The sequence below is a fragment of the Colossoma macropomum genome, unplaced genomic scaffold, assembly GCF_904425465.1.
Source record: "Colossoma macropomum unplaced genomic scaffold, Colossoma_macropomum, whole genome shotgun sequence".
Classification (NCBI taxonomy): Eukaryota; Metazoa; Chordata; class Actinopteri; order Characiformes; family Serrasalmidae; genus Colossoma; species Colossoma macropomum.
In genome coordinates, this window is record NW_023494792.1 from 37,100,582 (window position 1) to 37,362,021 (window position 261,440).

General features: G+C 37.8%; 10 protein-coding genes and 1 long non-coding RNA gene across 21 annotated transcripts; 6 read left to right on the forward strand and 5 right to left on the reverse strand.

Annotated features, from left to right (window-relative positions):
- Positions 1-1,937: 1,937 nt before the first annotated feature.
- LOC118811363 lies at positions 1,938-4,217 on the forward strand. Its single transcript, XR_005007476.1, has 4 exons — positions 1,938-2,016; positions 2,133-2,180; positions 2,568-2,656; positions 3,746-4,217. It is a non-coding gene; the product is annotated as an uncharacterized LOC118811363 (long non-coding RNA).
- Positions 4,218-6,559: 2,342 nt separating this feature from the next.
- LOC118812233 (RAB3A interacting protein (rabin3)) lies at positions 6,560-39,813 on the reverse strand. 3 transcript variants are annotated; one of them, XM_036577055.1, is made up of 12 exons: positions 39,596-39,813; positions 31,636-31,738; positions 31,123-31,392; positions 28,851-29,055; positions 24,174-24,269; positions 23,228-23,305; positions 21,154-21,357; positions 19,016-19,144; positions 18,436-18,547; positions 15,751-15,839; positions 14,619-14,688; positions 6,560-7,225 (listed from the first exon to the last, which is right to left on the reverse strand). In XM_036577055.1, exons 3-12 carry the CDS (start codon positions 31,365-31,367, stop codon positions 7,143-7,145), a joined length of 1,311 nt encoding a protein of 436 aa, XP_036432948.1. In that variant the 5' UTR covers positions 31,368-31,392; positions 31,636-31,738; positions 39,596-39,813; the 3' UTR covers positions 6,560-7,142. The 3 variants fall into 3 exon arrangements, with proteins under 3 accessions (XP_036432948.1, XP_036432947.1, XP_036432949.1); XM_036577054.1 differs by having other exon boundaries at positions 15,740-15,839; positions 18,435-18,547; XM_036577056.1 differs by lacking the exon at positions 24,174-24,269 and having other exon boundaries at positions 15,740-15,839; positions 18,435-18,547.
- Positions 39,814-40,489: 676 nt separating this feature from the next.
- On the forward strand, positions 40,490-56,924 carry LOC118812235 (bestrophin-3-like). Its single transcript, XM_036577057.1, has 9 exons — positions 40,490-40,879; positions 41,686-41,780; positions 44,257-44,490; positions 48,593-48,747; positions 49,285-49,362; positions 51,215-51,367; positions 51,839-51,919; positions 53,553-53,704; positions 55,982-56,924. Exons 1-9 carry the CDS (start codon positions 40,728-40,730, stop codon positions 56,754-56,756), a joined length of 1,875 nt encoding a protein of 624 aa, XP_036432950.1. The 5' UTR covers positions 40,490-40,727; the 3' UTR covers positions 56,757-56,924.
- An 8,416-nt stretch (positions 56,925-65,340) lies between these two features.
- On the reverse strand, positions 65,341-93,794 carry creb3l2 (cAMP responsive element binding protein 3-like 2). 2 transcript variants are annotated; one of them, XM_036577059.1, is made up of 12 exons: positions 93,378-93,794; positions 76,565-76,793; positions 74,458-74,648; positions 72,537-72,621; positions 72,171-72,352; positions 71,800-71,946; positions 70,350-70,408; positions 70,110-70,178; positions 69,741-69,840; positions 69,173-69,296; positions 68,717-68,960; positions 65,341-68,404 (listed from the first exon to the last, which is right to left on the reverse strand). In XM_036577059.1, the coding sequence occupies exons 1-12, from the start codon at positions 93,474-93,476 to the stop codon at positions 68,332-68,334; spliced, it is 1,602 nt and encodes a 533-aa protein (XP_036432952.1). In that variant the 5' UTR covers positions 93,477-93,794; the 3' UTR covers positions 65,341-68,331. The 2 variants fall into 2 exon arrangements, with proteins under 2 accessions (XP_036432952.1, XP_036432951.1); XM_036577058.1 differs by having other exon boundaries at positions 74,443-74,648.
- Positions 93,795-94,591: 797 nt separating this feature from the next.
- ssbp1 (single-stranded DNA binding protein 1) lies at positions 94,592-100,750 on the reverse strand. Of its 2 annotated transcripts, none has more exons than XM_036577062.1 (7): positions 100,661-100,750; positions 96,330-96,398; positions 96,171-96,228; positions 95,763-95,903; positions 95,553-95,640; positions 95,327-95,415; positions 94,592-95,040 (listed from the first exon to the last, which is right to left on the reverse strand). In XM_036577062.1, the coding sequence occupies exons 2-7, from the start codon at positions 96,351-96,353 to the stop codon at positions 94,997-94,999; spliced, it is 444 nt and encodes a 147-aa protein (XP_036432955.1). In that variant the 5' UTR covers positions 96,354-96,398; positions 100,661-100,750; the 3' UTR covers positions 94,592-94,996. The 2 variants fall into 2 exon arrangements, with proteins under 2 accessions (XP_036432955.1, XP_036432954.1); XM_036577061.1 differs by having other exon boundaries at positions 100,657-100,723.
- Positions 100,751-108,595: 7,845 nt separating this feature from the next.
- On the forward strand, positions 108,596-133,213 carry LOC118812238 (tubby-related protein 4-like). The gene is made up of 14 exons (XM_036577063.1): positions 108,596-109,014; positions 109,725-110,123; positions 112,319-112,447; positions 114,316-114,477; positions 115,525-115,705; positions 117,847-117,960; positions 118,449-118,615; positions 118,753-118,977; positions 120,094-120,328; positions 121,147-121,291; positions 124,030-124,174; positions 124,474-124,567; positions 125,308-128,444; positions 132,107-133,213. The coding sequence occupies exons 2-14, from the start codon at positions 109,872-109,874 to the stop codon at positions 132,221-132,223; spliced, it is 5,103 nt and encodes a 1,700-aa protein (XP_036432956.1). The 5' UTR covers positions 108,596-109,014; positions 109,725-109,871; the 3' UTR covers positions 132,224-133,213.
- Positions 133,214-137,910: 4,697 nt separating this feature from the next.
- On the forward strand, positions 137,911-158,765 carry tmem181 (transmembrane protein 181). Of its 3 annotated transcripts, none has more exons than XM_036577065.1 (17): positions 137,911-138,763; positions 139,123-139,226; positions 142,835-142,893; positions 145,439-145,529; positions 146,400-146,518; positions 147,296-147,424; positions 147,523-147,603; positions 147,799-147,898; positions 148,110-148,240; positions 150,873-150,964; positions 151,576-151,633; positions 152,094-152,196; positions 154,831-154,882; positions 155,760-155,842; positions 156,658-156,747; positions 158,351-158,417; positions 158,612-158,765. In XM_036577065.1, the coding sequence occupies exons 1-17, from the start codon at positions 138,711-138,713 to the stop codon at positions 158,694-158,696; spliced, it is 1,497 nt and encodes a 498-aa protein (XP_036432958.1). In that variant the 5' UTR covers positions 137,911-138,710; the 3' UTR covers positions 158,697-158,765. The 3 variants fall into 3 exon arrangements, with proteins under 3 accessions (XP_036432958.1, XP_036432957.1, XP_036432959.1); XM_036577064.1 differs by having other exon boundaries at positions 137,917-138,763; positions 146,397-146,518; XM_036577066.1 differs by having other exon boundaries at positions 138,262-138,789; positions 146,397-146,518.
- A 4,871-nt stretch (positions 158,766-163,636) lies between these two features.
- ptprz1b (protein tyrosine phosphatase receptor type Z1b) lies at positions 163,637-201,375 on the reverse strand. Of its 2 annotated transcripts, XM_036577067.1 has the most exons (31): positions 201,167-201,375; positions 191,028-191,096; positions 185,989-186,165; positions 185,115-185,266; positions 184,310-184,405; positions 183,837-183,903; positions 182,847-183,004; positions 181,415-181,565; positions 180,232-180,416; positions 180,008-180,134; positions 179,811-179,854; positions 179,047-179,707; positions 177,385-177,894; positions 176,866-177,010; positions 176,650-176,741; positions 174,834-174,919; positions 174,464-174,484; positions 174,151-174,247; positions 173,612-173,694; positions 173,270-173,404; positions 171,064-171,198; positions 170,630-170,793; positions 170,343-170,478; positions 169,410-169,556; positions 169,224-169,317; positions 167,915-167,988; positions 167,702-167,830; positions 167,465-167,614; positions 167,102-167,244; positions 165,113-165,248; positions 163,637-164,461 (listed from the first exon to the last, which is right to left on the reverse strand). In XM_036577067.1, the coding sequence occupies exons 1-31, from the start codon at positions 201,231-201,233 to the stop codon at positions 164,318-164,320; spliced, it is 4,575 nt and encodes a 1,524-aa protein (XP_036432960.1). In that variant the 5' UTR covers positions 201,234-201,375; the 3' UTR covers positions 163,637-164,317. The 2 variants fall into 2 exon arrangements, with proteins under 2 accessions (XP_036432960.1, XP_036432961.1); XM_036577068.1 differs by lacking the exon at positions 177,385-177,894.
- An 18,522-nt stretch (positions 201,376-219,897) lies between these two features.
- LOC118812242 (cytochrome c oxidase assembly factor 6 homolog) lies at positions 219,898-223,098 on the forward strand. 4 transcript variants are annotated; one of them, XM_036577072.1, is made up of 3 exons: positions 219,898-220,070; positions 221,960-222,149; positions 222,646-223,098. In XM_036577072.1, the coding sequence occupies exons 2-3, from the start codon at positions 222,006-222,008 to the stop codon at positions 222,739-222,741; spliced, it is 240 nt and encodes a 79-aa protein (XP_036432965.1). In that variant the 5' UTR covers positions 219,898-220,070; positions 221,960-222,005; the 3' UTR covers positions 222,742-223,098. The 4 variants fall into 4 exon arrangements, with proteins under 4 accessions (XP_036432965.1, XP_036432964.1, XP_036432967.1 ...); XM_036577071.1 differs by having other exon boundaries at positions 221,963-222,149; XM_036577074.1 differs by having other exon boundaries at positions 219,901-219,976.
- A 53-nt stretch (positions 223,099-223,151) lies between these two features.
- On the reverse strand, positions 223,152-238,255 carry slc13a4 (solute carrier family 13 member 4). The gene is made up of 16 exons (XM_036577070.1): positions 238,136-238,255; positions 234,469-234,597; positions 230,212-230,348; positions 229,406-229,581; positions 229,145-229,199; positions 228,996-229,029; positions 228,837-228,911; positions 228,572-228,756; positions 227,269-227,388; positions 226,896-226,997; positions 226,672-226,773; positions 226,393-226,499; positions 225,462-225,592; positions 225,211-225,372; positions 224,300-224,437; positions 223,152-224,134 (listed from the first exon to the last, which is right to left on the reverse strand). The coding sequence occupies exons 1-16, from the start codon at positions 238,253-238,255 to the stop codon at positions 223,997-223,999; spliced, it is 1,911 nt and encodes a 636-aa protein (XP_036432963.1). The 3' UTR covers positions 223,152-223,996.
- Positions 238,256-241,863: 3,608 nt separating this feature from the next.
- On the forward strand, positions 241,864-254,485 carry zgc:162331 (uncharacterized protein LOC793007 homolog). Its single transcript, XM_036575353.1, has 7 exons — positions 241,864-242,025; positions 242,209-242,404; positions 246,801-246,992; positions 249,357-249,503; positions 251,228-251,240; positions 253,660-253,842; positions 254,230-254,485. Exons 1-7 carry the CDS (start codon positions 241,864-241,866, stop codon positions 254,483-254,485), a joined length of 1,149 nt encoding a protein of 382 aa, XP_036431246.1.
- Positions 254,486-261,440: the final 6,955 nt, after the last annotated feature.

Sequence of the window (261,440 nt, forward strand, 5' to 3'; positions counted from 1 at the left end):
TATGGGGGTGTACAAAAAAATGGAAACACCACAAAAAATACTCATTGGCTGTTGTATCAGGAACACCTATCATATAGGTGCACTTTGTAAATTTACAATTAGTGACTATAGCCAGTCTGTTGCTGCACGATTTATTAACTCTATCCACTCTACCCAGTGCATCAATGGAAGAGGACCACCACAGAACCACCGCTGCCCAGGTATTTTTTGTTCTCAGAACAGCAGTGACACTGACATGGTAATGTGTGTGGTGTGGTGCTAGTGCATCAGACATGGCAGTACACTGTAAAAAATGTTTGTAGAAAGTACTGTAAAAAAAACTATCAAATAGCAACAGTAAAAGACTATAAAGTCCAAAATAGTATTTCACTGTAATAGATACACTGAATTACCCTAAATCAAGAAACAGTAAAAAACTTTAATTTTTACTGCTGTATTATGTAGAAAATACACAATTTAACCATGAAAATACAATTTTTTGGTCAGATTAATGGGAAAATACCCTAATGTCATAAGCAAGTAATCACCTTAAAATTGATGCTGTAATTCTGTTTAAATTACAGAATTTGTTGTTACAAATTCTGTAATTTAGAGCTGCTTCTGGAAACCTCGGAAGGATTCAAAACATGTAGCAGTAGTTTTCCAACCGGATATTTATTCAAACCTAATCCTAGAATCTGTGAATGCTGAACTTTCCATATGTCAAAATGAAAATAAGCACCACTTGCTAACATTTAAGTTAGCTAGCTAACGTTAGCTAGCTAGCCATTATATAAAATTTTGGTAGGCTAGCGAGTCACCTCTTTTAGATGACTGTTTGCTCTCTCAGAAATTTGAGAAAGGCACGTTTAAGTGGGACGGTGTCGAATTTCTGGTGTAGTAAACCGGTGTGTAAACTTGTTAGAGTTGCTAGCTAGCTAGCTAGGTTTGCTAAGTGGCCTAGCATAGCTACATACGTGCGAGCTTAGGCTAAGTTAATAACTCTGCTGGACGACCGGTTCACTCCAGCTAACCTGTGCTAACCCATGATTAATATGAGTTCAAATATGAACGGGAGACATCGAATGACTGGTGCAGGCTAATGGGCTCATAGACCATAGAGCAGATTTGATGCTTCTCTCACACGAGTTTAGAGAATAAAAACGTCAATCGGAGAGAGAGACGTCGATTGACTGGTATAGTTAAAACAGTAGGTTAATAAGGTCAACTGAGCTGAGATTTGGTAACTAGCTCTCAAGTGATTTTACATGCGAGCTAACCTAACTATCCTAGGTTATATCAGGCTAAAGTTTGTAAAATCTGTTCTTTCTTCTCCTTATGTCACTATTTTTAAAAAAAAATCCTATTTCAGGGTGTCTTTTTCTGCTACTTATAGGCCCCCTACCCCCTCCTCACACTGGCAGCTTCAGGAGCCTTTTCACCAGGGATGAACAAAGTACAAAACTTCTGAACTTGAGCAAAAGAAATTTTCTTTATTAAATATAAATGTGTAAAAATAAAAGTATTCTATTTGTCTTTACTTACAAAAGTTCTTGCTTTTAAAGTAAACTTTTTTTCAGAAATCATAATGCATCAGAACAATACTATTGTTTTTTTTTATTATTATTATTATTTTTTTTTTTTTACAAAAGTCATTATACTTCAAGATTATGGTAAAATAAAAATTCTTTCTCACATATACACACGCACAAAGGAATTGTGGACATTAGCAAGATTAACTAGCAAAGTGAAAAATATAAAGTTTCACTTTGATTTCAGATTGACTTTAAATGTACTTTATCAAAGTATCATAAGTAAAAGTAGTACAGAGAGTTATTGCAGTTATATAATTCTGGTGAATACTTTCAGATGTTGACTGAATACTTCTACACAAGTAGTATTCAACCCAGAGCATTTCTGCTTTTACTCAAGTTACTAACACCTGTCTTACACAACAACTAAGACGTTGTGTACTTTGTCCACGCTGCTCCTTGCTGACTACCTGCTCCAGAAGAAGCCAGAAAAAATATCTCTAAGGTATGAAAGCTTGAAAGCTTATACAAATGCACTTAGTCAACATAAATGTGCTTGTATCTATTTCAGTTGCTGAAGCTAGTCTTTTAACCCTTTACCAAATGTTTATCTTTTTACAGCCATCCTTTCACTGCTTCTAGTTCTTGACTGATCAGGAATTGTCCCAGGTACTTTCATTTATAGTGTCTTTATGGTATTGCTCTTTCTAATATTAGTACGTATTACACTAAATATTTTATTACATCTTTTAATAAAATATGTATTTTAAAATGTATTTGGGTTGCCTGCTTTGCTTTTTTCTTATTTTGCAAAACTGTTGTATGAAAGCAATATGACTGAAGGTTGTGTGCTATTATGAAAGACATAGAGCATGTTACTGTGAATAACAGTGAACTTTCTTGTATTATTTTGCATATACCTTTGCTTTTTCTTGTCACTTTGTAGATTTACTGTTGATACTGTTTAATATTTGTTCAGGATTCTTTATCCTTATGTTTTGTGTGGTGAGTGTTTGTTACTAATTTTGCTTACTTTTTTCTTCATTTTACATGCAGTCATGAGGAATCTATCTTCACAAACTGCAAGTGACAAAGAGATTGACCATAGACCTTCACATCTGTTAAGAGCTGAGTATATTTAGCAGGTAGGATTCAGATGTTCATTCACTTGCTGTCTCTCCCTCTCCCATACATACTGTACATATATGCTCACTGGCTATTTTTACAATACTCCTGACTTACAGACTGGAGTCCATCTGTTTCTCTGTATACATTGCTACTGCAGTGCTGAGAATTAACCAATAATACCTGCTTTGTGGTGGTCTTGGCGGGTCCTAATCATTGATGAATGATGTGAAAGGGGGCTATCAAAGTATGCAGAGAAAAAGATCAGCTACCGTTTGTAATTGCAGAACTACAAAGTGCACATATATATTTAATGGACCTGATTAAATAGAAAAAGTAAGTAAATACAAGGCAGTTTACCTAATAAAGTGGCCAGGAAGTGTATCCATAGTGATGTAATTTAATTGGTATTTTTTAAAAAAAAAACACCACTGTAACTGTTTGTTTATATTTTTTATTTAAGTACCTGCTATTCCACTCAATTTGTCTGAATTGTGTGCAATATTTACATATTTTGTTTAGGCAGTTAATGCAATTGTTTCTAAAGGATTTCTCGTGTAATCAATTCATGCATGCTTACCTGTAAACACAGGTGAGCTTTAAGAATTGTTAACTTTTCAAGACATGATGCAGTATGTACTGGCTTAATATATGATAATGTGTATATTACTTTCTTAGAACAGTGGCAGATTACTGATTGATCAGCTGTGTTCAGCTGTGTTGTACTACTTCTCCTCTTTGCTTGAGACTAGTTGTACTTAGTACAACAAACATTCTTATGTTAGCTCAACTAAGTATTTTAGTACTGACAGATATTGGTCAGTAAAACTAGTAATTTACGGATGTTGAGCGAACAAGATAAATCTATATATGTATACTAAAATGTAACATTTGGCTGCTGGGGTGTTTCTAGGTTATTGCTAAGGCAAACTAGTTGGTTACCAGATAGTGCCAGGTGGTCATTCGGGTGGATTAGTTGGTTTCTCCTATATATACTTTATTGGAACTCAGTTTAACAACAGAAGGCCTGGTGTTTATCTTTGTGTAGGCATCATGCTCAAGCACTGCATCAATCTAACTTTTACTTTGTTTCTGTTTTCTGGCTACAGAGAGGGTCATGCCAGTCTGTAGTGAACACCTGATGGTCAACATGTGAGTCTTCATGCAGAACTGGTGACAGTGCACAGTTTAAGTTCCAGTCGTCATCCAACATCATGTCCATGTGAGACTCTATCCCATGTTGAGCACCCTTTTCGGTCAAGTTTGGACTCAGTGACTAATTATTCTTGGTCAGCCAGGGCAAGTGGCTATTTTTTTTCATGATGTTTATTCATTCCACCATGGATTCTCCTTTATATATATATATATATAAACACGTGCTGTTTTTTCAACATCTTAACACCACTTTGTTAGTATCCTGGGCAAGTGATTGGATCATGCAAGAAAAGTTTCTTAAAATTTATCAAAATACTCTGTACCTATATGTTATTTATGTATTATTTGTGTTATTTGTTGTTTCTTTTGTTATCGTTAGCAGTTGTTGACTGTTAAATCTATACCTATTAATTGTAATTCCTTACGTGCTATACCGTATTTTTTGCAATGAAATTCTGGCAAACACAGCTGCCAGTAATTTACTGTAAAGTTGAACTTTGCAATAAAATACTGTAATGTGTCATACGGTTGTACTGTGTTTTATCACTGTTATACTGTAATTATGTTAACAGTATATCTGATTTTAATGTAATTTACTGTGTACAGATTTACAAGAATTTTTCACAGTAATTAACCATAAACAAACAACAGTTCTCAACAGTGAAATTTACGATTGCCAAAAAAGCATACCATAATGTTTTATACATTGTCACTATATTTTTTACAGTGAAATTCTGGCAACCAGAGCTGCCAGTATTTTACTGTAAATTTCACTTTTGTTTTTTTAAACAGTGTATTGCTGGAGAGATTTAAATTGTACAGTGCTCTTTAACAAGGGGCACTGTCATAAAGCAGCTTTACAGAAATCTGGGTCAGTAAAGTAAAAAACTTCCTAAGTGCAAGAGGAGGATATCTTAAAAGGAACCAAGACTCAAAAGGTAAACACTCTGGTCGACAGGGAATACCAAAACAATAATACAAGAAGAGCATCTAAATAAAGAATGTAGAATTGATAATGAATACACAATAGTGAGTACTGAATTTAGAACAGAACTGACCCTTTCTTTAGATTAACCAATAAAAAAAATCATGTCATGTTAGTACGAAACTGTAGAGAACTCAGCATGGTGTGAGGCAGGGGAATAATGTGCAAGATTTAAGAGTTCTTTATAGAGTCTGTGCATGCACCAATCTCATCAGGATGGTGGTTGGGGCATGCAGATGAGGCATTTCTGGCACAGCAGGAGTATATGTCTACTTTAACATATCTGTATCACTAAATAAATGGTTTCAGATCATTATACAAAATGCACTGCAAAACAATGAGAACACAAAACAGTTTTTTGGTGACTAAAAAAAGTTTTGCAACACCTATACCAGTGGTCTCCAACCGTGGTCCTAGAGAGTTACCTTCTTGCAGAATTTGGTTCCAACCTGTTTCCAGTAAGCTGCCCCTGCCTCTAATACATCTGATGTCTCTAATCACAGTTTTGGAAAGAGGTTAATTTGCTGAGCAGATGTTGCAAAGTGGGTTGGAACTAGGCTTTTAAGGAAGACCAGGTTTAGAGACCACTGACCTATGTAATCCACAAGAAAAAGTAATTGCCCCTAAACTTAATCATTTGTGCCACCTTTAGAAGTAACAGCTGCCAAAAAATCTTCCTATAACTAGGAGATTAGTGTTTTACTTCTCTGGCACTCTTTGCAGAATTGCTTTAATTCAACCACATTGGAGGGCTTTCAAGCATGAACTGCCTGTTTAAGGTCTTACTATAGAATCTCAATGGGGTTCAATCAGGACTTTGACAAGGCCACTTAAAACCCTTTTATTTTGTTTCATTTGATGCATTCAAAAGTTGACTTACTCTTATTCTTTGGATTGCGGTCTTGCTGCATACCCCAGTAACGCTTGACCTTCAGATCATGAACTGATGGCCAGACATCCTCTTGCTGGATTTTCTGGTGGAATGCAGAATTATGGCAAGTCAGCCCAGCCCTGAAGCAGTAAAGCACCCCCCCCCATCACTGCATTACCACCATACTTGACCGTCACAATTATGTTCTTACTGTGGAATGCTGCGTTAGCTCTACATCAGACCCCAGTCCTCCAAAAAAAATTTACTTCTGACTTAGCAGTCCATAGAACATTATTACAATAGGCTTGGGAGTAATCAAAGTGTTTTCTTGGCAAATAAGAGATGAGCCTTTACTGTTCCTCTTCGTTAGAAGTGGTTTTTGCCTCACAAATCTCCCATGTATGCCATTTTGCCCAGTTTCTCTCTAATGGTGGAATCATGAGCACTGACCTTACTAAGGTGTTGTCACTATGCTCTTGAAGGGACTGCAGCAGGCTGGCCACTTCTGGGAAAATTTACCACTGTTTAAAGTCTTCTACAGTGTGGTGTGCTGAAATCCCAGAGCCTTAAACCCTTTACAGACTAAATCACTTCACTAAATTTCTTGTGCTTTGGCATAATTTACTGGTTGGTTAGACCTTTTAGTCTACTTCACCTTGCTGGAAAGATTCCATTTAAGTGATGTTTGGATTAAACAGGGTTGGCAGTAATCAAGTGTGGGCAGGTCTAGTTTAATTGACTCCAATTATCACCTAAACTTAGTTAACTGAGTAAACTACAGGGGCAATTATGTTTCTACACAGGGCCAGTATTTTGTAAATACCCTGTATCTCAACTAACAATGTGTTATACTATGTGTAATAAAGACTGAGCAAGACACAGCTTTCACAGCTGAATAAAGACCAGAAAAAGTAGTCAGAGGTATACGATTTTATTCAGTGTTCCAAAAAGGCACTAAAATCAAAATGGGGGAAGCTTGATGAAATTTGGGAGAAAGCACACAAACAACCGATGAGACAGATCAAGAAAACATATGTACGGCACATTCCACACAAACACACATAACATCACAGCAACACACTGCTAGCTAAATTTAGAATGAACTGAGAGAGCTCAAGTAAAATTTATTGGTGTAGACCAAAACTTTTCATTGTAAAATGTACAGATTTCACAAGATGTCCTCTCGAATGTAAATCCAAAACCAACATAGATTTCACTTTTTTCCTTCAATTGATGGAGATAATCAGATTGACTTCAGCAGTGTGTGTTGTACTTTAAATAGCAAGAGGACTCAATATACCGTAGGCTGATCACACATACTGAATACAGAGCATACACACTGGGCATGTCTGCTGGAAAGAGATGCAATGCTGGAGTGTTGAGATGGATGATAAAAGAGGTGGTCCCTGTGAAGCTTCTTTTGAGTTGACAGGAGAAATCTTGTTTCTCTTCTCCAATGACATATGAGGGCATTCCTCTCCTCAAAGCTGACTGGTCACAGTTCATCTCTGTAGTAGCCCAGCTTGGCGTAAGACATCTCCTTCCGTAGTTGCATGACCTCCCAGAACATTTGTTCAGCTAAAACAAGAAAACAGCCAAAAGATATTTTTTAAATAACAATAATAAATCTCTAATATCTTCAAAGGCATTGCTTTCAGATATGTCTGACTCCTGATTATTATAAACTAGATACCAGAAGGTATTTATGCCAGCAACACATTCCAAAAAAGTTGGGACAGGGGCAACAAAAGGCTGGTAAAGTTGTGTAATGCTTACAAAAAAGACCTGGTGGTTAATTGGCAACAGGTCAGTAACATGACTGGGTATAAAAAAGCATCCCAGAGAGGCTGAGTCTTTCAGAAGTAAAGATGAGGAGGGGTTCACCCCTCTGTGCAAGATCAAATAGTGCAACAATTCAAGAATAACGGTGGCATTTTCAACATAAAATAGCAAAGAACTTACTTATGTTTCATCATCTACGGTACATAAGATTCAGAGAATCTGGAGAAATCTCTGTATGCAAGGGACAAGGCTGAAAAACAATATTTGCTGGCCGTGATCTTTGGAACTTCAGGCGGCACTGCATTAAAAATGGACATGATTCTGTAGTGGAAATCACTGCATGGGCTCATAAAAATGTCTGACAAACACGGTCTATGAAAACAATTCGGCGCTGCATCCACAAATGCTAATTAAAACTCTTAAACGCAAAGATGAAAGCATATATGAACAGGATCCAGAAATACTGCCACCTTCTCTCATTTAAAACGGACTGAGGGGAAGTGGGAAAGTGTCCTGTGGTCTGATGAATCAACATTTGAAATTCTTTTTGGAAATCATGGACACTGTGTCTTATAGGCTAAAGACCACTCCGCTTGTTATCAATGCACAGTTCAAAAGCCAGTATTCATGATGGTATAGGGGTTCATTAGTGCACATGGCATGGGTGACATGCACATCTGTGAAGGCACCATTAATGCTGAACCATATATACATGTTTTTGCAACATATGCTGCCATCCAGATGACATCATTTTCAGGGAAGGCCTTGCTTATTTCAGCAAGGGAGTGTAAAACCACATTCTGCATGTATTATAACAGCATTGCTCTGTATTAAAAGAGTCCGGGTGCTAAACTGGCCTGCCTGCAGTCCAGACATGTCATTCACTAATAACTTTTGGCACATTAGAAAATGAAAAATACGACAAAGGAGACCCTGAACTGTTGAGCAGCTGAAATTCTATGTTAGGCAAAAATGGGAAAACATTTCACTTTCAAAACTACAGCAGTTGGTCTCCTCAGTTCCCAAACGCTTACAGAGTGTTGATAAAAGAAGAGGTGATGCAGCACAGTGGTAAACATGCCCCCGTCCCAACTTTTTTGGAACATGTTGCAGGCATCAAATTCCAAATGGAGATTTTTTTTTTTTTCAAAAAAACAATAAAATTTCTCAGTTTCAACATTTGATTTGTTGTCTTCGTACTATTTGCAATGAAGTGTAGGGTTTAAATGATTTGCACATGGTTGAATTTTGTTTTTATGTACATTTTGCACAGTGTCCTTACTTTTTTGGGAATGGGGTTGTATGTTAAAGCTGTTTCAAGACATGGTGTTCCGCAATCTCCCATTTACTCCCTTTTAAACTTCACAGAACGTTTTCCGCCATGAGGGATGCAGTTTTCCCCTAAAAGTCAATCTGGACCAGTTTTTGCAGACCTCATCACAGTATCAACTTACACAAATGTTTATAATTTTGAGACGATCGGACCAATGACTGATGAGTTATTAAACCTATCAATGCCATGGCCACAAAGATTAATTGATTGGAGTGAGACCATGATAAGTATCTTGTTAGTAATTTTTAAAGCTGTATCGTATGGCTGCATTCATGGTCTGGTACTGCCCTCTGCTGGTCTCTCTCTCTCTCTCTCTCTCTCTCTCTCTCTCTCTCTCTCTCTCCCTCTCTCTCCCTCCCTCCTGATGTGTCAGCAGATCTAATTGCTTAGCCTAACTCGATGATCGAAGTGAAGAGTGGCTTATAAAAACACTGCTGTCAGACACATTCTACTTTACTTTCCTTAGTGTGAGCTCACAACGACTGTTCTTGCGGCGATTGCCTTTTTGTTGTCGATGAAATCGATGAGCTCAAAATAAAAAAAGGCTGGAAATAAAAACTATAGTGTGTGGTGGCCATATGAAAACATTAGCTGCCAGAAGGAGGAAATCCGCTTCGGGATAGAGAACCATAAAAGATAACAGATATTCTTAGAATAAACACGTAACATACACGCGCCATGTTTGTTATCGGAGATTCCAGCCAACGAGGGTGATGTTCTAACGTCACAAAGATGTGTTCTAGCTCGTGCAGCAGATGAAAAGCAACTGCTGTGTCTGACTTCAGAAACTGTAGCCGCCTTGCTCCTGACAGATTTTAATGCCATGTGACATGGTGAACATGGAAGCATATCAGTATCAAAATTAAAATTTCATTTCATTTAAACAGATATTTAAATGCTTCATGAGTAGCTTTATTTAAATTAAAATGTATTTCCAGAACTGCATATTTGTGCTTAACGTGATTACGCAATAATTGTGTCAAAAGGATAATTAAAATGTAATTTATCATATATGCATTTTCACTCTCTAATAATGCATTTAAACTGCATTTAAACAACAAGCTAGAAAGATGGCAAAATGAAAACGTAAATGGGAACAGGCGCCTCTCTCCTTTGCAAATTACATACTGGTCACCTACTGGGGTCATTCTGTGGCAAAATGCCTTTGAAAATGCATTTGACCAGATCACATTTTCTTTTTCATGGACTGCCCAACCTGTCCATCATCCCAGTATCAAAATTAAACTGTAAAATATTAAATTTTCATTTTAATGTTCATACTGATGTTTCCATATTAGACGTTCTGCAGCGCTAAGGTCTGTGAACTGAGCAAGAGTTGCTGGAAAGCCGTATGACTTTTCTGTCAAAATAAAACACAGCTTGTTAAATACTATATTCTAATAGAAAGAAATCGATATCTAAAACAATTATAGCAGCATAATTCATATTAGATGAGAAAAACGTAAGGTAAGACTCTGTAAACTGGCATTTCATTATGACCGTTAGTGCTCTTGTAAGTAACAATGATTAGCTTGCTAATTTTACTGAAACTCGCTATTTTAGGTTTGAGCAAAATAATGTTGGCAAATCTAAGCAATTTAGCCACGCTGTTTCACTACATTTGACTGCAGAAATCCTGCTGATAATAATAATTATGATTAATATGGGTCTTTGAATCAGTGGTACCACATTTTGTATTAAACAAATATTTAACATTACTTGATAAGTAAACATAAGATTTTGGACAATTAATCTGTAGACACTATATTTAATCTAGTGTTGCTGGGAAATAATGTTCTGTACAGTGAAGAATTTGATATTAATTGGGACAAAACCACCATATCCACCATAAGTGGATTTCAGTATTTAATTTTTGCGGCTTGGTAGAAATATGCACTGTTGTAGCAAGCTCATTCTGTATTTACCCTATATAACTCGGACCCCGTTTCTTTCTCATATTGCTACTCAAGGTCTGTCAAAGTTGCAGTTGCACTTCAGTGCTATTTGCCTTAAGTGGTATAAGTGGTCTTACTGTGATCAGTGCTGAACACCTGATATTGATTAGGTGTCACTAATGTCACTGTAAACTGAATAAAACGTAAATTGGTAATATTGTAAAACACTGATATTCAGTCGGGGAGAAAAGAAAACAATATAATTCTTTATTACAAACAATGATTTAGCAGTCAATATATCAAATGGTAATGTGGTACACAAAATATTAAACAGTCAGATACAGACAGTCCTAAGTGTCTGAAATCCACTGATTTTGTCTATTCCCCTAGTACCAATCGTGGTGCCAGTGGCTGAAAGACCTATATTTTCCTTCATGATTCCACTTTTATTAAAGAATTTAATGTCATGACACAGATCATTTCAATGAAGTGCCAGCACAAAACTATTTCCCAGCAAAACTAATTTTAGTATAGGCATTACAGACAAAATGTCTGAAATCCACTGATTGTGTTTTTGCCAAGTACAAAACATGGTGCCAGTGGCTGAAAGACATGCACTTACCTTCATAATTTCACTTATATTAAAGATTTATATGGCCTGAGTCAGATCATATCAATAAACTGCCAACGCAAAACTGCATTTCCCAGCGACACTAGTTTTAGTATAGGCATTACAACCGAAATGTCTAAAATCCACTGATTTTGTCTATTCCCAGAGTACCAAATGTGGTGCCAGTGGAGGAAAGACCTACATTTTCCTATATAATGCCACTTCTTCTATCTCAAATTACATTAATAAAGTGCCAGCATAAAACTGTATTTCCCAGCAACACAATTTTAATAGAAAAATTAGAGCTGAAATATCTGAAATCCACTTGTTTTGTGTATTTGCCTAGTACAAAATGTGATACCAGTGGCTAAAAGACATATTTTTTCCTTCATAATGCTACCTTTAATTAAAAATTGATGTGTCCCAAGTAAGATTATATTAATAAAGTGAATACACAAAACTGTATTTCCCAGCAACGCTAAATAAAAAATACTTTCTCCTTTATATCTTGTTTATTGATTATTTTTACACTAGTTCATAATTTTAATCAGTGTTAATAAGTTTTTAATTCTCTATTTTATTTAAATAATTCATAATTTTCAAGTCACAAAGTCAAAAACGTACACCCTTATTTTGACAGAATTTCAAGAAAGTTGGACTAAATTTCTTGTAATAATAATAATAATAATAATAAAAACATGCACAAGTAGTTGCATGAAAATCGCTGCTGGCCTTAATTTAGCCTGACCTAAAAAAAAATATATATATATTTTAGTCATTCAAGTCAAACGCGGTCACTGTGGAAAATGCTGTGTTTTAATGAATGTTGCTTGCCTTGTGATGTATTTTTGGAATCATGGACCAGATTTTGTTTTTTGCTAATAATTTGATTCAGTGTTAGTTTTTACATGGCTTTCATTTCTGTTTGATACTTTCAGAATGGTGGTAATACCTCTACTAGTCACAACCTGTTTACCTACAGTGGGAAGTCAGTTAGGATAATGGTATTTTGTTTATATTTTTCTTTTCAATTAGGGATGCTAATAATGTGGTGTTTACAAGTTTTGTTCATTATTTTGACAGTAGTTCACTCTAAAGCCAAATCCTTGTGACTTTTTACCTGTAATGTCAATAATACAAGTTTTTTTATACTGAAGCACTTGAACTGTTGTGCTGGTCTATTTCTTTTATATTTCAAAACCCTAGACCAAAATGTGGTAAGTTTTCAACTTGGTGAAAAGACGTCGTCTGCTGCACGTTTAAGGAGTGTCTCCTGAAATTTAGAGAGTTCTTGATGATCTAGGGACTTTTTTTAAGAAGAGAATCGAGACCGTCTTGTTTTGCTTTTAATCAATCAACTCTGTTGAGAGCATTCCAGTTTCAAATGTATCATTTTTAAGTTTTAATTCATAATGATTATAATTTTGTTTTTAACTGTTTTTATATTTGTGTGTTGTTTCCATTTACTTGTTATCCTTCGCAAAGTATGGAGGACCAGATTTGCCAAATTGAAAAATAAATAAAATATAAAAATAAATGGCTCAGTAAATTAACCAATAAATAAAAAAAAAAATAAAAGTATATATTGCTTATTGTGATTGTAATTATACACACATTTCTTTTTTCTGCAGTTATATATTTCTCAATTTATTTATTTCTGTATTATTTATTTTGTTTTATTAATGCCATTTTTATATTTTTTCCATATCTATATTTTTAACAATTGTTCGCTTTATTCATTGATTCATGCATTTATTTATTTATTTTATCAATTCATTTATTTATTTTTTCATTAATTCATTTATTTATTTCTGTATTTCTTCGTTCATATGATAACGAGGGGGCGTCGACCTCTGTATCAGCAGAGGCAGCAAAATGGATCAAACTGTCCTCACAGTCTCCACACGAAAGAGTAAATAATCCGGACCTGCATTTTCAGCCAGATCAGCCGAGAGTCTCAGATCTCTGACTGTCTGCTGCTGTAAGAAGCCATTATTGTACTGTCTTGTCCTTAGTTACCGCTGAGAGAGCAAGGCACGTACAATCGATCAACCAATAGGAATATTAAGACATTGTGACATCATTGACTGACAGCCCCTTTATTAGCATAAGGACAAGGAAATACAGAAATAAATAAATATAAAAATTAATAGTTATGGAAATAAATTAATAAAACAAATTAATAGAAAAACAGAAAAAATGTTAATAAAGAAACATATAAGTAACAAAAAAAAATACAAAAAATAGTGAGAAGGGGAAATTACTAAATAGACAAATAAATAAATGCAGATATTAATTTATATAAGATTTTAATAATATATTAATTGTTATGTATATTTATTTATTTTTTATTATTTATTATTTTTATCATCATTATTCTTTGCAATTCTACATCATATATTAATTTACTAAGTCATTTATTTTTCATTTTATTTATTTTTCATTTTGGCAAATCTGGTCCTTCATAGCAAAGCACTTTGTAAACTTTGTTTAAAAAAAAAAGGTGCTATATAAATAAATGAATAATAATTAGTATTATTACATTGATTGCTTTGCTATCCTGGTTATCTTAAATAAATGTAAAGTTTAGATTTCAGTATTTCACTTTTTGCACATAACCTCTAAAGATGACCCTATCAGCTGATCTGTGAACCATTTTCCAAAAGCATCAACTCAGCTTTTAGATAGTTCTGTATAGCAGAGATAATTCAGCTAGCTGGCTACCAGGCATACTAACATTAGCAATGAGACCAGCTATCTAAGTCACTGCTTTTAAGTTGAACAGTAGTCAATATTTCAAATTACTTACTCCATTAGCAGTAGTGCTGAACCTTTAATTTACCTTTTAACACTATTGTTAACTGATGTACGAAAGTAAAACACCACAGAACTGCACAAAAAACAGGTGCTATCTTTTGGTTGTTTAAATGTATACCAACAATGATTAGTGGATATAGCATTAACATTATCATGCGAGTGTACAGTAAACTGGGGCACCAACATTACCATTACGTAATTCTGCAAAGGCTATCTTAATATGTTTGTATTCTATGGAACACTGGAGATACTTCAACCGTTTCCAGTGTAAACATTCTGCATTTTACTTTCAAGAAGCATGGCTTTAGTTAATTATAATACCACATACTACCATTTGAGAATGTCATAATCATTAATCCACTAGCAGACTAGTCAACACTGCAGCAGTGCTTCATTCTGTGTTCTTGGCTTAAATAAGCTCACTTTTCACTTATCAGTACATTTGTTTGCCAGCCAGACTAGAGAGGCAACTGCAGGTTTAGGAATCGAATCCAGTGTGTGACTGTGTGTGTGGGACCCATTAAAGTAGCTCACCATCCTGCTGTTTCACCAGTCCTTGGTGGATATAGCGAATATAAGTGAAGAAGTTGCAGACAGAGGTTATCTAGGAAAAGGACAAGGAAAGTTCAAGCATTAAGAACAACCCACAACTGCAGGAATAAAGGTCTACATGCAGTTCACTCTGTTAAACTCTTGGACCTGAGGACATCTTATACTGGATCTGTTTGCACATTCCCTTCTCAAAACAGAGAACTTCAAAATTACCTAATGAGATTAAACAAAGATCACAGAAAACATCAGACAACTACCACTGTATCCATTACATAATTTCATACTTTTCAGACAAATATACTTAAAGGGCCCATAACCTCCTTTCCTATCCATTTTTTCCTTTCAGCATCTTGAGATCCAATTATGATATAAAACCAGTCCATGACTGTTTTTCAACCTCTCTCTCTCTTTTGTGCTATTTTGCTATTTTTTGTTAATGTGCATTTAGGACTGATACATGTAAATGAGCTCTGTTCTGATTGTCTGCCCTCATTCAAACAGCAGTCTGTGCTAAAACACTACTTACAGCTTCAGTGTGAATGGGCGGGGTTAAACTTGCTTTAGGCAGACAGATGGTTATGTGTGTAAAGTGTACAGGTAAAAATTGAACAACAGTTTTGTGTATATAAAACCACACAAACATCATAAGTGGAAAAATATAGGATGCGGGCACTTTAAAGTATCATTTCTCTTTTTGGTTGAGTATGTTGATGTAATGATGTAAACAAGCACTGAGTTGTAGTTTTAGCAAGAAGACTTGCTGCTCAGAAAACCAAAACAAAACCAAAAATTCAAACATCCTTTAGCAACAGAAATGGGTTTTTTTTTCACAACAGCATTTAAGTAAGCATTTAACGAAGATAATCTGCATAAAATCAGAACATTTCATTAAAACGTTTGCAATCACAGAACTGTGATGTATTTATAAGGTTAAGACAAATGCTATAGATACAAACTCAGAAATATGTGAAAAACTACGTGACTCTCCTTTGGATAAGCCACATAATAAAAGTACTTAATAGTGGCTGTTTGCAACCAGAGCACCAAGCTTCTCAGTGTGAACAGCAGCTTAATAGAATTATAACTGTGATGGACGTACTCACCCGATACCTACAGAATGGGGACACATAGTAGTAGTTGCTGGAGTCCCCAAACTTGATTCTGTGCTTGCAGGTTTTAGTCTGGCCACTGAGGGCGCATTTTCTGCAGATGAGAAAAAAAGGGTAGTTCTATTTAATTTCTTCAAATACACATCTGTACATCTGGGAATCAGGAGTAACTGACGCAAGGTGAAAATCAAGCAAGTTCATGGGTGCTATCCTGACCTTGTCCTACATGAGATCTACATACTACTAACACACCAACCAGTTAAGCAGAACTGCTGCTTAAACATATCCTCCAAAAACTGAGGAAAAAGCTCAAGAGACAGAAGGAGAGCTAACAAAGGACTGCATGGAGAATGATGAAAGGAAAGGAGGAGACAGCAAGCAAAACAGAAAGAGAGACAGAGACAGAGAGACAACAGACAACACTGACCACTTACGTGACTATTTCAGACCTCCTGCCACTAGGGGGTGCCCATTTGAATATGAAGAACATAACAGAAAGAAAGAAAGAAACGAAGAAAGAAAACAGAAGAGATGGAAAAAATGCTGACACAGGCAGCCAAGCAGACAGTTCAAAGAGAAGCTTATGGGAAGACGAGCTGTGAAAGTGAGAGCGGGTGAAAAGCACGAGTTCCACAGTGGTTTTGCCCTTGTGTTCTGAAGGCAAATGGAATAATTTAAGAATAAGCCATCCGTCTGCATGATTTATTGCTAGTATATTGTGGTGGCTGTCAAGAAAACAATATTACACAATACTATATTAAGGCTACCAAACTGACTTTTTGCATCATTTCATGAGGTTCACAACATTTGATTTTCTCAGGACTGCAGACATTATTAATTTTCCAGCTTGAAACTCCATCTCAAATATTACTAAAATGTTGTATCAGCATCAGATCTTCCCCATGCTCAAATTTCCACATCAACACTGTATCTTTTCAAAATTAAACCATAAATATAATATATACCATTTTTTTCTTAACATACTCATAAAATGATGTTCTGTCACATTAGGTGACTTGTTGAGAAGTGACACGAGGTAAGCCTTCAGCAGAGCACAGACTAAAAGTTCTGCTTTTGTTCAGCATTGATAATTTGTTGTTATCTCTCCTGGTCAGCCTGCTTTAATGAGGACAGAGTGCAGTCCAGTTACAGAGAATATAGAATACAGACCAGTTAAAAATGGCCTGTTATTGGTAACCAGCTGTCTAATTCCTCTCCTGGTTGCACTTTACAGGCATAGATTTCAAAGCTAACAGCTACACAGTAAAGATGAGTAAAAATTGCCTGCTTTTTGCTGACCTAGCTGTTTATCCAAAACTGTTCAGCTTGTGAGACAGAACCGCATTCATTCTGCAGCATAAACTGTGTTGCTGTGTGTAGTCATGAACACTGCTCTTGCTCTTGTCATTTTATTTTAGACCTGTGTTTATGATCATGTTTAGTTTACTGAGCAAGACTTGTTATTTACCTGTTAATTTTCCTTCAGGGTTCATTTGTTTGCTGTGTAGTTAGTGGAGGTTATCTCTGCTCTTTGACAGTCAAGTGCACTGTGTTCAGTTCACGCACCGCAGGAGTGAGCTGTAGTTGTGGCTGAACCTGGTTTTCTGTTGCTATGGATACCAGTTCTGCCCCCACTGATCTAAAGCATGCGTGGACCGGCAGAAGTCGGAAACATTATGAGCATTCAGGTTCATTAGTAGGTTGTTTTGAGGAGAGATGGAAAAATGCATGAGAAATGTCAAGTGTGACGTGAGACCTTGAGATTACACCTAAATGCCTATGTCTCACGGTCAATTCGTGAGAGTTGGCAGCCCTGCTATATAAATCCATTACCAGACAAGTTCACAGTCTCACGATCTTATTTCAGCAACGTATGCACAGATACTCTGCATTTGTGCCTTCAATTTAATTTAATCAGTCTGCTCCATTACTTAGAAGAGTTCATGGCTTGTAATCACAATACCTTTTAGTGCTGAGAATTCTAACTTTTCCCTCATTTAATGAGTGTGATTTAGACAGGCTTGCAGCTTTAGAGGGTTCTTGATTTTAGATGTTGCAGTTAGGATTTAAGACATCAGTGCAGTATTTTTAAACCAGTGAAAAAGTCTCTGTTGAGTCCAAATAAACTTTAAGCTACATATAAATACCATCCTCTACTACCTAAACAATTGCTGCATCACAATTCATCGAAAGACTCAGAAGTTACTCAGAAGCACGCTAAACAGTAATCTTTTGCTGGTGTCTGGTAAATAACTACATTTTTATTTTAATTTTTCACTTTCCAAGCCCTATTGTAGGTACAGATTATACTGCAAATACAAAATGCAGTAACCATTACACCATATACACTGCAGCATGCAATTATTGCAAATCTCACATGTATGCCTATGCAATACAATGAAGAAGCAACAAATTTAAAAACAATGGCAGCAATGGCGTGGAGCGTAAGCCTTGTGCTGCTTCCAACTGAACTGTCCACATTACTGTGGGTGACAAGATTTTTCTTTCTTCATATTGTAATTTGCTGAAAATAAAGCTTCTTAATTAAAAATAAAACAAAATAAAAAACAAACTTTAATATTCTTCTATAGTCTTTTGTGGATATTAACCAGAAACAGCCTTACAGCTCAAGGGGAAATGTCCTTCCTACTGACCATTTCTTACTTTACGGGTGATCGGCAGTACTCACTTGGGCCCCCCACACTCCACGGCTGAGGCTTTAACTACAGGTAGCGGCTGGAATCCCACCGGCTCCACACTCAATGTGTTCCGCTCCACTGCCTCCAGGATCGCTGACCCCAACTATGGACAGTAGAAACAACAGGTTGGATCAGTAAAAAATAAAATGAAAATAAAATGAATGATGTTTCTTGGACGCTAAGGACCAAATGTAACTTGTTTTTTAATTTGTGCATGGGCTAAGACTACATATTACTGTAAACCCTGCAGTTTTCAGCATGTGAGAGACGAAGTGAAAGCTTTAAAACTGCTTGGCTTTTTAGGCCTATAGTTATACACAAACACAAAAATAAATGCAATAATAATATATAGAGACAACATTTTATTACTAAACGTGCATAATCCAGAGACACAGATTTGTGGAAAAAGTGAAACAATAAGATGAGTCACCCTTCACAATACTCTCCACAAGTGGGCGAGTGCATGTGTGGCATAAACCAAAAGAAAGTTATGGGCCTGAACGCTTTACCCCTATAACAAGGCAGTGCAGAGGCTCTGCTATGCTGTGGGCGGGACATTTTGCTAGCATACCTCGCTCTTGCTGAAAGTGAGGCAGGGATAAATGTCTTCTCTGTAAATTCGGTCCAGGAAACAGCAGCTCCTTTCCAGATTGGGCTCCTCCTTCCATGTTTTAAACTCATTAAACAGAAGAGAATCCACCTACACATACAGACACAAAGCCTTCAAATAGATTTCAAACACAGTTCTATTCAGGACCTTGATGAATGATGTTATGAGAATTGTTTAAAACAAATGCAACACAATTTGAGTAAGATGAACAGCACAAAGTAGAGGGCAAAATGATGAGCCTGTTAAACAGGTCTGGAGTCCTAAACAACTAGTTTCCTCTGCGCTGTTATTCAAATAGACAGCAATGCTTGTGCCCTCCTAACAAAGGCTTTTCTGACACATACTGTTGGCAGGCTTAATAAGCACAACCCTGACAAGGAAGAGCAGTGGGACTGACATAGATAAAAGGTGAGTCCTTAGAACATACAAAATCTCTTTCACTCACTCACACACACACACACACAGTTACTTCAGTGGTAGTGCTAAACACAGATATGACAATCTCAGCACCACACACACATACACACACACACGCACACACACACAGAAAATGAAGTGGTACAGCAATGGCTGCACATATGACGTATGTGAGTGTCCACACTATTAATTAGAAGCAAAAACATTAGCAACAGGCAATTTTTTTGTAAAGATGTGAACAAAGAAAGCGAAGGAAACAAATGTTTAAAAAGGGCACCAAGTGTTTCAACAGAAATGCAGGAATTCAGCTCTGTTCTATATAAGTAACAAGCAGTCCTGCTGTGCAGAGTTTATAACACCTTTCTTTATTCATAAAGAGTTCATTAACACAGACCAAAAGTAAAGCATGTAATGTATACAATCACAACAACAAAAACCTGTGGCCTGTGAAATCAAAGCTGATTTATGCTACATTTATGCTGGCGTATTATAACAGTACTGGACACCATACACTGTTTACATTTACCACCTGTGCGGTTGAAAAAATTAATGAACAAATTCAAAACAATATTTACATTTCAGCAGTATTTTCTATTCTATTGATTACTGATGATAACGATGTTAAACATTTAACTGCAAAATCAAGTCATTTTCAGACTGTTCAACTGTTATGCTCAAATTTACATGCACTCCTACCAGATGCGAATACAGTTAGGTCAACAGATTAAACTGATTAACAAAACTGTCACTGAAATATGCTAATATTTTTAGTAGATCCGACTATTGTTTACAGTTCAGTGCAGTTCATAAGTACACAGTGACAATTTTATTATTTTATCTCTGTATGCTAGCACAATTTATTTGAAGATTTAAAAAAAGTACGTGTAGAATCCTTTATATCTGCCATAAATGCTGAGTATCTTCCTTTGTTTTTGCCTTCACTCATATTCAGCAAATGAAATGTTGCTCAATAGGTTTCAGGTCATTTGACTGACCTGGCCCGTGAACAACATTCCACTTTTTGGCTCTAAAATCTCCACTGGGCCTTCAGTGCAATGTTTCAGGACATTGCCCAGCTGCAAGTGGAGTATTAGTCATTGTGTTTTGAAGCACTTGGTAGGACTTGAGCAACTGAGCCGCTTCTGCACGCTTTCTGCTGCTGTTGGCAATCACGTCAAGGAAACTAATCAGTTACACTTGTAGCCATGCCGCAATGTTTCAGCAGAATAAGATCCTGCTGAAAGAGATGTGTTGTAAATGCTTTTCTCTGCATTTTCCTCATTTCATAACTCTGACACGATTAATCCTCATCTCATCTGACTATAAAACTTGAAGTTTACGAGTAGTATGCATCTTGTGGTGAACCTTCTGAGGTCTTCATGGTAGTATCTGACAGATATGTCTACATGTAGTTTTTTCTTAAAGACTGAAAGCATTCTGATCAGCAGTGTATCAAGTGTCTTTTACGTGTTTTAGCTACGTCTGAATTATTTTTTCCAGATTTTTCAGGCTCACTGGCTCTGAAACTTAAACTTCATATACACTGTTTCTTTTTGAAAGTTCTAAAGTACATAGTTAATTAAAAAAAAATATTTCCTGCTCAATTACTGGGTGGCACTGCATGCGTGACTTATTTTTCTGTCTTGTCTAGAGAGGGCATAGAAAAAGAGCAGATTCCTTGCCTCTTTGCAGTCACGTATTATGGGCTGGGGTAAGCTTAGCTCCTGCTGGCTGCCCAGCATGGCACTGCTGGTGCTTTTGTTGCGGGCATGGCCTTTCTTGAATGGGGCCCTGGAGCCCGATGGCAGCTCCTTACATGGTGAGGTGGGAGAAGTGGACAGAACTAGGGTTTTCAGAGCAGCCACTTCTGCTTGAAGAACATCAATCTGCAGGGAGAGGAACAAAGGGAAAAGAGATGCAGATGAATAGTTTATTATTGTGTTGAGAGTTTGTATACGAGAACCAAATTAGTAAGACATTCTATTTGATGAGCATTTGCTGACGGTAACTAAGGGTATAAGTTCTATATTAATCTATGCTGCTGCTGTTTAGCTCTGTAAGTAATGAATGCTGCTGTGAACATACTGGCCTACTACACATGGCTGGTACAAAATACGCAACGTTAAGGTCAACAAGACTGAACACAAGCATCCTAGAGGTGGAGCAATTTGTTCCTGTTAAATAAATCTTCATTGTTAAAGATGAACAAAACTTCTCATTGTGTTCTGTCTCAAGGCTGTCTGTTGTCCCAACAAAGCAGGCAGCATTACATTTACATATTTTTATTAATGCACATAGTATCATATGCACATCTACGCACACAAGTATTTTTTATAGTTTTGTCCTTTTCCAATACATTATTTAATACATATGTATTATACATAGGTTACTACTAGGTTATATAACGTACACTGTATGTCCAAAAGCATCTAGCCCTTCTAATTAGCGAATTCAGCTACTTTAAACTGCACCCATTACGTTCTCTGGAGAGATGGAGTGCCATCCAATACTTTTGGGATGAGTTGGAGTGGCATTTTTGATTCAGAATTCATCATCAGACCCCAGTATCTGACCTCATTAATGCTCTCGTGGCTACATGCAGAAGAATCCTCACAGCAATATTCCAACATCGAGTGTAAAGTTTTCCCAGAAGAGTAGAGGCTGCTATGAAGCACAGGGTAGACAAAAATCTTATATCATGGTATAATTTAAAGTTCTGATATTTTTGATATAAATATATCATGATATATACGTTTTCAAATAAAACTATTGTAGATACTTACAAAAAAAACATTTTTTAGGTTAAAAGGGGCTTATTATTCTGGAATTTGCCTTCACTTCTTAACAAGAAACATTTTAACAACCAAAGTAAATCTAATTTTTTTTGTTTAAAATAGTGAAGATATGATGAACTGAAGATAGGATGAACTGAATAATATACTGATAAACCTGCATCAAAAATTGCTAATGTCTAAATTTCTACAAGGTTGAAGTTGGCTTCTTATTCGCATGCTTCTTGTCAGAATTTTCTGTTCCACCTTAAACGGTTTAGCAGGTATATTCTGGTACCTGTACAGATGAATAAGAATAAAACTTTAGTTTGTCAAATTTGTCGAATGTCGTGGTTTGTATAGTTTATGCATCATGTCATCTAAGCTTATTTGTGGTAAAGCTGTATAACAGACAAAACTCATTTCTGAGGAAGAACGTCGAACAGTATACTGGATAAACTGGTATACCTTCTACTACTACCTATTAATATCCTTTATTTCAGAAGAAACACTAGATGAGCAAGAGTCTACAAACTTTTGGACATTCAGTGTGTTTGGAGACAGCTAAATCTGAGCAGAAATGCTTCATTATCATTCATACATCATTAGCTATTAATCAATCACAGAGTTTTTGTTCAAGAGCAAAGAGTATATATGTTGTTCACTACAGCTGTATCAGGGCTCAAAACCACAAAAGAAGTTGAGATGTGTACTCACACTGGTGCCAAAACATTTTATTTTGGATCAAGTTAGGAACTAAATGATGATGCTGTGTGTGCTGAGTGGTGGGGTGAACATTAATGGATTGAATTTCATGTCTAACTAACTCGAAGTGTAAAGTCATGGCTATTACAACTGATCACGGCATTCTTCATGTCAACCTGAAGAAAATTCAGTTACTACACACATTATCTGTGAGTGAAAACAGTTTTTGAAGAAGAGTGTACAAACACTCATGTCAACAGTTTGCCCCCATTTTTCTTACCTTCCCAAGGGCTTCCTTTAGTTGCTTCTCTGCAGTGGCCTGCTTCACGTTTGCCTCTCGCACCATTTTATGAGCTTCCTGTCAAGATAACACTCACATTAGGCTTAGAACAAACTCAGAGATTTTCTGCACGCTCTCATTGCTTCCTACAATTCCCCACACCAAGAGGCACCCAAAAGCAAGCAGAGTCTGCCTCATAGCACACTGCAAGAAAAGTATTTTTGTTGAAGTCTTTATGGACAGAGCACAGACGCAGGAAAAACGGAACAGGAGATAGAGTGAGAGAATTACGTTTACAAGGCAAGTACAAACCAAAGCCAAACACCATGAGAAAAGAACACTAAAGAAAATAGAGAGCTACTTGAGCAGCTGTTCAGCACATCTACATTCTCACAATTATTGTAATGTAATGTTATTTTATAGTTAACTAGGTACCAATGGTCACTGCAGTACAGTAATTTGAGAAAAAAAAAAAAGACCAGGACAACTGACTTCACTATAATTGCCTACATTGTGTTAGCGCAGGGGTCACCGATTTTACCCACAAAGGACCGGTGTGTCTGCAGGTTTCATTCCAACTAAACAGGAGCACACCACTTAGAACTAATCAGTTCTTTGAAGAATGCATGCAGTCTCAAAGCAGCATTTGTACTATTGCCATTTCAATCCTTTAAAATTGTATGTAGAGAGGAAAAGAAGTATCAATTTATTTGTTAACAAAAAAATGCTGAAACTACTTCACCAATAAAAGTCAATTTTTTCTACAAAGCATGGAATAAACTGTAGATGTGCCAATGCAGCTGATGAGAAGCTCCATATCTAGTGTTACCTAATCAAGATGCCCAAATGTCCACTAAAACACTAAAAACGCACATCAGTGGTTTGAATATGTTTTGAGGGTAGGTTGGAAAGAGGCAGGAGAAGAAACCAAACAAAAAAAACAAACCTCAAACAGGCTAGCAGTGAGTTCCTCCAGCTCCTGCCCCAGCTGGTCCCTGACTTTAGAAAGCCTCTCACACTCCTCGTCTTTTAATTTAAGTTCCTTCAGGCAATATACCATGAAATGAACAAAAAGAAAATGGGAAAAGATGAATAAATGAATGAACAGAAAGGGGGGCAGGAAAGTGTTTTGTTTCCCTTTTCAGTGGCTCAGAAAAGAAAAAAAAAAGGTTGGACCACATGATCAAGCTTTTTGAGAATAATGGATGCAGGAACTCTGTGTAAACATGCTAAAGGTTAAGCATGCTAATGAGTGTGGGACTCTAAAGCTGCAAAAAGACACATCAATCAACTAGCGAGGCTACAGAGTGGTTTACTATCTTAAGAAAGTACCACCTGACATATACAAACTGCATGACATGAAGTAAGACCCTGTCTCACAAAGCAGAATTTAATGCTTAGTCAGTTTTAAGCTAGTTTGATCTAGCCCTGGATCATACACAGGTCTTAAACCAATCAGGGCTAAGCGTCTGACCATCAAGAACAGCTTTCTGAAAGAAGTGATGCATCCTGTCCTTTTCAGGTCATCCGAATCACACCCCTCCTTTCATAACATTTGTGGCAATAATCAGGTGAAAAACTTTACTCTTTAAGTAAGGCAACAAATCATACTACATAGATATCAAGAATATAAAGCAATTCCCAAATATGACTGTCAGTTGTGTTGTGGGCATATACAGGGCACATTTTTACACATGCTCTGGGAATGTGAGCCTATTACAAACTATTACAGACTACTGGAAATTCATTAATACTACTCTAATGAAAGTGTTAAAATTAAATTATATTCCAAACCCTGCCCTTTATGTTACTCAATGATGGAGAAACTTTTATGCTTAACCAAAGCTGGGCTTCTGCAGCTAAAAAGTTGTTCCTTGTGACCATTGTGACCCCTAAAATGGTGACTGTAAGGCTGAACAAGGCCCCAAACATGTACATCCTACAATTACAAAAAAATGAAATATAAAATAATTATTACTCTAATAAATACAAGAGTTAACCGCAGCTGCACTTGTTTTGTGAAGCTGAATCTTAAGGAACCCTAACCCTGGTTCATGAGACAGGCCCCTGGTTAGTGATGTGAATATACACAACATATTACTAATCAATTGATGTGAGTTATTACTAAGCCTATACACCAATGGAGTGATATTAATTCTGTGCTTGTCCACAGGCTGACATCATGTCAGTCTGGAAAACAATGACTACATAGTTCGGTGGCAAGGTATTCATACACAATCACACAAACACATCTTGTCTTATGCTTAAAGAGTAAACACTTGAAAACACTGACACGCAAAAAACACAGTATACTAATACAGCAAATGTGTCCAGAGACATAATAAAGGAGAAGACAGCTCACTAGATGTAAAATGAATGGGTAAACTTGTAACACTCAACATGTCATCTGTTTACAGGGAAAACCTTGCCCTTCAATAAAAAGCACCAATCTGCTTGTTGGTAAAGCTGCAAGCAGGAACAAATGAAACGAATAATCGATTATTCGGATTATGAATCATTCAGTTACCAAATAACTCTTATGTAGCTCTATGTAACTCTATGTTTAGTTTTTAAATTTAGTTTGAGGTTGTTTTTATGCATTTGCTAACTAACAATGAAGAAAATGAAGATGATAACTTACGCAAAAATTCACTGTTTTGATTAACTTGCAAAGTATCAGCAACAAAATATAACAAAACTAAATCAGTTTTCCCTTAATCAAGTAAATAAAAACAATCTAAATTTAAATTCTAAATTTAAACGGTGCATTCTGTGCTTTGAGCCCTGTGTAGACCAGACAGCACCTAATCTAATACAATATTTTATACTACAGTTAAAACCTTATTCTCTGTTCGTTCACTGCTCTTTTGTTATTGCTTGCCATATGGTGTTTACCAGAAGAGTATAGGTTCCTCTCAAGGTTTCTTCCTTTTGTTTTTAGGGAACTTTTCCTGCCACTGTCGCCATTGGCGACGCTCATGGGGGCTCACACCCGGATTCTACAAGTCATCATCTCTGCGTGCTCTTGTGAGAGTCTCGCTCTCCTCTGGGAGCAGATACTCCCCGCTGCGGACAAGATGCGCTCTGATGGAGCAGATGGGAAAGTGAACGTTTGTGGCAAACTTCTCTATGAACAGTTAAATTTGAACGATTTTGTGTAAACATTTCATTTTCACTTCGTCCAGTTGCCCTGTATGTTCTACCTCCTGAAACTGCAAGTCCCCGTTCCAACTCCATTAACGATTCAAGAGAACACGTATTTCGAAATAGATATTACAGCTCATAACATGAAGTAGGGCGGCTTCGAACATTAATATTAACTAATTAGCTCGCTAGCACAAGAGATGCTCACAGAGATGAATCTTCTTCATACAGTGAACCGACGTATCCGATGAAATCCTCCCAACACCTCTGAGAATTTTGTTCTTGAGGCTGCCAACTCGTTTTTGTTAAGTCTCCAGTATGCGATAATGTCAAAACATCCCTAGTCAGCGCAAGAAACACGTGTGCGTGATGATGTCACTAATGAATCGGGTATTAAATTAGTTGGCAACTAATTCGGTCGTTGATTTTAGTCAACTAAGTCTAATTATCATTGCACCCCTAGTGTATATCTGATTTTAGCACAGGCCATATCTCCAACTGGAAAAAACCCTGCCTTGTCTGAGCTGCTTTAAGAAGATTATCAAGTTTTCCTCCACATCCTCACCTTCCTCCCTTCTTTTTGCTGCACCCATCATCTCTCTGTTTGTCTGTCTCCACCACTCTCAATCCCTTCTTTAATTTGAGTTTATTTCTATAGGAAACTTTTATAAATCAAACTACTTATTAGATTATAATCACACTTAGATTACATGCATAATGCCAGCATTCAAGCAAGTGAAAACACACAAATATGTCTATGCAAGTAGCTGCCATAGCTTGGCTGTTAGTCTAAATTAGCAGGTGGGGGTTGGAGGATATGGCAGATAAAGGCCAGCTTTCTGTCTTAACTGAATAGATCTTTCTTTCTCTGCTGGTCAGGGACAACAGCCTGAGTCTTTATTATGCGCAGCTCCCATCTGCTCATTACTGTAATGGACACTTGAAACTGGACACTAGTGCTTATATGGCCAACTGGGAGAAGCTGTTTTTCTCTACAGGCACTGACTGGGCAGAAGCGTACGTTGAAGATAACATGCACACACAAACATAAGGTTTCTCGACTCAAAAATTATATAATATCAAAGATAAAGGCATATTTGAGCTTTAAAAAACAATTAATTATTAAACAAAGTCATTTTTACCCCAGCACAACACTTTTTTGCCAAATATCATAAACAAGATTTAACTTTAACATAGTGTAACTGTTGTTGACTTTTTGTACAGCTGGGTGACTCCAAATTTACATCAATTTCATCAGGTGCTTACTTTATGAGCAAATCTGATGTTTAAATGTTGTTCACAGTGAACCACAGTAGACAGATGTTTTACATTCTGTTACATTTATGATATTAATGACTCACTGGACTAGATCAACCACAGGTACTACAACAAAGAAGAGCGCGCACACACACACACACACACACACTTCTTCTAAGCCGCTTATCCTTTTGGGTCGCAGGGGGAGCTGGAGCCTATCCCAGCAGTCATTGGGTGGAAAGCACAAAGAAAAGCAGTAAGGGGCTTTTTTGACAAAAGGGTTGGGTTTTGTGCAATGATGAAATCAGTCAACGGAGTAGCACGACTGCCACATTAAAAATTGAAAATCTGTAGTTTCAAAACGGTGTACTGCTATTTCAGCTCAAGTACCATGCCACACTTTAGTGTCTCTTTTGCGGCAGCAGACCAATCAAGACGCTGGGCAAGTGTAAAAAAAATCAATAATAATAAGAATAAGAATAATAATATCCATCAAGTAGTTTACTAAAAATACTTTGAGTTTTCCTGTGTACATGAAAAAAAAAAAGTTTTCTTTAAAATCTATGGCATTTATACGTCCTGCAACTTATTGCAGACACCTCCAATCTGTAACTGGGTCAGTATCAGCAAAAGCATCGTTATCAAGTGGCCTAAGGCTATAATCTGTTACAGTTTGATGAAGGTAGCTTGAAAAGGTAAAAATAAATGTAACTACAAGCAGTAATAATCAGGGTCCAAGCACTAAGAGCTAGTAAGGGAATTTAGTAAACAAGACAAATGATGGGAAACAATTAACTCTGTTTTTGTGATTTTTTTTTTTTGATAAAGGACTGCAGAGAAGATGCATGCCGAATTTTTTACTGACTCACAAAGATTCATCAAAATTGCTAAAAGCTGTATATTATTTAACAACAGTATTTGCAGAGCTGTCTGATTAAACTAAATAAAACATCTGACATCCACCGCTTGTCCCCAAAATGAGATATACTAAATCACATCCCTTAAAACTCATTTAGCCTCACTGACTATTCCTGGCAGAATAGTTGATCTTAATGTAGCTTATCAGTTTACTCTTACAGGGTCAAACCCTGGGCTGAATTGTATAGTCCGACTGCACCAACTGCCTTCATGTATAGGGAATGAAATGTGAGACTAAACATAAAATCTAAAGATTATGGCCACTACTAGACGGATAATAGAAAAGGATCTCCAAAGCCCATACCCGCTGTGCTTTGGCAAGCTCCTCCTTCAGCCTCTCATAACCTTTTTCTCTTACTTCCATTACAGAAGGGCTTCTGAGCCGTGATAGGCTGTCTGTGCTCAGGCCCAACAGATCTTCTCCCTCATCGCCCAACAAGGCCCCCCCAACAACTGACCCCACTTCTTGGGAGGCGGAGCCTGGGGCTGCAGGCTCCAGTACAGGTACACTGTAAAAATAAACACAAAAATAAGTTCACACAAATCAATGATTATCATCAGTGTCTAGATAACATTTCCAGAAGTTGTGAGTGCAAGTTGCAATCCATGCCCTTAATCGATGGTTCCCAATACTAGTCCCTAGGGCCAGGAAGCAGGATATATGGCTTAGCCAGCTAACTACAGGCTTATTTCAATCTAAATTGGGATTTTTTTTTGTCTCACAACGGTAGATCACTTTTTATCAGGCTACATCACCACGGCAGCTTGCTTTGTGTGCTTTTGCTCTGTGGCAGGTTAAGTTTGGAATTTAAGATCTGATTTCTTTGACAAATTAGGGCAAATATCTCAATCAGAGTAGGCCTTCTAATGAAAGTGGACCTCTCTGGTCCTTCTGGCTCACTTTTTTCTTCAGTGGCCTTAATCATTTGAACAATATTGCTTTTTAGCAGAGGAAACATAAATATCAATAATATAAACCAATTATGACTCATTATTTCTTCTTTCTTTAAAAAAAACTAAGCCGTTTGATGACTCCTCAGGTTTCATGTAATTGGCTATTCATCATAAATGTCACACATGAGGATTAATCACAGTTAGAGTATCTACATCTGGGTTAACAGAAAAAGTTAACCGCCATTGTGTAATTAGTGAACTGTAATTGCATTTATTAGTTTTGAAGCCAATCTTAAGATGAGAACTCTGAATGTGCTTTGTGAACAGGCCCCTGGAGCACCCTGCCACATAAATGTTGGTGTTTTCCATGGTCTTAACACATCTGATCCAAATGATCGGATAATTAATTAACCAGTCCTGAGTTGAAAGAGGTGTGTTAGAGCAGAGAAAATGTGCAGAGCAGAGGTACTTCAGGACCAAAGTGGAGAAACACTTGCCTAAATGAGCTCTTCTGAAAGCACACATTAAGGGTAAACTATGTTTTGGCAAATGAAGGCATCAATGAGTAATATGACTGCTGAACGCAAAAAATATCTGTTAAAATAGGTATACATTTTAGGTTTTTAAAGTATAAAGATTCCTTTGGGGGGAAAAAAAGACCAGTTGGGAAAAAAACTCTCAGTTATGGGAGGCAAATCCAGCCAAAAAAGAAATTAAAATTAAAATGTATAAAATGTAAATGCAAACCTCTTTTTGCCATTTCTTTTTCCAGACATCTGAGCAAATATCTTGCCAAAATTGAAAATGAAATACCTACATTTGCAATTTCATTTTTCACATAAGCATAAGTAATTTGTGACAAAAATAAATTTAAAACAGCTATTTGTCATTTCATTTTAGTCATTATTCTGGTATTTCATGGCCATATCTAAAATGAAAAAGCTTTTCATTTGCCACTTTGCTTTTTCGTTTTCAAACTGACCAACATGCAAATATATGTTAATTAGCACTAGGTGGGGCTACGGGGTACATTTTAGGACATCCTCAGACCTCCGGGTCAGAACGGCATCATTCTTCAAGCTAAATGACTTTGAGTCTAGAGAAAAAACACCTTCATGTCTCAGATCTGGTGAAACTGAGCACCAGACCAAACAGCCTCAGAGAAAAGGTATCAGACCAAACGTAAGCCTGGTTGAGTATATACTGGTTCGTATAACTTAGAACACTATTGTGTATTGTCGATATAAATGCCAGTATAACATTTTCATGTTTTTTTCTGAGGCCGTTTGGTCTGACGGCGTTTGGTCTGATGTTCAGTTTCACCAGATCTAAGACATGACGGTTTTTCATTTTAGATATGGCCATGAAATACCAGAATAACAACTAAAATGAAATGACAAATAGCTGTTTTAAATTTTTTTTTGTCACAAAGTACTCATGCTCGTACTGGTTGCTATTTCATTTCATTTTCAATTTTGGCAGGATATTTGTGCAGATGTTTGGAAAAAGAAATGGCAAAAAGAGGTTTGCATTTACATTTTATTGTTTTAATTTTAATTTCATTTTTGGCTGGATTTGCCTCCCGTTCTCAGTGGCATTTTAGCAGACAGATTTAGCTAGCCTACACAAACAGAGCAGTTTTCCTATTGGCCTAAGCGATATTCCAAGCTCTCTGTTTTTACCTGCCATTTTGAGGCTCATCATTGCCTAGGTGTCGGGGGGCCGGGTAAACTGGCTGGGTAGGCAACTGGTCAGCATAGAGGGTGTTGGGAGGGCAGGGGGCAGAGGTCAGGGAATGGGTACGGTACAAGGTGCTTGGCGGCACGCTGGGCTTTAGAGGACGGGGGTCAGCGATGCCATGCAGGTCCGGGGTGGTGGGCGATGCCAGGTTCACCTCATGGAAACCTTCGAGGGGTTCGTTGGCCATAGCCTCAGAGTCGTAATACGCTTATCTGACCAAATACAAGAAATAATTCTCATTAGGAAGGTTATTTTAAAGAACTGTTAGAAATGACTGACAATCAACCTTTTGTCAGCACATTGCTGTTGTGAGGCATGCTAAAGCAGGTCAACACCGAGGCTATGAACACAATCTATGACACTGTATATTTGATTAAACAAGAACACACTAAGATTTGTCTGTAGCTCCATGCAAAGCCAGGAACTGTTAGAAAAGCAAGAAACAGTCTGCTTACCATTATGATGAATGTGTGTGTAATCTAGAAGACATGGTTAAGAAGTGTGAGAGAAAGAACTGGAACTATGGAAATGCCTCAGTGCTCCTGGCTTTGTTTCACCCTAACACAAGAAAACAAACAGAAATTTGAAAGCAACATAACATTTTACATTTTTTACTTGATTCATGATCTGAAAAAGGAGGCACGATGTAAGACAGAAGATGACTTTTACTGTTTAAGTGATAAATGTGAATGACACCATACCACCGATCCATGGACCACTGAAAAGCCATGACAGAAGCTTTCTAGACTCTTGTCAACGTTCAGCACTGAAGTTACATGGGGGAATGAGGCAGAAGAACTCCATAGACACACACTGCTAGTCACGCCCAATCTCTCATCCCAAAGGTGAAACCAACCAATGGTCAATGACACCAGACAAGAGACTTTATTGTTGCAGAAACAAAAATCCAGCTGGTAAGCCTGCTTTTGTGAACATCTTAAAGGGCCAACTCCCTGTCTGTCAAAATGGCTGTTATGGTAATAGGCTGGGCATTGGATAGGTGCCAGTACCACCCTAACAACTATAGCTGTCAACAAACAAGATGTCTTACCATTTCCACTCTGAAGAGTTTTGTGTTTTAAATGACATGAAAGAATATTGCAGTCTATCCATTCCAGAACTGTTCCTATAGTGTCTGGAAAACAATTTTTCTGACTTAATATGACATATCTGTAATTTACAGGCTGATGAAAGCATACAGCCAAGCTATATCAACCCAGTGCAAAAACAAGTTCTACATTTGTAAAAATCAGGCAAGAGTGTACTGAACCTATGACAATGAACTAAAGAACATGGTTAAGACCTGATTTACTGGCTAGGTTGGAGACGTGTCAATTGCACAGGTATACTACATAGCAGAGATGCCAAAAACTCTCCAAAATCAGGTTGCAGTCAGTTTAAAGCATCTGAATGTTTGAATACGTTTAAATACAATACTGTAATGCTGTGAAGCTGCAATCAAACCAAAAAGAGACACTGACTGCTTTGCTTCCAAGACAAAGACGAATGTGTATGCAAAAGCAGCAGAGACAAAGGTACACAATGAGAGGAAGAAAGAGGACCAGCAAGCGGATAAGGGTAAGAGAATGCTGTCAGAGTAAGCTGGGATTCTGCTCAGAATGGCAAGGGAAGCCGTAGCCACCTGTCATGTGAAAATGTCAGAACTCTGCCAGAACAGCAGAGCATGAGGAAAAAGGAGGCAGCCTGTGGAATACTAAATCGCTAACAGCATACACCAGTTTAACAGTATTAATACAGCATACGTTGTATCAGATTACTAACAGCACAGAGATTGAATCAGAACAGGTCACATGCCAAGCATGCTGCTTCCAAGCAGAGAATCACAGGATAATTTGCAGAGTCTTAAAATTTGGAAAATTTACATACATTTTTTTAAAATAAACATGTTATTCTGACCTGTTATTCAGCTGCAGCAAATCATTGCTAAAGACTGGCCAAAAGCATCCTTAAGTGATCTTACAGCAGAATTGCGTTTTGAAGTTGTAGCATTTTGTGTATTCAGCCTTCTTGTCCAGTCTATTATTTCAAAATGACGACTTCACTCAGCAGCTTTCTGTCACACTTAGCAGACTTCTTATGAAGAACCCTCCAGACACAACAATCAAGGACAAATGTAGTCATCCAGATTCCACAGTGTTCTCATGTTGGAAAAAAATAAGATCACATAACTTCTGTACAGACATTTCATAATGGTACCGGGCATGATATGTCTGCATGCAATGTTTATCAACAAATATTCAGTTATTCAAAAAATAACAATAATAAAGAAATTAATTTATATCAGTACTCTAAAACAGCTGCTTACATTTCATGTGTAAAAGCTCTCTCTAAACAGCTGCTGTATGACAATAGCCCATTACACACACAGGCTGCAGTACTTCTTAACTAATAAAAACTGAATGCTGAATATTGCTACAAAAATGGCTGCAAAGCATAAGATTGACATCTATGAGCAAAGGTAATATCCAGTTTTTCATAGTCTGAAATAAATATAACCTAAGTTCACAGCAAAGTATAAAGTGCAGAGTGCAATGTTTTAATAACAGGTGGATTAGCTTAATAATACAATAGCTGCATTCATATCCCTCCTGAGGCACAGGAGAGCTAACTTAACTGTCCAATGTGAGGATACCAGACGAAGTTGGTAAAACACATAAAATAAGCACTCTCAAAGTGTTTCATTGCTGTTTGGTAAGGTTTGTTTAAGGTATGTCCTTGAAGTATTACAAAACAACCTTTATTTGGAGAAGCATTTGATTCATTTCAGACAATTAGACAACACATGAAACAAACCTTGTTAAGATTTTCTGCATACCTCGATTCCTTCTTTTCCTTCGATTTTGCTCCCCTGGGAAGAAAATTCTGTATATTTTTAAGGTAAATGCATCAATCTCTTGCACTTTGAAAGCAAAATTAAGAGGTTAGACCTATGAAGAAGTCTTTGCTCTAAACAAATCTGTGCTTTAGTAATACAATCATACACACTCTGGTTGTATGGGTATGAACTGTGATGACATAGCAAAAATGTCCCACTCACAAAGTATGATAAAGAAGTTTAACAGCTCACCAATGGTCAAAACAAAAAAAACGACTAGAAGATACATAGCGTGCATAACACAAACATTGAGCATGAAACAGTAGTGGCTACCTCAACATTACAAATAGCCTACCATTACATGAAGAGCCAACTTGCTCCTCAGAAGCCTAAAATAGTTACGCTGTCAGAGCATGAGCATGACATAATCTTGTATGTTTGCTGCAGCACCGGCCACAACAAAGAGTTTAACAAAGAATTACATTTCAGAACTTGTTGAAATATCACAGTAACTCTGCATAGAGCACGTAGTCGTATTGTGATGGACGAAAATATGCTACCGAATGTGTTAGCAGCATTGATGTCAACTTTTCCAGCTCTGAAACAAGCTATAGCTAACAGTGCACTGTTTTAAAGCGATGATCTTGTTTTAAAGCGAGAAAGTGTGTCCGACTCGCATTGACATTTATGTTTCCTAACTAGGATAAGTTGCCTCGTGTCTCGGATGCAGCCAGATGACAAGACAGTCCAGTGTGTATCTGAGCATGTGCACTAGGGGTGCAATGATTATTCGTCTTAGTCGACTTAAATCGGTGACCATATTAGTTGGCAACTAATTTTATAGTCGATTCGTTGGTGACGTCATCACGCACGCGTTTCTGGCGCTGACCAGGAATGTTTTGACATTACCGCATACTTGAGACTTAACAAAAATGAGTTGGCAACCTCAAGAAAAAAATTCTCAGAGGTATTGGGAGCATTTCATGCTAAACGCTATTTGTAAAGCCGGCATGGGAGCACATCTTCCATGATGGAGTATCTGAAAAGGAAACATGTTGGCTCACTGGATGAAGAAGATTCGTCTCATCATCAATAATAATGTTCAAAGCCGCCCCACTTCATGTTATGAGCTGTAATATCTATTTCGAAATATGTGTTCTCTTGAATCGTTAATGGAGTTGGAACAGGGAAGTAAGTAACTATTATTCACAACGACCCTGGTTACATTCCAAAAAACGTTCACAGTTTTAGACGCTGCATCGTTGTCTTAACGCCGAGGCTACCAGTACATTCAAATTTATATAAGCTAGCGATTCTTACAGCAGGCATTGTGGCAAAGCAGCTTTACAGAAAAAATCCGGGTGTGAGCCCCCATGAGCGCTGCCAATGGCGACAGTCGCAGGAAAGCTCCCTAAATACAAGAGGAAGAAACCTTTAGAGGAACCCATCCTCTTCTGGTAAACACCATATGGCAAACACTAACAAAAGAGCAGTATAAACAGAGAATAAGGTTTTAACCGTAGTATAAAATATTGTATTAGATTAGGTGCTGTCTGTCAACACAGGGCTCAAAGCACAGAATGCACCGTTTAAATTTAGAATTTAAATTTAGATTGTTTTTATTTACTTGATTAAGGGAAAACTGATTTAGTTTTGTTATATTTTGTTGCTGATACTTTGCACATCATCGGTTTGAAATTTTTTATTTTATCTTTTGTATTAGCAGAAAAATTAATCAAAACAGTGAATTTTTGAGTAAGTTATTCATCTTCATTTTCTTCATTATTAGTTAGCAAATGCATAAAAACAACCTCAAACTAAATTTAAAAACCGACAGCTACATAAGAGTTATTTGGTAATTGAATGATTCATAATCAGAATAATCGATTATTCGTTTCAATAAGATAGATTATTCGACTATAAAATTAGTTGTTTGTTGCAGCCCTAATGTGCACAAATAGCAGGGGAGGGGAGGGGGGCCTGACTGGTAGCGAGAGATTGTTTGTCGAAGTAACAGGGCAAAACAACAACGTTTATGTTATTGTGAGAAGTGTGAATATATTCAGTGGCGGGACAAATGAAACTATGGCGGGCTGCCACGGTCTAGGTAATTAATATGAAACATTGCAGTTTTTCAAAGGTTTGATATTCATGATATTTAAGACAAGTGATGCTAGTAATGTTTTTAAGTAAACGCTGATGCCAATACCTGAATGTTTATTGGTGTTAATGTAGAAACTGTGACCAGTCTAACTGCCTTCAGTTAGACACATAAGTGTAGCTTTTATTTCCGTAGGGTTAAAAATGCAGCAAAATAAAATGTAGACATTTTAGCACAGTAGCATAAACGCTCTTCTCGAGTACAATAAATAAGTCATCAAATACAGGTTTAAAATATAGGTCAAATCTAAACGTCAATACTTCTCTTACACAGAGTATTTGCAAATACCAATATGATTCCGATGTCATCATGCATCCATAGACTAGACGAAAAGTGGTCATTAAACTCTGAAAGATTCTGTTTAAATGAGTCTAGTGCTCTCACCGCTTAAAAAAAATACACCTTGAGGCAAAACAAAATCCTCATCACGGGCCACTTATAGGCGTTTTTATTATTCCTCAGAAGCTAAAGTAGTGTCATATCAAGTCTACAATCTAGTTGTGTTGAGGGGATTATTCCAAGGCTCTGACCACAATGATCCAAAGTGCAGCTTCATATTCACTGAAGTACAGACAAAGGAAGGCTTGTGTTCCCAGTTGAGGAACCACCAAAAAATCCTTTCCTTCTGACAATGAATAATTTGCTTATCAGCACCACTCGTGAGCAGCAGTAACATTAACCCTCTCCACAACCCCATCCATTCTGCTATGCAGCACACAGCTATCTACTCACTTTGGCGCCTCAACGTTATAGAATGAACTGCAAACAGAGCATTGCACCAAAGCAAAGAATGTTCATCTATTATTTGGAGTAGCGTACTATTTTTTTATCTTACCACCCTGGCCATGTGAGCATAGATATCATCTGGATTGTTTTCGATGGTTAAAGTCCATTCCTGTGTGTTATAAAACCAATTCCTTATTGCTTCTAAACACACACATGAACCTTAAGTTATGCATTCTCTATTGCTGGTGGTATGGATAAAATTCAATTTCATGATATTTTTCAAATATACACTATATTGCCAAAAGTATTCACTCACCTATCCAAATCATTGAATTCAGGTAATCCAATCACTTCCATGGCCACAGGTGTATAAACCCAAGCACCTAGGCATGCAGACTGCTTCTACAAACATTTGTGAAAGAATGGGTCGCTGTCAGGAGCTCAGTAAATTCCAGCATGGTACCGTGATAGGATGCCACCTGTGCAACAAGTCCAGTCATGAAATTTCCTCGCTACTAAATATTCCACAGTCAACTGTCAGTGGTATTATAACAAAGTGGAAGTGGATTGGGAACGCTAGGCCACGTAAAATGACAGAGCGGGGTCAGAGGATGCTGAGGCGCATAGTGCGCAGAGGTCGCCAACTTTCTGCAGAGTCAATCGCTACAGATCTCCAAACTTCATGTAGCCTTCAGATTAGCTCAAGAACAGCGTAGAGAGCTTCATGGAATGGGTTTCCATGGCCGAGCAGCTGCATCCACGCTTGGTTACATCACCAAGCGAAATGCAAAGTGTCGAATGCCGTAATAATAATAATAAATATTAATAAAGGTCATAAATGCTTTACGGAATGCTAGCATTCTATGCTAAAAACTGACATAGCTTGTTTTGACTGGACTGTTCTGTTTTCTTCTCCTTAACGAAGGGAATAATGTACTGTGTACTTAAACCAGCATGGCAACAGGAACACCACAACATTATGAAACAAAATGTTGTCCTCTTTATTCAGAAATACTGCTAAAACTAAACATCATTATTCTTCTGTGATACCAGTACCACATATATCATCTAGTTTTAGTAGGCACTTCTCCAGAAACAAATAAAACAAATGAAAAAGTTTGTGAGTACAAACTAACTAAAGCTGCGTATATTTGCTTGGAAATGAGCCATGTCAGCTACAACCGAAGTGGTCAAATGTGTCAGGGAAGCTGTGCTGGAACAGCATGCGTGGTGATGCAACAGAAGTGTCCCTCTCTGCACATGAACAGTAATATTAGAAAGAACGGTCCAAGAATGCAGCACATTTGCAGATCAGGTGTCTGCCTGCCCTACAGCCCTGCTGTCACCACAGACTGCAGAACGGCCTTTGAACAAAGATACAAGAAGACATACATCACCATTTGAACCCTGTAATGAGTTTGTAATGACTTTGTGTCTTACCTATTTATTTATTCATTTACTACAAGCTGGGGGAAAAAATTGACAGATGCCACATAAAAATACCTACATAAATGTTACATAATTTCAACTAAACAAACCTATAGATATTATGCATTCAATAGAAACTACAAAAAGCAGTAAGGAGGATATTTTGTTCATTTGTGTTTGCATGGTTTTTCACGATTGCTATCTAATTTGTCTGTTTATTAATTTATGTATAACTGTAATGTGACTCCATGCAACTATCCTGTTTAAACAGTTGTTTTCAACACTGTTCAATCAAAAATGTAGCCATTAAAGCATATAAATACATATTTGCAACCTCAACGTGGAGCATCACCAGGTCTTCAAGGGAAGCTGAAGAAAAAAGCCTCATTATCTGACTGCAGAAACCAGTTACCAAGACTGCATCTTCTGGAAGATGGGGGATGGGAAACACCAGGCAATGTTCATCATATGTATAGGGTGGCTCCCAATCAATGCAATTGGTACGTCTTAAAAATGCAGAACTGGAAAACAATTCAGCAGGCATACATGTATTGCAAGGCCAACAAGGGGGCCTATCAAGACTCTTAGTCGAGGAGCACTTATCTAGGATTAGATTTCTGCAGCTCAATTGTTTATCAGGGCATTAGGGGGTGTAAAAACATATGACATAGCAGGAACACCAATAATCCCAATACTCACTAGAAAAGGTACAAATATGCTGCGTGCTACACCAGGCTTATTTTGGCATGTCCACTTTATACTCATCTTCCACACGACATCCCGTAGCTGCTGACACATAGCACTGTGCTACCACTGAGTGAAGCTTTTAAAGCAAAAGCAGCCGCCTGAGCTAGCTATCAGTCTACTTGCTATTACAATAGCCTGCTGTTATTGAAGTAACCAAACCGCTGAGGTTGATGTTCTTACAAATGAACTGTAACGTTATCTTACAAGTCGTCACGTAGCTCACGAATAACCATCAATGTAGCTATAAAACAGCTTAAAACGGCTAAACCAAAAATGAATAAAAACTTAGCTAAAGCTATTGAAACGCTTACAGCCTTAACAACGTCCGCTGCTAGCTAGCTAACGTAAATTACATACTAACCTAAATATATTTTACTAAAGACAGTGGAGAAAATTAAGGAGTTGTTGTACAAGCATGGTCACTAAACCCTGTTACTGAGTGGGTTAGCTGGTTGCTAACACAGCGGTAGCTCGCTGACTGGGTGAACAGCAAACGAATGTTTATGTATCAACATACCTACAAGAAGTTAGGATGTCGCAGACTTTCAGTGACCAGTGACGTTGCTCCTTGATCAACCCAACATCTAAAAATATTCCAAAACCCGAGTGATGAAAACATTTCAGTCATCCCTCTCCGTCGTGTCCTTCTCGGTGTATCCCCTGGCTGGCGACGGTGCGAGCTGAACGCGGCGCATCCTAGCTAACCAAAGGACCGAGCCTCCAACCGGCCGTTTGCGTCACGCGCACCTGCCCCTTCTCTCTCGGGCGCTCTCACGCCTACATATAATAATATACAATGAACAAAAATTAAATGAAAAAAAAAGTATATATATATATATATATATATAATATATATATAATATATATATATATATATTCCTTATAAATAAAGAAAATAAAAATAAACAAACCGAAAAAATAACAGTAAAATAAAATACAAACAAAAGTGTTATTAGGCCTACAATAAATACAAATGAAAAATAAATAAATAAATATAATAAACAAAAATAAATAAATGATTAAAATACAATAAAATAAAATTCAAATAGAATTAAAAAAAAAAACAAAACAGGCGCATGAGAATTATTTGAACAGCAGCGCACCCTGGCGGACACTGTTATTACTGCGGCGTGTAGGTTAAAACAGTGGAAAGCATTAAGTGGACTGCACCATCACGTTGCACGCAACCTAGGCATAACTTTACATTGCACAGCACTTCTGTGTGTCTAAAACAAGGCCCACTGGTATGTTCTCACTGCTCACACTAAATTATATAAATTAAATGAAGCTAAATCAAATTAAGAGACCGACGATATGAATAGACAGGTCAGCCATTTCTGAAGCTGCAAGCCAATAAGCTGTTGGAAATGTATCTGGCAGCGGGCAGCGTGCTTTATGTAGTTGGCCTATGAATGTGAGGGAGCACAGAGATAAATTTAGTCGCGGTCCCTGTTTCGAATAGCCTCACTCTCCACTCCGCTTACGTGAGGATATGGTAGCACGGCGTGTCAGAAGCTGCTGCATTTTGTCCTAACTAACATCTAACCTGACGAAAATGCTGGCTCGTTTAGACACACGTTGAGCGGCGGAGGGGCAGAAAAGTCTTAACAGTTGAGTCTACTCACTCCTCAGTGCCACCGAGGGGAAAGATGACCGTCACGTACTCAAGTAAAGTGGCCAACGCCACGTTCTTCGGTTTCCACAGGTTGCTAGTACGCTGGAGGGGGAGCATTTACAAGCTGTTGTACCGCGAGTTTCTAGTCTTTGCGCTTCTGTATTCCATCCTCAGTATCGTGTACAGGTAATTCAGACTCTTTTTTAAACCATAGGAAGAGATATGAATAGTGTTGCGTTAAACGTCCAGTTTCCCTGGATTTCATGGTTTTCATTGTTTATTCGCTGAAATAGTTTATTTTGGAGATTAATTTACTAGCATTACATTTCACTGATTTCATTTTCTACATTTCAACTATACTAGCGTTCAAACGTTTAGAGTCACTTTTTATTTTAATCGTTGCTGTAATTTATTTAATAATAAGTCATTGTTGCCAGTGTAGATTAAAATAAACTAGACGCCAAACTGTATTTAACGATGTTTTATTTAATATTTCACGTTTTTTTTCCAGAACACCGTGAAGTTAAATGGTATCAAATGATAAATAATGTAATTATCTGTTAACAGCAATTTCTTTAAGTCATCACTCTCGAGATTTGATCACAACTTTTTATATACGTTAGACATTTTGAATATTTTATTATAACTTCAGTCTCAGTGTTTTACAGCTTTCTCGGTCATTTTAGAATCATTACACCTCTCTTTATCATTCTGGATAAATCTAGCCTAACATTTATTTTTTTCCTAGAAATTAGTTGAACCTAATGTAGTTGTAGAGAAGTGACATCATATTATAAATATTTATGTATTGACAGATATGTACATGAAAAATATTGTATATCAGCCCACATTTCCCATATCCTTGCATCCCTAGTAATGTCATTTAAAAATGAAGTAAATAAAAATAATTAAACTGAAAAAAGTGTAGTCCTGGAATGAGCACTAAAGTTCTCTGGATGTAACACACAATAATATTTATCTGGTGTCTTCAGGTGGGTGCTTACGGATCCTCAGAAGCGTCTCTTTGAAAAACTGTCCATTTATTGTGACCGATATGCAGAACAGATCCCCGTCACTTTTGTACTTGGTAAGTGGCTACTGGCCAACCTCTCCTACTACAGGACATCTCTGATCTCTGCTTTCTAGTGAGTTTTAGAAAGTCAGATGGGATGTAGGTCATCTATGAATTTGTGTGGTTTTCTATAATCATTAGACAAAGGTAACAGATTGCATTACCTTTATATAGAAGTGGGCAGCATGGCAACATGTTATTGTTGTTGTAATAAATTTGATCATACTCCACTTTTCTGAGTGCGTTCTGGTTATTGTTAGTAATGATAAACTACTGAACATTTGCAGGTATCAGATTTAGGCTAATTATAGAGGGCCTGTAAACAACAACATCCAGTGTATAGTCACTACAGAAACTGCATAAGAAACAAGTAGCTGCTCATTATTACACCTGTATTTTACTTTATTTCTTTCTTTTAATCAAATGCATTTCTCCTCCTTAAACAGTTAATTTATGCAAATGTTGAATGAAAAAAAAAACTTGATCCAACTTGATTCACAAACCTCAAATTTCTTTAAGTATGATGTAAGATTTTTGCTGTATCATTCAGCTTTCCAATCTTATGTTAAAGTAATTTGAGTGGACATGCAAGGCTAGCAAGAGCATTATTGACAGACACCAAGAATGTCAGTACGGTTGGGCTGGTAACTGTTTCCTTTGTGTAAAAAGATGGCAGCATGCTGATTGCTTTGTCTGTGAAATAATGAGCAGACTAATTTACCCAGTGGACATAGTGTGCACAGAGTATAGCCTGTCCATTTTAGCATGTCCGTTATGCTAAAATATGCAAACTACATTTTTACTATACCCTACAATAGTTCTGCACAACCAATATACAAATACTAATGTTATGTGAAACTGCATTCATCGTATTGAAAAACCTTTAAAGCTTTAAAGAAATGGTTCACCAAAAAATCAAATTTACACAGTTTTACCTACCCTAAATAGAATCAGTCAATTCTACCATTCTGGGATTCTACCATTACTTACTAGTTACAGTAGCCTCGTAACTACAGTGCAAATATAAGGAAGCATACATCAGACACCAAACATGTCTTGGCAGATTGATTACATTTTGGGTAAGGGAAAAAGTTGCATATTTGAAAACTGGAAAAATACTGTTTTTGTTTGTTTGTTTGTTTGTTTGTTTGTTTGTTTGAGGGACGTATTGCTTGTACTCACAAAATATACACATTTACTATTGGGAACACCGTGCGCTCAAAAAATGATTTATGGCCATCATAAACACTAAGCAAATATTTGACATAAAATGTATTTAAAAAACAGAAAAATATACTTTACTTATTTATATTCATTAGAAGGAACCCAATTTGGATAAATCCAAAACTATGTAAGACCTATTAGATTTTTCCACTAAATCTTATTAGGTGGCAGTGCGCATGTGCAATAGTAACAGGAAACACATCATCAACCAGGAAATTGCTTTAGCTGGCATGGTGGACATGAAATGGCTCTTTTTATTTTTACAATCTCCTGCCATTCTTTGTTATACAGTGCAACTGCAATGAAACCATGATGCGCATTAACTTAATTTGTGTTTTTAATGTTTTTGACCATATATTAATGTTTCATTTTGCTTATTTTGAGAGATACTCTAGACAACACCAGCGAACTAGCTAGCTAGCATCCTTGCTAGGTCTGCTGTCATGTTAACGGGTAAAAACGTAGATTAAATAAACAATGGGAGTTATTTATTGTGAAGCATAGTATATAAAGATGTATTCCATTAATATTCAAATCAACAGTTCATGGTTTTTGTAACTGTAGGTGACCTTGACATTTTAGCATGGCATAAAGTGTCTGATAGTGTTTGCTAGCTAACTTGCATGATGATTAGCATGAGAGTTGCACCTCAATAGGCATGTTGTGTGCACATAAACATTTGCTTTAAGTAGTAGTTGCGAGTGAATAGAAATTCTAAACCAGGGAATTTGATCACAGCTGAAATATATAAAATTATGTTTATTCCTTTCACATTAGACTTTAAAGTTTACATGTGTCTTGTAATGTGCCTTAGCAAATACTGTTTAATACAGTATAATACCATTTTTTTACAGTGGAGTTATGTATTTAAATTGAATTGAAAATTGACATGTAATTAAAATACATAAGTTTTAACTTTTGGGCTTAAATATTTTTTGAGTGTATAGGTGAATCTTGGTCAGTTTTGATCCACAGGACCACTGCATGTTTTTATCTCTCAACCTATGGTGGTCCATTTTCTACTGATGGAGAGAAAAGAGGGGGCTGACAAACTGTGCAGCAATGCATAGGCTAAAGTCAGTAGTAGTAATATTGTGTGCACTGCTTTTTTATTGCACTTATATGGTAGAAGTACCTGATAAAATGACCACTGAATTTAGGCACAACGTATGTAGGTCACTGTGGGTTCTGTACTGGCTGATAAAACCCACTGATCCACTGACACTGTATACCTACAACATCAGTTACCTAAAATTTGCCACTACAGGGTTCTATGTAACACTGGTGGTGAACCGCTGGTGGAACCAGTTCCAGAACCTGCCATGGCCAGACCGACTCATGTTCCTCATCTCCAGCTGTGTTCAGGGCCGAGACGAGCAGGGGCGGCTGCTGCGTCGCACACTAATGCGCTACGTCAACCTCACCTCACTGCTTATCTTCCGCTCAGTTAGCACGGCTGTCTGCAAGCGTTTTCCTACCATTGACCATGTGGTGGAAGCAGGTAAACATAAAACACACCTGTTGGTATTTTTCTTTTCTCTCCAGGATTGGGAATCCCTTGTTTGTTGGTGCTTTATCATACAGAGGCATAAACCTGCTGAAAAAAAACAGCTGGTGACCAGCAATGATGGTCTATGCTGATTTTTCTAGCAGGGAAAGGGTCAGCAGCATGAAATCCAAGAGGTTTTCTGAAAGGGTGAAAGGAATTAGCAGTGATATAGTGGTCACAATAGTAGTGATATTAAAACTGCTACTATTGTAAGTACAGTTAGCAGTGACATATTGTATAGTGCAAGTAGTACAAGGACATTTTGGTTATTTTATTATTTTTTTCATATATGGAGATCACATTTCACTGACATAAATAGCTGTTTGAGCACCTTCATATAGACTTGTTGCAAATAGCAGACTTTAAAGATATGCATAAAACATAGATCTATAGTGGATATTATTTTAATTGATTGAATGGAGGATTTTTCTTTAACCATAATGTCACCTTTACATGTGAAAAGCAGATACGTTGAAATAATATCCCTAAAAATTCCCCTCAAATAAAGACAGCAAGGTAAAGTAATTTTCAAGTTCGGAGCTAAATAGAATGAGTCTGTAGGCAGTGAATTTCACTGCTAAAAGAAAGGGAATGGCTTGTATTTAAAACCTTTACTTTGTTAGATGGGTTGATTCCACTGCAGTGGGTCCAAGTCTTGTGATAATGTTCCCTGGAAATTGAAGCTTGTGTGTATAAGGTTGCCATTAATAATTCTGTAAACACGCATTATAAGTGGATAAGAAAACATAATCATTAGCATTTGCTGACATTATAGAACAACATTTAAAGGAAGACACATATCAAGAAACACAAGCATATGTCTGTGTGTCTGCCCTGTGATGGACTGGTGGCCTGTCCAGGGTGTTTCCTGCCTTCTGCTCAGTGAGTGCTGGGATAGGCTCCAGCAGCCCCCGCAACCCAGGAGGATAAGTGGCTTAGATAATGTGTGTATGTGTGTGTGTGTGTGTGTGTGTGTGTGTGTACTTACAACAAACATTTCTTCTAATGTTTTAAGTTGTTGTGTACACCAAGCTGCAGTAACCTCATCTGTAGACGACTTTATTAGAAAGCATTGTGTGCAGTGCCTTTTTAATACAGTGGGGTTTATATAGCCATTACTCCTGACACACCCATCAAGAGAAAACTTACCTCAAAGCCCGTTACCTCGAAAAAACATGTTGTTCAACTTGGAAACCATAACAAAATGGTGCAGAACATTTTAAGATTAAACGTTCCCCAGATGAGATCCGATTTTACTTTACTCATATAAAAAGCACATTAACACATTGGTCTTTTCTGTTTTAATTATCTTTACTTTTTTCTAGTTTCCGTTTGAGCAAATGTTGATTTCCTAAACAAAAATAAGTTAACATATACTCTACAGCAGGGAAATCTTGTTTGCAAAGGACCAGCGTGGCTGAAGGCTTTCATTCCAAACAAGCAGGCACATCTGATGACACTTGTTAAATGCTGTAATTCAAAACCCGTCACCCCATCAGCCCTTTGTGAATAAGATTGGGCACCCCTGCTCTACAGGGAACAAATTTAAGTATTTGCAAATATTAGTATGCAACATCTGTGTAGTTCAACATATTGGAAAAAAATTACATTAAAAAAACATACAATATATTTTTTTAATTAATTAATCAATATTCATTTTCCAATATGTTAAATTAGCAAATAAAAGGTAATTTGTGCATTAAACCAAAGTGCAAACTTTGAGTCGGAGTTTCCTAACTGGAAAATTGAATGAGTGTGAAAATATGTAGGTTTGCAACAGAAAAGGGAGGAAAAACCAGGTAGCAGTGGTTAGTTTGTGTGAAAACAATGTGAAATGCAATCATCTGCTCTTTCTTTTGTTTTACCAAGTTTGTTGGAACTAGTGAAATCAGTGGAATTCTGTGAGATGATGGGAGGGCTGAAAAAGGCATCGCATGCTTTGGGTCACCAGTTAAATGTCAAACGTGATGGCTTCAGGTTGAAAAGGAGTATGGAAGTATTTTTACAGGAGGATAAAGAATTAAGAAAGTATACCAATATCAGATGAATGAGTGGTATTGGTATGAAATGCCGTTATTCAATATCAAGTCAGACGTTGAATCTTTCTATCAGGCTTGAAAATTGATCAGTTGTTACTGGATGATGGAGGAATTTAACAAATAAATATATGAGGTACTTGGTTCATGAACACAGAACTTATAAACACCAAAATGGTGTGGATCATTTATTAGATAATTTTCCAAAACATTTTGTGAATCATGATAGTTAGATATAAGGCCAGTCGGACTCGGTGCTTCCTCTGGCTATCTGGTGGCAGGCAGTGTCTTAAATCTCCATATGGTTAACTGCGGTATAATAAGTTATGACTTACTTTCTTTCCTTCCTTCTCCAGCTTGCAGTTTTTTTTACCTAGTAGGGTATATTGGCAGAAACTGCTCATCATCAGTGGAGAACATCTGTTATGGATTAATGAGCCATGTGGTTCTGTTGAAAGGGAGGCTTTAGCACCCTGGAAAGTGCCTGGTGGCCTTGGGCATCTATGTTGTGCTATGTAGTGCCCAACCGGTGCCACACCTGGAAGTCTTAGAGCAGTGTCTGAGGTAACTATCTAGATGACAAAGGGCTTGTAAAAATCAGGGTTCCTGAGAATGGCGTGTGTGGCTGGGGGCTGCACAGAAGATGACAGGGAAGTGGTCCATGACTTCAACAAGTTCTTCACGCTGAGTTCTTCTGCCTCATTGGATCAAGGTCCTGGCAGGTGCTTCTCTCACATCTGAAAGAGCTGAAGGCAAGAACTGTGGTTCTATCCATTTTTTCAGTAAGTATAACTTGTTCCAGGTGACAATTAAATGGCCGCACCTCTTACGTGGCTCAGTTCAATGAAGTCCTTGAAGCCTCACAGCCCTAGAAGAGTTTAGAAGGGGAGAAGCTGGTCAAAGCCTGCCCTTGAGAACATAAAACAGAAAAATGTCCCAGTCATGCTCATCCTAATCTGATATTACAGCCCATAGCATTCTTTTCAGGTCTTTTCTTGTAGTCAGAATCAAGTGCCACCTTGGAAGAGAAAAGTAAGTTAGTTGAGCCTCTCCTGTAAGACATGGGGTCAATATATGGAACCATTTTGCTATATCCCACATTTCCCTTGCTGCAAGAGCTTCAACATGTAGAGATATGCTTATCTGGCATCATCAGGAGTAAGTTTGCATGCTGTCCTCCATAGGTCTAGAAGGGGTTAGGAGGGGGCTGTCCATTGGCCAGCAGATAATTTGTTACATGTTTAAGGTAGCAGGCCTGATTGATTTTCTTTGGTGAGCACTGCTCTCCATGATGCTGCAGTAGATGCTCTGTCGACCTCAGTGATAGGTGTAGAGAGAAAAATTGCTTGAACATTGCAGTTCCTCAAGCTCCAAAAGTTTACATTTGTTGATTATGATTATGATTAGTTGTGATGAAACACTCTTGCCATCCGCTGGACAGCACCCTAAAGAGTGACTGGTTGTTCTGCATTGTTGAATCTCTATCTCTGTTGGTGAATCATCTAAAGGTATACCTATTTTGGTGGCTCAGCAGCAAGAAGGAACTGAAAAATGAAGTGATAAAGCAGGGTGTAAATACCTTGCAGCAGTACTCAGAACCAAACCTCCAAAGCAAGTTTGATGGCTCTAGCTTGAAAGACAGCTTGATAGGAAAATAGGAACGGCTTGAAAAAAAATGCCAGTGTATGTCTATGGGGAGAAACAGAAAGATAGATGTATGAAAAAGAGGGATGTGTGTGAGCTATCTTTTTAAGCACAAGCAATATGAGTGGGTTTATTATGAATGTTTGGTAGCTGTAGCTTTTAAACTGTACAAAAAAGTATATAGACAAGAAAGTAATAATAAGACAGAGAAATGAAAGCACAATCTGTTGGTACAGTCAGTGTTGCCTCGTACAGCAAAGACAGCTTTGGAGCAAAAAATAAAACTGCATGCCCACCTTTGCTGTCGCCGCTGATTGATTGGTATCAGAGAGCATGCAGATTTTTGCCAAATCACTATTTTAAACATTTGTCAGGTTTCATGACACCAGAGGAGAGGAAGATCTTTGAGAACCTCAAGTCACCACATCTCAAATATTGGGTCCCAGTTGTGTGGTTCACTAATCTGGCCTCCAAAGCAAGGAAAGAGGGCCGGATCCAAGACAGTGTGGATCTTCAGACCATCCTCAGTGTAAGATTTGTCCTGTCTTTTTCTAATGCCTCTCAGGTCATTCATAAAACTGCACGAAAGCCTCAGTAATCAAAAACTATATATATGATGTATTTGCAGTGGTTGTGATTAAATCGGATCAAACTATAGTTTAGCTTTCCCCTGCACCATAACAGCCTGTGCTGCTAAAATATTGGACACTTTCCCAGAATGTGCCCAGCCAGTAGAGTCACATTCAAGCCATAACCTTGTGCAAGGTTAAAATGCTGGCTCACATATCTATTGACGAACTTCAGCAGTCCATCTGCCGAGACACCGCTAGGAATGTCTTAGCGAGCCAATCCAGAGAACAAGTACAAAATATAATCAGGTTACTGAGATATAGAGTGTTTGGTGGTTTGAGACTTAGGGAATTTGTTGACCTTTTACAGGGAGCTAAAGTCAGAAGATGACTAATAAAGTGCCTCCAGGGGGAAATTCATTACAGACTTGTCAGTGTTTTAAGATTACACTAGATGAAGAACAGCTGCAAGCACTTGATTGTGTTTATGTGTTCAGGAGATGAACAGATTCAGGACCTGGTGCTCTACTTTGTTTGGATACGATTGGGTTGGGATTCCCCTAGTCTACACACAGGTGAGGGGTTTTCCCTTACACTTCCCCATACAGTGCAAAACCAATAATCTCCAGTCCCAGAGTTTTCCACCTGTTACATACTCATAATGCATACCCTTTAAATCTGAGACATCCGAAGACACCCTGTCACTCTGTTCCTGCACAGAAATGAGCTTTCAACTCTCAGTGAACCCACAGCCAGATCAAGGCATATCAACATCATTATTTAGCTTAGTGGCCACATGAGACATTGTCTTTTCTTGAGGTAATTATTACCTTTTTCATCAAGGAGTCCTGTACACATTATAACATATTGTGTTAATGGCATAGTAGTAGTAATTACAAACCCACCTCCCAAAAAAGTTGGGATAATATATGAAATGCTAATAAAAACAGAAAGCAGTGATCAGTAAATTTTGTTTGACTTGTGTTGAATAGAAAACAATACAAAAACAATATTTTTTGTTTTACCTTATAAGCTTCATCGTTTTTTGTAAATATATGCTCGTTCCAAAATTGATGGCTGCAACACATTCCAAAAAAGGCAGGACAGAAGCTTATTTACAACAGTGTGTACATCATGTTTCCTTTTAACAATGCCTAATAATCATTTGGGGATTGAAGACACAAACAAATCCAGTTTTGAAAGTGAAGTTTTTGCCATTCTTCTGGCATACAAGTCTTCAGCTCTGCATTTGTGCAAGGCCTTTGTTGTAGTATTTTGAATATCAGAGGGAGACAGTTCTGGACTGCATTCAAGCCAGTCTAGGTCATGGGCTGTGGTTTTTGGGCTTGACCTTTATGCAGACCTAGACCTTTCTCTAGATTCTCTAGATTTCTCCTGAATCTTTTGATGTTATTATGCACAGAATGTTTTCACAGGTTGTGATTTTTGGTACTAGAAAACCTGGCAGAAACATAAGCACTATACGGGAACAGTGGGCCTGTACTTTTGGGGCCAATCGCATGTGTGCTTTTTGTACAGCATTTCTTCAAACAATTTTTGGAAATGAATGGAGGAACGTTGAGAATCAAATCTAACTGCCACAAATGATGTCACAAAGGACTCCTCTCTCACTGACCCATATAACATACAGGCAACAGCAACCACTTGCAATAACAGACTAAAGCAGTGGCCTAGCAACATCTTAGCAACCACCTTGGATACCATAGCAACAGCTTTGCCAAGCCAACTTAAAAATTGTTCAAGAAATCTGAACTTTCCCCTTTTTGTTTTCTTTGGCATTTGTCAGATGAAGTTATAGATCTTTTGAATGGTGACCAAGAACAATAACGAGATAATGAACAATCACAGTAACTACGGCCATCAAATTTAATGCTAATCCCTGTTAAAACATTTTTATAGTTTGACCCTTCAAACCATCTATAGCAGTGGAGGATGAAGCCTAACCGCTCACGCTGCATGTTGCAATGATTAAATATGCAGTTATAGCCTCCTCGTTCATATACAGCTTTTAAATTGCAGAGGAGTTGGAACCATTATCAGTAATTGGTTGAAACATTGATGCTGGATGTCTGTGATGAACACTGGAAACTGCACTCACTCTATGAAAATGTCATGTTCATGTGAACCCTGCATTCACTCAATGAAAATAAAGTTATTGAAATATTGACAATGATAAACACGTTCTGATGACACTTATTTTGTCCTACAACACAACGCACTGCTTTTTAAATGAAATAAGGTTAATTTTCAGCAAATCCCTTCGGGACAAATGCAGTTAATTGCAACTGACCACAGGAAATAATGTGATTAAATGCAGTTCATTGTTTTACTCATTTGACAGCCCTAATAGTAATGACAAGTAGTTGGTTTAATTATGTAATGAGAAACTGTCTCTCCCACCAACAGGTTGTAACCTTGGCGGTGTACACATTCTTCTCAACCTGTATCATAGGTCGACAATTTCTTGACCCTGCACAAGGCTATCAGGGTCATGACCTTGACCTCTATGTGCCAGTCTTCACTCTGCTCCAGTTCTTCTTCTATTCCGGGTGGCTGAAGGTCAGACAAAAACATCACACTCTCACATTTTCCTTTCTCATTTTGTCTGAGCTGTTCTGGCTCGGTTAGTGCATGGCATTTAATATTTAAATAGAAATGAGGAAGTAAGATGTGTCGTGGTGAAAAATAAATGTACTGCTGACTTAGTAAGTTACTCAAAACAAACTTTAATTAATTTTGTTTGCCATGAAGGGGCATAATACTCATAAAAACATACCTGCAAACCAAATTGGATCACACATTTCCTCCACATCCTGGCAAGCCCCAGTGAAATTACCACAAATGAGGAGCTAGCAACCAGGCATCATTATCATCAAGGCTGTCATAGAGAGAGACAGAAGCACAACTCAAAGACTCGCGGATGAATAATAAGCGCCACAAGTGAACACACTTCTAAAAATACCATACATGTGCCCTTTTCTTCTTTGTCATGCACATATCTTCAGTTCAATTAAGTGTCTGTTCCTACAGGTGGCTGAGCAGCTCATAAACCCATTTGGAGAAGATGATGATGACTTTGAGCCCAATTGGTGCATTGATAGAAACTTGCAGGTAAGTCTTGTTGAATGGACACATGGATGGATAGCAATGCACAAAAGTACCTAATGTTAATGTGTTATAAACAGTTGATACAGCGCTGTATTTGCCCCTCACCTGATTTCTTCTATGTTTGCCACATTCAAATGTTTCAGATAATTCAACTAATTTTAATAAAAGATAAAGACAACACGAGTAAACAAAAATGCAGCTTTTAAATGATCACTCCATTTATTGAAGATAAAGATTTCTTCAAAACCTATATTGCCCATGTGAAAAAGCAGTTGCCCCTTAAACCTAATTACTGGTTGCGCCACCTTTGGTAGTAACAAGTGCAATCAAATGTTTGCAATAACTTGTGATGGGTCTTCTACATCGCTGTGGAGGAATTTCAGCCCACTTATCTTTGCAGAATTGTTTTACTTCAGCTGCATTGGGGAGTTTTCGAGCATGAACTGTCCGTTTAAGTTCTTGCCACGGCAATGGGATTCAAGTCAAGACTTTGATTCAGCCAGTCCAAAACCTTTTGCTTGTGTGCTTCAGATCATTGTCCTGCTGTGTAATCCAACTGCACTTGAGTTTTAGGTCAGAAACTGACATTGTCTCTCAGTATTTTCTGATAGACATTAGAATTCATGGTTCCATCAATTATGACTCATCAGTCCACAGAATATTATCCCTTGGGGGTCAATCTAGATGTTTTTTGGCAAATGTAAGATGAGACTTTGTGTTCTTTTTGGTCAGCAACTCTCCCATGGATGCCATTTTTGCAAAGTGTCTTTCAAGTGCAAGTGAGGCCTGCAGTTCTTTAGATGTTCATTTAGGTTCTTTTGTGACCTCCCAAATCAGTCGTCAGTGTGCTCTTGGTGAAGTTTTGATAGGCCGGCCACACCTAGGAAGGTTCATCACTTCCAGGTTTTCTCCATTTGTGGATAATCGCTCTCACTGTGGTTCTCTGGATTCCCAGAGCCTTAGCAATGGCTTTGTAACCTTTTCCAAACTAGTAGATTTCAATGACATCTGTATTTGAATCTTTTTAGAATGTGCCAACATGTGCTGCTTTTTAAGAACTTCACATTACCAGACAGGTTCTATTCAAGTGATATTATTAATAGGTCTGGCAGTAATCATGCCTGGGTGTGGCTAGTGAAATTGAAGCCAATAGTCAACTGAATTTGGTTGATTTCTTAGCTAAAGGGGCGATTACTTTTTCATACTGGGCCAGGTAAGGCTGCACAGCATTTTTCCTTCAATAAAGACAGCATTTTATATTTACTTGGGTTAACTTTGTGTAATATTAAAAGTAGTGAGGTGATCTGAAACATTCAAATGTGACAAATATACAAAAAGAGAAGAAATTAGGTAGGGGACAAATACTTTTTCACAGCACTGTATGTATGGAACATATTCGGTTGCAAGAGTGATCTTGGGGTTCCTCAACCAGCTAGGCTGATGTTTTGATGGTTGGAGCTAAATCTTTCAGGAAGGTAGATCACCAGCGGCAGGGTGGGTGGCCACTGATTAAAGAGTAATATAAAGAAAATACATTACATATCTAGAGTCTTGAGTCACCTAGGGTTTTTAGCGTAATAATTTATGTCTGATCTCATTTAGAAAAGGATAACTAAGTGTGGCTGCTTTACTGCAGGTGTCTCTGATGGCAGTGGATGAGATGCATATGAATATTCCTCGCATGACTAAAGACATCTATTGGAACGACCCTGATGTGCGGCCACCGTACACACGCGCTGCTGCTGATTACTGCATCCCATCCTTCCTGGGCTCTACTACTGACATGGGGTGAGCAGGAGTCTCACAGAAACCCAAAGAAAACAGCCCTAAACCAGTGCTTCTCATACCAGTCCTCAATCGAGGCCCACCACATGGCCCATGGTTTCTAATGGAACTTACCTCTAAGTACACCTCTACCAGTATTCAGTGCCCTCAGTCAGTTGGTTCAAACGTGTTGGAGTTTGGATAGAGTAAAAATCTGCAACGTATGGTAGGCATTGTCATTGCTGAACACATTAAGGTCCATATGAATGGGGTGGCTCCACAAAAATGGAATTTTAGGTCGCTTAAAAGTGAGCTTTTGGGTAATTTTTTTTAAAAGCTCATTTTGAATACATTTTACTGTATTGGACATACATTAGGATTAGGACAAGGCTGATGACTGTGTTGTTTCTGTGTGGTCAGTTATATCTGTGTCGATTACATGTTTACTTAATTTAGCTTTATTTTATTACTACACTGTACAGTTCTATGCAAACAGTGAGGCACCCATGGCCAAATTACATATTTTGTTTATTTTTGAAGTGAATAGAAGTAAACACAACCTCTGCATAAAAATTATCTATTTGATTAACTTAAAGAATAGGAAATAAATGTAACTGTGGCATGTGCAAAAGTTTGGACAGGCGCTTAAAGTCACTTAGAGTCACAAGACTCTTTAGCATGTTCAATATATACCCACAGATTTCCAATAATGGTGAAATCAGGGGACTGTGAGGGAATGTCCAAAAGCTTTACATTATGTTTTAATCAAGTAGTTGATGATTTTTGAAGTATGACTGACTGTGTGACTATGTGTTTGTGTCACATGTGCAGTGTTTCCTGTGCCACTGGCTGCCACACCTCCTCAAAGCATTGTAGATCCATCCCTGTGCTTAAGAGATAGCAAGGTGTTCTTTTCATCAAACACTCCTTTTTTCTGCAAACATGCCTTTAATGATTGTGGCTAGAGAGTTCTATTTTTATTACCAGCTCACACTTTCTGCTGTCTGAAATAGCATTGAGCCTATCTAGATGTTGTTTTGCATACTCCAGATGTTGACAAGTATGGTCCAGATGGTCACAAGTAAAGGTTCCTTCTGATGACTCTTCCATGAAGATCATGTTTGTGCAAGCAGTGCTGCACAGTAGAATGGTACACAACCATTCCTATGTCAGCTAAATCTGATTGCAGGTTCTTTAATGTCATATGGGTGTTTTGCTTTCTCATTGGAGGAAAAAAAAAACTAAAAAGAGGTCTTCTTCATATCTCTGAAGCTTGGTCTGTCCGTCTAATGTCGATGAGATATTCTTGGATGTTTCTCCTGAGTGAAGTACATCAGTAGTCTCAAGTGTCTCCTCACAAGTTTTAGTGGAGGAGTTTTAGGAGAATCAAGTCTTCTGAGCCATTTGAGTGTCATTTGAGCAATAAAATTTTCATCTGGGTTTGCCATTCTGGCCAGCATATAATCAGTTCTAGCTAACAGTTTTCTTGGTTTTCCACATCTTGCCTTGACTTCTACGGTTCCCCTTAACTGTCATTTCTTAATGCTGTTTTGGACAGTGGAAAGTGTGAGCTGGAAGCACTTTGATATCTTTGTATAGCCTTCTCCTGCTTTGTAGGTATCAGTTAGCTTCCTTTTTCAGATCCTCTGTTGAGTATTAGCACAAGGTTTAAAGGGTCAGAGTACTTGTTACGCTTTGGAATCACTGGCAGTACTTAATGATGATTCTTGACCTGCCCAACCAGTCCTAATGCGTCAGGTTAGGCCTAACAAGTTCTGAGACTTTACAACTGGAAGGGTGTCCAAACTTTGGCACATGCCACAATTACTATTTCATTTGTTTTGTTTTTAAGTTAATCAAATATAAAGTAAGCACGCATTAACATCTGCACAAAAACGTTATTTACTGCGGAGGTTGTATTTACTTCTTTTTACTTTTCTAATCAGCAAAATATGTAATTTGGCCCATGACTATGTAATTTGGCATACAACTTAAAGTCCATACATATTAAGCCCTCTTAGTTTTTTCATCGATTGTTTTCTTAATACTTTTAAACACAACTATTGTGTTGTTGCATTTGCAACACACTGTCACTTGTGTTGATGCTCCATATTTTAATTAATACACACATTCATTCATTCAGAAATTTAATGAACTGGGCATGCCTCATGGGCTGCCTCTTTTTACATAGTAGAACAGAGGAGTGTTTGGTACAGAAGCTTCACATACTGAGAAAAGCAGATAATTAACACACATATAGTTTGTCTACCTTGTAACTGGATTTCTAATGGTTTCTTCTAGGCTTTCTGAAATACTGCAGGGTGAGGAAATTGATATTCAGGATCCCTGGCGCCGGGGGTCAGTTCTGGGCCGTATGCGTCGCTTGCTGAGCGTCCAGGAGCCACCTGATTTGCGTATCCGCCCATCTTTCAAGCGCCACAGCAGTGATATCGCCAGCTTCTTCCCCTTTGCTCCTGAACACCGTGTCCACCCTGGACCAGAGGAGAGCATGGCAGGCCACCACAGGCCATATTTCCATCCTCATCAACACCATGTGCTGGACACCCTCAGCACCCTCAGGGAGGTGAACAGCACCCCTTCTTCTCCCGACACCCCAGCGCGCAGTCTTTCTCACAAAAGTGTACCTACGTTAGAGGTTAATGAAGGTGAATCCCATCTTGGTAACCGTGACAACAGTGTTGCTCAGGAATCTTCAGTGGTGAATGCTTCGTCAGAACTGGATCAGACCCTGAAGACTGAGGCTTGTCTAGAGGAGCTTTCTGGTGAGGAGCTGAGCCGAGCAGACAACTCTGTAGAAAGAGAGCCCAAGAAGTTTTGCAGCAGATCGCTAGCTGAAAGAATGAAAAAGAGGCAGCTGTCATTTCAGCTGTCACGACAGAACTCCAGGAGCTCCATGGGGAGCCTGCCCAGCCCCAAAGCTTTATTGAAAAAGAAAGCACCAATCACAGCCCCACAATCGCCAGCCAGAAGCCCCCAGCAGGATAAGCCACAAACCACTGACGCTGAAGAAGCAAGCAGCCAGGAGAAGGAACAGAACACAAGCCGTGACAGCTGAAAACAGTTCAAAACCAGAGTGTCTCAGGTTTAAATCCCAAGGTGTAACTGGATGCCCTCTTGGGCAAAGCATTTAACCCTCCATTGCCCCAGGTGGTGCTGTGCTGCTCCCAGACTGAGTATATTTAGTTATTCAGTTATGATGTTCTACAGCTATTTTACAAAATGTTCTTTCCCATTCACACAGTTTTAGAATGTTCTCGCCTATTCATGCTGTTCCGCAATGTTCTCCTTTATTCTACTCTTATAGAATGTTTCCTCCATTCACAAAGTTCTACAGTATTCTCTCCTAGGAAGCTCTCTTTTATCCACACTCTCATAGAATGTTCTTTCCTATTCATGCTGTTCTAGAATGTTTTCCTTTATCCACATTATTCTAGAATGTTCTCTACCATTTGTGCTGTTCTAGAATGGTATCCTTCTTACACACTCTTATATAATGTTCTCCCCCCATTTAAACTGTTTGAGAACATTTATCATCCATTCACACTGAATGGATGTGCCCCCTCTTTCACACTGGTTCATTTGGATTAGAGTTTCTTGTTGAACTGTACGAAGTCAGCTGCATTCCTTAGAATATTGGTGTTTGCTGGGGAATATTAGGTCAGTTGCCTTTAGGGGGTTTTAACTGAAAAGCTGGTTCGTTATTATGATCCCTGGTACATTGGATCAACATTGTGAACAGACTCCTGTGACTAAAACACTGGTAATAATTTTGTCCAGGATTGTTTGGCACTGGTTGAAATTTTTTTGAAAGGCAGTTTCTTGAGCAATTTGCAAGTTGTGTACTCTAAATGATGTGTGTTTATCAGCTGTTTATTTATGTGTTGTGATAACTAAAAATCACAATCTGCCTGAGGATTTAGGACAATAGCAGGACTTGAAGGACATTTGAAGAAAGCTGTCTTTGCCGATAAGTATGCTCATCTTCAGCATACATTTCAAACATTCTCCTCTGCATCAAGTTTTGAACAAAGTGCCTCCGTTTTGACTTGATTTGCCAAATGTTTATATTTGGTATTTCAGTTTCCTTTTTAATATATTCCAGAGAAATTAGTGGATAAGGTTAATATTATTTAAAACAGTATCAAAGAATTCTCTTCCTATATCACTAACATGCTGCAACTGCTATTTTTTATACTTACTTAACCATTTTATGAGTATATCCTAAGTATTTTCCAATATATAATATGTAACATATACTAACATATTTATTGACTTAAAAAGGCTGGCATAAATTTAAATCAGCCATTTTTTTACCTGTTGATGGCTTTAACATCATAAAGCTCAAATGTGGGAAACAATGTTTGAGACACTGGCAACAAGTGAAGATTCATTTGCACTGAAGTGAGTTTGAACTTTGCTTCCCAGTTTCTTGGAAAGCTGGGGCCATAAGCTATGTTTCATGTTTTAAGCTTTACATAAGAGAATGCAGTGCTTAAAATGGTGAGTGTTAGAGTTAATGCTTAGAGTGTTTATAAAGTTTATTGCTAAACGAGAGAGTGTTGCTGTATGTAGTGTTCGCATGTGTGTTTTGGAGAGGTTATTTGTTTATATTTATGAATAGTAGTGAGGGTATGCACTCTGTGTTAAGTATGTGAACGTCTGTAATATCAAAACAGTGTGTGAGAGTACACTCCTATCATGCTCATTCTACCAAGAACACAGTATTTGACTCTCCATGTATTTGTTATGATGAAAGAAGTTTTTTCTTCAGAAATGGTGATTAAATTACTACTATCAGTCATAAGATGGAGCAACAGTAATACACTAATCTATGTTCGACATTCTGTTTCCAGGTTGCTTATTTTTTAAAACATTCAGTCATTTTTTTAAGATGTAGGCAGTGTGCAGGGCATTTAAAGTTCTCTAAAGCAGGGGTTTACAATCTTGTTCTTGAGGACACCATTCTAAAATTGGTGGTGGAGCTATTGCTATGCTGAATGTCAAAGACATTGTAAGTAAGACTATAGAATTAATATTGGTATTATTAAGTCATGGAAATGACCTAACTATGTCATTCCCACTACTTACTAAGTTGTGGTCATGAATTATTTTTATTAAGGAGGGATGTCACCAGCAGGGCTCCATAGCCAGTGTTGACGGGGCTTTCATTATTTTCCAGAAAAAAATTACCTCAAAAAGAGAGAGAGAAGGTAGGTGAGCTTGCTTTCATTGATTATCCCCACATTGATGTACTGCATGTGAGCTGAAGCTGTTTAAATATAGCCTGCCTAACAAAAGTGCACACGTACCTTGAAAAGAACAGTCAAGCGTTAATCTTACTCAATATAAGAGAAAATTAAAACTGATCTCAGGTGGCAAATACCAAGTTTGTGAAGAGAGATTAAAAATGAAACAAAGCCTGTAATGGCAGATTTGAACCACTAGATGTCAAAAAGGAGCCACATTTACTATGAACGAACTGCTTCAAATTTGGAATATTTGTACAAGAACAAGCACTGCAGATTTCCATACACCAATCATTTTTCCTTTTTCAATTTTTTTTAACATCCACTCATTCACTTGGACCATCTCACACACACACACACAGTCACACCTGTAAACCTTGCATTGTGCAAAGTATTATATTAAAGTGTCGAGTCCAGCAGCAGTTAAAGGATGTGTTGTGGCAAAAAAAAGGAATAAGTGAGGTAACAGTCAGATAAGTGGGGTAATAAGGCAGGCAAATGAGGTGCTAGAAGAAACGCTGGTCTGAGACGGTAGTTACAGAAGATGGAATGTTGAGTGTTGATATATATCATATACGCTATATACCAAAATATTTAAGCAGTGCAGTTGGAATATTTGTGTAATATTTTAACTATTGAAGAGAGTGATGGCTTGTGGAAAGAAGCTTCTCTGTAGCCTGGATGTCCTGATCTTCATTTGGCTGAAGCGCCAGTCTGGAGGAAGGTGCTGGAACAGGTGATGGTGTGACGAAATAATTATTGAGAAACTTAGACTCAGATTTGTTTTCATTGGTGGTGATAGGAACCAGGGGATGTGATGCAAATATAGCCATTTTATTTTGCATTCAGTGAGTGAATTTATGTTTTAATGGTTTTGAAAAATCAATGAAATTCCCCTTTAAATATTACAAATTTATTAATAATAATAATAATAATAATAATACATTTCTATTTCTGTGCAAAATATAAATAAAAACTGAATGCAACTAAAAAGGGAAAGTCCATAAACGAACTTTAAGTTGGCTTGAAAAAAACAGCTAATTACGTTAAAACGTAAAAATGGTGGAAGACAGTTTAAGTTTTCTGAAGTATTATTTGAACGTTTATAGGCGGTTGTTATGGTGTTCCAGGTTGTTGCTAAAATGTTGCTAGGTGGTGGCTATGCTATTAAATACACTAGTACCTTAAATCCACTGCTTTCTTAAAATCACTGCTACCTTAAATGAACTGATACCTTAAATCTATTGCTACTTTAAATCCAATGGTATCTTAAATTCACATAAACCCTAAATTCACAGCTGTCTCAAATCTTCTGCTACCTTAAATCTAGTGCGACCTTAAATCTACTGCCACCGTAAATTTACCTTAAATTAATTGCTACCTTAAATCCACTGCTCTCTTCAATCCAATGCCTCCTTAAATCCACTGCTACCTTAAATCCAATGCCAGCGTAAGTCCACTGCTGTCTTAAACTCAATGCATCTTTAAATCCACTTAAACCTCAAATTCACTGCTACCCTAAATCTATTGCCACTTTAAATCCACTGTTACCTTAAATCCAATGCCACCGTAAATCTCTAGCTACTTTACATTAATTGCTACTTTAAATCCAGTGCGCCCTTAAATCCAATGCCTTCTTAAATCCACTTAAACCTAAAATCCTCTGCCACCTTAAATCTCCAACTACCTTAAATTAAATGCCTCCTTAATACCACTTAAACCTTAAGTCCACTGCTTCCTTAAATCTCGTGCAAATAAACCCATTTCTACGTTAAATTCGTTGTCACTTTAAATTCAATGATACATTACCTTCATTGCTACCTTAAATCGACTGCCACCTTAAATATCCTGCTTTCTTAAATCTACTACTACCTTAAATACACTGCCACTTTTAATCCACTGGTACCTTAAATCTTCAGATACCTTAATTTAAGGTATCTGAAGGCAATAAATTTAATGTAGTAAATAACCATTAATAACTTTACTAACTTTTAATAACTCCACGATTTTAACATTTTAACCTAATTAGCAACTTAGTTCACAAACTTTCCCTTTCTAGTTACTACTGTTATTACTACTGTATGATTGTCTGCGTGAGAAGATGTGCATTGTGGCATCACTTGTGGCAGTTAGTTTGAATGTTAGTATACAAAATTTGTGCATAGAATAATAATATGAAGAAGATTACGAAGAAATGTATGTTGGCTTTTTAAAGCTAACTTAATAATAGTAAGAAGATAACAAAGAACAGTAAGCTGGCTTTTCCAAGCCAATTTAATTATGTGCAAATCATTAAAACCCTATATTTAATTGAAAATATACCAAAGACAACATATCAAATACTGAACCTGAGAAATTATGTTTATTGAAAAATAAATGCCCATTTTGAATTTCATGCCTGTCAATGATGTAATATGCACCCTTGTATGCAGTGCAGAATGTAGACATCCATGGGTGATGAGACCAGTTCACTAATTGTACAGATTTGACACATCAACAACAAATTGAATTGAGTGAACTTTTACACAAGTGGTCCAATGTGTTTGCTCAGACTAAAGGGGATTTTGGCTGTACAGATATGACTCAACATTGGAGACATATGGGTGAGATGCTGCCCATTTGAAAAAAATTCACCGCTTACCTCCTAAGATATACCAAAAATTGAGAACAGTGCTTGCAGGTATGCTAGAAAAAGGCGTAATCTCTGAGAGTTCTAGTCCTTGGGCCGCTCCAGTTTTAATGGTTAAGAAAAAGGACGAAAGTTGGAGGTTTTGTGTGGACTATCAAAGTTCTGTGACACGTAAGGATCCATTTCCCCTTCCTAGAATCAAGGAGACACTGACAACATTAACACTGGATGAATGGTTTAGTATACTATATCTGGCTAGTGGTTACTGGCAGGAAGGTGTGTATCCAGATGATTGGCCAAAGACTGCATTTCCCACGCCCCTTGGGCTATTTAAGTTCTGACGGATGCCCGGTGTCTGTAATACTCCCACCACCTTCCAGAGATTAATGCAACATTGCCTGAGGGGCCAAGTGACTGAATTTTTTGTTGATATATCTGGATGACATTATTATCTATTCTTCTGATTTTACCATGCATCTACAGCATCTGAAGCAAGTCTTTGAGAGCCTCGATCAGCCTGGGACAGGTAAATTTCTTGGGGCATGTGGCAAATGGGTGTGGTGTACATCCAGACCCAGATAAAGTTGCAGCTGTACAAGATTGGCCTGTCCCTGCCACTGTGAAAGAGGTGAGAGCCTTCCTGGGCCTTGGTGGCTATTATAGATGCTTCATTTCTGGGTTTGCTGAAGTAGCATGGCCTTTGAATGCCAGACTGGTAGGAATACCTTTAGATTGGAAAAATTTTCATCACCGAATCAGTTGGACCCCAGCTTGTCAGAGTGCCTTTGAACAATTGAAGTTATGTCTTACCCAAGCTCCTGTTATGACATATGCTGATATTTCAGCGCCTTTCATCTTATACACTGATGCCAGTAACCAAGGGTTGGGGGCAATCTTGTCTCAAGTAAAAGATGGTCATGAACTTGTCATTGGTCATTGCTTATGCCAGCTGAAGTCTCCGTCCTACTGAGAAGAATGATTCCAGTTACAGCTCCTTCAAGTTGGAACTGTTAGTGCAACTCTAAGTGGGACATCACTGAGAAGTTCAGAGATTATCTGACAAGAGTAAGTTTACTGTCATCACTGAAAACAATCCTGTGGCCTATTTGCAGACAGCCAAGCTAGGAGCGACCGAACAGAAGTGGGTAGCTCAACTGGCTAACCTTGATTTTATTTTTAAATATTATGCTGGGTGTGAAAATGGAAATGCTGATGCTTTGCCTACAGTTCCACATGCTAAGGTCTCTCAGAGTGCAGCAGTTTGAGCCAGAGGTCCAGCATCTGGAACAGGAAGAATTCATGGAAGCTATAGACTGGCGAAAGGCTCAGCAACAGGATGGTGATGTTTATCCTGTAAAGAGGTATGTGGAGCAGCTGAAAGGAAGATGATGTCTGCGCCAGAGGCCCATATTACAGAGTAAATAGGGTATATTGTATAAAGTGATTATTAAAGACACTGCTCTGGGGATCCCAAGTGGCGCAACCGTCTAAGCGAGATCGCGAGTTCGATCCCTGGTGATGCTACAGCCATCCGTGGCCGGGAGTCCAAGAGAGCACAATTGGCATCGCTCTCTGGGTAAAATTGGGTAAAATAAAAAAAAAAGACCCTGCTCTGGCTGAGATGTCACTTCTATTGGCCCCAAATGGAGGATGAGAGGAGAGAGTTCCAGTCCAGGGGTGTGTCCTCTTGTCTACAGAAAAAAGGGCAACTTTTACAGTATCTTTCCCACTAGAAGTAATCACATTGAATTTCTTACATTTAAGCAGACCCACTGATACTTATCAGAATATTTTGGTGGCAGTAGATATGTTTACTCATTATGCCTGGGCTGTCCCAAATAAGGATCAAAAAGCTAGGACTACTGTTTGGGCATTATGGTCCCCAGGTGATCCAAAAAATGGCTGCCTATTGAGGTTTCATTCTGATTGAGGTCCTAATTTTGAATCTGATTTGTTTCAACAACTATGTGAGGTCTATGGGGTGACTAGAAGTAGAACAACTCCTTACCACACGGAAGGTAATGGTAGAGTGTACAAACCAGACTTTGCTTTATATTTTGCGCACCTTTGAAGAGGAGAAACAGGATAGATGGCCAGAGTTCCTTCTTAAATAAATGCAGGCATAAAATAATACTGTACACAATGCTACAGGGTTTTATCCATTGTAACTTAAGTTTAGGCGATATGTGTGGACCCCAGTAGATGTAAACTTGGGAGTAATGGAGGGATAGCCTAGGTTAAGTTTGAGTGGGTGGGTGCAGGACCATCATTGTAAAATGACATGGGCTTATTCTGTGGCCAGGCAAAAAATGGATGAAGCAGCAGGGCAATCTAAACAAAGTTATGATCGAATGCTAAAGCTACACCCCTACTTCCTGGACAGTTTGGATAAGAGATCGGAATCGACAGGGGCAAGGAAAGTTGTGTCAATGGTGGAGCCCTGCCCCTTGTGTAGCAGTAGGGCTATTGGGGGAAACTGTATTAGTTTACAAAGGGAGGCTTAAATAGGGTGGAGCTGAAAGAGTATTGCACAGAACTGCTTTGAAACTATGTATGAGTAAGGCCATTTGTCCCCAACAAGGGGAGGCAGGTGAATAGTCTGGCAGAGGCTGAAAGAGGTCTCCTACCTTATAGTATTTGGGTGGCTTCTACCACAGAACCTGAAGAGAGAGAATAAGAATATAGTTTATCATTCTATGTGTGCTAATTTTGGCCAAAGACCAAGACATTATCAGGAAGACTTCTAGTCAAAGCAGGGACTGCTATCATTTCAGTAAGGGGGATGTTAAATGGGTCAAACCCTTTTTTCCTTATTTTATGTATACTTGAGGTTTGGATGTATTGGAGTGCTCTAGTAGTTATGAAAGTGAAATGTTTTCCCATTTTTGCTTTATATAGGATTTTAGTTGCTCAACAGCACTAATGCACCTGCCTACAATCTCAGATGCTGGTTTTTGAACTGTGTGCTGATTGCAAGCCGGATAGTCCCTCTCTTCTGTAGTCCGGAGGACGTGGCGTCCATGATTTCCAAAAAGAATTTACCATTTTGACAAATTAGACCACAGGACACTTTTCCACTTCACCTCAGTCCATCTTAAAAGAGCTTAGGCCCAAAGAAAGTGCCAGTGTTTCCGGATCTTGTTTGTATATGTTTTTTTCTTTGCAAAGTTTTCACTTGCATTTGTGGATGCAGTGATGAACTATGTTCACAGATAGTGGTTTTTGGAAGTGTTTTTAAGACCATGCAGTGATTTCCAGTCGTGTCTGTTTTTAATGCAGTGCCACGTGAGGGCCCGAAGATCACGGCTGGCCAATACTGTTTTTTGGCCTTGTTCCTTGCATACAGAGATTTCTCCAGATTGTCTGAATCTTTTAATGATATCATTTACTGTAGATGATGAAATATCCAAGTTCTTTGCTATTTTACATTGAGAAACATTATTCTTAAATTGTTGCAGTGTTTGCCCATACAGTCTTTCATAGAGTGGTAAACCCAGTCCCATCTTTACTACTCAAAGACAAAATAGGCACAAGACAAATAAAAACAATAAAATTTCTCAGTTTCAACATTTGTCTTTGTACTATTTTCAGTATAGAGCTTAAATGATTTGCACATGATTGCATTCTATTTTTATTTACATTTTGCACAGTGTCCCAGTGTCCCAAACAGGCTCCAACATTTTGCACAGTGTCCCAAATTTTTTGGATTTTTTGGGGTTATAATAATAATAATAATAACAACAATAATCATTCAGACTCAGTTATGCTGTTTACTAAGGAAAATATTTACTTAATTTAAGGAAGTACAGGCCAAAACTAAGACAGGGTTCCGAGAATGGCACAGAAATGAAGAGGCAGCTTCATAAACTGAATAAAATCCATCTTGCCTAATTCAAACCATTACAAATGCAGAGGAACATTAACTATGTTCATGGATGGCATCATATAAAAATGGCCACATCAATTCTGAAATCCAAAATGGTCCTATTGCCATGTTAAGAAAACACTGAAAGCACTCTAAAAGTACAAAAACATTGATTCTTTGTAAGTGAGTGAGGGTTTACTGTGTTGCTGGATCCATTTGAGGCTGATTAGATCGTTCTGTTCTTTTACCACCATCTTTTGCAGAACGCTCTTTAACCCGTAACAGCTTAAACCAGTGCTAGCCAGGGGGCTTCTGTCAGTAGGCCATTCCAGGCTCTAACTTATTTGTCTTCTGTTTGTATTAATCCACTTGTAAATACATCCTCTATTTATTTAATACACATTAGGCTGTCACTCTCCCTCTGGCCTCAGCAACAGAATAAAACAACAGGTATTCTCAGCATTCTTGACAATCTATGTACAGGCTCCAACAATGCTGCACAACAGACAGGTGCCTCAAAATCTCATTACAGCAATGATGTCATTTCAAAGCAGGAAGACTCTTTCAGTCTACTTTCATGTCTAGAAAGACTATTTGCCCATTACTGACAATCATGAATAAACATCAGGTTTCTGTACTGATTGTCATATATGTCATGAGAATGTCATATAGGAGCATTGAGATCTAAATGGGACCAGATTATTTCTAAAGCATATCAGTGTAGCAGATTACTATTTCTAGGCCAGGGTCTGTATTCATAAAGCATTTTAGAGTGTCCAATGACTCCCAAACTTTCTCAAAACTCTCAGCCATGAGAAACTCAGCTAGTTTCCAATTTCCAATGAAACAGTCCTTCACCAAGGACCAAACACTAAAATGTGCAGGCCAGGAATATGTCAGGACCAGAACTGGGCAACAGTGTATTAAACAATTTTTTGTAATAGTACCTTTATCCAATATCATGTAATAGTATTTTTAGAAATTAGACTGTGTGACAAGCCAAACTGCCAAGCAAAAGAATGGGCACAGTCACTCCATAAGGGTTTGAAAGGCTATGACTGTACCATATTGACATAAAATGTGCTGTTCAATGAAGCTGTTGGATGTCACGATGACGATATGAGAAACGATAAATTATTAAAATAGTGTGCCTTTGACTGGACGCAAGACGTGTAAACAGAAATCTAGCAAACCTCTCATTCATTCATTCAAAAAAAAAATACAAAAGCACTACTCACTATTATGCAAAATAGAAAGATACTAACTTACATTAGAACTGCAAGCACATTTTTTTGTGCACTGAAAGGCTGAGAAAGAGTCAGCATTAGCTCTACAGCTTTTTTCCCGTAAAGCCTACAAAAAACAACCATCTATTTTTTTATATCTATTTTTGTTTATTCATTTTTTGTTAATTATTGAATATGTTTGTTGTGACAGTAGCCATTACAGCCTCACACACTTAAAACATACTGGATGTGAGAACAATGTTTGATACATTTTTACAGGCTTGTAGTTGGATGGAGTAGTTTTTTAGTTGTGCGTTTGTGTGTTTTGGCCATTTAGACGAATAGTTAAATTACTTGTCCCCCATGTGATAGAGCACTGTATAACCTCAACCTGCAAGTGTTATAGCGACAGGCTGCTGGAGATTTTGAAAGTATAAAAATACAAACTCCACTCTAAAGGTAGCACACATTGCACTACACTACGCTCAAATTACTATAAAGTTCAGGACGTTTTATTATTTTCAACAGTTGCTATCCTGAGGGCGCTGCACCAACTCAGCACCCCCACTTCCCACATCTCTGTTTATTACAATGTGCCGAATCGCTTCCCTCCCCCACTGCTGGCTGCTTTGGGGGCGTATCACTAAATTACCAGCAGGTTGAGGTGCAAAGAGGGAAAGTGTGTGCAGTTTAAAGAAAATTAGCAACGAATGAAAACGAGGCAAATCATTTCACATGATGTCAGCGTTCATGTACATACTGCTTAAAATTTTAGCACCTCTAATTTAAAAGACCTTCCTGCCTCCCTCGGGTTCAGCAATCAGCAAGCTGATTGGCTCTTTTTTTTGAAGGCTGAGACTTTCTCTTTAAACGGACGCCATGTTGAACGTTACAAGCTTTCCCATTAATATTTCAACCAGTGACTGGTCTCTTCATTTATAACGTCTCTGGTAACACTCATTAGGCTTATAACAGTTTGCACCAGCAATGTAATGACGTCTCTCTGGTGCTGCATGTATCAGCTAATTTGATCTGTTCTGACATGCAGCTCTTAACATGTTTATTGTGACAAACTGTATCACGATAACGATAAAAATACGATTGATCGTGCAGCCCAACCTGTCTCAGTGCAAAATATCGTTAAGCTGAAGAACATCTGTGTTTTGGATAATTAATATTATTATCCAACTTTCAAAGGTGGCACAGTAAAAGCTGTTTAGAGTTTGTATTATTCCAAATGTAAATAATGAGTATTTCATGTTTTGATTTTGTTGTTTCTTAGTATATAGTGACTGAGGTCAGTATGAGAAAGTGAGAGAACTTCTCTATATGAATACAGACCCTTCTGTTCTGTGGTACACTGCAGTTAATACAGATTAAAGAAACACCTTTCTCAGTAGCATGGGAAAAATAGCCAAAAACACAGGGGAAACACTGAGGCTATGTACAGTATATAAACGAGGAGAATAAAAACACTAAAACAGAAGAATATGCATAAAATATAGTATCAAACTCCAATGTACATTGGTAGAAAGGAATAAAAATGTCTCTTTCCTAAAAAAAGAAAGACAAATATGTATTTGGAACAATAGTTAAAGTAGGTCTATAAATACAGAAGAAGCTGGGGTCTGAATGGAGCTGGGCTTAAGGAGGACCAGTCAGCCTCATGATGGTTCATTCACTGTTCTCTCCAGCTCAATGACTTTTGGGCTCTCGTTTGACTGCTGCTCCACTGACCTGCGGAAGGACATGAAAACATTAAAACTGAGTTAGATGGCCATGCTAGACATTGCATTAGATAAGAATTACAAAATGAATAACAATTGATTTTTATACCAAGATTTATTTAGTATGTACTTATTTATTGATTGATTGAGATAATAAAACCGATTTGTCATTATATTAATCACTTGACCATTTAAAAACAGATTTTGGGAACTGTCTAGTCATGTTAAGTTTCAAATAACGTTCAAATTTTCATTTTGCTTTGAACACACGTGTTCAAAGCAAACACACAGACAAGGGGAGTTCAACATGCTTTAACATTACCTGTGTGCGTGCAGGTCTATGAGAAGGGGCTTTTGTGTGTTTGTTCCATTGTTCTGAATAAAAGGCGGGTGGAGTTCTGCCGCCTGCAACTCTGCCTGTTTGGGCCTGTGCTGCTGGTCCAGGCGCCACGCTGCCATGACATTTACTTGAGTGTCCCATTCAGGATACTCCCCACCAAGCCCGGAGGGGTGCAACTCATCACCCCCCCTTTGATCCTCATAAACTAGCAAGTTCCTGGACTTCACTGTTAAATGAACACATCAGAATACATTAGCCAACAACTTAAAACACACTTTCAACTTATTTATGAGTTTGCACATGTTAAAAAAGGGGGAGTTTTGTGGCTGGGGCTGGTTACACCTCGCTTAATCTGATTAAATTTGGTGTTAGCCACATGCAATAATATGTCTGTGAAAATTAGTAAGACCCTTATACTTGTGTGTTAGAATGTGATACCTGTAGCAGTGTAGGATTCTTGTATCGTGAGGTCTCTGGACAGGTCAGTTTTTGTGATGGATGAACAGGGGCTCAGGCCCTGGTAAAAGCTGCCCAGGAACACAGCAAAACACAGCACCACAACCTACAGAACAGAGTACAGGCATTCGTAACAGAACTAGACAACACAGACATGGGCAACTTAGCTTTGTTTCCCCAACCTCAAGTGCTTGTTTATGAACAGTTTATAATGACACCTGAATGAACTTTCGTTCAATGGACTGTTGTACTGAAGTCCTTAATGTGCATGTAAATCTAAAATTATAATAGCCATAAAAGTTAACCTATAGTCAATGCTGTGACTCATATTCACCTATAACAGCAATACCCCATTTCTGAGTAGTTTAATGCTATTATCAGTCGGAGAACCAATACTACTATCAGCATTTCTAAACTTACTTATTAGTTAAATTAATGTTCTTACAATCCATACACTACACATGCTAAAATTAGATGTTGGATTCTTGGTTTTATTACTCTCTTTCACACAAACATAACTAAGTTGTGCGAGTGAGGCAGGTGTTCTTACCATGAGGCATGTGGAGGTCTGAGTGCTGGCCATTCTGCAAGAACGAGGGACCTTTCCTGCAACCACAGCCTGAAGAGAGTGTAGCTGCTGCAACAGGGACCTGAGCCAAAGTCAAAGAGAGAGCGAGAAATCACATATTATCTCCTTATCTGAATTGTCCATTCAGCAGTTTTTGGAGCCCAATGCAGGAAACCAATATGAATGTACAATTACTACGATCCACTGCTACACTAAATATGTCTTGACAGATTCTATTTGAGGTAAAAGTGAAACTGTGTAAATCTTTGCCCAAACCATCACTTTAAAGGTAAACATTTTTCTTTTGAGTTGAGCTTTGTATGAAAAAAGAAGAATGTGTAGATGTCTTACTTGTTGGTACTTTCTAGAGTCTCTACTTTCCTGCGCAACTCACTGTTCTCATTAGAGCATGTCTCCACCCTGTAGACAGAAAGAGTACTGGTCATATCACACACTACTACAGTTTCACTTTTCAGACTATGAAAGGTACTCAAAACCCTTTGTAATTGGAAATGCAAGAAGTCCAAAGAGGGAATAACATACAATTCTACAGGCTTTTCAAAATGGTCCACAGTAGAATGGAATACATACTTTTTCTCAAGGGCATCCATGTACTCTTTCTTCTTTCTGCGGCTTTCCTGAGCAGAAATCTGAGAAGGAGAAATTTGGTATAATCATATTCATTATTACAGTAATCTGAAACACTGATTTTTTGTACTGATTTTTTATCTTGGATGTGCATATTAAACAGAATTCATCATATCATCATGTTATTTTCCATAGACATTAAAAAATGCAATGCCTTTTCCCCCAAACATCTTATGACTTTTGGTTATGTCAGCAAATGACAGTGGATGGGAAAAAATACATCCTCTCTCAACTTCCCTACATATCATCAAGTGAAAGGTTCAGCTAGGCTCAAAGTTTTTGTATGAAACACATTGTGGTCTTCAGTGACAGAACTGATCTAGATAGATAGATAGATAGATAGATAGATAAATAGATAGATAGAACATCTGTTACCCCACACATGCAGTGCCAAAGTAATGTAATTATACTGGTGCTAAGTACTATTAGAAGCCCTAAAATAAGGGCTTCCTGCACTGAAACCCTGCTCTGTTCCATGCACAGCAAGTACCTTAACCAAACATCCAATCACAAAAGAAATAAAAAAAAATATTTAATAATTTTGGAGGCCTATACTAAAAATTAAAATATACACATATACTTATGTTTGTAGCCTGACCGATATCATGAATAGAAAAAGCTGTTCAGGGAATCCTGACTCTACTTAGACTGAAGCACCTATGCGAGTTCCATGAAGTGCCGTGTAAGAGCATTTATGTGACTCTGTAACATGGTCTGGGGAGTTTTCCCCCCTGCCAGCTGTGGAACTGTGTGTGTGTGTTGTGGGTTGTTTTGTTTATTGTGTATTTTGTCAATTCTGTATGTCTTTTTTTCTCTTTTGAGAAAGGCACTTTATAAATTAAACATATTTTTTTATTCATGTTTCACAGGCTACAAATTCTCAGAAAGGTAGCGGCATTAGCCGTCAAACAGCTGTCGATGCTTCATGCTTCACTTCAATGACACTGTCTCAAGTCCACAAAAAACATGCTTGCTAATTTGACCTAAGGAGCTATTAGTATTTCATTTTTATTTTGCAAAATAGTGAACAATGCTTTTGTAATTTTGTATTTTATAGTTTTCTGCTTAAAGGAGAGGTTGAGTAGATTTCTGTTTACACAGTAAAGAAAAAACCTAAAAAAAACCCAAAAAAACAAAAAACAACAAAAAATACAATCAATAAAAGTACAAAAAAGGTCTGTACTTGTGGCATATCCAGACAGAGACACACAATTTTAACAATAAGGTATCGCTTCTCATATTGTCATGATGATTTCCAGCAGCTCAACTGAAATGTGTTATGATTTTCGATTCACACTGATTCAAATCTCTATGCTCTAAATGTAGAGCATGCCAGGATCAAAAGACAGAGAGGAAGCTTTGTTCAGAAACGAGCAGACATATGTACACTTACTTTGTTCTTGATCTTTCTGCGGATCTTTTTGAGGGCCTTCTCCTCAGACTTGGACAGAGGCAGTTTAGTGGGGACAGGGTATCCCTCCGCAATCAGAGTTCGTCTCTCTTCCTCTGTCAGCAGGAGAGGCCCAGAGCCCTGCAGTTTCTGTCAGCAGAGAACAAGCCACATAAAAGAGATGTGAAAAAAAAGAGAAAAATAAGAAAGATGACAAAGATATGGGAAACAGAGAGAGAGAGAGAAGAGAGAGAGAGTAAAGATTGTATAAAATATAAAATACAAAAGTAGAAAATATCATTAGTTCACATCGAGCACCCCGACAACACTGTGTGTGTTTGTGTGTGTGTGAGTGAGTAAACACTGATACTCACATGTGGGGCAGTGAGCAGGGGTGAGTTTGAGAGCGAGTTGGGGGCACGTGGTGCCACCTTAAGGACAGCAGGGGTCTGTGTGGGGCTGGCAGGGGCGCAGGGGTGTACAGGGCTCTGACTGCCTTCTGTGTCACTGCCATGAGAACTGGGGGGAGTTGGGGGCATCTGGAGGGCTTCCAGTTCTGCACACAGAACACACGGATTACTATGACGAAAGCAGTCCATTAGATTATGCTGAGTGAGCATCAGAGTAGATTGCTATAGTGGAATTTTTCACCAGCCTAATGTAAAAGAATTGTTTGTCTATGTTTAAAAGAAGTGTTCAACAAATGGAATATGGAGTGTCCTGCTTTGCACAACCCTTACCTTTAGAAGAGAGATTGAGGAACTGATCCACCTCATGTGGCTCCAGCTTAATCTGCGGGCTAAAGCTCTCACTATCCTCCTTTATCTATAAGAGACCACATAGAAAGCCTTAGTCTTGGTGTAGTTTTTGCCTTTTAATAATATTTTTATATTATTATTATTATTATTATTACTATTATTATTATTGTCACACATTTTCTTTCATACAATGCAGCTTAACCCATTCAACCGTAGGCTTATCACTGAGTTAAAGACTTAATCACTTTTCTCATGTTTTATTTCAGGAACTTCCACCAAGCAGCATTTGATGAGCTTAAAATCCAGCAAGGGATCTAATCTGAGAGACACTCTGTAATTTAGGTGCCAAATCATTTATAGCTTTAAAAACAAATAACTAAAAATCTAGAGGAAACTGGCAACCAGTACACAAAAAAAGCAAGAAAAGATGTTCTGCCTTTTGCTACGAGTTAGTAAAATAGCAGCAATTAGTAAACTCTGTTTGGCCTGTATTCAATTGAAAATGTTATAAAAACATGTGATGTTTTATCTTATGCACTTTTTTTTGTACATATTTTTTGTACATATTTTTTTTTTTTTAGTTTTTAAGTTCTAGAAAAGGTTGGACAGGAGCATGTTCACCACTGTGTTCCATCTACTTTCCTTTCAACAGCACTTAAAATAACGGTAGACTGAAGATACAAATTGATCCAGTTTCAAATGCATTTTTTTTTTAACATTCTTCTGTTGGACAAGTTTTCAGTTGTGCAACCATATGGGGCCTTTGTTGTCATATATTGAACTCAATAAGACATACATTTTCAATGGGAGACACTTCTGGACTGTCTTCCATTGAAAACAGGCCAGTGTAGCACCCGCGGTCTCTGACTGTGCAGCCATGCTGTTGTAACGTGCAAAATGTGGCTTGGTGTTGTCATGTTGAAATAAACAGACATCCCTGAAAAAGGCAGCATATTTTGCTCAAAAATGTGTTCATTGTTAATGGTGCTTTCACAGATATACCCATTAATACTAATGGATTTTGAACTGTACACTGGTAACAGTCCGGATGGTCCTTCTCTTCTTTGGGCTGGAGGACACAATATCCATAGTTTCCATAAACAATCTGAAAAGTGGACTCTTCAGACCACAATTCATGTTTGCACTGTACAAACAGTGTTCACTGACAATTGTTTGTAAAAGTATTCTTGACCCCATGTGGTGATATCTATCTATCTATCTATCTATCTATCTATCTATCTATCTATCTATCTCATCCATCCATCCATCCATCCATCACCTTTTCCTTTATAGAGAGTACTTCAGATTCCCTGAAACATTTGATTATATTTAGCACTGTAGAGGGTGAAATACCTAAAATCCTTGCAATCCCTGAGTGTGGACCATTACTTTAAACTGTTGGATTGTTAGCCGATGCACTTTTGTCAAAGTGGCTGCCTCGGCACATGCTTATTCATAAAGGACTAGGCTTTTCCTGGGTGCTCCTTTTATATCCAAGCTTGACTGCATCACTTGTTTAACAATGTTCCTGGTCTTAAATTACTTATGTTCCGAATTTTTAGGAATATGTTGCAGGCCTCAATTTAAGGATGCACCTATCTTTACAATCTTTCCAAATAACAATAAAGTTGATAGTATAAAACATTAAATATCCCTTCTCTGTACTGTTTTTTTTTTCCAAATACAGGTCAAAGTCGATTTATAAATCACTGCTTTTTGTTTTCATTTGCATTTTACTTACTGTCCCAGTTTTTTGGAACTGGGTTAATAATTCAGTAAATAGGCTATTGTAGTAGTCTAGGCAAGCAAAGACAAAAGACAAACCCAGAAGTCAACTTCTTAGCTATGTTTCTGATGTTTCTGAGGTGAAAATTTTTTTTTTTTTCACCTTGCCTACACTGGCCTGTGTGGTCTGAGGGAGGGTGAGTGTTAAAGCCGGTCTAGGGGGTATGGTCTCTGGCTCGATGGACGAGCCCTCAGGGGACAAATTGAGGGTCAGAGTGGGAAGTAGATTTGGAGACTCGCAAAGCAGAGGCTCCATCTTTAGCCGCTTCTTCTCCTGCTCAGCTGGCCACTCCTCACTGTCTGAGTCTCCTGCAGAGACGGACAAAGTGTTAGTCTTCGTAGTATTAGACCACCACTAAGTTCAAATAGTTAATAATAGTAATAAATGAGAAGAACAGAAAGAACAACAAAAGAAAGTAGCCCTACAAAATCACTTGGAGTATAAATACATAAGAGCTGATAGCAGTGAACTGACACAAAATCACAGAATACACTCCTGTAAGTACAAGAACAGTACTCATCAAAAGTTTAGACACATTTTGAATTTGTTTCAAAGATAAATCTAAATAGTGATGTTGCTAAGTATTTATGTATGTATTAATTTATAAAAAAATGTTACATGTAAAAAATACTACTTGGCCTGCACACCAACTAGTAGTTTTTCGCAGCCAGCAACATGCCAGCTTATTTTATTTCTTTTACAAAAGCATTCCAGGTGGCTCATCATTAAGTTGCTTGAGAGAATACCAAGTGTGTGCCTAACTTTATCAGAACAAAAAGAGGCTAAATTCAAAAATCTAGAATAAAAAAAAAATCTTTTTTTAGTCATTCCACAATTCTTATGTGTTATTTCATGGTTAAATGTCTTCATTATGTTACTATTACATTATGTAAATTATTTTTATTAATTTTTTTTCCATTCATTCATCCATCCATCCATCTTCTAAGCCACTTATCCTCCTGGGTAGCAAGGAGCAGACACACAGACAATACTCATTCACACACACTCACACCTAGGGGCAATTTAGTATCTCCAATTGGTCTAACTCTTTTGGTCTAACTCTTTGGAGCGGGAGGAAACTCGAGCACCTGGAGGAAGCTACAGTGCTACCCACCGCTATAGCCACATAGATGGATGGATGGATGGATGGATGGATAAAAAAATAAAATCATATATAAATAAAATTCCAACATTTTGCTTTTCTGCTTTTCTCTGCAATCAAGTTGTAACCCAAATGCACCAAAAATAATGTGCTGCATATAAAACAGCTATGTAAAAAATGGTAAATACACAGTATAGTCAGATAAGTACATCATGATGTACAAACCTCAATTTCAAAATGTGCAAAATATCAAATAACAAGCCTTTGTCAATGAACATCATTTATCACTGCATAAATTTAAGACTGTACTATGCACAGTGGAAGCCATAAGTCAAGAACATTCAGAAACACAGCCAGTTTCTCTGAACTCATCTGAAATGGACTGATGCATAGTGATTAATTTTTTGTTTTTTTGAATATGTCAATCTTTCAGATTGTTGATGGAAATAATGGATGCTGTGTTCTCTCAAAGAAGACAAGGCCCATCCAGATTGTTACCAATGTAAAGTTCAAAAGACAGGGTCTGTCATGCTATGGGGGTGTACATGGCACATTATAACTTGCACATCTGTAAAGGCACCATTAACACTCAAAGATCTATACACTGCCTTCTAGTCTTTTTTTTCCGCATGTGTTTTAAGAGCACAGCGGCATAATGAGTGTGGATGCTAGACTGGCCTGCCTGCAGTTCAGCTCTGTCTCCCACTGAAAACACGAAGCACAGTATAAAGCACAAAATATGATCATCAAAACTGAATCAACTGGTGTCTTCAGTTCCCAAATGTCTATTAAGTGCTGTTAAAAGAAAAGGTGATGTAACACAACGGTAAACATGCTCCTATCCTAACTGTTTTGTAAAGCACTGCTGGCACCAGATTTGGATTAACCACACAAAAACTGAAATATTTACAAAAAAGTCAGTGTACATGTTTTGTACTGTTTTCAATTTAAAGCTGGTCAAATTGAATTTACTAATCATTACTTTCTGTTTTTTTTTAAATTAGCATTTCACATACTGTCTCAACTTTTTTGGAATTGAGGTTTCAAACATAACTATTACAGTAACACAGCACTATATTGACCAACCCCTAGTTAGAGAAAGCTGCTTTTCCCTGAGCTCACCAGACTTGCTGCCTGTGTCTCCAGGCAGGTGGGACAGTGGAGACTGTGGGCGAGAGTCACCGCTCAGTGAATAGCTGTGTTCAGCCTGGATATGCGGCTGCACTGGAGATTGGGGGATCAGCTCCTCCTCAGTGTCCATCGCTTCACCCCTCCCTGAAAGGAAAGGGTCACTCAGCAGCTGGACCAGTAAGGCCTCCTGAGACAGGTCATCAAGGAGCTCAGTGAAGTGCTGCAACGATAAGATGGAAAATAAAGGTTAACAACTGAACTAGATGTGTTCAGATGTGTTCAGATACGCATGCTGGGACAATTAAGATGAGGTAAACTGCCTGAGGTGCAGCAGCAGAGACAATAGCCTGTAGTTATTAAGTGGTGTTTAAACTGCATCCTATACATAGTGGTTCAATCACAATTAGTACATTCGCTTGGATCTCACATTCCATCACCTGCAGGGTCCAGTCAAAGCAAAGCAACGATCAACTTTCAAGACAAAGTCAGAATCCATCTTATCTCTCTCCCTCCAATCAGAAATTTCTTCCTAAGCTGTCTGGCTGGAGGGTAGATGCTCCCCCCCTCCTCTTTTTTCAGTGCATTCTTGCCTCCTGTGTCAACATACAAAATCATCTGCTGCCTTGAAACAAGTCAAGACAGGCTGTTTTTACAGTCTGACAAGCTCTTTCCTTAAGCTAACTCTTCTGTTCATTGTACATTTCCTCTCTATTTCTGCCATAGAATAACCTCCGTGCTACCTAGTGCATCACCTTTGCCAGCTTTGCCATCCTTCTCTGGTAGTATTTCATCAGCTTCTACTGTGACAAATGAAAATCCCAATACATTTCTGTGCTCTTTGCTACCATTGTAAGAGCTCATCCACATGCCACAAATCAGTTACAGACAGGGGAAGGGAAGGACAAGACTAAATTCCTGAGTAGGGCTGAGTTTGGTTAAACTCGTTTGCTGGCCGACAACAGCACTTTACTGAATGCCCTGTTATAAACCAAAACTTGAGCTACTGAGTGATTCTGTATGACATTCTGAAATATTTTGTGAATTTTAAACACAATTTGTACTTTACCATTTCATATCCCATGTACTGATTAAATGTTGGGGAAATTATGCTTTATATTTAGTATATTTCAATTTAGTCTGAAATAAATTGTTCACATAAAGCTTTGTGACAACCAGTATTTGTTTCAAGCATATGTAAGAATGAAAATGCAACCTAATACTATTTCCAGGAGAAACAAAAAATCCAAAGGAACAGGATCAGGGCCAATTTTAATGGATTGAGTATCGGCTATATTAACCCAATTTAAGCTCCCATCCTCTGTTTCTTGTTTTACTAACTTCACTGTTGTACAGTGATGTAAGCAGGCATTACTCACAACCTGCAGCAGTGAGATAGCTTTTCAGAAGGTAAGAAAGAAATCTGAATATCTGCAATGTTTTACAGTGATTTTTCTTTTTTTCTGTTTTACAGTGAAATACGAAAAATATGAAATGTCAGCAAGAGGCTGTCACGCGTTGAGTCTTTTTTCTGACACTTACTGTGAGCAGCATGCTACCAGATACTACACAGGAAGTGTATTATTAAATGGCAGCCAAGCATGTTTTACCTAAATTATCTATGTTATCTATGAAAGTGCAAAGATAGTAATAGAATCAGCTGTACTCATCTTAAGATGAGTACAGAATGGGTCAAAATGGGTCAGATCTAGATCTAGTCATTCACAAACAATTTTTTTAGACATTCTCTTTTTATCTTAAACTGATGAGTGTGGGTAACAATCTTGACAAAATCCTTAAATAAAATGTTAAGCCAGGATTTAAAGGTACACACACAGAGGGTTCACTGAGTTCCGGACAATCAAGGCATGTGTGCTTAGCCCTAAACTGCCAGAAGTACATTCGTGGATTCTGGACAAATGGGCCAAGATTCATATGCAGCTGACTCAGAACTGAGAGCTCACTGGTCTTGGTTAAGAAGCAAAGCAGGACACTTTCTGATCTATCAGGACGAGCCAGTGTGTCATATACAGTGATTCAAATACATAGCAGCTTGAGGGTGGACGGCGGTAAAGAGGGACAAAGGCACAGAAGTTAACTGCTGTGTAATGCTGATGTACAGTAAACAATGGCAGATTGTTTGGTCCAGCTCAGGCCACAGGTCAAACAAAGCTCCATTCAAAAGCACAGGCCTTTGTGGGACCTGCAAAACTGGACCTGGTGATGCATTTGATCCAGTGTAAGAGAAAAGAGTGGGTTCAGGGTTCCATTGTCTCAATCAGTCAACATATTATTACACAACATTTCTATGGATATGTACTTTTCTGAGTATTTTATATTCATAATACATTTACTCATACCTGAGTATAACCATTTAAATAAAAACATAAATGAACATAATCTAGCTACAAACATCTTGTATGGCACATCCGTAATGTCTTATTTCTGTATCCTTGTATCTAGGTATCGGCACTGCCTCCAGTATCTGGCAGTATTTTAGATCAAGAGGAGAAAAAAATGGTTGCTAATTCCTGTAAAAGTAAATGTAGTATTTTTGTGAAGTAAAACATACACTTTTTACTTGATTGCATTTAATTCCTTTATCTGTACTTACTATTTTACTCAGGGCTGCAGGAGCCACGGTAGCGAGCAGGCATTTGACCCACCACTTTTCAAAGTACTGTGGCGACGCCCCACTACTTTTTGAGTTCAGAATGCACACATAAAAACCTCCGCTTTCCCTAAACTGCATAAAGTGCTGACCGACACGAATAGACATAGTAAAACTTAGCGGCAGAGCCAATCAGAATCTCCATTTCAACTGGAAGGCTTTTGGTTTTGACATACGATTCCATCCGTATTCAGATCTGCACCAAACAACTGAACCGCGCTAATTCACAAGGGAGTTCAACACTTTTTTTCCAGTGCACATTATTGTGAGCTGCTGTAAATAACAAGAGACAAGCAATAAAATAATGATATGCATTAGATTTTGGCACATGGACCGTGGAGCATATTTTTGGCCAAGCGTCAGCGACCTGATCAGTTAAATTTAAATTGGTATACATACTGGTATGGGTACAGTAGACTTATCAATCAATACTCAACTAAAAGTATTAATACTTGCATGAAATAATTAAGTTAAAGTATCTTCCTCAAAACAACTTGAGTAGAAATACAGAAGAAGCAAGTCAAAAATCTACTTAAGTATTTAGTGCTGCAGTGGAACTTTTTAGTACATCCAGCATTTACCAGCATGGGAACTGAAGTCTGTTCTTCTCTTTTTTGGATTGTAAAATACAAAACTCCAAAGTCAGAGATGTAACCAATCACAAAGCAGTACAAATATTGCCACCATCAAAACAAACTGAAATTAAACACAAAAAATGGAATTAGTAACTAAATACAAATTGCTAAAATGTAACAGAGTTAAAATATTCCTTTAGTTACTTTAGTAGAAGTAATATGATCTGAAAATACTCAGAAGAGTAAAAATCCATCAATATTTTACTGAAGTACATGTACTTGAGTAAATGTAACTAGTTACTACCCACCTCTAAATACGTTCATAAAGACCTCAGTAGCATAACATGAAGGGCAATTTTGGTCAGTGGCACCCCTGATTTGATAAGCAAGATCTCAAATCTCACATCTAGTCAATAAATCTAATATTTTTCATCTTAAGATTGTTGTGACCTTATTATAAGATTATGTACCTTACTTTTTCGACTTTGTATTACGTTTTAGATGATTTTAGTGAGTCAAATTATCTCACCATATTAGAACATGTTTTTAATTATTGTAAGAAACATGCAAATTATCTGCCAATCACCTAAAACAAGAAAAACTGATTTGAAATAAGTTAGGTAATTTTTTATTAAGGTAACAACAATTCTCAAGATGAGAAAATATGAAATATATGGACTTGGTTTAAGATAATTTCGCTTGCCAAGATACCATTTCTGCAGTGTTATGATTTTTTGTTTCAGTTAATTTTAATTTGAATTCAGTTTTAGTTAATTTCATTCTGTTCTCTCAGTTCAGCACCTGGACTGCTTTGTTGTTTCTCATACTCTTCCTTCTTAAGCATTAGCATTTTATTTTAGACCCAAAGGAACCTAAAAATAAAAGAATACAACCTAGCAAACTTGAGTTCCTATGCTGATACATTCTGGATGTACTAAGAAATCCCACTGCAGTTCTGTAGAAAAGCTGTTGACCTGATACTTTTTACTTGTTTTGTAGCAACTTTCACATCTACTTCAATAATTAATTTCCAAAAGTAGTGAAGTAGGGGTACTATTATTTGTTTTTACAATACTCTACCCACCAAGACTTCCTTTAATCCTCCGCAATCTTTTGCCCTGATTTTTTGGATCAGAAAAATCTTAAGCAATGAAAAATAGGCGGTGCTGGGAGCATTTTCTGATTATTAAGAAACAAAAGTGAACAGAGATTGATGGAAAGATTGAAGAAGCAGTGGAAAGTGACTGTGATGCATAAAAATGGCAAGAACTCAAACATGTGGGTTTGATTACAGGCTGAGTCAACTTCATGGGGGAGAGAGAGAGTGAAAGAGAGAGTGACGTAAGCAGACAGACAGACAGACAGACAGGCAGACAGACAGACAGAAAAGCAAGAAAACTCTGCGCATGTACATCAAGACTAAGGCCCAATCCCAATTTACCCCTTGGCCCTACCACTTAGCCCTTACCCCTCCGTTTTGCGCGATCATGCCAAGGGGTAGGGTGTCCCGATTTTTGATGGGCAGGGCGAAGTGTTAAGGCTACAAGGCCCTCCAAATGAAGGGTTTTTAGACTCCAAACAGTGTTACAACAAAAGAAGAAAACCGGCAAGATGGCTGTGTAGGCGACCACAGAAACCCACAAATGTGAGTATTTTGTTTGTTAAAAGAATAAAGCATAAAGCATAAAAAAATCGCTAGTAGCTGGCGAATAGCTGACTTCAGCTTCATATTACCGAAGAATCAGTGGTGGGAGATAAATAATTGTCGCCACCCCTCCCTCTTTGAAGGCATATGATGCCCTAAATTTCACTGAAGACCAGTAGTGAGGTTGCTGAACTTCACCACTCATCTGCTATGACTGCAGACTGGCAGGTTGCCTACAGAGCATTTCCTACAGTAGCCTTTTTTATTTGAGGGTTGTTCCTCACTCGAGGTGACACTCGAAAACAAGCTGCAGGGGTAAAAATAAGAAATGGGATTGAGCCTAAGTATCTTGTCCCACTTTTTCCAGCTTTGTCATTTCTCACACAACCAACTTCTCTCAAAAGCTGTTCTGTGTGCTCAGGCACATGCTATCTTAAAATAGTAAACTGGAAAACATCTGTCCATGCTATAAAAGCATGTCATGTCATGTACTCTCTCAGCCTTGATGCCTACCTTATAGCAACATGGTTCTCATCTGGTGATCACCTGAACATCACTCCCACAGCTTAACTCTGCACCATATGTAGATAGCTGCTTTACCTTTTGAACAGATTAAGCAAAGGCTCCATGCCTTCCTGCCTACAACATTTCAATCTTCCAACTTCTCTAGAAACATCTAAGAGTGTTTACCAAATGTTAACTAGAAACAGAGACCATCAGCATCATACTTCATGAAATCTATAGAGTATTTTTATGTTTATGAGTTCATGCAAGGACAGAAATGGACATATATGGGAAATGTATAGTCATATGACATAACTCACCATAGTTTTTGGATCTTAATAAAGTGGATAGTTGTCAAAATGGCTGCTCCTGTTTCGTAGCAACAGCACAGCTTGCATAGTTGTACTGTGCAAACTCTATCATTACGCTGCTCTGGGATGGGTCATAAATGAGATCTGTCATTATGTGCAACACTCATGGACGTGCGGCAAAATAATTATGATGATTACACCCTAAACTGCCGCTAACCCTTTGCGGATTCTGAAAGAAGAAGTTCAGAAATGGTAAAAGAATAAAATGTAATTACCACTAAGTGCAGGTCCCTTCACCAAAGGATGGGTATAGACTGAGGGCTTTTGGACAGCCACATCAGTGTTTTTTCAATAAAAACAATGGCATTCTCTATGTAGTATTTGCAAGCTTTGTCTTTTTTTAAATCACAAAAATTGTAAACTAAAATAAATCTCTTCAGCAGTGGCAGTTACATTTAATGCAAGGTAAATGTTATTATAGCTATAGTTTAATGCATCATAAATGCATGCCGGAAATCCCCATCAACTTCCTTCAGAGCACAACAAGCTGTATTGTTTTCCATGTAGCCACTGAAGCTAAAAAGCAGAGATATCTGCAGAATCATTTGTGGGGGCATGGAATTACTGGACGATAAGAAAAATGCTCAGAGCAAAATTTGGAAAAAGAAGCTGCTGTACCATGGAGGCACAACAAGTTTGATGCTTCATCTCAAATGTCACGTAAATGCTTCAGGCAGGGATATCACCTTTTCTTTTTTAATTAAACAGTTCTATAGCAGGCTCAAAGGTCCTCAGGACAAACCTTTTATTGTGATGCAATCCCAAGAAATAAGAAGTTTTTACACATAGTTAGCACAGGACGGGAGCTGCTCTGCAAATACCATACCAACAAGATCATGATTTCAGTAAATAATGGAGTGTGTGGTTTTATTGGATCCCTATGGAGTTCAAGCATCACTTGGCACAAGTGAAGAAAAACTGGCTTTCGTTTCGGCGGACATGACGTGTCAAGCGCAGCTGGTGTGGATACTGATAAAAATGGAAGTGTATCTGCTTCATCATTATTATTTGTTTCTTATGAAATATTACTCTTTTTAGGGGTGATTTCAAGAACAAGTATTTGAGTACCTGTACAGAAATATCAACACATATTTGAATCCTGTAACATGCTGCTTGGGCCAGCCCTAGTCTTTTGGCATTGGTAGTCATGCTGGGGGTGCCAGTGTTGGTCTAATGAAATTCTGACAGCAGCTGGTGATTTCAAACCACCCCATATATCTGAGTGTGTGTACAAACTTAAGGCAGAGGAAGCGCAGTGGGGGGTAAAGAGGTGATCCATATAGTAATGCAAAGGCAGAAAAAAAAATCAAGAGACACTATGCCACAAAGAATGCGTAATAACACACATTTGCACGCTCAGGGAGCAAAGGTCTTACCTCCCATGCGTGGATGTACCTTGGTCTTTAATCATCCTCTGAGCAGTCACACTGATATCCAGCACATGTCCATTCCATTTGGAATTCAACCACTGACATCAACAGTTTGTCAACAAGAAAGCTGTAACCATGCCCCCATTGCATCATTCCTAACTCAGCTAGAGAGTTTGCCAACACATTAGGCAGGCTTAAATAAAACCATTCAAAATGGCATTTTGGGCAGACCTTGTTTTGGTTGGATGGAATTACCGTTACTGGCGACCTGTCCAGGGTGTATCCTGCCTTCCACCCAATGACAGCTGGGATAGGCTCCAGCGCCCCACCGCGACCCAGAAGGATAAGCGGTTTAGATGATGGATGGATGGATGGATGGATGGAATTACCGTTTGTGCTCAGGCATTGTACTCATACAGTGTCAGCATTTATCTTTACTCTGTGGCATCTCCAGCAGAATAGATAAGTATGGAAGGCTGTGATGCAAAAGCCAAAGTTCGGTGGTAATGTTCACTTAGGATACTGTAGACAGCACAAAAGAATCTGCAAGCCAGATTCCCCTGGTTCCCCTGCTGAGAAGGTTGAGGATCAGCCTGACCTTTAGGATAGATTTTGGATGGAGGGGTCTATGAAGAAACTCTATTTGTTTTGTAGCATTTACATACTAGGTTGCTCTAGCAATTGAAATCAACTCCACCATGATTTTACTGGAGGTAAATGGTTAAATCCCTACATGGAGTCTAGTGAGATCACAGTATTGCTAGGTGACTCTAGATAGCAGATGATGGGCTTTCTGTTATCAGTAAGAACACCATGGGGTGATACCGTGGAATAGGGATTCCGAAGTTCAGCATGGTGAATCATCTTTCTAAAGCTCAATGGCTCAAGAATCAAAGTGCAGCAAGGGCTTATCTGGAGAGTGGAAGACAAGGAGCGAGCGCAATGTCTGGCTGTATCAGTATCTGAGAGGACATGTTGTGACAGGAAGTCAGAGGACACTTCGCTGTGAGACAAATGACGTGTGCCAAACAAGGCCCTTGTTGCTCTTCATTAAATTTTCACCTTGGAAAATGCCCTCTCAGCAGCAATTCTACACCTGCTCTAGTTCCATCAGCTGCCTCCACCTGTGCTCTCAGTTAGGATATGCTGCTAATTTGGCTCTGTCTGTCTGGCCTCTGATGTGTTTGTTTGGGTTAAGCAAAATGTGGGTCATCGCGACCTTCATCTTACAAGTGTGTGTATGAGATGAAAGAAACTCCAACTCATAGTTGTTTTTTGTATGGCAAGTCCTCATGTGTATCCCAGATCCAAGCGACCTGTCTGCTTCCCTTCCCCCCAGACATACAAACAGTGGTGTAAAGTGCAAATAGGGTGACTGGGGTGGGGAAGGTTGCTGTATGACTTTAGACTGCCCAGGAAATGGCTCTGTCTCAATACACAAAATCACTCTCACTCCCTACGTGCTTCTCAGAGGCACACAAATGTAATCAGACCAAATTTGATATTTAGACAACTGTTAGAAAGTAGTGTTGTAATGTCAGAATCATGAGTACTTCATTGGTACATTTTTGTTCTTCAGCTACCTTGAAAGTTACAACATGGGCCTTAAGATCTAATTCTAAAGCTTAAATGAGTTTTAAAGGTACAATACATTCAATTTCACAGGGGAGAGGGGCATATTTGTACTTTTTCATTACTTAAAGGGAATTTTTCAAAGTTTCGGACTAATTTAATTGTTAGGTTGTAAACAAATTCATTCAGAGTAGCCTGGTGTGAAATGATGCATCATACAGAACCTTATAGGCTTGAATTTCTTTACATTGTTGGTCACAGGAACCATGGGTTGCTTGGTCTACATTGCAAATACAAGCATTTTATTTACTATTCAAAACTATCAATAATCTTAATGTGTCTTCTGATGTTTTATATGAACTGATTAAAAAAAAAAAGTTTTCTTTGAATACCTTTTTCCCCTTACAATGCCCTGCCTCTCTGTCATGAATGGACTTTAAAACTTACATTTTAATCCAAAATCTTTTCTCAAAACTATCATGAAACAATCTCTCAGGCATCACACTCCTGCTAATGTTTGTCTATAAAGATCGCTTTGTGTTTGATTTTACAAACCTGTTAGCAGTGGGTGTAGCTGAAACACCTGAATTTAGTAATTAGGACGGGTATGCATATATATTTAGCCATATAGTGTATTTGTAACCATTTCATGTAAACTTCCTGTGAGTTAGTGTTCTTTGAATGCCTGGTTCCTATCACCACCGCTGTGAACGATTTTTGACAACTTTCTCTACAATGACACTTTTTTTTTTAACAAATTACCCTGAATCATTACTTTTACAAGATATATTTTTAATTATGCAGAAACTTTAACAAAATTGGTGGAATTAATCTTTAATTTTTTAAGCCAAACCATAAGACAAAAAAGTCTTATTTGTGTCTCACTATAAAACATAAAAATAAAAATAATAATATGTTTAAACCATTTAAAATAATTGCAACAGAATATGGTACTATTACATAGCTTTGAGGGCACCAACAAAGTGACTACATTTGTACCCAAAAAAGTACAGTTTAGTACCCTTTGCTTGTTGTGGGCGCTATAGGGTTACATCTAAAACCTAGAGTATGGAGACCAACTTGTGCATGGCAAATCAACCACAGCCTCAAGGCAGGGTATATTTAGCCTCAGTCCAGACTATGAGGTCTCTCATTCAATCCTTAAAACCACTCAGCCATTCATTCAGTGTGATAGAGATGTGTACTTTAATCAAACTATACCACACTGGACTGACATATGCCTGAATTGATGCAATGGGCATTTTTCTTCTACTGAACCAACAAGCACTGTAAAAAGTTGTGAGCTTCAAATAAGTGTTACATTAATAAGTGTCAGCACTAAAGGAGAAGGAACATTTTCCTTAACAAAACTGTGAGAGGCACAATCAAACATCTCACCAGAGACACTGTTCTCAGCCAATGGCTCTATTGTCAAACCTAACAAAGGTGTTTAAGTTAGTCAGTGCTCTCACAGTCAATAGCCTTTACTATATTCCACAGCCACTTCGCCCCTTGAAACGACTAAACTTAAGGTCTAGTCCAAATAAGGCTACATCCTTTTAGACTGAGGCAACTGAGACAGAAAGAGTGAAAGCTTAGACAGCTTCAGGGAAAGAGAACACTAGGACAGGAGACGGGGGGGAGGAAACTGAGTTAGGGTAATGAGAGGCTGTGAGAGTGTGTGTGTGTGTGTGTGTGTGTGTGTGTGTGTGTGTTCACACAGGTGAAGGGCCAAGCCTAGGCTCAGGTTACACCATACAAAGACCATCCAATCAGCTCAAGCAGAGCCAAATGCCAAAATCATGTACACAGGGGAGCGAGGGAGAAAGTGTGTGTGCATTAGACAGACACTGGTCCATTCGCCAAGCCTCCCAGAAGCCTGAGGCAGCGCAAGAACAGGCCAGGCTGTGTCCGCCCAGCCCACGGAGAGGTGAGAAGAGAAAAAAGACAGCTCTGTGAGGAGAGGCCTGGCCTTACCCAAACATGCAGTCTGAGAAAGGCTTTTAATATAAGGCTGTCAGCAGTGCATTCCTTATTCCTCTCTCACCCCAACTTATACACACTCACATTACTATCTTGATCAGGAGGTTTTCTAATGAACAATCTATTACTGTAGTTCATGCGCCATCCTATGCAACCATATGCCCAAACTCACTAATGGTAACGACCTAAGTAAAAAATTGATTTTGTTTAAATGTTGATATTTTATTATAGGTGTATTATAGGTGTATATTGTACCAATACATATTTATTGTACTCAGGAAGAGCAAGATGTTTAGGAGACACTGGACGACTGTAGTAAAATATCTGCATTATGTTAATTTTACTGCAACTGAAACCCAATGGAAATACAGAACTGTGCAAAAGTCAGAGACCACCCTTAGAGCACTCACTTATTTCATTTCCATTCGAAACAGCCATTGAGTACAAGCAATTCATTTTTCTGGAGATGCTTCTGAGGAGAGTAGTTTTTGTAATGAAACACTTGCATAAGGAAGGTGAAAGTCAAATGAAAACAAGCAAATGATCAAAAAATACTTCAATAATATTAAGAAAATGGGACTTCTAACAACTTTGCAAGACCTAGCAGACCACCAAATATATTACCATAAAATAAACAGTATTTAAAGCTATTTGAGAGATCCAGAAAATCAAGCTCCACTCTTGCCTTACCTCTCAAAAATAACCATAAGTTTTTCTGTTCATTCCTCATTGTGAGAAGATAATTCACCACTATGGGTCTGAAAAGATGCAAAGCTGTCAATAAGCTGTTACTGAGAAAAGGAAATAGAAAAAGAAAATTTGCAGATCAAACAAAGAAGCTTCTGAATCATCACTGAATGTGTTTGGGATTCAACTCCTAAGACTGAACTTTGGAGGCGCAAAAAATCTCTGCATATTTCTTAAAACAAGTCTCTGAACAGAATGGAAGCTGTAATAAATGCAGAGTGGATTCATTAAATACCAAAATATTGATATTATATTTACTTGTTGAGACATCTGTGTAATTTTCTGTTACATATATGTTTTCAGTTTTTTTTCCTGACATTGAAAAATAAATAACCTGTATGGAATGGATGTTTTGACTGTGAATTATATTAAGGTGAACGGCCGTAACGCTCAACATGGTGTCTTTTCACTGAGAACATTTCACCTTTAAAAAAAGAAAAGCAGTGGGCTCACTGGTTCTGCCGCGAGAAGAAAATATTATGGTGCTAATGGGGAAAGTTCCTCCTCTTTGTGGAGATCTGCACAAGCGCAGTAGCCAGAACAACCTGAAAAATCATGTTTTTTGTACGTTATTGAGCCAAATGCTGCAAACTATTTATGAATTTTTTTTATCAGATGTTACCAACGATTCCAAATATGTTTATGGTAATTGAAATGAAAAGGTAATTTTACCCTCAGTTTCAAGTATTTTGGTCTCTCCCATTCAAAGAGACGGGAGTCTGGTCTTGTATGGCTCGAAATAACTGCCCGGCAGCGTTGCAAAGATGGCTGCTGAATGAAAAGACATTACTATAAGGACTAGTATATATCAGCATCAGTATGTAAGATATGTATATGAAAAATACTGGATATCGGTATCGGCCCACAGTTTCCATATCAGTGCATCCCTGATAATAAAATCCATATGTATTATGCATATATAAGTATCTGTGTGTAATAAGAATTTACTAAGCCTAAACTTAATCTTAAATTCATTAACAAAATTAAACATTTTTTGTGATCTTTCAGCTTTTAAAAATGAAACATGGAGATGAAAATAAAAATGAAAAAAGAGCACACTTTGTTGGTCCTGACACTGCAGGAAACTCCCATTTTGTCTTAAAAACATAAGAAAAGATATTTTAGTTTTAATGATCTTCTGTAATAATTTTGACCAATCAATTTAAAATATCAGGTAAAAAGCACTAAATCAATCTTTTAGTGAGAAAGTTGTTTAGAAAATCTGCTTTTTGATGCCTGCGTTGGTACCACCATAAAATCAGAATCTCCAGGCTAGCTGCTTTTCTCACAGAGCACTGCAGTATGGAATTAATTTTGTGCCAAAAGTTGCAAATAAAATAATAAAATTTCACAAGTAAAATACGGAGTATCAAAATGTCCAAAATGTGTTGCAAATACAAATAATAAGAGTTAAATCCTACTTTTTTCAAAAGGATTACTACTCATTTTCACTCATTTTGCCAGTTTTTGCTTTAGCTTGTTTCTATTTGCTGATTTTGCTGATATACTTTTTGCTTCTGAAATCCTTCTTTTACTTCTGACTTTCTGGCACTCTTTAACGGGGGGCAGGTCTTAGAAGAGGGAGTTCACCTGCACTCTCTTTTGGTCAACTGATTTGGAGGGACAGGTCTTCTGACCACAAATTATTAATGTTACACAAGTTTATGGGTCCTGTGTCAACCTGGGTAAAATGGTACAACTAATATGAGCAATGAGAAACAAACTTTATGTCATGAATGAACAACACTGCACCACCTTTCGAGTTTGCAGATGCTAGTGCAAATTAGCCTAGCAGTGTCCTCTATGGCTAACGAGACTAGTCATGCTGATAATAGGACAAAATTGCTGACATATTTAAAGTTAGTTCACTGTATTATTGAGAAGACAGAGATTTGGAGCAGTAGCATTCTGTAAACTAGCGTGCTGAGATGACAGGAAGCCTGTTTCAGTGACCAACACAGGTATTGTGTGGGTAGAAACAACATAAAAATGACAGAACAGCCTTCATAACCCCCAGAACTTACGGCCAAAGATGAAAAGTTGACTTGATTCCTATTGCAGTGATTAAACATTGCTGTCTGTCTATCTCAAGGCAGCAGTAAGTCGTAGCTGGCAGTAATCAGATGTATTTTCCACTCTTCACTGTGTTTAGGTTAGATCAGTGCAGCAGTATTTCACGCAATGTAGGGAATAGCTGAAACTGTGCAAAGCTGTAGGTCTCCAGAATCAGGGCTAATACACCTTGATTTAAACAGCTGCAAAGCACACCTTGTTTAGCTCTTTAGCAGACAGTACTACACAAGGTAGTGCTAGCAGCTGCAAACAGCTAACTTTACCTAATGTACTTCAATTTTACACAGGGTGACACAGGACCCTGAGCGTGAGTTACATTAACAAAGATGACAAACACTGCTCATAAGGTTGGACATATCAGCGCAATCCTCTCTAGCAATACTACACTCGGCAAAACCAGCAAATAGAAACAAATTAAAGCAAAAACTGGCAAAATTAGTAATACATTTGTATCATTTGTACATTTGTAAATATGAATAATAATCTTTTTGAAAAGTTAAGTTTGATTTAACTCTCATTATTTGTAACATATTTTGGACAATTTGATACTTAATATTTTGCTTGTGGATTTTATTATTGTATTTATAACTACTGGCACAAAATTAACTCCATACAGCAGCGATAACAGCACAGTTTGCACCTTCTACCAGGTAGCCTCTCTTTCATAAATACATTTTATATGCCTCATCTAAATATGGTCAACAGTGCAGAGCAAGAGACTACCTCTTAACATCCAGCACGGACTAGAGCTCCTATGGGCAGCAGGACAGACTTCTTAAAAAACACATCCTGTTGCCTGTCTGCTGCTGTTCTGGAACAATCCCTGCCCCCAACTGTCTGCTAGCAGGCCAGAGAACCAGAGCAAGGGACGAAAAACACGTTGGTCTTGCAGCAGTCTGTGGTATTTGCTACTGAAGGGAGAAAAAAGCTCAGTAGCTGTGGAAACACAACCCATAGTTTGACTGTATGCACGAACAAACCCCAGAGATAGGTACTATGTTCTGGGAGGTTGAATATTCAGAGCCATTAAGGACAATCCCCATTATAAGCCAACAACAGTGCCAAAATTCTAACTTGATCATAAATTTATCTGACTCAGAATCTGAAAAATAGACATCTTGAGTGCCAGCGGGTTATTTTTTTTCCGTCCCAGCAGTGTTTTCAATGTGATGACCTTAGGAATCCCTACTGTGACTAAAAAACATTTTAAAAAGACCCTAATTTTTCTAGATACACTGTATTTAAAGGTTCTGAAGAAGGTGATCTTGACTAACGAAAACACTGCTATACTATAATGGACGAGTAAGGCTGGACAGCTCTTTTTAAACTGTATCCTTCTTCATGTTGGCACTGGAGTTGGCAGACTGTAGCACTCTCCATAACTCCAGTATATGGTCATGGAAGTCCAAGGCAGCATAGCACATCTGGCCTCCAAAACAGGACTGAACGGAGCAGGGATAGTGGCGGAGGCTAATGTGCTTTGCCAGGCTAATCTCGCATTACTTCGCCGAGCTTACTATGAGCAGTAAGAAATGCTGAGCACAGGCCTCTGCTGAAGCGCTTCTCTCAGCAGCTCTCTAAACCCTGCCCCTGAAGAGAAAACAAGCCTGAGCCTTACTTTTCTATGCATAGTCAAGCAGTTGTTTCTCAGCCTGTGAAATCTGACATGATATATTATTTTTCCAGATACCATTCTTTGCAAAAGTCTGATGATACTGGTAAATTGTAAAATATACTGTAATATATAATGTACCAGACGAGCCTGCAAATAGGTGTACTAGTGCTTAAAAGTCAAGAACTATATTTCTGATAAAGTCAGAATAACTTCTGACTTTATATTACTGAATTAATACACAGCAAAATTCCTAGCGTTGAATGATCACAATGCTGAATAGCCTTGGACTGATAAATGATATCAAGTATCACAACAGTACCGGTTTTGTGCAAATAAATGCATATATCATGTACATCATCATTCTTAATGTTGAATACACTTTTTTGTGTTCAGCTGAACTGGAAGGTGTGCAACACTGGGCTGAAATATTTAGTTTTGACTGTTGTTCCAAACCAAAACCTACTGCTATAGAGACAGTCTGGCTGTTTAAATACAGAAGATAATTTCTAACAGCATACTTGTGAACTACATGTGTGTACCACCCCTATCAATAGTCCCAGTCCTTAGGACAGGAGCAGCTTAGTTCTCTGCAGGGGCGGAGGCCGTAGCTCTCAGGCAAGGCTGCAGATGATAACAGCTGGCATTGTTGTGAGGAATTCCGAGTCAACAAACCACAGGGACAGTGAGAGAGTGAGTAATGAGGCATGGGAGGGAGGCTCCTCATGGAGCGGAGCAGAACGTGCATACGGAGAGTGTCGACCAACACAGACGTCCAGAAACAAAGAGCCTGTTCTGTTCTCATGGCGCAACATGAACCACTGGTTGACTATGAGGCATGCAAGGTTCTGTGGAGAGGCACCAAAGGCATCAAACAATAGCGGAGTTACTTAGAGACTTGCGCTTTGAAGATTACACATGTTCGCATATGTACTTGAAAAACTGAGCATGTTTAAGTTTGATTTTTCCTAGATGCTGTTACCATAAGCAGCCTTTGTTTCTTTTGGTTTCTCGCTAGCTATAAAGCTGTATCATCACGAGGGCTTTACTAAACTAGCTCAAAACTATCTGGAATGGACACCAGGCTCATTATGGACCCTTTCGTTTCTCATCACTGTGCACTCTTATCCCATCCCTTACTGCTTGAGGCCCTTTCCCTGGTCACTGGTCGAGAGCTGGAACACAGACCTATCATTACATAACGACCATACAGCAAGTTCAAAAAGGTACTAACGTTAATATTTGTTTCAACTCCACAAGAACAGACGAGCCTTTTTAAATAAGAAAGATTACCGTCACCCCTTTTGTGTCATGTTCCAAATTTTCATCACTCTCCCATACTGCCAGTTCTGCTAACCTGGAGCTGCGGCACCATTTGAACTTTATTCCACGGGACCCAGATGAACCCACAGCCCAGTCTGCTTTCCTCATGGCGTTCAAACGTCTTTCACAACACCCAGTACCTTTTAAAAATACGGTAACCAGGAAATGTCATAGCGACCCAATTCGCTTCGTTTCAGCGTCAATATTAAACCTGTTGACAGAGCTGGCAGAATACTAGCTAACTCTCTCGTTCATATTTTGGCCTGCGTGCCTCAGACCTTCAGAGAGCAGCTGCGCCATAACACCGACTAAAATGTTAAAATGTATAGGAAACAACAAATGTCATTAAACGCACACTTACCGTGCTGTACAGAACATTATCGTTGTCGCAGGGCTCCGACAGCTCGCTGAGATTTCGGTCCCACTGTATAAACGGTTCTCCGCTGTCCAGTATTTCCATCCCTCGAGTCGTCTCAGAGCACAAACTGAGAGACGATTACAAAACAAAAGGCGAACTGCAATAACTTACAGGACGAATGCTTTTCCTGTCAGTTGAAAGTTCATACGATAAACGATGTAGTCAGTCAAGGCTACCGGCGGCGAAGCCACTTCTTTAACGTGTTCCCAGTTTTTGGGTGTCGACAAATCACATTCGTCATGAGCTGGCCGCTGGCTACTTTTTCAGATGTGGTCCAAACTCAAGATGGACTTTTCTCCGTTTCCTTGGGACTGACGCCTCTTCTCAGACAATTAGGAATTTGGGGGTGGAGAAACAGAGGGAGTAACGAAACGAACTTAATTCCGCAAAGGACGTTATTTATGTTATTGTTTTAATCAAATCTGTAACTCTCAGGAACAAATGGGTTTGTTTTTTCTTCTGAAAAAGCCTGATATTTAATTGTATATTAAGGCTGTCACAAATCTGTTTTTGAGACCAAAACATACACAACTGTAGACCTCTGGATCCGCCCTATCAAATCTGCTCTAAACCAATCAGATGAGCGATTCCACTTAAAGCGCGATTACACGAGGTAATTCAATGAAGACAGACAAGAGCTATAACCAATTAGATTTAAGGAAAGCCTCTCGCACTTTATTGATGTGTCCAAAGTCCAATCACAGGTTGTGCGGTTCAACTCCTCAGCGAACCGTATAAAGACAAGTATCCCAAAAACTATAGAACCGCCTGCAAGCGCCATTCTTCAAAACACCGAAGTGTGGTTGTTATTCTTCCACATATTTCCCCTTAAAAACATCGAATCTGTAATAAAATAACTAGCTAATTTGTCAAATGTAGACAAGGAGTTATTTCTTAATATCAGACACAGAGAGGGAATATTTTACCCAAATAAGCAACAGACTTTCGTCATGATAATTACACTGTTTAACTATGTAAAAAAAATCGTACCCATTTATATGTTGAGTACAAAGACAGTACTGAAACTACTGGTTATGAGGTTTCCCAGAATAAAACCTTAAACAGTTACTGAAACCAAATGGTGCTGATACACTTAGCCACATCTAACTGAGCAAGAAAGAACTATACACAAAGAAAGAAACATCTCTATACAAAACTCACAAGAAAACCTTTGCCAATTTTATGGGCATTTTGAACAGCAAGCATGGAGAAGTCTTTACATATCACAGTCTGTAATTTTTACTTTTGGTTTTACAATACATTTTAGTATGTATCAGTAAAACAGACCATAAATGCAACATTATTTGACAAAAAGAGAGTAAAAAAAAATATTTGTATTGTTTAAACTAGCATGTAAGCACATTAAAGTGCAAACTGTTAGGGATACATATGGAAATCTGTTACATCTGGAAAACTGTTACTTCCACATTCTGACCCATATGTAACTGCAGGGCAGACACAAAGTTGCACAAGAGCAACAAAGTATCGAGTCTAGCATGATTGAAGATATTTGGTATCTTCTTTTGTTTTGTTTTTTTAAATCAACACTCCAGAAAAACACCTCAGACTCTATCCCGTATGTTGTCACTTAAAAAGACAATGTTATCTGTGGAGAGAGAAGAAAGGTTACATCACTTAAGTAGAGTCAAACCAGAAACATCTTCACATTAACTTGTCCTCAACATCGGCATAGTAGTACAGGAGTCATGAAAATCTCAAAACCCGTCACTGTGAGCTGTACTGTAAAGTTGGCTTGTCATTTTTGTACATAAAGAGGAAGCATCTTTAATAAACTCAATCCACATATTTACCAAAATGTTAAGCATTCTGGCTGTGGGGCACTTTAAGAATGCAAGCTGATAATGCAGATGCAATGTGATGTCATATCCAACCTGCAATAATGGTGGTGGCCTGCCGCCTCACGTTGTTTTTGTCCACATACTCTCCATAGTCCAGCTTCCCCTCAACAAGAATCCGAGACCTGATTTTTTTAGTGAATGTAATATAATAAAAACATAACACAACCTGGTTCTGATGATCGAGCAAAGTACAATCAGCGGGCATCAATGCCATGTTTATATCAGTTAAAACTAGAAGTGAACAGCACAGGACACTTACCCTTTCTTTACATACTGATAGGCCACATCTCTTAGACCAGGCTTGAACACAGAGATTCTGTGCCATGTTGTCTTCTGACTGATATCTCCTGCAAAACCCATAGGCATTCAAACATAACACAGTTACAATATATAGATATTAATAGATTACTATAAACAATGTAATTAAGTTACTCTAGGGTCAAATAAATAGTGTGCTGGCAAATGTCACCTGTATTTACAGACTCTCCCTCTCCAGAGCGCCACATCTCATTAGTTGCCATGGAAAAGATGGTGACTGGGTTTCTACCCTCCACCTGTCTCATAACTGGGTCCTGCCCCACCCGACCCAGCAGCTGTACTCGGTTAATTGCTGAGAGAGAGCAAGAGAGAGCACAGAAGAAAAGTAAAACAATGAGCAGGAAATACTGTGTTTCCACTAGCTACTGTTGGTTAATTTAACCTTTTTATGCAGGATACTTAAATAAAAAACACCATGGTTTTATCATCAAGAGATTCTTAAGGCTTGTGGATTCAACTAACATTGTTTAAAATTTGCCAAGTGCAACTTCAATCATCAAAGATATATTTTTCCAAGTCTGTCACAGCAGCAGTTAAGTGTTTACTCAAGTGTACTCACATCTCTCCAAGATAAGACTGGTATCTGTGGAATTGTGTCTGACAACCTGTCTGAGTAACTGTTAAAACACATGGAATGATACATGTAATGAACCACAGAAATAAAAAAAATGAGCTACACACAGAATACATAATGAATAATTTTAAGTCTTAAACCTACCTGTGCTGACACACTCCTAAGCATTTTCTGTTTGTGAATGATACCCTTGGTTGACTACAAATACTGTATCTAGAAAAAAAAGGATGACATTCAAAAAAGTAGAGCCAATGGCATACATTGTCTTGTTCAAGACATCACAGAATTAACATAGACATGCAGGCTGCTAGAGGTAGAAATGGCAATGTCACTGGTTTGTTCAACAAACAGCTAATGTTTCAAACAAATAACATCACCCAACATGCATGTAGCTTTCTGTGTGGTGCTATCAGCCATCTACTATAGAAACAAATCACACAATCTCACCTGAATTCACTGTGGTCCCTTTGTTAGTCATTTCTTTGTTATGAAGGATCACAAATGTAACAGATTTTATACGAAATATTTTATGAACATTAAGTTATTGCAATGACTCATAACATGGTATTTAGTATGAGTTTTGCGCCATCTACTGGACAAGTATCGCACTACATGGTTAAAAGGGCAAAATTTTCAGGTAATTTATTACCTTAATAATTAATTCATTTTTTTAAATGTCACATTACTTTTCACCTAGTCATATTTACTTATTATTTTGCTAGAAATCATTTTATTTTACTTTTTATTTCTAATTTGTAACCACCCTTTATTCACGTTGTCCCCTGAATCCACTTTTTCAGTGACATCAAATTTATCCTTAAATAGTGAACTAGTCATGTTCATTAATTTTAGCAATAATCCTGACAAATAATTTAAGAACAAAACACATTAAATCCCAACCTTGAAACGATCTCTCTCTTTTTGATTTTAATATCATTGTTAATTGAATTTAGGGAATGACTGGTTTACACTTGAGAAGCCATCCAAAGTTGAGAACCTGCTGGTTCTCAAACCGTTTTACCCCTAACTTATTTTTGGTTTGACAGGCAGGTTTCAGTTTGTATCTGGTGGATTGACGTGAAAGAACTAGCCATCTCGACTAATTTCTGCCACCTTCTGCCAATTTCTGACATTACTACATGAAACAAGGTCTTAATAAATCAACGTAGCATTTTTCGTATTTGTCAGAGACACTGACCTAAAGAGCTGCCATAGTCACCTCGACTGAAGGTTATAAACTAAACCATCAGACAGGCTTTGGCTGCAGGGGTTCTACACCCAACCACGGTAAAGTTAGTTTTATTTTCGATATTCGTCTTTTCGGCGCTAATAACATTTGATCGGACTACGGTAGTCAGTAAAGACTTACATATTCATGACAGAACGACCACAGAGAGTGATGCACACCTGTTCTTTTGCAGTTTGGGTGACATTTAATGTACCGCTCTTTTTGTGTTAATACCATAGAACTGAGACAAGTATTTCAATCGGAAGAAAAAGCATGCACTTCTAGACCACGCCTACATCCATGCACACACATTTGTTTTCCTCCAAAGCGTCAGACAATAAAACGTCAATAGCTCCGTAAACACTGTGTCCACACACATCTGATTAACTGTGTTATTTGCTCTAAATTATGGTTAGAAATACAAACCACTTTAATTTAGAAAAAGGATTTGAATTAACCTGTAACTAAAATGTACTTGCCAATACTTGTCCTAACAGTACTGAGCGTACCTTACCTGTAAAAACTGATATTACCTGTATACTGATATAGCTAGTTAGCTTGATGTCGGAGGTTCAGTAATCGACAGACATTAGCAGTCTTGAAGATCCTTAACCATCTAAAATATTAGTTTAAAAAATGAGAGTGTAGAAAAGACAACGTCTTATTTAAGTGGATCAAATTGCAAATCAAAAGTGAGTCAGATTTAAGTTTTAAATCTTGAGCATTTTTTTCATTTTGAATTTTGATAACATTTTAGATGTTGAACATTTAAATCAGCAGTGTCTGGTGCAGGTAAGTTTCAGTAATGACACACAAACTTTGAATTTTACTTGAGGATATAATGTAGCTAAAATACTGCTTAGATTCAAAACGCAGCATTCACTGTAGTTAATGCAGCTGAAATGCTTTTGAAGGCTAAAATACAAATATTAATATAAAGTAATTATTCCAGTACATTCAAAATTCAAAAGTTGTGTATGATTGCTGAAACTTAACTGCACCATACACAATTGTTTGTAGTGTTGGGTGTAATACAGCTGAAATGCTATTGAAATTCAAAATTGATAAAAGTTAATAAAACATATATATATTCCAAAATCCAAAGGTGGTGCATCATTGCTGACACCTTTCTGCACCATATACAGCTATTTTTAATGTTGTATATAATTTAGCTGAAATATTATTGAAATTCAAAGTACATAAAAATTAATAAAAAAGTAGTTACAGTAATATATCCAAAATCCAAAGGCTGTACATCATTGCTGACACCTCACTGCACCATACACAACTGTTTTTAATGTTGTAAATAATGTAGCTGAAATATTATTGAAATTCAAAATAGATAAAAATGAATAAAAAGTAGTTACAGCAATATCAAAAATTTAAAGGCTGTACATCATTGCTGACACAATTAACACATTAATATAAAGTAGCTATTCCTTTATATCCAAAACTAAACAGGATTTTGGATATAATGCAATAACTACTTTACATTAATTTTTATACATTTTGAATTATGATAATATTTCAGCTGTATTATATACAACACTAACAATAACTGTGTATGGTTCAGCAAGGCGTCAGCAATGATGCACACCCTTTGGATTTTGGATATAATGCAATAACTACTTTATATTAATTTTTATTTATTTTGAACTTCAATAATATTTCAGCTGCATTATATACAACACTAAAAATAACTGTGTATGGTGCAGTGCAGTGTCAGCAATGATGCACAGCCTTTGGATTTTTGATATATTACTGTAACTACTTTTTATTAATTTTTATGTATTTTGAATTTCAATAATATTTCATCTAAATTATATACAACATTAAAAACAGTTGTGTATGGTGCAGTGAGGTGTCAGCAATGATGCACCGCCTTTGGATTTTGGAATATATATGTGTTTTATTAACTTTTATCAATTTTGAATTTCAATAGCATTTCAGCTGTATTACACCCAACACTACAAACAATTATGTATGGTGTGGTTAAGTTTCAGCAATCATACACAACCTTTGAATTTTGAATGCACTGCAATAATTATATTAATATTTGTATTTTAACCTTCAAAAGCATTTCAGCTGCATTACCTGCAGTGAATGCTGCGTTTTGAATCTAAGCCGTATTTTAGCTACATTATATTCTCAAGTAAAATTCAAAGTTTGTGTGTCATTACTGAAACTTACCTGCACCAAACACTGCTGATTTAAATGTTCAACGTCTAAAAGTTTATCGAAATTCAAAATGAAAAAAATGTTCAAGATTTAAAACTTAAATCTGACTCACTTAGTGTTTGATGGATTTAAAAAACTTTTGATTTGCAATTTGATCCACTTAAATAAGACGTTGTCTTTTCTACACTCTCATTTTTTAAACTAATATTTTAGATGGTTAAGGATCTATGGAACCTTCAAGACTGCTAATGTCTGTCGATTACTGAACCTCCAACATCAAGCTAACTAGCTATATCAGTATACAGGTAATATCAGTTTTTACAAGTAAGGTACGCTCAGTACTGTTAGGACAAGTATTGGCAAGTACATTTTAGTTACAGGTTAATTCAAAGTCCTTTTTCTAAATTAAAGTGGTTTGTATTTCTAACCATAATTTAGAGCAAATAACACAGTTCATCAGATGTGTATGGACACAGTGTTTACGGAGCTATTGACGTTTTATTGTCTGACGCTTTGGAGGAAAACAAATGCGTGTGCATGGATGTAGGCGTGGTCTAGAAGTGCATGCTTTTTCTTCCGATTGAAATACTTGTCTCAGTTCTATGGTATTAACACAAAAAGAGCGGTACATTAAATGTCACCCAAACTGCAAAAGAACAGGTGTGCATCGCTCTCTGTGGTCGTACTGTCATGAATATGTAAGTCTTTACTGACTACCGTAGTCCGATCAAATGTTATTAGCGCCGAAAAGACGAATATCGAAAATAAAACTAACTTTACCGTGGTCTACACACACTCTCAACTAGTGAACAAGCTATAATGTGAGAAGCGTAACTTAGATTGGAAGTGCTGGTGAGGAAAACGCTCCTCGCGTGAGTTAACCGGCCTCACTTCAATACAATGAACTCGCTTCAGTAAGACATTTTCCCGCCAGTCAGTTGCGGTAGATGCTATCATTCAAAAGACGCCACATATTCATGAGCTGCACTTGAAAACGCTGTTTGCAGGGTGATTTAAACATGCAGTGAACTATCCTAGCTGTAAGGGTTGCGAGATCGAACTTACACACCCGCTGTTGGCGATGACAGCAACATGTAACAAGCCCATGCGCATTCTAGTCCATTAATAAAAGCGTTCCCCGGTAATATTCGGCCGAGAACCGGATAGTTCCGACCTAAAGAGACCTCATTATCTCGGAAAAAGATCATGCTTGTAAATGACAAGCTTATTTAAATGAGAATGTGAACGTGTTTTATTTGTTTTTTATTGATTCACCAATAACAACCGCTCAACGACATTTTCTTGTGATATTCTGATAACCCTTTTTTTTTGCAGCTAAGAGACCAATATGGTATAGACGTCACGGTCACGTCACTGGACGTTGCGCGCGCATTGTGGTGGAAGCAAAACAGCAGAAACAACTGGAGCGAAACGGGCGAGATCCATTAAATAACGACAAAAATGTCTTGTGCTGTCGGATGCCAGAATAGGAAAGGAAAAACAAATGACGTTAATTTTTATAGAATACCATCCTCAAAGACGCCCTTTGATGTGCTTGCCGTGTCTGTCCTTTCCATCTTGACAGCTCAACGTTACAAAGCAGCACGGTCGTATGGCTGCAGCACGACCCTAATCTGCGCTGTTTAGTGTACATTATAGCATTAATTTTATTTAAACAACAGATCTAAGTATATTCATACATACAGGTCATGGAGGGCACACTCTATTAGCCCTACAGCAAACTGTATTAGCCCTACATTAGCCTTGCAGCATGAATTAATTGACATAACTAGCAATAACATTTTTTGTACATACACCTAACAAACATCAAATAATGAAAAAGCGTTAATACTAATCCAGCCATGCAAGTGCAGTTCGCCGTCAGTAGTAGTTTGACTTGTTTATTTTGGCCCACATTTTGTATAGCTGTGTTTTATATCCTTGTCGCTGGCTGGCATTACGTCAATCTGTCAATCTGTAATACATAAAAAACATCTGACAAATCTCAGTAGTCAAGGTCTACCACAATGTACAAAATTGTATGCGTCAAGAGATTTTCATGCCTTGAGTTCTTCCTTCATAGACTCTGGGTTTTTCCACAAGGTATACAAAGATGTCCAGCTACTAAAACTTTGGCCATTTAGTTGGATCACTGACCCACTGACCACCCAAAAAACATTATTTACAAACACAAAAATGATCTATACATCCCATTGATATCTCAGATTTGACATCATGTAAATGGTACAACATTTGACTAATTTATTTTTTTCATCACTTTCTAAGAACTTTTAACTATTTTACTGTAATACTGTAATGAACTTGGAACAAGTTGTGGCCCAGACTCGCTTTACTAGAATTTCTGCAGAGAAACAACACAAAACCAAAAGAAAACACACAATGCTGCGCAAGCTCTAGGCTCATTCTGTTTACTGCTTGGCTCCCTTAAGCTTGCTACAAGAACACCCAACACTTGGTGTACCTAGACCTGCCCTTCAGAATAAAAGTTCTTGCAACAGAATTAAGCATAATTGTTTTTAACAAGCTAAATTTTAACTGCGTCATGAGCGTGCTTTAATAGTCCATCGTGTCTTGCGTACCCCCAACTGCTGGTAGAGCTCCTGGACCAGCCGTGCTTCAAAATCCTAGTCACTACGCAGCTCTCCAGGGATATCGAATCTGGTGAACATTCCTTCCATGAGTCAGTCTATGATGGTGGATGCCTCCTTGTTGGGGTCTGCATACACATCTAGCCATTAGGGAAGACAATTCATGGCCACCAGCACATAGTTCACACACTCTCCATTGTGGGAAACGGGCCCAGGATGCCAACTGCTACTCCTTCCAGGGGAAGCCCAGACTGTAGCTGCTGTAGGGGTGCTCCGGACTGTTCCAGTGGGCCGTTCTTAGCTGTGTATATGTCACACCTTTTGCAGATACACTCTACATCAGCCTGGCTCCCCACCAAGAAGAAGCAGGCTGCCAGTTGTCCCCATGTTTTTATGATGCTGAATAGCCCTGCTTCCGCTGCCCCATGGACAAGATACAGAACCTGCTGATGGCAGTAAGCAAGGACTACCAGTTGCCACAGCTCTCTGGCTTCGCTGTGGGAGCTCCAATGCCTGTAGAGGGCCCCTTCTTGCAGCTGTGCGGTGCCAACATAGCTTGGTCTGGCTGCCCCAACACTCCAGCCACTCCACCACTGGTACAATGACAGGGTCGCCTGTCTCTGCCCTGCCCAGAGCTTGACTACCTCTACCACTGCCAGCAGCCCTGTGTAAAAGGTTCTTCCATGTCTGGGAGGGCAAGAACAGAGGTGTCGGCCTGCTGAATGCTGTCAGGCAGCAGACCACTCAAAGTGCCAATCACTCTCTGTCAGGGTATGCAAAGGGCATTATTGAAATGCCAATAGTATGACGACAACACCAAGAAACTCTGGACCTGCCGTACAGTGTTTGGAATGTAGCTCTGCCTCTTCCTGCACCAGGTAAACTGCACATTAACAGCAGTCACACTAGAAATTTCTTCTAATCATTCTGTGATAAACAGTTTGAATATTTTTTGTGTGTGAAGCATTTTTATTTTCTTGTACTTTAACTGCCTAATCTACTTTCCTCTCTGTGTCTCTTTCTCTCTCTATGTCCCTTGTCCTTTCTCTCTCAGATTTAGGCCCAGTCCCATTTCACCCCTTGCCCCTACCACTTAACCCTCAGCCCTCTGTTTTGCGCGTTCACGTCTAGGGTTAGGGTGTCCCAATTTTTGTTGAGATAGAGGGGTAGGGCGAAGTGTTAGGGCTACATGGCCCTCCAAATGCAGGTTTTTCAGAGGCACACTCCAAACAGAGTGTTACGAGAAAAAAAGAAAAACTGGCAACATGGCTGCGCGAGCGACCAAAGAAACCCACAAATGTGAGTATTTTCTCTGTTAAAAAAAAATCACAATAACCATTGTATTATCTTACTTTAATGTCGTTTTAATTTATTATGGTCGTTTTCTTCATAACAAGCATAAAAAATCACTAATAGCATGCTAACGTCTCGGTAGCTAGCTACTTTTCCCGTTCCGCCTTAAATAGTCCAGCAGTATTGATGACTGAAGTGCCCGAATGTATTTTGAACGAGAAAATTCAAACAAGAAGCTGGTGAATACCTGACTTCAGCGTCATATCACTGAAGAATTAATGGTGGGCGATAATAAATAATTGTCTTATACCCCCTCTTTGAAAGCATATGATGCCCTAAATGTAACTAAAGCCCAGCAGTGAGGTTGCTGAACTTTTCCCTTCTTTGCTATCACTGAAGACGGGCTGGGTCACCTACAGAGCACCGCTAGTAACCTGTTAATAAAGCAATGTTTGTTTGTTTTTTTAATTTGAGGGTTGTCCCATTTCGTAGGGCAAGATTTCAACCACTACCCCTTGAAAACAAGGGGTAGGGGTAAAAAGAAGAAATGGGATTGGGCCTTGCTCTTGGTGGAAAATCTCTTTGACGGGGAGAAGAGTGTTTATGCAGCTCCTGAGACTTTGGTCCCTGCTGGGTGACTTTGTATGGAACGTCACATCCAGATGGTTCTGGAAAAAATTTAAGGCTGTTTAGCAGGCCTGACCAACCTCCATCTCTCATTCATTGTTTTTTCCCTTTTCTCTAATTGTAATCACACCCTAGTTTTAGACATACCTTTCAACCCAACCTCCCCTCATTCACTTACTTACTTTGAACATACTTTTCATTTTTGTATGTAGAAGCAATGTGAGATATATTTAAATTAGGGATGCACAGTGAAATCAGTCATATCAGTATCAGCAGATATTTTCTTTAAAAGAATTATCATCAGACAGATGTTTAAATTTGACAGATATTTCAAACTAATATTTGATGATGTGTTTACTGTACTTAAAAAGAGCCAACTGTTTAGCCAATACTGGGCTACTGTGCAAAAAGGTCTGCATTTTATTTTTTACTGAATTTGTAATTCTATAGAAATAGTTATATCTCCTTGTGGATCTAGTACCAGATTCTACATTTGAGAACTGTTTATGTATCCGCATTGACAGATATGTACATGAAAAGTAGTGGATATTGGCATCGTCCCATAATTCCAATGTTCATCCCTGATATAAGGTGTAAAGAAATGAGATATTAAGTGCTGTAGAATCTGCTATATTATCTATTTACATGTTAATTTTATTCAAAGTCTAATATCTCTAGTTTTTGTTGAATTTTTTTTAGCTATAGAAACTGTTCGTGTTTAAGATATTTTGTAGTATGAGTCTCCTTCTCATTCTCTTTCTTTCTGCAGGTGATTCTGCTGTTGTGTGAGAATACAAGTTTAAAGGCTTGAAAATTAAGAACATACTGTGCATTTGTTAAATAAACAATATTTTTACATGCTGTTTGTCCATGAGTCCATGTGTCTAAACCTTTTTTTGTACAGTGTGAAATTATTTGTTTAATAGTTGTATACATTATATACATTGTATGGAAATTAAGCCGTTGTTCTTGCTCTTTTTGTCTCCATGTTGGCCAAGTGGATTAACCATGTCTTCACTGATTAATGGCTTTGCTGGGACATAAAGTGAGATAAAGATTGACTTGACATAGTTTATACTTTATGTCAATATAAATGTAATTATGCATATATATAATCACTATTGACACTTTGCTCTCATCACCTCTTCTTTCTCTCATTCTTACCATTTCCTGTCCTTTCATGGTCTGTCTGGATGTTTGCAGGTAGTACTGCTCTGGATACATGTTGGAACTGTGAGTGCGAGAATGTGATTAATACCTTCTTTGAACACTTAAAATCACAAACTCATTCCATATTAAGTCTTATTATTCAGTAACTACATGGACTACAATTCAAATTGGCTGAGTTATTTATAGGTTATAGAAGTGTATAGTAAATCTTTGAACCCGGCAATGGGTCCTGGCTATTTCAAGGTAAAGCAGATGACAGTATGTATGATGTTTATTATGATTATTTATTATTTATTCTCCTCACATGTTAGAGTCAAAGTTAACTACCTCAATATGGCAGACGGTGAAGTATTTTGAATCATATGAAGACTGCAAGACTGCAATGTAAACCAAATAAGTTTTTACAATATGGTTTTATAATGCATGAGGAAAGTATGTTTATAAATGAGAGGAAATTCATTCTGCAAGTTTGTATGTTTCTCTTTTAGCTGCATGTCAGTGGATTGAAATGTAAATGTTCTCAGCAGATTGTGCTTTGAGACATAAGGGCTTGTTTAAGTTATATTTATATTTTTATCTCTCTCTCGATGTGTTTGCATGGATTACTCTCATTTGTACGGATTTGTGAATGAAGGTGGTTTTGCTGAAAGTCTTACATTTAACAGGAACTGACTGATGTCATCCATTTCGTTCCTGTCATTTATTACCATACACCACTCAGTCCAGTAATGCTTTGATGATGCTGGACTTACTGCAATAATTCATTCATTTCATCCGCAATAAAATCTGCTGGTAAGTTCATATTCTATAAACAATCTGTTTATAGTTCTAATTGCATATTTCTCTCTTTACCATTCGTTTTTTACCTGCATTCATCTGTATGATGGAGCACCGCCATGTCAATTGCCAGGAAAACCTGTGAAAGGACCGTTTTGGTGACTGTCCACCTGGGATGTGTATTGTGGTGTCTAATGACCACCACAGAACATTGTGTTAGTTCACTGTTGTTACTTTGTGTTGTTCTTTTCTCACACACATACACACACACACACACACACACACACATATATATATATATATATTTATATATATATATATATATGAGACAAGTGTGTGTGTGTTTGTATAATAGTAAAAGAAATTGTGTAATATGTTCATATGTCAGGATATTTAAATGTCACTAGAAGCACCTTTTACCCTCTTTCTGTCTCCATTCATCTGTATAACAGAGTAAGTGTGGCAGAAACTATATAGTTGTTTGTGGTGTCTTGTGTTTATCCTTTTAATTTCTGGATATTTCTCTTTTTCATAACTTGAGTGAGTGGCTGTAAAAAGTGTTTTCAGATTCACTGAAACTATCATGCAGATGATTGCATCTTTCCCGTTTTAACTGAAATAGGCTGTGATGGGGCATGGATTATCTCCTATAATCAAATGCATGTCTTTTAAAAAAGAATATAGTTCTTGCACCTAGGTATGTACTTCTTTGGCTTTTGTGTTTCTATGAGTATTGTGGTATGTTTTTTCCTGCTTGCCTGCTCCCGGTTGAGTCTCTACCAGAGTAGAATGAAGAAAATGTTTGATGTTCACTACACTGTAAAAAGTGGCTTGTCAGATCTACTCAAAAAATGACTTCATGTGGTAACAAGTAAATTAACTAGTTTTACTCAACCTAAATAAATACTTTGAATGAATGATTTTTTCAATCAAAGTAAATTTTTGAGTTGAATAAAACTAGCTCTATTGCTTGTTACTGCATGAAGTAATTTTTTTAAAGTAGATCTGACGAGCCACTTTTTACTGTGTATATAATCCCTGGTGGGCATGATCGGAACTGGGAGACTCTGGCGTGGGGACTGGTCTGTAATATATATATATATATATTTACTCTAAGGATTATATTTAGTTGGTTTTGGTGTTTCTATGAGGACTATGGAATGTTTGTGTGGTAATTCTGCCCTTCATGCACGTCATGGTGCTTGGTGACTGTCATTAAGATTGTCATTGAGGCTTACTTTTGCCATTTGCCAAATCCTTCAATTCTTACCAGACATGGTATTGCAGGCTGTGGTAGTGGGACTAGGTGAAAGCTGAATTTATGGAGAATATTTGGAAACATTCAAGGACTTGAGCCTGATTGAGAGTGACTGTTGCAGATGTGCATGAGTGACCTACACAGATGTGAGGCTGTTTCATTCAGATGTGAGGCCATTTCCACGCAGCTATATGCTGAAACAGTTTGTTCATGTTTAAACATTTGTTCATGGTAAATAATTCATAATTATTTGGTGAATCCGTAGGAATGTCCAAAGCAAACAAAAGCATAATTCTCAAGAGTAATGGGGATAGAATCCAAAACTTCAACAGGGTTTGATTTGAACAGGGCAGTAGAGTGTGTTGATCTCATTGGTTGATCCTCCAAATGCATAGGACACAACAACAACAACAATAAAAAAAAAAACACTAATTGAATGTAAAAAAAACAAAATGAATATATCCTTGCCCAATAATATTCAGTTTCATGCAGGGTACTTACTGTTCTAAAACCACGGAATCAACCAAAGTTTAGAGTGGCAGCATACACACACAGGCCAGCAGATCTCATGCACATATACTCCCTTTCGAGGTGGGGTATTCATTTTGTTTAAGTATTTGGAAATACAGAGAAAGTAAACAGACAAATAATTCAGTAAAATTTTGATAATGCAGTAAAATATGTCGAGTTCACTCGTACACACATATTTGTAAGTATTGATTTTACTCTTTGCTACTGAAAAGCGAGTGGTGGGCCTGTTGTCAGGAACGCACTGACAAAGGGGAATATCACTGCTTTTTCAAAAGTGATGTGTAATTCAATAATTAAGATGTAAACAAAGTCATTCAGAATGGTGAGATGTAAAATGCTTATCTACAGATTTTCTTTACAGTGGTGGTGATTTGAACTGGGGTTCACAATGTCTATGCCACTAATATAGCCATTTTATTGATTATTAAAAACCAGCAGTGAACCTACAAGTATCAATAATTACAAATACAAATCATTTAAAAATAATAGCCTAAAGATCTCAAAGAAAATGTTTGTGAGAAAAAAAATAATATTATTTTAATGTTAATAATGTTATTTTAATTAATAATTTGTGTTTAGATTATACACAGATACAATGATTATATATGGATAACACTGGTATCTGGTGATTGTTAGTTTTTTGAATATCATTTCAATTGTCATTATAAAACGTTAAAAATTATTAAAAGATAATCTTTGTCAGTGATTTATCTAGCTTATACAGAAACTTTTATTTTGACACTTCGCTGTTGTGGGCTAGTGTAGTTGAATCGCAAGACTGTTTTTCAATCTCTGTACTTAGGTGCTAAGACAGAGGCAGTTTAAATATTGATATGATCGTCAGTGGCCACTATTAAATAACTTTTGTCTAAGACCATAAAATCGAGCACGTTCGCTGGCCGTCAGCACAAGAGAGTACGCACTTACTTTGCGGATGCTGTACAGGATTTGGCCCAGGAGATTTAGGATTACTGATAGCCCGTAGGCCTGTTTATCGAGTTTCGTTAAATCGGGAGCCTGTAATTTAATCATGCTTCGCTGGGTGTCTAATTCCGACAGGCATCGTTTGGAAGTTTGTGAAATTGAAATAAACTTTATTGATGGACCAAGATAGCCGCAAATAGTCCAGGGCACGTTCATACAAAACACTAAGACATGGTAAGTTATGTTTCTCAAAATATTGAAAAGTGTAAGGATGCTGTGCTGCAAAAGTTTTTATTTACATTTTGATATGACAGTGCTGTTTGCCCTGTGTACAGTGAAATGTTGACGTCACAACAAACATTCGTTGGGATTTAAATCCGGGCTGATGTAGCCGTGCTGCTCAGAGCGCGCAGATCGCTTGAATTCTACACTCGAGGGAAAACATGAAATAACGTGTGCCTGGCTTTATAAAATGCAGCTGTGCACTTTGTAATTCAGCTGATTTTTGCTGGTTTTGTGAATTTGAGTCATGTGTTTGTCACGTGATACCGAGTCCATATCCTAGTTGAAGCAGTACAGCGGGACCAACTCTGAACTGGTCTGTACAGTGGAACTATACATATACACGCTCACCGAGCAGGTATAAGTCCTTGTATCTACACACATTGTCCATTATATCAGTTCCACTTACCATATAGGTGCACTTTGTAGTTCTACAATTACAGACTGTAGTCCATCTGTCTTTCTGCATACTTTGTTAGCCCCCTTTTTTACTCTGTTCTTTAAAGGTCAGGGCCCCCACAGTACCACCACAGAGCAGGTATTATTTGGTTGGTGGATCGTTCTCAGCACTGCAGTGACACTGATATGATGATTTCTTATGGGATGTGCTGTTCACAAATATGTCAAAGTAACATCTTGCTTATTTCCCCTCCCACCTCCAGGTTTCCCCCTCAGCCTGTGGGAACAACCAGCACAGGAACTGGCCTTATGTGAAGCTTTTACTCTGAGAAACAGTAAACTGTATAGACTGATTCTGTAAACTAAAATTCCAGAAAGCTTCGAATTTATCACCGTAAACGCAGGCAGGAATGTATGCAGCACTGGAGCATGGCCCTGTTCTGTGTAGTGACTCCAACATCCTCTGCTTGTCATGGAAGGGCCATGTGCCCAGAAGAGAGCAGGCGAAACCAGTGTGTAGGAGACGGTACTATGAAGAAGGCTGGCTGGCCACTGGAAATGGTAGAGGAGTGGTGGGGGTAACCTTCACGTCTAGCCACTGCAAGAAGGACCACACAACTCCACAGCGCATCAACTTCAATCTCAGAGGACACAACAGTGAGGTGAGTTATTATAAAACTGGCTTATGTCTTTAACTTTGCTTATTGCTATAATAACATAGTATTCTTAATGTATTAACATTTAAAAAAAAGTTGTTACATAAACGTGCAATGAATGACCACAAGAAGACCTTTATTGTCCTAACTCCTAAAGCAATGTACTACTTCATACTGAAGCTGTACTGTATCAATAGCTCAGCTGAAGTCTATGAATGTGTATCTTGTCTGTATTTGCTTCTACTTTATTACTGTAATGCTTATAAATGCTACCATACCATAAATTATGTATAACGGATCTTCAGCTTCAAAAATGTTCTCTTGGATTGTTTTTAATTGTTTAATATTGTATAGATTAGTATTTGAGTCAAATGTGTTACCACAGAGCAAATGTCACATTTTTCCACATTGTTCCATCCATCCATCCATCCATCATCCAAACCGCTCGGGTCGTGGTGGGGTGCTGGAGCCTATCCCAGCTGTCATTGGGCAGAAGGCAGGATACACCCTGGACAGGTCGCCAGTCCATCACAGGGCAGACAGACAGACATACACATTCACACACACACTCACACCTAGGGGGAATTTAGCATGTCCAATTGGCCTGACTGCATGTTTTTGGACTGTGGGAGGAAACCGGAGTACCCGGAGGAAACCCACACAGACACGGGGAGAACAGGCAAACTCCACACAGAAACGACCCTGGTCACCCAGCCAGGAATTGAACCCAGGCCCTTCTTGCTGGGAGGCGACAGCGCTACCCACTGTGCCACCGTGCCACCCCACATTGTTCCTTTAAAAAAAATACAAATGAGAATAAGCTTGAATCGTTCATGGTTCAGTATTCTAAAAAAATATTTGTTTTTTCATTTGTATTTTTTTGAGTGAGTTACCTTAACCTGAAGAGAACAGCAGTTCACTTATAGTGTTATACCTTTGTGGGCAGACAGTGAAAAGAAAAAGAATAAATATGGTTGAAAGTTAAAAAAAATAAGTGAAACGTGTTTTGTAGTTTTCACATGAAAAAAATGCCATCGGCTTGTCCTGGAAACCTATATAGTAGTGCACTAGGCTGTTAGCTTACTAGCTTACTAGCTAAGCTAGCACTTACTCAACAACCACCTTCACTCTACTGCTCTAGTTAGCACTAGGGGCTAGCGCTAGCTTAGCTAGCAGGCTTCGCACACCACAAGGTGGCTGCAGCTTCTCTGAGTGGTTGTTCTGTGACATCACTTCCACATGCCAGAGCCCATATAAAACAAATTAATGGTGTTTTAAGCTTTTAAGGCAGACTTTTGAATTAATCTTTGTGAAAGATGCTATTTGTGTATGATATTGCTAAATACAGAGAAATACATAAGCTTAAGTTGTTTTTTGCAAGATTTGTAAGCAGACAGTGTACTTTCATCTAATTATCGGCAGTCTATTAACCATGAGTGGCCATAGTCGACATCCACTCCAACAACTTGTTAACTCTGTTTTAAAAGCTTTTTAGAGCTTGTTATACTCCAACAGCAGGCGGAGACATCCTAGCTTACCGTAAGTGGCATTTTTTTCCCCCAGTTCAAACAGTTGAAGTTGTGTTAATGATCTGTGTTTGAAAAGTCAAAAGTTCCCAGTTGTCATGAATGCCGCTTCTTCAGTTGTATGCAAAGATTTGGGTGCCTCTAGTGACATGTTTTGTTGTGGAAAAATGTTCCTTCTCAGAGAAAACACTTCTTCGCATTTTAATTTAGATTTAGTGTTTTAACTATTTAACATATCGGGAAAAAATAAAATATAAAATCTGCCCCCTGCAAACACATTTGTATATTTTTGTTTTGTTTTTTCCTGATATGTTAAACTCAGCAAATAAATAGAATTGTATACATACATACATACATACATCATCTAAACCGCTTATCCTTCTGGGTCGCGGTGGGGTGCTGGAGCCTATCCCAGCTGTCATTGGGCGGAAGGCAGGATACAGGATAAATAGAATTGTGCTCTATAGTTTGCAGAAAAATTGTTTATTTAAATTTAGTAACTGGTAGAGGATGTATTAATTTTTTGTCACTTAAAAATAAGCAAAACTTGTAATTTGACCAGGGGATGTTCAAATTACTAAGTGACTAACTATTTGACAGAGTGAGTTGCAAGCCTGGGCCACGGGATGCTTCACATCTAAACATTGGACTGACAGGGCATTGTTTTAATCGCAGGTTGTTTTGGTGCGATGGAATGAGCCTTTTCAGAAGCTGGCCACCTGTGACGCAGATGGGGGTATTTTTGTATGGATTCAGTATGAAGGCCGCTGGTCTGTTGAGCTGGTCAATGACCGGGGAGCACAGGTAAGACTGAAGACAGACAGGTAAATTTTAGCAATACTGAAATGCTCAAACTCAGAGAATGATGATGGAGTGCACATTTAAGGATCTGTACTTTAACACCTAAATTAAGTGTATACATTCTTTATCATACTATCATTAACAAAAAGGGTTTTCTTCTGTAAAATGAATTGTTCATATTAAGATTCCCAGAGCCTAATATATAGGGTGCTAATAGGGACGTAGTAACCACTCTCTTGCTGCCACTCTAATACTGTAGCCTATGACACATTTTGAAGGACATTGTAAAGGACACTGTGTTATACACTGTCTAAATCATTTCAGCCTTTAAGGACCTTTTTTATAAGTGACCAGCATGTTCTAAATCTGTGCATAACAGCCATCAGTGTGCACTAGAAAATTAGTGTTTGTCAAACGTGTGTATGCACAGCTGTACACAATAAACTGTGCCAAGCACATTAACAATAAAAAATGCTACCTAATAGCTATACATAGTGAACAGCTCCCCTTTAAATGTCCCCAGGAGCCCATGAAGCATATGAAAATTTGAATTGAACTGTTACATGTAAAAACGTAGTTCTTACATTTAAGCGTACATAGAACATTCGCATGAAGCAAACATAGAACATTTTTAAGAATAATGAACATTTCAGTTGTAAGAATTACATTTGAATATGCAATACTTAATGATCACTTAATAATTATAATATATGCATATCTTTTGAGAATTCAGTCGCTGCATGTTAAAACTTAATTCATATAGCTACATTTGTTCATGCAATAAAAATGAAATGGGAATAGCCATAAATTCTTGTGTGCTAACTAATTTTACACATTGTAACATAATTCCCGCAAGTATATATTGAATTTTGAATGTTCATATTCAGTTTATTACATTTCAGATTGCATTTTCACAAAGCATTGTATTTATATTATTTTATTTTTATTATTATTGTTATTTCATTAGTATTATTTTTTTACATTAAATTTCTAATATCAAAAACTTGACTGGATTAAAAACTAAAATGCCTGACACACCGCCAGCTTAATTCACATGTTCCAAGCTTCGAGCAAAGCAAAGTAAAATTAAGGTGCATGTTCCACCTCTAAATCCCACCCACAAATTCCCCTTGTCTATGCTGTTTTAATGTCCAGAGTACAATCGATAACACAAGCAAAACAAGCTAGCAAGTGAAACACTATCATTAACTATTGTAACTGTTCTTCCTTTGCAAGATTGATGTTTATTTTTACTGCATGTAATGTGTTCTTTGCACAAGCAACGAACATCTACATGCTTAATTGGTGTTTTTTCAAGAGAACTTTCAGCTGTGCTGATTTACTTCTATTGGCTAACAACAGGCTTGTTGTCAAACGAACACTACTGATGAGTGCACCACCACCCCTAACTTTGAGCATGCTCATGTTTGTTCCCTCCACATTTGACACAAAAGTTTTCTTGGATGTCCCCAGACATTGTAGTTATGAGATAATGTCAGGCTACAAAAGACTAGTCTTCCATTGCTAAAATCAGTATCAGTAGCTGTCATAGTAGAAAAAGGTCAGAGATCCCTGTTTAAGGTAAGTCAAGCTTTCAGCTCTGAACTTCCCATACTATTTTTAGTGTAGGAAATATATTAGATTCATGCGTTCATTGGTTCGCTAAAAATCCTTGAATGCAAAGACATCTGTGATTTTTAAAAGGTTCTAAAAGGTTGCACCAGAAGCAAGTATTTAGTATACAGTTTGAGTAGGTACAACTAAAAAATGACTGCATAGTATATATGCAAGTACATGGAATCATTACTATTTTGGCTAAATTCATTCATGAGCATCCTCATTTAGTTGCTAAATGCATCTTATTTGTGCAGGTGAGTGACTTCACATGGTCACATGATGGCACACAGGCACTAATCTCCTACCGTGATGGGTTTGTGCTGGTGGGCTCAGTCAATGGTCAGCGCCACTGGTCATCTGAGATCAATCTGGAGAGCCAGATAACTTGTGGGATATGGACCCCTGATGACCAGCAGGTAGAGTGCATGGCTTGTGGAAACAATAAAAAAAAAAGTAAGGAAATGTAAACATTAAGTGAAATAAATCCAACCGCTGCTCTGTTTTTTTCACATTTTACTTTTATCAAGAGAGTAGCTGAAAGAACATGAGACGTGCAGGAAGCCATCATAATTGCAGTGAATTATGCCATACCCAGTTCTTCATAGAATTTACAAAATTCTGCCTTTGAATGTGTCTCAAGCACATTTAACAGCAATCAGAATCCCTCATTCTCCACAATTTGAAATTACACCACTAGTAGCAACCCCATGAGTGTAAACTGAAAGGGTAAGTTAGGTATTTAAAGTTACATGATTTTTCTCATAATTGTTTGTACACGTATCCTGCTAATTTAAAGCTGCCTTATTTACTTATTATGTTTTTTTTGGTAATAATGAAAGATGACGCATTACTGAGGAGAAAAAAATGCAAAAATATGGTGTCCATGCGCTGTTGCCAGTCATCCTATAAAACCTGAAATTATCATTTAAAAGTCAAAGGCAGTAAGTCAGATTTCGGGGAAGTTTATTAGACCATGTCATACATCCTTATGTATTAATGTTACACATACAGGCTTAAATAGAAGGTCTGGCTTGATGTTTAGGTCTCAAATGCAAAAACAATATTATACAGATGAAGATATGATGACAATAGTAGATAATTCACTTACCTCCACACAAGAACTTGACAAAGTTCTGAATAAGTTCTCTTTGAATACTCTTTAAATGTGCTTGCAGTCATCAAATTCAATGGCTCGGGAAAAAGGTCCCAAGTACAACTGATATTATGGTATGCTAAAAATATTCTTCAACATGTCGCACATTTCCACTAGAGAGGTCTCCAAGTCCCCAAAACGTAAATAGTGTTGCTTTAACAAAAAACCTCCAGTCAGTAATTGAGTATTTTTTATCATAGTTGACTAAATGCACAATAAATCACTTTAACCATTATAGGATGCTCTCTCAATCTATCTAATATACAGTTAAACACAGTGACAACTTTTCCCCCTTTCTCTATGTTTACAGGTGTTATTTGGTACAGCTGATGGACAAGTGATAGTGATGGACTGCCATGGGCGGATGATGGCACACTTAGTGCTGCATGAGGCAGAGGGCATCATGAGCATGGCCTGGAGCTACCCCAGCTTTCTAATGGAGGACTGTAGTGAGAGTGACACAGATTCAGATGACTACGCACCCTTACAAGGTATACAGTGTAAACTTTCCTTCAATTAGTTGATATTCATGAAGCGAAAAAAAGTCAACTAATAAACTAATAAAATAAACTAAACTAATGTAAGGCAATTCAAACCTAGAATATGCACAAGATACACCACAAGAAAAAAACTCAAATGTGATGGTCTACAGTCAGCATTTCAATTCGGAGGTCTATGAATGTAACCTACAAGCAGAGTTAAACAGCCTTCCACCACAGTGTAAAATCGAAAGAAACTGATCATCTATCCATCTACATCTGTGGATCAGCAAAGTTTTTTCCTGTTTAACCTGCTGGTTGAGAGCTGCTGAGAGATGTTAGAGTAAATTCTGCCTGAGTAAATTTGTTAAAACAAATAGTTTCCACCTCCATAGACATGAACAGCAACCACAAAGGCAGTTAGCCCTTGGCTGCTTTAAATCTTGCTGCTTTTTGCCCTGTCTGTGTTGATTTTCTGTAGCACTGTATTCTGGTTTGAACACTTGGCTCTACAGTAACATCTCCTACCCCGTTCTTGCAGTTTGAAACTGAACCATTTGGAATTTATGTAGTCTAAATTTGACCAAAGAAATGGCTACACTGTAAAAACTCAAATATCCAATAGAGTGCTCAATTGCTAAAAAATATGTTCTAGGTGCCTCAGAAACTTCCTATATAATGCTGTTACTGAAAGAACCCGTGATAGTCAACAAACTATCTCGCTGCATTCAATCAAGCACCATGCTTCAGCTCTAGGTTCCTAGAGGAACCGTTTTGTTTTAAGTATGCTTTCAAGCACTTCTGGGCGTTCCCAGAAGGCCTAAAAAGGGTTATTTTAAGAACCTTAAACTTTTCAAGTCCTCTTGTATTCTAGCAGGTTTCTTGTGTAACCAAAAAGCTCAGTAAGCACCTACATCCATGAAAAGTATGACTGAACTGGTATTCTCATACATGCATATAGAATTTATTTATTGTCTTATCATTATATCTGTATCAGTCATCAGGACTCTTCATGACCTGATGACTGATACTGGCATTTCTTAAGAAAACAAATTGCTGCTTTTTGAACAATATAGTACACAGTTACTCACTCATGTTTTAGTCCGAAATAGAAACTAAAACTAAACATATAAATACAAGATGACAAAAACATAGTAGAGGCCCCAAAGCTCAAAATGACAGGTTCTTGAAGAGCCTCACAGCTTAGGCATCTGAAGAGGTTATAGACATGACATCTTTTACAGTCAGAAATGTTCTCCTGCTTATGGAGATTTTGTTGTGTGAAAATGGTAATATATCACTTTAAGAATAAATGTAGATAGACAAGAGTACTTACTGTGTTCGAATGTTAACATTTGTAACAATTTTGGATATAATGCATTTTTGGAATAATGGATTCATATGGATGGTATTAATAATAGTAATTAATCATAGTATTAATAGTATAGTATGGTATTGTCTATTTAAGTTTCTTCCCCTCTTTACCCATCCAGTATGCTTTCTTTTAAGTACTTCATTAGGAGCCACCTGGGATGCTTTTCCATTAGGATTGAAGAACCTGTACAAATGCTTAGACTGCACTGGCTGATGTTTGTTTGTTTGTTTGTTTGTTTATTTATTTATTTATTTTTTTTGGTTTGTGTTGTTTTGTTTTTTAACATTTTAGAGAAAATACATTTAGACATAGCTATAATCATTATTATTTATGTTTCTTATACAAACAAAATTCAGCCATTTAAGCAAAAGCCTTTACATCAAAACCTCTCAAAGTTTATGGAAAACGTGCATTCAGACAGGTGTGTCCAAATATTTGACTGGTACTGTTTGTAAAGAGAATGCAAAGAATAATAAAATCGAAATGTCCTGTAATAAGGAAGATGTGTCTGTGAACACCAAAACACCCAAAGCAGTCTCACCACTCCTTACATGGTATTTTTTAGCAGCGCAGTATTGCGTGACTTTATTGTTTTTAGGGCATATTCAGTCATGCATTGTGAAACATCAACAGGTTTTCAGCCACAAATTTGCTGTATGGCAAGTGCCACCACTAGAAATGTCTGTGGGGATGATTTTTTACTTTTTTATACCTAGTTTTTTCTCAATTTGTCTTTCTGTTTAAGGGTTTTGAGTGTTGTGTTCTTTTATCTGTTCAGCTGCAGGATGTAGTCTGAGGCCTCTGCTGACTGTGACCTTCACCTCAGGAGACATCAGTCTGATGAGCAACTATGATGACCTCACTCCAACTCGCATAAACACTGGGCTTAAAGGTGTGTGGGTGTTTATCTGAGTGTGCAGAAAAAGGGGGCAAAGTTTTGGATGAGCAGATGTTTACGAACTGTTGGACATTCACTGTTTGCGACTAATGCAATACACTATCTCCATAATTTTGTCTGCTCATTCAGAGTTCCTTCTGAAATCAAGGGTATTAACAGGGAGTTGTTTCCCTTTTACTACAGTAGCAGCCTCATATGGGAAGGCTTTACACTAGATGCTGCAACATTTGTGACGATTTGATTACATTCAGCCCAAAAATATCACACCATCAAATGCAGTTCCACTGCTCCACTGTCCATTGCTTCGGGGCTGATGCTTGGCATTGGAAATGGTGACCTTAGGCTCATGTGCAGCTGCTCCAGATCATCCCATACTATTGACAGTGGTTTTGTAAGAGGTTATACAAGCTGTGTGTGTGCAATTGAACACCCATGTCACAAAGGGTACACCTTAAAGTAGCTGTTTCATGTGTTTGTTTAAGATGTTGTGGTACAGTGGTCTTCTCAGGGGAATCTGTTTGCAGTTGCTGGACTGGAGAGACATGTGGTGACCACTGACTCTACAGTTTCCCCAGCAATCAAAAAAGCAGTTGTTAAGTTTTACAACCTTCATGGAGAACACATTTTCCTACTTGAAACACCTGCACAGGTATGCAGACACTCTTTTATAGATACATAAATACAAATTTAATCTTGTAGTTCACTTCATTTTCTTTGTGTGTGTGTGTGTGTGTGTGTGTGTGTGTGTGTGTGTGTGTGTGTGTGTGTGTGTTCTTTCTTGTCCAGAAGCCAATCAGTACGCTGTGCTGGGGCCATAAAGATTCTCGTTTATTTCTGGCTTGTGGGCCAGCACTGTATGTGGTCCGGGTGGGCCATCGAGTTGCCAGTCTGCAGTTGTTATGCCAACAGATCATTGCCAGCACATTGCGTGAAGAGAAAGTTGTGGCCAAACTCACCATTCCCTCTCGCCTCAGCACATATGTGTCATCTGCCTTTGCTCCCACCATTAAGGTAGTTTTTTTCTGTTTGTTTTACTGGTTAATTTTACTTTAAGAAAATTAATATACTGCAGTTACTTGCCTTGTTTTGTCAGAAGACATTTTGATTTGGCTTATAAAAAAAGGATGCACAAGCCTTTACAACCAGAAAAACACCTCAAAACAGTAATACATTACTCAAATTCAATTGGCTGCATAGAATTTTATTGAAGTTTAGTGAGTTATATTTAGTATTTATAAAAAAACTGCTTTATCATATTTATAGATATTAGGATTTATTTCAGGTAGCCACATCTTTTACTTGGTGGAGGGCAGTTTAATAAAGTATTTCATTATCATGATAAATGACATCATAATGTGCTTTTCTGAACATATCACAATATGCTTTTCTGTACGTCAGTACTTAAAGAGGACTGATCATCTGCATGTTTCGTTACAAAGAGAGCAGAATTACTAGGTATGTACGGAAAAAAACAAAACATTTAAATAGGTCTAAACAAAGTGTCAAAATCCACTGAACAAAGTATCAAAACTTAACAGATCTTTTGAATGGAAATTTAAATTAGAAAATGGTTATTAAAACTCTGCTGCACTGATCAGCAACTGATTAACAGTTTGGGCAAGAACAGATCAATATCGAAACAATGAAACATGGTTCTCATCAGCGTCTGTGTGGTTTTAATGAAATTCTTTAATGGAAATCACATAATATAATGGTAAGTAAAGGTTACTGGCTGTTTCTTCTCTTCAAATGACAAACACTAAAGGGACTATAATCAGTAGAGATCTACTAGAGTGTCTAAAGAATTAATGTATTTATGCATGTTTTCTTTAATGTACATGAAGCACATAGTAATGTTTTGTTTGAACCAGCTCCGCCAGCCAGATAATGATCAGTGAGCTTTCAAACAGGAAGAGACACATGAATGAAAACAAGCGTTGCATGCTGCTATGCAACAAGCTAGTGGAAAAAGGACAGTACATTGTACATTGGCTCCTCCATCCCAGTGCCACGTGTGGACCTTATCTTCTTGGATATTGTTAAATATTTTTTAACCAGAATGACTGCCAATTATTGGAAAGAAAAAAAAAAAACACATTTTTTCGGATTTCTTTTGTCCTTCTATAGCCCCCCATCCCTGATGTAAGCAACATGCGAGACTTTGTGAGTTACCCCACTTCAGGGAATGAGCGTCTTTACTGCACTATGAAGCATACAGAGGATGACCTGGAGGTTGGCGGGCCCTGTTATACCTTGTACTTGGAGTATTTGGGTGGGCTTGTGCCTATTCTAAAAGGTCGCAGGATCAGCAAGCTTCGGCCTGAGTTTGTCATAATGGACCCCAAGACAGATGGGAAAGCAGGTGAGGTTTGGTTGATGTTGGGGAATAGAGTGAACAAAGTAATGTTATACAGTACTGTGCCAAACTTAGAGACCACCCCTCATTTATTTAATTTCCAGTTAAAACTTTTACTGAACAGCAAGGCTGCTGTTCAGTAAAAGTATCTCCACAACGCTGAAGTTGTTCTTCGCCAGCTGCTTATTTGAATTTTCCATCCCACCTTAAATGGTGCAGTAGTTTCATCCCTGTGCCTGTACAGGTGCCAGTAACTGCTGCAGTATTTAAGGTGGAATGTGAAATGTAGCTGACTAATAAGAATCCAGCTTCAGCCTTGTCAAAAACAGTGATCATTTCTCACCTGACCTTTATTTTTTAGTTATATAGAACTACAACATATTGATATTTTCAAGACGTTCCAAAGTTTAGTATTTCAGTTTAGTATTTCAGTTTAGTATTTCCATGCCTTGCCAACTCATTGCAACTTATTGCATTGTGCAAGGGTAGTAAGGATTGATGTTAAGAAATAGAAGGTCTAGGTGACTGAATTCTCATGAAAATATAATACTTTGCAAGATGTTGAAGTGCCACATGTTGTTTCAGCACAGTATCTAAAACTAAGTGCAATCTGATCTTTTGACTGGTGTTTTGGTGTTACATGCAAACAGAATGCATTTTGGGAATGTGCAGTAAAACGTTATGGGCTTAACACACATAGTTATTACTATGCCATGATTTTACTTGCCAAGATATTTTTGCACTGTAGTTACATTTGCTTCACTGTTTTTAGTTAATTCCTTTTCTCACATTATAGATACTTATCTGTCTACCCCTGTGTCTAGATGAGCTGTATGGGAACACCCTCATCTCTACTGTGGTTGACAGCTGTAACTGCTCAGACTCCAGTGACATCGAACTCGGCGATGATTGGGTGGGCAAGAGATCACCAAAGATGTCCAGAGGAAGCAAGTCACCCAAACTTCCCAGGTAGCCACACAGTTTTTAAAACATTTTGTGAGAATTTGTTAAAAAAAAAAAAAAGTTATAAATGGAATTTCAACATTCGATATGTTTTGTATGCCTTGTCTTATATGATGATCAGAAGGATATTTTTCATGTTCTTTTGCATTTCATACTTGCATGTAGTTTTGAAATAAATTAGGCAGTAGTTGGTGTCAGCTTTAGTAAGGAATAACTGTATTTTGTGGTTAGATTACAAATAATCTGATTAGATTACAAATAATCTAAAAAAAAAAATATATATATATATATATATATATATATATATGTAGTGGTCATATATATAAAACTATGAAAATTTGACATAGGCGTTTCCTATGACCATCTGCCAGTCTCTGACGTTGACTGGGAGAAAGTTTTTCCAACTCTGTTATACAGAATTCTTTCAGATGCGTTTGATGGTTTTCTTGTATGCACAGCCCATTTCAAAACACCTCACAGCATCTCATTAGAGTTAAGATCAGGGCTTTGACTTGGCCATTCCAGAACTCTCCATTTCTTTCTTTTGAGCCATTCCTTGGTGGATAAACTAGAATGTTTTGGGTCATTGTCATTGCATGGTCCACCTCTGCTTCAGCTTTAATTTTTGGACAGATGGTCTTGCATTTTCCTTAGTCATCCTCTGACACAGTTGAGGATTCAGAGTGGATTCTGTGATGGAGAGGTTGCCAGGAACTGCTGCAGCAAAGCAGCCCCAAACCATGACATTTCCACCTCCATGCCTCACAGTTGGTATGCGGTTCTTGTGCTCAAATGCTGTGTTTGGCCTGCGCCTTCTATTACTGTGCCCAAATAATTCAACCTTGGATTCATCTGTCCAAAGTGCACTGTTCCACAAGTCCTGGAACTCTGTGGCAAACTTCAGTATTGCAATGATGTTTTGTTTTGATAGCAAGGGTTTCCTCTTTGCACACCTCACATGAAAATCAGAGACTTCTTTATGCATGACCTGGCCATGTTGGCGGTTGTTTTAAATGTTTTCCACTTGTAAATTATTTTCTGGACAATGAAATGGCTGATTTCTAATTTTTTTCAGATCTTTTTAAATCCCTTCCCAAACTCGTATGCATCTACAACCTCCTTTCTGAAAGCCTCAGAGAGCTCTTTGGATCTCAGCATCCAAAATTCTCTCTAACAATATTCTAATAATTTGCAGCTGATGTGGTGCACCCGACGATAATTTTAGGCATAAGTAGTAATAAATATGGGTGTGTACTTACTTTTTTCTCACAGAAAAAAATTGCATTTCTATTAATTACATTTTACGAATAATTTTTTAAAGATATTTCTTCAGTTTTATTTGTAAAATTACCTGCATCACTCAATATTGTTAAAATGAAGATCAAATGTGCTTATGTTTAAATATATAAAAAAAGACAAAAGTTTTCAATGGGTGTCCTAATTTTTTCATGGTATGTTGTATATGACATCTGTGTTGACAATCTTTAAAATGTTCTAAAAAAAAAATTGATCATTACATATGAAATTAAGCATGTATAAAGACCCCTCACTGTAAATAAGGCCCAAACTGCATTACTCCTTGTTAGGCCAATCTGACACAAACTGCATCTGTATTCATTCTAGTATTAGTGTTGTTCTCAGCAAATTAGTTCTTACTACCCAGATAAATAGCTTTTTAAACATAATTTTCTCAGGTACCTAAAACCTTTGCAGGCTGTCCTCATCAGATGTTGCCATGGATCTTAAGATTGTCGTTTTCAGAGGTTGAACCATGGAGACTGATAGAATATTTTAAGGGAAAGACATCAGCAAGTAATGGTGGCAAAAGTGGTAGAAAGTGTACACTTAATGACTGATGCGTAAGGAATTCAGCAGAAAAACTGTTTCTCAGGTGACTGTCAATGCAGGACATGATCAGGCTGTGTCAGCAAGAACAGCCCATCCAACTACATATAGCGGGATATTATAATAGGTTTGCAGAGCATAAACCCCTCATTGCAACTACAAATGCATATTTGAAAGTTCAGTGATGCAAAACTGAGATGTAGAAAAAACATTATATGGTAAGACAAGTCATCATTCACCATATTCTCCATAGTTGTAAAGGTTTTCCTGAAGTTATGCTATTTCACATAGAAGGAACCTTGTCAAAAATGATACATTTTCAAATATTTCCTAAAAACTTGCTGAACTTCACATACAGACATAGAAGTCTTCAGAGGTGTTTTGTGATATAATTTAGTCATGTCATGGTTTTCTTATTGCATTATAACAATACATTTTACATTGTACATTCAGGCTCAAACATTAAGCACTCTATCAAAGACGTGGCGATGTTGAGTAAATGCCCTGATCGTCACTAATAACACCAACATTATCTAACAATATTGTCTGAGAGACAATACAAAGGTAAAATGTACATCATGTTTCTAGAAGAATTTAACCTGTAGCAGAAATGTTTAAAATGCATCTTCCCGAAAGAAAATTATTAATGTTGATGCACAGCAATTGGTGTTACGATAGAGATGTACGTAAAACTTAATTGTACTAAGTGTAGCAGTGAAAGTATTTTTTAAAAATATAAATAAAATTTTGTAAGTTGTATAAATTATAACTATTATTTTGTTAGTTGTGTAAATTATAACTTTTTTATTTGTGCATGTTTTTTTTACAAACTCACATTGAACTCTTTTCTTCATTTGCTATTTTCTCTGTAGAGACTTAGTGTGTCCCTTTACCCACAGGGTGAATATAGATACCCGTAAGTCCCCTAAGCTCTCCCGTGCTACGCAAGAAATATCTAGATCACCGCGGTTACCTATTCGGAAATCCTCCATTGGATCACCAAGTCTGTCCCGGAAAGAGTTTCCTTTGGAAGACACAGCACAGGTACTGTATTATAAGAGGGATGAACCGGATAAAATTTAAATATATAATATTTAAATGCTACAAATTGGAATGATGGATAGTTGTTGAAATTCACTGTGTTAGTTTGACATTAGAACGTTACTGATATTTAATGAGTATGACGATGCTGTAATTAAATCGTATTTCTGATTAGCAGAAATGCTTGAGGCTCCTAGTCTGTCACTATTACAATGCATTTAAAAATATTGATATTGGCAGATGGACTGCAAAATGTGAGTCAAAAAAACTTGATTCCTTGCTCCTCTCTGTTTATTTTCTAGCACAATTACCTTGCTCAAGTTACATCCAACATATGGGGAACAAAGTTCAAAATAGTGGGACTTGCATCTTTCTTGCCAACAAACCTTGGTGCTGGTAAAAAAAATGTATCACTAGTTAATTTTGATCAAATCCTTCCTTAGAAATATGAAAATGTCTAAGGTGAGATAATTCATGTACGTATTAGGGTACAGAATATCTGTTACATTTTTGCATAAATTAGTCACTGAAGAAAATCATGGTTCTGGAAATTGAATTAGATTTAATAATTTATAGTAAAATAGATTGTCAACCACCTAACTGTGATGGAAGGAATTACAGTTACACTACTAAATTCACATTTTTAATTGTGCATTTTTTGCGTGGGGAGTGCATTCTTTGAATTATTAATAATCATATTAATTAATATGCATTATTTCCATTATTTGCAGAGTTCCACAGGTTAACACCTAAATATGTTAAATGAAGAATAAACATTTTCCTTATGAAGATAAGAATAAATAACATTTCTGCTTTAAAGTAATGACCATTGGACAAACACAATTAAAATCCAAACCCTGCTGATGAATTGAAAATATTAACAAAGAACAAATTATAGATGTAAATAGGTTCAAAGTAGTATAATCCTTTCAAGTACAAAAAAAATGCTTAGAGTAATGGGGTTTTTAAGAAAACATATAGGTTGCATTCAGGATCTTGTTCAGGTCTAGGATTTAGTAGTTTATGCTATTTTAAATTTGTCTTTATGTTAGTGTGTGTTTTAACTATTTTCTTTTAATCACAATTGTCTCTCAATGATATTTCAGTGCATTTTGTTTTGGTTTCTTTCTCCCTAGTGACATATAAGACCAGTCTGCTGCACCTACAACCTAGACAGATGACAATCTATTTGCCTGAGGTAAGGAAGGTTTCCATAGAATGCAGCTTGCCTGTGTTTAGCTCTCATGTCTTCAGTGAGGATGAAGATGACCTGACTGTCACTGGAACTCCAGGCATTATTGATGCCAACCCACCATGCACTGTTAACATACCCATCGCACCTATCCATAGCCCTGCCCAAGCCATGTCTCCTACCCAGAGCATTGGTTTAGTCCAGTCCTTGCTTGCCAATCAGAATGTGCAGTTGGAAGTTTTGTCAAGTCCTACAATGGTGTCACCTAATTGTGTGCCAGACCAAGGCGGGAATACTATGCTGATAACACAGCATGCTGTACCAACCAGTTCTGATCAGGTGTTATTTGGAGGAACAGAAGCTGGATGTGTTTTGATCACTCAGGATCTGTCGTCAGAACAGTCAGAACATCAGCAGCAGCAACAAAAGCAGCACCATCAACAATCAGTACAACTCCAGCATTTTCAGCAACAGCACTTTCAACAGATTAATCATGTTCAACAACAATATCAGCTTCAACTACAGCAGCAACAACAGATCCAGCATCAGATGCTGCAACGTCAACTAATACAGCAACACCATGTTCAAGCACAAATCCAACAGATACAGCAAAAACAAATGCAACAGCTTCATCAAATGCAACAGCAACATCTACAAGTACAAGCACAAGTCCAGCAACAGCACCAACAACATCAAATGCAGATCCCTGTCCCTTCCTTCCCTTCAGGTCCTACACCTTGTTCAGACATTCAAAATGCACAAAGTAACTTGCACACTGGAGACTGTGGAACTGATCATGGGAATCTCAAGAAAAAACCCATTTGTCCTACTCCTCAAATGGCAGAAGGAGATGCAGTAGTTTTCAGTGCCTCTCTGGACATTAACAAGATTACTTCGACTCCCCCCTATGCTGGTATAGTTGCTACTGCAGTAGCTGCAACTACAGCGACATCTTCAACTGCTTCCTCTCTCATTTCCTTTTCTGGGGAAGCAGGTAGTCTTAGTGCAACACCACCCCCAGAAGATGCTTGTCTCAAGAAAGGTAATAATAACTTACACCCCTCAGATACACAGACAGTACTGCACCCAGCCCCTCTCGGCTATGAGCGTATCACCACATTTGACAGCAGTGGGAATGTGGAAGAAGTTTGCTGCCCTCGCACGCGACTTGTGTGTAATCAGAACCTTTATACAGTCCACTACTCAGGAAGCTCTGCTACGCTCAGGGCTTCTTCCTCAGGTGAGAAAAAGGGGCAGCTGCCCTACGCCTCCACCACACTGAAAAACTGTGGTTCTCCTAGATACTCCATACCCCCTGGGGACCCCCCCCCTTACCCAGAAACAGTCAGTCAGACCTGTACAGTACAGAGCCCTAGACAAAGATTTGATAGCACTGTGATATGTGCCAAAAACATGCTTGATCTTCAGAAGACACTTCCTTCTAAGACAAAAGCAAGCACTCTGTCTGTTTCCTACCAACAAAGGGGACCAATGGTATTTTATACATGCAGTGAGTGCAGTAGTAGTACGAGTGGAGCATGTGTTGGATCTATGAGCAGTGCTGATAATGGTATTTCTGGTGGTACAGTCATTAGGCAGGATTTTCCACTAGCTGTAAGTGGTGTACTCCATAGCACAGTGATGGTGCCTTCTACTAGCACCTTGCTAATGCCTTTACAATCCCCTTATAATTTTGTAAGTTCAGATTGTAAAGATAGTTTGACAGGTGGCAGTGGGATCAGGGATAGAGCTGATATAGTCAACTCCGCTATTACAGAAAATGTGCTTTTAAATCAGTCTCTACAGCAACTAGCTCTTACAACAGAAGAGACTGACCTAACTATGGAACAGCCATCACCATATCAGTTGGATTCCTCAGGCACTGAAGAAATCTGGGTTCCTCAGGACCAAACAGACAATTTTACCACAACTGTTCATCCAGGGTCTCTCAACCCCCTCTCACTCATGCTTAGTCCAACCCAGCATATAGGCTTTTCTTGTCTTCCTTTTACGCTATCACCAAATTCCTCAACACCCCCTAGTGACACAAATTTCCATGAAACAGGGTCATACCAGATGACTTTTAGCTTTTCCCCAACTATAAGCCCTGGTGGTTCCCAACCTCAGCCAATTTATGCCTCACCTAAGGAATTGGGTGCACCACCACCCTTTTCTCAGCATGATCAGTCCCTGATCTTGCCGCCTGGGTATCTTCCTAATTTAACTAGCCTTACCTGTTGTCCTCTCTCACCAAGGGTTAGTTCTTGCTCTAGTCTACCTATGAACCCTGTGTTGTATTCATGGGGCTCACACAACCCTTGCTCACATGTGCCTAGCCCCTCAGGCACTGCTCCCGTGCTTCCAGAAAAGGCCTTCCATAGGTTGGAAAAGGCTTTTCTCACTCCTGCCTCTCAAACACCACCTCTGCTCTTACCCTCCACAGATATGCAGGGTTTAGAAAAGGGCACTTCTGAGGCTGAAGAAGGCTTCCATATGGGGCTGTCCCCTGGAAAGAGCCCAGTTTCCCCATGTACAGATATGTTTGGAAAGAAGAACCAAAAGAGGTCAGACAGTGGTCGAACAGATGAAGCCAATGTCCTTGCCATCACAGAAAGCTGCAACAAATCCAAAAAAGAGGGCAGGGCACTTGGTGATTTCAACTCTTTCATCTCCAGCCCGAGACTGGGTGGCCGAGATAAGAAGAAAACCAAGGGACAGAAGGAGCAACAAAAAGCAAAAAAGCTTAGTAAGGTCACAACTGGCGAGTTCCAGGACAGTTCTGACACTGAGCCTGAGCTCATCATCAGCGGAGATGAGCTTATGAACCACAACCAGAGTAGCAAGAAAGGCTGGAAGTCCAAAAGGAACCTTCGGTCAAGTGGCTGTGAACTGGATGATATTAAATCTCGTAAGGTCTGCGAGAAAGAGGACCGTGGCCTGGGCAACCAGGGTTTTGTTTATATCATGGCCAACAAACAGCCTCTTTGGAACGAAGCCACACAAGTGTATCAGCTGGATTTTGGGGGAAGGGTCACCCAGGAGTCAGCAAAAAACTTTCAGATTGAGCTTGAAGGAAGACAGGTAAGCAAGAGCACAATACATTTTTAGATTTACATATTATATTTATTTAACTATTTTACCAAGCTGCTAAAGCTGTTATGTTGGTGAATAGGATTGCTTCAAAGACATAACAAAGATTAAAGATTATCTTGCAATTAATCACAGTGTCATTAGTTAGGATGAAAGTCAATGAAGATAAGGTCCCTATGGTGGTCTCTTTCCATTGATGGATAGAGTAGAGAGTGGCTGATAAATTGGGCAGCAATATATGGGCTACAGTTAGTGATTGTTAACCTACAAAGTGACTTATATGGCAGGTGAACCTGATAAAGTTGCCACGGAATATAGGTACAAAGCACACTGTTTGGCCAAAAATATTGTGATACCCCAACATGACTTGTGCTTGTTGAACATCCAAATGGGTATTAATATGAAGTTGCCCCTGCCACCCTGTTGCTACTATAACAGTATTCACTCTTCTGAAAGGTTTCCGCTAGTTTTTAAAACTTTTTTTAAACATGTAAAAACAGTTTTGTAATCAATAGTTGCCGGTTTTAACTTAGAGATCTTTTTTGTGATATTATGTGCACATATGCCCTCCTTCAAGTTTAGAATAATTATGATATGGCCTTAAGCTGGCTGTCTGCGACAAGTCACTGGCGCTGTGCCACCAAATGTTCCATGCTCTTTTGTCCCGTCTGTTACATTATGTGCTTATGTGTCTTTAGGTTGCCAGCTGTTCAACACCAAGATCAATATACATTCATAATTCCTTTTCTTATTCTTCTGTCTGTAATCAAAGTATCAAACCTTTTTTTGGTGGCTGTGATGCATTTAGAAAGTAGCCCTTTTAAATTCCACCGACAACTGTACTTTCAGGATTCAGTTTGGCAGGAAAACCGCAATTCTTGCAGCCCTGACCCAGTGAGTGAACCACATGCAGAAAACGGCAGTTTTTTATGGTTTCAATAGCATTATTGCATGCTTACTGTTTTTCACCTGCTAAATGCAATTTCACTTTAGCAGCTGTTTTCAGACTCTTCTGTGTGCTAGGATTGAGAGGGCATTACTATCCCCCCTCCTTAAGTTCTTGAGCCAATACCTCCTCACAGTTGAAGACTATGCTTAAAATTAAACTTTAAATCTAGCCGACCTGACCGACTGTAATGTATTTTCTGTCCTAAAAACTTGTGTTCATAGCATTACACATCCAAACGTTTATTCATTTCCTTTTCCATTTATTATGCCTCTGCATATGTGAACACATAAAATATGTGAAATGAGGGTGAAGAAATGGGTTTTTTCCAGTTGTATCTTCCAACTATATTTAAAGCATTTAATTTACAAGCTCTTGCGCAGCCAGCCTATATTATGATAAATGGAATACGAAATTACAAATTCAAGAGCTTTTTTGAAGTTCTTAGTAGAAAGAAAACTGAGCATTTCCTTTAAGATTTCCCTCCACTGCAACTAAGGGAATCAGATGGTGAAGCATGTTTTATCATGCCAGAGAACGCAGTTCTACAGGACTGTGTACTTTACACCACTACAGCCATCGCTTGGTGCAGCTGCTTGGCTATGAAAACCCAACCCATGAAGATCTTGTCCACCAGGTCTTGTGCTGATGGTACTTTGGAATTCCCCACTGAGTGTTTGAACAAATTACAGAAGATTATTATGTGCTACACCACTTGGCAGTTCCATGCTGTGAGTTTGTAGGGCCTACTGTTTCTAGGGCTGTTTACTTACAGTTGACTGGGGCAGGGCAGAAATTAAACAAACCGTGGTGGAAAAGTGGCGTCCTGTTACAGTGCCATTTTAAAAGTCACAGAGTTATTCAGTTTGACCCTTTCTACTGGCAGTGTTTGTCTAAATAATGGTTGCATGCGTCTTTCAACTAGGGGTGGGACTGAAATGGCCAACCTACTAATTAAAAGGTGTCCAGATACTTTTGGCCACACAGTGTAGGTGTACCTAATAAACTCAGTGGTTGCAAAACAATATATTTTGCCCATAAATCAAAGCTACTTCTCCCACTCCTCCTCTTTTCCATAATAAGAGAGTATCCTACATTACCCTTCCATCATTCTCAAAAAGCATCACAGCATGTCAGTCGTTATACAGTAATCTGTCACTATTAAACTACAAACCTCAAACCCAAAAAAGTTGAGACAGTATGAGATTAGTAAATTCTGTTTGGCCTGAACTGAATTAAAAACAGGCCAAAAACATATTTGATGTGTTTTGATGTTTTACCTTGTGGCATTCCAAATTTGATTTCCAGCACGTTCCAAAAAAAGATGGCACTGGAGCATGTTTACCAGTTTGTCAAATCACCTTCCCTTAGTAATTGTTTGGGACTGAAGACACCAGTTGATCCAGTTTTGAAAGTGGAATATTTTGCCATTCTTCTGTTATACAAGTCTTTGGCTACACAACCATGTGGGGCCTTCATTTTTGTATTTTGCACTCAATAATGGCTTGGTGTTGTCATGTTGCATTGAGCCTGGAAGTTCTTGAAAAAGATTTTGTCTAGACATCATAGTTACTCCACACTGTGTAATGTTTCAGCATTAATGATGCCTTTACAAGTTACCCATGTCACGGGCACTATTACACCCCTATACTAGGACAGGCCCTGGCTTTTGAACTATGTGTAACAATCTGGATGGTACTTTTCTTCACAACATACATTATTTCCATAAACATGTGAAATGTTGACTCATCAGAGCACAATACACGTTTCCATGTGCATCAGTCCATTTCAGATGAGCTCAAGCCCAGAGAAGTCAGTGGCGTTACTGTATGTTGATATATGGCTTCTGCTGTGCATAACACATTCTGAACTGTGGATGTACCGATGTTGTGTATTGATAACGGTTTGTCAAAGTATTCCTGAGTGCAGGTGGTGATATAAATCACAGCAATATGCCAATTTTTAATCAGGGTCGTCTGAGGGGTTGAAGGTCACGAGCATTCAGCTGTGGTTTTTGGCCTTGCTTTTCACTCACAGAGATTTTGAAAATATTATGCACTGTAGAGGGCGAAATACCTCAAATCCTTTCAATCGCTCATTGTTCTTAAATTGTTCTTAAATAATTATATTTTTTTGTGGTGAGTCACAAACAGTCTTTGCTGATAAGAGACTGGGCCTTTCCGGGATGCCACCTTATATCCAAGTATGATTGTTATGAGTTCCTGTTTAAGATATTTTCTGAAAATAACAGTGTTCCTAGTCCTAATTTATCCCTGTCCCAACCTTTTTTGGAATGTGTTTCAGACATCAGTTCCAAAACGAGTATATATTTGCAAAAAAGAAAAAAAAAATACATTGGTAAAGTAAAACTCTCATTACCTTGTTTTTTTTTATTGTTTTCATTTAAATGCAGTTCAAAGTGGATCCACATATCATCGCCTTTTGTTTTTATTTGCATGTCACATACTGTTCCAACTTTTTTATATTAAGGTTTGTATAATAACCATCATAAAAATTTTAGTAAATGCAGGTTAATTTCATAAACTCCTGTGTTGCTTTGTTAAGTCTGACTGGTTATCTGTAATCTTTTGACAGGCTTAAAACCAGATATAAATTAGATCTGCTTAATACTGTCTGGATGTGTTGAATAATTATTAAAGCAAAACTAGTATGCAGTATTAACCAATATTGGTTTCTCAAAACATAGGTAATGCAGTTTGGCAGAACTGATGGGAATGCATACATCCTGGACTTTCAGCACCCATTTTCAGCAGTGCAAGCATTTGCTGTAGCTCTGGCCAACGTCACACAGCGCCTCAAGTGATAAGCAGGACTGCACTTTCACTTATGAGTTCTCTGGTTTCAATGTAAATCAGAAATACAGTACTATTCTTTTTATGCAATCCCTCATTATATTATTTGACAAGAGGCTGCTGATATGGAGGTCTAAACCATCAATAAAGAACAAAGCATACAGAGGCTAGCTTGCATTCTAACAGGCAGCTGACAGTGATGTCTTCCATACTACAGACTGTTTCTTATATTTCTGTTTCTGATATGTCATCTGTATTTTCAGTTAAAATAAAAAGCACTTCCCAATATGTCTGGAAAGTGTGTGCCATGTTTTGCAAATGAAGACATACCACTGGGCACTGATATCAATTACTGTAAAAAACACTTGAAGTCTTTTGCAAACACTTTTTCATAAAATATCTGTTATGTATTGCAGTAAAAATAACAAAATGACCAGTGTAAAAAGTCATGAGACATTTGTTTAGGGTTATTAAAATTACATCTAGTTTGATATTATTATTATTATTATTATTATTGTCTCTTGATAGAATTTCTCTCCAACAGTATATTCTTTGAAATTATACAGTTTTTTTATTTATGCATTTGTTTTATACTAATAAACCAACAATTTTCCTTTTGGGCAATAAATGTGTGTTCTATGTTTAGTGATTGGTAATTTTGCAACCATAGTTTTTCACTGTTGGTTAGATGTATGTAATGTTTACTCCTTACCGTGTTTTGAAGTGCTTTTTTTTAAATTCCCTTTCGTTGCCTTATTCTGTTTCTCTGGTAAGAAGTTACTGTCTACGCTGAAACCCCTGTGATTTTCTACAGAGATGATAAAAACTTAAACGCAAGAAAGAAAGTCTTTGTTCAAACAAGTAAGGATTGCATTCATGAAATGTATTTTTTTATATTTAGAATACAATGTATATTTGTGATGTTGCTCTTTTTTGTGTCAGTTTTTTTTTTTTATTAATTGTTTTAAACAAACATTATACAGAGTAGCATGTGCACCATTAGCAATGGTTATCAAGTACAAATTGTGTAGAATTGGAATTCACCATACTTACGTTCCGTACACTGACTAGCTATTTCCTTGCTGGTAAGATTTAATTGCATGCACACTGTTGTATGCAAGTTTGAAAACACGATCAAATTACATGTTTTGTTGATTTTCTAAGTAAAAATAAGTTAACATTTATTCTCTACAGTACAACTTTTACAAAAACCATACTTTGTGTTTTTTTCCCCCAATATGTTAAATTCAGCAAATAACCAGTTATTATACTTTGAAACAGAAGTGTAGAAGTATGTTCAGTGTAGAGGATGTGTTTGTGCTTATTTTCACTTAGAAAAACATGTAACTTTTGCATAGGACTATAATATTTGAGTCAGTTAAATCCATTGTAGTATTTATTTAGCATGGTATTTTTAATTTTATTAGCTAAATTTGACGTGGATAACTAGATTATGGGCTAATTTGTTAAATTCTTAGGAAGTTAACAAAAAAGGTGTGATCTGACAGTAATTAAATAATTATATTATTAGTAGTAACTAATAAGAATAATAATAAGCTTGTAAAAGTACACATTTCTTCAAGGGTTCTTTAGTAAAGTGTATAGAGCCAGGAACACTCAAAAAACCCTTTGCCTGATTAAATAAGTGAACAGGCCGAGAGAGTACAGGCAGGAATGAGACTAGAAGGATGGTAAAAAGATGGCTACAAGGTTGTTCCTGACTGATGATTCTGGACGTGGCGGCTAGGATCCTCCTCCATGATGGCACCCTTTCCTTCCGCTTCTATTGCCCAGTCTCAAAGGGCGCTCTTGTGGTCCTGCAGTGTGCAACTGCAGTAGTGTCCCATTTCTCATTTTGGCGATCAAATGGGTGCTCTGGAGCACCCTCTGTATGCGCTTACTGTGGCCTTCAACGAGGACCGCAACAACGCAAACTCAGCATCTGTCTATTTTCCAAAATTTCACGAGATACGGGTTCAATCAGAGTGGATGGTTTTGTTTACAGTTGTCTGACCAACATGGTGGAGAGAAAGATATTCAGAAATAAGTGAAGTATTTATTAATGATTTTAACTTGTCATTGAGCTGAATTACCCCTGTAATCTAAATTCAGATACTGTAGGTAGGCAAATTAGCCTACATGTCACACACATCTGTCCCAAATGCACGTTTAAACCAAGCCCAACCACATCCCCAGCAAACACACAATCGCAACGTTGTCTGCTTTTTACAACGTTGTCAAAAGGTGGTGATGGAAGGGAGCGAAGTGTGTTCTTTTTATAGTCTTCTTAAGTATGGCTTTCTGGATCATGACTTTACCTTGCTGACGTTCTTAAACTTCACAAGGCTCAAAATACGTTTTTAAGGCGCCATTTTTTGACATCTTAGTCTTAACAAGTTTATGTAAAGTAGATTTAAGTTCAAGCTTACACACGTTTTGCACTGAAGCTAAAGTTAACATTTTATGGAAATATATTCCCCATCAAGCATCCATCCAGAGAGGGGTTCGATCTCTGCGTGCCGGGTGACGTGCGGAAGTGGACGCTCTTGTGGCCGCAGGAAGCATCCATTGAGCAGCCACAGCGCGGCCAGTTTTATTAGCGGCCGTCAATGAGCGGCCAGTTTTACTAGCGGCCGCCATTGAGCGGCCACAGCGCAACAGTTTTATTAGCGGCTGCCATGGAGCGCACCACAGAAACATGTTTCTCTCTTCTTTTTTTTTACGTAGAATAGCGCTAATAACTGGAGCAGTACAGACTGTGACTCTGAAAAGCTAAAAGAGAAATTTACACTGTGTTATGAAACAATTTGTCGGTCTATTTTAAGGGAAACAAATCAAGTCTGTAAAAAGACCATCAGGGGCGTCGGTAGGCCAGGTTTAGGGGATTTTAGCTAAAATTTTACAGCGTTCACAGGGCACTAGAACCTGCAAGAGGCGCTGTTGCGCTGTTGTCGTTTGCTGAAATTGTAACTCTTTATATTTCAAAACTTTTGGGAGTCCATGCAAAAATAACTCCACTAGAGTAACTCATTTCATTTTGGGATTTTATACAAAAACACAATAACTCAAAATCAATTGAGAAGATTTAATTTAAAAATTAGTACTGCATTAAACCACAAATTGCCTTTTTCATGAACTGCACTGTTGTGTTGTACTCGTGGCATTTCACATCACAAAGTTGCAGTAAGGCACCGTATGCATTCCGTCATCCATGAAAGCTGTCTCTCAAATCAACACAAATCACTCTAAAGCCATCTGTTGTGTCCTGAAAGCAGAAGGCATTCATGTGGTCATCAAAACCCTGCACTGACATTTGTTTAAAGGAAAATGTACTCACTTTTCACAATTACATTTACAATCTTTTTAAAGACGAACGTCTCCTTTTGACATCAGTGCAGACAATCATTACAGTGTGAAATTCTGCTTTTTCCCTCACCCAACAAGTAGTGGAGAAAACTAAATACATTCAGTACATCACTTAACATTTCACTACCCTCTAGACTGCTAATCAACACTTTTAATGGGACCAAATTAAATCATTTTAAAATAAATTTTCCCAGTGAAAAGCCAGCTTCACTGTCCAAATTGTATTTTTTTTATTTTATTGTTATTTTTAACATTGAAATAAATGTTTTAGAGATAAAACATCAAATAATGTATTAGTTTATTGTTTTCAATGAAATACAAGTCAAAACTAATTTACAAATTACTGTTTTCCAAACCTTTTATGATTTGGAGTTGTAGTAGTTCTCTTTTCCCCAAAATGAAAAAGAAAGGGCTGTGCTGATCCACTTTTCATAAGGAAGACTTCGATGTTCCCTCTTAACTGAAATACAAAGAAAGGCATAAAGAAATAGAAAAAAACAGACAGACTAACAGTCAGGAAAAGAAAGAATAAACTTTAATTTGTGGAATAGTAAGCTATGTTGAGGAAGCACACTAGGGTTATAATACCATTATGAAAATTATGGTTATAAAAATGTAGATACTCAAGACCAAAAAGACACTGTGGTGAAAATTACAGCACGTGTCTGGACAGATGCTACGTCCTTGCTTGAAAATACATGAAGATCTCAAAACAGGGGCAGTAAGATCTAACAGGATGTACCTGCATGTACATCCCACATTTGCCCCTCGACTGAAGAGCCAGCTAGCCCTACGGATTTCTATTTTTGATGAAAAACAGGTAAATACAAAAGTTTAGGTAAAAACAACTTCTTTTCACTGGGTAATATTTCATGATGTTTGATGTAGGAATATTCACAAGTAACTCAGTTATTGTTGGTAAAAAATTTCCATTCAACTGACAGAAGCCATCATTGAACGAATCTACAAAGTCACACAGCTGGACAGAGCTGGCCTTAACAGCAATGCATATATTCTGGAGGTTCTGACACCTGAGGTAAAATAAGATGCAATTTAAAATCAATTATATAAAAAATTACAAAAAATACATTTTGTAACAATGGAAAACTTTATAATTGTTTGTTCTATTATTGTTCAGCAAACAGTGAGTGACCAGACTTGTGTGTTCTTCACCACCATAACCATCTTGATCCTAAAGAAGATGGAGGGCTTCCACAGGTTCCAAGCAGAAATGGCCTTTGTGACAAAAGGATATTTAGAATAACATTCAACCTTTCTTTTTTCTCTTTTTTCATTTTTTTAACCTAATCAAAATCAAGGACCAACAAACCTGATATCTAGTTTTGGCACTGTGTAGGTTGTAAAGTGTTTATTTTGGACTTTAATTTAAATATTAAGGCATTTTGTTTTACTCATCTATTTTTTTTTTACTTATTCTTGTTTTCTTTGGATTTATTTATTCGTCATTTACTAAATATAATTGTATATATTCCATATTTACTATTTAATGCCATTTAAGCACTATAATAAAACATTTTATGCAAATTAAAAATTTATTTTCAAAGTCTTTTCAAAGTTACTGTATTTTTTTTCATGTCTTTAAAGCTCTAGCTTCATTCTAATTGTAAAAGTTCAAGCAGGATCAAGCAGTATCAATATGAAAGTGGGGCTTCTGACTTTCTGAAAAAACTACTGAACTTCTCAGGTGGCGAAGCAGTTCTGTGAACAGCACAGAACAAAGGCACTTGAAATTAAAAATAATATGCTGCTGGGTAATTCCCTGATGGATTACATGAAACATTATGGAAAAAAGGAAAAAGATGGGACAAAATGACGAAATAAAATTAAAATACCACATTGCTAAATATTCTCTGTACAAAACCAAAAAAAAACCCAAAAAAAAACAAAGCTAACACAACTACCCAGCATTTTAGATAAAGTCGTCTGTGATGGGTTCCTATTTACATACTATTTTTAATTACCTATAACCTACAATGCTTGTGCAATATAACATATTAAGGAATGTAGCGTTACAGTAATTCCGTAACTCCTAAAAGCCTAAGCACCACAAATGCACAGCCCCTGGCAAATCCCTTTAGATAGTGGTGGCTCTTGTAGTTTCTCACCCTAACTGGGCAGATGATGTGACAGACCGCGATGTGACCTAATAAATCTAATGATCTATTAATAGTGGCCACGCTGTGGCCGCTCAATGGCGGCCGCTAATAAAACTGGCCGCGCTGTGGCCGCTCAATAGCCGCTTCCTGTGGCCACAAGAGCATCCACTTCCGCCCGTCACCCGGCACGCAGAGATCCAACTCCTATTGTCCATCCATCCATTCTTTTTCTAAGCCGCGTTATCTTCTGGGTCGCGAAGGGTGCTGGAACCTATCCCAGCGTTCACTGGGCGGAAGGCAGGAAACACCCTGAACAGGTCGCCAGTCCATCGCCGGGCACCCACCAATCAGAATCGTGCAACTACATGCACTTGCCTCAAATCGCATGTTATTAGGTATTCTGAAATAGACTTGCTTGTGGTTTCTGAAACTGTATGGTAATACTGTTATCCATAAAAATAAACGGTGCGCACGTTTGTCTATTTGTATAGATAGCAATATACCATACAGTGTCAGAAACCACATAAACAGGTCTGTTTGGGACCGTGTAATTCAACGTAGCTTAAGGCAAGTATGTGGCTGTGAGTTAAGGGGGAGCATGTGTCAGTTTTGCAGACTAGATGAATGGCAGATTACGAGCAGCAGTACTGCACTGTGGACTTCGGTGACACAGGTTAAATCTGCCGCAGGAGTGGAATATTTGCGTGCAGGGTGACGGGCGGAAGTGGCGGCTCTTGTAATAGTAGGATCAGCTGGTACAACAGTCAAAGTTTTGTTGGCGACCGGCGGAAGCTGTAGACTTAGATGTAAGATATTTGTGAGGGTGTTTCTAAGCAATGCAAACTTTTCTGTGGCCAAAATTACAAACCCTTTGGCAAATTTTCTAGTTTGTCAAGTTTTTTAGTCAAAAATGATTATATGGTTTTTCGAAGACTTTTATTTTGACAGAGTTTGAGTCACTACAGTGGGCAAGTGTTGCACGAATCACAAAGCCCTGCTGAGCATGTAGGAGCTGATGTGTACGGATATGCTATATCGCGGAAAACTTTTGTATGTTCGGTTTGCTGAGTGAGTAAAGTAAACATAATGGACATGTAAGTGTGTCGAGTTTTATTCTGGGTGTTTTTGCATCATCATATATTAGGTTAAGAGCTTTCAAGTTCACTTCCGTGCAATATAGCTGCGGAAGCTAGTTAGCCAGATGTTTCTGCGGCTGGTTTGCTACGCTTGTTGAATCGGTAAACTAGCTAACTAGCTATACACTCAAGGCTGGATTATTATTCGTGTTTAACAAGAGGCCAACTCAGTAATGTTCCGTGCTTAAATGTGTGAATATTATAGTATTACGTAAGTAGTAAGTTTAATACTTTTTAATTGTAAATTGTACAGTTGTACATTTCAAGCGTTCCTGTATCTCTGTGTTATAGGTTAGCCCCTATGCGTCTTTACACTCTCACCAGAAGGCATTTTGCTCTGGTATTTGCGATTTTCTTGATGTGCTTTGTGCTCACTGTCCTCATCGGCGTAACAGGTAAGTGATACAATTTTTTTCTCCAAAACAGTGTTATTCCAGTGAGTTTTGACAGTAATATAAGGAATATTTCGTGGGATTCGACGTGAATTAAGTTACAGTAGAACGTGAGGCGTCCCAATAGCGTCGTCATCACCACGCTACAACGTATTTCTTCATAACGTTCAGTACAACAAATGTTGGCTAAGGAGTGTAAGATATGACACAGCAAAGTAAGGTGGAGGTCACGTGCGCCAGCACCTACGTTTGTTTGGCCTGTTTTCAGAGGAGCTGGGATTTATCTATAATCCCAGGAAACCTATTTTTGAAATTACTATTTTGAACTCTTGCTCCCCTATGTACCACACTGCCTTACTGAAATCCTCTGTTAAGGCCAGAGAATGTAAAGAGAGGAGAAATATGGAGCGTTTGAGTAAAAAAATACTTTGTAAATGTTTAAACATTTTTATATAGAAGAACGCATTCATTTACTGAACACAAAACAGCATAAAACATTTTAACGTTCATTAAACTGGCAGTATACTTCAACCAATGAAATAATTTCACAAAATTAAACTACAGCCAAACATGTAAAAATTTCAAGTCAGAGTTTAATTATATAGAACACTAGACATTGTTACAAAGCAGCCTTACAGAAAATCCAGGTCCAAGCCCCATGAGCAAGCCAAAGGTGACAGTGGCAGGGAAAAACTCCCTAAGAGCAGGAAGAAGAAATCTTGAGAGGAACCAAGACTCAAAAGGCAAACCCATCTTCCTCTGGTTGACATCACATAGCAACACATGCTGTTGTAAATAAGCTTAAAGAGAACTCTGTGTTCATCTCAGCATCGGTAGTATCTTTCTTTATGCAGCGGACCAGTCAGAGTCAGGGATAGGTCTCAGAACAAATCAGGCAGTGATTAGTAGTTTCAGCAAGCAGTGCACAAAGTACTAACTCAAACCACCAGTCGTTTGGCCAAAAAGATGTTGTTTTACTTCGAAACATCATTTTTGTTTAAAGTGTACTGCCAAATAAAGTTACACACAGAACACGATGCCAATAAACTACACAAAAATGTCATTAAGACTAATGTAACTGGTGAATGTTGATACCACTACAACCAATGGACAAAGAAGCTCTGTGTTGTATTTCTGTTGTGAGGATTTTATTCTGATAACAGAAATGATAAAGCCTTTTAGTATTGATTAGTTGGCCTCTGCTTCGTCTCACCTCCTTATATGAGACAAAGGTCAAAAGGGGTGTAAAAAGCTTATGGCAGAGATAACAATATAACATACAATAATTGCAATTGAAAAAAACCACATCTGGGTAACTTCATACATATGAAAGTCACCCATGCCATGGGCATTGATCTGATATAATAATAATAATATTATAATAATCATAATAATAATAATAATAATAATAATAATACTTTTATTTATATAGTACTTTTCATGCCGGTGGCAACTCAAAGTGCTTTACAGACAGGTGATAAAAACAGTTATACAGGAAGGTATAAGTATTAATTTATCATAAGAAAATGACAGATCAAAAAAGATAAATACCACAAGATGTAGAATTTTAATTAAATGCTGAGTTAAAGAGATATGTTTTTAGATGCTTCTAAAAACTGAACGAGGCCTCTCCGTGTTTTCAGTATTTTACAGAAGATATTTGTAGAAGGTCAGTATCTGCAGATCTAAGATCACATGCTGGAACATAAACAGACAGACATTCTGTCATGTAAGTGCTGCTTCAAGATCATTTAGAGCTTTAAAAACGAGTAGCTGAACTTTAAAATCTATTCTGAAAGATACAGGCAGCCAGTGCAGTTCTTTTAAAATGGGAGTGATATGATCTCTCTTTTTTGTTTCTCTTACAATGCATGCTGCTGCATTTTGTACGTATTGTAAAGAATGTATTGTTTTCTTAGGAAGTCCTGTAAGAAGAGCATTACAGTGATCAAGTCTGCTTGTAACAAATGCATTAACAAGGTTCTCTGTGTCGCTCTGCGATAGAAAAGGCCGAACTTTAGCAAAATTTCTAAAACTATAGAAAGCTACTTTAGTGACTGTGTTCAGCTCAGAGTCTAAAATTACACCCAGATTTCATACTTCAGGTTTAGTATATGAAGCTAAAGAACCATGTTTCCCATAAAGCATTTTTCTATGAGTTTCTGTACCAACGATCAGAATTTCATTTTTTCGTGATTTAATTGTAGAAAATTTTTTGCGACATCCACTATATCTGAGAGACAGCTGGTTAGTCTGTCTACAGAGTCTTGATCATCAGAAGAAATAGAAATGTATAATTGGGTGTCATTAGTGTAGCTATGAAAATCATGCTTCCTAATGACATCACCTAGAGGTAGCATTTATAAAGAGAAATCCAAAGGCCCTAAAACTGAACCTTGAGAGACTCCACAAGAAATGCCAGATCTTTTTGATGAATGATTTCCAAGTGAAACCATGAATTGTCTATTACCTAAATATGATTTAAACCATTCTAAAACTTTGCCGAGAGGCCAACCAACATTCAAGACGCTGAATTAAAATCTTGTGGTCAATGGTATCAAAAGCTGCACTAAGATCTAATAAATCCATAAATCCAGAAGGTTTTTGTGCATCAGCCTGAGGTCATTCATAACCCAAAGCAGTGCTGTCTCTGTACTATGGTTAGAACAAAAACCTGACTGAAACTTCTCATATAACTTGTTTAATATTTAATATGCATTTAATTGTTCGACAACCACTTTTTCTAAGACTTTACTTAAAAAAGGTAGGTTTGAAATTGGTCTAAAATTATTTAGTATGGAAGTATCCATGCTACTGTCTTTTTTAGCAAGGCAGTTTTAAAAGCGCCTGGAAAAACACCTGTTGACAGAGAACAATTTACAAAAGTTAAAACATCATTGTGAACACAATCAAAAACCATCTTAAGGAATGAAGTAGGAACAGGGTCAAGATCACATGTGGATGTACATAGCTTGTTTACAACAGTTGTAAGCTTCTGATAATTGATAACAGAGAAAGATGTCATTACTGATGTAGGTGGCTTATCAGGAACATTATAGGAGCTTGTTTCAGCTTGCTGAGCTATACCCTGTCTTATCAGGTCTTGGAAAATGAATTGCGAACTCTTCATGGACCACCATGAGACTCAGACCCAGAAAAGCTGGGGTTAAGTAGTTGGTCTATGGTGGAAAAAAGAATTTTAATTACACTAGAGCGGTATGACTGTCTGGATATTTGCTTAGCATTATTATAGATTGAGATCTGCTCTTTATGAAAATCATAATGTACCTGCAGTTAAGTTTTCCTCCATCCTCTCTTAAGCTGGCATATTTCTCATTCATCCATGGATTTTTATGGGTATGCAAGTTTTTCTTCCATTGTACCCCATACCATGAGAGATGTTGGCTTTTACACGTTTCAGTTATGGAAGTATTTTTCTTGATGCAGCAGTGAACTGTGTCAAGAGACAGTGGTTTTCCGAACTACTCTCGAGCCCCTGTGGCTATATTTAACACAGTAGCATGATGGTGAGGAATACTGTGGGAATAAATAGAACTGCACTGTGCACTTATTATTTATTTATTTATTTTTTGCTTATTTGTTTTTAATAGGACCAAAAGTCATCACAGAGAATTCTTACAATGCCTTAAGTACTGGCAATGAATCTAAGGTGAGTATAACACTGATCTGCTAGAACTTGCATAACATTTACAAGTATGAATGCTACATATGCAGATACAGCATGTAAAATTAAAATATATGAATTTCATTAATAATTCCTTTGTATTTCGGGGCACTTTATCCTTCCATAAAATGTAGCACAGCTTAAGGAAGTCAGTAAAACATTATAATAAAATATCAATTAATCACAGCTATAGTCTAATGAAGAAATTAATTGTGATAAATTATAATAATATTAAAATGATAATGTAACTACCAAATAATTTTATCTCTTGAGCCGTGAAGTTCTTGGTTCTACGTAATCCTTGGTGTATTCCACATAAATGCAGCACTGGGTCTATTTAGCTCCACCCCCATATTTTCCACATCATAATTGGCAACATATGTGACATATATTTTTCCAGTACTCTGAGGTTTTCAAGATATCCACACAATATTGGTCTCAAAATGTTTATTGGGGTCTGGAGGTCAAGGTAGGAGATAAAATATGGATATTTGGAAATTTGTAAACAATATGGCCACCGCATACCAATTAGGACCTTCTGGGTTTAGCTTAATTAATAAAAATGGCTACAGAATGCATTGGCTAATTCTCATGAAACTTAGTCTTATACCCCAAATGATTTTGAGGAAACCCAACAAGTTTGACACCAATTATTCAATGGGGGTCGCTATAATAACCAAAAATCTGTTCATCGGCAACCACTTGGCCTATTGAGCTGAAACCTTGCATGCTGCGTATTGTGACTTAATTAATAAGGTGTTAAGGACAACTTAATCATTGGACAAATATGGCCGCCATTGGCCAGTACGCTTTCAACAGGGATTTGGAGAGCTTACCATTGGCCAATCATCATGAAAATGAAATTTTGCATCCACATAAGCACTCTCTAATCGCCTATCAAGTTTGATCTCAGTCAGTCATGAGGTGGTGCTATTCAACAAAAAAAGAATAATAAAAAAGAAAAATATCTTGGATAAAAATAAATCGACTGATCATGCCTTACACTGACATTATATTAAATACGAGTCTTTGAAAATTATTTTTTTCTGCAAATGTTCAGTGTTTAAAAGATAAGCTTTTTGAAGTAGTTTATGGATTTTAAACAAATTATCTGAAACTTGGTGGACCATTCTCAGCACTGCAGTAACACTGACACAGTGGTGGTGGTGTATTATTGTGTGTTGGAGTTTTTAAACACCTCAATGTCACTGCTGGACTGAGAATAGTCCACCAACCAAAAGAGGTTATAAATCTGTTAGTCTTGCTCAGGTCGTGACGCAATTTGGAAGAAATGTGCACAACCATCATCTGTGCACATTTGCTAAGTTTAGTATAAATTGGTCTCAATATTTCCCTACACTGCTTAATCTAGTATTAATTTACTAAAATGTCATTGTTTTGCTTTACAATTAAAATAAAGATGATGATTTCAAATTACATATCTCATTAAGACCTAACACTTTGCAAATAAATGTATGTTGCTAAATTTCACAGCACATCCTGTAATTTGATTTGAACCCATCTTGATCACAGAAGCAGATGTTGCTATTTCTGGCCACCAGAGCGAACTTCAGTAGTAACTGCAAACTGTGAACTTCAAACATACAGTCATAAGCTTTACTATATTTATCTTATCCAGTTATTAGAGGGAGCTCCAACAGTAATTGCAAATTGTGTACTTTAAAACATACAAGCAATCAATTCAATCAATTGGTCCATCAAGTCTGTGCATTACAATTCTTTCAAAAGAAGTTACAATTGTTCTGCGGTTGATAAAAGTTGGAAAATGGATGTTTTCTTACCACCTCAAAATTGGTCTTAAAATAATCCGTAGAGTCTGAAGATAAATAATTATTAAAAACATCATGACTTTTAAGCACAGTGTAGCAGCAAGATTTAAACAAATTAGTGTGACCTGGCTTTTTTTTTTAACTTAAATGGCTACAAACATATGAGTCATTGGCTGATTATATGAATTTGAAACATATGTACAGAACGACAAACTGTGGGTGTATTCTAAATTCATTTTCAATTAAATTACTTAATCACAATAATTGAAAGTTAGGAACTAGTTCATAAAAGGATGCTTGGTTCCTTATTGCTTACTGCCAATAAATTGTCTCAAAAAATACTGTGCTGCAGTGGGCTGCTTTGGCTCACCATAAAAGCATCTGCCTTTGATGACAAAGGTCCTGGGCTTGATTCCCCATCAGGCATAATGGATGGATCTGTATAAACTGTAGCAGACATATCGCTTAGATTATCTTAATCATAAGAATTGGGGGTCTTTTTGAAAAATCCAACTATGACCAGAGGCTGACACACAAGGCTTCATTGACCTTGTGGTGCTTGGACCCCACAGTTTGCCGCTTGTGACTAAATTTGTTTTATTATAATTTTTTACCCTGTAAATGTACCACAATGCATTTTGTTCAAATATTATATTATATTGCTTTGAGTAACTGAAGAGCTGTCAAGAAATACTTTTGTAATTTGTTTTGTATTTGTACTTTTTTCCCTGCATTTCAAGACGGGACCCTTTCACATAAAATCTCCACCACTGTCCAATTATAACCAGCAGTTATGGCTCCTGTGTGTTATACAGATGACGCAAAACAACGGTGAGACACAGTTGTACCTCTGCTTGCAACCACTGATTCTCATAGCATGGTAAAAAAATAAGAAAGATGTTCACATGCAAATTCTACAGGTCCTAGCTGTTATCATACAAAACACTAGTTTTACATTACATACACATATTCTGGTAGATCTACCTTCTCCTCTGCACCCCTGCTTGCAGTAATTTTTGGGACAGATTGATGGTATGAAGACATACCAGATGTGTCTTCAAAGGCAGTGGTAGTAGAGCTAAGTGATTTAGGTGTGAAAACTGTCTAGTTGTAGGCCATAGTCTAGTTGTATAGTTGTATAGTTTTGCAACAGCTGTCACTAACTTAGCCTGAAATTTGGTAACCTCCATATATGCTGTATGTATGTTTTAAAACTTATTCTGGAACTTTCCTTTAAGGTTTAAGCAACCAAACATGACCTTGTTATGCATTAAAAAAATAACCAGAAAGCTGTCTGGAAGGTTTATAAAAAGCAAAGTTAGTGTGATCAATAAATACTGAATACACTGTTTTTATAAGCCAACGTCTGGCATTACATAGAAGCTTCTCCAGCATCACTGTTAGTGTCTGCATATCAGAGTCACATAAATTGGCTCAGTCAAGCTGATATGCCAGTCTAACCCATTAATCAAGATTAGTTTTATGAAGACAGTGAAAATGGATTTTTTTTTCTTAAGGATTTTTTCCACCTCTTTACTTTGAATGGTTATTAATTTTAATAGTAATATATTTGATAGTAATCTTTAGATCTCCCATTTCAAAATGTTATGGTTAGAACAGTCACCATCTATGCACACAAATACTGTGAAAACATAATTTTCATAATGGATGTGATATTGTGATGTTTACATCCCTTAGAAGAAGACTTCATAAAGAATTTTCAGATGAATGTAGAATTGAAAGGCGTGATGCAGGACGCCAGCATTATGCGCATCAGTGATAATGTGCATCGGAAATCACGTTTTCTGCATTGTGCGCAGGTGAGTGTTTTTCAGTCACTTCGTAAATCTCTTCCAGCAACCTTAAACTTTTTCATAAATCAGTCAGTACTGAGGTAATTTAACCAGAGTTCAGATGCTCAGCATTCTGTTTTAAATGACTTTTCCTAGAAATGTTCCTTTTTTCCTGCTGACTTATTTTTAAAAACAAAAATCCACTAAATGTATATTTAAATGGCTCATATCACTGAATACCACAATTTTCCTACACTTTACAATATAAAATATAGAGTATCACTTTTTTGACATAAAAGTTTGATGTAGTATGTAAACAGTACTAAAGTTTCAAAATATACCATTCACTTCCCAGCCTGGTTAATTCATATATAGAAATTAAGCTGTATTTGCAGCTTAATTTCTATACATGCAATGTATTTGTGATGTCAGAAAAACCAAAATATTTAGATATATCTGCCTATTCAGCCTCCCACACATTTATGTTGAAGTTTTCAGTAGTGTTTTAGGCCAGACTACTTACAGAGGCATTACAGATGCATTACAGGGCAGTCAGTCAGAACAGAGGTAATTTATACACATCAGTCTTAAAGGCACAATGACAAAAACAGCCTGTTTAATGATAAGAAGTAAAGAGAGGTTGGAGAACAAACTTGCTAAAATGCATCAGGACTGTTTTTGGTACATAAAACCTACACAAGCATTATAAATTGACTAAAATACACACAAAGAATGTGGGCCTTTTAAGATACCAGAAATCAGTCTTTTACGTTTAAAAACTGAAATGTTTTTTCTTCCACTTAGCCCCACCAGCTGTGTGATGAGTTCATCGTTGTGCACCTGGGCTACTTGAACTACACACAGTATCAAATCAACGTCAGTCTGAAAGGCCTGGAGGGAAAGTCACAAAACATTCAAAATGTTACATTTGTGGTGAGATCATATTGCTATATGTTTTCAGATCAGTTGTTCAACATTGCTGGCTGTTTTTCTATGTGGTGCCCTGAATCATGTATTCACCTTTTTAACAGATCAAGACTTACAACCCCAAATTCTCCCAGGTGGAGATCTGGTTCCGATTTGTATTTGTTGTTTTGACCTTCGTAGTAACGGTAAGATTTTACTATAGTCAGATTACTTCAGTCCAACAAGTCATTTTAACTAGTTCAATAAAACATCTGTGTGTAAAATTTTCGTGGACGTCTGCAGTACATGTGTAAATGCCTTTTTTATTTTATTTTTTAATTCAAGTTTGGTATGTTGAGATGTGGTAAGTCATGAGGTATATGTAATGCTTTCTTTTGTAGTGTATGTTTGCCCATTCCCTGAGGAAATTCTCAATGAGGGATTGGGGAATAGAGCAGAAGTGGATGTCTATTCTTTTGCCTTTGCTTTTGCTGTATAATGGTGAGCATCCCATGTCTGTTGTGAGTAAACGACTCGTACTATAAGCTTATGCTGTAAATGACCAGACATTGAGAACTTTGATAGCGTGTTATTAGTTTGTTAATACTGAAATCGGTACTGTTTTGAATGTTAGTCTTATTATTGATTCACACTGTTAGATTCTGTGTTTTGGGGTTTATGTTAGATCCAGTGTTTTAAAAACCTGCTTTAGATCCATTCTTTCCATTGTCATTCCTGACAAATAGCTGGTTTCCTGGAACACTGGACACTTTTTTCCAAGCTCTGTTCTTGTGTGCTCTTCTGCTGTTCTGGCTCTGTGTATACCATGGCATCAGAGTACAGGTGTGTATAACATCTATTCTCTTTTGTAATGTAGTTAGGGCTGCAATACTGCAGGTAGTGGGAATGAATATATTATGAACTTGCTTTTACATGCTTTTAATGGTTTTAGTAATGTTCTCATTGCATGAACGTCGACAAAAGGAATGCGTGGTTGGCATTTTCAAAACTTTTTTTTTTGTTTTGTTTTTGAAAGTATATACAACAATGCTGCTTTGTCACTTCGGGAATAAAACAAGCTTGTGTTAGCCCAATTTTCCATATTTTTGGGGTTAATATTTCATGTTCAGCAGGCTAAGGCATTAGTGCAAATTTATTTTAAAAAAGCCTATTTCTTTTTTTTTAACATTGAACTATTAAACAGTTATTTCAAGTTTTGCATGTATGCAGGGGCCTGTAGTGCAAGCGAAACCAGCAAACAGCACTTTGCACTGGTGGCCTAACATTTTTAGAAATATACTAGGGGCGATTACAGGGGAGATTACAATGCGCAAGAGCAAAGCATAAAAGCATTCTACAGTGCAGACCACAAAATCTTCCGCGACCCACAAGATATAATTATTAAGATATAATTTTATTATATAATGCAATGCAATAAACACTAAAAATAACCGAACATTTTCTGACCTACCTAATGAGCTGATATTGTTTGTCAGCTACCAAGTGCTGGATGTCAGGCAGAAGATATGAAAGTTGTAAAAGGAGGCCTGGCTCAGTTCAACAGATTTAGATGCACATTTTAGCCTCTAATTGATGGTTTAATTTGTTTGGCTTCAAAGCTTTGTTTAAAAAGACCTTTCTATGTTCAGCACAGAGTGGCAGTTACTCGTTTTCTGTTTTCAGACATATGAAGCCTAAAGGCCTTTACACACAGAATGCGATTGATTTGTGCAGTATTTTCAGATCTGACAAAGTAGGTATATGCCAGTCCATAGGCTTATCTGAAACAATCTGGAGTTAAAAACACCTATTGAGAACTTTCTTAATGTTCTCTGAGACATTATTCCAGAGTTTAGGAGCTTTCACCAACTGAGTTACAAGTGAGTGCCAGCCCAATTTCTGGTTCAGTTTTTGCACAAGCCTGTTGGCCTTAAATCCTGACATGAAAGCCTGCCATATGTGGAAAGTGAACTTTGACCTGTGCTGGGAAGTGTCTTTATGGATGCCATTGTGATACATACACTGATAGGCCAAAACATTATGACCATAAACCAGCTCCAACCTGCCATGGCATGGACAATACAAGACGTTAGCAGCAGATTCTTTAAGTCCTGTAAGTTGCAAGGTGGAGCCACTGGGGATTAGAGTGTCACACTCCCTCCACTGGCTTGTCTTCTTTCCACATTGCCTCCTGGTGCTATCACTTTCCTAGGTAAACAGCACACGCGTTCCTGGGCATCCATGTGATGTAAAAGATAATGGGACTTGTCAGACCACTGTAGCCCTTCTTTTTTGTCTGGACCAAATGGGATGGCCTTTGCTGCCTTTGTGCATCGATAAGCCTTGAGCGCCCAATGTCCTACTGCCGTTTTGTGGTTTGTCCCTCCTCTGAGCACTGTCGGTAAGCACTCACCTATGCTGGCTGGGAGCACCCCACAAGCCTTGACGTGTCGGAAAAGATTCGATCCAGTCGTCTGGTCATAACAGTTTGGCCCTTGTTCAGGTCTTCACACCAGCCCATTTTTCCCCCATTAAACACATTGGCTATGAGAACCAACTGTTCGCTGACCATCCAATATCTCAGACCTTAACGTGCCATTGTTACAAGTAATAAATGTTCTTCACGATTCACCATAACTTTTTGGGTCACAAGTGTATAGTGTAACATGTGGTAGGGCCCTAAGGCCCAATCCCATTTCTTCTTTTTACCCTTACCCCTTGTTTTCGAGTGTCACCCTAACTCCGTTCCAAGGGTTAGTGGTTGAAATCTTGCCCTACGAAACGGGACAACCCTTAAATTAAAAAACAAAAAAAAAAACAAACAATAAATTAAAACGACATTAAACTAAGATAATACAATGGGTATCGTGAATTTTTTTAACAGAGAAAATACTTACATTTGTTGGTTTCTTTGGTCACTCGCTCAGCCATCTTGCCGGTTTTTCTTTTTTTCTCATAAACTCCGTTTGGAGTGTGCCTCTGAAAAACCTTCGTTTGGAGGGCCATGTAGCCCTAACACTTCGAACTATCCCTAAATCTCAACAAAAAGTGGGACACCCTAACCCTAGACGTGAACGCACAAAACAGAGGGCTAAGGGCTAAGTGGTAGGGGCAAGGCGTGAAATGGGATTGGGCCTAAGTATTCCATTTTATGTTTTACCAAATTCCTTTTTAATTTTCTCCATTAAATAGTACGCTAACTTCATTACTGCCACAGTTCTAAAGCAGTTACTTCTTTAAAATGTTATAGAGAGCGACTAGCTACTTTTGGAAGTTGTTTATCTCATGAAAAATCTTTTGTGAATTTGATGTAAACCAAATAGCTATACAATTTTTTTTTTACAAATCCTCTTGTTAAAATATGCAGTGTTTGTGCAAAATCTGTACATATTTTATTTTAGTGTTTGTGTGCAATGCTGAATGGAAAAAAACAACTGTTTAGGTAATTGGCTCATGTTTTTTGTTTATCCCTCAGGGGGAGAGGAGGTTTTTGACGTTCTACTTGCCCAAGTTGGTGATTGTGGGGCTGCTGTGGATCTCTGCTGTCACCCTAGGCATATGGCAACTGTGAGATAAATACAGTATATAAATATGCACAGCTGCTCCTTTTGTTTTATACCTAATCATAACTCTTTGAAGTGGCAAAGTGACATTTAATCTTGTAGAGAGTTTAAAAGGATCTATGGTTGAGAGAAACTGTGCTGTGGAGAAAGCTTGTTGCACAAAAATTAAGCAATGGAATATATGACCTTCATTGGAAATTCATTCATTCTCTCTTGACAGTTTATTTTTTCACTCTTCATTGTCAGAAAAAGGGTACAAATAATGTAAATATAAAACCTTCAAAGGTACAACAATAGTTTTAAGGTTAAACTGTGTAAGGTATGTATTTGTACCTTTTCATAACTTCTTTTTTAAAACAGAACAATAAAATAAAAAGCCTGGAGAGGGGTGTGTGGAGTCAATACAACTTAAAAAATATTACTGCAAGGAAAAGTGGTACAATTATGTTTCCTAACTAAAGATACTGAAGATGTACCCTTGAGGGTAGCACCCCAGTGACAGCTTAGTACCTTTTTATACTGAGAGAATTATTATTATTATTATTATTATTATTATTTTTTATTTATTTATTTATTTATTTATATTCATTCATTTATTCATTTGTTGAACTTCAGGATAAATGAACTGCAGGATCCCACATATCAATATAACATGGACATGAAGCACTTTCAGGTAAGAACCCTGTACCAAACAGAACACCTTCATCTCAATAATTAAAAAAAGGGTAAAAAATGCAAACTGTCAAGTATGTTCTACAAGTACAAATTATAGCACACTTTGTACATTATTATACACATTGACTGGACCTCCAGACTGCAGTTACAAACATTGTAAACATTGTACAAACAGTGCAAATAAACATTGTAAAATAATCAAGGGCTGCAGTGTAAATAAAATAGGGCCTGATTATAATATTGCTCTGAATGAGTGTTTTATCCGAATGTCTCACAGAATGCATCACATGATGCCTTTGCAAAATGCTATAATTTCTTGCAACATCTAAGATGATAAAATTTATATAACTCCTAAGGTCACTGAGCCATTCCAAATTCATACTGTTCAAATATCAAGCCGGAATGACAAGTGTTTTGTCCAGTACTTTTGGAGCTCATTGAATATTTTTTACATACAGGGCATGAAAATATTCTTCCTTTTGGTGGTGGTCCTGTATGTTCTGTATCTGGTGTTTCTGCTTGTGAGAGCATGGTCAGAGCTGAAGAACATGCCCTACTCAGGTAAAGCAGTTTTACGAACAGCCAACACATTCTTAAATCATTCTGGATTTGTTGCACTTTGAGAATAAAATTTCTTGATTCCACAGGATAAACGCTAACATACTTTTTTCAACATCCAGTTGCAGATAGTTTGTTTACCATAACAAACTGAAATTATACTTGTCACCAAGTTAGCCTTTTTTCGGGATATAAATTAAACCTTTCTAAAAGTGAGTGTTACCCTGTTAATAGTCTAGCCATGCAAATCAAAGAGACAGAGCTGCCTTTTCATGTGTCTAAAAACGATTTTAAATCTTTAGGAATTAAGATCACTCCAACTATTTATGGCTTATTCAAGGAAAATTTTGTACCCCTTATTTCTAAACTTAAATCAGACATTCAGAGATGGAATACGCTACACTTGTCTGTTGTAGGCAAAATTAACTGTATTAAAATTACCCAAATTTTTATTTGTATTTCAATGTCTTCCCATCTTTTTGCCAAAGTCTTTCGTTCTGTCAGTAGATAAGCTGATAATGGCATTCTTATGGAGAGGTAAATCTTTAGGAATTAAGATCACTCCAACTATTTATGGCTTATTCAAGGAAAATTTTGTACCCCTTATTTCTAAACTTAAATCAGACATTCAGAGATGGAATACGCTACACTTGTCTGTTGTAGGCAAAATTAACTGTATTAAAATTACCCAAATTTTTATTTGTATTTCAATGTCTTCCCGTCTTTTTGCCAAAGTCTTTCGTTCTGTCAGTAGATAAGCTGATAATGGCATTCTTATGGAGAGGTAAACACCATAGAATATGTAAAGAATTCCTAGAAAGAAGTAGGCTACAAGGAGGTTTATTTCTTCCAAATCTAAGGAGCTATTACTGGGCTGGAAACTTACAAAAATTGTTTATTGGTTCCAATTCCCAGAGACTAATTGGTGTAAAGCAGAGGCAAACTCCTGCAAAGCATCGTCTCTTGCTTCCCCTATTACAACAAAATTACCTTTCTCCCCATCACAATATACTTCATCCCTAGTTGTATGCTCCACACTTAGAATATGGTCACAATTCAGACAACATTTTAATCTTACAGATTTTTCAATGTTGGCCCCCATATGTGATAATCACCTTTTTCCAGCAGCTAAACTGGATCACACTTTCGCACAGTGGCAGAGATTGGGTACTTCTAAGTGTAGTGATATTTACATTGATGGTACTTTTGCCAGTTTCAGTGCTCTCACTGAAAAATTTTTGTTACCATAATCTATCTTATTTTGTTATTTTCAGATTTGTCACTTTATTCAGAATCAAAGTTCAGCTTTCCCCTGCTTACCACCAGCTTCAGCTTTAGATAATATCCAGCAAACCCCCATGCATCTTAAAGGCCAGATTTCAAGTATACTAAACACAATTTCTTCTCTTAAAAATGTGTCATTAGATAAGATTAGAACGGACTGGGCAGAAGAACTAGGCATAGAAATATCTGATGAGTGAATGGAACATCTTCATGTTCTTGTCTTAGTTTGATACAGTTTAAAGTTCTTCATCTAACTTATTACAGTAAAGCAAAATTATCTAGGATATACTCGAACCTAGATGATATATGTGACCGATGTCATGTTGCTAAACCAGATGGTCCTGTAATAGGTTGAGGGACTTCTGGTCATCCATATTAAAAATCCTGAATGAGGCTTTTGAGTCAGATGTAGCTGACAAGCTAGTGCTGAAATAGCCATATTTGGTATACTGCCAGATAATACTTCAATAACAAAAAACAAGAAAATTGCCTTTTCTTTTGCTTCTCTGTTAGCTCGCAGAAGAATACTACTTGAATGGAAATCACCCAAGCCACCAAAAACATCAGCATGGCTTAATGACATGATGCCATTTTTAAAACTAGAAAAAATAAAATACACCATTAGAGGAACAACCAACACATTTTTTACAGTTTGGAGTCCCCTAATGAAGTATTTTGAAAATATTAAGACTCTCCCTGCAAACTGACTTTCAATTTTTGTATGTTATGCTCATCCAAGTCCATCTCACTGCAAAGTCTTACAAGGTCAAAAACAACTGTGTAAATGCCCCGCACTGTTGTGTGGGGAAATGATGGGGTGGGGGGAGAAGGGAAAGAAAAAGAAAATGGATATGACTGCATTGTGATATGCCATTGTCTTGTTGAATACAAATATTCAGGGGGACAAAAACAAATTGCAACGTGTACTTATTATTACTTATTATAGTCTTATCTTAATTAATGTCATGTATAATAAAGGGTATATTGTCCTGTAGTTATAAATGTCCTTGTAAATTCTAAGGGCCTAGATTTTGTGCCTCTAAATTGATTGGGTATATGCATATTTTACATTTAAGTTACATTACACTGAATTGCCACAGTTTATTATGTCAATTAATATGTCATCAAATTCATGAATGTTATAAATGTCTCAGGTTTGAAATCATTTGGCCGTTTCTAGTTGCCTTCTTCCAGCGTTTAACTTTGCACACTGATCAAGACGTTTTGGATCTTGAGTTTACCAGCCAAAAAATAAAAATAAAAGATATCAAGCATAGCTATTAATTGCTAATTTGCAGTCTTACTCAAATAGTTAATCACAGAAGTAACAGTCTTTCTTTGTTCTTTTTTCAGATTTGCGGCTGAAGTTTCTGACATCTTTGACATTTCTGGTATTGATAATTAGGTAATGTGAACTTTTCTCTAAGACTAAAAGTGCTGAAAGGTGGTTAGATTGCCTTGTGAAAATATTAAAATTGACTGCTGTATTGCAAGAGCATAAACGTCTTTAATCTAGAAGTATTTTCATGAAACGCACATGGTTAGACTGAGTAAAAATGGTAAAGGAAAATAGGAATGTTCTGTCCCATTGACTCTGACAGCTTTGGAGTAAGGGGCAAGAGTCTTTAACAGGGTCTTAGAATTGCATAGATGTTTTGTTACAATATACGTATGAGTGCTTTTTTCTGGATTGAGAGTATGGATCGAGGTTATGAGGGTCCCTCTTTTAGATTATGTGTGTTTGGCATCGTTGTCTTGTTCAAATGGCCATATTCTCCCGATGAGATTACAAATCTCCCGGTATGTCGCTATATTCATGTTTCCATCGAAGACCTGTAACGCCCTAGTACCATTTGTATGGAAGCTGCTCCATGTCATGATGCTCTGACCTTCATTACTTTTTGTTTTTCCTCACTGTATGCCAGTTTTTTTTATAAAAATACCATTATTGACAACTTAAAAATAACTCAAATCTTCATCCAGTTAGGTTCATGTTGTTTTTTTTTTCTTTGTTTTTTTCCCCCAATTTTCTCCCCAATTTAGACGTATCTAATTCCACCCACTAGTTAGGACTCCCCGAATCACACGGTACCACCAGCTCTAGGAGGGTGAAAGATGTCAGATCAGTAGACATTTGCAATTAAGACAGTAAGAACATACTGTTGAAGAGTGTTCAAAGTTACAATTGTTTCTGTCCCTCTCTCTCTCTCTCTCTCTCTCTCTCTCTCTCTCTCTCTCTCTCTCTCTCTCTCTCTCTCTCTCTCTCTCTCTCTCACACTCAGTACTGTCATCCTTTACCTGCGATTTGGATCAAAGGCTCTAAAAGACAACTTTGTTGCAGAATTGTCTACCCACTATCAGAATTATATCCTTTTGAGAAATTGTCTTTTTATATTTATTGTTAATTCCCAAATATTGTTAAACACAGTTGTATGCAAAAGTTTGCACACACCTTGTCAGATTAAGTTTTTTTTCGCTTTTCTACGTGAAAACAAGCTATCAAACACCCTGCAGGGAACAAGCTTACATGTGGAAACTGTGAATATTAGCACAGGGGTGCCCAAACTTTTGCATATTGCTGTATGTGCCTCTTTTGCCTGCCTGTGCGTGTGTGTATATATTAGGTGAACATTTAGGAAATGTAACAAGAGGCTCAGTGGCAGTCGCAAATGGTGAAGTACTTGACTTGATTTGTGTATGGAAATTATGTAATCAAGTGATTGGTTATTGAGATCGGTTTTATGTGAATGGTGTGAAGACCTCATATAATGGATCCTGCTCACCTTTTGTTGTTTTTGATATCTGTACATCCCCAAGCTAATATCTGTTTTTTTTTCTCTAAAAATCTTCTGATCCTTTTTTACATCAAGTGTTATTATGCCCAAGTGCTCTGGTATTGCAGTGGCTTTACTGGACCCTTCAACGTTAATTAAATATTTGATCTCTGCATGAACTAATAACACAACATGGAGCTGCTAATTTCTTTGAATCTCTGTGTGTAAAAAGGACTGTGATTCCTGTATCACTCACCAATGTCAAAGATGATGTTGACAAAATTGAGTCAAAATTTGTCAGAGAGTAAATTTGGAAGTCTGTAACAACAGTAATGCACGATACATACTTTAGATATGTATTCCTGATCTGTAATATTTCCACTATCTCCTTAACTTTTATCTTCACCAGCTGAATTTTTGTCCTTCTATGGCCTTCTCAATTTTTACCTCTACACATTAGCATTCATCTACTCACCCTCCAGAAATACTTTGTATGGTAAGTAGGTGCACTAATACAAAAATGAATGTAACTCCTTAGTTTCATAAGAGAAATAAATAGAAGGGTAGTCAACATGCATAATAAGGAATATCATGAGTCTAGATAACATTACTGTAAATGTTATGTCTGATAGACATTATTTTTATTTATTTTTTTTTGTTGTTTCTTTATTTTAAATAGCATGATTGCATATCTAGTTAAAAATTAATAAAGTGGGAAGAGGAGAGTCACAGATTTTGAAAGGAATCCCTCCTCTCATCAAACACAGCACAGCAGCAGTTCACAGTCATGTCTCTTTCAAACCACAGATAGTATATCATTTTTAGGGGCCAATCAGAACTAAAATAACATTACCAAAATGTGAAAAGAGAGTCATGTTTACTTATAATTTTTAGCAGCCAGATGATAGTTATAAGATGATACAGAAAGATGTGGATGATAGTTTGTAATCGGGAATGCTGCTCATTTGTTAAAGAAAACATCAACAGATTCTCACAGAATTCAAATATACTTGTTCATTTATCGAAAACATTAAATGTTTTTTTATTTTTTATTTGAGCAAGATGATGGCTTAGTTGTTTAAAAATAAAACACAATGAAAATATTTCAAGCAGCATTCTTTTAGCAAGTCTTTTAGCCTTGTGAACTGGTGCTTAGCATAGCCTAACCATCAGTTTATAGCGTAATTGTTTTGATCAGTGCATTGACAACGAAAGATGTGTAGAATATGCTTACTTGATTCACATATTACTTGACCTGTTAAGACTGGGTGTGAGCAAAGTAAGATTACTGTTAGTAGTTTAGACTGCAAGTAATTTCTTGGCAGGCTTGCATTGGGAAGAATTTTTTTTTTTTCCAGTTTGTCTCATGTACTGAATAAATAGTAGACAACTCCATCAAACCTTCTCTCTGCTTGTGCTTGGTTTAGAGCACCCACTACTAACCAATCGCCTGCTGGATGGGTGATGCCAAACGATTTCATTTTACAATTAATTTTAAATTAGCCTTTTTGAATTAGCCTTTTCTGAAGCGATTTTGTTTTTGTAAAACCCTTGTGAGTTATTTCATAGTTATATGATGAGATGGTACGGCACATGCTACACATCCTCTTTTCTCACAGACAAACACACACACACACACACACACACACACACATATATTTTCTAAACCGCTTCTGTGTTGCGTGGGGGTGCAGGACCCTATCCCAACAGTCATTGGGTGCAAGGCAGGATACACCCTGGACAGGTCGCCAGTCCATCACAGGGCAGACAGACACATACATTCACGCCTAGGGGCAATGTAGTGTGTCCAATTGGCCTGACTGCATATCTTTGGACTGTGGGAGGAAACCCATGGGGAGTACATGCAAACTCCAAACAGAAAGGACCCTGGCCACCCAGCCGGGCAACCAAACCCAGGCCCTTCTTGCTGTGAGACAGCAGAGCTACCCACTGCGCCACCGTGCTGCCCATTCCTATTTTCAAGAATTAAAAAAATAAAAATAATGTGAAATTAACATTATAGCTTTAGTTATTACTGGATTATTTTTAGTACTGCATTAATGCATTATTATGCTTTATTGTATGTATCTTTTACCTAGATTCCCAGATGAAAGATAATCCTGCTTTTTCGATGTTGAACGACTCAGATGATGAAGTGATTTATGGGTAAGTTTTGTTTTATTTAAAAAAGTTTTAATTCATGTAAATGATTAAAGGATTTTTAATAAGATACCATATCATTATGTCTATTTCATAATTGTTCGTTCCAGTGATTAAAATGTATTGCCATTAAGGAATATTTTACTTGTATTTTAATTTGATTTAATATGTTTGATTTTTTTTTTTTTTTCTAAATGAAGGAGCGACTATGAAGTGATGCCTCTTCAAAATGGCCGTGCTATTAAAACCACTTCCAAGTACCAAGATGAGACTGACAGTGACTAACATGACTGGACAGTCATGACTTGTCAATTCCAATCAATTTGGAAAGCGTGGACAGAGTAAAAGGCTGAAGAGGAAAAAAAAAACCTGTACAGTGAACTTTGTGTAAATAATGCCATATATATATACACACACACACCGATCAAGCATAACATCATGTAAGCCCTTTAAACTCCCCTTGCTTACAATTTGGATACATGATAATCATAATGTGCTATTACATGGACACTAATGTGACAGGGCTCTTACAATATCACTGAAGACTTCTGGTCTCATGAGGTTGGTCATCCTTGCTGTTTGATAGACATCCACATTATTCTCTTCCTCTAGTTAGTTAACCAGGGTGATCAGGGAACACAGGATCCCAGCACTGGGCCCTCCATACCTACACAGCCACACAATAAAACAGAAATCTTTCAAAGACCTCCTTTTACCCTGTTCTTCAGTGGTCAGGATCCCCATGGACCCTCACAGAGCAGATACTGTTTTGGTGGTGGATCATTCTCAGCACTGCAGTAACGCGGTGGTGGTGTGTTAGTGTGTGTTGTCCTGGTCTGAGTGGATCAGACACAGCAGTGCTGCTGGAGTTTTTAAACACCTCAGTGTCACTGCTGGACTGAGAATAGTCCACCAACCAAAAACATTCAGCCAACTGTCCTGTGGGCAGCGTCCTGTGACCACTGATGAAGGACTACACACACTAACTCACCACCACCACCACGTCAGTGTTACTGCAGTGCTGAGAATGATCCACCACCCAAATAGTACCTGCTCTGTGAGGGTCCATGGGGGTGTATGTACACACACACACACACACACACACACACACACACACATACATACATACATATATATATATATATATATATATATATATATATATATATATATATATATATATATATATATTATATATATATGGATTAAGAATGGGATGTCACTCAAGTTCATATGCGTGTGAAGGCAGACGAGTGAATACTTTTGGCAATATATATATATATATATATATATATATATATATATATATATATATATAGCCAAAAGTATTCACTCGTCTGCCTTCACACACATATGAACTTGAGTGACATCCTATTCTTAATCCATAGGGTTTAATATGATGTCGGCTCACCCTTTGCAGCTATAACAGCTTCAACTCTTCTGGGAAGGCTTTCCACAAGGTTTAGGAGTGTGTTTATGGGAATTTTTGACCATTCTTCCAGAAGCGCATTTGTGAGATCAGACACTGATGTTGGACGAGAAGGTCTGGCTTGTAGTCTCCGCTCTAATTCATCCCAAAGGTGTTCTATCTGGTTGAGGTCAGGACTCCGCACCAAACTCGCTCATCCATGTCTTTATGGACAAAGTTGGAAGCATGAAATTGTCCAAAATTTCTTGGTATGCTGAAGCATTAAGAGTTCCTTTCACTGGAACTAAGAGGCCGAGCCCAACTCCTGAAAAACTACCCCACACCTTAATCCCCCCTCCACCAAACTTTACACTTGGCACAATGCAGTCAGACAAGTACCGTTCTCCTGGCAACCTGCTGTCGTTCCCATCGCTTCCACTTTGTTATAATACTACTGACAGTTGATTATGGAATATTTAGTAGTGAGGAAATTTCACAACTGGACTTGTTGCACAAGAGCATCGTATCACAGTACCACGCTGGAATTCACTGAGCTCCTGAGAGCGACCCATTCTTTCACAAATGTTTGTAGAAGCACCTGAATTCAATGATTTGGATGGGTAAGTGAATACTTTTGCAACGTATTGTGTGTATATAAAGATGAATGTGATTAATTCACAGTGGCACAGAAAAGAGCAGTTGTTTTCAAAGTGATAAACTAATTTATGCAGTTGTTGAAGGATGTTGTGAACTTAAAGTATTAATATATTGTTAATCTGAAAATCCCTCACTATTGTTTCTTATCATGTGCAGTTGATTTGGGTATGGGTATTGGGCTGTTCGGCTGGACAGGTGTAAATATATACTAACACAAGCAACTTTGCCAATATGCGTTTTTGTTGAACCACTTAATTTTTTGTTAAACTGTTTTTTTTTCCTCCATATTTTTTGTACTCAATTGTGCTCTCCATTTGTACGGTGCATGGTTGTTTTTTATTGACATTCCATTCTGTTATTTAAAATGCAAAATCAGTGTTTTGTTTTTGTATTTAGACTCTTTTGAGGGTTTTTTTTTCTTTCAAATAATTAGCAAAATCATGTCACCAGTTGTAAACTAGGCTCTTATTACTACATTTGTTAATTCACAGTTGCCAGACATAAACATTGTCAAAAATAAATAAACAGTTGATCAGAAACTGAACCATCGATCCAGGTTACTTGCTTATGATAATGCCAAGTTCATGTGTATTCTCCTTATATGTCGGGATGCAGATTATTCTCCTATTGTCACTAAACTACAGCAAACACAAATGAAGACAAGTCTAGGTGTCAAAGTGATTTTATTTACAGACAGGATCTCTATGGAATTTTGTGATTAGCTACAAAAGATCCTCAAATTTCTAAGTTTGTATGCTGCATTTAATTGTACATAAATTATGAGGAAAATGTAATTGTGTGCAGTATATGGGAAGGACTAATGCAGTAATTTCCTGTTTCTTGCAGCTTTCCACATGCTTTTAGTTTCTTGTATGTGGACAGCTCTTCAGTTTAGTGGGTTCAATTCCCGCGACATCCACTGCAACATCAACAGTTGCTTAAAATCAAGTATACCATGTAGTCTCCACAGACAATCAGTAAAACTCCGCTTCCAATTGTCACTTCACTTGCCACCTTTCTAACTATGAATACACTATAACAGCAAAATATTTTTCTGATCTGTGTAGTTGTGAAGATTAAAATAGAATTGAACTTCAAAACCCATGGCTTGGTGCTGGAGCTGCTTTGTGCTTTGCTGCTTTATGCAATAGTGACATAATCTACATGACAAACTTTAAAGTCTGTTTTGGGGACGCACACCTAAAAGCTTTATTTCTGTATTTTGCTGTCACTTAATCATTTTTAGCATTGGCACAGTGTCAAATGTCACGGAATATGAGAGTGATATGACACTGTTGTAAAATCCCCAATTCATTGTTAACCTATACCTTGAATGCAAAATGGCCTATGAGAAGCTGCTTTGAAACTACACAGTATGACAAAAGTTTGAGGACACCCTTCCTAATTATTGACTTAAGGTGTTTTATGGATGCTGTTGTTGCTTCTAGACACTCAGCCACAAAACGTTAGACCATGCAAACTCACAGAGTGGGGCAGCACTTCCAGACTGGTTCTGGAAATAACATCAGCACAAGAACTATGCCTCAGGTGCTTCATGAATTGGGTTTTAAAGGCCAAGCAGCTGCACAGTGGAAAAGTGTCCTCTGGAGGGATGAATCCTCTTCATTATCTGGCAGTCTGATGGATAAATCTGGATGTGGCAGATGCCAAGAGAATGCTATCTAGCAGGATTCTATAGTGCCAACACAAAGTTTAGTGGAAGAGGGATCATGGTCTCCAGTGGCCTGCAAAGAGCCCTGACCTCAACCCAAAATAGTTCAACGTTTTTGTTGAGTCAGTACATAATTTGATTTTGCCAACCTAGAGGCTTGTGACCCTTAAAACTATTGAATGATGCAGGTTGAGTGTATGTCATTCAAATATTTTTTTTCCATTAAAATGTGAAATGTGTCACTCTCTTAGGAGAAATCAGGTGTAGTTTTTGTTGTGCCATCTCACCCTGCCTTAAAGCTACAGCAAGCGTCCATGATAGAACTGTTCTCCTACCATCTCCTGATGTTATTAAAGTTTGACAGTAGTGAGTTATCCCAGTGAAAGCACTGGGGCAAGCAGTTCCATTCTTTGGGGAAAAAAAAACAGTATTTCGCACACACTGGTGATGCAAGGCTGTTTTTGTTTCTAGATGAAAGGCGCCTCATTCCCTCTCACAGACACACAAATACATGTACCACACTGAAGAGAAGAAGCTATTAGTACTCCAATTTTTTATGTGCATCATTGCAGGGGTTTAAATGTGGACTGACAAGCTAGTTTTATGTTATTTAAGCATAAAATTAAGTGATCACAGTATGCCTGTACTCAGAGTTACCACATTGTCATGATGTCATTGCCAGCAGTAAACATATAGTATCAGCCAATCTCTTCTTTTAAAAGCAGTACCAAATGTTTGCACCATAAAAGTATTAAAAATGTCTTCGAAAAGGAGAGACACATTCGTAGCAGAGACTTAACCGAAACCACAAAAATTTCAAGTAATAGATTAAGTAAATAAAGCTCAAAGGCCTAGGTCTGAGTGTGGCCTTGGCCTGTAATTATTTTTAAAAATACATTACTTATTGATTTGGAAATAATGGACGAATTTTTGATAATAAAAAATGATGAGGGAAATAATGATGTGAAAGCTAATTAGAGAAGTGATCTAAGGTTTGGAAATAAGGGTGTTAAAGATGAGCATGATGTTTGGAGATAATGGTGTACAAATCAAAAGGTTTGAGATATTTGGGAGAGGCAATGACATGCCAGATGATGACACCTTTGCCCAGAAAAGAGTATAAAACTGGATTTTTGTGGGTTGCTCAGTTGCAGCCCAGGGCAACTCAGGTTAACGCTTCCATTTGTGAGGCCTTCATCTTTTATAAAAGACTATTCCTTTTCTCTGCCATTCTTGGTGTTTAATGGTTTTCTGTTTTGTATTCAGTGATGTTTCATTTTTGAATTAGAACCATGCAATTCTCTCTATGACACTATTCTGAATTCTGATGAACTGATCAGTGGAGGGGCTACATTTCTGTGTGTATGTTAAGAAGTCACCAATACAATGATATGGTAATGCTTATGCCTCTTGTAAGAATAGAAAGAGTAAGGATTATAGTGTTATGTACTGGTTCTTTGACTGAAATAAAATGTCTGAAACACAAGGTATAGACACTGAATCAGTAGTTATACAATCATGGACTTATAGGCATTTTTCACAGAGACTCTATGTTGCTTTACATCTACAGAAAGTAAATTAATCCTTGCACCAAACTGAAACACATTAAGACAGACAAGAAACATAAAAGACCTATTACTTTATACATGTATCAACTAAATTGTAAAAGGCTGTTAAGCTCTTATAAACTATAAAACAAAAGTAGTAAAATATAAAATTTATTCATATAAATGGGGTTTGGTCTGTTGGTCAATAATTAGTCACATACCAGAAACTTATTTCTTTGTGTGACATAATGTATGCTTCAGCTACATATGGAGAGGATGTTTCTATGTTTTTCAAAAAATAGATAGAGTTCTTCAACACTTTAGCAGTTACATATAAATATTATCTTTACCCAGCTCAACTAAAAAGAAAACCTCAAGAGCAATACAGCACTTTGAAAAAGAGTATAAATTTGGCATTAGTTACAATAATAACATTATATCAAATTATTCTAAAGTACAAATTTTACAAAAAAAAAAAGGCACAATAAAAGACAAAATAACATCCAACACCCAAATGGCCACACAGAGACTTTGGGAAGGTGTCAAGCCCAAAGGCCACATTCTCCGATATAAACAATGGCAATTTACATCATCACAAGTGTTAACCTCCATAGACATGATTTTACATGAGAGACTCTAGACTTTCTGTGATCCTGGCTGAGCCAAGAGGGATGTTGCCGTTGTTCTCTGTGGACAGAAGAGTCTTCTCGTCCTCCTTGGTGCTCACTAAGCTCAGTAAAGCTTTGTAAAGGAACTGATACTGTTCCTGGAAAAAACAGAAATGAAAATTTCAGTCTCAGCTGGAGCTTTGCTGCTAATGATGGCTTTTTTCACTTGGAATTACCACTGCACCCTGAACATGATGGATGGAAGGATGGATGGATGGATGGATGGATGTTTTTGCTGTATCCCAGCTCTCAACACACCGCTGAGAGGGGATTAGAACTACTGTACTCTTTGTGGAATAATTTGGATATCATGCTGTCAATTGGATGGACAGAATTGTTTAAAATGTTCTCCACTTTTGCTGCCATCCTTTTCTGATCCGATCCAAGTGCAGTTTGCATTGTTTAGTGGCAGTTCTCTGCTAAAAATGTTACAGTAACCATATCGCTGTTATCAGAAGAAAACCTTGTATTTACTTTTAATGTAAGTCAATGAAACCAGAATTTTTTCCGCGTCATTTGGTGCCAGTTGTTTTAGTCCATTGATCATATAATTTACACACAATGTAAAGGGCAACAGGTATTTTCAAACTATGTTAAAAACTGAAAAATGACAAAAATGGAGATACGAGGTTTTCTTTCAACAGCAGCGATATGTAAGCCCCTTAAACTCCCCTTGCTTACAAGCTGCTTTGGATACATGATAATCATAATGTGCTATTACATGGACACTAATGTGACAGGGCTCTTACAATATCACTGAAGACTCCTGGTCTCATGAGGTTGGTCATCCTTGCTGTTTGATAGACATCCACACTATTCTCTTCCTCTAGTTGGTTAACCAGGGTGATCAGGGAACACAGGATCCCAGCACTGGGCCCTCCATACCTACACAGCCACACAATAAAACAGAAATCTTTCAAAGACCTCCAAAGGAATGCATTAATTACAAGCAAAAGTGAGGACACGTTTAGCTTATAATGGAAAGTTACACATTTGCTTTTGCTGCGGCTGTGAATGTAAATATAACAGGTTTTTATATCCTCAGTGTTGGCCCATATGGCACAATCAAAGCCAAGCAGGCAGACATTCAAACAGGCTAAGAAAAATTAACCAGCTTATACACAGATCAGGCATAACATTATGACCACCTCCTTGTTTCTACGCTCATTGTCCATTTTATCAGCTCCACTTACTATATAGGTGCACTCTGTAGTTCTATAATTACAGACTGTAGTCCTTCTGTTTCTCTGCATACTTTGTTAGCCCCCTTTTACCCTGTTCTTCAGTGGTCAGGACCCTCATGGACCCTCACAGAGCAGGTGCTATTTGGGTGGTGAATAATTCTTAACGTTGCAGTAACACTGATGTGGTGGTGGTGTGTTAATGTATGTTGCGCTGGTCTGAGTGGATCAGACACAGCAGTGCTGCTGGAGTTTTTTCACTGAGAATAGTTCACCAACCAAAAATATCCAGCCAACAGCGTCCTGTGGGCAGCGTCCTGTGACCACTGATGAAGGACTAGAGGATGACCAACACAAACTGTGCAGCAGCAGATGAGCTATCGTCTCTGACTTTACATCTACAAGGTGGACTGACAAGGTAGGAGTGTCTAATAGAGTGGACAGTGAGTGGACACAGTGTTTAAAAACTCCAACTCCATGAATTCTGAAGTGTACTTTCTGCTCAGATTCAACCAAATGCAGCAAGGTTGATTGGATGTCAATTCACAGTACAGATGGACAATGACCCAAAACATACTGCGAAAGCAACCCAGGAGTTTTTAAGGCAAAGAAGTGGAATATTCTGCGGTGGCCGAGTCAATCACCAGATCTCAACCCGATCGAGCATGCATTTCACTTGCTTAAGACAAAACTTAAGCCAGAAAGACCCACAAACAAGCAACAACTGAAGACAGCTGCAGTAAAGGCCTGGCAAAGCATCACAAAGGAGGAAACCCAGTGTTTGGTGATGTCAATGGGTTCCAGACTTCAGGCAGTCATTGCCTGCAAAGGATTCTCAACAAAGTATTAAAAACGATCATATTATTTATGGTAAAGTTAATTTGTCCAATTACTTTTGAGCCCTTGAAATGAGGAGGCTTTGTAGAAAAAGCGTTGCAATTCCTAAACGTTTCATAGGATATTTTTGTTCAACACCTTGAATTAAACCTGAAAGTCTACACTTCAATTCCATCTCAGTTGTTTCATTTCAAATCCAATGTGGTGGCATGCAGAGCCCAAATCATGTGTCACTGTCCAAATACCTCTGGGCCTAACTGTATATATATATACTCTAGGAAAATTACCATAATGTGCCAGCTAGGTCTTCATAAGCACTGTGATTTTGTGAATTAGCAAAATTCAAAGCAAAAGAAAAAAAAGAGCGTTTGTTTTGTTTTCTTTTCTAATTCTGTATCAAAATTGTATTGTTTCATGATGCAAAAATGGCAAGTGTATTGTACTGTGAAATGTTCATATCATTACACCCGTAGTGATCTTAACATTTCTGTTAACAGTTTTTTAACAGTTTCTCGAGGTGTAACAGATGCATTTAGTGGTTTATAATATGAAGTAGCCAAGTTAGCCTTATAAATTAATAAATGTTAATAATAATAAATTAATAAATAAATGTTTATGAAGAGGCAGAAATAAAAAGAAATCATGAAAGATCATCATAAAACCATAAAAGAATGCTTTATGCATTATTCTAAATACTGCAGCAACAACAAAAGACCCTACCCATCATAGACCACAATGGCTCCTTCTCGATGGATGCTCTCTTCTCTGATGATGTTGACAAGCTCAAAAGCATTGCTAATGGGGCCATCTGGGTTGGGCCAGTGGGGAGCTTGGTACCAGCGCACTTCCAAGACATAGTCATCCTGTCACCCAGTAGTATACAGAGAATACATGTGGCATTAAGCATGAATAAAATGCATTGTAAAGCATATAAAAGCTTTTTTCAGGTTCATTTATTTATGGTAGAGACAGTCCAATAAATGTATTATTTTCAATTTTCAATATAACTGCTGATTGAATTACTTGAAATAATGTGTTGTTAGTATGCTAATGCAAGACAAAAAGACATTGTGCTTTTCTCACTTTTAAGGCCTCCAAAATGAAGTCATGTATCACCAGTGATTCTTCATAAGACAGACACACTTTGTCCTCCCCTGTGAATGTGACCATAAAGGTCTCACAACTGATTGGCTGCTCTTTACTGGGCCAGTGCACACAGTCCTTTTCCTTGCTCTGTAAGTAGACAAGCCAGTTCTCTTTACCTCAAGGCTTTAAAACAATGTAGGTGTGCATGCATGTGTGTGCCACACAGTGACTGACCTGGTCTTCTGTGTCTGGTAGAGAGACGATAATCTGAGCATTATGGTCCCAAATCATTCTCCAGAAGTCCAGCATAGTGCTGGGCAAAGGGCTCTGAGTGATGATGAATTCATGAGGTTGATGGTAGCCCTGCAAACAGAGCATGCACCATCATTATAACTCAGTGCTAAAGCTCTAGATCATACAGCAATTTCCATCTCACAATGTTCTCACCATGACGTAGGAGGCATTGATGTAGTCTGAAGAATCTCCTACTGTTGTAGACAAGCTTACTCTAGACCTGTCCACTGGAAACAGATATCAGGTTAAAATCAGTGTTTATCAGCTATCAGCATTTGTGCCATGACAAATCTGCCTATTTACCTAACAAATGTAAGTATTCAGCACAGCACAACCACAGCACAGAGGATGGAATCCTTTTCCCCACTTCACCACCAACTAATTATGCTTATTTCCTCCTTACAAATCTTCTACTTGTATTCTCAGTCCAATGCCCATGAGTTTACCCAAAGGACATATGTTACAAAAGTTACCAGAAAGCATCAAGCCTCTCTTAGCAATAATTAAGTTTTCCCTAAAATAATCAATAATCAAGCAATAATCAAACCTCTAATCAAGAAACCAAATCTCAGTCACTATGAGCTACCAAATTACGGACCCATCTCAAATCTTCCCTTTATGTCCAAGATTTTGGAGAAAGCTGTGGCACGACAGCCTATCACGTAGATGAAAAATTGAAGTGAGGATTTAGGCCTCATAGAACAGCCAGCACAGGTGAAAATATATGATCTGTTATTCTCTTACCAGGGCTATGTATGTTTGCTTGATCTTAGTACCGCACCATAGACTCCGCTATCCCACTAGATAGACTAAAAAAGTTTGTAGAGGTTACAGGAAAGGCCATCTCCTGTTTGAGGTCGAGGCATCCGTACATACAAATCTATTTGTTTAGTGCTGACCCACAAGATTCTGTCCTAGAACATTTAATTTTTATGCTGTACTACTTTTTAGTTGCATCAAGTGCCATGTGAAAAACCTGGGCAACGCTATTCTGATCTGTCTTTGCATGCACACACACATAATATTATTAGAATAGCCATTCTCTGTATTTTTAATTTTGAAATGTTGCGAAGTTACAAAATGCACTTACCTTACATGATGCCAGTTAATGCCTTTATTAACTCAAGGTTGGACTACCATAATGCTGTGCTATCCTTACAAGATCTAGAAAGTTTCACTATTTTAGCCCTGTATTATTAACACTGTAAAACTGTAAAAGTACTGTAAGTTAGCATTATCTTTGAAGAATTGACTCTTCTATAATGTGTACTGCACAAAGTCAAGATCAGATTTTTAATGGGCACGCCAGTTTTGGAATGCCTTCCAAATACTTGACAAACAGTGAAATCATTGCAATGCCTACAAGTGGTAGAGAACAATGACTCTTTAAGATGCATATCAGTTAAGTTTGATATGACTTTCATAATCTGAACTGGCTATGACTTTACTCAAAGCTACTCACCAGGGATAAGGACAGATGCCCTGTTTTTTGGCATGTTGCATGCTTCCAGTGCTGTCAAGTAGTCATACTGCTTTGCACTGTTTTGGCTGACCAACTACAAAAAAAACAAAACAAAACAAAGCATTGAGATGATTACCTTTTTCATTGTGATCACAGAACACAAGCATTCAAGCAATAACGATATACCTTGAACTGTTTCTCCAGGCAAGTCTTTCCTGTTGGTCCAGGAGTAAGAAGATCAGAGACATAGGTGTGAATGTGGCTGGATGATACCTGTGTCTCTTTACATTTAATAGCTTCTACTAAGACGTCATGGATGAAAACGTACTGTTCCTGTACACAAGAGAGGGGAATTCATTGCTCATGAAATGTAATGTGTGATGTTATAAGATTTACCAGTAAAGCTCAATGACCTATAATGCAGGGCCTAAATAATTAGACAGTGAGACCCATTTTGTTATTTTGGCTATGTAGTCCACTACACTGGATTTGAAACAAAAAATATGATTCTGCACAATGTCAGCTGGCAATAGTTATTTCTATACTGGGTGAACCATATGAGAATCAGATAACTTTTTATAGTTCCCCAATTTACAAGCCTATTGCAAGGAGACCTCCTACCCCCACATAGAGTGATTAAACATGTATAAGGTGATTAGACATTTTGGAATTAGTGCTGGGAGGTATACTGGTATGAAAAGTAAGTATTATTGTGAATTTGTCTCATAATTTGGATTTTGACATGGTCAAAATGATGGATACAGTGATAAGCCCAAACAAGAACCAGTCAGTACATATAGTTTTAATCAAGGAAAACAGCAGTGTTTGGTTGTCACAGACTACAGACAACTCTTCGTTATGTTGAGCAGTTAAGTATGTTTTGCACTTTTAGCTGCTGCTAACCTCGTAAGAATTTTTTAGTTGAAATTTACTGTGTTGAAATACGGTATTAAAACAACAAAACTTGTGCCACTGTCCAGTTTTTTTTAATGCACAGTATATTTTCCTTTAGAGTAATCTATCCTTGGTTGTATTTTGTGCTCTGTTGGTAATGGGATAGTATTGTGAGTTTTGTAAGGTATGCACTGTGGGGAAATGTGCATGTTGCATTGCTGGTACCTCTGTCTGCACTAGGTAGTTCCTCTGTGTCCGGATGCGCTTGATGAAGCCAATGATGTTCACTGTACCCTCAGCCTTTATCTGCTTCAGCATACTGTCAATGACTATATAAGTTCCTGTTCTTCCCACCCCAGCACTATACACACACACACACACACACACACACATACACACACAAACAAGTTAGCTGCACAAAGAAGTTAATCAGTTTCATCATTATCAAGTACTACCTTGCTAAAAGCCATAACCACCCTAGCCATCAGTTTGGTCTCCCTCTAACCATTTACCTGCAGTGCACCACCACAGGGCCTGAGTCTGCTGTCTGGGTCTGAGATGATTTCTGTACAAAGGAGAGTACTGGTAGTGTGTACTCAGGGACGGCCATGTCTGGCCACTGAGTGTAATGGTACTGAACAATTGTCCTCTCCTGACTGCGAGTCTTCTGTGAGCCCTGGACATAGAAACATGAACTAAGACACTTCATAATGAGAATGTTTATTTTGAAGCTACCAGTTTTATTATGTTGTATATAGGTCTTACAGGTGGTAAATGGCTATCAGAGCCATTTCTGAACAGTTGGGGGCCCTACTCAGCATCCTATTTACAGGATAGTACATTTAGAATCTACTAGATTAGTAAACACTACGCACTCGTAAAGCACCCCGGTGACTTATACCACTCATAGCAAGAATTGGCCCTTATAGTAATGAAAATAATATACCTTTTTCAAATTGATGTCTCTCAAGGTAAAGGTCCTCTTAGTGTAATAGGCCAAGTTTTTAGTGCTCTTCAAAGTGACAAGGAAACTCCCATACTCTTCCTGGTTTTCCATAGGCCAATATTGATCACATTTCCTCTGTCGGGAATACAGTAATCTATGATGTTTACTGAGCTATGTTTTAATGTACCATACAGATAAGCATAGCAAAGCAGTCTCTCTAAAACACATGTTCATTAAGGATGCACAATGATGATGGAATCTTATTATTGTTGGTAGATAATTGATTTAAAAATACCAGCTTCAGACAGATGTTTAGATTTGACCAATACTTAACAATGTATTTATTGTATTCCAAAAGAATAGAATGTCTAGAAAATAGCTGGCAGTATTTCATTCATTTTACTGTATTTTTAACCATCTACAAATAAATGTTACATTCCAGTTCGATCCCAAGTCCCAAGATATGCATTTTATAAGTACAGTGCTATGAAAAAGTATTTGCCCCTTTCCATTTTTTGCATATTTGTCACACTTTCAGTTCATTAAACTACTTTTAACATTAGACAAAGATAACCCAAGAAAACACAAAATGCTGTTTTAAAATGATGACTATTTTTTTTTTTATTATTATTATTTTTATATTTTTCCCTAATTTTCTTGATGTCTTCCTTTATTAAAGGAAAAATGCTGTTCAGCCCTACCTGGCCCTATGTGAAAAACTACTTGTCCACTTTGTCACACTACTAAATCAACCAGTTAACCAAATTCAATTGATTATTGGGTTCAATTTCACTAGCCACTCCCAGTCATGATTACTGCCAGACCTGTTGAATCTAAACTTAATCTATCACTTAAATAGACACTTTCTGGCAATGTGAGGCAAGCTAGAAGGTCTCAAAAAGCAGTACATGATGCCACGTTCTAAAGAGATTCAAATACAAATGCAAAAGAGTCACTGAAATCTATCAGTCTGGAAAAGGTTACAAAGCCATTGCTAAGGCTCTGGGACTTGGAACAGTGGTGAACCTTCCTATGAGTGGCCATCTCACCAAAATTTCATGAAGGTCACATCAACAACTCATCCAGGAGGTCACAAAAGAAACCAGATAAACATCTAAAGAACTGCAGGCCTCACTTGCTTCAGTTAAGGTCAATGTACACAATTGCACAATAAGAAAGACACAGGAGAGTTGCAAAGCACAAAACCACAGCTGACCAAAAAGAACATAAAGGCTCGTCTTGCATTTGCCAAAAAACATCAAGATGACCCCTTAGACTTTTGGGATAATATTCTGTGAACTGATGAATCAAAGGTGGAACTTTTTGGTAGACAAGGTGTCCCGTTACATCTGGCGTAATGCTACCCACACACCTACCTAGCTAAACATCGCTTTCCACCATAAGAACATCATACAAACAGTCAAACATGGTGATGGTATTGTGATGGTCTGGGGCTGCTTTGCTTCTACAGGACCTGTATGACCATAAATTCATGGAACCATGAATTCTGCTCTCTTTTAGAAAATCCTAAAGGAGAATGTCTGCCCATCAGATCGCAACCTAAAGCTCAAGCGCAGTTATGCAGCAGGACAATGATGCGAAAAAACACAAGCAAGTCCACCTCTGAGTGTCTCAAAAGAAACAAAATAAGGTTGGGAGTGGCCGAGTTGAAGTCCTGACTTAAATCCCATTGAGATGATGTTGCAAGACCTTAAACAGGCAGTTCATACTCAAAAACACTCCTCTGTAGAAGAATTAAAACAATTCTGCAAAGAACAGTGGGCCAAAATTCCTCCGCAGCGAGGTAAACCATTCGTTGCAAGTTATTGCAAATGACTGCAGCTATTACTGCCAAGGGTGGCACAAACAACTACTAGGTTTAGGGGGGCAATTACTTTTTCATATGGATGATAAAGATTTTGAATAAATCTTTATTTTCAATAAATGCAATGATAGTTTAAAAGCTGCATTTCATGTTGTCTTTATCTTATATTAAAATTAGTTGGATGATCTGAAACATCTGAAATGTGACAAATTAGCAAAAATAAAAGAAATTGGGTGAGGTGCAAATACTTTTTCACAGAACAGTATTTATTCATCAGCATCATCAGATATGAACATTAAAATATTGCATATCTGCATTAGCTCACAATTTCCATATTAATGCAATCCTAAAATTCAAATATGAAAGTCCAGTGCCCCTCACCCGGCCTTTTTCCACTAGGTTGGTGATCATGACAATGACTCCAACTTTCTGCTCCCACACCATCCTCCAGAAGTCTTCCAGACTGGCCTTCAGAGGGCCCTGGGCTGCTATGTAGGCTTTAGGGTGTTTGTAGCCCTAATGCAATCCATCATTATTGTTATGATTCAAAACAACCAGTGCACGGTGTAAATCATATGTCTAATAAACAATGACAGAATAAAGCACATATGTACATGTACCAGGTCAGGATCACACAATGCTTTTAGCTTTTTATTTAAATCTAACTGGTGGAACAAATGGAATATGTCAAATACTTTGTATATGTTTACTTGAAAGACTTACATCCACATAATTGGCATTTATGTAGTCTCCAGTCTTTCCATCTTTCTCTACATTATGGGACAGCTTGACTCGGCTGTGATCATCTGGGGAAAAAAAGCTGTAGTTTTTGTGTGTCTGTGTGGGTATTAGCCGCCTGGACGTATTTTTTGGACTTTTTTATACTCTAGCACATTTGATTTAAAATAAAACAACTATGAGGTGCAGCTTTATTTTGAGGGTATAAAAATCCATATTGTTGAAATTCCTTCCTGCATTATTCTCCCATCATAAAAGTTCTTACTTGGTCAACTGTGTGCCAAAGTTGTCTATGACATATGAAATAATTACATTACAGACAGGTGTGTCCAAATACACTGCTTGGTATGCTAGGAATGGGCTATGTACTAGCCAATTTGTTTACAAAGGGCTGCAATTCCTATATGAGTTGATAAATAATCATTATCACACTGAAAGGGCATTAATTGTGTCACTGTCCAATTACTTATCAGCTGCACCGTACATGCATGTAGGAGAGAGGGAATTGTTTTTTTTTTTTTTACAAGCCAGGATGTTGTTGTATCTGTTCTTGCTTTTGTTGTCTGGGTGGTTTGAACTGTCAGTTGTAATGCCCATGTCCACAGTGCAGGACTGAATCTCCTGTAAAAGACCATCAATTCCTGTCACTTAAAGCCAGAACAGTTTCCTTTATCCCAACAACCAGTGCAGCTACCACATAACATCACAAGTAGTATTCATGCAAAAAGCATTCAGTAGTACTGTCAGTAGCTGTGTATTACCTATGCAAGACGAGAAATGAGATAACTACAGCTATGCACTTAAAAAGTAATAATATCATAGGCAGACTTGTCTTACCTCATAAGACTCTTTCAAGATCTAATGAAGGGGAGGGGTAAAAATGCAGAAAAGACACCACAATGAACATTCAGGACAAACAATGAAAAGCCAGTGCTAATACTGAGCATGCAAGAATGTGACAGCTAGGTAATGTGCTGCTTTAGACTGCTTTATGTGGATAATCATGCAGACATTGCTGCCAAAATCAGTGCCATATAAAAAAACACAGAGCACGCTCAGGTGTCATGCCAGGTTTCCACAACAATAACAACAGTGAAATATTTCATGTTACTTTTTACAAATCCTTCTCTTGCATGTAAGGCTCATTGATTATAATAAAGTGAGTAAATAAAAGATTACACAAAAAACACAATTAGATCTGAATTACCTCAAACTCCTTTGAGAAAGTGTTGTTGGAGTGAAGATCTGCTACATGCTTCACAAACTCTTTCACGGAAAGGGCTGCATGATCCTCTGAAAACCCAAAGGTCACCATTAAAACACCCCAAATGGTGTAATTTTAAACAAAAATAATCTCTGTTAATTCATTAATGATTTTAATGTCAAAGAACCTTCCAAGATGGCAAAGATCGGTGAATATGCATGGTTATGAAAACTATGAACAGACCATGTCTTTCTGCCATCCCAACCCCATCCTTTCCCCTCCCCTATGCTATTTTCTTTAGTACTAAACTACGACAAAATGTCAAAAGGCAAAATTAAGTAAATACATCCCTATATGTTTAAATCTCAGACTGACTCAACCTCGGATCAAAGAGGAGTAAGTTTATTTAGCTGTCAACTTGTGTTTAGTGACTGATCGCTACTTCTGAACAACTGCACTTTTCCATCGTAACTAGTGTTAGCAAGTTAGTAAATAGCTGGCATTTGTCACAGGTAGACACATGCTGTCACCTGACTGTTAGATTACTAAATGTACTGTTTAAACATTACTACCATTAACTTAGTGTTTTGTTCTGCATGCATGTTCTGTAGATGTTCTTTCCATCAACAATGACATTGTCCTCTAATTTGCATAATTAGCATATTTGAGCCATGTTACTTTCAAACATATTTTGAGACATAGCTCACATATAGTTCCTCACCAATTATTTATGGCTGTACTAAAAACATGCTTGAATGGCATAAAGTAGCATTTGGGTCAAATCCAATATCTATCCCACTGAAACAGACTTTCTAGTAAAGGACTGATTAGCTGAAGAAAGTATTGTAAATACTGGCATTCCTCAAGGAGAGCTTTGGAATGCTCACATACATAAAATCACAATATGCTGGTTATTTGTTTATTTATATTTATTATCATGTTTGTGTATTTTCAAACAAATACACATGCACTGCCCAAATAAATAGCTTAACATTTCTTTTTCTCTGATGCCCATGTATTGTGTGTACACTGATCAGCCATAACATTAACCTTGTTTCTACACTCATTGTCCTTCTATCAGCTCCAAATACCATATAGGAGCACTTTGTAGTTCTACAATTACAGACTGTCGTAGACCCTGTTCATCAGGATCCCCACAGGACCACCACAGAGCAGGTATTACTTGGATGGTAGATCATTCTCAGCACTGCAGTGACACTGACGGGGTGGTAGCATCTTAGGGTGTGTTGTGCTGGTACGAGTGGATCAGACACAGCAGTGCTGTTGGAGTTTTTAAACAGTGTGTCCACTCACTGTCCACTCTATTAGACACTCCTACATTGTTGGTCAACCTTGTAGATGTAAAGTAAGAGAAAGCAGCTCATCTGTTGCTGCACAGTTTGTGTTAGTCATCCTCTAGTACTTTATCAGTGGTCAAAGGATGGCTGGATATGTTTGGTTATTGGACAATTCTTAGTACAGCAGTGACACTGAGATGTGTAAAAAACTCCAGCAGCACTGCTGCATCTGATCCACTCGTACTAGTGCAACACACACTAACGCACATCACTGCAGTGATGACAATGATCCACCACCCAAATAACACCTGCTCTGTGGTGGTCGTGTGGGGGTCCTGACGATTGAAGAATTCGATAAAATGGGGCTAATAAAGTATGCAGAACAATGGATGGACTACAGTCTGTAAGCTGATAAAATGAGAGCAGATAAAACTGACAATGAGAGTAGAAAAAAGGACGTGGTTTTAATGTTATGGCTGATTTGTTTATGTGTGCATTTATGTGTGTTTGGGCATGGTTACCTGTAGCAGGAAGCAGAGGTGTTGATGAAGCTGTTATGATTCTGGGGGATGCGTTATCCTCTACATACAAATGTGCTGCATGAAAGCATTTCCTGCAAGCACACAAAAGCGCCTCATGTTTCAATCACATTTTCATACTGAGTGTCATATAACTTCACTTTCATGATAAACTGTTTGCGTATGCACATGTGTGTGTGGACATGTATTTGATACTACCTCCAGTAGATGAGAATCGCCACTAGCACAAGAAGACAGAGTACAGTAAGGGTTGACACCACCGCCAGTGGAACCACCGTTCTCCTTTCTCTCTCAACCCCTCCCACCATTCCTATGCGTGACTGAGGACTGCTGTTGCTCACCTCTGTCCATAGAAACAGAGATGTTACAAAGGGACACATTCACTGATTATTTGATTGACTTATATTTACATATTCAAGCCCTTAGGCATGTATTTGGCCATATTTTTAGTCATGTCTGCTGATTGGCTGATTGGATCCATTCTCTGAAATACGCTGCCCTTGGAATATTCCCTAGTGGGTGAATAATGTTTTTATGACTAGGGATGACTCACATTATTTCACTCTTTAAATATTTATTCAATAAAAGTTTCCATTAACTGCTTTTGCATGACTGCATCCAATCTCTTCTGTCATCAGGAAAAACATGTCGCAATTCATCTAATCTCAAAGATGGTCAGCCAGTGCAGCTGCCTTTGGAAATTTGAGAAGGTTTTACCTGTATTCAGCTCTTCCACAGCCTCCCTGTTTGAGGAATCAGTTTGTGTTTGTGTGGTTTTGTCAAAGTTATAAGGAATTTCTGAGCTTTGTTCACCGAAACCACTGCCAATCACAGATACCCCTCTCTGCCACGCTATAAACTCTGCGCTCAGTGCCTCTGTGGTGCTCCCCTGAGCCTTCTCCTCATTCTCAGAGTAAAAGCCAGATGGAAGACCTTCACTGTCCCCGCTGCCTTTGTTCTCAGGTCTTTCGCTGGTGCTTGCCTCTTTGAACAGGACTCTGGGCCTGTCAGCAAGACTTGATGTTCTTTCTATGTCATATTTCCAGTCTAACTGCTCCATAAAGATGGAAGAAGAAGATCCTGAACCGCTGGACTCTTCTTGACCATCTGCAAAAAGCAGAGCAGTGGAACCTTCTTCTGTGGAGGCTAGTGTGTGCGGGGTGAAGGAATCCAGAGGCACTGTAGAAAAGCGGTCTGCAGATGCCTTTTGAGTGGTGGCCGATGTGGCTGAAACAGATACTCCTGCAGGGTTAGATGTCTCCCCAGCACAGTACAAACTGGAGAAGGTCAGCACTGATAGCAAAGCAGGTAGTGAATCTACCATTTCGTAGAAGCAGAATGCAAGGTTGTTTTTAATAAAACAGCCCACAGGGGGCCCCATCACCCATGGTTAGAGGACAGAATTTGATGAGTACATTGGAGCAGCAGGAAGTTAGAGAGAGAGAGAGAGAGGAGGAATCGCTTTTGCCATTGTTTTGAAAAGTGGAGGAGTCAGTCAATTATATAGCCTCAAGGAAAGATCCTGTAGGATCCACAGTTGCACAGCAGAAGGGCATTAGTATTGTGGGCCAGACCTGTATCTCAAAGCCTCAGGAGCTAGGCAGGAGAAGATGACTGGCTTTGGTTTTTGTGCACAAATTCAGTGGAATAAACTAATAAGCACAGCCACCACCATAGTCATCTTTAACACTGTCCTCATATGTTTATGCGAGTGATGAAATCAATAGCAAGACACACAGCACAGTCCTCTCCTAGCTCATTACATGTGGTTATGTTAAAATTGAAGTTTGGGGGGAGGAAAATGCCTGAAACCTTTCCTTTTTCCAAACTAATGCCCTATTAATTTAAACCTCACCTTCCTTTCCCATGATGAGGTGTTCGCAATCCCAATCGCCACCCATCTCCTCCCTGTTCCTCAGTCCTACATCTGTCCTACCTCAGCTATGGCGGGGTCGGGCCTTCTAGCTACAGGTAGAAACTGTCCAAAACTCAAGCCCAAGTTCTCAGAGTCCCCCCCCTCCCTCAATCAGTCTTCCCTCATACTAGCACCACATGTTGAAGGCACGGTCTGAACTCACAAATTCAAAACTAACAAATCAGACATCTTCTCAGCTGAAGACCAAGAGCACCACCACCATTTGGCAGCCAGCAAAGCAGGCAGACAGTGTGTTTAATTTGTGTATAGCCCAAAGCAACCCAACATTCTTCAACAAATGTCATGAACTTATGGTGAACTTAGACAGTTCTCTTTTGTTTGGGTGAATCATTCTTTTTCTTTTTCTAGCATTTCAAAACCAGAAGTTCTGCTGCCAATGTGTTCCTGTTTGATGGAGGATGTTGGGGTTGGTCAAGATTGGAGAGAGAAAGTCACAGACTTACCAATAAACAGTGGCTGAGTGGTTTGGTGAATGTCCTTCTTCACTGAGGCAGACAAAGTGGACAGAGTTGAGGTTCTGGGGATGTATGGAGTACTAGAGGTGGCAGTAGAAGCTAATTTAGTAGTAGATATTGTCTTCCAAACAGGGGTACGACGGATGGTCTCAGACGGGCTGGAAGTCAAAGAGACTGAGGTTTCAGGCTGAATGGTTTTAATCCTGTAGTCTGTCTCTGTGGTTGTAATCTTGTCCTGGTCCTGAGCACTTATGAGTGTGGAGAAACGGAATTTGTTGTCTGGGTGGGGTGTGGTTGCCCTAGCACTCAGATTGTGGAAGTCCTCGTAATACACATCAGTCACCAACATGGTGTCTGGTGGAGAAATGTCAGCTTCCTCTGGCACAAGGTAGGTGAATGGTCGCATGGTGTGGCTTCCTGCTTCGTTCTGATCAGGTGACCAGGTCAAGGAAGACTCCTCCATGATCCTCTGTCGCACCGGAGGTGTGGTCGTCCTAACAGCTGGAAAGAGGAAACCTGGCTGATCAGTTGCAGTGGTGACATATATAGAGCTTTTAGAGGAAGAGGAGTCACGGATAAAGGTGCGTCCAGGCAAAACCTGGGGCTTTTTTGTTGTCTTGCTCTTAAGTAAAGTGGGCTGGGAGACCTCCTGAAAACATAAACATACCTCATCTGTCTCATATGTCACAAACAGTTTATGCACTTGATGTAATTTTTAATCATTTAAAAAAACTTTCATTTGGCAGTGTTACCTCAAAATATTCTTCTGATTCAGAGGATGGATCAGAATCAGTTTCTGTAAAACAAAAGTACAAACTGTTAAAAGATTCTTATTCCTGTTCTAATAATCCAAATTTATATTGTAGCATAAAAAAAACTATGAAAATAAATATCGAGTTTACTGTATAATTGGAGTGTAGTGTGAACTAGTGAGCAGAGCTGGCATTACCTGGATCTTCCAGAGGCATGTCTACTATGACCTGATCGCTCATTCGACCAGTCAGGTCATTGGTGCACAGTGCCATCACCTGGACAACATAGCTGCTGTTGGCCAGCAAGTTGTGGATGATGGCCCCCTGTCACAGGAATCCAAAAATCAAACCAATGATGTACATTTGATGAGAAGTACTGAGAGCCAAAGCATTACTTTCAGTAATCAGAAAAACAGTTTACCACATCTTGGTCTCCGTCTGTCAAGAATTGTTGTTTAGGTGAATCTTTGCCCTGTAGTCTCTGGTAGGTGACCAGGTATCTCTCAATGCTAGTTTCATGGATGGCACGTGGCCGTTCCCATGTCACCATTATGCTGGTGTAGTTCTGGGGATCCGCCTGGACATTCTCTGGCTCCGAGCTACACACTGAACACAAGTATGGTCATTTCCTCCCTTCCTCCCAAGGCAACTTTTTAGAACAGAAAACTTTAAGGTTGCAGAATATTTTAAGAGAGGCAGGAAAAGCTCCAAAGTAAAGTTACCTAGCAACATGCACTCACTGCTGAGTTTTTAAAAAGAGAAAGGTATGAGAGTTCATGGCAAGAAAGTAAAGACAGATAAACACCAGAGAAAGAGCAGCTCAGCAAGGAGGTTTGAAGCAGACTATGTCTCTACACTGTAAAAAATAAATGTCAAGTCAACTTAAAATTGTAAGGAAACTTAGCCCACAGTTGCTTTGAGTTAAAGAAATGGTTTGGCCGACCACCTTATTAAATGTTACCCATGATGTAGTTGATCACATTCACATATTGATTATTTAACACTTAAGCTAAAGTTGCTAACAAACAATAGAATCATAGTTACCCAAACCTTTTTTCTTTAAATACATGCCCAAAACTTCTCTCAACCTGCTCAAACCACATCCAGATCTAAGATCATGCCAAATCACTGACAAATTTTGGGGATGTTTTTACTGAAAGGATTTGGGTGACTATTGTCTACTTCTATTGTTTGAAAGAAGCAAAACACTGGACACCAAACTGATCAACTACATCTGCGTTGAATGTAAAACTGTGTAAATTTAAATGTTTGCTGATTTATTTGCTGATTTATTATCCAATTCCACCCATTAGTTAGGACTCCCCCAGTCGCACAATACTACCAGCACTAGGAGGGAGCACTGTGGGTGAGACAGGGGACCATCCTACCCACCCAGAGAGAGTGAGGCCAACTTTGCTCTCTTGAACTCCTGGCTACAGATGGCTGTAACACCACCAGGGACTGAACTCGCAATTTCTTGAAGATAGGGTCAACGCTTAGGTGGTTGCACCACTCGGGAGACTCCATTGCCTTATAATTTTAAGTGTATGTGTTGAGCCGAGGCTACAGGTATCTGTGGAAGTGTGTATAGGTGGCATACGCACTAGGAGCAAGGACTTCCTCTGTGCCCGTGTAAGAAGAGAAAACTGGGCCTATGAACCGCTGCTGTTGGTCTCTGTAGTTGTTCTGCAGGTAGTCTGTCACCATCACATAGGCAGCCTGCTGTGTGGTCATCACCTCACAGAACATTTCCAGCTACAACATGCAGACAGTAAGAGAAATAAGCCATATACACATTCCCTAACTGGTAGTGTCAATCACACTGAAGTACTCATAAGGAATAATATGAACCATTCAGTATGTTATTTTGAGAACTGGGTAACACTTTTGTTTGTCCACACTGGTAATGCAGGAAGTTATTGAGATATAATCAGAATGCTGACAAATAATGTGGTCAAATTTAGCCCCATAAACGCACTAGAAATGTGTTGCTTTATATGCCACCATGCGTCACAAATTTTATGCATAAATGAAGGCAGCATCAAATCTGGTCTAAAGTTTCATTAGCTTTGCCTCTCCAAGCTTGATTCGTCTCTGTCCAATTTACAAGTTCTGAAAACATGCGGTGCTTAAAAGTGGATTAGGCTGACAAAAAGAAATGAGAGTCACAGAAAAATCTATGCCACATAAAGAATTCGAATTGGGAGAGAGAGTAAAGTTTCACGAGGGCTGCCTGCGTCTGTAATATTAATGTGAGCTCTCAATACTCCATTTTCAGAGGACGGGGCTGTAGTGTGCTACGTCACACTTCACTGCCCTGTCCAACCTACACACACACTTTTGCACAGATGCCCAAGCAGGGTCTTTGTTATGGCCAAAATGATTTAATTCTGTGCCACAGTCACTTATATCTCCCAGAATTTAGTCTGTCCTTATTCAATCAACAAATATAGGAATGGTCTGAAAATGTTACTTCATACAGACAAAGGCCATGTGTGCTCTACATATATCTGACATGCTTCTATCATTCTCTGTTCCTGGATCTGTATGTGTGGGTACATAAACTACAGGGATTGTGTGGCAGATTTAAATTAGAAATTTCATTTTCACTTGATATCATTGGAATGATTTCAGAGCATATTTCAAGGACACAGGACTAATTTAACTGATTTCTTTATTTTCCCATTATATGATCTGCTCTTAATATTACAAGAGATGAGTGTAGTGCAAAGCGATCATGTTACCTACTTTATTGCTTGATTTTTGTGGGTTCGCAAAAGCAGCTGGAGAGGTGCCGTCACTACATAACTTTTACAAAAGTATAAGATAATGTAAATTAAATAAATTATTATTAACTAATATATTCAGCAATAAATATTTTTTGCATCCTGTACTTTATTGGGTCCCTTTATTTGAAAATACAATTTTGTAAGACAAAAGATGAAGAGGAAAAAAAAACACACCATAAAAATAGTAATAAAGGAGTGGGTGTGTGCATGCATGTAGAACTGAATAAAACAGGAGGGTTGCTCTGACCTGTGTTTCAGAGATAGGCACTGTACTTTTGAACACAATCCACTCCACTGTCTCTGTGCAGGGGGGAGTGGTGAGAGAACCATTGTAGATGAAGTATTTTGCTGTAGACTCTGGTAGCAGACCAAGCAGGGAGAAGGCCTCTATTGTGCTACTTTTACCTTTATATCAATAGAAGGAAAAAATAATGTTCAACGTAGACTGTGACATACATTATAGCTACAGCACAGTGAACACAACAGTATTAATAGCTGTATAGATAAAATGTTTGTTAAAGAATACAAATAAAGAATACAAATAAAGATTACAAATAAAGTTAAAGTTTAAAATAAAGTAAAATAAAGTTTTTAACTGAACACACAGATGTGTTAAAAAAAATACACTTGGAATTCACATGGAAGTGAAAGACTACAGTTGTATGCAAAAGTTTGGGTACCCCTGATGAAATGACATATTTTGTTGATTTAAGTGAAAATGCATACATATCCTCTATAGCAGAGGGGTGCTATCTCATCAGGGCTGGTGTAGCTGCAGGTTTTCATTCCAACAAGCAGAAGCACACCTGATCAATTGTTTGAAGACTGAGACCATTTTATCAAGTATTATACTGTTAGGATTTTTCAAGACTCAAGAATCAGGCATTCTCCTGCTTGTTTGAAATGAAAACATGCAGCCACATAGGACCTTTGCTAATAAGACTGGACACTGCAGCTCTACAGCGAACACACTTCTGCACACTAATTTAATATTACTGTTTACTTGACAAATTTAACATATTGAAAAAAAGAATAAAATATAAAATATGGCCTATACAAACATTATGGTATATTTTACATTTTTTCAATACATAAACTAGGCAAATAAATAAAAATTATGCACTGAAATTTGCAGAAAAAATGCTATATTTAAGTTTATTCTCTGTAGAGGATTAACTTATTTTCACTTTTAGATAAACAATTAATTTAAATAAACACTAAATAAACAATTACATACCAAATCGACTGACGGAATTGACTCCCTCAATTATTGTAGCATAGTTCTTATTGTCTTCAAAGCTGGCCTGTAAAAAGAAATATTAGAGTGTAAAGAGAAAGGGAAAAGGTACTATTGGGCTGTGGAAGAGCATTCACTCCAGGCTTGGCATCAGGCGGTCATTAACCAATTTTCATGCGCCACTAAACATACATGCTTTTATAGTGGCAGGCAACAAAAAACAAAGTAAAATAAACTTAATGTGTGCTGCTGCTAGCTGTACATGCCTGGTATAAAAAAACTACATTGATTAATTCCCTCCTCAATGTGTGGTTCTTTTAGACCACTCCTTTAAATCAATGTACTGCACATTTATCGTCCTGTGTTTTTTCAGCCTTTCTTTTTTTTGGGTGGGGGTGGGGGGTTTGGGGCCGAGTGGATAAACTGTGCCTCCCTGCTCATCATAATCCATGGTTTCTGGATGCCCCACTCACCTCAAACAGCACAGCTAATGCAATGAGTCTCCCATCACCCTTCAGGGCATCATTTATAGACTTAAACTCTGTGTCTTCATAGCAGAAGATCTGCATCTGTGGATGACAGCATATGTTAGAGTCTCCTCTTACAAATGTAATAAAAAAACTTTCACCAGCATTTTGCATTAGTATTGATAAGAAGAGATTGCTTTTCTTTACTCCAAGTTATTTTCATATTGAGCTTTTAGCAGCAGGTTCCTATTGCTTTGGTAAAATAACAAATTAAAAAAACGTAAACTTTTGCAAACTTTTAAATACCTTTGTCGAAACAACACTTTGAATTTAGCATACAGATGCATACTGAATTTACTTGAGTCATTTCCACATGAATAAAATATATTACAGCAACACAACTATTGCCAAAAGTAAGTAAATGGAAAGATAAATTTGTGTTGATCTGTTTAATTCATATTGAAATTATGTATACATTTGAATCAAATAAATTAATCGTAACACTTTTTTTTCTGTGTACAACATAAAATGTTTTCTCCTGAACTAAACACATAGGGCCCTACTTTTGCAGGTACAAGTGCAGTCTAATAATATAATGCTGAAGTATAGCTATTTTGATAATTTGATAATTTTTGCCTGTTTCCAGCCAGTCGCTATATAATAATAATAATAATAATAATAATAAGCTCTTAAAGGTAATGAGAGGAGGCTGTGTCAGGTTAGCACCTGCGCTGACAGTCCTAAAATTACTAAAAAAATATTGCGCCATGTTTTGAGAGTGCAAGTGTGAAGTGTGTTGGGGTGGCTCTACCTCAAGAGGGAATTTTCTGCCACTGAGGCTGTGCTCTGATCCGTCAGATGTGGCATTGCAGCGGCCCCAGTGAAAAGTGATCCTGGCTACTCTGAACCGGGCCCTAAGCCCTCCTCCACTGATGTAGTATTTGCCATTCACACTGACAACCACTAAGAAATGTAATAGCAGAAACACACACATACACAAACACATTTAAACCTCTATTCACACATGCACACACCCACACAGCAACCTGTAATACCACTAATAATCCTGAATATAGCTCTACATAGCCTTTATCTCCCCTTGCCTCCGACAACCATTAATTGCAGGCATGGGAAACAACCAGGGTTATTAATGCTGAAAGCACAATGTCAAAAGGTTGATTCAGTTCCTTTCTATACATACATACTCATACTGTACTTACACAGACCTGCAAGAGAATACATGCTGCCTCTATTTACAAGCACACAAAAGAATAATCAGATATTTTTTAAGGTTTTGGAAAGACTCTACATCGTCGCTGTCCAAAAAAAATCCAATTTTTTCGTTTTCTCCATAATTTGAGCTCTGCAGCTATCCTTTACATTGTGTGAATTTTATCATGAATGGACCAATAGAAAGGCTGCAAAATTTAATTGGAATAAAAAATCTTTACATTAACTTATACAGAAAGGAAAGAAAGTTTTTGCTACTATTTAGGAGATACTTGTTTTTCTCTGGACCGCAACAATATATACTAGTTAAAATGACCTCAATATTGTATAATCTTCAGTAAATAACAGACGATTGTTATATTGATATTTAAGTAAAAAAAAATAATACACCTAGCAATCATCTACTTTATTACTGTGAGCTCCAGTGTCTCTAAGCCAGGGAAGAGTAAGCCAACCTGTTTTGCCATTGTTTGTTATGGTAGAGTCATACATGGTTTGGTTCCAGTTCTCTAGCTGCAGATTTTGGTACTGCACTTGCACCTGGGTGAAGTCCTCGTCAATGTTGATGGGCGACTGCTTAGCGCCACTGCAGGTTGGGTACTTCTTCACCCAGAGCTGTTGGTTTAGGGTTCCTGCAGAGATTAGTACACCTTTTGTTCATTTAAATCTTTATTTTGGGCCTGCCTCTACATCTTTTTAAACCACAAGAGTTCCTAAGCACCTCAAAGTACCTGAGTGAGAAAACAATAAAAATAAAATATACTGACAGAATACAAATTATAAAATAAAAGTGATTAAGAGAAAAAAATAAAATAGATATTACACATACAAATACAAATAAAATAGACTTAGACATACAAATATGAGAAGTGTCTAAGGTTCAAATATTCCTTTAAATTGAAATAAATCTAATGTCTTTAAATGTACTCTGCAAAGGAGACGCATCAAAAGCAAGCCAAACAGAAGTAACAACCACACAGCTAAAGCATAAAGCTGTTTCAACACTTGTTAACGTACATTCACTGTTCACTTTATTAGATACACCCACAGAGTGGTACTTTCACTCACCACTCACTGAGTCACTATCCACAAGATGTGATTAAAAGTTTGATTTCCAACAAAAACAATGAAGATGGTGGTATTTAGATTGGGTACAGATCTTTTTGTACAGAAAACAATAAACAATATGGTAAACAATAAAGTACAAACTGATAGAACCAATAATATGCAGCTTACAATATGCAGTTTCTGCTAGCTGAGGCACAGAAACTGTTCTAAGGAAGTGTAAGACTCATAGTGGAGTACAAGTTTTTAAGTGCCTTGGTTACTGAAAGAGCAGCAGAGGATGTAGAAATGGTAGAAGTGTTCAGTTTCGGCTAAGCCCAAGCATGGGGTAATCAGAGCATGGAGATTACACACAAAATATGCCCCCCCCCACCGCAGCAGCAGATGGAGGCGAAGAGAACTCATGCCAGAAGCAAGGATCACAGCACACCCCTGGGCTCTGGCAAACCCAAGTCAACAGGGGAAGACTGTAGAAGCACCTTCACATGATGACAGGGCCATTACAGGATATCAGGGATGGGATAGTATAAAAATTTTCTATCATAAAAATAATTGCATTTTTGGTATTATGACGGTACTGTAAAAAATATATTTTGAGTTTAGGGCCCATCAGGCCTTACAGGGCCCATTTAATGAAAACAAGAGTTTCATGCAGTATGTAGTATACCATTCACTCCTTGAAGTCCATACAGTCCATATATGAAAACTAAACTCCAAAATGTTTTGTATTCAGTGTTGTGATGTCACGAAAACCAGCACAATAACATACAAAATAAAAAAAACGTGTGTGCCCCTAGTCAAATAACTTATTTTGTAGATTTTCTAAATGAAAATAAGCTAATACATCCTCTATGGAAAACAAATATCCGCAAATTTTAATACACAATTACTGTTTGTTTGCTGAATTTAATATAGGATATTATATTAATTAATGTGGACACTTTAAAAATGTTTTGAAAACACTAATACACTTTAAAATGACAAATAAACCACAAAAAGTTTTTAAAAACTCCTGCCATGTTTTTTACAAACTATTAAATTAGCAAACACTAGTCTTGCAAGACTCATTTACATATATCTACCTATTCATCATCTGGTCTGGTGCTTTTGTATAACTTAATGTACCCAAGAACCACTTTGACAGGAGAGCACCATTTGACTGACATAAAATAACCATCCACAAGCCACTGGTTTTGTGTGACAAATCCGGTGACATCCGCAGGGAATTAAGTGATGTATGTCGGAATACATGTGAAGGTTTTTCTTTTACTAGCCACTAAGTTCTTCAAAGAAAATTCTCACATAACTTTTAAACATGTAATGCCATGAAATTCACTTTTTTTATACATTGCAGTGAATTACTCACCATTGCATGCAGAGCAGGTAACTGCTTGTAAACGTTTTCTTATCACTTTACACACGGACACCCGGATAGTTGAACAGGAGGCAACTGACAAAATCCTGATAGCTGTGGCCAGCTATGTGTGCACTAGAAATCAGACCTTCCTTTTAAAAGTGAGTAGACTTTTACACAATGACACAATGAACAGACAGGTCCATAAGTATTTGGTACAGTGACACAATTTTTGTAATAGTGCCTCTCTACACCACCACAAATTTTATTGATTGAAATGAAGCAATTAAGATGTGATTGAAGTGTAGACTTTCAGTTTTTAAAAAAAACTGTGTTACTGTCCAAATACTTATGGACCTAACTGTATATTGCACATGTGTTGTCCTGGCGCATGTTTTAAAGCGAGTATGTCCGGAATTTTTCTTGCATTGAATTTTTCCCACTTATAAGGTTTGTTTTGATGCGCCAAAACCAATCATAATTCAATTTCACATGACCATTTTCTAACCTCTCTTTATCCTTTAGAATTAAATAGACTGTTTCTGTTACTGTGTCTTTGAGAATGATTCATGTAAATGACCTCTGTTCTGATTGGCTACCCTGTATTGTACCTGGTTCAAAAAGCAATCTGGACTGAAACACTCCTTATAACTTGTTTTAAGTAAATGGGCGGATCTAAAATGATGAAGACTGAACAGGTAGATATATGTAAATGAGTTGGTTCTTATGACATCACAGAAAAAGTGAATTCAAAACAGGCTATTTTTAAAGCTTAGTTTCCATATGCGGACTCTATGGACTGGAGAGTGAACGATATGTTTTGAAACTTTTAACAGTGTACTACATACTACATAAAGCTATTTTATAGCAAAAGGGAAATTCAGTTTTCCATGATATGGGCCCTTTAATGCAGTATGCTATATACTTTCACCACAGCTTTTTAAAAAATGTGTTAATCAGAATTATTACAATGATCGTTTTAATGAGGATATATCAGTAAAATGATGATTTCCCCTTCCTACAGAGTTCTCTTATTCAGGAGACACTGGGAGAATCATACTTTTATGAATACCAAACACTGAAATACTGAATTAAACTGAATAATCGTAGCAAAGTTTTACTTTCCAACATGCATCATTTTTTTTTTGTTTTTCAAAGATGTTTGGCAGCATGCAACCACCAGCCAAAAGTGAATTAGCATTCAAACTTGAGAACTGTTTGCTTGTAGCAAGATGGGCATTTTCTGTGTAATGGAAGAACATGTATCGCTGTCCTTGCCTTGAACTAAGCTTGTGCTGGGACTGCTTTTTCACATGCTAATGCATTTACTCCCAGCTCAGTGCACACACAAACTATCTGTCATCCCTCCTCCTTTCTAGAGCACTGAGGAAAGCAAGTTTTCTCCACATGACATAGTTGCACACTCTCTTTGTACAGAGTGTCTCAGTGCTATTAAAGACAGTGGCAAAATACTTGCAAAATACTTTTCACAGACATTGAGAACACTCACATGTTTTCTCTAGTCTCTAATCAACTACTTTTTTGAATGATTAGACAAATAGAAAAAAAAACAAGTCATGCAACCCGTTATAATTTTCTGATACACTGTAAACTTAAATTAGTTGAAAAAATCGTGCCAGCTTATTGCCTCGAAAAAATTAAGTTGCTTAACAGGTTTGAGCTCAGATAACTTTATGTATGGGTAATAGTTACTTTATAATTTTCAATGATCCACACTTCTATAGCAAGTAAGGTGAACTCAAATAGCCCAGACGTTTTATATGGTGTCCATTGAGCCGGCAGTGCTCTACTTTTACAAGTTCTGCTAATTCAGGTTAACTAGAATCAAATATACTTCCTTGTGTAATGTATTAATTAAATTAAAACAACAATCAAAACAACAGCATTATTAAATGGACTGTTTTGTGCACTAATGAAAAAAATATGGCTTAGACTAGAATCACCCATTTTTGAGGACTACACTAGCTTGAAGCATATTTGCTATTCTATTAGTATTCATGGCTCCAGGCCGAACTGATAAACCTGAACATGAAACACTATCATTGTGAGAATATGCAAAATCTAACATGTAAAAGGCATCCAAACTATTTAACTTTAGAATTATGTTTGTAAACTAGATAAATAAGTTTCTATTGGACTTTTCCAAATTAACTGATCTTAACTAGATTTACCTCAGTTACTAAGGATTAGACACTAAATAGCCTGTGTTACTAGATTTTAACAAATAAGTAAAGTAAACCCCAACAAAAATTAAGTGCAATTATTTTGTTTTACAATGCAGGAGTCTGGACACTGAAATATCCACCTCCCACCTATTTCTACTTAGAACCTTTAGGCTGCATGATTGTTAGACTGTTTCTGACACTGTGTGTCATTTTATTTATCTATGAAATGAAAAAAGGACTATTGATGGGCCACGTATAACATTTATATGGGTTTAACAGTTATAATTCATGTTTACATGGCTTTTTTCCAACCTCTCTTTATCTTTTTACTGATTGTTTTTGTTACAGTGAGTTTAAGACTGATATTTGTAAATGAGCTCTGTTCTGATCAGCTGCCCTCATTCAAAAAGCTGTATGGGATGAAATGTTCCTTATACTGTCAGTAAGAATGGATGGATGGGGGATAAATCTAAAAAAAAAACCCTGAAACTGAAAATTCAGTTTTCCATGATATGGGTCCTTTAAAGTGAAGTAAAATAAAGACCACTGCATTGCTAAAACACTAGTAAATCATCTCAAAGCCTAAATTTTGCTAGTATCTTTACCCATAAACATGTCATTTTTCTCCAAAGTATTGCTTTAAACTGAGCAAGGTTCATGGTGAGTTCAAGCTGTACTGAGCTGGTATTTAAAGAGGTCATGTCATAACACTGATCCTCCTTTATCCGTTCAGATTTCTGACCACCATGTCCTCCAACCATCTCTAATTCCAAGTAGTGGAAGGGATGAGGGTTTTAAATGTTGGGTTCTGGTGAGCGGGCATAAAACACTTTAGAGGTAGAAAAGAAAGTACACAGACAATTGCAGGGTTTGTTGTCAGAGCACCCACCTGTGTAAGACCAGTCCATATCCTCTGTAAGTCTGCGCTGGTCCCTCAGGTATGCGCTGCTTAGGTTTACTAAGTCAGAGAAAGAGAGAGAGAGAGGAGAGAGAGAGAGAGAGAGAGAGATCTGGTTAGAATTGTGAAGCACAGTCACAAAGGAAGCAACATTAGTTCCAATAGATATATAACCTAAAATATAATAACTGAGGAAGGAAGTTGTGTGAAAATCGGTGAAAGGCATTTCTATTACAGCATATAATAGGAACAGCCTTCATTAAGGAACACAGCACAGTCATTGTTTGTCTTGCACTTTAGCAGGCTTGTTCATCACAGTGCCATCATGGTTTAATCACTTCAGTTTGTTGTGTAAATAATGCTCTTAGGCATAATGAGAATTGGATCAGTAATTATCATTTAAGTTCTCCAGGACTGCATGACACTTCTTGTCAATTTCTCCCTCAATGACACAGAGACAGGAGGCTTTACTGTGATGCTTGGTGAAAAACCACATAAACAGATAGAAAAGGAAGATCTGTTATAAAAAAAAAAGTTCAAAAGACATCTTATACCCATAGAGTAGACAGCAAGAGATCAAACACATCAGCCTAAACATCTACCCGAAAATATACTAAAACAGTGAAGCAGCAGATGTCCTAAACCAAAAAGAAACAAATATAGCACATGATAGGTATGAAGCTCTGTAGCTAAATACAAAGAGGGTCTGCTAATTACATTTGAGTGGGTTTATTAATTCACTTTAAATTAACATTTTCCAACTTCTCTTTATCTCATGGAATTAAACAGGTCATTTTTGTCACTGACATATGTCAATGAGCTCTGTTTTGATTGTCTGCATTTAAGTTCAGTGTTTGTGATTTGATTAAAGTTATTCAGTGTTGTGATGTGAAATGGTTCACTGTAGAAAAACTTACCAACTTTTTCTGTACAGTGGTGGTGATGGGAACCAGTTATGTCTACAATGCAAATATAGCAATTTTATGTACAATCCAAAACAATCAGTGATGCTATATGTGTTGGAGTTTTTTATGTAATGTCGATGATGTGGTAAATAAAAAAAAGGTTTTCTTAAGGGACAGTTTTGCCTCTCAACACCCTGCATGTATGTCTTTGTCATGAATGGATTTTACAAATATGTTTTAGGCCAAAGTCTTTTCAAAACTATCAAAAGCAATTTCTTTGGCATCACTCTGTGCATTCATGACCATTCCGTGTAATAACTTTCTGTGAGGAAGCTTTTAGAGGCATTAAACTCTTCTGTCTGGTTCCTATCAACAACACTGCATAAGTCATTTTTTTTCTTTTTGTTACAGTGAACCATTTTACATCACCATTTTACATCAAATCACTCTGAATTTATTGGAGTAATCCACATGAAATCCTGATAATATCATAATAAAATTTAGATGTCCTAAAGGTTCTACTGAACACCTGTTACGTAGTGTTTAAACGGGGAAGCCAGGGAGAGCTGAAAGAAACTAGAGCCTCCTTAAAAAGCAATGCAATATGAAGTTTGTGAGACCAAAATGCAACTTAATCTAGGAAAGAGCCCCATTTCTCAAACACATACGGAATTATACATTGACCAAAACCTATTAATTGAATCAAACTATATTTTACTGTTTATATTCTTTAAAGTGGCACCCCTTTGCTATTCTTTACAATAGATTCCTCAAAGAAGCTCCATTTGCCTTGATGTAGTTTTGCATACTCTCAGCATTCTTTCAAGCAGCTTCAAAGAGACTTGAAGTAGCTTAAAAAATGCTTTTTGGCTGCCGAAAACTTTGGGGACATTTAAAAAGCTACATATTGAATTAAAATTTAAAATAATTTTGGAAATAAATATATACATAGACAACAACTTCACTCTTCATATCCAGAGAAGGAAAGAAAATAAATAACTGATAATTTAAAAATAATACTTCAAAAAGAAAGAACAATAACACACAAATTGAAGGAAAAACTTGTATCTTCATTAATTTTCTATTTAAATTTTTCTACATCATTTGAACACAGCAGCCATGTTTTTTTTTTTGGGTGAAATTTTACAATGAATGGACCAATAGAAATGCTGCCAATTCACTTGGAATAAAATCTCTTTACATTAACTTTCATTAGAAGTAAAGAACGTTTTTGCCCTCTCCTGTAAAGCTGCCATTTTGGAGATGGTTTTCTTTGGCCAATACACAATTAGTAAGTGTGAAACAGCATAACTGTTAGCTGACAAAACAGAAATGACAGTTAGCATTCAGCAGGCCTAGCTAGCTGAAATGAATGGAGAGGGACTGTCCTCTAAATGTATGTAATGTTAGTCAACTGAAGTATTAGGGAGAACCTGTGAGAATTCAGCTTGTTTATTTCTATAGAACCAGACATCAGGCCTTGCATGTGAAAGTCCTTTTAGCTCTTGTTGTGTCACTGGTGTTATGGCCCATTTTACTAAAATGAGTCATAAAAAGTGTCATATTGAATATAAGATCTGCTTTTCAGTCCATAATGAATGCATGAGGACAATATAAACTGATCAGTCAGTCACATGCCTAATGTATTATATATACTATAGGCCCTGGACTAATAACGTCGGACAAGTAAAGTGGCACAGGCATCTGTCTTTGTACTTCATCATGGGGAGCACCTGTTGGGCATAGCCAGTTGGAGGACCCAACAGCCACACTTGCAGACATGCGTGCTAAAGCTGTTAGAACTGACAGCTAATTGAATTATTACATGTGCTCCTAAAAGCAGGATTTACACAAGGGTCCCAGGGTCAGGGGTAAGCTTACAGGCAGCTCGGGCATGATTAAGGACTGGAGACAAGTATCAGACCTTACTTCATTGGAACCAAAATATATTGTTCTAAGAAAGCATGTGTGTGTATTGGGGAGGGTAATTAAAGTGGGTGAGCTAGTGTGTGATTCAATTCCAGAATGCAATAATGAAAAGTCCACAAAGCTGACTTATAGTCAAAAGACTTGTACTGATTTTTCAAAACATCTGCTTAATGCAATGGCTATAAACAAAGTCAAGAGTGGTCTGAAATGGTTCATTGTAGAGAAACGTACAAACTTCGTTTTCTTTACATGTTTACACATGTGTTCTGAGGTTTTATATGTAATGTTGGTAATGGTATAATAAGTGATAAATAAAAAAAAATCTTTGGGTACTGTATTGCCTATTCCCTGCAAAAAAAAACCTGCACCTAATTTAAAAATGCCTTGTTAGAGCATATGACTTACAAATAAAATACTGATTGAAAAAATGTGCAAGTGTCATTTGTAATCCAGAAAATGTTAACGACTTTCAGTGGAAATGAAAACTTTTCCAAGGCACTGTATATATGTGTTAAATCCCAGCTGTTAGGTAGGGGTCAAAAGACAAGTGACATGCGTTAAGCGTTAGAATGCTGTAAATATTGCTGAAAGTAGTAATGCCAGGGAACAGCTCTGAAGTTTATGTTTTCTTCAGCCCAGTTCACACATAACACCCTGCAACCACTGCACCCAAACCATTCACTCAGACCATGAAGCTTATGAATTAACACTTCTTCACTGGCTATGATCTTTCCTGTTAGTGCGATTCTTTGCTTGGATTGATATAAGATGGAAGAGAAGTAACTGGCACCTCTGGGATAAGGAAAGAATATTATTATATTAAAATTACAAAGCAGCAGTGTATGGTAGAGACTCCTTATTTGAGACCAGTGATTCCTTAGACCCTTCATGGGGAATGCACCTAGCTACATTGATAGCTTGATGGAAGTACTTTTTGTAAAGTACTCTTTCAATAGGCTGCTGGTGCGTTTCAGATTATCATTTGAGCAGTTTCTTTGGAGACTTCGGCAGGTTTTTATCCAAAATGCATTTGTGGGGTCACTGCATTTTTAGTCTAGAAAAAAATTACACAGCATTCCAGCATTACCCCAATATTTGATTGCTAAAATAGCTGCACTACAGAAAAGTTATTGGAATTGGAAAATGATGCTACCACCATGTTTCTGAAAAAATCAAACTAATAGCTTTGCTACTTGTACCCACTCTATTGCCTAAAACTGTTTTGAATGAGAAGTGTTAGGAACTCAAAAGTACATAGCGCTACAGTTTCCCAGGACTGGTATTGGAAACCTCTTTACTCATCTTACTCTTTCTCATTGAAGGCATGTCTGTAAACAACTGGCAAACGCGCCATGTTTCAGCTTTGCCAACACTGATGGATTTTCCTGCTGAGAGATCCTAAAATAATAAACCCAGTTTTGCAGCTTCGATAGCTAAAAACAGACAACATCATAGAGTCAGGCCAAAAGAAAGAGGGGATCCCCTTAAGAAACAGTGGAGTGGAGAGAACATAGATGCTTGAATGAACACAGCTAAAAAAGAACATTACATAGAAACGTTACTATTGCTCACTAAGTGCCGCACAACACTTTTTATCTTTGCTGCTTGCGGCATATCCCACAAGGTCTCGAATCAGCATGCAGGATGTGCTAAAAGAAACTCCTAGACAATGCATAGAGCCTTCAATGGCATCTGGCAACTATAACTTCCTTCAGTGCTTCATCCGTCGCTATGGATACCAATTTGGCCCTGTTGTAATGTCCCTTTGAGGGGCCTCCAGTACTCAGACTTAGAGCCTAGATCCTTCCTAACCTTACATCTGCCAGGCTTTCCATCCTAAGCCAGCATTGCAACACTGCCTTTTGTGACTCGAGGACAAGGCTGCCTGCAATAACACATAACTACGCACCAACTTCCTGTAGTCAAGAAGGAGAAAAATGTTTTTCCCTTCATGCCACTGCCTTTCTCTTTCTCTTGCTTCACTGTCTTCTTCTCCCTTCTAAGCATTTACATTGTGCCTGAAGATAATATTAGAAAATGGCAAGTGTGCTGGAAGGCCAAATTTAAGAGATCACAAAGGTCAAAATTATGGATTTGAGAGTACTGAAGTCAGGGCCCAGATTTTTTTTTTCATTGAGGTAGACACCTACTTATGAAGCTACTCGGTTTCTCAGCAGTAGGAGTGCTGCTTACTTTAGTGCAGATTAGTCTCTTATTTGACTTTTATTTCCAGGAACAGATCCTAGTTTAGCAGTAATACACTTAGAAGCTTCATGAACATGGGTACTGTTTCCAGTTTATTTATTAATAATAATAACATTAAAAAGTAACCAGAGTTGGAAAGTTTATGAACAAACTTTAAGTTGGCTTGATGAAGCCATTGCTAAAGAAATCCCAAGTGGTCGCTATGGTGTCACTAGACCGTTGCTATGTTATCCCGGAAAGCTGCTAATATGTTGCTAGGCCATTGCATAATGTCAAGCCAACTTTATTATGTTACAACACAAGTTTTTGATCAATTTGTCACATCCCTGATAAGTATTTATCTGGGACAAACCTTCTAAAAATCTTAATGGCAACAGAAAACAATAATAACCTTCAGACCATCAGAAAAAGCTTGGAAAGGCTTAAGTAAATCTTTATTTTGACTTTCCCAAAGATAATAACTGGTTTCTCCAAAAATATATAATATATAATATATAAAATATAATATTTGCACTCATATACATAGACGCTGCCCAATGTGGACCATGGTTTGATAAGAAATTCACGGGTACATTTTATAGCACTGGTTTATCGGCGCTACCATGGCAACAGACATACTGCATTATGTACATTTTCTGTCTGCATCACTGATTTTGTAGTCTGTGACAGCACATTAAACCCCTCACTGTGAATTACCCCAGTTAACCCTGCAAAATCATTGTATATGTATCATGTTTTGTAGTTGTAAACCTACAGACCATTAAAAACATCTTTCTCTGCATGTTATAAAATACTGCAATGAAAACAGATATGCATTGCTGCTGAGATCTAGAAACATGTCACAATGGTTAACCTCTGAGATGAAAAATACAAAAGAAAATAATTGTATCCATACAATTAAGAGGGCATTCTGGCCTAAAACTAGAATTTAATATGTTATTTAGCATTCAAAGTGCAGCACTATATCCCTCATCTTCATCCTCATCTGTCTGAAAGAATTCACAATTTTATATTGTTTTCATTTTTTCGTTCATCAGTATTCTCTCACTACTACACCCAGCATGCATTACACAAATACAACCATTGGAAATACCTGTGATGTCAGCCAATCTTGACTGCTATCCAAGCCACTGATCTACAGGCTAATAAATACAACTAAGCTAGCTAGTGCAATTCTTTTCTCAGTCATCGAACAAAACTGTAAAGTGAGATAAAGTAGGGTATCTAGATCTAGGTTACCTTGTACAAGCTACCTTGTGATCTTCAACATCTGCTGAGTAATTTCTGTCATTTGAGTAATCAATTCTTTCAACTACAGTGATGATTTGAAGGTAGCATACCATGTGTATGAAATTCTAACCTCGCAAGATTACACATTTTCAGTGCCCATTCATGGCATGAATTTTAGTGATCACCATATATTACTGCATCTTATACCTCCAGACTGTGCCTAATGCCAAGATCTATAAATTAACCATAGCTCCTAATAGCTTTCTAGTTGTTAGCAGATCTGTCATTACCCACAGACACAGGCCTGTTGACATGCCACAAATTACAAATCAGATCAATTCATCTCTAATAAGATGCTCCACTTTTCTTTCCTTTCATATTCACTCATGGAGATCCATTTCACATTCCCACCAAAACATCATTCCAGTGTATATTTATATTCCTTGCTGTAAGATGTTGGAATAATAAAATTCAATGCTTCAGCCCTTTTGAGCATTTGGGTTAAGCTATAGTCAGTGACGGTCTTTATGAGGAGAGCTGTTTTTTGATTCCTGAGAATCAGTGCATGGCATACAGCAGATCTGATGTCTGAAGATGAATCTAACACATTAAATTGTGTAGTGGTATAATGTTGTGGGTGGGGGTAGTGGGTAACACTCCAATGCTGTAGACTGGAATTCAATCCCCTGGCCAGTTAAAGACCCTACGATTGGGCAAGACTATTAACACTATGTTAGCTTACCACTGTAAAGTGATCAAATTGTGAGACTCTCTGCCAAATGTCACAAATGTAGTGGTATTTTGAAAATGTCCCATCTTGGTCACTCGGAACCGTATTCAAGTTCCCTATTGTCTCTGGTCAGCCTTTTTGTGTATCCTTTACAAAAAAAGTACTACACTAGTAATCCAGTAGTTAATGAAGCACTCAGGATATGGACTCAGTTTACCGCCAACTCTTATTTCCCTCCCTCATAGATTCAGCAGAGATGGTCCAGGAGGGACGCTTACTTGACTTTTTTAAGGATGACACGTTTATGTCATTTGACCAATTGAAAAGAGAATACAGCATTCCACAATCCGACTGGTTCAGGTACTTAGAGGCAAGAAATTACCCTACATATTCTGTATCTGTGACCTAACAAAACAACTGGGTGGATCAGTGCCTATAATTTCGACTCATTAACTGGAAGCATGATGTCTAATCTAAATAACACCATCCATAGAGTGGCCTCTCCTACTCTCTGTCATTTGAAGTTGCAGTGGGAAGAAGATCTAGATTGTGAAGATTTAGATTGACAAGCAGTTATGGTGAAAATACACTCATCTTCAATATGTGTCAGGCATGGTTATTACATTCTAAAGTGCTACATCATTTACATTGTCTCTGGGGCTAAATTGGCCAGGTTATTATATATTAGATGCCATCAAGCTCCTGCAACCTTGGGTCACATGTTCTGGACATATCCTGAACTTGTTCAGTTTTGGTTGAATATTTTTGACACCTTTTTTTCCATATATGCAATAGAATTGTTAACCCTAAACCCACTGATGGCACTGTTTGGAGTAGTCTCAGGGAAAACTTCTTTATCTGCAGTGCATGATAAAGACTGACAGACATTTTTGCAGTATTTTCTGGATGAATTTCACCCTAACTTGACTACAGAATTATGTCCCGTGGTCTGTACAAATTAGAGTTTTTTTTTTTTCTTAGAACCATACGGCCGAGCTAAGAACCATTTAGGAACCTTTATTTGTAAGAATGAAGACCAGCACAGTAGCAAGGAGAGTCTAATATCTCTATTTTAATGTCTCTTCTTTGCACCCTGAATACAATGTATTATACAATGCATTCAGTATGTAGTCTTATCAGCAATCTTAAAGGAAACAATCTTAATGGTGATGGTTCATCAAACTAGAACTTTGGAAGTGATGCTATAAGGTTTAAATAAAGTTTACCAGATTTTTTTTTACCATATTAAAGAGATGGACACAAATGATCTTTCCAATGTTAGACACTGAGGTTAAGGTCATACCCATGGATGGTGCTGCATGTTTGTTGTGAATGAATGTTCATATTGATTGAGAGGACATGCCTTTGCAGGATTATCATGGGAATTCAATACATGGGAAATCAATTCCCATACCAGGCATTTGATAATGGGAAACTACCATAAATCACGTTTCCCGTGATACCAGTGTTATATAAGGAGCTTGCCTGGACACATGACTGGGTCATTCTCATGTAAAATTGTCAGGCCAGGACGTAATAAATGAAGCTGCGGCTCCCCAAAGGACTACGAGTCTGGTAGCTTGTAGCCATTAGTCTGTGGCTGGCTGACTGAGGAACACGCACAGCCATACACAGTAGGTTAGACAAAGTAACGTGCCAACTCTCAAAAATAAACTGACAGCACAGCTGTCCCTATAGAGGGCCGTGGCTTTCAAAGCAAAGTATCTTATTATATCTATGTTTGAGAGTGAGAGTTGTCCATCAAAAGAAGAGATGGTAATGTTTTACCATTCCAAAAGATATTAAGTCCAAGATGTCCTTCCTCTACCTAATCACATGCTATAGCTACCACATCAAAAACACTTTTTTGGTCAATTCCACCAACTTTTCCACCAATAAGATGTAAATAGTCATTAAGATGGTTTCATGTGAGATGCTCCATTTTAGAGAAACTTACCGAGTCAGAATTATTTACAGTGGTCGTGACAGGTACTAGTTGGCCAAAGAGTTTAATACCTCTGAAAGCTGCTTCACATAAATTATTAATATTAAGCGGTTATGAATATGTTGGTCATGAGGCATTGTTTTGTAAGAGTTTTGAGATAATCCTTTGGTACAAAACCTATTTTTAAAAGATATTCATAGCAGAAAGGTACATGCAGAAAGCAGTAATGCAAAACAGTACCTAAAGAAAACTTATTTTTATTTTTTACCAGTATTTTACCATTATTAATATTAACAATATATATATAATTGAGAAGACAAGTGTAGGTTCATTGGTTGTTTTGGATGGAAAATAAAATGGCTATATTTGTGTTGTAGACATCACAACCTCTGGTTCCCATCACCACCACTGTAAAGAAATCTGAATCTGCAAGTTTCTCTACAATGAACTGTAATACATCAAACCCCTCTGAATGACTTTTGAAACATCGGTGGAAATTCCTTTAAAACCTGGACAAGCATGGCGAGTGTACCAGCTGGCAAATTCAGTCAGTCGTTCCTGCCCACGAATTAAGCAGACCAAAACCTTGAAGCAGAACAGCAATCCAAAACATTCTCCAACCTGAAGAGGAATTGTCTCGACCTGAACCTTATGGCTTATTGAAGACTCAAGGCAAAAGCCCTCGAAACAAGGAGGAACTGGAAATTGCTACACTGCAGATCTGGTGGAGCATCACCAGGGAAGGGGGAGATGCCTGGGGGTTACGGAATTCATGCGGTCATTGACTGCAAAAGATTATAGTAATCAATCCCATTATTAATGGTCCCCTGGAATGGGGGGTATATCTAAAAAGGATGTGAATCCTACATTGTTCACCCAAAAGTAAAGATAAATTCAAAATAAAGCTGAACTCGAGTTATTATTTCATTTCAAATCCAACGTGCAGTTCTAGAGTGAAACAAAAATTGCAATTACCCAATTACACTACACTGTACTAGAAGTACTTAACGAGAAAAAAAATCCCTTACTGTTGCAATAAAACGTTACATATTTGCAATGAACACAACCAAGTGCTAAAGCGTGTAGTCTTCAATACTGCATGAAAAAACTCTGTTAGTAGCTCCGTAGATATGCATGCAGAAATCGAACACTCTCTTGTCATCTAAATCGATACACAGCTTCTTACCCAGTGGACAGCTGATGATCCACAGAGGAGCGATAAAAACACCAAACAGGGTGGTGATCATGGACATCTTTGATCACCGCGTTTGAGTAAAATGTGAGGCAGAAACTCCTAACGCAAAAAACGCCGTTTTGCATATAAGGGTGCTACACTCTGTTCATGTTGTATCTCTCTCTCAATTTTCCACGGCTCTCGGCGATGACGGTTCAGACCCAGAGGGGCGTTCTTTTCTCCACCCGTATTCCGACAGGACCCCGCCTACTGTGTTGTGACTGGCTAGTAGCATCGCGCCTCTCACGCTGGTATTGGCTAATATTATCAATAGATTTGCATTAGGGGCTGTAGGTCACTTAGAGGAATCCTAAACTGAGTGACGTTTCTTTACTTTAACGAAGTAAACGATTAGTATCAAAAACAGCAAACCTTTAACATTAGTATTATTTGTAGTACAGTAGTATGTGGTTTTGGAAATAGCCAGGGTTTGTTAATGAGCTGATTAGTTGAATCAGGTGGTTTGTAGCAGGGATAAGACTAAGTGTGCAGGTGAGGTGAACTCCAGGACAAGGGCTGGAAAACACTGCATACTGCAGTTTTTGTGTATTCTGTTTTGGGTTTCTTTTGGTCGAAAATAAAATGCTAAAGCTTGAGATCGAGAGATGTGAGCAAGAGAGAAATAGTTAAGAGAGCTGTCACCAAAAGGAGTAAGAAATATGCATTGATGCCTAATATGCAGTTGGTCTTCTGCATGCCTGCAAAACAGCTCTCAGATGCATAGACTCTACAAAACCTCTGAAGCTGCCCTACCTGGCACCAGGACATTAGAGGAGGGGTGCACAACTCCTGTCCTGGAGGGCTGGTGTCCAGCACCATTTGGTTATTTATTTGGTTATATTCTGTACATTGTCGAGCCGCTGCGGACTGGATGTGATCGAGATCTGGGCAATTTGGAGGCCAGGGCAACACCATGAACTATCGATACCGATACTGGTATTGGGTACTGGCCCGACACCATGTTTATTTACTCATACTCAATCTCATTAAAATGCACTGATACTAACATCTAATACCAGCTAATACATGTGATGTAAGCCTAGTGTACACTGCAGCGCTAGTGAACAAATGACTGAAACTGGCACTAAAGGAGGGTCTGCTCACAAAGAGAAGTGGACATCAGACACAAAGTCACTGGTCACTGTAGACTTTACTCTGATTGGCTGAATAGAATTATGAGGTATACATATTAATACAGTGAAAACTGTAAGTAAAATACGTAGAGAGACTGTACCCTTGAAGAATGAGCTGAAAGTTTGAGTGGTCCTGGTCACATAAACATGTATTGCTAATTTTCTATTCAAATTAAAAATAAGTCAACACATCCCCTGTAGAGAACACTTTTCCGCACATTTTAATGTGCAATCAGTGTTTATTTGCTGAATTACCATATTGGTGGAAAAAAAACATAAAATGTGACATGTACAAAGATTATAGTACATTTTAATGTTTTATTTTCTCCAATATGCTCCAGTTCTTCTATTGCTTCATTGCTTTTTCCATTTGCAGAAAATTGTCAAATTTAAGTGTGTTCTCTGTAGATTACTTATTTTCTTACTTATTTTCATTTAGAAAAACAAAACATAATTCGACAAGGGGTGTTGAAACTTGAATATGACTGTATGCTATCTTTTATGTTTTATATTAATGCCTTCTAACTCAAGCCTCAGAAACATGTTTAATGCCATTATCTGTCCCTTAATGCCAGTCTGTTTGCTGTCCTTTTGATCTTTTTACTGAATTGTGCAACTTGACACATGTGGAAAAGTTAACAATTTAGACAGGCAACTGAAAGTGCCTCAGTGCACACAAACATGCTGCTCCATGTTATCCCTTTGCATACATTTACATAATTTAACTGAGATTATCTCTAATTTATGCAGGATCTCTACTTCACTTCCTAAGGGAATTCCAAGGGCTTCTTTTGCATCTAGTAAAAGGCCATTGTATAGTCTGGCTAGTGCATCATGGCAGTTTTATGTGCGAAAGTTTGTACGTCTTTCCAGTTATAAAGTCTAAGAACCTGATTAACTTGTTTGGACCTTATTGACTTGTTAGGACTGGCCACCAGGAAATTCCAGAGCATAACAAATTGTCTGACTCTTCAAACCTTATGCTAACACTGAATGACCACGGTGTCTTCTAAGCATCTAACTGACAATCTAAAATGAAGCTTTTGTCAACAAATCAGGGGAATGCAGTAAAAAGATATCAGAGTGCCTCCAGCTTGCAATGTCCAAAATGTTGTTAAGAAAATGGCAGAACTTATGGAAGTCAAGGCAACATCTGGAAGACCAAGAAAACTCTCAGAAAGAACTACTTGTATGCTGGCAGGAAAAGCAAAACAAAACATACTAAAAACAAAGCAAAAATGCATTATAACGCACTCAAATAAAAAAGGTTTCGCTTATTCCAGTATCAGTGGAATTTAGTCGAATTCACATTAGATGATGATTCACAGTGTTTATCCTGATAGATAGGGCTAATTATGCAAACATTCTGTGTGTAGGACATTTCAATTACATAGTGTCGCACAATCTTCCAAAACAAGCTGTAGTCTCTAGTATCGTCCAATCCTAGAAAGCCATTTGTTTTCAGATTTGTTGTCTTAATATGCTTGTATGCTTTGTATAAAAAGAGAGCAAGCTGTGTTGCCATTGTTTATATTGCAGTAATGCATATAGCCATATTTACTGTACAGTATACTACTTTATAGCCACAGATATATTTAAATGTTTCTACAGATCTGCTACATTTTCACCCCTGAATCAACTGTATGCTTCTACAATGTGGCGTATTTTTGCATTGGGAGAGGGTCAGCCTTGGCCAGGGTTTTGTTACACATGCAGTCTCTCAATGTGGTTTGCCTGTTGCTAGGGAACTGAGGCATGCTGCCTGATTTGCACAGGCATTTCTTGATGCTCATTTATGCTACTTTTGATTAATATCTGATTAAATGCTCCAAACTTCATGCAATTAGTGTTCAAGATCATCAAGGCCTATGATCAGAACAGTCTAAATGAAAATGAACAGTGAAGGCTGAAAGCTGTAAATTCTAAAGAGACCCACTGTGCTGACCCACTGTACAGAGGACCTCTCTTTTGTCTTTCTTGCTGTCTGAAATGGCCAAAGAGAAAAAGTGACAATACTTTTTGCGACAATAAGGCAATTTTTCATAATTTTTTTTATTTAAAATGTGCCAGAATAAAGTGATATTTCGGATGAACTCAATAGTTGAAACAGTTACATAAAATATATACAGAGGCTAGCCCTCTCCCCTTGCAGTAATGCTCCACAACTTAAAAGCATACTTCAGTGGTGAAAATGTAGCACATCTGACTTTTGTTTATGTAATGAGATGAGCAAATATGAGGAATCTTTTTAAAAGAACCCCTACATAATGTAATGCTTTATTACCAGTTATGAACAAAATGAAAATGTATATTTCAGATTTACCACTATTACCAACACTACATATAAAAACTCAGGATACATGTGTAAGTCCACTAGTTTTTTGAATGGCAAATACAATGAATATACATTGCAACCCCTGGTTCCTATCACCACTGTTGTAAAGAAGTCTGAGTCAATAAGTTTCTCTAGAATTAACCATTTTACAACAAAGCACTCTAAATGACTTTGTTATCATGGCAACTATTCAGTTATACACAAAACAAAACAAAGCAAAGCAAAAAAGCAAAAAAGCAATTGAATTCCATTTAAAGGTTTTCACTAGATCTGTATGTCCAAACCAAGAACCATTTTGGAACCTTTATTTTCAAGGGTGCCCTGAGAATTAGATAACATGTGCTGGTCTATCACAGGCAGCAAGTATCTAACAAGTATCTTGCTCCTTTTTAAACCATAGACCATTTCTTCTCTTTAAAGTCTCTTTAAACCTGAAATCAAATTGGCCTCTTGTTAGTATATGCCCTTACTCATACTAAACATGATTCATCATATCATTTAACACACAAAATTTTTCTTTTCCTTTTCCACCAAAATGTAGTGACTGTCCAACTTTAAAATGTCTAGTGATCTTCGGCAATATCATTATGCACCAGAAGGAGAAAAATAATATTAACCAACAGCTTCATGTTTCAACTCACATGGCTTCTCTACCATGCGACAGTTTTCAATGGTTATTCCCCATTGGAGCGTCTGCTAAATGCTGTAAATGTAAATGTAAGACACAGACATTTTTTTGGGATAACACACTGTTAGAAAAAAATTAAATAACATAGCATTACTATATTAAAATGACATAAAAAGCAATGCCTTTTTTTTTCTTTGTACATAAAAATAAATAACCATCATTTCTATATGAATAAAAATGACATTAATACAACTATTGCCAAAAAACTGAACTGAAAAATAAAACTTTGTTGATGTAGCTGGACTGAACAAAGTGTGTCCTAGACTACTAAAGTCCTGTGCCACTGAGCTGGGGGCACCCCTACAGCACATTTTCAACCTAAGTCTGCGCTTGGGGAGGGTTCCCACACTGTGGAAGACATCATTCCAGTACTCAAGAGGGGGCGACCCAGTGAGCTCAATGACTTCAGGCCGGTCGCTCTAACATCACGTCATGAAGACCCTGGAGTGCCTGCTTCTACACCTTCTCAGACCCCAGGTTCGACTCGCAATGGACCCCCTGCAGTTCGCCTACAGGGAGAAAGTGGGAGTGGAGGATGAAATGCTATACTATATCTTATCTGGACAAGGGTGGTTGCACTGTAAGAGTCATGTTCTTTGATTTTTCCAGTGCCTTTAATACCATTCAGCCCCTCCAAATGAGAGATAAGCTGGTAAGTATGCAAATTAATCCGCACCTGGTCTGCTGGATTACTGACTACCTCACTGGCAGACCTCAGTATGTCAGGCTGAAGGACTGTACATCAGAGACTGTACTCAGCAGCACTGGAGCACCACAAGGGACTGTACTTTCCCCTTTTCTCTTTACACTGTACATCTCAGTTCAGTATAACTCTGAGACATGTCACATGCAGAAGTTTTTGGATGACACTGCCATTGTGGCTTGTGTAAGGGGAGGGCAGGAGGAGGAGTACAAGACCCTGGTGAAGGACTTTGTGGCATGGTGCCGTAGGAACAACCTGCTACTGTACACTTCCAAGACCAAGGAGATGGTAGTGGACAGTTATGGAAACCTGCAGGGCTGTTCACTGAATATTTGGAAACATCACTAAGTTTCTTGATAATTATAGCCTACTTAAATTACTCCATTGAAATTTCAGATTTCAGATTTTTTCTTTATCCATAAAATATAATTATTGTATTATTGTATTTGCAGGAAGGCAATGATCTTTAGCCATTAGGAAAATATCATCAAATGCCAGTGCACATTGGTGCTGCATCATGTCTAACTAGCCATTTGATAATGTATTCACTCTAATTCTGCCCTTGCCCAGTCTAAGCCACTTATCCTTCTGGGTTGTGGGGGGAGCCAGAGCCCATCCCAGCTGTCATTGAGCAGAAGGCAGGATGCACCCTGGACAGGTTGCCAGTCCATCGCAAGGCAGACAGACATATACATTCACACATATACATTCACTTGGGCTTTGACCATGAAAATAGAGCCTGTGATGTTATCAAACAGGTCTTGTCCTCAAGTTGGTGTGTGTGTGTGTTTGCCTTTTTTTAGACTGATAAAAAGATTATAATTGTCTGAAACAAGCTCTGTGGCCATACATCTGCAGTTTGTTGTTTTCAATAATTGACAAACACTTTCCTGTTGCATAATTTTGCAATATAATCCAATAAAGAATGTTTTTATATCAGGGAGTTATTGAACACCCAGGAGGCAAATAAGCAGCATGAACACGGCTTCCAAATTCTGTGATCTAGTCTGACAGGCATTGATTTGTGACATGCTGAACAGGGTATTGAACTGGAGTTGGCACAGTTGCTTGTCAATACTGTTGACATTAGCCTACACACTTGAATGTCACCGAAATAAAGACTGCGTATGGAAATGGTATGTCCATCCTTTTTCTGTTTCAAAGTCTTCTAATGGGTACCATCAACTTAATAGTAATGGTGTGCATTACTATCCAAAACTGCAAAAATGCAATGCAATGCAACTGCTCCAAAAGACTGTGTGAGTGTAAATAATTCACTTTGCCTGGTTCATCACTTTCTCTCTTAAGCTGTAGATGTTTGCTCCTCCAAACTCACTGTTTGGTTCACCTGGAAATGTTATCATGCTAATACCAACCAATATCGCTGCTTTTTTAATGAAGCATAGAGTACACTACAGGCACAGGTTTGAAAGCAATGCTAACTTAAATAATAAAGCTGAACTCACACTATTATTATTTTCTTTGTTATTTATTAAAATTATTGTTATTCTTTCAGGAGATAATGGAGTATAAGGCTAAAGGGTTTGAGCAATAACACTAGTTCTTAGTTAGTTTTGCTCATGGTAATTCTCTTGCAGACTTTTATTGCAGTCTTAATCATATCCACCTGGTTCTCACATTCAGGTGTTTCTAAAGGCTTGATTGAATTTGAGGTTTGTAAATAACAAAAAGTTGGTCAATGTACAGGACTGTAATTAACAAATAACATAAAAGCTTTTCTGACATAATATGTTAGAATAAGACTACAGTAATGCAAATCAATAGAATATTTTGATAAAATTTTAATTACATCATCAACTAAACTGTAAAATATTTTTGAAAAAGAAAAAAATCACTGCTAGCTTGCATACATTTAGGACAAGGCTAATCCCAGTCTAGGAAACCAGCCCTTAGTGTATATATCACATTATATCAATGGCAGAGGTGAAAACTAAAGTAATTGTACTTCATTAATACAGCACTGTTTAAAAATAAGAATATCCTTCATTATTTAATTTCTCAAAATGGCCATAAATACAGGTGATTCATTTTTCAGTAGAGATCCCTGGGGAGATTGGACATAAAATAATCCACTTGCATAAAAAGAGGGAAATCAAATGAAAATAAGTGAGTTCAAAAAATGCATTTATTGATAGATATACAGAAAATAACAAATACAACCAAAACTGTCATCTTCAGATAAACAGAACTTTTCATCTTTGAGAGTTAGGAGAAAATCAAACTCCACTCTTGCTTCAGATCTAAAAAAAATAGGTCTATCTTTCCACTGTGAGAAGAACTCAGTGCTGTGTGTCTGAAAGGATGTGTAGCTGTGAAAGAGCCATTACTGTGAAAAAGAAACAGACCAAAATATTTATAAATCAATCTATAAAGCTGTTGGTGTCCTCATGAACTGACCATCCCAGACTCCAGGCCTCAGCATCATTGAACGTATTTAGGATTACTTGGATTGTAAGAACTGAACTTTTTTTGTACAGTGTTATTGAGATTATATTTAGTTCTTTTCTTTCAAATAACTTAAAATTAAATAAATGAAGGGTGGCCTTTCATGTTTGCACAGTACTGTATCCTTGATTATTATTTCAGAAGATCTGCACCTTACAAGTATTGAAACTGAATACTGATATGTTTACTCAATAACATTTCCAAGATAAAAATATTTTTACTTTTATTTAGGTGTACTTTTTGACTTTCATCAAGTATATTTTTGTCTTCATTCTTCCAATTTTCATTGAGTAAGACTTGGACACAGCACCTATACTTTAACATATGTACAGTTTTTCTGTACTTTATCCATATTTGCTCAAGGATTTGTTATGTTTTTTCTACTCTTTACCAGCTGAACCCAGTATAGTACCCACTAAGTCATGATGTAAGTCTATTGTCTGGGAACAGACTGTAATGTATTTGTGCTACTGATCAGGCCAGTGGATTTTCTTGGCTGAGAGCTCTTTAAGGAAAGAAAGCACAATAAAACTCAAATTTTTCTTGCAGATAGTGTTGTGTGCCCAAAGAAATCCCTAGGGTTCAACTGAAAGAAGATGTTGAAGTTCTTCAGACTTCAGAGTCCAATAAGAGAGACATTTCTCTTGGCAATGGGTCACAAACTGGTTTAAAAATATCAAGTGTCCTCAGTCACCTTTACTTTAGGGGACCTATGAGGTGAAATTAATCCTTGGTTCCCAAATTGAGGATAAACACCCCACATTGGAAGCAGTGAACCATGGAATTACATTGTGATTTTGTTATATGCAATTTTAGGAATATTTGCAAGACCTTGGCTATGAGACATCAGATGATGACCTGTTACTGTTTTTTTTGGTGGTGCATTTGAGAGAATGTTGAAGTAGGTCCAGGTCATAGCACTTTTCTTGATAATGTAGTGGAGTATCACAACATTCAACAAGGTTTGGAGGATGTTCTAGCTTTTACGGTGTTTATGGCCCCCATATTATCCCAAAAGTTTTGGAAGTCATCTAGATTTTTTTGGCAAATGTGAGATGAGCCTTTGTGTTCTTTTTTGTCAGCAGTGGTTTGTGCCTTGATGCTCTCCCATGGATGGCATTTTTGCCCAGTGTCTTTCCTATTGTGAAATCGTGTACATTGACCTTCACTGTAGTTCTTCAGATGTTCATCTGGGTTTTCTTGTGACGTCCTGGATGAGTTGTTGATGAGACTCTTGTGAGTCCCAGAATATTAGCAATGGCTTTGTAACCCTTTCAAGACTGGTATATTTCAATGACTTCGTTTCGTATCTGGATTTGAACCTTTTTAAAATGTGGCATCATGTATTGCTTTTTGAGACCTTCTAGCCTGCTTTACATTGCCAGAAAGGGTCTATTTAAGTGATGTTTACATTCAACAGGTCTGTCAGTAATCATGCCTGGGAGTGGTTAGTGAACTTGAACCCAATAGTCAATTGAATTTGGTTAACTGGCTCATTTCTTAGCTAAGAGAGGAATTACTTTTTCACATTATATTTTTCACAGGCCAGGTAGGGCTGAACGCTATTTTTCCTTCAATAAATGAAATGATCATTTAAAAATAGCATTTTGTGCTTACTTGGGTTATCCTTGTCTAATATTAAAAGTAGTTTGATGATCTGAAACATTCAAGTGTGACAAATATGCAAAAGAAATTAGGAAAGGGGGAAATACTTTTTCACAGCTCTGTATATTCACATTTCATTCATTGAAATTTTGATATTGTGTGGATATTTGCACATTTATTACCTGAAAAGTTACTTTCTCTATAGAATGGTTACCTGAACATTGTTACAGATCCACTGTGGTTCTTCAGATTGTTCCAGAAGAAACATTTGTATGTTTTCTACCAAACCACTGATTGTTTTATTACCATTTCATTGTATGTGAACTATAGTTTGTTTACTACCTTAATACTTTGCTCTTAGGACATTCGTAGAATACTGACCAGAGCATGTGGATAACCTTGGCCAGAACTGTACAGCAAAAATGGGTAATAATATTTTTTGTAACATCACAATAGTCAGCATGGTACACACACACACACACACACACACACACACACATATATATATATACACACACAGTATCTCACAAACATGAGTACACCCCTCACATTTCTGCAAACATTTTATTATATCTCTTCATGGGACAGCACTATAGAAATGAAACTTGGATATAACTTAAAGTAGTCAGCGTACAGCTTGTATAGCAGTATAGATTTACTGTCCTCTCAAAATAACTCAACACACAGCCATTAATGTCTAAATAGCTGGCAACACAAGTGAGTACACCTCACAGTGAACATGACACTTTGAGCACAATTTGGACAATAGTTTGTGTGACCACCATTATTATCTAGCACTGCCTTAACCGTCTTGGGCATGGAATTCACCAGAGCTGCACAGGTTGCTACTGGAATCCTCTTCCACTCTTCCATGATGACATCACGGAGCTGGTGGATGTTTGACACCTTGTGCTCCTCCACATTCCGCTTGAGGATGCCCCACAGGTGCTCAATTGGGTTTAGGTCTGGAGACATACTTGGCCAGTCCATCACCTTTACCTTCAGCAAGGCAGTTGTCATCTTGGAGGTGTGTTTGGGGTCGTTATTGTGTTGGAAAACTGCCATGCGGCACAGTTTCTGAAGGGAGGGGATCATCCTCTGCTTCAGAATGTCACAGTACATGTTGGAATTCATGTTTCCCTCAATTAACCGCAGCTCCCCAGTGCGGGCAGCATTTATGCAGCTCCAGACCATGATGCTACCACTACCATGCTTGACCATAAGCAAGAGATAGTTGTCTCTGTACTCCTCACTAGGGCACCACCACACATGCAGGACACCATCTGAGCCAAACAAGTTTATCTTGGTCTTGTCAGACCACAGGACATGGTTCCAGTAATCCCAAACACCCAAAACACCAAATTTAACAGCCATGCTCCCCATTTACACCTGGAAACTTGTAACTCTAATGAGTCACATGCCACCAGGGAGGGACAACGACACAATTGGGCACAATTTGGACATGGTCACTGTGAGGTGTACTCACTTGTGTTGCCGGCTATTTAGACATTAATGGCTGTGTGTTAAGTTATTTTGAGAGGACAGTAAATCTATACTGCTATACAAGCTGTACACTGACTAGTGTTGTCCCATGAAGAGATATAATAAAATATTTGCAGAAATGTGAGGGTGTACTCACTTTTGTGAGACACTGTATATGCATATGTATATATATATATATATACATGTGTACCTCTTATTCAGTGAATTCACATGTTTCATTGAGTCCCATTAGGACTGGTGTATAAAATTGCACACCTAGCCATGCAGTCTGCCTTTACAAACATTTGTGAAAGAATGGGTCTTTCTAAAGGGCGCACTGAACTTGAGCATGGTATTGTAAAAGGATGCCACAGTTACAACAAGTCAGTTTCTTTCCTCATATATATTCTATGATCAACTGTGAGAGATATTATTGAAAAGTGGAAGCATTTAGGAACCACAGCAACTCAGCCACAAAGTGTCAAAGCACGTTAAGTTACAGAGCGGGGTCACCGAGTGTTCCAAACCTCCTCTGGCATTAACATCAGCACAAAAACTGTGCACTGGGAACCTCATGGCATGGGTTTCCATGACTGAGTAGCCACATGGTAGCCTTACAGTACCAAGCACAATGCAAAGCGTCGGATGGAGTGGTGTAAAGCACGTTGCCATTGGACTCTGGAGCAGTGGAAACATATTCTGTGTAGTGATGAATCATGTTTCTCTATCTGGAAGTCTAATGGATGAGTTTGGGTTTGGCGAATGCCAGGAGAACGTTACCTGCCTGACTGCAATGTGCCAGCTGTAAAGTTTGGTGGAGGAGGGAGGTCATCTTGATATTGTAGAGTGAGATGTGGCCCTGGGTCAACAGGAGAGGTGCTTTAATTGAATTTGTTCAACCAATCACAAAGTTCATGCTATGACATCACCACATGCGACCTGGTCTTTTCATTTATTTATTTATTTATTTTTATTTATTTATTTTTTGTCCTCAAAGCATAAAGCTAGCTTAATGGTAAGCATGAGTACTCATTTAATGTCCTTGTTTCACTGTCAAAATTTAGCTTGGAACAATTTCTTCCAACAATTTTTCATACATTTAAAGTTATAAAGTTATGAAACTGGAATTTTTATCTTGTTCGCAGATACCTAGCTAGCTAGCACACTTAGACCTTTACAGTTCAAGGAAAATCATTCCTAATATTTTCTTGATGACATCATATAAGATCGATCTGTTACCCAGAAATATTTTATTTTAACAGTGTAGTGATGTTAAAGCGTGCCTTGTCTAACACATTTATAAAATCTTTACACAAGGCTTTAAATGCACCCTCAATCACTGCTGTTCATATTAGATGATGGGCAGTGTCTGGATGATGTTATACTAGACATTCACATGAGATAATTGTGTATGTATATTTATACAACAGGTAGTTCCGGCCACGCAAGCTGATTGGTTGAGAAGTGTTCTAACTGATATCTGCTTGCTGATATTTCGCCATAACATCACAGGTTTTTCACAAACACTGTATGATTCTGCTAAGACGCCGTTGCTAAGCAATGAGTTTGACAGCTGTAGGAGACGCTCAAGCCATTTGAACATTTTTACCTCTTACTTTGCGCACAAACAGAAAATGGATACTCTTAAGATTACATTTGACCTACAGCCGATTTGGTCAGACTCTGAAGATGAACACCAAACGTGTAGTCTCATCTTCAGAGTCTGACCAAATCGGACTGAGCCATAAAACTGACGCAATAAAAAACTAAAAAGCTTGCTCAGTGGTAATGACAGTTTCGGAATTTAGTGTAAGGAGCTGGGGAATGAACTGCTGGCTGTGCAGCGAGTGAGCGGAGCTCGTTACTGTGACGTAGCAACAAGCTGCTTATAATTTGGCAGAAGGAATAAACCATTAAAACAAGAACAATTAAATAATATAACAAATAGTTCCTCCAAATTCAACACAAAATGCCACTTTTAATGACTACTGTAGTCTCAGAATTATTCAACCCCTTTATGACAAGAGTCTTTAGTACTTAGTAGAGCACCCTTTTGCTGTTATGACCTGCTACAGATATAATGCACAGCCAAACACCAGCTTCTGGCAGCATTCCTGAGGAATCTTAGTCCATTCCTCATGGGCAATGGCCTCCAGTTCACTAATATGTTAGGGTTTGCGTGCTGCAACCACCTTCAAATCCTACCAAAGTCTTTATTGGGGTTCAAGTTGGGTGACTGTGACGGCCACTCCAGAATCTTCCAGGAGTTCTTCTGAAACCACACCTTAGTGGACTTTGAGGTATGCTTTAGATCATTGTCCTGTTGGAAGATCCAATGATGCCCAAGCTTCAGCTTCCTCACAGAGCCATGACATTATCTCCTAGAATTTACTGTTGGAAGATCCAATGACGCCTAAGCTTCAGCTTCCTCACAGAAGGCATGACGTTTTCTCTTAGGATTTCCTGATGCTTCATTGAATCCATCTTGCCCTCCATACGCTACACGTTTCCAGTGCCAGAGGAAACAAAGCAGCCCCAGAGCATCATTGAGTCACCACTATGTTTCACTGCAGTCACCACTACGAGTCACCACTATGCTTCACTGCAGGGTGTTCTTTTCAGCGTATGCTTCATTCTTCCTCCACCAGATATACCGCAAACCACAAAAAGTTCTAGTTTTGTTTCATCGCCTCACAGAAAAGACTCCCAAACCTCTTTGGCTTATTTATATGGTCTTCAGGTTATTGGAGCCGACTTTTCTTGTGCTTTTGGATCAGTAAAGGTGTATGTCTAGGAGTTTGCCTGCTGCCACCAAATCTTGCTGCAGGTCTTTTCTCAAGGGTTTCTGACCACCTGCCTCCTCAGGAATCTGGTGGCAGTTGGTGATTGCTACATCTGCCATAGTCCAGGTAGTGTAGCCAGTGTTCCTTTAACTTAAAATTTTGTGAACTATGCTTCCAGCTGTATCTCTTGCAACATTCAATGCATTTGCTATCTTTTTGTGTTCTTGTTTGTGCACGGCAACGATCTCTTCTCTTAACTTTTTGGACAACTTTCTTGACCTAGCCATATTTCTAACATGCAATCAAATTTCACAGTCAACAAACCCCTAGCCTATCTAGTTGATGTGTTTTATCTCATGCACACCTGATGCAACTAAGGAAGCCCTTGATTAGCTGCATTAGGTGTGCTTGAGACAACACCTGATTTGCAAATGTGTGCTCTTATGTGAGATTCTATTCTGGGGGTTGAATAATTCTGAGACTGCAGTAGTCATTAAAAGTGTTGAATTTGAAGAAACCATTTATGATATTAGATGTATTGACCTATGTAAATTGTTCTTTTTTGATTGGTTTATTGCAAACAGCTGAAAGTTGATAAATTTTTGCTGATAAACACAATTTGCAATGGGGTTTGAATAATTTTGATCGCAACTGTTTGTATTCATTTATGTATATAAACAGGGCCAGATTGGGACTTTTTTCAAATCAGAGTTGCATGATGCAAATCGACCCACCCCTAAACTGTAACTGTATTTCTGCTGCTACTCACACACAAACACACATAAACAGCACTGCTTTCATCCAAAATAACGTTTTCTAAAAATCCCACAACCTTAGAACCTTGTTTTTTTTTTCATTTTTTTCTCTTTTCTCAAAAGCTTTTATCTTAAATGTGACATAATCTTGACAGTCAATATGCTATAAATTAATGCCAGTTAAGTAAGTTAAGGTTAGTATTTCTCACTGCCCTCCTGCTCAAATATGTCCTCCTCCTCCTTTGTAGCTTTTTCATTCTTGTGTTCTCACTGCCACATTGAGTTTTCTTGCCTCTGTTGTTCTTCACATGATTCATGTCTAAAAAGTGCTACATTCGGTACACTAATCTCTCAAGGCTGATGTTAATTCATTTCTTTCGTTAATTAATTTCTTCCTTGAATTTCTGTTTCTGTAGCAGTTACATACTAGGTATCTGAATATAACTCCTACATCAATTAAGGTGGAACGGAAGTGACAGTAAACAGACTTCTGCTTCATTTAATCTCTATCTACTGTACAAGACTCAGTTACAATCAGCAAACCATGGCTGTTCCACTTGAGGAACATCATCCAGTCTTGACCTGGGGACATCATATAGTTGTGCTGACCCAGGCATTTTATTCTTTCATGTTAACCTGAGAGCAGTACATTAAATAATAGCAACTGTAGAAAAGTAGATGTATGTAGCTTTGGACCAGAAACAGTTGAGGTGGGGAAGGGGGGTGTTTTTTTAACCCCTAAATTACTACAGATGAACACTTGGATGTAACTTTTGTCATTTTTTCTTAATGTTCTTGTGCTGATATGTGTGAGTTTATTCATTAGCTCACAGTAACCGGCCCACTAGAAATTCTCCCCACTTTCCCAATAGTAGATGAACATGATATCAAGGGGGGTGGTGAGAAGGGCAGACATACAAAATGGCAAATTCTAACCAGGGAACTTGTAATATTGAGGTACACTGAGAGACTGATTTATTATGAATACCTTCCCTACATGGTTAAAAGTATGTGGATCACATCCTTAATGATTGTTCAATGTTTTATTTTTAAAACTAAGTGTACTTATAGGGAATTAACTCCAATTTGCACTTCTAGTTGACTGGGGCAGCTCTATCAAGGCAGAAATTAGACAAACTAACTTTGGAAAGGCTTCTTTTAACAGTGCCACTTTAAAAGTTACTCAGCTCTCTATTATGACCTATTCTACTGCCAGTATTTGTCTAGGCATAGATATTTGCCCTCTGTTAGCAGTGGGTGTTGTTTAAATAGCTAATCCCAAAAATTAGAAGGGATGGCCACATACTTTTGACCACATAGTATAACTTTTATCAGGCACTCCTACCAAACTGTCCACTGCCAAAATCATCAATGAATCACAGATTCACAACTGACCAGATATTATTTTGATGGTGTACTATTCTCAGCCCTGCAGTGACACTGGTATGTTTGTTTTTAGACTTTGTTGTCGTGTAGTAAATAAAAATGTATAGTTTAATATTTACAAAAAACTTCATGCTGATTTTTGAAGCTGAAATGATTTTCCTGTTGGCTTATCACATTATGAATTAAATTATTATTAGGGGTCCAAGCACCTTTAGGTGCATGGAATCCTATTGCTTTTGCTAGGATTTTTTCTTATTATTATTATTATTTTTTTTCTTCTCTAAAACTGATTGTGGAGAAGAAATCATAAGTCATCCAAGCACTCAACTTGGAGGGTAGGTGTAGAACATTTTACATTTTGGCCCATATCTCCTGAACCGTGAGGCCTACAGTCAAAACTCTTGCTTCTATGTAATCCTTGCTTTGTTCTACATAAACACCCATTGCATGTATTTAGCTCTGCCCCCATATTTACCATCATAATTGGCAAAATTTGTGACATCTACATTTTTCTACTAGTCTGAGGTTTTTCAAGATATCCACACAATATTGGTCTCAGGGGAGTTGGGAGGTCAAGAATTATTAAAAACATTCTAAAATTTGTAAACAATATAGCTGCCACATGTCAATTAAGACCCCATGGGTTTAGCTTAATTCACATAAATGGCTCCATATCAAGATTGCTTTGGCCAATTCTCATCAAACTTATCAGTCCTGTACCCCGCATGATTCTGTGGAAGCCCACAAAGTTAGATACCAATTACTCAACAGGGGGTGCTATAACAACCAAAATCTGTTTCTCAGCAACTGCCAATTGAGCTGAAACTTTGCATGCTGCATCCTAGGGCTACTATATACTTGACCAATAAGGACAACTCAATCATTGGACAAATATGGCCACCTTTGGCCAGTGAGCTTTCAACAGGCATTTGGAGGGCTTAGCATTGGCCAATCATCACAAAAATTATATCATGTGTACACATAGGCAATCTCTAATAGCTTATAAAGTTTGACCTCAATTGGCCATGAGGTGGCACTATAGAGCAAAAACAAGAATAAGTCCTATAAATTTTATCATAGATCAAAATAAATCAATTCATATCATTGTTTACACTGAGAATGACATTTTATCCAATACAAGTCTTTTAAAATTCTGTAAAGCTTTTCTGTGATTGATAAATGTTTGAAAAATGAGCTTTTTGTGGATATGAAGCAAATTGTTTCAATGTTGGTCTTACAACACTCTGTGGAGTCTGTAGGTAAATAATTATTTTTAAAAAATCTTGACTTTATTGCAAAGAATGGCCACGAGACATCAGTGAATCTGTTCGGCCTGAAGTTGGCTGTCACAATGCTCAATGTACTGCCAAAAATCTAAAACGTAATTAATCCGGTCTAAGATTAAAATAAAGACATGACAATTGTTTCAAATTATGCATCTTAATGAGAATTATTACTTTGCAAATATGTGTATGTTGCTTAACTGTACAGGAAATCCTATAACTTCATTTCAGCAAATTTTGTTCAGAGCAAGGGTGTTGTATTTTTCTCCAGCCACCAGATGGAGCCTAGTTAGTAACTGCAAATGTCAATGTTGAATGATTATAACCAAATTTGACACAAATATACAAAATGACAAACTGAGGGTGTATTATGATTTAATTTTCAATTATAGTACTCAATAGTCACAATAATTCCAAGGTGGGAAGTAGTTCCTAAAATGGTACTTGGTTCCTTATTGTTCTGTACCAATATAGTGTCTCAAAAAAACAACTCTACCATGGACCTCTTGTAGCTCACCATGAAAAAATCTGCCTTTGAATGCAAAGGTCATGGGTTTGACTTCCCATCATAGATGTAGGCTGTTCTTGTACATGCTATACATAACTGACTTGTGCTTAATTATCTTAAGAAAGGGTCTTTCTTGAAAATCTAACGATTTGCTTTCCATGACTTGCAAATTTGTTTATGCTGCTACTTTGTCCTAAAATGGTACGTGGTTCCTTGTTGCTTCCTTCCAATAAATTATTTCAAGAATTGTAGCTGTGCCATAAATATCTTGTGGCTCACTGTGAGAACATCTGCCTTTGAATTCTAAGGTTGTGGGTTCAATTCCCTGTTATGGAAGTTAAACAGAGTTGTAGTACATATATCACACAGTGGTCTAAATCATAAGAAAAATGAAGTCTTTCTTAAAAAACCATCTGCCGCCTTCTACAACCAGAGGCCACCACATAAACCCCTGTTGTCTTCATTGTGCTTGGACCCTGCAGATTGCTGCTTGCGGCTATGCTTTATTTTATTATTTATCACAGAATATTTTACAACTAAGAATATATAACTAAGAACTATTGTTTATTTCTGTACTAAATCTCTAAACTAACAATTTCTATTAATTTATACTGTATGCCAAATACTTCAACCTATAGAGCCCTATAAAATGCTACGCACTTTATTATACTAATGGCATACTATATTTTTGAGTCAGTTTCTACCTATGGCACACGTTTTACAGCCTGAATTTAAAAATGCACCAATATATTGGTGTTATCTTTTCTTTGTAACATAGAGTATATGTTCGCACAGTCAGTCTGAAGTTGGCCACATGCTGATTTTTACTCTCTGAAATATAAGGGATAATGCAGACACTCTTCTTTAAGCCCAGCCTGAATTTGGCTTTATAAAGATTTAATAATGTCTAATAAGGCTGAATAAACTTTTGCAGTAAGCTTTTTTTTATACAACCATCCATTTTACAACTAGACATATCAAAGTTATATACCAACATGTTTGTGCTTTGTTCTACCTTGAGGAGAGCTGTATCAACTTTGAGGGACCTTTGTCCCTCTACTATTGGTAAAGTGGGGAGAATTCCTAGAGGGCCGGTCACTGTGCGGTAATGAATAAACTCACACATATAAGCATATAAGAATGTTAAGACAAGCTACAAAAGTTACATCCAAGTGTTCATCTGTAGTAATTTAATCTACTTTTCTACAGTTGTTATTATTTAATGTACTGCTCTTAGGTTAACATGAAAGAATAAACAAGATTGCTTGTGACTTATTCTTGTTATTCACACATCAGCACTTGTTGGGGGGGTTGTTGTAATGTCCAATTTTTAACCAGTGCTGGGCTGCCACATAACCCAGGTTGGGTTGTTTTCAGCCCAGTATTTTTTCCCCCAGTATCTCAGTTGTTAAATTGTCAGTCCCTTTGTGTGTGCATTATATATTGTTTAATAGAGCTTGAAGGAAAAAAGATCGTAATTCCTTTAAAAAGAAACAAGAATTGCGCCATCTAGTGGTCATATATTAGCATTACAATGTCTTTTGTCCTCTTGCGTCAGAATGCAGCGACGGATGTAGTGCTCGGCGGCTGTTTTCTTCGTCCTTGGTTGCTGAGTGAGCTGTTTGGCGTTTTACAGTAAGGTTATGAAAAAGCTGCCAGTGATTGTAAAACAGTGTAGTTAAAACGGCAGAAAACGCGTCGCTTGCATCCTGTTATGTAATTTTCATTGGTGAGTTCTCTTCGATGTTGTGACCACTGATATTCAGCCCGGCTTCTGTTGACTAACGTTATTTATGAAGAGAGAGAGATTCTCTCTGTCTTTCTGTCTCTCTCTCAATTTTTTTTCCAATTCAGTAAGCTTTATGGGCGCGACCATATTTAGTTACAGTATTGCCGGAGCATCATCAAAATAGAACAAGAAAAATGAACATGTAGAACATCACAGTGTCTAAGAACGCTGTGACAAGAATTCACGTAAAAGAATAGTAAAAATAGCAGTTTGGAATTGGAAAGAGTAAAAAATGATATAAATAATAAAAATGTAAATAAATACATAAAGGTGTTTACAAACAGGGCATTTTTTATATCGTGTGTGTCTGTTTCTGTGTCTAACGAGAAAGGGAATGCTGCAGACCGGAGATCTAAAGGGGCGGGAGTCTGTCAATCATTTCTTTTGCATCCACCAATTAAATAACTAGTCTTGGCCGTCAATCACATTTTGCATGGACCAACCGCAGATTAGAACGAGCTGTCCGTCATTTTTTGCATTAGCCAATCTAAGGGTCTGGCTGCAGACATGCACTCTCAGCCTGACATACACCGCCAGCCTGTTAACGACGCTAGTGCAAGCTCTGCCACGGCAGTGCTGTTGTCGGTTTTATGAAGAAAAACAGCGAATCACGAACTTCTGGGCAACAAGAGTTACACTGAATGTATATTAACGTTGCCATACTGATAATATGGTAATTAAATATGGAAACTTTCAAAATAAAACCACGACGATAAAACAATGTCGAGTTCACAGAAAAAACAAACAGACTACTGAAACTCATGAAAGCCATGCTGAAGACGATTAGAACCGTTAGGAATAAAACCGGTTTTGCTTCCTATCGGGAGTTGGCTTGATGGTTGCAGGTAGAGGCCATTAGGAAACGAACAACTGTATATGGAATCAGTCCCAGAACACCTGATTAAATGATTTGAATCCTTTACACTGTGATATCAACCCATCAGGAAAACACAGAATACCATTATCGACTACTGAAAACCACCAGGAAGCAGCTGACACTTTTAATGGGTTCTATGACTTTTTCAACAAGGAGTTAAATTAAATGTAGTCCTCTAGCTGAGTTATGGACGAAAAATGGATGAAGTGATGACATCGCTAAGCAGGAGAAGCCAAACGTTAACGTGCAATCGAGATGTTATTAGGCTATTTTAACACCCAGGGGAACGCTGCAGACCGGAGACCTAAAATTATCATAAGCACAAAACACTGAAGGTAAACAATTTTCATTAGGAACCTTGTGGCTATTAAATAACTTTTTGTGAACAAGCAAAGTTGCGGTTTATCTTCCCACTTCCGCGTGCCTGAACGGTATGTAACGCCTGTTTGCACTTTGCTTCAAACCATTGACTGATGCACAAAATGAGAGACAGGTAATTCACACTTGTGTTGGCCAATGCAAGTTTTGATTGACAGTTCATCTCTGTTATACAATTGGCCGATGCAAGAAATGATTGACAGTGTCTCCGCCTATTCGTTATGCCCACTGGTTCTCCTGGCTGCAGTTACATATACTTGAACAGGATGGGCAGTTTGTCAATATCACAAAAAAAGTTAAATTGGGGGTGAATCTGAAAGTATATTTTGCGTAATTGTATTTTTCATATTCTGTGAGAAAGTGCAGCTCTGTCTTTGCAGTGTTGCTGCTGCGCTTCTGGAGTCTATGCTCTCTTGTAGCGGCCGCTCTGTAGTTACGGTTTAGTGTTTTTATGTACTAATGGTATCTGCAATAGGCTCAGAAAAACATATTGTGACGAAATAAGACATACTTCATCACACTAACAATAAATATTGTTATATCGCCCACCCCTAATATGCCTTGTTCTTCCCAGCAGGAGTCTCATTCATACCAGTTAAAGTTGGATTCAACATCTAGCTATGAGTGCTCCAAACTCACAGGAGAGGCGAGCCTGCTGGAGCGCTCGAGATGAATATTGGAAGTGCCTGGACTACAACCAGAACGATGTCACCACTTGCGAGAAATACAAGAAAGAGTTTGAGATGAATTGTCCTGCGCAGTGGGTAGGTATTCAGACTAATGAAGTTTTATTCAATGCAGTAGTCTAGCTTTCCTTGTATTTTCTGCCTTTGTTTCCAAAACAATGCCAGAGTAACACTTCATCCAAAGAAAAACATGTATCTCCAAAATTAACTTTACAAGAGAGGGCAAAATCGTTCTTCTTTAATATATGTTGATGTAAAGAGGTTTTATTCTAGTTGATTTGGGATAATTTCTGTTAGTCCAGTCATCATGAAATTTTCACACAATGTAAAGGACTGCTGGTTTGTTCAAATGTTGTAGAAAAATAAAAATCGACTAAAATGGAGATACATGTCGACAGCAATGATTTTTTCGTCCTCATACCAAAACAGCATCTAGTATTAAGTGGAAGGTGTATATTCAACGCAAGTCTAGCTTCATCTTAGCCTGATAATGCTGATTTATTATATGGCACAAAGTTTATGATGTGATGGCCAGTTGCAAAGTGCCCACGTGTGTGCTATATTGCCATGACAGGTGAAGTACTTTAACAAACGAAGGGACTTTCTGAAGTACAAGGAGAAGATTGAGAAAGAGGGATATGAACCTGCTGAGGGGGCACCAAACTTATAGAACATAGGACATAGGAATCGACACTGGAGGCTGGATTTTTTCTGCTGTGGTCTCTGATTACAGTACCTTCAGAAGTCTTATACGGCATGCGTGTCCTAAGTCAGTATGCGTAATGCCGCAGCACCACTTCAAAATCAGTGACTCTGTTAGTAGCTGACACAGTGGTGTGTGACTTATGCAAAAATAAAGCCTTAAGGATGTAGAAAGATGGAAAAGCAGAGGCTCTAGCATTGAACATGCTGATAACATTATTGATACAGGGTGTGATCAAACAGACAAAACTTGTGGTATTATTTTATTTTGGTTTTGTAAATGTGTTTTGTGTTTGTTGAAAATAAATGGAATATTTTACAGAGATTCAGTAGTGATTTCATTAATGTATGTTAATGAAACGTGTATTTACAGCGATTTATGATGTCTCTTACATTTGCTACACAAAATTGCTGTTTAAATGACTTACAGTGGTATAGTAAGATCATGCAGTGTAATACACATATCGTCCAACATCTTCACCTTCTAAAAGCGTACTGTTTATACACTGCAGTGCGGTGGATGAAGATCACTATTTGCAGTATTTTTATGACTGGTCCTTTTTTATCAAAAATCAGAAAAACTAAATATCGTGATGCATTACTAAATATCTTGATGTTATTTTATTGCCATATTGCCCACCCCGAGTCCAGCAGCACTTATTTTAAAGAATACGTAGTAGTAGGAGCCTACATACCTACAGTATGCTGGAGCAACAATAAAACTGATCATGTTTTAAAGGAGATAAATGACCCCTATTACACATCTAAAAGTAAATCTGTTGATGTACAGATATTTTACATTTAGTTCATACAAAAACATATATATAAGAGATTTGTACTTGCTATCATATTGTTTTCTTTTATTGTAAATGGTTTAAGGTGTTGTATAAAGTGACTTATACACATTTTTATGTCACCCTTATGTCAATTATAATCTAAATTCTATAAAAACCTCCGTACATAATAGAACACTGCAATGATCTGTAATATAAAGAACTGGTAACATTCTCTTTTTTATGCTATGTGGTTTGCTTACAGTTCCAATTAAAATGCCTTTTACTCCCTGTGTTTCACTAAGGCATTGCGCTTCACATGAGGGGTACAAACAGAGACCATCACAGGAAATGAAAAATGTGCCTCTTTTGCCATACATTCAAAGTGTCCTCCATTGTTTTGTTGCAGGAAAAAATGCTGTCTGTCACAAGCTTGTGGCCACCTTGTGGCTACAAGCTGCCAGTAACATTTCTCATTACTGCCCAGGCAGGGAACTCAGTCAGTTGGAAAAGGGGAACACCCCATGTGGTTATAGCCAGCATGACGACCAGAACTCCAATCAGATTCACTCCAAAACCAGCTTTTACCTGCAAAATGAATGGAGACATAACAGACAATGAATTATTGAACTAGTAGCATTTACCAATGTATGCTGATTGCGCACATTGCATGTGAACTTGAACATGAACATGAGTTCTATAGTTCTTGGCACATCAGTAGAGGGCCAGTTTAATTGACTGCTGATGTCTCACCATGTCGCTAATTTGCACGTGTCCATAACTGAACACGATGGCGTTGGGCGGGTTTCCAACAGGCAGCATGACGCCAAAGGACACACACATGGTGGCTGGGATGAGTGTGTGCAGGGGGTTTATCTGCAGAGTCTCTGACTGAGAGGGCAAGAGAGATTAAAAGTTGCTTCAGGGGCCTTTCAAAACATAACATGATGTATTAAACAATTTTTCCCTCATTGACTAAGCAGGAAAATCAGCTATAGCTAATACTAATATATACATTTTTTTTAATGTATGAGGTAGCAGTTTTCACATTTTCAGGCACTTCCACAGCTGAGTATTTTTGCTTTGATTAAAAGCAACAGTTTGATGACAAATCAAATGTAGCTAACAGAAAACGAAAACTTAGTTCCAATTATGTGCCAATTGCATTATTTAGCAATTGTGCAAACTGCATGCCTAAACCATCACTCACTTGCCTCAAACTACACTGTATTGTTAAGCATGCACAAATACACTTGGTTATGGTTTCCAACGCTATGACATACCACACAAAGGTATGGGCAACAGACAGCTGACTGCTACTACTCTTTTCTGCTATGTAATAAACTTCTGTGTCAGAAACCTCATAAGAATATCTATTTAAGATGAATTAACATGGTGTGAGGCAAGTGTCTAATTATTTATGCGTGCAGTTGTATGATGTGAATTGTGTTCATTATTTGTTAGTTACATTTGTAAGCCTAGTAGCTTCAGTGCAATAGGGTAAGGGGTAGAAGAGATGGGTGCCAGGGAAACGTATGCGTTAGAATCTTCAATGCCCCAGTACTATTTGAGAATCTCTGGTCCAGAGTTGGAATTTACAGTGCTGGATTACGTCACAACGATACCATTCTATACCTTGCAATCTGCCCTTTATGTGTCCTTACCAAGGCAGAAAGGATGGGAAGAAACACTGTGAGGGTGGCAGGATTGCTTGCGAACTCTGTCACTGCAGACACAAGCAGGCAAGCCAACAGTGTGACGGCCCATGGAGGCAGGCCACTCATCGGCTCCAATTGCCGGCCGATCCACATTGACAGCCCTGACACCTGCACAAGTCAACAACAGAAGAGTGGTTAGTGTAGCCCTAACAGCCCTGACATATATGTCACTGAGACTTTCAAGGAGATATCAATACCTTACACCCTGCTGCCAGGGCGTAACCTCCTCCAACCAGAATGACAATCTCCCATGGCATCAGTCTCAGGAAGTCTTTCCAGGTGATCATAGGTGCCAAAGGGTCTTCCTCGTCTTCCTCGTCATCTTCCCCTGCATGAACAGAGAAGACAACCTCATGTTCCAAATTCTGCCTCCAAACAATGTGCTAAAGCAAGGCTGTCCTCACTTGGCCCATGTTGACATTTGATCAGGCCTGCTAGAAAGTTATCCTAACCCCACCCCCTCATGCAATGAGACAGCAGGCATATTTTTATTTTGGTAACAATATATAGTGTAATGTTATAAAGTACATTTTATAAATTTGATTTGAAACCTGCCTACCTTCTTTATTTGTATATTGTTTAGCCTTTTTGACCCCTCAAGACAAAAAGTATGAGCTTCCCTGCACTACTGATTTAATCAAGCCAAAACTGAATATAGCCTAAGAACTTTCTGCCCAAACCTATCTTCAACTAACTGGAGACCAAAGTGACAAACTCAGTTTTCCTAATGACAGCACATGTCTTTATGTGCCTTGTTGCAACAATGTCATAATCATTAATTCATCAATAAACAAAATCAAAATTAATAACCAAATTATAATGTGTCTAAAATTAAGTTTTAATTTCAGTTTAGGCAAAGGCAGGCCAAAACTGTTAAAGGTGTGAGACAGGCTGAAAACCTGAGATACATGAACATAAAATTTGAACCCAGCCCAAGCATGACAAATGATTGAGACATCACCCAGCCAAACCTTGACATAAATAGTCGAATCCTGCCACGTTTTGGACGAATATTTCAAGCTCTCTAATTCACTCCCATGTTGCACCTGGCTACACCTAGCAATTTCTATTAAAGCTGTGGCCAGTACAGTGCACTGGGTGATGAAGAGTAATGCTGTAAGTTCTGACCTTTGCTCTTGCTAAAGAATGCAGATGGCCAGGGTTTGCGTGCAGGGATGAGGAAGAGGAGGAAGCCAAGCAGCACTGAAACTGTGGCGTCTGTCCTGTAGCCTTTCCTGCAAAGCAGCGTGCATTTAATGCCAAAATCACACATTTTAAAGTCTTGTTTTAATTTTCATATTTTCTTCTTGAGTGAATTCAATAATGTAGGCTTTGCAGAGGCTTTGGTTAAAGTAACATTTGTACTTATGGACAAACGTTAAATTCATGGATGGGGTCTTCACATACTTCTCAAACAGGGATGTCCAGCCAGGAACAAAACCAGGTTCCCTTGTGAACCACAGCAGTGTCATCAGAATGAAGAAAAGGCCTGTCACAACTTCAGGATAGCTGTTTGGAAACAAAGAAGATGAGTGGTTGAAAAGTAGAAGCAGTCATTAAATACATTGCAGTTCGAGGCATCCTAATGGGACCCTCAATGTTGTGTTTGTTTTTTTTGTTTTATTTTTTACCTGATGGGACCAAGCTTCTGGTACTCTTCGTGAATACGTTTCTCTGAGAGGATCTCACGTTTGGTTTTGCGCTTCTTACTCCATGAACAAGTTTCTCTGAAACTGTTAGAGTTGTTTTAACAATGAGACAACATTGTGGTGGCCTTAATGAAATTCAGTACAGGGATCTTTTTATCACTGTTTATAGACATCCACATGTCTAAACCAGCAGATTCCCAGGAAACGCTTATAGATTGTATACAGTTTTGTAGTGATCTGTACCTAAAGAATTTGGGTAAAGATTTATACCTGACAGATTTACAAAGCTGGATAACCAATAACCCATTTTGAGGACCATGAAAGGTTTTTGTAGGCAGAGACAGTGTATCCTTACTTGCATCCAAGGAATAGGCAGTGGAGCCAGATCCAAGTTAACACCAGCATAATAAGAGCAATCGGCAGGCTGAAGATGAACCATGTACCAAAGTTGATGACTTTCGCCTCTGGGTATCGACTGAAAGAGAGGTTGAATATTTTATGATTAATTGGTTCAAAATATGTCACAGTACAATATGTGTTTATGTATATATACATATATATATATATATATATATATATATATATATATATATATATATATATACACACACACACACACGTTTTAAACTTAACAACATACACCCATTATGGATTACATTAATTAATTTACATGAAGGTTCACTCATAATAACTACACTATGTAAAAGTTTACCTTTACAGTTATCTGCAGATCCAAGAAACAGGCTAACCTTTGTACTTTCCAAGAGTTCACTGATTCCACACATTTATCATTATCTCATTTTAAGCAAACTTGCTCTAGTTGTAATCTCATATTGATGAAACAACACCAGCCGGGAAAAGATGGCAAACTGACCCTAAAACCACTAAAAGATTATTTACTGTCCTGGAATAAGAAAAGAATATATTTTATTGCAGACAGTGATTTCCTTGAATTCTAACGCAAAACCATGAAAGTGCTTAGTCTCAAACCCCCTAGAAAACTACTAGAATTCTCCTTGAACTGACCGACCCAATTAATTGTAGGTCAAAGGGCCCCAAAACCAGTCTTTGTATTCTGGTGTGGAAGGAAAGTACAAGGTCCTGTTTACAGCAAAAGAGACGAAAAATAGTTAATCAAGTTCCTTACAATAGAAGATTTGAGCTGACAAGGGCTGTTTGCTGAACTGGCATAATAACCCAGTACAAACTCTGATTTTGTATGAGGATGACTGATATGTTGTAGTTTGTAGAAGTGGTTATTATTTAAAGTGTAATTACCTTTTTCTACTTTATATTTAAAAGTAACAGTAAGCTTGCAAACATGATCAGCCTAATAAAGTAGCTTCAAAAAAGCTTTAAGCCTGTCTTAAAGAGACAGATTTGGCATTCTGTTTTCTTGCTGACTTTCCTGACTAAGTGTAGATCTACAGAGCACACTGAGGAGCTTTCTAACTATAAGGCAAGGTGTAATACACCTTTCTCCAACAATTCTTTCACATAAAAAGGATGTTTTTGTACTGGCTAAGCTTATTTTGAGCGGATTGTGTTGGCCTGCTTAAACAAATCCTCAAACAGGGGAAACCCAATGACTGAACGTTTTATGACATTACCTTTCATCTTGCAAAATTAATTCATTTAATTTATAATGCAATACATACTTATTGAACTGTTCTGCAAAGATGAGGTTGGTGGAGGTGCCAGTGATTGTGATGAGACCACCAATGGTTGCTGCATATGTGATGCTGAGAGACAGGCACTTGCAGATCATGTGGTCCCTCTTGGTGGGATACAAGGAGTCTCTCCGAATCTTGGGTTTCTTTGGTACAGGAATGTCAATTGCTAGCTGAAAAGTGCAAGCAATGAGTGATTATAGGAATGTGAAATTTAATCATGTATGTTGCTGAGCTGTGCTGATCTTCTCACCTCAGGTAAATATCCATTAGTCTCTTTTGGAAGGTCTGGTCCCAGACCTGGCTTCAGTGCAAGACCATTAGCTTCCTGTTGTACAGAGAAGGAAAAAATGGAGTATGGTGTTCTCACAGAATTGTGGTATTAAGGTTCAAATGATGTCATGTGTCTTACCTCAGACAACGTGCAGAGCTCAGGTTTCTCACAACTGTATGAATAAACATGAGTCAGAAAATACAGCAAATAAACATGATGCATAAGTCTGAGATGTAAACAAATATTTTTCAATACAGCAAAGTTTTCCCTTTTGTTTGAACATCTACCTGTCTCTGTGGTACAGAAGCTCAAGGTGGTTCTTGTTTAGGGTCTCCTCTTTATCTGCAAAAAGATGTTTAAAGTATGACTTGGTGAACAAAAGGATATTTGCAAAACTGCACTGGTGCAATAGCACAACAGGTTGCCAGTGTATGAACAATAAATGTGGGCTTGAAAAAGGCAGGTATTTTTCACTTTATGGTAAAATCTGCAAAATGAATTTATTCTGATTTTTTCTTATGTATGATTGGCAAAAGGATTTGTGTTACCGCTTTCATCTTCTTGGGTCTCCACAGTGTCAGAGTCATCATGGGAGTCGGCGATACCAGTGTAGATGAGCTGCTGAAGGACAGCTTCAGCAATAGGCATTACCATGGCAGTGGTAGAGGTGTTACTCAGCCACATTGATAGGAATACTGTACAGCACATGAACCCCAGCACCAACCTGTGTAACACATCAACCCCCAGCCTGAAGCACGTCATTGTAAAACCGACTTGGAATGCATCAACCAGCATGTAATTACATCTAGTCCAGTCCCCGTAAAGCCAGACACATTAAGCCAGGCATGTCAAACTGGGGACGTTCCGGGCCAAAGTGCTGCAGATATTAGTGTTTACCGTTGCCTTCATGAAGGCCTTGCAAATAAGCTGACGGGCTGAATCAGGTGTGTTTAACGAGGCAACTTGCTGAAGTCTGCAGTGTTTTGGCCAGTGAGGATTGGAGCCTGACGCATGTGCATTAAGCCAACACTGTCCAGTAACAAATCAATCTGACTGACTGACTGCACAATCTGTAGAATGGTATAAAAGATAAAAGGTTCTTATTTCAAGAGAAACCAAGGACTCATTATCAGCATCACATCTGCTGTTTCTAAGAAGGTATTGAAGATCTATAAAAATCTGGGGATATGATGCAGCATATAATGTCTTTAGTAGTTTTATGACTTTCTAGAAAATATAGAATCACTCAGATCATCATCATGGTTCAGAAATCAGATATCTATATATTTCAGGTCAGATATCAGTCAGATATCTATTTCATTTATGTGTGAAATTGTGTGTGAAAATGACTTACATTCCAGGTTTGGCCCCTGCTATCATCACCATGCGGAGGGCAATACGTTTATGCAGGTTCCACTTTTCTATGGAAGCAGCGAGGCATATAACTCCCATCAGCAATAAGGTAGTGTCCTTAAAGTACTCTGAGGCTACCTGAAAGTATACACACAGAAATAAAACAGGACCCAAAGAAAGAAAAAGAAGAGTAGCAGACATCACATATGCCATCTCTGCACTACACTGACTTGCCAGTTATTTAGGTAGTTACTTTGTACCTACATTCAGTGGACATTGTACTAGGGACACCTACCATATAGATGCACTTTATAGGATTACAGTTACTGACTGTAGTCCACCTGTTGCTACTCAATTTACCAGCCCCCATATCCTGTCCATCAATGGAAAGGGACCACCCATTGACCAGATATCATCTGGGTCATGGAAAACTTTCAACACTGCAGTGACATTGACATGGCCTCACTGTTACTGCTGGGTTGAGAATAATCCACCAACCAAAAATATTCAGCCATTAGTGGTCCTATAGTCAGAAACTGAACACTAATAAAAGGTTATTTAATATAAAGATATAATCCCTAACTATACAACTACAAGGTGGAGCTACAGTCAGCACATATATGATAAGAGGGTAGGTACAAGGTAGGTGGACCTAAACTGGTAACTCAATATATATTGCACATGTTAGATCACTGGAGCTCTCCTCTATCCAGTAATATTGCCACAAAGTGAGGGAATGAAAATGAGCCAAGCTAGTGATGGTGGAAGGTAGGAAGGAAGGAAGGAAGGAAGGAAGGAAGGAAGGAAGGAAGGAAGAAAGAAAGAAAGAAAGAAAGAAAGAAAGAAAGAAAGAAAGAAAGAAAGAAAGAAATACAAAATAAACAAAAGAAATGATGGGCAGAATTAGTGCACTGCTCAGCAGACTAGTGCATAAAGTGGTGGACTTGTGTAAAAAGGGCATATTTACTAAACACGATTACACAAACTTAAGATAACAGGTTGCTTTGTCAAGTTTGTCAATGGGATTTAGTCACATGATGCAGTATTTTGATTTACGTAATGTATCCGCAGGTTTAATTTGGATGCTATAAGAGGGTGGTACAAATGATTGATAGACAAGTGAGTTAAAAGACTTATGGTCTTTGGCCATCACAAGTAACTCTTATAATATGAAGTTGTCGAAGCAACAAATATCTTTATCAATATCAATATCTTTTTATCATGTTAAAAAAGTCATTTAAAGCCACAGAGCAGCTGAAAAGTGACCTGTCATCAAATTGAAAATCTCTCTATGTATTCATCTTCGGTATTTTCAAACTTGTTTTTTGCTTTGAAATTTGCAACCTCTTTTATTACTGTTACAGTTGTCATTAAAGTAAGCATTACATTTGCTTTGGTGGTAAAAAAAAAATAAAATCTGTGTTATTATGAACACTTATGGTAGTTGCATTTGTTTGGAAAGGTATCAAATTTACACTGATATATTTGACTGGTTTTCCATTAAATGGCTTAAAGTCATTTTGGAATGACAGCTACTTTTTTTTCCAAGAATGATTACATCAGCCTGAAACAGTCCGGCCAGGATCTGCTGACCACTTTGAAAATATAATTTAAACTGAATTTGGTATTGGTAGAAACCAACTTCGGATAATCAAACCTGTAACAATAAAATGACACAGAACATTACATTTTCATTTTTATAAAATGGCATCTTTATAAGCATAATTTAAAAATTGAAAACATCATCCTTGAAACATTGGCATTTTGAAGCCCAACTTTTTATACAAAATGCGCATGTGAATGTTTCTTTCTTTTCATCTAATATTATACCACTGCGATTCTTGTTTGGCCCTGTTCAAGATACTGGAGCCGTAATACATAATCATCAATTTCTCATGGGATTTCTCACAAATAGCATGAATGTACAGAGGAGGCAGTAGTATTTAGACTGTTTGAACTGAACTGATTTCAGAATGACCATTATTCATCTGGCCTTCTGCATATATGTAGACAGCACTGAACAATTTACAAGAACATAGCTGGATACTGTGCTTTAGTACTTCTCGTTAAACAGGATATTTCAGTTGCTCCAACTTACATATTGTCTATCTTAAAGGCAAAGACAGGATGACTGCCTAGCTACATGATCCTCTTATAGTTCAGTGGTGGAGAGCTTTAGAAAAGAAAATTGTTCGAACGACCATAAACAGAATGTAGACATTGCACAGCCTACTTTTCTTTCCTTTACACTATTTTCACTTTTACTTTATAATCCCCACTAAGTTAAAGGCTTTTTTCCCATAGAGCAGAGAACATTACTGTGCATTTGTCTTTGCCTTACAACCTATCAACATATCAACATATTAAATATTGAAACTAAGAAATTGTATTGTTTTTTGAAAATGTTAAGCCCATTATAAATATAATGACAGCAAAAGTTAACAAAAGGGCTTGTTTGCCACTGTGTTGCATCACCTCTTCTTTCAATAATACTCTGGAAGTGTTTGGGAGACTAATTGCTGTGGTTCTGAAAAAGAAATGTTTTGCCATTCTTGCTTGATACAGAATTTCAGCTGCTCAACAGTTTTGGGGCCTCCTTTGTTACATTTTTGGTTTCATAATGCACCGAATGTTATCAGTGGCGTGACACATTCTGGACTGCAGGCCGGCCAGTTTAGCACCCAGCCTCTCTTACTACAGATCCATGCTGTTGTAATACTTGCAGAACGTGGTACTCGTCTTACTGAAATAAACAAAGCCTTCCCTGAAAAAGACATTGTTAAAACATTGTTTGGATGACAACATATGTTGCTCCAAAACATATCTATTGTTCAGTATTAATGATGCCTTCAGAGATGTGTAAGTCACCCACACCATGTGCACTAATGCACCCCATACCATCACAGATGTTGGCTTTTCAACTGTACACTGAAAGCAAGCCAGATGGTCCTATCCTCTTCAGCGCAGAGGACACAGCGTCCACGATTTACAAAAATAATTTAAAATTTTGATTCATCAAACCCAGGACACTTTTCCACTGCACCTCAGTCCATCAAATAAGCTCGAGCCAGGAGAAGGGGCTATGATTTCTTCTTTGCATGTTAAAGTTTTTACTTGCAATTGTGGATGCAGCGACGAATTGTGGTCACAGACAACGGTTTTCAGAAGTGTTCCTGAGCCAATGCAGTGATCTCCACTACAGAATCATATCTGTTTTTAATGCAGTGCCACCTGAGGGTCTGAGAATCACTGGCAGTCAATATTGGTTTTCTGCCTTGTCTCTTGCATACAGAGATTTCTCTGGATTCACTGAATCTTTTAATGATATAATGTACTGTACATGATGAACTCCCCAAGTTTGTTGCTATTTTACATTGAGAAACATTATTGTTGAGTTGTTGCACTATTTGCCCATGCAGTCTTTTACAAAGTGGTGAAATTCTCCCCATCTTTACTTCTAAAAGACTCTCTGGGAGGCTCTATTTATATTCAACTATGTTACTGACCTGTTGCTAATTAGCCTAATTTGTTATAAGATGTTTCACCAGTCCTTTACTGCTCCTGTCTCAACTTTTTTTGAAACATTGCTGGCATCAAATTCAAAATGGGCATGTATTTTTCAAAAAACATTAAAATTTCTCACATTCAAATTTTGATATGTTGTCTTTGTACCATTTTCCATGATTTTTAAATTATTTTGTTTTTATTTACATAAAACAGCAACGCAACTTTTTTGGAAACCAGGTAGTACATGTTTCTATCAACCTTACTGATATTTAATGCCCAATACACTTTAATTAATCAGTGAGCTACAAATGTCTAATGCATTTTCATGAATAAGCCCTACAAAAGACACTCCCCATTGCTCCTTTTAATTATACAGGTGTGCGCAGCAGTGCTTCTAGGATATGCTGCTGAGAGCATTTCACAGAAGGTCAAGAGTACATGACAGAGGCCCTACAGTGCAGGGCTATTACGCAATCTAATCAGAGACTCTCGCACACACATAACACCTCCCCTGCCCGTCTCTGTTTCTAACTTTGCAAAAAGAGATTCTGAAAATGTCCTGTTTTTCATACAAAACAAATAAAGATTTCACCCCTCAAAAGCTAAATTATATGCAACTAATTCACACTGACCTCTACAGAGAAACTGGGAAAAATGTTCCACTTTCAAAATCACAATTGTAGAGTACTGAATATAGTAAAGCTTTAATCAGGCACTGTGTTAAATGTGTTAAATAGGAAAATTATCTTACCTCACTTGATTTGAGGACCCCAAACAGTGGATACAAGAAGGCGGGCACTAATGCAGCAGCTCCCAAGGGCACAGCCTCTGATACCCAATATACCGCTGTTACAATCAGCACATAGGCACAGGATGACTCCTGCAGATGGAGGTGTACCATAAATATGCAGTAGGTCAAGAAACTCTCTTCTCTGACATAGTGTAGACATATCTGCATGTGATGCATCACAATAATATGTTTTTTGTAGATATCTATTTCAAGAACATCTTAGAACCAATATGTTACACCAACACTCTTACAACTAAAAGTGCCAAGGGGTTCTTTGAAATAATGCCAAAAGAAGAGCTACTTTTGGTTCTCTAAAGTACCTGTCATTAAATGTTTCTATTCATTAAACTATCAGACTCTCAAAGGTTCTTTGCGGAGCCAACAGTGATTCTTCTATGGCATCACTTTAGAGAATCCTTTTGGCAAGCCTGAATTGTCAACTATAAGATATTATAATTTCACCTCATTATTATCATACCTAAAACATGCAGACATTGTTAAAGCTCACTGACAGTTTGTAATTTAGTCCAGCTTAGTAAAGCTAGTTTTTGCATGTGCAAAAAGCCTAAAAGAGGATGTGAATGGGAAACTTTGTTCATCTAAATAAATATGTTTTATTGGCTAATTATTCTGAAAAAAAATGCACTGTAGAATAAAGTTGTCAAATGAAACTTTCAGATTGCTGTCAAAATTTGGCACATAGTGCTAGGCTTTGGTACCCTTTAAAATCTCATAAATTTAAATGGCTTGCTGGACCACTTTCTTCAGCTGTAATTAATCAAGAACTGTGAAATGGCATTCCTGGCATTGCATCAACACAGCCAGGTGGCTGTTTCTTTGTGCAAGAAACTGCAACTGTTCACAACCTTCTTCAACAACGCGCAAGCTTTCATTGTTTTAAGAAATGAATAAAATTAAACCCCTTTTTGTAGCCAACATCTGTGGACACCTTTTTTCAGAGAAGAAAAATGGAGGACTGCCCTTGTTGTATGAAAAAAAGGCCTGGCAGTGCCATTTGTAGTCTGGAATATAGAATTGCAGAATTGCAGAACTAGAATTTCAGAACAGCATATAAAACACGTCTGGATGCATCTACAGATTTCGTTAGCAAATAAAGTCTGATGTTTCTGTCTCAGTGCGGTCTTTTAAATAAGAACGTGTCAAACCGATCCTCAGGAAGCCCGAGATAGAGTTTTTTGCTCCAACCCAACTGGCAACACTTGGGGATAGAGGAAAAATGTGGACCATCTAGGGGCCCTGACAACTACTTTGAGGTTCTCTGAGCGATGCTACAGAAGAATGAGATTTGAAAAGGAGATTTGTAAGTGTGCAGAACTTTTAAAAGGCTTACATTTTCTCCTATTTAAGGGTGCTCCCTTAATGTGGAACTTCTTCCCCGTCCTCTCATTTTTAAAAAAAATTCTTTAAAGAAGCATCTATTGAAAGTTATTTTAAGTACAAAAGTTATTTTAAGTACAAAAGTGGTTCATCGAACACTTTTTATTTTTAAGAATGTATACAGATTTAATTAGTCTAGCTCTACGCATGCATGGCCATTAGGCTGTAGCAAAGAGGAAGTTAGTCAGGTGATTAACATTGATGTTTTAATCAGGTTTCATAACAGGCTAAAAGCAGCCAAGCAGCATTAATACCCACTCACACATCCTATAGTCATACAGCAATGCTAAACCGTGACTGTCCTGAAAACTTGCTTGTCTTGACTTCACACATTCAGCTTTACTTCCTCTTAACTAAAACACTTCTCATTCATTTCTACATCACCATTATAAGTGGCCATGGTTTCGCAGCCAGGAGCACCACATAAAGCTTTGCTTGGCATGCTCTCACCTCCTTCCCAACTCTCCCTCTTATGTTTCACGTCTCCTGCCGGCTGTAGCCGGGCTCAAAGGTGAAGGCACGCCATAGTAATGTGCATAGCTGGCAGATTAAGCTCCAGGCCAGCACATGGTGCTTTGCTGGGCTCTAATCTGTTTGTTGCTCAAGGAAATTGGTCCATTCAGACACTACTCATTTCTATTAAGTGGTCTGACCTGGAGCCTTTTTGGTCTCACATGAATGAAGTTGTTTTAGTTGAGTGAGGAGGTAGGCTCTGAATTTCTGTTCTTCATGGTATCCCATGATGATTATGATTTTGGAGAGTTCATATTGCCAAAAAAAATACTGTAGAGAATATATGGAGAATATTAGATGTCAGGCCAGCCTTGTGTGTCATTCTATAGACCCTCTAAAATCTGGCAATTGTTTGCTGAAGACACTATCTTGAAGTCTGACACAACTGCCGCATTCATTCATTGAGTAATGGGTGAGAACAAATTAGCATGAAGCTATTTTAACTGATGCATGATGTCTTTATTTTTAATCTATGATTAGGAGCACTGGTTTTGACAGTGACAAAATGAACCTAATCTTTAGTCAGCTTCTTGATGAAAATCCAATCAGAAAGGGGATAATGGCATTTCCTAATGGCGTAAAAGGGATTGATCATTATTACTGGAGCCGATTAGGCATTAGTAAGTGTCTGATTGGCATATCAACTAGAACAATAAAATCTATTTGCAGCTGTCATCTATTCTGATGGGCGTTACAGGTGTAGTTGTAGTGTGATTGAGAACATTGTTCTGAGAGTATGCTAAAGTCATTGAGCAAAATTTGTGGAATACCTTTTCCACAGATATAAAACGTAGACAGTGTGTTCCTTTGATGACTAGATGATGGTTTGAGGGGTCAGTAAGGTTAGACATCAGCAGGCCTTGGACTTAAAATGAATCTCTATAACACTCTATAAACAAACAACATCTGTAGAAGCTGCTGGTGTTTCAAATAAACAGTGCTCTCCAGAAACACATACATGCTTCATTCAATTAAATGAAAATTGGACATGAGGTCAGGGGGCATCCAGTTATGACATATATTTGCAAGAGTGTATAACACCCCAAATCTGGACATTTTCCAAATTGGTAAGAAGTAATTCTGCTACTGCAGATGTCTCACAGAATTGCACAGTTTCATGCTTCTTTTTATATCAAGTTATATCATTAATGATCCTTAAGTCCTTAAGGTGAACAAGGTATGTTAACGAACAGGAAAATAAAAAAAATGCTGCTCTAACTGATTGGATGCTTCAAGCCTGAAGTGAGAACTAACCATTTATATTTTCTGAGTTCCACTCTTGTCTACTTAAGAAGAAATTTGATGGACTTGCACTGTGATAACACTTCTACATGAGTGTATTTGTGTCTCTGTTCCATTTCAGTCATATACATTTTTTTTGGTCTGTTGGTGACAGTACCCAGGCTGCTTTGCTGCTGCTCACACCTCTCATTTTCGAGTCTTTGTGATTTTACTTCAGACCATAACTATCACAAAAAGAGAAGGATATAGCCTAACAAACGCAAGTTATTATGCCGACAGATGCTTGATATACTAAAAAGTTCCACTGTAGTTCTAGTTATCTCAGTATTTGTGGACCTAATACTTTTTAGACCTAGTACTCAAGTTGTTGGTTGCTACTTTCACTTGAGTATTTATTTCAAAACTTATAAACTCTATAAACTCAGAAATAAACTATGAGCACAAAGCCTAACGCGTGAAAGACTGAGGTACTCACACTGCTCGGGTGGATGAGGGGCAGGGGCAGCAGAGACAGCGGGATCATCACCACAAGAATCAGCTTCCGAGCCGTCCATAATCTTCTGAAGAGGTCCATTCTAGCGCTCTCCAGCCTCATCTGACTTTTCTTCTTTATTTAGAAGTATTCTTTGTTTTCTTCTTGTTGGCGTTTCTTCCCTGGCGTCCAAACTTGCAGTGAAGAGCTTCTCACAAATCAGCTGTGAACGGTTCTCCCACTGTTTGTAACTTGGCGAACTTTTGTACTTTCTTGCTGTAACTTAGGATACTACAAAAGCAAGCATTTCCCTTTCTGTAAGACTCCTAAAGCCTTAAGTTGGTCTTTTCCTTAAAGTTTATATTTGGCACGGATAGTCAGTGCAATGACTTTTTTCTTTGGTATACAGATCCTTCTTTTATTACTCACACTATGTATTAACAAAAAAGATAACTCATTTTTGCCTGTTGTTAATTCCTATTTGTGTGTCGCCATTTTCTTTAAGGTTTGCAGATATCAAAACGTCAGTTATAAACGGAAATGCAAAATAATCAGTGGCATAAGGAAAACTAGCGCTCGTTTTAACTTATGACAAAAACTTTTTTCAAGCTGCAGTTTAAATTTAAAGCTCTACAAGTGCGTTTATTCTCTAAGCCACGCCCTAACCGCGCCCCCTTTGCTCTTTGAGAGATCAATGCTGGAAACAGGGTATGTCTAATTTATCCACACCTGTACGTGGACAAAACCCGCCTGCTGCGACGGGGTATCAGACTGCAGGTACGAGAATGAACCACTAGCCAATCATAGCAGTAAGGCAGGACAGCTACTTCTCTTAGTTTGCAGTAGCCTGAAATAATGACTTCTGCACCAAAACGGGGTCACTACATGGCTGATAGGAAACAGTTTGGGATTCACGGTCAACAGCCACAGTCAGCTGAATCGCCAGGGACAGCACTAAAAAACGGAGACCCTACAGCATTAAAAACAGCAGTGCTACCTACAGCTTTTCGCATAATATACAGACTCAGTTAAAGCAGATTATGCTTCGTCTCTAAACTTTAAAATGGTCGTAAACTGCCACCTAGTGGAATACTGAAGCATTGTCAGCAGTGAATTAGATAAAAGTTGTTAGTGCAATGAGGCTTTATTTCGCACTGAGCTGTAAAGCAATGTCACATGATAGGCTAGTGGATCGCGCTGCGCGACAACATGGTCGACAACAAATTTACCCAGGTTTTACCACCTTTGTGTTGTGTAACAGTGTCTAAATCCTACTCCTTTACTTTTGAAACACCAGATTGTTAATCTGAGAAAGGGATTGCTTTGCCTTATGAAGAGACCAGCCCGATGGAGAACGTAATTTTAGTCGTTATGCAGTTTGTGGGTGAATGAGAGTGAATAAAACACTAAACGACTCCGTGCACTTGGGGCATACACTGGTAAAATAAATAAATAAATAAATAAATAAATAAATAAATAAATACAAGCATTGACCCACATGCCTGGTCACGAGGAAAACCAGCATATGTTGTGTTTTGGATGTGGGTATGCTGGTCAACTCTTTATTTGTGTGATTAGTTCCCCAGGATGATGGTAAATATGTAAATTTTGAATTTTTGTGGAAATTCTGACAGCGGTTGTTTCTCTTTCTTTTTTTTTATTTTTTATTTTCTCTTGGTAACTGACAATAAGGCTACAGTTAGGTATTAACCTTGCATTATTTAACTACAGTAATACAGACATGAATGGAAATACACCACAAAAGAGGTGTGTGTCTGCCTTCTAAGTTGTCCGTGGGGAGGAAATAACCATTGTAGCATTACATAACCTATCAATGTTGCCTAAGTCGCCCTTAAACCTCTTTAGATCTTAACAGGGAACAAACCCTGTCAGCACTGTTTGCAGGAGGCCTCCTCTACCACTGAACCTGCACAGCAGGCTGGAGTGGTTTAGAAAGTGAAGATGTCCCTTTTCTTCTGTGCTGTAGTACTAGCTTCTCTTATTTAAATTCTCATTATAAGTGTAATTGTAGCACCTGCCTACATGTCAGATTGTTTAACTCATCATACATCACAACAATGTGTAAGATTATCAAATACAGGATTACTGTCTATTCCTAGAACAAAACACAAAGAAGCAGTGAGTCAGCATGTAGTGTATATGCTCCTAAACTGTGGAACTCCCTCCCATAAGACATAAGACAAGCAGTTAGCAATTTTAAAAAGCAGCTTAAAACTTGTTTTTAACGTTCGCTCTTCTCTAGTTTTATATTGTATTATTTCTCCTGTTGTGGTTTCTAGTTTTACTTTATTTTATTTATTTAATAATTTATTTTATCATCTACTTAATTATTTTGTGATTTTTTATTTGTATTTTTGGAATTTTCATTTCTAGAATTAGTTTTTATTTCTACCCCTCTTTACTCAATGTTTTTATTTTCTCCTTCTTCTCCTTATGTTTTATGTAAAGCACTTTGAGCTGCATTTTAACATACGAAAGGCACTGTATAAACAAAAGTTTATTATTATAGTTTATTGACATATCATGGTTTGAAAACGGGACTTGTGCTTTGCCATATTTCCAAACTGAACTTTCTTTGTGTTTGAATCTATTTAAAGAATGTTCTAAACAGAGGCTTGCTGTTTCTATTCCTCTGAAATACAGGTGTAAGTATTGGAGGGCAGCATTGTCCAAAAAGAGGCCAAACCTTAGGCTTGAGTATATCAGCAAAGGGACAGACTGTGTTAGAGGGGCTCAAACAGAAGGCTTTGCCATACCATAATTTACAGTGAAATTCAGACCAAACAATTATAAACCATGTCATCAGTCATAGTTTGTCCATGACAGAAGGTGGAAAAAGGATCAAACATAACTCTAAGCCAACACACTGTAGCTCTTCTTCTATTCTTGTTGCCAGTTGTAGTGTTTTTATTTAAAAAGTTTACTTTTGTGTTGTGTTTTTATTGTTTTGTGGAAGTTTGACCATTTTGTAAAGAAAAAGTATTGTTTTTGCCAGCAAGCCTATATTTAGTATCATGTGTAAATATGGCTTCTGAATTAACAATAGTGTTTAAGCAACCGAGAAAAACTGAGTGAAGGACTGCTTTTGAGGCAAAGAGTGTTAATGGCAGTACAACACATATGAAGAGAGAGAGAGAGAGAGAGAATATATAGCAAGGAATGAAAGGGACCTCGTCTGACAGATCACAAATTTCAACATGCTATCAGTAAATTTAGAAGTGGAGTGGCCTGTGACAGTCAAGATAGTTCTACTGAATCATTTAAGAGCTAATCTAAAATTGGCCCAACTTTTCATGTAGGTTCAGCACAAAGATCAGAGCCTGAGTGAATGTCATTAAAAATAGAGGACACAGTGTGTGGCAATTTTATTAATTTCTCTAGTTGATATGACCATAAGATCTGACCTTTTTTCATTAGGCTTCAACCACAACAACACTCAGAAAATCCACATAACAAGAATGAGAGAGTGAGGAGAGTTTGTTTGTGTGTTGGAGAGAAAGAGAGCTAGAGAATGTACATGTGTGTGAGAGTGAGAGAAACAGAGAGAGAGACAGCAGGACAGAAAAGGGGTTTAAATGTGTGTGTTTGAGTGTGAGTTTGTGTGAAAGAGTTAGAGTGAGATAGAAGGAGAATTTGTGTGTGAAAGAGAGTGAGAGTGTGAGAGGGAGAGAGAGATCAGCAGGCAAAAGTGAGGGTTTAAGAGTGCATAAATGACTGGTCCACAGCTTACTGTGCTAGTGGATAAGCATCAGCAGCAGATTGGCGAGACTGAAGCGACAAGCAGCTTAGCGGTGGTAGAGGGGGTGTGGGGGTGGCCGGCACAGAACTGGCCACGGTCAGCTGCGTACAGAGAACGGACCCAGCACAGCGCTGTCAGTCTCTGCTTGGGAAAAGAAGCAAATGCAAAGTCTCCCTTCAGTTTAAACCGGGCAAGAACTGAAGGGGAGTAACTAAAGGGAAGTAACAGGCTGTGGCCTGTCAAGGGCCAAAGGCAACCCAAAATCTGGACATGAGAAAGTGTCTGCTCCTGACTTTTTCCTATTTCTGACCTACAGTGCTCTGCTATGTTAGAGGGGGCCTGGAAGACAGGGCTTTTATGGCCTCTTCTTTGCACGACCACATGGACTCTGGCTTGGGCACTGGTGCCAACAGGGGATTCTTCAGTTAGTCCCATGCTTCAGAGGACCACTGCCTTTCCTGCTGATGAAGATGAGGAGAACAGCACACTGTCCCCTGCCAGTAACTACACAGGTTAGCTTTCATGTAGAGTGGTCAAATACTGTGTTATGTATTTTACAAGAATCCTCAATGGCAGATAAGACTATTTGTATCTTAGCTTCACTATTCGGTGGGTTGTCCTTGCAAGTCTTGGTTCTTGTCTGTTTTTGTTCCTCATGCTTTTGGGGAATTTTGACACTGTATCCTTCAGAGACACTCATTAAGTGTCTGGACCTGAATTTCTGTACAGCTACTTTGGGATATTAAGTGCAACAAATAAAACTGAATTGAATTCAACAGCCAGAAAGTCACAGTCACATTCGATGTCTGAGTTTTATTCACTGTGTATAGTGACCTCTTGCAGGTTAAATTCTGAGAGATAAAATTCTGAGGTACAGTATGTGTCAAAGTTTCAAGTGTCTGAGTATTGGAAAACTATCGGAAACGTGAAGATTAACTAAGCTAGAACAAAGCTACTACAGAACGCATAAATGCCTCTTCCATAATACACATAGAGAAATAAGTTATGAATTGTAAAAAATGTTCCTTTTTGGCCAGTTGACTACTCTGAAGCAACATATTTGATTAGTTTCCACAATGTACTGTAATGACTAACTTGCACAATATGCTAACATATGCTGTCAAATGTCCCATCCATACTGAAAGTGTATTCATGTCCTTTGAAGTTTAGAAAGTAATAACAAAACTGATAAACTTTAAAGTTTATGTGGCCTGTATTATTGATACAGGCCACTGTAATAAGTCAATGTATGTGGCTGATTTGTGAGACCACACTGCAGTAAATCTAGATAATATATCTATTTTATCTAATTTTTAAATTGTTGTAAGAATAAGATTATTTAATTTTTATACATTTATTAGTTGTTTTAGGTAGTTTTGTTAAATCTTATTTGAAATTATCTCACTATATTGGCAGATAATTTTGCTAGTTTTAAGATGCTTGACACAAGCAAAATTATCTATCAATGTAGTAAGATTATTTGAACTTGAAGGCAGCAGGAACAGCAGTTAGAGCAGTAACAGATAACAATAGCCAGTGAACTGCTACACAATCGCTTCTATTCCACATAATTACAAATTAAATTCCTTTTTAAAATCCATTACAAATTGAAAAATAGAATTAAAAGCTAAAACTGCTTGCAACAAAATAAATTCAAACATATGATTAGAATCACAATGTGTTAAATTAATTTTGTTTGAATTATAAGCTAAACTTCATACAGGAAGTGGATTCTCGAAACATTGAATTTGCCGAACAGCCGTTCAGGTGTTATTTTGTGCAGTATTGCATCACATTATGAATTGCCACCAGCACATGTACATGAATGAAGCGTGACATTGTCTCACATTGCACAAGCGGTAAAATACACCATTAATCCTCATTAAAGATTGAGAAAACGTGCAACCATGTGCTATTTGCTTTTAATGTCTCGGTAAATCTGGCAGTGTGTTTTATAATTCTGGCCCTGTGTATGTACATAAGTATATTCAATAACAAAAACAGATGTTTAACTGTTTTACTGTTGTCATTTTATGTTCTTATATAAATGATTTGGTGATCCTTCTACTTTATTTAGGCTATTCATTAATTTCTCTTTGTGCCTGTTACGGCCTGCTCCTGCCTCCAGTGTGCTGGTTTCCTGCCTGCTCCTGAGTGCAACACTGAAAATTAGTCCCACACCTTAAGATATTGTGGCAGGTCCCGCAGAAATCTGTAAGAGTGCAGACGTCTACTACTGGGTACTATTACAAAATGTCAGTATACTACAACAAAACTCTTTAGTTTAGAAACTACTACTATAGTGCTGTATAATAGCTCTATAATAATTTGTAATAAATTTATCTTTGTATAATATTCCTATTTGTATTTTTTAATATTAATCTGTAATACTAGTGTAGTACCATACAGTAAACCATTGTAATTGTCCTAATTTATTGTATTGCTGCTATTGAAATTGGCAGACTGGACTTTGGCAGTGTCAGTTCCGTTATGATGTTGCCAGCTTTGAAAATTAAGTTCAGTCTTATTGCTGCTGTGGCACTCAATGGACACACTTGCCTTTCAAAGTACAGTAAGCTTTTAGAGCTTGTAAATATGGCCCTCCAAAAAGTGCACTTGAAGGTTTCAACACATAAGACTGTGGGCACTTCATACTGCATACAAGTCTTAGCTCTTCACGCACACACACAAACTTACATGATTTGCACATCATTGTGTTGCTTAAACAGATTACTTAATGGTTACAGAGTAGGAAACAGGACATAAGCTTCTAGGAGAAACTTGGTATACCTTGGTATAGAACCTTTGCGTTATGTTGAATGTTTTTTAAACAACAATGTATTGAAATATTTAGGGAAACAAAAATTATAGGGCATCTTATAGGGCATCAGTCCAAAACCCCTTTTTAGAACCTTCGTGTTATAGTGGACATGCACTTTAATGCTGTCTGGAGTGCAATGGAGCAGAAGAGAGTGAGTTTATTTTTCATGTTGGTCTCTGTGTGATGAGGGGCAGCAGAACACTGGACCTGTCATGTAACTGTGGGGACTTTGTGGGGAATGATTTTTTAATGTGCCACCCTAATCTTTATTTAATCACGTACTATTCTGAGAGGACATCTCTAGCAGCTTCCCAAAGGGCAGAGAGAGAGGAATGGTGTGAGAGAGCAAAAAGTAATAGAGAAAGGGGAGGATCGGAGAGGAGAAAAGAGAATGCAAAGGAGAATAGCATGCAGGTTTATCAAATCATAAGCTGCTCTGTGGGGGTGACTTCTCGCTAGTACACAGTGCTGTTAAGAAAAATACTCTCCTGTGTACTCTATCAACCACCTGAGCTTTATTTTGCAGTTGACGTGAGCTTGATGTTGCACTATGTTGACCATGCAAAGTATTGTGTGGGAGGTGCTGTGAGGAGAACAGTGAAAGTGAGTAGAGAGGATGCTGTGTGGAAAAAGAGACCATTAATAGTGAAAAGAGAAGAACAGCATGAGGTGGCCTAAAAGAAAGAGGACAAACATATTTGATTAAATTGCAGAAATTAATATGCACATGCCACATTCAGTTTCATCGAAAGAACATTATTTTTGTGCCGTGTTTTATTTTTGAATGTACAGTACTGTGCACCAGTCAACGACCACCTTTTATTTATTTCATTTTATTTATTTCATCAACCCTTTAAATCCCAGTCTTATTACATACTAAGTGTTGGATTGTGGTTCATTGTATAATTCCTTCTGCCTGATTGTGTTCATCAGAATAATCATTCTGTCAGGTTATCTTAGAATGTTCTGTACTTCTCTTATGCTTCTCTGTCATGTGTAACCTTAAGACTTAGAGCCAGTTTAGGGTGAGACAGAACCAAATGGGTGATCTGTGAATATCTCTGTACAAAGACGTCTTGAAATAAAACTAACCTTCTCTTTAAAAGTGCACGGCTCTGTGTATTTTATTCTTAATAACGTCTACAACAAATACACCACTCAAATTAAGCCTTATTATTCAGTAACTACATAGACTACACTGAATAACTGGCTGAGTTATTCCTAGGTTATAGAATTGTACAGTAAAACTTTGGACCTGACAGTGGGTCCTGGCCATTAAAGGTGTCAACGTTCTTCATGCTCACACATCTAACTTATGAAAATAGTTCATTGATGAACCATGCATTGATACGTGTTTTATGTGTGACATTGCTTCAAAGAACCCCTTTTGACCCTTTTTTAAAGAGTGTAAGATCCTTTACTGTTGCATTTCATTCTCCTCATGTGTCATTTAACACAGAAGTGTGTGTTTTTATGTGTATTTGTGTGTGTGTGTGTGTGTTTGTGTGTGTGTGAAATTACCAAAAGTGTTTTGATTGTGGATATTGGTTGCTCTTTTCATACTTTTAAAGTACCAACCTCTATTTGACAAAGAGGGACATTTTTAGCATTTTGTTTTTTTTTAAACTTCTATTCAAAGGTAAGAAGGTTTTCTTCCTTCTCCTGTAAAGTTACCACAGTAACACTTGAACCCTGTTAATTAACACTGACATAAACATGCCATGAAACATTATGACACCTGTCATGAAATTTACCATGTAAGCTAACATGACACTGTGAAATTACTAAACAAAATTTGTCATGACAATTCATGGCAGCTGCCATGACATGTATGTGGCATACTTATGTCAGTGTTATGTAGCAGTGTTTAAGTAATTGTCACCACAGCAACAATATGCTTACATGAGCAAAGTAATTAATAGTTCGTAGTCTTGGGCACGGACTTAAAATGTGTGTACATGGTTTACAGATGCAGTTACAAGTGTGTTTGTGTATAACTTGTATGTATGTAAATGTATTAGTAGTCCGTAACTATCTTTGTGTGTGTGTGTGTGTGTGTGTATGTGTGTGTGTGTGTGGTGTTTCAGATGTCATGTGTATGTCCCTGCTACCCCCGCAGCAAGGTTCATTTTCAATAGAGAAGGGTACAGGAGTGTCTCTGGGCACGGTACTGGCCTTCTGGTGCCATGAGGGCTTCCAGCTGGTGGGCAGTCTGAAGATTTCCTGTGTCCTGCAGGGCGGCACTGCTCATTGGAGCAACCTCTGCCCCATGTGTGAGGGTGAGTGCTACTGTGTGTGAGACTGAGTGCCACTGATTGCACTTGCAGGTACTTTTAAATGACTTGTCTTTTAAAATAATTAAGTAAGCACAAGAGGAAGTCAATTGCAACAAGACAACTTCAACTTAACACAAGGCAAACAGGAAAAATGCTGGTTTCCTGATATAGCTGATATTGTTTAGAGAGAGTAGGGACAGCTGATATTGTGTCTCACACAGTCATTGGTCTCATGTATAGTGAAGTGGCCAAATCAACCTAGTAGTATATGGCAGCATAATTTTTCGAATTCAAATGCAAATTTGAAAATTCTGATTCAAGTGTGTATTTAGAGGCTCGCAGGACTGTTAAAGAAACAGTGGTCCTGGATAAACACTTTCTTGCACATTATAGTGCTTTTACAGCTTTAACACACACATTCCAAAATAGTTAGGGGCTGTTAACAAGTTGAGTGCCCTGGTTTTCCAAAATCATCTTGTTAAGTTCCTCCAGGACCAGAGCTGGGAAACTGCACTAAACCACAGTGGCTCTGCGCCATCCAGGTCCTTCGACAGCTTTGGGTGCCTCTGCCTGAAGTCTGTTACGATGTCACTAACATAGTGCAGCCACAAGCTTTCTTAGTCGGTCAAGAATCACTTCCACACAAAATCAGATATCAGAGACACCATCATGAATATAAGTACAGAGCGTTTACCTCAAGATGCAAACCACTTGTAACACTCAAGAACAGAGAGGCCAGATTAGACTTTGCTAGAAGACATCTAAAAAAGCCTGCCCAGTTATAGAACAAAATTCTTTGGACAGATCAAACCAAGATTAACTTGCACCAAAATGATAGGAAGAGAAGAGCATGGAGAAGGAAAGGAAGGACACATGATCCAAAGCACACTAGCAGTTTAAGGTAGCACCTAGAAACACGTTATCGTTCACCTTGGACACTATAGTAACCACCTAGCAACACCTAAGCAACACTTTAGCAGCCATGAACTAGCACCATTTTAACATCTTGAAGTAATTAGTTGGCTTTTTTAAGCCAACTTAAAGTCAGTTCACGAACTTTCCCTGTCTAGTTTCAAATCTGTTGTTATGATGTACAGAAGTAAAATTACAAAAACTGTGTAACTGTCCAAATAATTATGGACCTGACTGTACACATCATGAATGACATCAGGAAGCTGCACTTGTGGCACAGTGGTGGTTAGTAATGACCTAAAAAGTGTTTTCTAGAGACTGCATCTAAAGTGTCCACTTATCTTTTCATCTTTTTTTATGGTTATTCTAGTCTATTTTGCTTGGTCTTCATCTGTCTGCAGGGTTGTAGCTGCAGCAGCAGTGACAAGACAAGCAATATTACAGCACAGGCAGAGCTACCAAAACGGTGGCAAGCTGTTCTTAATAACTTGATTGAATACTATGAATTATTATCAAATACAATAAAAACTCAGTGTGGGAACCACTGTTAGCTTGGCACTAACATAACATAATCTTATAGAGGTGCTAGCAGAAATCAACTTTATTGTAGTGGTAGCTGGATAAACAAAGGCTGCATACATGTGAAGATTTAGGTTAACAACCTAACAACAGAGATGACAGCAAGAAGGACAGCAACCACTAGGAGTGCTGAGAAAGCATGGTTTTAATCATGCGATTTTTATAAGGTAATAAGGTATCTGTAATCATATTACTACCATTTTCTTTGTATCTATAATGGGATACATTTGCCTTTTGCCTTGTATTCTGATTATTATGTATTCCATTACTACTCAAGTCTTCTGAGCACCACCAAGAGACAATTATGGTTAGGGTTATCTAAGGCCTTGAAAAATACAGCCAGATGGAGGTACCTCAGTAGACAGCTTTTTATTTTGTTAAATATTTGATTCGTGCCTGACTTGGTGCCTTCCTGCCAATGAACACTGCCTGAGTAGGCAGCACTTGTTACATTTTGGACACTACTAATATTAACTACACCTTCCTTCTATTTGCAGGAAAAGTGAGAATCACCATAAGTGACAGAAAACAGTGTTTCTGGTTATGATTTGTTAGGGCAGAGCTGGACAACAGAAGTTTAATCTATAGTTACTATTGCCGTTTTTCTATATTTGATTTACATTGAATAATTGTTTAAATGTAAGGTACACATATAGCAATTTTATTACACAGTGAGTTACATAATTACATACAAGTACATTCAGTTCATGTTCCGAATCAGCAAGTTGAAGGCCTGCACTTCTGAATGTTTCAATTTGTTTCAATGTCAAAAACGGCAAAAATATAATTATAATAACAATAATAAATATCACAGCTTATAAAAGAATGTGATTCAGTTAGGTTTTATTCATGTTCTGAATTCTCTGCGCCATGTAGCCATCCCCAAACCGGAGGACCGCGGCTTGCGAGTGGCCGTGCTGGCATCAGTGGTGAGTGGCATCGTCATCCTCGCCATGTCCGTGTCCTTCATCATCTGCTGCCTACAAGAACGAATGAGCATGGACAGAGGAGAGTGGAGGGAAGGCATAATCAGACACACACACTTTTACATACCCTTCCCCCCTCAGCCTATCCATTCCACCTCTGTTTACATGGAGCATGAAGACTATCCCAAGCATTTAGTGGAGAGCAGGAGTGGTCAATAAAACCCTTTGACACCCTGCCCATTTCAGCATGCCTTGTTGACTTGGCCTTGCCATTTCCCCTTGGGAAATTCCTACATACCATCTCACAGGCAGTTTTGGGGTAATTACTCAAAAAAGTAATCCATTACAAATGACTAATTTCTAGTTCACACAGCAAGTAAAAGTGGCCCAAATCACTTACCCGACAGTGGTTGTGTTTACATGCAAAGATTTTTGCCAATCCATTTGAAAATATTCCGATTACAGATAAAGACTGGGGTGTTTATATACTCACTCTACTTAACAATCTGATGGAAAATCTGCGTTTAAATGCTCACTACAAATAATCCGATCTAAAATTATGGCAGACTCAGAAAAATGTACTTCACATGTACTTTTTAAAGAAGGGCGAGAGGAAGACATTATGCTCTGAGACACATAAACTGGACGGCCGATTGGGAATGTAATCAGATACAGGCGTTTACATGGCTATCATTCTTCTAGTTAACTGATTATTTACATGACTACCCACCTGGTTCAATCAGACAGAAAATGTATTCCAAATGGCCTCAATCGGACTAGTCTATTCCAATTAAGGTGCATACATGGATGTATTCTATTCTATTCTATTGAGCTATTAGTCAGATTATTAACGGATCATTAGGCTGCATGTAAACGTGGCTAGTGCAAGCATCGTGGATTATTGAGTACACAGAGCAGCAATACAGGATCCAACATGTTGGCTGAACGAGCCTGGACAGGGGCGTTAGGCCCAGTAGAGTATCTAGAGAAGCCGCTACAGTTGCTTGCCAAATCGTGTTAGGGCACTGATAAATCAGCAACAAACTGACAGGCAGGCCAGATGACTGAATTAGGCCCCCAGCCTGCTCACACAAGTAGGCAGTGAAAGTTATTACATCCGTAGCCTTCTGTCCTGTTTGTCCTGCCTCGCCAACATATGGACACAGACTTGTGGATAATGGTATATTAGATTTATTTTTTTTCCTGCAATGAGTATGGCAACCACAAAATGTAGTTTAATTCGTAATTTGATTAGCTTTTCTGTTTAGAGTAGTATATACAATAATATAATGATCGTATAGTGGTGGCATACGTCTTCAATTACTAAATATGTTGATAATATCAGATAAACATGGCTTATTGATTCCTACACACTGATGTCTACATAAAATACACATAATTGTGAATAAGCAACACTCCCAGTTTCACTTCATCATTCTTTTTATAGTTATTTGCTGTAGCAAAATAAAATAACACAGAAAATGAACATACGAAATAGTGCCATTTGGTGGCAAAAACGAGAACCAAGTTCTCCAACCACATGGAAAAACCATCCCCCTAGCTTGCTACTTTAGCTACAATTCACAACAATAAAATTGGAGTGCTCCAACATATAACAATATAAGTAAAACCATGAATACAGCAAAATGCACTTTAGCTTAACTGCAATGAGTATGGCAACCACAAAGTGTAGCTTGTTTGTAATTTGGTCAGCTTTTCTGTCTAAATGAAAGAAGCTAGAATTAGCACAACATTTACATTTATGGCATTTGGCAGACACTCTTATCCAGAGCAACTTAAAATTTGATCTTTTTTACACAGGTAGGCGAAGGCAGTGTTAGGAGTCTTGCCCAAGGACTCTTATTGCTATAGTGTAGGGTGCTTGCCTAGGTGGGGGATTGAACCCCAATTTACAGCTTAGACAGTAGAGGTGTTACCCACTACACTACACCAACTTCTGCACACAACCCCATCTAGCTCAAAGATTTGACTGAAACTGCTCATTCTGCCAGTCCCAACTTTGATAATGTGGGATATTACTGCACTTTACAGCGTTATTTGAATTTTTCTGAGTCACAGTTGGGAACAGGAGGACATACATACGGCAATGCACTCTGTCTACTTTGCTGAGAGTTTTCCATGATTCCCTTATAAGTCCGTGGCTACATTTCACTGACCAACCAGTGTGAGGCGCCAATCCTATTTAGCAGAAATTTCACTGAATAAATATAAAAACACCATTTTACACTGTTACACATTTTGGAATTGAGTCTAGTTTAGTCCAAATGCAGTCCAACAGCAGTAGTATTGTTTCCGTTGTATGTTGTTGTAAATCCCAAAAAAATCTGGTGCACCTCTTAAAGTGTATCTTAAAAAGTCACTTTTCATGGCTGAACTGTTAGTTTAAAACACAGATAAACACAAGTGAAATACAGAGCTCACATGCAGGCACTTAAACAAAGGACTGAACTGGTGGCCAACTTGGACTGGCAAATTGTAATGAATTTACTCTATTAATTACTTCCTGGGAAAAAATAATCTCTTTACTTCTGTGTTAACCATACAAAACCTAGTATGCTGTTTCAGTACTTTATTTAAAAAAAAAAAATTACACTAATAGATGGGTAGAGATGCTGTCTCTCTATCTCTGCCATGAATAAAACACAGACAGTAACTGATTAACATTATGAACAGATAATGATGTTTAAAAACCTAGTAACAAGTCAGTAGAAATTCTCTATAAAGCTGCCTGCAAATATTTTTTAGGAATAATATGAAAAGCTTACAGAGTTGTTTCTGAATAAAAATCTTGCCTGTTTAGGTGAGGTTGGGGCTCTTGCTTTTTTATCATGGGGATCTTTATCCATCAGTTTTATATTAGCAGGAGTATATGCTGACAGATTGCTCATCGATTTTATGGCACTTCCTGTGCTTGATCTATGCTGCTCACATTCATAGTCACAGTTGTGCAATTAGCTGTTGCACGTAGCACACAAATCACATTCAAGGAGAAGCACAGAAAATATATATAGAGGAAATGTACGTTTTAATAGCATTGTGCGTAATTAATATTGCTATATTAGAGCATATGACCTATGAGTAATGGAAGTAACAAAATACTTATGGCATCAGTAACTGTAATGTGATTGCAGGAACTATAATGCATTAAACTAATTTGTTACTAGAAAAAGTGATCACTTTACTGTTCGTATTTGTACCACATTATCCCTAACACTGCTTAAGGCCAAACCATTGCTATAATACATCAAGTGAAGTTTATTAGATAAGCTCATGGAGCAAGGGATCGAGTGAGCACAAGAGTTGACAAAGCTGTTTATAGGCCATAGCAGTAAGGTACAATACATTATATTCAGTTTGTGAGAAGTAAAATTTGCTCTTTTTTTCAAATATTTTGTATGTTGTAAATATTTACATGTGAATGAAATTTTTATGTGAATAGGTTAATCGTTATTATGTCAAGTTTTTGCAAACCCACAAAAAACATTGTGTGCTAAAACTTTTCACTGGCAGTGTATGCACACACACACACACACACACACACACACACACACACACATACACACATAAAATACATGCACTTTATAGGCAACGGTATGTGGACAGCCCTTCTAAATAGTGGGATTGGCTATTTTAGCCACACACATTGAGCTCCAGTAACATTTTAGTTACATTTTTTCATAGAGTATATTATAAAATGGAAGCATTCAGCCGTAAAGCAGTAGGTCATTCAATCTGACATACTGGGTACTGTGTGCTACTCTGTATACAGTATGTGTAAGTGCAACAATTACTGTCATGTACTGTGTACATGATACACGTTACATGGTTACTGAAATGCTGAAATGACTGTGAGACAGATCCAAGGACATTCTTGAGAACTGTGTTTTTCCAACTATGGCAACAGTTTGAGGAAGCCCTTTTGTGTTTCAGCATGATAATACCCCAATACACAAAGCAAGGTCCATAAAGAAATAGCTTTCTAAATTTGGTGTAGAAGAATTTGACTGGCCTGCGCAGAGCCCTGATTTTAGCCACATCAAATACCTTTTTAATGGACTGGAATGTCGACTGTGAGCCAGGTCTTATCATCCAAAATCATTAAAATGAGATCTTCAGCAACCACATATGGATGTTATGTCCACAATGAGTGGTGGTTATGATGATTTTCAGTTAAAGAAACGTGTGTGTTGATGATGATGAAGATGATTCTGTTCATTTATCATCTGCAGGAGGAGAGATAAGCCTCGGTCCTGTCATAAGAGTGAGTGTTGGTTGGAAAGGGAGGAGGGAGACTGGGACGAATTTCCTCCTCCAAAGATTTACCATCTGTCCCAGTGTCTGGAACCATGTCTCGCTCTTGACAGCCCCCTGTACATGGGCAGCCTTGCAGGCTACAAGAACCATGGCTATCAGAGGTAGAAGTTTTAAAGAATTGTCTACATCAGGTGTGTCCAGCTTTGGTCCTGAAGGGACAGTTTCTAGCACAATCTGCTCATTCCCTACTCAAATGCATCTACTAAACCTGTGCGCTGGACACTGGCCTTTCAGGACTGTTTGGAAACCCCTCATCTTACCCATTAGAGCCATGGATGATGACTGTTTAAAAAAGACACCATGCAAATAACATTGAGTTTACCAAAATTTATGTGTTCAAATACCTTATACACACACACACACATATATATATATATATATATATATATATATATATATATATATATATATATATATATGTGTGTGTGTGTGTGTGTGTGTGTGTATGTGTGTGTGTGTGTGTGTGTGTGTGTGTGTGTGTGTGGTAGGAGTCAGGAGAGCCTGCTGAGTGTCCCTCTGCCTGGCCTATACCATACGGAGAGTCAGGTGTACCCCCACGTGGTTCTGCAAAGAATGCCCACACCAACAGCTGCAACTGTGCCAAACACCACTAGCACCACCGCTTATCTTCACCTTTTCACCCCACCGCTCAAAGACAGCCTCACTGCCCAGCCTGTACTTCCCCCCTACCCCAAACCACCCTACAACAGCTCCTCTGTCACAACACAGTGCCTTTGGCCATAGCAACAACAAAAAAAAAAATAGCAAAATGGATGTGACAACAAGCTCACTTTAACTTTTCCTGTATGGGTTTTTCCAACAACCCTCCCAGATCTTCCTCTTCTAGACAGTGTCTACTTTATGTCTCAGTACTCAGAGACTATTTTCTGACCCAAATTACACTTCTTAGACGTTCTGTTGCTCATGTAATGTAGACTTGTTAAAATTTGTGTGAGTTGATGCTTTCAAATACATCCTTTAACCACTATGTCCTTGTAGCATACTGAAGGTTTACAGACTGAACCACAAACAGCAGTAACTACTAACATGGACCTTTTACTGCTTCTTTAAACCTTAATTTCGAGTTCTACCATGTCTCCCAACTTTTTAGCATTTAGTAGCTTTCCCTATAACTTATATACATTATACAATCTCCTTATACATTTTTGTTTTTCTTATTATTATTTGTGGAGGAGGCATGTGGAAAACACTGATGTGCTGTACTTATAGTTGCGAAGATCTCATAAAACTATGGCTATTAAAACCTAATTTTTTAAAAGTGAATAAAGCATTGTCTTGATTGTACCTGCATTCTTCACAATGCATAATTTCACATTCATGGGTTTTACCTTTTTTCCATATATGAAAAGATGTACTGAAAATGAAAAATGTACAATCATAATTGTACTTTTGAGAATAAAAAAATCAGGAGCACCACTGAAGCTGGGGTCTCCTACACCTTTGGAGTGCCCAGCATTTGAACTGAGCTCTAGATGGCTGCCATTCTGTAAACTATGTAAATGTAAATTTTGGAGGCCATGTCTCAGATTCTAAGGTTGTTGTTATACTGTGTGTGGTTATCTAATATACTATATGTTCTTTTGTGCAAGAAAGCTTTGCTATAAAAAGCATTCAGAATAATAATTCAAATGTTTTCTGAAAAGGTCCATGTGTCATAATTTTCTCTCCACCCAGGTTACCGTTATATCAACAAGAAGGCACAACTCTGTGCCTTTGTGTGCCTTTGTGCCTGCACCAGAACGCTACTTGATGCACTTTCTGGTTGCACTTTGACTCATCACCACTTACCCAGGCTCTAGACTTTTCTTTGCAATAGTGATGATAGCAACCTGGGGTTACGATGTCATTAATATAGCCATTTCATGTAGTGTCACATGAGTTTTTATATGTAATAAGTAAGTTTATTTTGAGTGTTAGTTTGCCCTACAGTGCCCTGCATATACCTCTACACCATGAATAGATTTTAAAAAATATGTGGAAGGCTAAAATCTTATCTCAAAACTATTGTAAAACAATGTCTCAGGCATCAGCAACATATAGACAAAGACAAAGTGTTTAAGACTAAAAAAACAATAAAAGGTAAAAATCTTAAACATCTTAAACATAGGTCTGAGTAGATCAGACACAGCAGTGCTGCTGGAGTTTTTGAACACCTCAGTGTCACCGCTGGACTGAGAATAGTCCACCAACCAAAAATATCCAGCCAACAGCGTCCTGTGGGCAGCGTCCTGTGACCACTGATGAAGGACTAGAGCATGACCAACACAAACTGTGCAGCAGCAGATGAGCTATCGTCTCTGACTTTACATCTACAAGGTGGACTGACAAGGTAGGAGTGTCTAATAGAGTGGACAGTGAGTGGACACAGTGTTTAAAAACTCCAGCAGCACTGCTGTATACGATCCACTCAGACCAGCACAACACACTCTAACCCACCACCACCACATCAGTGTTACTGCAGTGCTGAGAATGATCTATCACCCAAATAGTCCCTGCTCTGTGAGGGTCCATGGGGATCCTGATCACTGAAGAACAGGGTAAAAGGGGGCTAACAAAGTATGCAAAGAAACAGAAGGACTACAGTCTGTAACTGTAGAACTACAAAGTGCACCTATATAGTAAGTGGAGCTGATAAAATGGACAATGAGCGTAGAAACAAGGAGGTGGTCATAATGTTATGCCTGATCTGTGTATAAGCTGGTTAATTTTTCTTAGCCTGTTTGAATGTCTGCCTGGCTTTGATTGTGCCATATGGGCCAACACTGAGGATATAAAAACCTGTTATATTTACATTCACAGCCGCAGCAAAAGCAAATGTGTAACTTTCCATTATAAGCTAAACGTGTCCTCACTTTTGCTTGTAATTAATGCATTCCTTTGGAGGTCTTTGAAAGATTTCTGTTTTATTGTGTGGCTGTGTAGGTATGGAGGGCCCAGTGCCGGGATCCTGTGTTCCCTGATCACCCTGGTTAACCAACTAGAGGAAGAGAATAGTGTGGATGTCTATCAAACAGCAAGGATGACCAACCTCATGAGAGAGAGAGAGAGAGAGAGAGAGAGAGAGAGAGATTAGATGAGGAACTGCTGAGGAGCTGCTGACCCTCTCTGCAGTGGCTCCATTAATGGTGATGGGCGTGTGCACTTTCTCTTGCTTCCCAAAGTCCACTATGAGCTCCCTGCTCTTGTCGACATTGAGAGAGAGGTTCTTCTCCTGGCACCAGTGTAGGCCTCCTCATTGTCATTGGAGATCAGGCCCACAATTGTGGCGTCATCTGCAAATTTAATGATGACATTGGAGCTGTGTCTGGCTGAGCAGTCATGGGTGAACAGAGAGTACAAGAGAGGGCTGAGCACACAGCCCTGATGAGCTCTGGTGTTAAGGGTCAGTGAGGAGGAGGTCATATCACCCATTCTTACCACCTGGCATTGGCCCGTCAAAAAGTTCAGTATCCAGCTGCACAAGGAACTGTTCAGATCCAGATCCCGAAGCTTGATGTCGAACCTTGAGGGCACAATGGTGTTAAATGCTGAGCTATAGTCCACAAACAGCATTCTCACATACGCGTTCTTTTTTTCCAGATGGAACAGGGCACTGTGTAGAGTCAGGGCTATTGCATCATCAGTGGATCTGTTCTGTCTGTAGGCAAACTGCAGTGGGTCCAGAGTGGCAGGTAGTGAGCAGCAGATAAAGTCTCTGACCAACTTCTCAAAGCATTTGCTTATGATGGAGGTCAGAGCAACCAGGAGCCAGTCATTTAAAGTATTAACCCTGGCTGACTTTGGAACTGGCACAATGGTGGCCAGTTTGAAGCATGCAGACACAACTGAGAGCGAGAGAGGGAGGTTAAAGATGTCTGTGAACACTCCTGCGAGCTGATGTGCACATGCTTTGAGGATGTGTCCAGGATTTTAGACAAAGATAACCAGAGTAAACTAAAAGTGCTGTTTTAATGATGATTTCATTCAGGACAAATGCTGTTCAGCCCTACCTGGCCCTATGTGAAAAAGTAATTGCCCCCTTAGCTACTAAATTAACCAATTAACCAAATTCAATTGACAATTGGGTTCAGTTTCACTAGCCATGATTACTGCCAGACCTGCTGAATCTAAACATCACTTAAGTAGAACCTGTCTGGAAATGTGAAGCAGACTGGAAGGTCTCAAAAAGCAGCACATGATGCCACGTTCTAAAGAGATTCAAATACAGATGCGAGGTCACAGAAGAACCCAGACGAACATCTGAAGAACCGCAGGCTTCACTTGCAGTTGAAGCACACAAGCAAGTCCACCTCAGAAAGGCTCAAAAGAAACAAAATTAGGTTTTGGAGTGGTCGAGTCAAAGACTGACTTGAATCCCATTGAGATGCTGTGACAAGCAATGTAATGTAGCAATGTAAAAGACTGATCACAGGTTATTGTAAATGTTTGACTGTAGTTGTTACTGTCAAGGGTGGCACAATCAGTTATTAGGCCTAGGGAGGCAATTACTTAATTACTTAATCACATGGGTGATATAGGTTTTGAATAAATCTTTATCTTCAAGAAAAGGAATCATTATGTAAAACTGCATTTTGTATTAACTTGTGTTGCCTTTATCTTACATTAAAATTAGTTGGATGATATAAAACATTTAAATGTGACAAATTAGGAAAAATAGAAGAAATCAGGTGAGGGGCAAATATTTTTTCACAGCACTGTATGTACCTAGAGAGTCCACGTGTTACTATTAAAAGGAGATCAACATATGTACAGATGTGCTGGATCTACAGGCAATTTGCACTATGTCCAAAGGTCCAAAGCTGTGGATCTGAGGAATTCCATGACCAGCCTTTCAAAGCTTTTCATGATAACACAGAGCTGAGATTCACTGTTCTGTAATCATTAAGGCCGGTTATTTTTATTTTTTTTTTTTGTGAGGGTTAGAGGGGTATACTGGGACCATAATAAAAGTATTGAATGCTGGAACAGTATTCAGCCTTTGCAGCTGAATATGTCTGTAAGGACAGATGTTGAGAGATGACAGTATCCCTACAGAGCTCAGAGAGGACTAACTGAGTTGGATGATAGAGTGGGCATGGTGGGCCACTTTTATCAAATTTGATAAAGTCTACTTATCATCGCTCATTTTCCACTCACTTCCACTCAGTCCAATTTACTGATTTTTCCTTCCTTCCTTTCTTTAGTTACACTTTGTAAATTAGATTAGTAAATAATTTACATCTAACACAGCTTTAGCAACATCATTTTATGTCAGGCCTAGTCATTATTTTTTTTTCTCTCGGTTGTTTGTAAAATTTGTATAAGTTTATTTTATTTATTTCTCTGGGCATTTAAAATCTGTTTGAGGAGATTAAAAACTAGTTAGAGCTTGGCAAGACAGACATCTGGGTGGTCCGAGGGTGGACCAGCAGTGGAAAACTGTCAGTGGGGTACGAGCGGGCCTACGAACTTATGAGCCATGCGTGGTTGTCTCGGAGGCACTTAACAAAGTGTTCATGCACGTGGTGCTGAGCGATGAGTGCATCTACCTGACCGAATAATCGCCACGCACCCTGCAGCAGGCTATCCACTTTACACACATCCTGGACATAGAGCTGGTAAGTGTCAGGGGTCAGAAGGTTATTCACACTAAATAGTTTTCATTTTTAAAACTTTTTACGACTCTGCTATAAAAATGTAATATTATCGACGTTTAAATTACATAAATTGAAGTAATTTAGTGCCAAATGGATGAAAGTGCTTTTAGCCATAACTGTCTGGTCGACTCTGTGGAACACACTGCCTGATGACCTGTAAACTGCTGCCACTGTATTTTTTTAAATACAGACTTCCTTTTTAGTTAGCCGTTAGTTAGTTTATGATATGGAAAATTTGGCGTGTTTTATTTTTATTTGTGTTTGTTTTGTTCTTAGGTTTGTTTAGTTAGTTATTTAATTAAGTTGGCTTGAAAAGCCAACTTACTGTTCTTCGTAATCTTCTTCTTATTATTATTATTCTACACTTAAAATATAAAATGTTTCTTGTCCCACAGTTTTCGAGCTAGAACCACCAAGCTTTGCAGGATCATAGGACCTATACCCCCGGGGTGTGCTTGTGCTTTTCTAAGCAATCCGACTTACGGTTTTCGGAATATTATCGTTCGAAGTCGATATTTTTTCCCATAGGGAATGAATGCCACAACTATCACTCGCTGCAGAACCACAAGTCCAAAGGGATGGAGCCGGACCTGATCCAACTCCGCCCACGCCTTCTTTTCATTGATCTAAAATCATCACATTTCTACTGGTCTTTAAATTAGTATGTGTCGCTTAAGTTTTCCACCTACGATTTATTTCATTGGTCTACCCTGTCGCATTTTTATCTGTGGGAAACCCGCAGGTGTTGCTGGTGTTTTTGTTTTTTTCTCGATGTTGCTCTGTCCTGAATGCCACAACACAGCCTTTATAATCGCTCATGATTCACGACGTTCACATTCATTTGTCAAAACTCGAAAAGCTTTTTTCACATTTCGGGACAAGTCCGTTCTGTAGGCCTATATCTCCATGTGTACTTATGATAGACGAGTTCTAGTTGAAAACGCTAAATGTTTTTAAACACTAGAATGCACTTATGGCAGGTCATAATAAGGTACCACTGAATTTTAAGGTGGAACTTCTTTTCAAGTAGCACTGAGTTTACACTGACACTGTAATTAAGGTGGAACTACATTTATGTTAGCACTGAGTTTAAGGTGGAACTTCAATTAGCATAACAATAAATTTAAGGTGGAAATTCAATTAACATAACACCAAATTTAAGGTGGAGCCGGTATTAACATAGCACTAAATTTAAGATGGCACAGAATTTAAGGTGGAATTTCAATTCACATAGCATTAAATTTGAGGTGGAACTGCTATGAACATATCACTAAATTTAAGGCGGAACAGAATTTAAGGTAGAACTTCAATGAACATAGAACTAAATTTAAGATGGCACAGAATTTAAGGTGGAACTTCAAATAACATAGTAAATTTAAGATGGAACTGCTATCAACATGTCACTGAATTTAACTTGGAACAGAAATTAAGGTAGAACTTCAATGAACATAGAACTACATTTAAAATGGCACAGAATTTAAGGTGGAACTTCAAATAACATAGCACTAAATTTAAGGTGGCACAGAATTTAAGATGGAACTAAAATTAAGGTGGCACAGAATTTAAGATGAAACTAAAATTAAGGTGGCACAGAATTTAAGTTGGAACTTTATTTAAGGTGGCAAAGAATTTAAGGTGGAAATGGAATTAACATGGCACTACATTTAAGGGGACACAGAATTTAAGGTGGAATTTCATTCACAGTAGCAACTAGCAAAGAATTTCCTTCCACCATGGATACTGCATCTTCTGCTCAGGAACATTTTGGCAACATTTTAACAGCTATCAAAAGTCTTCAACCATTTTAACGTTTTAAGGTAATTAACTGGCTTTTTCAAGCCAACTTAAAGTTTGTTCACGAACTTTCCCTTTCTAGTTATTATTATTATTCTATACTCAAAAAAGTCAATGCTATTCCTCCTACAGTTTTCGCTAGAACCACAAAAATTGGCAGGATGGTAGAACCTATACCCGCAGAGTGTGCTTGTGCTTTTTGGGCCGATCTGACGTACGGTTTTCGGAATATCATTGTTCAAAGACGA

Excerpts from the sequence above, each read along its gene's own strand:
- LOC118812233 (XM_036577054.1), bottom strand. The coding sequence starts at position 31,367 with ATGGCCAACGAACCCCTCGAAGGTTTCCATGAGGTGAACCTGGCATCG. Across the intron at positions 29,056-31,122 it reads GATGAGCCTCAAAATGGCAG|TGTACCTGTACTGGAGCCTG; the intron begins GTAAAAACAGAG and ends TTATTTTTACAG. Across the intron at positions 7,226-14,618 it reads ACTGGTGAAACAGCAGGATG|CTGAACAAATGTTCTGGGAG; the intron begins GTGAGCTACTTT and ends TTCTTGTTTTAG.
- LOC118812235 (XM_036577057.1), top strand. The coding sequence starts at position 40,728 with ATGACCGTCACGTACTCAAGTAAAGTGGCCAACGCCACGTTCTTCGGT. Across the intron at positions 40,880-41,685 it reads ATCCTCAGTATCGTGTACAG|GTGGGTGCTTACGGATCCTC; the intron begins GTAATTCAGACT and ends TGGTGTCTTCAG. Across the intron at positions 49,363-51,214 it reads TTCCCCTAGTCTACACACAG|GTTGTAACCTTGGCGGTGTA; the intron begins GTGAGGGGTTTT and ends TCCCACCAACAG.
- creb3l2 (XM_036577058.1), bottom strand. The coding sequence starts at position 93,476 with ATGGAAATACTGGACAGCGGAGAACCGTTTATACAGTGGGACCGAAAT. Across the intron at positions 68,961-69,172 it reads AGAATCCTACACTGCTACAG|TGAAGTCCAGGAACTTGCTA; the intron begins GTATCACATTCT and ends TTCATTTAACAG. Across the intron at positions 68,405-68,716 it reads ATAGACCTGCACGCACACAG|GTCAGTGGAGCAGCAGTCAA; the intron begins GTAATGTTAAAG and ends GTCCTTCCGCAG.
- ssbp1 (XM_036577062.1), bottom strand. The coding sequence starts at position 96,353 with ATGCTTAGGAGTGTGTCAGCACAG. Across the intron at positions 95,641-95,762 it reads GGGAGAGTCTGTAAATACAG|GAGATATCAGTCAGAAGACA; the intron begins GTGACATTTGCC and ends TGGGTTTTGCAG. Across the intron at positions 95,416-95,552 it reads TATCAGTATGTAAAGAAAGG|GTCTCGGATTCTTGTTGAGG; the intron begins GTAAGTGTCCTG and ends TAAAAAAATCAG.
- LOC118812238 (XM_036577063.1), top strand. The coding sequence starts at position 109,872 with ATGTATGCAGCACTGGAGCATGGCCCTGTTCTGTGTAGTGACTCCAAC. Across the intron at positions 118,616-118,752 it reads TACTTGAAACACCTGCACAG|AAGCCAATCAGTACGCTGTG; the intron begins GTATGCAGACAC and ends TTTCTTGTCCAG. Across the intron at positions 128,445-132,106 it reads TTGAGCTTGAAGGAAGACAG|GTAATGCAGTTTGGCAGAAC; the intron begins GTAAGCAAGAGC and ends CTCAAAACATAG.
- tmem181 (XM_036577064.1), top strand. The coding sequence starts at position 138,711 with ATGTGTACGGATATGCTATATCGCGGAAAACTTTTGTATGTTCGGTTT. Across the intron at positions 139,227-142,834 it reads TGTCCTCATCGGCGTAACAG|GACCAAAAGTCATCACAGAG; the intron begins GTAAGTGATACA and ends TGTTTTTAATAG. Across the intron at positions 158,418-158,611 it reads GATGATGAAGTGATTTATGG|GAGCGACTATGAAGTGATGC; the intron begins GTAAGTTTTGTT and ends TTCTAAATGAAG.
- ptprz1b (XM_036577067.1), bottom strand. The coding sequence starts at position 201,233 with ATGTCCATGATCACCACCCTGTTTGGTGTTTTTATCGCTCCTCTGTGG. Across the intron at positions 180,417-181,414 it reads AGAGGAAGTCCTTGCTCCTA|TGTGTAGCTCGGAGCCAGAG; the intron begins GTGCGTATGCCA and ends ACTTGTGTTCAG. Across the intron at positions 174,485-174,833 it reads CTTTCTCAAAGGAGTTTGAG|ATCTTGAAAGAGTCTTATGA; the intron begins GTAATTCAGATC and ends CCCCTTCATTAG.
- LOC118812242 (XM_036577072.1), top strand. The coding sequence starts at position 222,006 with ATGAGTGCTCCAAACTCACAGGAGAGGCGAGCCTGCTGGAGCGCTCGA. Across the intron at positions 222,150-222,645 it reads TGAATTGTCCTGCGCAGTGG|GTGAAGTACTTTAACAAACG; the intron begins GTAGGTATTCAG and ends TTGCCATGACAG.
- slc13a4 (XM_036577070.1), bottom strand. The coding sequence starts at position 238,255 with ATGAGGCTGGAGAGCGCTAGAATGGACCTCTTCAGAAGATTATGGACG. Across the intron at positions 229,582-230,211 it reads GCAGGGGCCAAACCTGGAAT|GTTGGTGCTGGGGTTCATGT; the intron begins GTAAGTCATTTT and ends TGTGTTACACAG. Across the intron at positions 225,593-226,392 it reads ATTCTTTAGCAAGAGCAAAG|GGGAAGATGACGAGGAAGAC; the intron begins GTCAGAACTTAC and ends CTGTTCATGCAG.
- zgc:162331 (XM_036575353.1), top strand. The coding sequence starts at position 241,864 with ATGACTGGTCCACAGCTTACTGTGCTAGTGGATAAGCATCAGCAGCAG. Across the intron at positions 242,026-242,208 it reads AACGGACCCAGCACAGCGCT|TGCTCTGCTATGTTAGAGGG; the intron begins GTCAGTCTCTGC and ends TCTGACCTACAG. Across the intron at positions 253,843-254,229 it reads AAGAACCATGGCTATCAGAG|GAGTCAGGAGAGCCTGCTGA; the intron begins GTAGAAGTTTTA and ends TGTGTGTGGTAG.